The sequence below is a fragment of the Rhineura floridana genome, chromosome 3 (genome assembly GCF_030035675.1).
Source record: "Rhineura floridana isolate rRhiFlo1 chromosome 3, rRhiFlo1.hap2, whole genome shotgun sequence".
NCBI classification, from domain to species: domain Eukaryota; kingdom Metazoa; phylum Chordata; class Lepidosauria; order Squamata; family Rhineuridae; genus Rhineura; species Rhineura floridana.
In genome coordinates this window covers 197,123,928-197,327,750 of record NC_084482.1, presented here as the reverse complement: position 1 = coordinate 197,327,750, position 203,823 = coordinate 197,123,928, and the positions used below count along the sequence as shown (strand labels likewise).

The 203,823-nt window shown below is 43.5% G+C and overlaps 8 protein-coding genes across 17 annotated transcripts; 3 read left to right on the top strand and 5 right to left on the bottom strand.

Moving 5' to 3' along the window:
* Positions 1-2,160: 2,160 nt before the first annotated feature.
* On the bottom strand, positions 2,161-12,042 carry LOC133381005 (zinc finger protein 665-like). Of its 2 annotated transcripts, none has more exons than XM_061619337.1 (5): positions 11,961-12,042; positions 10,030-10,150; positions 9,347-9,457; positions 3,952-5,648; positions 2,161-3,318 (listed from the first exon to the last, which is right to left on the bottom strand). In XM_061619337.1, exons 1-4 carry the CDS (start codon positions 11,964-11,966, stop codon positions 4,000-4,002), a joined length of 1,887 nt encoding a protein of 628 aa, XP_061475321.1. In that variant the 5' UTR covers positions 11,967-12,042; the 3' UTR covers positions 2,161-3,318; positions 3,952-3,999. The 2 variants fall into 2 exon arrangements, with proteins under 2 accessions (XP_061475321.1, XP_061475322.1); XM_061619338.1 differs by having other exon boundaries at positions 3,952-5,645.
* A 1,446-nt stretch (positions 12,043-13,488) lies between these two features.
* LOC133381013 (zinc finger protein 239-like) lies at positions 13,489-24,067 on the bottom strand. Of its 2 annotated transcripts, none has more exons than XM_061619363.1 (4): positions 23,513-24,067; positions 21,492-21,618; positions 20,800-20,910; positions 13,489-15,816 (listed from the first exon to the last, which is right to left on the bottom strand). In XM_061619363.1, the coding sequence occupies exons 1-4, from the start codon at positions 23,543-23,545 to the stop codon at positions 14,924-14,926; spliced, it is 1,164 nt and encodes a 387-aa protein (XP_061475347.1). In that variant the 5' UTR covers positions 23,546-24,067; the 3' UTR covers positions 13,489-14,923. The 2 variants fall into 2 exon arrangements, with proteins under 2 accessions (XP_061475347.1, XP_061475348.1); XM_061619364.1 differs by having other exon boundaries at positions 13,489-15,813.
* Positions 24,068-29,446: 5,379 nt separating this feature from the next.
* Positions 29,447-40,152, top strand: LOC133381012 (zinc finger protein OZF-like). 2 transcript variants are annotated; one of them, XM_061619362.1, is made up of 4 exons: positions 29,447-29,574; positions 32,822-32,948; positions 33,536-33,646; positions 36,454-40,152. In XM_061619362.1, the coding sequence occupies exons 1-4, from the start codon at positions 29,569-29,571 to the stop codon at positions 37,494-37,496; spliced, it is 1,287 nt and encodes a 428-aa protein (XP_061475346.1). In that variant the 5' UTR covers positions 29,447-29,568; the 3' UTR covers positions 37,497-40,152. The 2 variants fall into 2 exon arrangements, with proteins under 2 accessions (XP_061475346.1, XP_061475345.1); XM_061619361.1 differs by having other exon boundaries at positions 36,451-40,152.
* A 9,648-nt stretch (positions 40,153-49,800) lies between these two features.
* LOC133381018 (galectin-1-like) lies at positions 49,801-199,563 on the top strand. 3 transcript variants are annotated; one of them, XM_061619381.1, is made up of 4 exons: positions 49,801-49,805; positions 195,636-195,715; positions 197,312-197,483; positions 199,370-199,563. In XM_061619381.1, the coding sequence occupies exons 2-4, from the start codon at positions 195,639-195,641 to the stop codon at positions 199,514-199,516; spliced, it is 396 nt and encodes a 131-aa protein (XP_061475365.1). In that variant the 5' UTR covers positions 49,801-49,805; positions 195,636-195,638; the 3' UTR covers positions 199,517-199,563. The 3 variants fall into 3 exon arrangements, with proteins under 3 accessions (XP_061475365.1, XP_061475364.1, XP_061475362.1); XM_061619380.1 differs by lacking the exon at positions 49,801-49,805 and adding an exon at positions 191,623-191,729; XM_061619378.1 differs by lacking the exon at positions 49,801-49,805 and adding an exon at positions 191,772-191,798.
* Positions 52,204-64,311, bottom strand: LOC133381007 (zinc finger protein OZF-like). 2 transcript variants are annotated; one of them, XM_061619344.1, is made up of 4 exons: positions 64,192-64,311; positions 60,957-61,083; positions 60,034-60,144; positions 52,204-57,234 (listed from the first exon to the last, which is right to left on the bottom strand). In XM_061619344.1, the coding sequence occupies exons 1-4, from the start codon at positions 64,195-64,197 to the stop codon at positions 55,859-55,861; spliced, it is 1,620 nt and encodes a 539-aa protein (XP_061475328.1). In that variant the 5' UTR covers positions 64,198-64,311; the 3' UTR covers positions 52,204-55,858. The 2 variants fall into 2 exon arrangements, with proteins under 2 accessions (XP_061475328.1, XP_061475329.1); XM_061619345.1 differs by having other exon boundaries at positions 52,204-57,231.
* Positions 67,939-106,927, bottom strand: LOC133378856 (zinc finger protein 27-like). Its single transcript, XM_061613469.1, has 11 exons — positions 106,692-106,927; positions 106,241-106,367; positions 104,893-104,991; positions 104,635-104,745; positions 95,041-97,281; positions 93,543-93,604; positions 81,836-81,913; positions 80,819-80,945; positions 73,114-73,224; positions 69,644-71,499; positions 67,939-68,715 (listed from the first exon to the last, which is right to left on the bottom strand). The coding sequence occupies exons 1-10, from the start codon at positions 106,710-106,712 to the stop codon at positions 69,683-69,685; spliced, it is 4,794 nt and encodes a 1,597-aa protein (XP_061469453.1). The 5' UTR covers positions 106,713-106,927; the 3' UTR covers positions 67,939-68,715; positions 69,644-69,682.
* Positions 120,788-132,786, top strand: LOC133381016 (E3 ubiquitin-protein ligase TRIM7-like). The gene is made up of 5 exons (XM_061619374.1): positions 120,788-121,047; positions 124,529-124,733; positions 129,642-129,731; positions 131,039-131,119; positions 132,070-132,786. Exons 2-5 carry the CDS (start codon positions 124,652-124,654, stop codon positions 132,591-132,593), a joined length of 777 nt encoding a protein of 258 aa, XP_061475358.1. The 5' UTR covers positions 120,788-121,047; positions 124,529-124,651; the 3' UTR covers positions 132,594-132,786.
* On the bottom strand, positions 144,712-168,815 carry LOC133381008 (zinc finger protein 420-like). Of its 4 annotated transcripts, none has more exons than XM_061619346.1 (10): positions 168,700-168,815; positions 166,686-166,759; positions 166,394-166,520; positions 164,235-164,348; positions 162,692-162,774; positions 161,172-161,298; positions 160,542-160,652; positions 158,556-158,816; positions 148,906-149,319; positions 144,712-146,422 (listed from the first exon to the last, which is right to left on the bottom strand). In XM_061619346.1, the coding sequence occupies exons 2-10, from the start codon at positions 166,707-166,709 to the stop codon at positions 146,076-146,078; spliced, it is 1,608 nt and encodes a 535-aa protein (XP_061475330.1). In that variant the 5' UTR covers positions 166,710-166,759; positions 168,700-168,815; the 3' UTR covers positions 144,712-146,075. The 4 variants fall into 4 exon arrangements, with proteins under 4 accessions (XP_061475330.1, XP_061475331.1, XP_061475332.1 ...); XM_061619347.1 differs by having other exon boundaries at positions 158,556-158,813; XM_061619348.1 differs by lacking the exon at positions 158,556-158,816.
* Positions 199,564-203,823: the final 4,260 nt, after the last annotated feature.

Here is a 203,823-nt window from a genome sequence, read left to right as displayed (position 1 = left end):
AAAAACATTTAAAAAACCAACTTTTAAAAAGGGTTAAAAACATTATTAAAAAACATATTAAACAATTCTGACACAGATGCAGACTGGGATAGGTCTCAACTTAAAAGGCTTGTTGAAAGAGGAAAGTCTTCAAAAGGCGCCGAAAAGATAGCAGAAATGGTGCCTGCCTAATATTCAAAGGGAGGGAATTCCACAGGGTAGGTGCTGCCACACTAAAGGTCCGTTTCCTATATTGTGCAGAACGAACCTCCTGATAAGATGGTATCTGCAGGAGGCCCTCACCAGCAGAGCACAGTGATCGACTGGGTATATAAGGGGTGAGTCTTTCAGGTATCCTGGTCCCGAGCTGTATAGGGCTTTGTACGTCAAAACTAGAAACTTGAACTTGGCCCAGTAGCAAATGGGCAGCCAGTGCTTCTTTCTGTCCTTTGTTGCCCCCCCCCCGCCATCACACTGCCGGAAGGTAAAGCTTGGAAACCCTGCTGACTTCCTTCTCTCTTTCCCTGCACTGCCCAAAGTCTTCCTTTTCCAAGTCTTCCCCCCTTCCCTCATTAAGTTCCCAACATGGAGGACTTAAACGAGGAGGGGAGGAAACTCGCAAAGGCTTTTCCAAGTTTCCCTCTCCCCCTTTGTTCCCAATGTCAGGAAGTTAATGAGGGGGAAGACTTGGAAAAGGCTTTAAGACAGCCCTTCCGTTTGAGAAACAGGAGAGCTGTCTTGAAGGCTTTGCAAAAGTGTATTTAAAGTAGCTTGTGTGCACAGGCTGCTTCAAAGGGCACTTTTGCGCAAGGCTTATTTCACATATATGCTGATGGGGTCTGAACTGGCCGCAACTTGACCAGGAACAAGACCTTGGGGTCGTAGCAGAGAGCTCAATGAAGATGTTGACCCAATGTGCAACACCTGTTGAACAGCTGTTATCAGTTGCTGGAAAAAGTCAGAGGGGAGAGTGCTGTTCTGTTCAGGTCCTGCTTGAAGGTTTCCCATAGGCATCTAGCTGGCCATCGAGATAACAGGATGCTGGACTAGGTGGGCCATTGGCCTGATCCAGCAGAGCTCTTCTTCTGTTACCAACTCCCATCTACCCCAGCCAGGATAGCCAGTGTGCAGGAGACCTTGTGATGGTAGTGGAGAGTTTGATGAATATGTTGATCTAGTGTGATGCAGCCGTGATAAAGATGATCGTTCTATGCTAGGGATCATTAGGAAAGGAACTGAAAATAAAACTGCCAATATCATAATGCTGTTATACAAATCTATGGTGTGGTCACATTTGGAACACTGTATATAGTTCTCGTTGCCTCACTTCAAAAAGGATATTGTAGAGTTGGAAAAGGTTCTGAAAAGGGTAGCCAAAATGATCAAAGGGATAGAGCAACTCCACTAAGAGGAAAAGGTACAACATTTGGGGCTTTTTAGTCTTCAGGAAAGGCGAGTAAGAGAAGACATGAAAGAGGAGTACAAAATGATGCAAGGCAAAGAGGAAAGTATTTGTCCCTCACAACACTAGAACTTGTAGACGTTCAATGTTGGAAGATTCAAGACAGGCAAAAGAAAGTACTTTCTCACACAGCAAACAGTTAAGCTATGCAATTTTCTCCCACAAGAGAGAGTGATGGCCACTAACTTGGATGGCTTTCAAAGAGGATTAGACAAATTCATGGAGGAAAAGGCTATCAATGGCTGCTGGCTATGATGGGCTATGTTCTACCTCCACTGTTGGAGGCAGCGTGCCTCTACAAATGAGTTTCTGGGTGTTGTGCTCAGGTCCTGCTTACTGGCTTCCCATGGGCAACTGGCTGACCACTGTGAAAAGAGGATGCTGGACTAGATGGGCATTTGGCCTAACTGAGCAGGCTCTTCTTATGTTAAGGCAGAACAGCCTGCTGAACTGTCCACCATCTTGCTCCTGGTATTCTAGTGAAGGTGGCCCCTCCCTCCCCCAACTGCCACCACAAGGCTACTTAAGAACCATCTTGTCCCAATAAAAGTTCCCCACCACCACCACCACCCATAGCTTGTCTTTGCTATTTTATTATATAGTTGTAATTGATGCTTACAGTTTTAATATTTTATGTAAACATCTTTGTGAGTCTCACTTGAAAAGCAGTATATAAATATAACAAACAATAACTTTTGAGCAGTGTGCAAACAGCATGGTTTGTTTCAAACTATGGTTTAATGTGACCTGCGAACCAGGCCACTGACAACATACATATTAAAATACAGCAGGATGCACCTTTGAAACCAACAAGCACAAAATTCTGAAACCTGCTTGAGGCATCCACCAGAGAAAGACAGACACAGTGCCAAAAGCCATTCTGAAGCAGGAATGGGGAACCAGTTGCACTCCAGATGTTGTTGGACTACAACTTCCATCAACCTTGACCATTGGCCACACTCCAAGCAGCTCTGCGACCTTCCTATAGGCATCTGGTTGGCCACTGTGAGAACAGGGTGTTGGACTAGATGGGCCATTGGTCTGAACCAGCAGGCTCTTCTTATGTTCTTAACATCTAGAGAGCCCCTATTTCCAAGCGCTACTCAAGAGGGCCCCTCAGTCCTTGTGAGAGGCTTTTGGAGAGTCCAGGGGGAAGGAGTCAGGAAAGCCCTTCTGCACAAGCAGAATCCTGTTTGGACTCTTCTGGATCCAGCCCACCTTCTGCCATGACTCAAGCATTCCTATGGCTTGCCTACTGTGGAATTTATTTTATCATCATTATCGTCAATCAATCAATCAATCAATCATTAGATTTTTATCCCGCCCTTCCTCCCAGAAGGAGCCCAAGGCAGCAAACAAGGTGCAAATCACTAAAAGTATCTTATAAACAAAGCATCCTAAAAGCATCTTTTAAAAAAACATTTAAAAGCATCTTAAAAAGCAATTCCAGCACAGATGCAGGCTGAGATAAGGGCTTTACTTAAAAGGCTTGTTGAAAGAGGAAGGTCTTCAGTAGGCACCGAAAAGACAACAGAGATGGTGCTTGTCTAATATTTAAGAGGAGGGAATTCCAAGGTGTTGGTGCAACAACACTAAAGGTCCACTTGGAGCAGTGCCCCCCTTCGGGACAACAGCTGATATCCAACTAACTCACACTCAGAGGTAGCCCACTGAAACTGATGGACATGGCTACCTTAAGTCCACTGGTTTCAATGGGTCTCCTCTAAGTATGACTTTAACTGAATGCATCTCAAAGCCTTTTCCTCACAAGGAGGAAATTCATATAGTTTCCGTTCCTGAGCCAGGCTTCTCCATGGAATTAAAAGGTTTGATTTTTCCATAGGCTTGGCAAGAGCACATGTCTGCTGGATAACATGCTGAAATAAAAAGAGAAAGAAAGAAAGAGAGATTAGTAATTAATGGAATATTCCCATTACACAGAATGAAGATCAGAATCAAGGACTTTAGTATCACCTTCCCTAACCTGGTCCACCCCCCCCCAGCTATTTTGGACTACAACTTCCATTAGCCTCAGCCAACAAGACCAACAGTCAGAGATGATGGGATATGGAGGGCACCAGGTTCCTTGCCCCTGATGTTAGGGCTATATTGGGATAGCTGAAACAATTGATAAAATTAAAATTCAAAAGAAGTTGCTGCAAATCTATTCACTTACTGCATTTGGAATAGCACAAACAGCCCCATTGCTCTAACGCTGCACCACACTCTCTCTCTCACAATGACTTGGAGTCAGACATTGGTCCATCAAGCTCAGTATTGTCTACCCTGACTGGAAGCAGCTCTCCAGGGTTTCAAATGGTGTCTCCCCCCCCCATCCCTACCAGGAGATGCTAGGGACTGAACCAGGGAGCTGCAGCATGCAACGCAGATCCTCTACCAGTGAACTTTGGCCTTTCCTGTCATCCATTTCAATTCTGACATAGAGTTTAGAATTCACCCATGAGTAAATACCTAATTTTCTGATTTTTTTTTAAAAAGCCATATCTCACCTGCACATTCTTTGATGTCAAGGCACGCTCCATTCTTTACTGTATTCTCTACTTGGAAGTGTCATAATAATTCTCATCCACATGGGCTCTCTCATGACAGATTAATGCTGATGTTGATGGGAAGCATTCACCGCACATCAAGCAAGTATAAGGTTTGTCTGCTGCACATGACTTCTGATGCCTCATAAGGTCTGAACTTTGAACAAAACATTTCCGACATTTCACGCATTTGTGGGTCCTCTCCCCTGGATGGACTCTCTGGTGTTTTGCCAAGGTTGAGGGATCAGCAAAACACTTCCCACACTCCAAGCACTTAAAGGGCTTCTCTCCTGTATGGACTCTCTGATGTCTCTCAAACTGTGATCTGGAACCAAAACCTTTCCCGCACTCCAAGCATTTATAGGTCAAAGGCTTATAGGTTCTCTCTCCTGTGTGAACTCGGCGGTGTTTAGCAAAGGTTGAGGAATCGCCAAAACGCTTCCCACACTTCAAGCATTTATAGGGTTTCTCGTTTGTGTGGATTCTCCTGTGTGTAGCAAATGTGGAGTTATGAGCAAAACATTTCCCACACTCCAAGCATTTGTAGGGTTTCTCTCCTGTATGGACTCTCTGGTGGGTAGCAAATGTGGAAGAATCAGCAAAACTTTTCTCACACTCCAAGCATTTAAAAGGTTTCTCTCTTGTGTGGGATCGCTGGTGCCTTGCAAAAATTGCTCTGCGAGCAAAACATTTCCCACACTCTGAGCATTTAAAGGGTTTTTCACCAGTGTGGACTCTCCGGTGCGTAGCAAGTGCCGAGGAATAAGCAAAACATTTCTCACATTCCAAACATTTAAAGGGTTTCTCTTTTGTGTGCACCCTCTGATGGTTCATGAGTTCTGATTTGCGAGCAAAAAGTTTCCCACAATTTAAGCATTTAAAGGGTTTTTCTCCAGTGTGGACTCGCCAGTGGTTCCCGAGTTGAGATCTCCAAGTAAAACATTTCCCACATTCCAAGCATTTATGAGGTTTCTCTCCTGGGTGGACTCTCCTGTGTGTCACAAATGCTGTGGAATAAGCAAAACATTTTCCACACTCCAAGCATTTATAAGGGTACTCTCTTGTGTGGACTTTCTGATGGGTGATGAGTACTGATTTATGAGAAAAGTGCTTCCCACATTCTAAGCATTTAAACGGTTTCTCTCCTGTGTGGATCCTCTGATGTTCTCCAACTTGTGATTTCCAAGCAAAACATTTCCCACACTCCAGGCATTTATAGGGTTTTTCTCCTGTGTGAACTCGCTGGTGGTCTATGAGTTTTGATTTCTGAACAAAACACCTCCCGCACTCGGCACACTTATATGGGTACTTTCCTGTGTGGAGCGTCTGGTGAATCAAGAAGTATGATTTGTGAGAAAATCGCTTCCCACACTCCAAGCAGCTATAGGGTTTTTCCCCTGTGTGGATTTTCTGATGGCTCGTGAGATTTGATTTGGTAGCACAGCACTTCCCGCACTCCAGGCATTTATAAGGTTTCTCTCCAGTGTGGACTCTCTCGTGGATTAGGAATTTCGATTTCTCAGTAAAACACTTCCCACATTCCAAACATTTCTGGGATTTCTTTCCTTTGTGGACTCCTTGATATTTGGCAAAGCCTGAATTCTGAGCAAGGTGTCCCCCCGACATGGCACATGGCTGCTTTTCCCTGCACTCACCTGCTGGGATAAAGGACAAACAGAAACATGACTTATTTGGGTGGATGGAAAGAAGGAAACCCGGGAAACAGGCTGAAGGAGGACCCTGACCCATTAAGGATGCTGCAATAAGGAAACATCAACTAAGGGAGTGGCATGTGAACATCTTCCTCTTTCTTCTTTCATCCTGTTATCCCCAAACACCATGCTCACATCCACACCATGCATATAAGGCACGTTTGAAGCATGTGGCTCCCCGCAAAGAATCCTGGGAACTGTAGTTTGTTAAGGGTACTGGAAACCACAGCTCAGTGACGTGTAAACTACAGTTCCCAGGATTCTTTTGGGGAAGCCACAGGTACAATGTACAATGCATACAATGTATGGTGTGGGTGTGATCTAACTCACTTCAAAATACTAAGAGAAAACATCTTAAGAGATAGATGCTGTGCAGTAACTGTATCATAAGGACCCACACCTGCCCTTAGCCTTACTTTCTAAGAGAGACAGCGCAGAAGGAAAAGAAAGGCAGAGGACAGGCAGAGAGTAAAGGTCCCAGGGACAGGAGTAGAGGCATGCTTCTACTAGGACAAGTGCAAGAAGGAGAGGGTTGGATGCAGTGGGCATGTGAAAAACAGGAGAACAAGAGAGATTGAGCAAGGTGTGAAACAGAAGGAACCAAAGACTTGGCCAACAGGAAAGGATTGGCCGGGCAAAGATCATGAGAAGGCAACTCCAAAGAAATTAGAGCTGACAGATAATGGCAGACACGCAAGGAGGTAGAGATTTCAAACAAGTAACTTTAGCCTGAGGGTCTGATAAGGGAGCAAAAGCCAAGAAATATAGCAGACCAAAGGAGAAGAAAGAAAACCCCAAAATGACAACAGAGGTGAAAGGGAGAAAGACTGGAAAGAGGCCGTTAAGCCAGGAACGGAGAAAAGAAGAGGAGTGTGGCTTTCTTTTGTTTTAAAAGAAATTGCAGTGGGACCCAGGAGCATGCAACCTTCCTTTTATTTATTCATTTATTTATTATTAGATTTATATCCCACCCTTCCTCTCAGTAGGAGCCCAGGATGGCAAACAAAAGCACTAAAAACACTCTAAAACATCATAAAAATAGACTTTAAAATATATTTAAACAAAACATGCTTAAAAATATATTAAAACAAAACATCTTTTTAAAAAAGCTTTAAAAACTTCTTTAAAAAAAAAGCTTTAAAAGTGTTAAAAAGCAATTCCAACACAGATGCAGACTGGAATAAGGTCCCTACTTAAAAGGCTTGTTGAAACAGAAAGGTCCACAGTAGGCGCCAAAAAGGGTATATAAGGGGAAAGACGGTCTTTCAGTTATCCTGGTCCCAAGCTGTATAGGGCTTTGTACACCAAAACCAGTACCTTGAACTTAGCCTGGTAGCTAATAGGTAGACAATGCAATTCTTTCAGCAGCGGGGTGACATGCTGACGATATCCTGCCCCAGTGAGCAGTCTCGTTACCACATTTTGCACCAGCTGTAGCTTCCAGACCAACCTCAAGGCCAGCCCCACATAGAGAGCATTACAGTAATCCAGCCTGGAGGTTACCAGTGCATGGACAACAGTGGACAGGCTATCCCAGTCCAGAAACAGCCGCAGCTGTCTTACCAACCGAAGCTGGTAAAAGGCACTCCTAGCCACTGAGGTCATCTGGGCCTCTAGCAACAAAGATGGATTCAGGAGCACCCTCAGACTACGGACCTGCTCTTTCAGAGGGAGTACGACCCCATCCAAAGCAGGCAACTGACCAATGATCTGAACTCGGGAGCTACCAACCCACAGTGCCTCTATCTTGCTAGGATTCAGAGTCAGTTTACTGCCCCTCATCCAGCCCACCACCAAATCCAGGCAGGGGTCCAGGGCTTGCACGGCCTCTCCTGATTCAGATGTTACACAGAAATAGAGCTAGGTATCATCAGCTTACTGCTGACACCTCACGCCAAATCTCCTGATGACTGCCCCCAAGGGCTTCATATAGATGTTAAACAGCATGGGGGACAAGATGGTACCCTGCAGCACCCCACAGCACAACTGCCAGGGGGCCGAAAGACAATCACTCAATACTATTATCTGAAAACGACCTTGGAGATAGGATCTGAACCACTCTAAAACAGTGCCTCTAATACCCATCTCACCAAGTTGGCCCAGAAGGATACCAGGGTCAATGGTATCAAAAGCCACCAAGAGATCAAGTAAGAATAACAGGGTCGCGCTCCCCCTGTCCTTCTCCTGATAAAGGTCATCCATCAGGGCAACCAAGGCCAATTCGGTCCCATAACCAGGCCTGAACTCAGACTGGAATGGGTCAAGATAAGCTGTTTCATCCAAGAGTACTTGCAACTGCTGCACCACAACCCTCTCAATCACGTTCTCTAAAAAGGGAGTATTTGCAACTGGGCGGTAGTTGTCACAAACAAATGGATCCAGGGTGGGCTTTTTCTGGAGAGATCAGATCTGTACCTGAATCAGGGCAGCTGGAACCACTCCTTCCTGCAACGACATGTTGACCACACTCTGGATCCACTCGGTCAAACCCCCTTGGCAAACTTTAATACGCCAAGGAGTGTAAGGGTCGAGAGGACACGATGCTGGCTGCATCATCGCAAGCATCTTGTCCATGTCATCAGGCCGCATCAAGTGAAACTGTTCCAAGAAGTTGTAGATGTTGCACTGGACACATAAGAACATAAGTAGAGCCTGCTGCATCAGGCCAGTGGCCCATCTAGTCCAGCATCCTGTTCTCACAGTGGCCAACCAGGTGCCTGGGGGAAGCCCACAAGCAGGACCCGAGTGCAAGAACACTCTCCCCTCCGGAGGCTTCCGGCAACTGGTTTTCAGAAGCATGCTGCCTCTGACTAGGGTGGCAGAGCACAGCCATCATGGCTAGTAGCCATTGATAGCCCTGTCCTCCATGAATTTGTCTAATCTTATTTTAAAGCCATCCAAGCTGGTGGCCATTACTGCATCTTGTGGGAGCAAATTCCATAGTTTAACTATGCGCTGAGTAAAGACACCTCACTGGAGACTGCAGTAGATATGGACGGGGCATCAAGATTGCTACGGAGGCAAGCAACTTTACCCTCAAAGTGCCTTGCAAACAATTCACAGTGGGCCTCTGAAGGGTCTAAAACTGCATTTCCACTTGTTGATGTCAACAGACCCCTGACAATACGGAAAAGCTCCACTGGACTTGAGGATGCGATGGTGGCAGAGAAGTGGGCCTTCTTCACCACCCTCATTGCCACACAGTAGACAATTACGTTTTACTCGTGCCTGATCAGCCTCACAGCAGGTCTTTCGCCACTTGCGCTCTAGCCGTCGTCCAGCCTGTTTCACTGCCCTTAGCTTACTGGTGTACCAAGGTGCAAACTGGGCTCCACAATGGGGCAACCATGTCAAGAGCCCAATGCGCCTCATTGTTCCAGAGCATGACAAGGGCTTCAACAGGATCACCTGGTCTATCTACTGGGAACTCCCCCAGGGCATTCAGGAATCCTGTGGATGTTTCAGACATGGGCTCCTACTAGGAGGAAGGGCGGATATATATCAGTCAATCAAATAAATGTATGTTCTACCTTTTGGCAGAAGAAAGTGACTGAAGGAGAAGAGATCTCAGCATTTTGAAAGGGGAAGGGTCCAAGAAAACACAAGAGTATTTTGGTCAGCTGCCTTTCCCTGACCCCTCTCACCTGAGTTGGTGCTGGAGTTCTCCTTTTCACCCAAACCCTGAAAATCTGGCACCCACGGCTCTTCCCCTCGTTCTAGCCGGGAGACGAGATCAGGCTTGGTAAATGGAAATCCTATCCAGGGAAGAAGAGAACAGCAAATATTAAGCTCATCCTATGGCATCTAAAACCTTCCAAAGAGGAATGAGACAACCACTGTCCACATCGTGATTTACTAAAAAAAACCCCTATGTTTAGGATAGCAAGGGTCCTAATTTGGCTCAGGAGGCCTTTTCCCCCAAACCATACCCACAATATGCAACATCAAGTGCAGAATAGGTACAGCCTTGGCTGCAAAGGAACAATTAGGAGCTTAAAGTGTGCTTTCAATGGCTTCTTGATTTTTTCTTACTCTTGGTGGTACAGGAATTTTGCACATGAATGGATGAATAAATGAATGGGGCAGATGCATGAATGATAGCACTGTAATGCCTAGATATTCCCTCAGCCTAGTCTGCCATAGATTATTATGAACAAGTAAGAATATCTGGCAACTCATTCTGTGTGTGTGTGTGTGTTTCTTATTGTGTGGAGAAAATGCCAAGTGGAGAAACCAAGACATTCATAAATACACATTGTTTCAAAAATGCAGAGATGGACAGGGAAACATCAAGACTTCCTACAGAATGATGCACCAGATTCCTTACCCAACGAGGCCATGTTCCTATAGTTCTCCAGCATGACATCCCTGTACAAGGCCCTTTGATCTGGATCCAGCAGAGTTCCCTGGCCCTCCGTGAAATACACGGCCACATCTTCAAAGGTCACCTACGAGGACAGAGACACCCCATCTCAGTCTCCAAACTCGAGAAACCCTTTCAGAAAGGCTCAGTCACATACATGGCACAGGAAGCAGCTGTCCCAGGAGGGCCTGGCCCCACTCAACTCAGACACACTTCATCTTTCCACATCCATGAGTGTGTTCCTCTCCAGGCCTTTGTCATGCAGGCAATTGTTTGTCAGCTGATTACTGAAAAGGCTGGTCAACAGAAAAAGGAGAGGATTTGAGAAAGAGTCCCCAGCTTCCATTGTCCTTGACCATCTGCCATGCTGGCTGGGGCTGATGGAAGTTGCAAACCAGTAACATCTAGAGGGCACCATGTTGGCTACCCCTGTGCTAGCAGAACCATCCACCAATCGGGCCATTCTGAGCTAGTGGAACACAGAGACAAAGAACGTGAGGAATGAACCAGGAATCTCCATTTCAGCCTTGGCCTCTCCCATGAACTCACTGCCTTAGGCAAGCTGCTCTTTCTCTCTCCCAGCCTCAGCTCACTACCTACAACACAGGGACAATAAGACAATCTCACAGGACAAAGATTACAGGGAGGAAAAATCATATAAACAGGCCATAAAAATACTAGATGTTGTTTTAAATATCTCTGTTGTGGAGATGGGGTTTTGCACCATATCATGGCAATATGTGTTTAAATGTAGTGACAAGGGACAGATGTCAGCTGCTGTGATGGAAAGGTTGATCTGCATGGTCTGCATTTTGCCGGGGCCAGAAGCAGCTCACCCAGGGGGAAAGAGCTGCAATGCTAACTTCCTGACAGATGCATTACTGCACTTACTAAGAGGGAGAAGCCAGGGCCGTGCAGGCGCACCAGCTCAAATGCTGGATTGGCTCCACCAGTGTGCCCGCACAGGCCCAACCGCTCCTCTTCCACCCCTCCCACTGAGTGTAGTTGGAAAGTTAGCACTGCAGCTTTGCCCACCAGGAGAGTTGCCTCTGGAAGGGACCTTGGAGACCATCTACTCCAATTCCATGATAAAGGCAGAACCTCCCATGCAAGATGCAACTAAATCATCCTTGACAGGTTTCATCTCTGCTTGAGTATCTCCAGTGAAGTACAGCCCCCTCCACCTCTAGTGGCAGGCTGTTCCACAGCCAAACTAGTCTGACTGTTTGGAAACGTTTCCTAAACTTTAGCCAAAAGCTCCTTTCCTACATCTCAGTTCTAGTCCTGTCCTCTAGAGAAGCAGACAAGAGGTCTGTCTGCTCTGTCTTCTTCATCATCATCATCAGCCTACATCATGGGTTTCTGCAGCACTTCAGTAGCACATGCCTTTGGATCGTCAGCTTTGAAGATACATTGGCTGGCCAAGGATGCAATATGTGCTTAGATTCTGAAATCTAATTTTTGAAACAGAAATCACCCACCTGGAACCACCACAACCCTGTGTCTTTTAAACAAATAAATGAATAATGCAGTGAGAATAGATCGATACAAGGCACCTTTAACGTCTGAGTTTAATTCCCTAAAAAAGCGAAGAAGGAGGCTCCTTTAGGAACTACAGAGGTCTGACATTCACCTCTTTTTCTTCCTCTCTACCTCCGCGCCATTTTAAGAGATCATATTTGCAGTTTTCTGTTCCTATCCTCTTTTTCCAATTGCATAAAGGGTCCCAAAGCCAATTCCAATCCCCCTCCGCATCTAGAAATAGACAAACTGCGGGGGACAAAAGGAAAGGGCGGAACCAGCCCCGTTTCTCCATGCTCTGGGCAACAGTAAAGAACAGATCGTTTTGAAAAGCTCCTCACGCACCCCTTCGGTGAGGCCCTTTCCTTCCTCACCTGCATTTAGCAATGGGGAATGAGGGGGTCCACAGACCCTTCCAAAGAGTTTCTTTCTCCGGCAACTCCGGAATAATCTCCCTCCGTTCTTTCCGGGGGGGGGGGTATGTTGCGCTCATGCGCCTCCCACACCCATTTTCCACCTCAGCCAATCACTCGGCTCCTTCGCATCCCTCTCAGCCAATGAAACGTCTTAATGGTCAAGACATGCAGAAAACCCAGGAGTTCGTCTTTTTTCTTCTCCCTACGGCAATATTTTCCCAGAGGAGTAAACAGTGAGACCCCTTCTCGACGGGGCCAGAGCGGTCCAACCTGCGACATTCTGTTGCCGGCCACGCTTGTATTGAAATGAGGCTTGCAGGTCCAAATGTAACGTGTATCGACCTACTTTAATATATTCCAACGGATGTTCAATGTGGGAAGTAGTTTTTTGTTTGGCTGTTTCGTGGGCTAGCTCTAAACTCGGTTGTGCAAATTTTGTTTTGAGCTGTTAAGCGCGGCGTGCTGTGCACCCTTTGAGGAGGCAGGGTGGAATGTCAATTTAATAAAAAAAATCTGTTACAAACGGTACATTTTCGTACAGCCTGCTTCAGAAGCCAGTCTAAGACAGGCTACTGCCTGTGTAATTTAGCAGAGGGAGGAATTTAGCTGTGTAATTTCAGAGGGAGCTTACACAGCTAGGATTTTAAAAAGGGCTTCTCAGCAGATAGCCTCAATAAGTTGGCCTCTTCCCCATCAAACAACAAAATGGCCTGTTGCAACATCCTGAACCACATGAATGTCAAATGGTGGGTGTTTATGTATTGTATTAATGTATTTTATCGCATTGTGTTTTAACTGTTTACATGTACGTCGCCTAGAGTGGCCATCGGCCAGATGGGCGACACATAAATTAAAATTTATTATTATTATTATATTATTATGTGTTGTTCTTGCCCACGAGTTTGTCAGCTGTGTTACCAACATCTCAGCCAAGCTGAAACTGTCTTTTCTTTTTGCCATATTGCCAAGTGGTGTAATGTGACCTGTTTAAGATTGTAATGTTATATTTATAGTACTGAAATGGTTTTTGTATCGCTGTGACATTTGTTGTTTCATTACGGCTGTTGTATTTTTTTATGAAATTGTTTTTGTAATTGTTGTTTGCTTTTGTTGTAAGCCACTTCGAGTACAGGTTTTTTTGTAAGCCGTTTTTTGTTCCTTTTTGGAAAAAAAGCAGCTAATAAATATTATTAATATTAATATTATTAATAAAGGTAGAGCAGGACAGAAACAATCTGCAACAACGTGTGTGTATGTGGTGGGCTGGAGGTTGCCTCCTTGCCATCTTATTCAGCATCTCTTATTCAGCAATGTACAGACTAATTCCATTAAAAACATAACCTGAATTACAGCACTGATTCCTTGTTATGATCATTTACACTAGACAGCACATCTTCATATCTGTCATGTATGTGCTTTATAACAGGTATTAATATAACAATACAACTTGATTTTAATATACCAGCATAAAACACATCAAAGAAAACAACAATTGTACATATGCATATATAACTGTATATATCATTTTAACAATCCATAAAAAAGGAAATAATCAGGTTTATATAATCTGACAAAAGGAATCAATATAGCTTAGCAGGATTATATCTTAAAAGTGCTGGCAATATAAAGGGGCAGATATTTGCTTGCATCTTAATTCTCCCATAAAAAGCAAAATTGGTCCACTTGGTCAGATTGTCTACCTTCCTCCACTCAAAAGAACCTAAGAAGAGCCCTGCTGCATTAGACCAATAGCCCGTCTAGTCCTCACAGTTCCCATGGGAAGCCCAACAGCAGGACCTGAGGGCAAGAGCACCCTCCCCTCCTGCAGCTGCCAGAAACTGGTTTTCAGAAGCATGCTGCATTTGATTAGTAGCCATTGATAGCCTTATCCTCCATGAATTTGTCTAATCTTTTAAAGCCATCCAAATTGGTGGCCATGACTGCCTCTTGTGGGAGCAAATCCCATTAACTATGTGCTGCATGAAGTACTTTCTTTTGTCTGTCCTGAATCTTTCAACATTCAGCTTCACTGAATGTCCACAAGTTCTGGTGTTATGAAAGAGGGAGAGAAAAAATTCTCTATCCGCTTTTTCCATGCCATGCATAATTTTATACACTTCTACCATGTTGCCTCCAACTTGCCTTTTCTCTAAACTAAAAAGCCCCAAATGCTGCAACCTGTCCTCACAGGGAAGTCGCTCCATGCCCCTGATCATTTTGATTGCCCTTTTCTCAATCTTCTCCAGCTCCACAGTGTTCTTTTTGAGGTGAGGTGCCCAGAACTGTATACAGGAGGAATTTACAAACATTCCTGTTTACCCAAGCACTCAATGCTAAAAGATACTGTTCCTGGCAACTTTGAAATTATTAGCTGTGGGAGTGTTTTTGTTTTAAAAGTTTTATTTATTGATTGATTTATTACATTTATATACCGCCTCATAGCCAAAGCTCTCTGGGCGGTTTACAGCAATTAAGATGTTTTACATTGTTTTTAGATGTTTTAAACATTCCTGCCTTAGGATAGCCTCTCGGGCATCTGAGGAGCCAATTTAACAGAAGTATTAAAAGACTGGAGAAAAGATATTTTTTCCTGTGGCATTGTAAAGCCCTTAATTTGTAGTTAGAGCACCAACCGCAACATCCCAAAGGTGTGGGAAGAAGGTATTTTACAGGCATGAAGACAGCATATAAATATTTTAAATTTAAAAAGTTACATATTAACTATAACATTCCTGAAGCCAGAGACAGACTGAGTGCACCATTCTTGTTTGTGGGCTCCTGCAATCCATCACCCACCCCTATTTTAGCTTAGTATCTGGGGCCTACAAATGAGTAAATATGTCTTCTGAGGGCTAATATTATACAGTTAAAAGACCTTGCACATGCACATTCTCAGATATCAAGAGTATGAGCTTCATTCTCTACTGCATAGGAAAAGTCTTGGAACATTCAGAAGGTTTCTTATCCACATGGGCTCTTTGGTGTCTGAGAAGGGCTGATTTCAAAGAAAAACATTTCCCACACTCTATGCATTTATTTGGTTTCTCTCCTGTGTGGACCCTCTGGTGGTGTATGAGATACCACTGTTGAGCAAAACATTTCCCACACACTAAGCATTGATATGGTTTCTCTCCTGTGTGGACTCTCTGGTGTATCATGAGATGTGCTTTCTGGGCAAAGCATTTCCCACACTCCAAGCATTGATACGGTTTCTCTCCTGTGTGGACTCTCTGGTGTTTCGCAAAGATGGAAGAGTAGGCAAAACACTTTCCACACTCGGAGCATTTATATGGTTTCTCTCCTGTGTGGACTCTCTGGTGTATTGTGAGATGTGATTTCTGGGCAAAACATTTCCCACACTCCAAGCATTTATATGGTTTCTCTCCTGTGTGGACTCTCTGGTGTTTCGCAAAGACAGAAGAGTAGGCAAAACGTTTTCCACACTCCAAGCATTTATACGGTTTCTCTCCTGTGTGGATTCTCTGGTGCATTATGAGATGCGATTTTCGAGCAAAGCATTTCCCACAGTCCAAGCATTTATATGGTTTCTCTCCTGTGTGGACTTCCTGATGAATTGTGAAATCTGATTTCTGAGCATAATGCTTCCCACATTCCAAGCATTTAAACGGTTTCTCTCCTGTGTGGACACTCTCGTATGTCATGAGCTTCGATTCCAAAGGAAAGCATATCCCAAAGCTTAAGCATGTATGGGATTTCTCTCCTGTGTGGAGTTGCTGATGCTTGGCACAACTTGATTTCTGAGTAGGATGTGTTGTCCACATAGTGTACAAGTCCTTTTTTCTACTCTCACCTGCTGGGATAAAGGGCACACAAAAAGTTATTTACTTCAGGGGATGGGAACAATAGAAACCTGGGAAGAAGACTGAAGGGGGAAACTGATCTATTAACACAAAATATGGCTTTTTCGCTGGCTGCTCCCAGATTGTGGAATTCCCTCCCCAGTGAAGTACGATTAGCTTCCTCACTTCTTTCCTTCCGTGCTAAGGTGAAGACGATCCTATTCAGATGGGCTTTTAATTGAATTGGTAATTAACTCTTACCTTGTATTTGATTTAATTCATTTTAACTATTTTAATTCTGTATATTTACTGTTTTAACTCTTCATGATTATTTTTGTAAGCCGCCCTGGGTTCTTTGGAAAAAGGGCGGGTATAAATATTTTAAATAAATAAATAAATAAATAATATTAAGACTGTGGCAATCTTGGAAGTTGTCCATCACATCTCTCTTTTAATCCCATTATCCCAAACCCTAATTCACCTCAAAGTAACTAATATTACATTCAAAGGACACAACCCAACCCTGACATTCTAAAAGAGACAATACAAAAAGGACACAAGGAAGGGAAAAGGAGGAAGAGGAGAGGCAGAGATGAAAAGGTCAGAGGAATGGGAGAAAAGGCAAGTTTTCACATTCAGGAAAGGAGATGTACAAAGGATGTGGGTGCCCATGAAAGAGAGAGACTGCTGGAGACCTGAAATAGAAGAACCAAAACATTAGCCAACAGAAAGGATTGGTGGGGGAAAGACTACGAGAGGGCAAACCCATGTATTAGATCCAACAGATAACACTGGGCCACCAAAAGGGTGAGATTTACAATGAGTACCTTAACATGAATATGACAAGAATATAAAAACCAACAAATGTAACGTAACAAAGGAGAAATGGGGCAAAAGAATATGTAGAAGTACACAAAGTCAGTAGGAGCTGGCAACGGAGGAGAGAAAAAAGAGCAGAGAAAGAAAACAAAGAATGTCCTTAGTCAACCCAGAAACAATAGAAGAGAGTAAACCAAGACTGCAGCTTTGTTTTCCTTTTTTTGCACTGCTTGCAACTTTTTGGCAGAGACTGGTAGAAGATCCAGGAGCACATATCCCTCCACTCATGTTTCAAACTTCCTACCTTCCAAAGAAACCTTTTGGAATTAACCTATTCAGATTGACTGATTACTGTGGTGCTGTTGTTTTGGGAGAGACTGCAGTGTCTTTGCAGAGAGTGAATCGGGATCCAGGATCCCATATTCCTTTACCCAGGGAACCCTTTTGGCACAGAGCTTTTCATGCAGGGGACCCACTCATGAAAGGTTGCACACCTGTACTCATAGCCATTTTAACAGATGTCCCCAAAAGAGCCCTTCCTCTCACCCCCTAGATCGGGCACAGAACTCTGGCTGGTTGGCAGGTTGGATGCTTCATTCCCTCATCCCATGCTGGCCAACTTTCACAGATGGGCAGCCTCTTCGAACAGTCAAAGTTCAAAGGTAGTTGCTGTTCAAAAGCTTACAACAAGCCCATCTGAAGTCTGTTTGCAGATGTAGCTTGGATTCCTTAGTGCAGGTGAGCCCCACTTATGAAAGACACACATTTGAAAAACGAGATCAGGAAGAGAGAGGAAAAGAATGTCACCAAACTCTGAGGGCATTTCCAGTCTTAGCAACATGATCACAGAAATGCCAGCCGCCGCCGCCACATGAATTCCTGCTGGTGACTCTTAAGTCAAAAAATACCTCCCAGGACCTTTGGGATAAAGAAGGAATGATTCCAGAGTGATTATTGGTTTTCCATTAACAAAGAAGGGGCAAATAGGTACGTCAGAAGCTGACTTATACCAAGTAAGATCATCCTGTCTGATATTGTCTACACTGACAGGTAGCATCTCTCCAGTGTTTTGGACATAAAGTCTCTCCCAGCCCTACCTGGAGATGCTGGGGATTGAACCCGGGGCTTTCTGCATGTAAATCAGATGCTTTCCCACAGAGCTATGGCCCTTCCCCACTAATGAATCCCCACCAGAGCAAGGAGAAAGCCCATGTACTTGAGGTGAGCCTACTTTTCTCTTGCTGGACATAAAAATCACCTTGAGCAAGTGTGTGATTCTTTGGCCACCATCAGACTGTCAGTATATTGCCAGGATTCAAAGATGCACCATAATTTTAGGTTTGCCACAATTATAGTGCTTTAACTGACTTTGTTGTCTTAGCATAATGAATCCACTTTTTTAAAACAAAATGACTTTTTGCAGTAAGGAAAGTGATCGGGCAATGCACTGAAAAGTACAGAATAATGAATGATTAACGGGAAGACCCATCAACACCTCACAATCAATCATGATGAATTGTCATATAACCTCTGTGCAAACAAATTGGAATGAATGCTCAATAAAGACCACACATAGTCTAACCTCCATGTAGGCTTTGGGCAAGCAAATCAGCATCAGGTTACAGGAGTCAGAAATTAATAAAACTCATTAAGAAGGATACATGGGTTTTGTTAGGTGCAAGGCCCTGGAGCCTGCTGAACTATAACTCCCACCCCACACACCCCTTGTTTTGCTGGTTATGCGTTCCTGAGGTACGGTGTGAAGGACAACAAGGTCATTTGGGAAGTAACAAAAATAACTAAGAGAAACTGAAATAATTGTTGTCTTCTTCCTTGGCAGACTTCCCTCACGTCTAGCAGAACGATCCCATTGTCCAAAGAAAGTAGCCTGACTTTCTCAGGGTCAGCAAGAAACATGCGCGCGCACACACACAATCATCTCATACCCAGACCCCTCCTTTGCAGGGGGGTGAGAGAGAAATAGTGTCTTTTAAAAAGAGGCTTGAGTTAAAAAAGGGCTGAGGGTGATCTGAGCTCCATCACATGTAACAACGCTCTCCACGCAGGAATGCAGGGAGAAGAACCAGGAAGGGATTTTGTGTCTCAGCACACGCCTCAAGACAAACAGAATCTTTCCTTTTTTGGGGGTCAGAGCTCTTCCACATCACTTCAGCTATATTCCACTGCCCACTCCTGGACCTAGGATAGGTAATCTCTCCTACCTGTCACTCCTAGTAATAGGGTCCTTTGATCTCTTTAGTTTAAAGTTACGAATGGGTTAAGATATTAATGATTAATGCTGCCACACACCCAAGTAATTCTGTAATGCTTTTCTACTCTTTCTCTCAATAAAAGAAAGCTTTGCTTTATTTGGGTTTGGACCTGCATTTCTTGGGTTATACACACACCACCTAGGCTCATTTCAGGGCAACGCGTTTGTTTTATCCCTAGCAAAAGATCCCCCTCCTTTCAAGGAGGTGTGTTTCATGGGACATGTGGGTGGCAGGTTCACACACTCATGTTCCCAAGGACACCTGTCGTAACAGTTTTCAGAGGCAAAAAGTATAAAATAGACCTAGACTGTGTGTGGACTACTTATATATAAAAAAGCAAGTTTTCAGTCTCCATTGATGCTAGAATAAAATGTTGTGTGTACACAGCCTAAGTAGTGGGCCAGACACACGCAGATACTGCAATGCACACTACATGACCTGCAGTGGAAATCTCATAATTTTGAGAAAGACGGTTACTGCAGGGCCACAATGTGATCTGTTGACAGGAGATGTGGATACTGGAATCAGAAATTGATAAAATTTATCAAGAAGGATATATGATTTGTTCCATCCCTGCGAGCAAACCATCCCGCATGGGCCACCCTGCAGGCGGCACTACCACTCTGGTAAATAAAAAGTGGAGCCCTGACGTAGAAGAGATTAAGCTGGAAGTGGCCCCTTTAGTTTTAATAACAAGGCTTTGCTCAGGATGCAGGTTCTCTCTAACTGTTGTAAATATGAATTTTCCTCTTGGAGGTGCAGGAACCTCCTCCAATGCACTTTGGTATGAATTGGAGGAAGCTCCTGATCAGCTGGAGGGCAGATTGGCATCTTTTGATATAATTTTAGTTGGAGATTTTAATGCTAGAATTGGGGGGGAGAGGGATAAAATGAAGCTGGCTATTGTGGCAGATGAATTGTTATCCTATTTTTCAAATATTCTTAAGAGAAAACCATACAAATGCAGCTGGCTTTCTGTTATTTAATTATAAATGAGTCCCATCCCAGAGACTGTCCAGGAAACTTTACTTGCCAAGCAGGGCTAGGGATGAGCCCAAGGACAAAAATCCATGTCAGGATAACAGATCATGGGACACAACTAAAGGCCATTCCATCCAGTTTCTATGTATTTAAGGACAAATCTGTATATATTACAAAATATATTATAAAATATAATCTGTATACAAAATCTGTATATTTTAAAAGGGGAAAGACAAGGGAACCCTTAATGAAGTCCATATGGCCCACTCTGGCTAGGGATGGGGCAGATATTCAGTTCAATTCACATTTAAAAGGTCTTTAAAATAGCTGTCCCCAGTTGAAATCTTCCTCTTATCCTCAAGTTAAACAAAGAAGAAACATCTGCCCAGATGCATTTCCCCAGAAACGTTGCAACTGAAGCAGAAAACAAACAAGCCTCCTGGTTCGTAGCTCGGACCCCACTGCCATCCTCCTTCTCCAGAAGGGGATTCATGTATGTCCACTAGATCACTCAGTTCACATAGGGCAACGGTCTGTTCTTAGTTTCCTTGGGAATCTTGGACTGGGAGGCAGGGCAGAAATGTTTGCATTAATAAATAACACTGATGCTCAAATTGTCAGGGTAATACCCACATATACTGAGCAGCTTCCTTAGAACACATCCCAGAATCCTTTGTAAGACGCCCAGGCTTCATGCCATACAGGCTGGGGTTTCTCACTAGAGGAGCTAAAAAGGGTTCCCTCAAAGGGCATACAGTTTGAAAACCATGGAACCTGGGAAGGTCCACCAGGGAATGGCTATGGAATCTAACAGCTGCAGGGCAGCTCTCCCTTCTGCCTCCAGAAGAAAATGACTGAAGGAGAAGAGATCTCACCATTTTGAAAGAGTGTCTTTGGTCAGCTGTCTTTCCCTGACCCCCTCACCTGAGTTGGTGCTGGAGTTCTCAGTTTCATTCAAACTCTGAAAATCTGGCACCCATGGCTCTTCCCCTTGTTCCAGCCGGCAGATTAGATCAGGCTTGATGAATGGAAATCCTATCCAGGGAAGAAGAAAACAGCAAACATCAAGCTCATCCTATGACACCTAAATCCTTCCAGATAGGGAACCATACAAACATTCACATCACGATTTACAAAAAAAACTGTATGTTTAGGACAGCAGTGGGGAATCTCCGTCCCACAGTCTTAATTAGGCCCGGCATTATGCTAATTTGGTCCGTAAAGCCATTCTCCCTAAAACCCACCCATGATATGTGACATCAGGCATAGGGCAAGTACACAGAGAAACAACTGGGAGCTTAAAGTGTGCTTCTGCTGCTTCCGTGTATTTGTTTCTTAATGTTGACTGTACAGAAATTTTCACGAATGAATGGGGCAGAGGCATGAATGACAACTCAGCAATCCCTAGGTCTTCCCTCAGCCTCGCCTACCATAGATGGTTGCAAACAGGTAAATATATCAGGCAAATCACCCTGATATTTTTTTGGGGGGGGGTATATTTAGAAAAGGCCAAGGGGAGAAATCAATAGATCATAAATATCTATCATTTAAAAAAATGCAGAGATGGACAGGGGAACATCAAGACTTCCTACAGAATGATGCACCAGATTCCTTACCCAAAGAGGCCACGTTCCCATAGTTCTCCAGCATGACATCCCTGTACAAGGCTCTTTGATCTGGATCCAACAGAGCCCCCTGGCCCTCGGTGAAATACACAGCCACATCTTCAAAGGTCACCAGCCCCTACAAGGACAGAGACACCCCATCTCAGTCTCCACAAGTAGAGAAGCCCTTTCAAAAAGAATAGGAATAGGAAGCAGTTGCCCCAAAAGGAACCTGACTCACTTAAGTCAGACACATCTCATCCTTCCACATCCATGAGTCTGTTTCTCTCCAGGCTCTTGTCATGTAAGCAACACTACTTCCTGGAAAGGATGGTCAACAGAAAAAGAAGAGGAGAAGAAGTTCCCAGCTCCCATCATCTTTGACCACTGGCTTGGGCTGATGGGAGCTGTAGTCCAACGACAGCTGGAGGGCACCATGTTGGCTACCCCTATGCTAGCATAACCCTCCCTCAATGGAGCAGTTCTGAGCTAGTGGAACACAGAGACAAAGAACTTGAGGAGTGAACTAGGAGGTCTCCTACTTCTCCTGTGAACTCGCCACCTTAGTCAAGCTGCTGTTTTTCGCTCATCCTCAGGTCCTGTAGGATGAAAATTATCGGGGGTGTGGTGGACAGCAAATGAACAGCTTTCAACATGCCATAAAATTACCAGATGTAATTTTAAGTATCTGCATTCTGGAAATGGGGTATTGCACCAGATCATGGCAGATGTGTGTGTTTAAATGTAGTGACAAAAGACAGATGTCAGCTGCTGTGATAGAAAGGTGGATTGGCATGGTCTGCATTTTGAAATGACCAGAAGCGGCTCACTTAGTGGGGTGGAGTAGCAATGCTAACTTACCGACAGCTGCATCGCTGTGCTTACTGGGAGGGAGAAGGCAGGGCTGGGTAGGCACACTGGGCAGAGTGCAGGATTGGCTCTGCCAGTGTGCCCAGACAGACCAAACCTCATCTCTCCTCCTCCCAGTAAGTGCAGAGATGCCACTGTTTGGAAGCTAGCACAGCAGAATCACTAAGTACAGAATCTCCAATGCCAGATGCAACTAAAGCATCCTTCATAGATCCCACCGCTGCTTGAACACTTCCAGTGAAGTACAGATCCCACCACCCCTATTCCACAGCCAAACAGCTCTGATTGTTTGGAAGCTTCTCCTAAAGTTTAGCCAAAAGCGGCTTTCCTGCAATATTATCTTTTTGTCCTAGTCTTGTCCTCTGAGCAACAGACAAGAAGTCTACTCTTGTCATTTCTTCTTCATCATCGTCATTTGCACGTTTGCAGCACTTCAGTACCACAAGGGTTTGGTTCATCAACTGAAGATACATCAAGCGGCCAAGGATGCAATAGGGCCATAGATCTGCCTCTTCTGTTCACACTGCACAATGAGGTGGTAGAATGGGCTGCAGCACTTGAATCTGCAAGTGGAGGGATACTACTACTTCACCTTAAAAACCTCTTCCTGCAAGTAGAAAACCACCAGAGCAGCCCATGGGGCATCTCATTTTGCAGCACAGTTAGACTGAAACCTTAGGTGGTGGAAACTGGTGACCTACAATGCCATTGTTTTTTAAAAAGCCCTGTTGCCAATGACCTAATAACTGCACAACCTGTTTGCAGTATAAATCCCCCACCCGGAACCACTCTAAGCCTGTTTTTTTTTTTTTAAGAAATAAATGAAGAGTGCAATGAGAATGGGTGTATACGAGGTACCTTTTACGTCTCATATTGTGAGACAACAGGTCAGGAACAACACAGACCTGGCATTTATCTCTCTTTTTCTTCCTCCTTTGCCTCCGCCATTTTAAGATGTAATCTTTGGCCTTTTCTGTTCCTTTCCCTCTCCTCCCAAATATATAAAGGGGCCAAAAGCCTCTTCCTATTCCCTTCTGCATCGAGAAATAAATAGTGGCGAAGAACCAGTCCCATTTCTCCATGCTCTGGGGAACAGTAAAGAATAGATCGTTTTGAAAAGTTCCTCACGCACCCCTTCCCTGTTAGGCCCTTTTCATCCTCACCTGCATTTGGCAACGGGGAATCGCGGGGGGCATTCAGAGACCCTTCCGAAGAGTTTCTTTCTCCAGCAACTCGGTAAGAATCCCCCTCTTCCCTTCTGTCGGGTTTTCTTCGCTGTGCTCACGCACCTCCCACAACCATTTTCCACCTCAGCCAATCACTCGGCTCCTTCGCATCCCTCAGCCAATAAAACGTCGGGATAGGCAAAACCCAGACAGGCAGGAAGTCTGGGTGTTTCTGGGAATTGTAGTCTTGCTTTTTCTCTTTACTACTGCAATATTTTCCCGGATGAGTAAGCAGTGAGAGCACTTCCCGGGGGGCCAGAGCAGTCCAAACTGCGATATTCTGTTGCCGGCCACGCTTATATTAGGACTTGTAGGTCCGAATGTAATATACCAACCCACCTCAATGCATTCCAATGTCTGTTCAATGTGGGCAGCAGGTTTTTGTTTGGCTGTTTTGTGGACTAGCTCCAAACCCCATTGTGCCAGTTTTGTTTTATGTTGTGAGCCGCAGCGCGCTGGACAACCTCCAGGGAGGAAGGGCAACATGTAAAGTTACCTAACAAACAAACCAAGGTTTTATTCACACGTTAATCTAGTGAATTCCTGGGACCAAGGGAAGGAAACAATGCATATCAATGGCCATCCCCTGCCCTTTGTTTTAGCCGGTATTCTGAGTTGCAAATATTTAGTATGCGTTTTTGTGCGTTCTGTAATAAATACTTCAGCCAGATCCATAGAAGGATTAAAGCAGTCTCTAGATTCTGTACATATAATGTAGTTAAGCTTTTTAAAATTAAAATTCTTAAAGGTACATTTTCTTACAGTCAGAAACCAATGCAAGACGGGCAATTGCTGGGTAATTTAGCACAACGCAGAGCAGCGTTCGTGACTGCACCACCTTATACAGCATCTTTTGCTGTAACAATAAGGGTGTGTGACTTATCAGTATACAAAAACATCCCTGTGAAGTGTGGAGTACAGATAAAATACTCATTCCAGCATTTGTGCTTGTTTCCCCCCCAAATAACTCTTAACAGGTGTCACCGATGTGGACTGCACAGATTTTATTGTCTCCGCCAGTGCCTCCTATCTGTGGTGCCCTTGAAACATTCCTTAAAAAATCCAGAATACAACACATACGGTTTGCTCTTCCTGTTCATTTCCTGTTTGCACTGGCTCAGCCTTTCTCTGTAAGTGTGTGAGCAACTGGTGTAGATGCCCTTCCACCCATTGATTAGGGGCAGGCATGGCTGCACATTTTGTGGCACTGACTTTTAGGTGTGGCAGCCCTTTTGCGTTCTGCCACCCCCATGAAAATCATTTTTGTGACTGGTGCCCATGGCACCTTCTCAAAATTTCATGTACCAAATGGCACAAAAAGTTGACAACCCCTGATCTACAGCAATCACTCAAGTTTGGGGAGGTATGAGAGCAAGGTCTCCACCCCCTTAATGTGAAGCACTCCGCCATTCCCTTGCTTAACTTACCTTGTTCTGCGGTTGCGCACGCAGTGGTGCCCTTCAGAAAGATGGCGGCTGAGGATTCCCTAAGGAGCTGAAGCCTCTGCTGCCATCTTGGTTCATGGCAGGGATGCGAGCACACAGCATGCATGCGTGCCATCAGCCAAGACATTAAAATGTGCAAATCTGAGTTCAGGTGTGTTGTGTTAAAGTGAATGCAACTAGAGCCACCTACAGGCCATCAACTGAAGTGCAACCAGAAAAAAACCTGGATTTAATCTACAGTGACATCTGTGAACCTTTACCTGTAATGACATCAGGAAGGAATGTTTATTTCCTTATTTTTATACACGATTTTTCAAGATATGTCTACATTTACCTCCTTAAAGAGAAAAATGAAGTGTTACAAAAGTTTAAAGACTATGTGGCCAGAATGAGCAATAAATTTGGGGAAAAGCCCAAGACTCTGCACACTGACAATGCAGGTGAATACACAGGAAAAGATATTGAATAATATCTAAAGGAACAAGGCATTAAACATGAAAAAACAATTTCGTTTACCCCAGAACAAGATCGAGTGTCAGAAAGAAAAAATTAACACTGTTAGAAATGGCAGGAAGTATGCTTCTCAATGCCGGATATTGGGGGGGAAGCAATTATGACAGCCACTTACATGCAAAACATGTTACCCACTAAAGGCAGAGAAGCAACACCATTTGAACGGTGGAATGGAAGCAAACCAGGAGGACTGGTGTGCAAGCTTCAGAAAAGCATTTATGGCCTAAAGCAAGCCACTAGGGCTTGGAATGACCAACTAAACCAACTACTAATTAAGGAGGGTTTCATGCAAGGAAAGGCTGACCCCTGCCTATACTTGAGGTTCAAGAATAATAGATGGACATTCATCCTGACCTATGTGGATGATTTGGTCTTATGTCACCAAGAGAAGGAAGACAGTGATGAAATTGTGAAAAATCTTAACAAGGAAATAGAAGTGAAAGAGCCGGGAGACATCTCTTACTAACTTGGAATCCAGCTGGAAAGGGGAGAAATAGAAGCTTTTTCATTAACCAGAAACAGAAGGTAATGGATCTGATAGAGCACCTTGGGCTGACAGAAGTCAATGTAGCAGAAACTCTAATGGAAGTGGGCTTCTTTAAAGACAATGAGACCAAGGAACCACTGCAAGACAACAGTCAGTACATGACAGCAACTGGAAAGCTCCCGTACATATCAACTGTAATAAGACTGGGCGTTGCAGCAGTGGTTGGTATACTACGCAGAAAAGTCAGTGCACCAACAAAGAAAGATTGGGCTGCAGTCAAGAGGATAGGAAGATATCCAAAGGGAACTGCAGATCTGAAATTGATGCTACCTGCAAACAGTAATTCCAGACTGGTGGGCTATATGGATGCAAACTGGGCTGGAGACAGAGAAGACTGGCAGTTGACTAGTGGGAATCTGTTCTATTATGGAGGAGGAGTCATAAGTTGGACTAGTAAGAAACAATCAGTTGTAGCCCTCTCCTCTATAGAAGCAGAATACATATCTGCAGAACAAGCATGTCAAGAAGCAACCTGGTTACACAGACTACTCTTAGACTTGGGAATCAATGAGCCAAAGGGCTCCACACAGGAGAGAAACCATATAAATTATTGGAGTGCGGGAAATGTTTTGCCCAGAAATCACATCTCCCAATACACCAGAGAGTCCAGGAGCCCAGAAAGCAAGAATGGTGCACTCAGTCTCTCTCTGGCTTCAGGAATGTTATAGTTAATATATAACTTCTTAAATTTAAAGTATTTATAGCCTGCCTTCATGCCTATAAAGTAGCTTCTTACACCTTTGGGATGTTTCTGTTGCTACTCTAAGTACAAATTAAGGGTTTCATAATGCCACAAGAGAAAATATCCTTTCTCCAGTCTTTTGATACTTCTGCTGCATTGACTCCTCAGATGCCCCTGAGATGCTGTCCTACTGCAATAATGTTTAAAACATCTAAAAATAATTTAAAACATCTTAAAAGTTGTAAAACAATTACATATTCCCACAGCTAATAATATGAAAGGTTGCCAGGTACAGCATCTTTTAGCCACTGAATGTCTGAGTCAACAGAAATGTTTGTAAATTCCTCCTGTGTACAGTTCTGGTCATCTCGCTTCAAGGACTTTGTTAAGCTGGAAAAAGTACAGAAAAGGGCAACCAAAATGATCAAAGGGATGGAACGACTCCTCTATGAGGATAGGTTGCAGCATTTGGAGGTTTTTAGTTTAGAGAAAAAGCGAGTCAGAGGCAACATGATAGAAGTGTATAAAATCATACATGGCATGGAAAAAGCAAATAGAGAAAAAAATTTCTCCTCTCATGACACTAGAACTTGTGGACATTCAACGAAGCCAAATGTTGGAAGATTCAGGAGAAGAGAAAGTACTACTTCACGCAGCGCATAGTTAAACCATGGAATTTGCTCCCACAAAAGGCAGTCATGGCCACCAACTTGGATGGCTTTAAAAGATCAGAAAATTCATGAAGAATAAGGTGATCAGTGGCTACTAACGATAATGGCTGTGCTCTGCCACCATAGTCAGATGCAGTATGTTTCTGAAAACCAATTGCTAGTAGCCGCAGGATCCTGCCACGGGCATCTGGTTGGCCACTTTGAGGACTAGATGAGCCACTAATGCAGCAGGGCTCTTCTTATGTTCTTATGAGTGGAGGAAGGTAGACAATCTGACCAAGTGGACCAATTTTGCTTTTTATGGGAGAATTAAAACGTGAGCAAATATCTGCCCCTTTATATTGCCAGCACTTTTAAGATATAATCCTGCTAAGATATATTGATTCCTTTTGTCAGATTATATAAACCTGATTCTCTTTCCATTTTAATGGATTTTTAAAATGATATATACAATTTTATATGCATACATATGTACAAGTTGTTTTCTTTGATGTGTTTTATGCTGGTATTATATTAAAATCAAGTTGTATTGTTATATATATAATCTTAATAGCTGTTATAAAGCACCTTTACATGACAGAGATATGAAGATGTCCTGTCTAGTGTAAACAGTCATAACAAGGAATCAGTGCTGTAATTCAGGTTATGTTTTGAATGGAATTAGTCTGTACATTGCTGAATAAGAGATGCTGAATAAGATGGCAAGGAGGCAACCTCCAGCCCACCACGCACACACGTTGTATATTGTTTCTGTCTTGCTCTACCTTGTGCTAAATTACCCAGCAGTAGCCTGTCTTGCATTGGCTTCTGAAGCAGGCTGTAAGAATATGTACCACTAAGAATTTTAATTTTGTAACAGATCTATTCTACATATAATCTAGAGGCCACTTTAATCCTTCAATGGATCTAGAAATACATACTAAATATTATAACTCAGAACACTGAGTAAAACAAAGGGCAGGCTATTGATATGCATTGTTTCCTTCTCTTGGCCACAGGACTGTATTGGATTAACATGTGGATTAAACCTTTGTTTATTAGATAAATTTACATCTTGCCCTTCCTCCTTGAAGGGTGCCCAGCACACCACAGTTAACAGCACAAAACAAAACTTGCACAATGGAGTTTAGAGCTGGTCCACAATGTATTTATTGTTATGGTCAATGACCAGCATAAAACAGAGACATAAATTATAAGAGATTATCCTAATATACAGAATAATAAAATACAATAAAATGGGGAAATGAAAATACAATATAAAATTGTTACAGCATGATATTATAAAATAAGATTAAGACATAAGATTATAAAGTTCCAAGATGGGGGAAAAAGGTTACAAGATGGCTAGGGTCATCCTGGCGAGTTTTATTCGGTGCTGCGCAAAATTTGGCAACACTAAAAGCGGGCTCCTACTGGGAGAAAGGACGGGATATAAATTAAATAAATAAATATTTTTTGGTCAGTAAGGAGTAAAGAAACATAGAATGCCTGATTATCCTGGGGATTTAAGTAGGAGAGGTTCAGTTCGAGTTCTACCTAAATTACGATACAATGAACAGTATAGAACATGGGTCACCGTTTCCACCTCTCAATAGTCACAAGGGCATTTTCGGTCATGGTAAGGGATTTTTCGGTATCTTCCCTTCATAACTGCTGAAGGGAGGACATTAAAACAGTCAAAAAACAGCAAGACGAAAAACTACGGCCCATATTGAACAGCCCTTGGAATGCACCGGGGTGGGTTGATACACATTACATGGGGACCTGCAAGCCTCGTTTTAATACAAGCGTGGCGGGCAACAGAATATCTCAGGTTGGAGTACTCTGTCTCCCGTCTGGAAGAGATCTCACTGTGCGCCCCTCCGGGAAATATTACAAACGGGTGGGGGGGGGAAAGACTACAATTCCCAGAAATAACTGAGATTTTTGCCTGCCTGGATCGTGAACATCCCGAAGTTTAATTGGCTGAGAGGGATGCGAAGGAGGCGAGTGATTGGTTGAGGTGGAAAATGGGTGTAGGAGGTGCATGAGCACAGCATTCCTCCTCCAGACAGAAAGGAGGGGGGAGATTCTTACCCAGTTGCCGGAGAAAGAAACTCTTCGGAAGGGTCTCTGAATCCCGCCCCCATCGCCAAATGCAGGTGAGGATGAAAAGGGCATAACAGGGAAAGGGTGCATGAGGAGCTTTTCAAAATGGTCTTTACTGTCCCTCAGAGCATGGAGAAATGGGGCTGGTTCCGCCCTTTCCTTGAATCCCCCACATTTTGTCTGTTTCTAGATGCGGAGGGGAATGTTGTTGTTACATGCCTTCAAGTCGATTGCGACTTATGGCGACCCTTTATGTATTTAGAAAAAAGAGGGATAGGAATAGAAAACCCCAAATATGATCTCTTAAAATGGCGCGGAGGTTGAGAAAGAAGATAATGAGATACATGTCAGTTCCTGAAGGGGCTTTCTTAGCTTTTTTGGAGAATAAAAGTCAGACATTAAAGTTGCCTTGTAGCGATCTATTCTCACTACACTATTCATTCATTTGTTTAAAAGACACAGAGTTATGGTTCCAGGTGGGAGATTTCTGTTGCAAACAGATTGTTCAGATGTCACAAATACATCGTTGGCAACAGGGCTTAAAAAAATCTTACTGGATTGTCTCTGGGAAGTGTAAATTTGGATTAAGTGGGAAAACTAGGCTGACATTTTAGTGCCAAGATTTGCATGTGCAAGGAGCATCTGGCCCACCATAGATATCTACCTGTAAGTACCTATAATACTCTGATTGTGCAGAATCTGGATGAAACCTCTTTTTAAGTGCTGATTCCACAAATCCACCCTTCTCTTAGCATAGCTCATGGCTCTGCCTACTTACTGCATCACTGTGACATTTAAAGACTAAGGTGTAATCCTAACATTTAGTCAACAAAGCACCATGTGTGGTATTCAATGCTACTCCTACTCAGATTAAACCCATTGAAGTTAATAGACATGGCTAAATTGGGCTTGTTAATTTAAATGGGTCTACTGTGAGTAGGACTTATTTGACTACAACCACATGTCTCTGATTCTCATTATAATTACGGTAGGCCATCAATTTCCACCACCTAAAGCTTCAGTGCAAATGTGCACCAAAATGAGATGCTTTTAGGCTGCTCTGCTGGCTTTCTACCTGCAGGGAGCAGCTTTTAACATGAAGTAGTAGTATTCCTTCACTTGCAGATTCAGGTGCTGTAGTCTATTCTGCCACCTCATTGTGGTACATGAAAAGACTATGCGGATCTAAACACAAATCTCATCCTTGGCCAATCAATCTATTTCTAAACTTGAAGATCCAAAGTCTTGTGGTACTGAAGTGCTGCAAAAACCCATGACAGAGGCTTATGATGATGAAGAAGAAAAGATAGACTTCTTGTCCATTGCTCCAGAGGGCAGGACTGGATCAAACAGTCAAAGCTGTTTGGCTGTCTTAAGAGGCTGCCCCTCTAAAGAGAGAGAGAGAGAGAAAGAGAAAGGGAGAGATTCGCTGGCGATAGTCAAGCAGAGGTGGGACCTGTCAAGAGATGCTGTTGTTGCATCTTGCCTTAGAGATTCTGCATGGAATTGGACTAAATGATCTTCAAAGTCCCTTCCAAAAGCCACTCTCCTGGATGAGTGGAGCTGCCAGGCTAGTTCCTGACAGCAGCATCTCTGTAGTTACTGGGAGGGAGAGAGGTGAGGTCAGACACTGGTGTTCCTCTCCTGGTAAATGCAGGGACCTAGTAGGGCAGCTCCACCCCATTGGGTGAGCCGTTGATGGTCCCTTTGATATGCAGACTATGCAGATTGACCTTTCCATCACAGCAGCTGACATCTGTCTCTTGTTTATTAAACACTGTGAGATTTAAATCAATCTTAACAAAAACAGAATGCTAAACATAATTTAATATAATTATTTTTGAAATTCAAAGAATTAAAATCCCATTTCTTCTACATTGGTATATTTTGGGAATAATGACTTTCCAAAACCAAATGGACCTCACAGGCATATTCCATTTTCAAAATTGTCAGCCCCCATTTAATAAAGAAATACAAAAGGTGTATCTTTATCAGTTACAAGGCCACTGAGGAGGACATCTGTCAAAATACTGGCCACATTTTGTATTTTATAATGTATGGGCATTGATTTAAATTTGCATGTAGAAGTTTATTGATGAATTCATACTGGTTTATAAAATCTTCCTTCCTGGACTGCCGTCAAGTCGATTCCGACTTATGGCAACCCTATGAATAGGGTTTTCATAGTAAGTGGTATTCAGAGGGGGTTTACCATTGCCTCCCTCTGAGGCTGAGAGGGAGTGACTGGCCCAAGGTCACCCAGTGAGCTTCATGGCTGTGTGGGGATTTGAACCCTGGTCTCCCAGGTCATAGTCCAATACCTTAACCACTACACCACAGTGGTATATTAAATAGGTATATTAAATTATGTTCTATATTTAAATCAGTGTATTAAATGTGTATCTTGTTTCTTTTTAGTATTATATTTATTAAACATACCAAAAAATGCAGACATAATATAATATAATATAAGACATAAGATAAGATAAGAACGCAGAAACATAATATAAGATCTAGTATTTTGATGGCATGTTGAAAGCTCTTCATATGCTGCCCCCCACCCTCCCCCCCTTTAATTTTTATCGTATGGGAGCTGAGGGTGAGAGAGAGACAGCAGCTTGACTAAAGCAGTGAGTTCATGGGAGAGGCAAGGTTTGAAGTGGGGACTTCCTTGTTAATTCCACAAATTCTTTGTCTCTGTTGCACTAGCTCAGAACAGTTCCATTAGTGAAGGGGTTATGCTAGCATGGGAATAGCCAACAAGGTGCCCTCTGGCTGTGGTTGGACTACAACTACCACCAACCCCAAACAGTATGGCCAATGATCAAGGATGATGGGAGCTGGGAACTTTTTCTCAAGTCCTCTCCTTTTCTGTTGACCAGCCTTTTCAGGAATTAGCTGAACAAAACTAGTCTGTATCATGGACTGGAGAGCAACAGACTCTTAGATTTCATTCATTCATTCATTCATTCATTCATTCATTCATTTTTTTATTTATATCCTGCCGTTCCTCCCAGTAGGAGACCAGGGCGGCACACAAAAGCACTAAAAACACTTTAAAACACCATAAAAACAGACTTTAAAATATATTAAAACAAAGCATCATTAAAAACTTTTTTAAAAATGTAGATGTGGAAAGATGAGGTGTGTCTAAGTTGAGTGGGGCCAGATTCCTCCTGAGGCAACTGCTTCCTGTTCTATGTATTTGACTGAGCCTTTTTGAAAGGGCTTCTGTACTTGCCTTTTTGAAAGGGCTTCTGTACTTCTGGAGACTGAAATGGTGTCTTTCTATCCTTGCAGGAGCCAGTGACCTTTGAAGATGTGGCCGTGTATTTCACGGAGGGCCAAGGGACCCTGCTGGATCCAGATCAAAGGGCCTTGTACAGAGATGTCATGCTGGAGAACTATAGGAACATGGCCTCGTTGGGTAAGGAATCTGGTGCATCATTCTGTAGGAAGTCTTGATGTTTCCCTGTCCATCTCTGCATTTTTGAAACAATGTGAATTTATAAATGTCTTGGTTTCTTCACTTGGCCTTTTATCCACCTAACAGAAAAACAAAAAATATCAGGGCAAGTTGCCTGATATACCTGTTTGCAACAGTCTGTGGCCGCCTAGGCTCAGGGATGACCTGGGCATTGCTGAGCCACTTTCATTCATGCATCTGCCCCATTGATTCATTCCTTTGCAAAAAGTTATGTACCACTACATTAACAAAAAAAATCCAAGGAACCGTCAGAAGCACGCCTTTAGCTTCCAGTTGTCCCTTTGCAGCCAAGATTGTCCCTGCATGGGTTTGGTTTGGGAAAATGGCGTCATAAGCCAAATTAGGACCCCTGCCAGACATAATCAGGCTCGGTTCTCCGCTGGTGTCCTAAACATGGGGGGGGATTGTAAGTCATGTTGTGGACAGTGATAGTGTATTCCCCTCTCTGGAGGTTTTTAGATGCCATGTGATGAGTTTGGGCATTTCTCTACATCTTGATTTTTGCTGTTCTCTTATTCCCTGGATAGGATTTCAGTTTTCGAAGCCTGATCTCATCTCCCAACTGGAACAAGGGGAAGAGCCGTGGGTGCCAGATTTTCAGGGTTTGGATGAAACTGATAACTCTAGCGCCAACTCAGGTAAGATATCAGGGAGAAGCAGCTGACCAAAGATGTTCTGGTGATTTCTTGGACCTCTGACCCCTCCCCTTTCAAAATGCTGAGACTTCTTCTCCATCAGACATTTTCTTGTAAAGGCAGAAGGGAGAGCTGCCCTAAGGCAGCTTCTGAGTATATACGTATTGGCCTAAAAAATGGACCTTCACTATTATTTATTAATGAAAACATTTCTGCCCTGCCTTCCAATCAAAGATTCCCAGGGAAACTAACTACAGATTGTGGCCCTATGTAAACTGAGTGATCTAGAGGACATACATGAATCCCCTTCTGGAGAGGAAGATTGGACATCGGGTCTGAGCTATGATCCAGGAGGCTTGTTTGCTCTCCACTTCAGTGGCTCAATGAAGATGTCGACCCAGTGTGCGGCAGCTGTGAAAAAGGCAAATTCCACACTAGGAATCATTAGGAAAGGTTTGGAACGCTGTCTGATTGCCTCACTTCAAAAAGGATATTGTAGAGTTGGAAAAGATTCAGAAAAGCGTGAAGAAAATGATTCAGGGGATGGAGCGACTCCCCTATGAGGAAAGGTTTCAGCATTTGTGGCTTTTTAGTTTAGAGAGAAGGCGAGTCAGAGGTGACATGACAGAAGTGTATAAAATTATGCATGGCATGGCGAAAGTGGATAGAGAAAAGTTTTTCTCCCTCTCGTAATAGTAGAACTCAACATCCAATGAAGCGGGATGTTGGAAGATTCAGGACAGACAAAAGAAAGTACTTTTTCACACAGCACATAGTGAAACTCTGGAATTCACTCACACAGGAGGCAGCAACAGCCACCAACTTGGATGAGTTTAAAAGGGGTTAGACGAGTTCACGGAGGATAAGGCTATCAGTGGCTATTAACCGTGATGGCTATGTTTTGCCTCCATGGTTGGAGGCAGTATGTTTCCGAATACCTGTTGCTGGAAACCACAGGAGGGGAGAGTGCTCTTGCGCTCAGGTCCTGCTTGTGGGCTTCTGTGGGCACCTGGTTGGCCACTGTGAGAACAGGGTGCTGGACTAGAGGGGCCACTGGCCTGATCCAGCAGGCTCTTTGTCGATACCAAAAGGTTTCCCTGGACGGTAGGACATTTGAAACATGGGTGGAAGGACATGTGCTCCTGGATCTCTGAAAAGAAGTTGCAATGAGTGCAAAAGAGAAAATCAAAGCACCATTGCAAAAAACTTGGTTTTCTCTCTCCTGTAATTTCTGGCTTGCCTAATTACATTCTTTCTGTTTCCTTTCTCTGTTCTACCTTCTGTCCTCCATTTCTTTCTCCTGCTGACTTTGCATATTTCTACATGTCCTTTGGCCTCCATTTCTCCTTTGTTATGCTGCATCTGTTGGTTTTTGTTGTCTTGTCTTATCCATGTTAATGTACTTTAAAGTCCATTAACATGGTTTCCCAGTCTGTTGGCGCAAATATCTCAAGATTTGCCCTCTCATAAGAACATAAGAAGAGCCTGCTGGATCAGGCCAGTGGCCCATCTAGTCCAGCATCCTGTTCTCACAGTGGCCAACCAGGTGCCTCAATGGGAAGCCCACAAGCAGGACCCGAGTGCAAGAACACTCTCCCCTCCTGAGGCTTCCGGCAACTGGTTTTCAGAAGCATGCTGCCTCTGACTAGGGTGGCAGAGCACAGCCATCACAGCTAGTAGCCTTTGATAGCCCTGTCCTCCATGAATTTGTCTAATCTTCTTTTAAAGCCATCCAAGCTGGTGGCCATTACTGCATCTTGTGGGAGCAAATTCCATAGTTTAACTATGCGCTGAGTAAAGAAGTACTTCCTTTTGTCTGTCCTGAATCTACCAACATTCAGCTTCTTTGAATGTCCACAAGTTCTTGTATTATGAGAGAGGGAGAAGAACTTTTCTCTATCCACTTTCTCAGTGCCATGCATAATTTTATACACTTCTATCATGTCTCCTCTGACCCGCCTTTTCTCTAAACTAAAGAGCCCCAAATGCTGCAACCTTTCCTCGTAAGGGAGTCGCTCCATCCCCTTGATCATTCTGGTTGCCCTCTTCTGAACCTTTTCCAACTATAATATCCTTTTTGAGATGAGGCGACCAGAACTGTACACAGTATTCCAAATGCGGCCGCACCATAGATTTATACAACGGCATTATGATATTGACTGTTTTATTTTCAATCCCTTTCCTAATGATCCCTAGCATGGAATTTGCCTTTTTCACAGCTGCCGCACACTGGGTCGACATTTTCATCGTGCTGTCCACTACAACCTCGAGGTCTCTCTCCTGGTCGGTCACCGCCAGTTCAGATATGTGAAATTCAGATTTTTTGCTCAAATATGCATAATTTTACACTTGTTTATATTGAATTGCATTTGCCATAGTCTTTCACCAGCCAATCCTTCCTGTTGGCTAATGTTTTGGTTAGTTTTCTTTCAGTCTCTCTCTTTCATGGGCACCCACATTCTCCCACATCGACACATTCCCCTTCTTGAATGTGAAAACCTGCCTTTCCCACCATTCCTCCTCCTCCTCCTTTTCCGTTCCTTGTATCCTTTCTGCATTGCCTCTTTTGGAAGGTGATCCTCATGGTTGGGTTGTGTCATTTGAATGATTAGTAACTCTGGCGTGAATTAGGGTTTGGGATAATGAGATTAAAAAAGAGAGAAGATGCTAACGGACAGCTTCTGTAGTTGATGTTTCAAGATTGCCAGTCTTAATAGCTCAATCTGCTCCCCCTTCAAACCTGTTTTCCAAGTTTTCGTCTTTCCCATCCTCTGAAGTAAATAATATTTGTTTGACCTTTATTCCAGCAGATGAGAGTTGGAAAAAGGACTCTTACATCACGTGGGTGACACATCTTACTCAGAAATCAAGTCATGCCAAATATCAGCAACTTCACACAGAAGGGAACCCCTATACATGCTTGCAATGTGGAAAATGTTTTCCTTCGAAATCTAAACTTGTGATGCACCAGCGTGTCCACCAACGGGAGAAACCCTTTAAATGCCTGGAATGTGGGAAGTGTTTTACTCAGAAATCAGATCTCATGATTCATCAGAGAGTCCACACAGGAGAAATACCATATGAATGCTTGCAATGTACGAAACGTTTTGCCCACAAGTCATATCTCATGACACACCTGAGAGTCCACACAGGAGAGAAACCATATAAATGCTCTGAGTGCGGGAAATGTTTTGCCCAGAAGTCAAATTTCATGAGACACCAGAGAGTGCATTCAGGAGAGAAACCGTATAAATGCGCCGAGTGTGGTAGATGTTTTCCTCAGAAATCAGTACTCATGAACCACCAGAGACTCCACACAGGAGAAAAACCATATCAATGCTTGGAGTGTGGGAAATATTTTGCATGGCAATCTTATATCACAGATCACCGAAGAGTCCATACAGGAGAGAAGCCATACAGATGCTTGGAGTGTGGGAAATGTTTTGCCTGGAAATCAGATCTCATCATACACCAGAGAATCCATACAGGAGAGAAACCGTATAAATGCTTGGAGTGTGGAAAATGTTTTGCTGACCATTCCGACTTTGCAAAACATCAGAGAACCCACACAGGAGAGAAACCATATAAATGCTTGGAGTGTGGGAAATGTTTTGCCTGGAAATCACGTCTCAAAATACACCAGAGAGTCCACACAGGCGAGAAACCATATAAATGTTTGGAGTGTGGGAAATGTTTTGCCAACCGTTCTGTCTTTGCGAAGCATCAAAGAGTCCACACAGGAGAAAAATCATATAAATGTTTAGAGTGCGGAAGATGTTTTGCTCAGCATTGGTATCTCATGGAGCACCAGAGGGTCCACACAGGAGATAAACCAAATAAATGCTTAGACTAGAGTGTAGGAAATGTTTTTCTTTTAAACCAGTCCTTCTCAGTCACCAGAGAGCCTATGTGGATAAGAAACCTTTTGAATGTTCCAAGACATTTCCGATACAGTAGAGAACTAAGCATGTACTCTTGATATCTGAGAATGTGCAGGTGAGCGGGTTTTTTAATTGTGTACTTTTCGCCGTCAGAAGACTTATTTACTCATTTGTGGGTCCCAGACACTAAGCTAAAATAGAGGTGGGTGATGGGAATGGATCAGTTGTCAGGACAGTGCTCTCCTTCTCTCTGACTTCAGGAATGTAATAGGATAATACATATCTTCTTTTCAAATTTAAAATACTGATATGCTGTCTTTCTGCCTATAAGATACCCTTGTCCCACAATGTGGGATGCTCCAGCTACTACATAAGGGCTTCACAATGCCATGAGCAGAAAATATCCTTTCTTCGGTCCTTTGATACTGCTGATGCTTTGGCTCCTCAGATGTTCCAGAGATGTTGTCCTACTGCAATATTGGGAACTTCTCACCCATGTTAGGATTGTGCTGTTTGAGAATGAGATTAATTTAAGAACATCATTTTCACTGTTTATATATTCTCTTTCAAAAACCATTGTGTTTTTTAAATTAAATTTATTTTCCGCCCTTCCTCGCAAATGAGCCCAGAGCAGCGAACACATCGGTGATAAAACAATACAGATGACATTGAAAATTCAGCATGAGCAAAATGAAGTAGTCAGAATTACCCAAGATACTGAGCAGTTAACCATTCATCATTGGTGAGATATCTTTTCAGGCTGGAATCCACCCATGAAAAATATACTGAACTTAGAACGGCATCCTGTGTTAACATTTCTTATCATTGTTGTAATACTACTGTTTAGTATGCGTTCCATATGCACGAGGTACCAAACTGTATTTGGATATCCAGATCCTAATCTGGCAGAATAATGCCAGATGCTTTAATCAAACATGAAGGAAGCAACTGGGTGTACCAAGGGGTAAAGTTGTATTGGCATCTCGTGGAAGATGGGTGTGTACATACAGGGAATTAGTTACTGGTACACCACATGCCTACGGATACTTTTGGAGTGAAGGTATGTAACAGGTTCATGCTTATTATTCTGTAAAATAGTATTTCTATTCTCTAAAATATTTGTATATGTGTGGAGATGGAACCACTGCCCCAAGCATGGGAATGTTGATCATTTGTCTCTTTCAAAGAGATAAGATGACCATAATCCCACAGTATCCACCCGGTACTTGCATCGGGGACGATAGTTGGTCCGTTATCTGTCTTGGCTACTTGCCACAAAGTAAGTGCTGTTTTGACCTCGTGAAAGTATAAACATTGTCACAAACAGTAATGTATAACCCAAATAGGAGTGATTAATTTCATTTGATGGTATATAATGCCCTGCAAAACCTTCCAGTGTGCAACTCTGCATAGACCACTGATCACAGTCTATGTATCCAAGCTACATGAGTCCATTCTGTGATGGGACAGCCCAGATAATGGCTTGAAATATGCATAAAAAGTGCTGAAATCATGTTCATCTGCTTATATTTACTTCTGTACCTTGCAATATGCTTAAGATTTGCTGAAATAGCTTATAAAGTCTGCTTCATGCATAATAGCCAAATAATATAAAAAGGAGTAGTTTAAAACTGCCCCCTTTTTCCTCTGTCTCCTGACTAAAGCTGTACTTTCCTATGAAAGCAGATGGAACAGACATAAAGATAATTAATCAGGGCAGACAACGAATGTCTGGTAAAATGTCAACATGAAGTAAGAGGAAGCTCCTTATATGGAGTGCTGCTTCTGGGAGGCAGCATAATTGATAAGGCCATGTGAACACGCCTTCCCTTTAATAAGAAAATGTATAAAAGGACAGGTTTATAGCACTTATTACCCCTCAGCTCTGCTGGAGGAGGGGTTGAAGAAAGCAGGAGAACCATCCATCTATTCCAGCATTTCCCAACTAGTGGGCCACCAGATGTTGTTGGACCACAATTCCTATCTTTCCTGACCATTGGCAATGCTGGCTGAGGCTGATGGGAGTTGTGGTCCAACAACCTGGTGGCCCACTAGTTGGGAAAGGCTGATCTATTCCATCCATGACTTCTGATGGATGATATATTATGATATGTATTTCCATCTACTTTGTAACTTTGGCTCTGTAACATGAGTCAATCCTTAATCTATTGTAACTTGTTTTACCTAAGATGTGACTTCAGAGTCTTCTGCTTTGGTGTTAAATGGATATCCAGCAACTTCTTTCATGCTGATATGTTTTTCTATTTTTCTGTTTCTGCAATGATGGCTATGGTCACCTAGAATGCATTCAGTTGTAGTGTGCAAGATATCAATAAATAGCATATATTATAAAGACTGTTCTGCTGTCTGAAGTCTGACTCCCAAGTAGAAAATTTCAGGTACCTCCCAAGACTCAAGAATTCTTGGGTGGAGTCTCCTCTATCTTCTGCCTGCACTAGACAACTGCTGTTGACAACCTGTGAGCTTAGGTGAACTAACATTCAACATACAAGGACTCCATGTAGACACAGAGGAAGGGAGAAAGCAAAAACACTCGACTGTGCATTCACTGGCACGGGGGCTGGCCTTGCCGATACCAATTTGCTGTTCTGAGGGTTCCCAGTTAACTTTTAGGGATATAAGATTTATAAGAATCTTTATGTTTTCTAGATGCTTGTCATAAGTAGCTAAATAAACCCTTTTCACTCCATTTGTGTGATCATTGTCTCTAAATCCACAAGGAACCACACTGTTTCAATACACACAGTAGCTCACTGGCAGCCAGCACAGTGCTTTGAGGACCGGTGACACATGGTCCCATCAGCTACCCCACTTACTGATGTAGCAGCTGCATTCTACAATAGCTATGCTAGCTGCAGCTTCCAGACCACCTTCAATGGCAGCCCCACATAGAGGACATTACAGTAGTCCAGACAGAAGCTCACTAGAGCATGGACAATGAGGCCACCCTATCCATGTCCAGGAATGGCTCTAGTTGGTGAACCAAGTCAAGCTGGTCTTTTGGTTGTCCTATCAGCCAGCTCTCAGATCTCCGGATGCTGCTCCTAAATGCCAGATCGGTACAAAATAAGATCTCCCTCATCCACGATTTAATTGTGGATGAGGGAGCTGATCTGACGTGTATTACTGAGACCTGGGTGGGTGAGCAGGGCGGAGTTAGTCTCTCCCAGCTGTGCCCACCGGGGTATTTGGTTCAGCATCAGGGTAGATCTGAGGGTCGGGGAGGGGTGTGTGTGGCTGTGGTCTATAGGAGTTCCATCTTGGATGTTCCATTTTGGATGAGTTTCAGTTGGTACAGCTTGAGGACGTTGACAAGGTGCTTGGACTGGTGCGTGCGACCACTTCTAGGTTGGATCCTTGCCCTTCTTGGCTAATAAAAGCTAGCAGGACTGCAACAGCCGGCTGGGCCAGGGCAGTGATTAACGCTTCTTTGCGGGAGGGAGTGGTCCCTGGCCTCTTGAAAGAGGCGACAGTAAGACAACTGAAGAAACTGTCCCTGGACCCAGAATTTTTTAACAACTATAGGCCAGTAGCTAATGTCCCATTCCTGGGCAAGGTCCTGGAACAAGTGGTTGCCAACCAGCTCCAGACACTCTTGGATGAAACTGATTATCTGGATCCATTTCAGTCAGGCTTTAGGCCCAGTTTTGGCACGGAGACAGCCTTGGTCGCCCTGTACAATGACCTTTGTCAGGAGACAGATGGGGAGTGTGACCCTGCTGATTCTCCTTGATCTCTCAGCGGCTTTTGATACCATCGACCATGGTATCCTTCTGGGACGACTCACTGATTTGGGAGTGGGCAGTACTGTGTGACAGTGGTTCTGCTCCTACTTGGCGGGCCGTCTCCAGAGGGTAGTGCTTGGGGAGCATTGCTCGGCACCCTGGGACCTCCAATATGGGGTTCCGCAGGGGTCAGTTCTGTCCCCTATGCTTTTTAATATCTACATGAAGCCACTGGGTGCGGTCATCAGGAGTTTTGGAGTGCGTTGCCATCAGTATGCTGATGACATGCAACTCTATTTCTCCTTTTCATATTTTTCAGGTGAGGCTGTCAACGTGCTGAATCGATGTCTGGCTGCGACAATGGACTGGATGAGCGCTAACAAACTGAGGCTTAATCCAGACAAGACTGAGATGCTGCTGGTGGGTGGTCCTTCTGACCAGATGGTGGATGTTCGACCTGTTCTGGATGGGGTTGCACTCCCCCTGAATGCTCAGATTCGTAGCTTGGGAGTTCTTTTAGATCCATCCCTGTCACTGGAGGCTCAGATAGCCTCAGTGGCACGGGGTGCTTTTTACCAACTTCGGCTGGTGGCCCAGCTACGTCCCTATCTGGACAGAGAGTACCTCGCTTCAGTAGTTCATGCGCTGGTAACCTCAAAATTAGATTACTGCAATGCGCTCTATGTGGGGCTGCCTTTGAAGACGGTTTGGAAACTGCAGCTTGTGCAGAATGCAGCGGCCAGATTGTTAACGGGGACCAGACGGTCTGACCATATAACACCAATTCTGGCCCGCTTGCATTGGCTGCCTATATGTTTCCGGGCCCGGTTCAAAGTGCTGGTTTTAACCTACAAAGCCTTACATGGCACAGGACCACAATACCTGTTGGAACGCCTCCCCCGATATGAAACTGCCCGTACACTACGCTCAACATCGAAGACCCTCCTCCGAGTGCCTACTCATAGGGAAGCTCAGAGGGCGGCAACACGAAAAAGGGCTTTTTCAGTGGTGGCCCCCGAATAATAATAATAATAATAATAAAATTTTATTTCTGAGTCACCTATCTGGCCGGGTTAGCGGCCACTCTAGGCGACGTACACAATAAGATAAAATACAACATATAAAATACACGTATAAACCAGGAACCTCAACTATAATTAAGCTAAAAACCACCCATAACTGTAGCAAGATAAGACTAGTCCACCCCAGGAAGCTTATATGCCCGCCTAAATAGCCAGGTTTTCAAGGCTCGGCAGAAACTTGGCAGGGAGGGGGCATGGCGGAGGTCATAGGGCAGGGAATTCCAGAGGGTGGGGGCTACAATCGAAAATGCCCTCTCTCTGGTCCGCACCAGCCTAGCTGTTCTTACTGGTGGGACTGAGAGAAGGTCTTGTGAGGCTGATCTCGTTAGGCGGCATATTTGGTGATGCTGGAGGCGCTCCTTCAGATAAACTGGGCCAAAACCGTATAGGGCTTTAAAGGTTAATACCAACACCTTGAATTGGGTCTGGTAAACAACTGGTAACCAGTGTAGATCTTCTAACACCGGAGTGATGTGATCACGGTGACGGCTGTTCTTAATTAAACGTGCCACCGCATTCTGTACCAGCTGTAATTTCCGGACCATTTTCAAGGGTAACCCAACGTAGAGCACATTGCAGTAGTCTAAGCGAGAGGAGACCAGGGCATGTACCACCCGTGGGAGCAGATGAACAGGAAGGTAGGGTCGCAGCCTCTGTATTAGATATAATTGATACCAAGCTGCCCAGCTCACTGCCAAAACCTGAGCCTCCATGGACAGCTGGAAGTCAAGGATGACCCCGAGGCTGCGGACCTGGTCCTTCAGGGCAATCTTACCCCATTAAACACCAGGTCTATATCTCCTAACCTTCTCTTATCTCCCACGAGCAGCACCTCGGTCTTGTCGGGGTTCAGTTTCAGCCTATTACCTCCCATCCATTCACTTATGGACTCCAGGCACTTGGAAATGGTATCCACAGCCAACTCTGGTGAGGACTTAAACGAGAGATAGAGCTGAGTGTCATCCGCATATTGGTGACACTGCAACCCAAATCTCCTGATGATGGCTCCCAGCGGCTTTACATAGATGTTAAATAGCATGGGAGAGAGGATAGAACCCTGTGGCACACCACAATTGAGAAGCCAAGGGTCTGAAATCTCATCTCAATGCTACCCGTTGATGCCTGTCTGAGAGATAGGAATGGAACCACCGTAAAACAGTGCCCCCTATTCCCATTCCCCCCAGGCGATCTAAAAGGATAAAGCCGCTGAGAGATCCAGGAGGACGAGGAAGGCATATTCTCCTCTATCCAACGCCCTCCTTAAATCATCCACCAGAGCGACCAAGGCTGTTTCAGTTCCATGTCCAGTCCTGAAGCCCGATTGGAATGGATCTAAGTAATCTGCTTAAGAACATAAGAACATAAGAAGAGCCTGCTGGATCAGGCCAGTGGCCCATCTAGTCCAGCATCCTGTTCTCACAGTGGCCAACCAGGTGCCTGGGGGAAGCCCGCAAGCAGGACCCGAGTGCAAGAACACTCTCGCCTCCTGAGGCTTCCAGCAACTGGTTTTCAGAAGCATGCTGCCTCTGACTAGGGTGGCAGAGCACAGCCATCACAGCTAGTAGCCATTGATAGCCCTGTCCTCCATGAAGTTGTCTAATCTTCTTTTAAAGCCATCCAAGCTGGTGGCCATTACTGCATCTTGTGGGAGCAAATTCCATAGTTTAACTATGCGCTGAGTAAAGAAGTACTTCCTTTTGTCTGTCCTGAATCTTCCAACATTCAGCTTCTTTGAATGTCCACGAGTTCTAGTATTATGAGAGAGGGAGAAGAACTTTTCTCTATCCACTTTCTCAATGCCATGCATAATTTTATACACTTCTATCATGTCTCCTCTGACCCGCCTTTCCTCTAAACTAAAAAGCCCCAAATGCTGCAACCTTTCCTCGTAAGGGAGTCGCTCCATCCCCTTGATCATTCTGGTTGCCCTCTTCTGAACCTTTTCCAACTCTATAATATCCTTTTTGAGATGAGGCGACCAGAACTGTACACAGTATTCCAAATGCGGCCGCACCATAGATTTATACAACGGCATTATGATATCGGCTGTTTTATTTTCAATACCTTTCCTAATTATCGCTAGCATGGAATTTGCCTTTTTCACAGCTGCCGCACACTGGGTCGACATTTTCATTGTGCTGTCCACTACAACCCCAAGGTCTCTCTCCTGGTCGGTCACCGCCAGTTCAGACCCCATGAGCGTATATGTGAAATTAAGATTTTTTGCTCCAATATGCATAATTTTACACTTGTTTATATTGAATTGCATTTGCCATTTTTCTGCCCATTCACTCAGTTTGGAGAGGTCTTTTTGGAGCTCTTCGCAATCCCTTTTTGTTTTAACAACCCTGAACAATTTAGTGTCATCAGCAAACTTGGCCACTTCACTGCTCACTCCTAATTCTAGGTCATTAATGAACAAGTTGAAAAGTACAGGTCCCAATACCGATCCTTGAGGGACTCCACTTTCTACAGCCCTCCATTGGGAGAACTGTCCGTTTATTCCTACTCTCTGCTTTCTGCTTCTTAACCAATTCCTTATCCACAGGAGGACCTCTCCTCTTATTCCATGACTGCTAAGCTTCCTCAGAAGCCTTTGGTGAGGTACCTTGTCAAACGCTTTTTGAAAGTCTAAGTACACTATGTCCACTGGATCACCTCTATCTATATGCTTATTGACACTCATCCAAGTGTGTCTGTAACTGTTTGGCCACCATTCGCTCAATCACCTTGCCCAAGAATGGTAAATTAGAGATCAGGCGAAAGTTATTCAACTCTTGGCGATCCAAGGAGGGCTTTTTCAGAATGGGCTTTATTACCGCCTTCTTGAGGGCTGATGGCATTACACCTTCTTCCAAGGAAGCATTCACTACTACCTTGATCCCTTCGCTCAGTCTCTCTTTGCAGCCCATAATGAGCCACATGGGGCAAGGATCAACCAGACAGATGGTCGGCCTCACAGTAGAGAGCACCTTGTCCACTTCCTCAGAGGGAAGAGGCTGAAACCTATCCCACCGGACCGGAATGCAACTGGCCAACTCTGGCCCACTTCCTGTATTCACGGCGCACGGAATCGTGCTCTTCAGGCTCTCAATTTTATCAGCAAAGTGTTTAGCAAATATGTCACAGGAGGCTTTAGAAAGTTCCATGGGTTCCTGCGCAGGTGGACCGACCAGGCTACGGACCACTTGGAACAACCTCCTGGGACAACACTCTGCGGACGCAATAGAGGCAGCAAAGAAATCTCTCTTTGTTGCCTTTGTCGCCACTTGGTAGGCAGCTATTGCTGCTCTAACCAGTGTCCGATCGTCTTCAGAGTGAGATTTCCGCCACCGGCGCTCTAGTCGTCTCACCTCCTGTCTCAGACCCCGCAACTGTGGTGTATACCAGGGTGCAGTCTGAGTTCTATTCAGGGGGAGAGGACATTTCGGAGCCACCCGGTCTATTGCCCCAGAGATCCCCCATTCCACTCCATCACCAGGGTTTCGACCGGGCGACCTTCAGACGGCTCCAGTTCTCCCAGCGCATTCAGGAATCCCTTAGGCTCCATCAGGCGCCTGGGGTGGACCATCCTAATAGGTCCCTGTCCCCTGCGGAGGGTGTGTGGCATTGAGAAGTCTACATTTACCAGATAGTGATCTGACCATGACACGGGGTTAGAAGAAACAGCCCCCATTTTCAGAGGACTTCCTCCCCCTCCCGAGACAAACACAAGGTCAAGAGCATGACCGGCTACATGGGTGGGCTCAGTATTACTAAGGTGCAGTTCCCAGGAAGTCATGGTTTCCATGAAATCCTGAGGCGCTCCTATGAGAGCTGACTCGGCGTGCAGGTTGAAATCCCCCAATACCAATAGGTTGGGGGAAAGGACCCGCATGCCCGAGACAATCTCGAGCACCTCAGTCAGGGAGTCTGCTGTGCAGCGGGGTGGGCGGTACACAAGCAGAATCCCTAAACTGCCCTTTGGGCCCAACCTCCAGTACATGCAATCAACAAACTTGGTCTCCTGGAGAGGGGGTCTGGCAAAAATCAAAGACTCCCGATAGATGACTGCCACTCCCCCTCCCCGCCTACCAACCCTCGGCTGCTGCACGTACTGGAAACCGACTGGACACATGGCCTCAAGCACAGGGGCTGAGGCCTCATCCAGCCAGGTTTCCGTAATGCACATCAGGTCTGCATTCTCATCCACGATCATGTCATGGATGAGTGATGTTTTCTGTACCACAGACCTGGCATTACACAACAGCAGTCGAAGGTTGGATGGAGTCATGCATCCCCCAGTTGTCTTCTGGCTATGAACAGGCCCGGAACAAGGGATGGATATTATGCATCTATCCCTTGTTCCCCTAAACTGGTGTGACCTGCCATCCGCACCTCTCCAGCATCTGCCGTCTAGCTTCTTAATATCATGGCTTCCCACCCGCCCCACCGTAACCCTCTCCGCTATACACATGTCCCCCTCTCTGCCTCACACAATTAAGCAGGTCCCCTCACCCCCAACAAGTCCGCGTAAAATTATTGTGGAACACCCTCCCAGAGGAGATATGCCTGGCGCCAACGTTACTGTCTTTTCGGCGCCAGGTTAAACCTTTCCTCTTCGCCCAGGCATTTTAATTATTTTAATCATGTTGCATTTATTGGAAGTGTTTTAATTCTTAATATTTTGTACTTTTAAATTGTGTTTTTATATTGTATATGCTTATGTATTTCTAATGTTGTTCTTGTTCTTGTGAACCGCCCAGAGAGCTTCGGCTATGGGGCGGTCTATAAGTTTAATGAAATAAATAAATAAAATCCACAAAAGTCACTTGTGACCGTAGTGACAAGTTGAAATCCATGAGTACAGCCCCTCCCAGAACAGGTTGATCACATCCAATTCCTGAACATGAGAACTGCCCACCCACAGCACCTCCATCTTATCAGGATTCAGCCTCAGTTTACTGGCCCTCATCCAGCCCATCATTGCTTCCAGACAGCTGTCTAATACCTTCACAGCCTCTTTTTTATTCAGATCAAATGGACATCTGGAGCTGTGTGTCATCAGCATACTTACCTGTAGGTATGCAAAGCAAGTTGGTTTTCTAGCCTGCCTTTATTGGTGTGCATTCAGGGGCTTGGATTTATGCTAATTAGAAGCCATTATATTTGAGGCTTGAACTAGAGCTCTTCATAAAAATGAATCCCTTAAGGATCAATGCTTCTTACAGCTCTCTGTTTATTGCTGGGCTGTGAAGTGCAGGCTCAGTTCACAGCATGAGAACAACAGGACAGGAAATGATAAACAGCACCTAGAAATGAGATCATGCTAAAGCTGTGGGAAAGCAGTGCATAAATAACTAGAGAGCATTTGCTTGATGTGACAGAGCCATATCTTGGCTGCTTAAAAGCACAAGACTAAGGATGACTGAGTAGGAAATCAGTCATCCTTTTACAATAAGGGGATTGATTCAAACATAGTAGAAGCAAACATCAGACTGTCCAGGAGGGCCCAGAGAGTACAGTCAACTTGACCCAGGAGACTGGCACCGCTTGGAATAGATGTCCTAATGGTGACTGTGATGTCCCTGTATTTTAATATCTGTAAATTTATTTATTTATTTTTATTTTATTTAATTTATATACCGCCCTAAGCCCGAAGGCTCTCTATGGTAAGTGCGGGTTTATTATGTGATATATGGTAAGTGACTGAGTGAGAGGGGGGAGTACATGGGCTGGAATGCTGGAGAATGCTGTATGATGATTGGCTGAGCGTTTGGCTGAAGGTATAAATGAGAGGATGACAGTTGGTTCAGGGTTTTGTTTTGTGGGGGAGTTGTTGGCGATTGGTTGTGGAGTGTGGATTGGAGTTGGTTGTGGGTTGGATTATATTTGGCTGGTATTTAGGCAGAATATATATGACTGGAAACATAAAGAGTGACACTATATGAAACCATACGTTTGTTGAACATTCCTAAAGTAATTTTGTTATTTCCTGGTGTTATCAAATAAATACTTTTATCAGTTTACCAAAAGCCTGATCCTTGGCTGGGGATACACAGACCAGAAGGGAGGGCAGGGTAATTACCAAGGCTGGAGGGAAACAGTATCAAATAAATGGTGACAGCGGTGAAGGGAGATATTGTAACATCGTCAAGTATCCAGAGCAACCCAGGATTGTATGCTTTATAGACTAAGATACAAGGGGGTTGTGGACAGCAAGGGCACCCAGACACAAAGTAACAAGCCATAGGGAGACTAAGACAAAGTCTCTAGCAGTATTGTTTACAGGGAGTGACTGGTGGTGCTGCCTAGCAGTGGGATCTTGTGAGATCTGTGCTAGGGTGAGCTAAAGAAAAATAAAAACTACGTTTCTTCCTGCTGGTAGCCACGGGTGGGAGTATCACAGGTGGTGCCAGGGGGAGGAACATTACAGTGACCAAAGGCTGTAAATACCTGCTGTTTCTTAACCCTGTCTTTCATAAATATTTGTTAGACCTGATGTCTTTAATTGCCTTGCCGGTATCAAATATGAATTCCCCCCAGGCGTAGCTAAACTGAAGTTACACTAGCTTTAGCTATCAACCTAGTGTGGGCAAATTTATTTGTTCATTCACAGTTGTAGGAAAGCAACTATTTATTTTATTTATTTAACAAAATTTGAATGTAAACACCTCTAAGAGGTTTACAAAATATTAAAATTATCCATAAAACTATTTAAAAAGTCATTAAAACCTATTTAAAGCAATTAAAACAATTGCTAAAAGATTAAAACAGATCAACATCTATTTATCTGGATAGGCTTGCCTAGACATTTTTGTTTTAAGCAGGTGCTGAAAGGAATACAGCGAAGGCACCTGCCTGATGTCAACAGGCAGGGCGTTCCAAAAAATAGGTACTGCTGCCATGCTAAAGGAAAATTGATGGACGGTGTCGTGCAGGGTTGATTTGATTTAAATCAAATTTATTTAAATCATGATGTAAATTGCTTGTTTGAAGGACTCAGTTTTAATGATTTAAATCACAGTTTAAATCACTAGTGAGAAAGATTCCATTTAATCATTTTTAGTAGAAGTACATTATTGTTGAATATATCCAATACATATTCAGAGATATAGGTTTGATAAGGAAGTAGGTACACAATCAAGTCACATCAAATTCTATTACAGTCAACAGACCATTGAATCGTCAGATAAAACCATTATTACAACCTTGTGAAATAATACTTTTAAAAAATCACAAAGGATCAAATAACACACCTTTGGTTTGTAGACTATCAAACAATCATTAATGGTCTAATGTGAATAGCCAAGTCCAAGAATTTGGCTACTTGCTCTGTATTTGACTTGTTAGTACCTTGAAGTGATATAATCATTCGCTAGAATGACAAGGGAAAGACTGAATAATAAGGTATATTAAGTCCTTCCTGGCTTCTTTATAGAAACTGCAATACAAAAGAACACGAATGGACTCAACCTCTGCATTGTTACAGGGGCAACATCTAGACTTCATGAGAGTTTTATTATATCTGTCATCGAGTAATTTAGAAGGGAAAACAATAAACCTTGCTAGGGAAAAAGCCTTCCTATATTCAATCTCACTTCTTCAAATTAATTTTTAAAGTTCCTAAATGTGTTGCTGGCGCCCCCTTTATCTGGAAGCAGGGTTGAATTCTTTGAAATGTTTGGCTTGTATCCATTCTTCTCATTTCTAGCTTCGCTATAGTTACGTGCTTACCTCTAATTCTTTGGTCTATAAAGTACTGTTGTGAGTTTGGGGGTTGGAATGAATGATCCCTGTGAGTCCCCTTCCAGCCTCTGATTTGGAATCCTGTGCCTTGGGGTGAGGGGCTGGCTCTGCTGGAGTTTCTTTTGTTAAGCTAATAGAGTGGCCAGGTTGTTAATGGGCCTTTTAGGTGCCCAGAAACTGCTGAATGGGCCAGGAAGATCCTTTTGTCATTTAAACTCTTCAGGAGAGCCTTCCCCTCCCCCCTGTGCCTAGGAGAGGTTTGTGCTTTGAGTGTGTGTAGAGTTGTGTCTAGAGAAAGGCTGGGAACTGGAGGCAGGCAGAGAGGTTATCTCTCTGCACAATGGCTTTAGAATGCCTCCTGTAACACTGATGGAAAAGCTGGATATTGGACAGCTGATGCCTTGAACCCCTCCATCCTAAGCTCAGGTTGGAATGTGTGTAAATCATATTTCATAAAGGCACCGCAGTCTCCGCTCACCTTCTTCCCAAAGGAAACCAAACCCTGGATGAGCGCAGGGACCCCTGGAATTTCACCGCTCGGAGATTGAGGAGGCACACAACAGTACTGACAGATGCCTATGAATCCACTGGAGGAAGGCTATGGAGTATAGTTACTACAGTAGGTCTTTCTCCTTCCTATTTGACATCTATGGATTTGGTGAGTGCTAAAATGATAGCCAAGCAGAGACTACTAGATATAGACCATCAAGAGCTCCGCGGAGCTGCATTCGACCCATGTTCCCCTCAGTCATTGGGTCTTTTCAGTCACCCTTGCAAAGATGGGAATTGTTTTCAGATTACCACTGAAGTGGTAATCCGGCTCTTAACATCTGTAGCCTCTTCTGCAGGTCTAGAGAGAATTTTTCTTCCTTTGGATTAATTCATTCTAAATTGAGAAATAAATTTGAACCTGAAAAAGCAGGAAAGCTTGTATTTATTTTCCAGACAATAAATAAGGAAGACAAAAGTGAAGATGACTGAATCACCCAATATTTTCAGTTTCTCACATTAACTTGGTTGAAATGACCTAAATTATATTTTTTAAAGAACTTTACATTTATCTAAAAACTGAAATAGTTAACCATTCAAAAATCCATGTGTATGTTTGGTTAATGTTGTTTGTTGAAGAAAAAAACTTCTGAAATGGCCTAAATTTTATTTTTTAAAGAACTTTACATTTATCTACAAACTGAAATAGTTAACCATTCAAACATCCATGTGCATGTTTGGTTAATGTTGTTGTTTGTTGAAGAAAAAAACTAACCAGGAGAATAAACAATCTTATTAGTACAATTTAAAAGCCGGTTTGGTGGTGGTCATTCTGGCACATCGTGACAAAAATATCACGATTAATTGAATGGTTGGAGCTGGTTCATCTCCTGAATCACTTCACAAGTCCATTCTGCTTGAGTACTAAAATGACCAAATTATCACCCCATTTTTTGATGAAAATTAATCTGAAAACAATTCAGAATAACTAAAAATGATGATTAAATGGAATCTTCCTCACTAGTGATTTGAACTGTGATTTAAATCATGAAAACTGAGTCCTTCAGAGGAGCGATTTAAATTATGATTTAAATAAATTTGATTTAAATCAAATCAACCCTGCACCACAACCTCCATCAATTCTCCTTTAGCATAGCAGTACCTATTCTTTGGAAGTTCATGCCTATTGACATCAGGTAGGTGCCTTTGCTGTATTCCTTTCAGTGCCTGTTTAAACTTTTTTTTTTTGTCTAGACAAGCCTATCCAGACAAATAGATGTTGATCTGCTTTGATCTTTCGGTAGCTGTCTTAATTGCTTTAAATATTTATTTATTTATTTGAGTTTATTTATACACCGCCTTTCCACAGTGAACTGTGCCCAAAGCAGCTTACAACAAACATTCAAAATATCAAAATACAAAACATTGAGGTAAAATAGGTTTTAATTACTTTTCAAAACGGTTTTATTGATAACTAACATTTTGTAAACCACTTACAGGCGTTTATATTCAAGCAATATACAAATTTTGTTAAATATATTATATAAATAAATAATTTCCTACAACTGTGAATGAACAAATAAATTTGCATACACTAGGTTGATAGCTAAAACTATGCCTGGGGCAGGATTCACATTTGATACTGGCAAAGCAATTAAAGACATCAGCTTGATCAGGTCTAACAAATATATATGAAAGACAGGGTTAAGAAACAGCAGGTATTTACAGCCCTTGGTCACCATTAGGACATCTATTCCAAGCAGTGCCAGTCTCCTGGGTCAAGTTGACTGTACTCTCTGGGCCCTCCTGAACAGTCTGATGTTTGCCTCTGCTGTTTGAATCAATCCCTTTATTGTAAAAGGATGACTGATCAGATCCATTTGATCTGAATAAAATAAAGAGGCTGTGAAGGTATTAGACAGCTGTCTGGAAGCAATGATGGGCTGGATGAGGGCCAGTAAACTGAGGCTGAATCCTGATAAGATGGAGGTGCCGTGGGTGGGCAGTTCCCATGTCTGGGAATTGGATATTAACAACCTGCTCTGGGAGGGGTTGTACTCATGGATTTCAACTTGTCACTAAGGTCACATGTGGCTTTTGTGGCTACCCCAGCTTAACTTGGTTCACCAGGTAGAGCCATTCCAGGACAGGGATAGGGTGGCCACATTGTCCATGCTCTAGTGATCTCCTGCCAGGACTTCTGTAATGTCCTCTATGTGGGGCTGCCCTTAAAGGTGGTCTGGAAGCTGCAGCTAGCATAGCTATTGTAGAATGCAGCTGCTACATCAGTAAGTGGGGCAGCTGATGGGACCATGTGTCACCGGTCCTGAAAGCACTGTGCTGGCTGCCAGTGAGCTATGTGTGTATTGACAAAGTGCAACGATTCTTTGTGGCTTTGAGACAATGATCACACAAATGAAATGAAAAGTTAAGGGTTTATTTAGCTACTTATGAAAACCATACAGAAAACATAAAGATTATTACTCTCACATCCCTGTAGCTAACTGGGAATCCTCAGAACAGTGAAAGGATCGCTGTAGCTTGAATACATAGCACTGTGATCGATGGTCTATGCTGGGTTCCACATCAGAGGGTTTTGCAGGGCATTATATAATCAAATGCAATTAATCACACCTATTTGGGTTATACATTAATGCTTGTGACAATGTTTATTCTTTCACAAGGCCAAAACAGCACTTACTTTGTGGCAAGTAGCCAAGACAGATAACGGACCAACCATCATGCCTGGTACAAGTACCAGGTGGATACTGTGGGATTATGGTAATCTCATAGCTTTGAAAGAGACAAATGATCAACATTCCCATGCTCTGAGCAGCAGTTCCATCTCCATACATAATATACCAATATTTTAGAGAATAGTAAGACTATTTTACAGAATAATAAGCATTAACCTGTTACATGCCTTCAGCCCAAAGGTATCCCTAGCATGTGATGTACCAATAACTAATCCCCTCTATGTATACACCCATATTCCATGAGATGCCAATACAACTCTACCCCTTGGTACACTTGCTTCCTTCATAACTGATTAAGGCATCTGGCATTATTCTGCCAGATTAAGGCCTGGATATTCTGATACAGTTTGGTACTTCGTGCATATAGAATGCATACTAATAACAGTAATATTATAACAATTATAAGAAATGTTAACACAGGATGCCATCCTATGTTCAGTATATTTTTCATGGATGGACTCCAGCCTGAAAAGATATCTCACCAATAATGAATGTTTAACGGCTCTGTATCTTGAATAATTCTGACTACTTCAATTTGCTCACACTGAATTTTCAATGCATTTGTATTGTTTTATCACTGATGTGTTTTCTGCCCTGGGCTCATATGGGAGGAAGGACAGAAAATTCATTCATTCATTCATTTATAGCCATTTTTACCTCACTCCAGCCAAAAAGGTTCCCAAAGTGGCTTACAAAATATTAATAAAAACAACAAACAAGACACTCCCTGCCCACAGGCTTACAATCTAAAGGTCACAATGATGGGGATTTTTTATATACAAACAATAAGCAAAATATGTTCTTTTATAAAGCTATAAAGGTTTATAATATTTTAATAGTTTAATAGCCAGCCAGAACCTTTTTCTTTTCAGAGATGTCTTCCCTGACTGAGCTGAGATGGTACAGCTTGAACTCTATAACACTGAACAGACACTGAACATTCCTGTAGTCTCCAAGACGTAGAAAGGATTGCATTAACTGAAATGCTTAGCTCATAGCCTAAAAGTACTGGTATGTGAAGTTCTGAACATTGCCAAATTGACTAGAACATAATGCAATGCCAATGCAATGTCTATGTAATGCCGATGTGTAACCTCCTGATTCGTTACTGCTAAAGTCTTTGTCCTGGAATGTATAAAAACCCAGGCAAGCAGTGCCATGTCGCAGCTCTCCACCAACATCATGGGAGACTGACCATGCACACATAACCAATAAAGGCCTAACTTTGCTGCAAGCCTGTGTCTTCAATTTCCTCAAGGACTCCCGGTCCAGCGAACCTCAAAATTCCCCTTCAACAACTGGGAAAGAGTCTACTCTAGCCTTTCCTGAAACTGGCACCCTCCCGATGTTTTGCTGGCTGGGGGCTGACGGGAGTTGTTGTCCAAAACATCTGGAGGGCACCAGGTTGGGGAAAGGCTGGTTTGCTCTGCCTGGTAGTAGCTCTCCAGGGCCTCAGGACAAGAAAGAAAGGCCTTTTCTATCACCTGTTACCCGATTCCTTTTGCCTGGAGATGCTACGGTTCCAACCTGGGGCCTTTTATATCCAGAGCAGGAGCTCCAACACAGCTATGGGGCACTCCCCATATATGACATGATTAAGTGCTGAGCTCCATCTTGACAAGCCAGACTGAAATGAGAGGGTGGACTTCCAAGCAGAGAGCAATGCAAAGGGCAGAATGTGCCTGGAAAAGCACCTCTGTGCAGCTAGGAGGGCCCAAAGTAACCCACACCCTACTAGGCTGAAAAGGGACTCTCTGCTCTCTGGGCTTCAGACAAGGTTCTGTCACTTGTTTTAGGCATTCTCCTTCGGTGAGCCCTACTGGATTTTATAGTGCTTTCTTCGAAGCATGTGCTGATCAATACATTAAATACATTAAAAGGGAGAGGGTGTTCTGGAATTTGGAAATTTAATAAGGATTTCTTTTAAAAAAACAGTAAGTTTTTGAAAGAGAATATTATATAAAAAGTGAAAATGTTCTTAAATTAATCCCATTTTCAAACAGCACTATCCTAACATGGGGGAGAAGTTCCCAATATTGCAATAAGACAACATCTCAGGGACATCTGAGGAGCCAACGCATCAGAAGTATCAAAGGACTGAAGAAAGGGTATTTTCCGCCCTTATGTAGTAGCTAGAGCATCCCACAGTGTGGGACAAGCATATTTTATAGGCAGAAAGACAGCATATCAGTATTTTAAATTTGGAAAGAAGATATGTATTATCCTATTACATTCCTGAAGTCAGAGAGAAGAGCACTGTCTTTGTTCCTGGTTTCCTGACAACTGATCCATTCCCATCACCCACCTCTATTTTAGCTTAGTATATGGGACCCACACGAGTTAATATGTCTTCTGATGGCCGTAAGTATACAATTAAAAAAACCGCTCACCTGCACATTCTCAGATATCAAGAGTACATGCATAGTTCTCTGCTGTACAGGAAATGTCTTGGAACATTCATAAGGTTTCTTATCCACATAGGCTCTCTGGTGACTGAGAAGGACTGATTTAAAAGAAAGACATTTCCTACACTCTAGTCTAAGCATTTATTTGGTTTTTCTCCTGTGTGGACCCTCTGGTGCTGCATGAGATACCACTGCCGAGCAAAACATTTTCCACATTCTATGCATTTATATGGTTTCTCGCCTGTGTGAACTCTCTGGTGTTTTGAGAAGTCAGAAGGGTCGGCAAAACATTTCCCACATTCCAAGCATTTATACGGTTTCTCGCCTGTGTGGACTCTCTGGTGTATCTTGAGACGTGATTTCCAGGCAAAACATTTCCTACACTCCAAGCATTTATATGGTTTCTCTCCTGTGTGGGTTCTCTGATGTTTTGCGAAGACGGAACGGTCAGCAAAACATTTCCCACACTCCATGCATTGATATGGTTTCTCCCCTGTATGGATTCTCTGGTGGTCCGTGAGATACCAATGCCGAGCAAAACATTCTCCACACTCCAAGCATTTATATGGTTTCTCTCCTGTGTGGACTCTCTGATGTTTCGCAAAGACGGAACGGTTGGCAAAACATTTCCCACACTCGGAGCATTTATACGGTTTCTCTCCCGTGTGGACTCTCTGGTGTATCATGAGATGTGATTTCCGGGCAAAACATTTGTCACACTCCAAGCATCTGTATGGCTTTTCTCCTGTATGGACTCTTTGGTGATCTGTGAGATAAGATTGCCATGCAAAACATTTCCCACACTCCAAGCATTGATATGGTTTCTCTCCTGTGTGGAGTCTCTGGTGGTTCATGAGTACTGATTTTCGAGCAAAACATTTCCCACACTCCAAGCATTTATATGGTTTCTCTCCTGTGTGGGTTCTCTGATGTTTTGCGAAGATGGAATGGTCGGCAAAACATTTACCACACTCCATGCATTTATACGGCTTCTCTCCTGTATGGACTCTCTGGTGTCTCATGAGATGTGATTTCTGGGCAAAACACTTTCCACACTCGGAGCATTTATATGGTTTCTCTCCTGTGTGGACTCTCTGATGTGTCATGAGATATGGCTTCTGGGCAAAACATTTCGCACATTGCAAGCACTGATACGGTTTCTCTCCTGTGTGGGTTCTCCGATGTTTTACCAAGTGTGATGGATGAGAAAAACATTCTCTACACTCCAAGCATTGGTATGATTTCTCTCCTGCATGGATTCTTTGATGAATCGTGAGATCTGATTTCTGAGTAAAACACTTTCTACATTCCAGGCATTTAAAGACCCCTGTGTGGTCACTCTGGTGCATCACAAGTTTTGATTTCAAAGGAAAACATTTTCCACATTGCAAGCATGTGTAGGGTTTCTCTCCTGTGTGAAGTCGCTTATACCTGGCATGACTTGATTTCTGAGTAAGATGTGTCACCCACGTGATGTAAGAGTCCTTTTTCCAACTCTCATCTGCTGGGATAAAGGTCAAACAAATATTATTTACTTCAGAGGATGGGAAAGACGAAAACTTGGAAAACAGGTTTGAAGGGGGAGCAGATTGAGCTATTAAGACTGGCAATCTTGAAACATCAACTACAGAAGCTGTCCGTTAGCATCTTCTCTCTTTTTTAATCTCATTATCCCAAACCCTAATTCACGCCAGAGTTACTAATCATTCAAATGACACAACCCAACCATGAGGATCACCTTCCAAAAGAGGCAATGCAGAAAGGATACAAGGAACGGAAAAGGAGGAGGAGGAGGAATGGTGGGAAAGGCAGGTTTTCACATTTAAGAAGGGGAATGTGTTGTGGGAGAATGTGGGTGCCCGTGAAAGAGAGAGACTGAAACAAAACTAACCAAAACATTAGCCAACAGGAAGGATTGGCTGGCGAAAGACTATGGCAAATGCAATTCAATATAAACAAGTGTAAAATTATGCATATTTGAGCAAAAAATCTGAATTTCACATATCTGAACTGGTGGTGACCGACCAGGAGAGAGACCTCGGGGTTGTAGTGGACAGCACGATGAAAACGTCGACCCAGTGTGCGGCAGCTGTGAAAAAGGCAAATTCCATGCTAGGGATCATTAGGAAAGGGATTGAAAGTAAAACAGCCGATATCGTAATGCCGTTGTATAAATCTATGGTGCGGCCGCATTTGGAATACTGTGCACCGTTCTGGTCGCCTCATCTCAAAAAGGATAGAGTTGGAAAAGGTTCAAAAGAGGGCAACCAGAATGATCAAGGGGATGGAGCGACTCCCTTACGAGGAAAGGTTGCAGCATTTGGGGCTTTTTAGTTTAGAGAAAAGGCGGGTCAGAGGAGACATGATAGAAGTGTATAAAATTATGCATGGCACTGAGAAAGTGGATAGAGAAAAGTTCTTCTCCCTCTCTCATAATACAAGAACTCGTGGACATTCAAAGAAGCTGAATGTTGGAAGATTCAGGACAGACAAAAGGAAGTACTTCTTTACTCAGCGCATAGTTAAACTATGGAATTTGCTCCCACAAGATGCAGTAATGGCCACCAGCTTGGATGGCTTTAAAAGAAGATTAGACAAATTCATGGAGGACAGGGCTATCAAAGGCTACTAGCCGTGATGGCTGTGCTCTGCCACCCTAGTCAGAGGCAGCATGCTTCTGAAAACCAGTTGCCGGAACCCTCAGGAGGGGAGAGTGTTCTTGCACTCGGGTCCTGCTTGTGGGCTTCCTATTGAGGCACCTGGTTGGCCACTGTGAGAACAGGATGCTGGACTAGATGGGCCACTGGCCTGATCCAGCAGGCTCTTCTTATGTTCTTATGAGAGGGCAAATCTTGAGATATTTGCGCCAACAGACTGGGAAACCAAAAGGGTTGGACTTTAAAGTACATTAACATGGATAAGACAAGACAACAAAAACCAACAGATGCAGCATAACAAAGGAGAAATGGAGGCCAAAGGACATGTAGAAATATGCAAAGTCAGCAGGAGAAAGAAATGGAGGACAGAAGGTAGAACAGAGAAAGGAAACAGAAAGAATGTAATTAGGCAAGCCAGAAATTACAGGAGAGAGAAAACCAAGTTTTTTGCAATGGTGCTTTGATTTTCTCTTTTGCACTGATTGCAACTTCTTTTCAGAGATCCAGGAGCTCATGTCCTTCCACCCATGTTTCAAATGTCCTACCGTCCAGGGAAACCTTTTGGTATCGACAAAGAGCCTGCTGGATCAGGCCAGTGGCCCCTCTAGTCCAGCACCCTGTTCTCACAGTGGCCAACCAGGTGCCCACAGAAGCCCACAAGCAGGACCTGAGCGCAAGAGCACTCTCCCCTCCTGTGGTTTCCAGCAACAGGTATTCGGAAACATACTGCCTCCAACCATGGAGGCAAAACATAGCCATCACGGTGAATAGCCACTGATAGCCTTATCCTCCGTGAACTCGTCTAACCCCTTTTAAACTCATCCAAGTTGGTGGCTGTTGCTGCCTCCTGTGTGAGTGAATTCCAGAGTTTCACTATGTGCTGTGTGAAAAAGTACTTTCTTTTGTCTGTCCTGAATCTTCCAACATCCCGCTTCATTGGATGTTGAGTTCTACTATTACGAGAGGGAGAAAAACTTTTCTCTATCCACTTTTGCCATGCCATGCATAATTTTATACACTTCTGTCATGTCACCTCTGACTCGCCTTCTCTCTAAACTAAAAAGCCACAGATGCTGAAACCTTTCCTCATAGGGGAGTCGCTCCATCCCCTGAATCATTTTCTTCACTCTTTTCTGAATCTTTTCCAACTCTACAATATCCTTTTTGAAGTGAGGCGATCGGACAGCGTTCCAAACCTTTCCTAATGATTCCTAGTGTGGAATTTGCCTTTTTCACAGCTGCCGCACACTGGGTCGACATCTTCATTGAGCCACTGAAGTGGAGAGCAAACAAGCCTCCTGGATCATAGCTCAGACCCGATGTCCAATCTTCCTCTCCAGAAGGGGATTCATGTATGTCCTCTAGATCACTCAGTTTACATAGGGCCACAATCTGTAGTTAGTTTCCCTGGGAATCTTTGATTGGAAGGCAGGGCAGAAATGTTTTCATTAATAAATAATAGTGAAGGTCCATTTTTTAGGCCAATATGTATATACTCAGAAGCTGCCTTAGGGCAGCTCTCTCTTCTGCCTTCAGAAGAGAGTGACTGATGGAGAAGAGATCTCAGCATTTTGAAAGGGGAAGGGCCAGAGGTCCAAGAAATCACCAGAGCGTCTTTGGTCAGCTGCCTCTCCCTGATATCTTACCTGAGTTCGCGCTGGAGTTCTCAGTTTCATCCAAACCTTGAAAATCCGGCTCCCACGGCTCTTCCCCTCGTTCCAGCCGGGAGATGAGATCAGGCTTGGCAAACGGAAATCCTATCCAGGGAAGAAGTGAATAACGAACATCAAGGAGATGTGGAGAAATGCCCAAACTCATCACATGGCATCTAAAAACCTCCAGAGAGGGAACTACACTTTCATTGTCCACATAATGACTTACAACAACCCCCCATGTTAGTTAGTTTGATGGATTGATTGCATTTATATACTGCCTCATAGCCGAAGCTCTCTCAGCAGTTTACAACAATTAAAAACATTAAAAACAAGTATACAAATTTAAACCATACCAAATTAAAACCCATAAAAACCGATAGGCAAATTAAAACACATGCTATTCAAATACTGTTTAAAAATGCTGTTAAAAATGCCTGGTAGAAGAGGAAAGTCTGAATGTTTGGAACACCAGTGGGGAACTGGGCCTAATTATGTCTGACAGGGCTCCTAATTTGGCCTACGAGGCCATTTTCCCAAACCAAACCCATGCAGGGACAATCTGGGCTGTAAAGAAACAACTGGGAGCTGAAGGTGTGCTTTTGACAGATTCTTGTATTTTTTTGTTAATATTGGTGGTACAGAACTTTTTGCAAAGGAATGAATGAATGGGGCAGATGCATGAATGAATGATGGCTCAACAATGCCTAGGTCTTCCCTCAGCCTAGTCTGCCACAGATTGTTGCAAACAGGTATATCAGGCAACTCGCCCTGTTATTTGTTATTTTTTTTATATAGGAGGAGAAAAGGCCAAGTGGAGAAGCCAAGACATGTATAAATTCACATTGTTTCAAAAATGCAGAGATGGACAAGGGAACATCAAGACTTCCTATAGAAAGATGCACCAGATTCCTTACCCAAAGAGGCCACGTTCCTGTAGTTCTCCAGCATGACATCTCTGTACAAGGCCTTTTGATCTGGATCCAGCAGGGTCCCTTGGCCCTCTGTGAAATACACGGCCACATCTTCAAAGGTCACTGGCTCCTGCAAGGACAGAAAGACCCCATCTCAGTCCCCACAACTCCAGAAACCCTTTCAAAATGCTCAGTCACATAGATAGAACTAGAAGCAGTTGCCTCAGGAGGAACCTGGCCCCACTCCACTCAGACGCACCTCATCTTTCCACATCAAGCTTAGCAGTCATGGAATAAGAGGAGAGGTCCTCTTGTGGATAAGGAATTGGTTAAGAAGCAGAAAGCAGAGAGTAGGAATAAACGGACAGTTCTCCCAATGGAGGGCTGTAGAAAGTGGAGTCCCTCAAGGATCGGTATTGGAACCTGTACTTTTCAACTTGTTCATTAATGACCTAGAATTAGGAGTGAGCAGTGAAGTGGCCAAGTTTGCTGACGACACTAAATTGTTCAGGGTTGTTAAAACAAAAAGGGATTGCGAAGAGCTCCAAAAAGACCTCTCCAAACTGAGTGAATGGGCGGAAAAATGGCAAATGCAATTCAATATAAACAAGTGTAAAATTATGCATATTGGAGCAAAAAATCTTAATTTCACATATACGCTCATGGGGTCTGAACTGGCGGTGACCGACCAGGAGAGAGACCTCGGGGTTGTGGTGGACAGTACGATGAAAATGTCGACCCAGTGTGCGGCAGCTGTGAAAAAGGCAAATTCCATGCTAGCGATAATTAGGAAAGGTATTGAAAATAAAACAGCCGATATCATAATGCCGTTGTATAAATCTATGGTGCGACCGCATTTGGAATACTGTGTACAGTTCTGGTCGCCTCATCTCAGAAAGTATATTATAGAGTTGGAAAAGGTTCAGAAGAGGGCAACCAGAATGATCAAGGGGATGGAGCGACTCCCTTACGAGGAAAGGTTGCAGCATTTGGGGCTTTTTAGTTTAGAGAAAAGGCGGGTCAGAGGAGACATGATAGAAGTGTATAAAATTATGCATGGCATTGAGAAAGTGGATAGAGAAAAGTTCTTCTCCCTCTCTCATAATACTAGAACTCGTGGACATTCAAAGAAGCTGAATGTTGGAAGATTCAGGACAGACAAAAGGAAGTACTTCTTTACTCAGCGCATAGTGAAACTATGGAATTTGCTCCCACAAGATGCAGTAATGGCCACCAGCTTGGATGGCTTTAAAAGAAGATTAGACAGCTTCATGGAGGACAGGGCTATCAATGGCTACTAGCCATGATGGCTGTGCTCTGCCACCCTAGTCAGAGGCAGCATGCTTCTGAAAACCAGTTGCCGGAAGCCTCAGGAGGGTAGAGTGTTCTTGCACTCGGGTCCTGCTTGCGGGCTTCCCCCAGGCACCTGGTTGGCCACTGTGAGAACAGGATGCTGGACTAGATGGGCCACTGGCCTGATCCAGCAGGCTCTTCTTATGTTCTTATCTACAAGCCTGTTCCTCTCCAGGCCATCATACAGGCTATTCTTTTTCAGCAAATTCCTAAAAAGGCTGGTCAACAGAAAAGGAGAGGACTTGGGGAAAAGTTCCCAGCTCCCATCATCCTTGATCATTGGCCATACTGTCTGGGGCTGATGGTAGTTGTAGTCCAACAACAGGTTTCATCCAGATTCTGCACAATCAGAGTACTATAGGTACTTCCAGGTAGATGTGTATGGTGGGACTGATGCTCCTTTCACATGCAAATTTTGGCACTAATATGCCACCATATAATTTCCCCACTTAATCCAGATTTAAAGCTTCAAAGCAGGGCCTAGATCTCAGCCCTCTTCTGGTGAGGATCTGTTCGTATGAGCAGCTATCTTGGCAGGAGGAATGGCGGTGGCTGCGGCCGCTGCTGCTGGGGTTGCATCTCCTCCTTGGTGGGATTATCTTTGGGTAAGGAAGCCACCACCTCTTCCTGCCCCATTTCATCTGCCGTTTTGTCCGCCATTTTGTCCGCCGCCTGCAGCCCGAAGTCTGTGAGGACTGGTGGGACTGGGAGTGCTGGAGGCGGCAGCAGCGTTGCTGGAGGGCTTTTGGAGAGAAACTTGGGCGGCAGCAGCAGGGAGCTGTGCTCAGACTGGAGGTGAAAGCAGCTGCACAAAGTGCGGAGCACAGTACTTGACTGGCTGCCGAAGCCCGCCGAGTGCCCAAAGTCGCCTTTCTGCCTCTTGGGAACTGCCGCCTCCGCTAACACCACCTCCTCTTCCTCGGTGGTACAGCCTACGCCCATGGTGCCGCGTTCCCCCGGCAACCCCGTGCCCTCCCCCAGCTGAAGCTTCTTCCTTGCTGGCTCCCATGATATGGCGCTGGTGGGCATTGGGACTCAAGCTGCGGGAGTTGGCACCACCGAAAATACCACGGAGCCACCACCGCCCTCAGTTGGAACAGGCTTCACGGAATTGTGACACTGAGATGCAAAATATTGCAGGAAAAAGGATGGATGTCTTTTAAGACAAGGTTTTCAATTCTGAGTTTCTTTCCTGGACATTTTTTTCTCTCTTAATAATGTTATTTGTTATTTAGTTTAATTTTTGTAAATTGTATCGCTTTCATTGATGTATTTTTATACTTGTGTTTATTTTTCTTTGTAAGCCGCCTTGAGGGCCTTTGGCCGAAAGGCAGGGTATAAATAAATGTATAATATAATAATAATAATTTAGACTTTCCAGGGGAAATCTAGTAATTTTTTTTAAAAAGCCCTGTTGCCAACGACCTATTTGTGACATCTGAACAACCTGTTTGAAACAGAAATCACCCACCTGGAACCACCACAACCCTGTGTCTTTTAAACAAATAAATGAATAATGCAGTGAGAATAGATCGATACAAGGCACCTTTAACGTCTGAGTTTAATTCCCTAAAAAAGCGAAGAAGGAGGCTCCTTTAGGAACTACAGAGGTCTGACATTCACCTCTTTTTCTTCCTCTCTACCTCCGCGCCATTTTAAGAGATCATATTTGCAGTTTTCTGTTCCTATCCTCTTTTTCCAATTGCATAAAGGGTCCCAAAGCCAATTCCAATCCCCCTCCGCATCTAGAAATAGACAAACTGCGGGGTACTCAAGGAAAGGGCGGAACCAGCCCCGTTTCTCCATGCTCTGGGCAACAGTAAAGAACAGATCGTTTTGAAAAGCTCCTCACGCACCCCTTCGGTGAGGCCCTTTCCTTCCTCACCTGCATTTGGCAATGGGGGATGGGGGGGTCCAGAGACCCTTCCAAATAATTTCTTTCTCCGGCAACTCCGGAATAATCTCCCTCCTCCGTTCTGTCCGGAGGGGGATGCTGTACTCATGCACCTCCCACACCCATTTTCCACCTCAGCCAATCACTCGGCTCCTTCGCATCCATCTCAGCCAATGAAACGTCGGGATATTCACGACCCAGGCAGGCAAAAAAGCTCAGTTATTGCTGGGAATTGTAGTCTTTTCCCCCACCCGATTGTAATACTGTATTTTCCCGGAGGGGTAGCATTAAGACCCCTTCCAGACAGGCACCAGAGCAAGGTGCAATATTATGTCCTCTGCCACGCTTGTATTAAAGCGAGGCTTAATGCATTCCAACTAGGGTTGCCAGGTTCATGGCCTCAGACTGATCCTGTATCTTTAGGAGAAGAGAAAGTCAGCCAAGTGCAGGTGTTCTTGCAACCCTGTAATGGGAAAAACCACAAGGCGGAATTTTCCCTTCCCCTGCACAACTTTTAATGATACAGAAGACCTCTTGGTTGCCAGGCCCAGCCTCCACGAGGTCTTCTGTATCTTTAAAAGTTGTGCAGGGGAAGGGAGAATTCCACCTTGTGGTTTTTCCCATTACAGGGTGGCAAGAACACCGGCACTTGGCTGACTTTCTCTTCTCCTAAAGATACAGGATCAGTCTCAGGGATTGAACCTGGCAACCCTAATTCCAACGGCTGTTCAATATGGACTGCAGCATTTTGTTTTGCTGTTTTGTGGACAAGCTCCAAACCCCACTGTGCAAGTTTTCTTTTATGCTGTTAAGAGCGGCGTGTGGGCACCCTTCGAGGAGGAAGAGCGGGATGTAAATTTATAAGCCAACTATGATCTTCAAAGGGAAATCCAGTGCATTCTTATGGCCGTTGGAAAGATACAATGCATATCAATGGTGGTTCCCTGCCCTTTGTTCTAGCTGGTGTTTGAGTTAGAAATATTTAGAATGTGTTACTTGTGCGTGTTGTAATAAGTACTGCACTGAGATCCATTGTAGGATCAAAGGAGCTTTTATATAGAGAGTTGATCTTTTTTAAAAATTAAAACTCTTAACAGTACATTTTCTTAACAGCCCGCTTCAGAAGCCAATGCAAGAAAGTCTGCTGCTGGGTAAATTAGCACAACATAAAGCAGGACAGAAACAATTACAACATTGTGTGTGTGAGGCTGGAGGTTGCCACCTTATTCAGCATAACTTACCAGTATACCACATTTCAGTCCCCTTCTCCAATAAGATATAAAGGAAAACTCTGAAGAAGTGGTGCATGCATCTTTATAGATAAATGAATTTAACCCACATCATGTAGGTAAACCGCACCAATGGACAGGATTGATAGGCCTTATCATTAGATAAAATTAGGTGATTTCAAGTGGCAGATTATTATTATTTTATTATTTACAGTATTTATCGCCTGTTCTTCACTGAATAATTTCAAACCCACAGATGCATGGCTTTTTCCCCTAAGCCTCCCTAGCTGATTCCAACACGCCATGGAGGGCAGAGCCGGTCCTGGCCATCCTAAACTAGCTTGTTGCCTCAGAAGTAGTGACAGATGTTATCCCATCACAGGTGCTATTCAACAGCCAGCTCAGTCATGCCATTCTGTACATTTTGTCCCATTTTGTCCGTCACCTCAGGCAGCAAAACATCTTGGGCAGTGGAGTCTGGTCCATTAGGGCAAACGGGGTGCTGCTTCACCAACCTTAGCTTGCCTTCTTAACTACAACCAGTCTAGGGGGTGGCACTGCCTGTCAGCATCCTCCTCCTTATTGCTCTTGTACAACTTAGCAGTGAGGATGAAGGGGGACAACAGTAGAATTAGTTGACTCTGCCTCTCATTGGCTCTGGCTCCAGCTACTGTTGGGCTCACTGCCTTCCGCCCCACCAGTCCCAATAGACACCAGCTATCACTGGTTTTGGGCTGGAGCTCTTCAAGGTCGTCATCAAACGACAGGGCATTGTTGATCCATAAAACAGTACATTTGTTACCGTATAGGGGACACACTGTATGCTGGGGTGAGGAATCTTTTCTCTGCCAAGGATGGTATTCCCTCAGGGGTAATCTGTCAGGGCACATGCCGTCTGTGGGTGGGGCCAAAGCCAGTGTTGAGGAAGAGCCTGAGCCCAAGGTGGGAAGTGCAAGCGCCAAAAGCAGACAGGGAACCCACTTTCCCCTCCATTTCTACTATAGCCTTTTCTCTTACTCTCCCTTTGCCACCCCTTCCTTCTGCCTCTGCATTTACCACCCTTCTTTTCCTCATTTTCCCATTGCTTGCCAGGCTTCCCTTCCTTGCTATATACATATTGTAATATCAGGTCTGGCACTTATGTAGCCAAAATGGTACTATCCACACACAATTTATTTTATTTCATTCTTTTTTCTTAAAGTTGTCATTTTTTCTTTACCTGAAGATCCCAGGGCTGAAAATACATAGACTGATATCACACTCAACTATCTAAGGCTAAAACTGAAAAGAAAGGGAGGGATCAACCTACTTGAAGTACAAAAAATCTTTAGCAGGTTTTAGAGGCAGCAGAAACCCTAGATAGCCCAGTGAGCACCCTCAGCAGCCACAGGACATTGAGTGTCTGTTGTTGGGTGGAGGGGATGTGGAGGAATGGAATGGAGTGTACTGGGAAAAGGTACGGCTGGCTGGTTGGAGCCCTAAGTAGAAGCACTCTACCCTGCAATGTTTTGTTGCAGATCCCACTTGTACTGAAGGGAATATGCTTTTTATTTGAAATCCTGCAGGTCAGAATGCAGGACCTTACCTCACCCCAATGCATTCCAATTACAGTTCCTATGGACAGTAGTTTGATCTTTGGCTATTTGTAGACTTCTAAAAAGTCACTGTGCATGTTACTAGTCACCATGGATTTAATGCACTCCAAAGGGAAATCCAGTGTATTCTTATGGCTGTTGGAATGAACAAATGCATTTCAATCGTCATTCCCTGCCATTTGTTTTAGCAGATGTTCTCAGTTACAAATATTTAGTATGTATTTATTATGCATTCTGTAAGACATATTACAACCAGATTCATTGGAGGATTAAAGCAATCTTTAGAGTCTAAATACTCTTACAGTGTCTTTTTCCTAACAGCCTACTTCAGAAACCAAGATAGGCTATTGCTGGGTCAATTAACGCAATTAATACAACAGAAGAGAAACAATTTCCAGCAATGTGTGCATGAGTGAGCACTGGGTTGGAAGTTGCTACCATCAGCAACATCTCTTGCTTTGACAATAGGGGTGTGTAATTTACAAGTATACAAAAGCATCCCTGTTATCTATGAAGTGCTGATTACAGATATATTTTCACTGTAGCATTTGTGCTTGCTTTTAAGAAATGTGTAATACACTATGGGTTGCTAAAGAAGCACAGGGATAGGGAAGTATGGCCCTCCAGATGGTTTGGACTCCCCCATCAGGGCCAGCCAGTGCTGCCAGTGGTCAGAGATGATGGGAGTTGTAGCCGAGCAACGTCTGGAATGCCATAACTTCCCAATTCCAGATCTAACATATGAATTAGAGGTCAATGGATGGTGCATTGCTAATTTATAAGCTCCCACCCTCTGCAGGTATTTCCAAGAGCTTGCACATGGATGTATACCTCCATAAATGAATGTATATGAAAGAATAACTGGTGGCATCTATAACATCACTATGGACATATGTCCACCCAAACTTTATTTTTAATAAATATTTATAAAAACAACAACACTTTTTTCAAAATAAAATAAACCATCAAACAAAAATTAAGTAAAAATACTTCCTCAGGCCAGGGAAGAATTATGTTACCATTTCTTATTTAGACAAGAGCTAACAGTTGATGGGTTTTTAAAAAATTAGAAGCTGTTAAAAGGTGTTTAAAGTTTTGAAAAGGATTTTATTGTATTTACACTTAAAAGAAAGTGTCCAACTTCTCCTTCCTGTTGTGACTGCCCACCTCATCACAGTCCAATTCCAACCTAGCCAACCTTCTATCTCACCACTGTGAATACATAAACAACATTACATAGACCAGATTGACTGCCAAATTTACAGAAGAAATAGAGTCAGCATGGCCAATGGTCAGGGATGATGGGAGTTGTCCAATATGTGAAGGGCCAGAGGTTCCCCATCCCTGGTCTGTTTGGCCACTGTGAGAACAGGATGTTGGACTAGATGGGCCACTGGCCTGATCCAGCAAGCTCTTATTGTGTCCTTATGTCTACAACCTAGTCAAGTATACACCGTTGATAGTTTGTATATATACATACATGCATCTTGCCAAGGTTTCTGCCATATTCATAAGACTGTTCTTTTGCAGAAATTCTTTCATTATCAACAACAGTTCCTGCTGGGCCAAAGCCTTTTCCCTCCAATGTAAGTCACTCTGACACTATTCTTTCCTAAGTGGCATCTCTATTGTCTCATACAGCTCAGTTCTTCCATAGGCTGGGCAGGAATTCATGTCTCTTGGATAAGATGCTGGGATATAAAAAGAGAAAGGGAATCTGTGATTAAAAGCTGATCTTCACATGACAGAATGAGGATTGGAATCCTAGATCATGCTACTTCGGACTAAAGGAAGCGGGAGAGTCAGTTAGTACTATTTCCCCATATAAAAAATCTCTCTTCATAAAGTAACCTAGCCTATTAGTTTAATTTAAAACTAAGATTGAAGACTAAGTTAAAGCAAATCACATTAATTTCATAATTAGACAATATTTTATAGAAAAGTGGGATATAAATCTTGATGATACATAGTAATTTTGCAGATATTATATCAGCAGTGGGGAACTTCTGGCTCGTGGGCCTAATTAGGCCTGCCCAGCCTCCATCTTTGGCCCACGAGGCTGTCTTGGCCAAGTCATGCCCATCTGCCCTACACTTCATGCCACACATGCAGTGGGACCAAAAAGGAGGTTGCAGGCCCTGTTTATCAGCTAATTGGCAGCACTTACAAAGCTGTGTGCATGGCACCATGTGTACATTATTAGAGAAATTTGGATGTCCAATGATCAATGACCATTGTGAGATATCCAGGCTCAAACTAAGTTTATATTTGTCCCATGTCCTCAAGGATTGCTGTGGAACAAGAGTTTGGTGAATTGAAATGCCTCTTGCCCTATAAGGGCATTAGAGAGAAGAGGCCAGTGGGATAGCAACATATCGTTACTCCAAATCATATAACATCCTATTTTTGTCTGGAAACGGCCATAAATGTATCCAAACAAGTCTAGTGGCTTCATAATATAGCCCTAAATTTAGGACAGGAAGACCCCCCCTTTGCCTTGGGCATTGCATTGCACTGAAATCTATTCTGGGACATTTATTGTCCAAGATAAATTTGATGGCCAAAAATTTTCTGATGGCGAAAATTAGATATTTTTGAGATAAAAACATTATTTCTCACCTGCAAATGCTCAGATGTGAAGAGTACAAGCTTCATTCCCTACTGCACAGGAAAAAGTTTAGAATATTCAAGAGGTTTCTCATCCATGTGGGCTGTCTGATGTCTAAGAAGGGCTGATTTCAAAGAAAAACATTTCCGACACTGTAAGCATTTATATGGTTTCTTCCCTGTATGGACTCTCTGGTGATTTATGAGATACGACTTTCGAGCAAAACATTTCCCACACTGCAAACATTTATATGGTTTTTCTCCTGTATGGACTCTCTGGTGTCTTCCAAAGGCTGAGTAATCAGCAAAACATTTCTCACACTCCAAGCATTTAAAGGGTTTTTCTCCTGTGTGGACTCTTTGGTGCGTTATGTGTTGTGATTTGTAAGCAAAACACTTCCCACACTCCAAACATTTATAGGGTTTCTCTCCTGTGTGGGCTCTTTGGTGCTTCACGAGACTGGATTTCACAGTAAAACACTTCCCACACTCCAAGCATTTATATGGTTTCTTTCCTGTATGGACTCTCACATGTATCATAAGATTTGATTTATGAGCAAAACACTTCCCACACTCCATGCATTTATAGGGTTTTTCTCCTGTGTGGACTCTTTGATGTTCCACAAGACTGGATTTCAGAGAAAAACACTTCCCACACTCCAAGCATTTAAAGGGTTTCTCTCCTGTGTGAACTCTTTTGTGGATCATGAGATGTGATTTCTGAGCAAAACACTTCCCACACTCCAAACATTTATGCGGTTTATCTCCCACATGGACTCTCTCATGGTTAACGAGATGTGACTTCCAAGCAAAACATTTCCCACACTCCAAGCATTTGTATAGTTTTTCTCCTCTGTGGGCTCTTTCATGATTAATAAGATGTGATTTCTGAGCAAAACAGTTCCCGCACTCCACACACTTATATGGTTTCTCAACTGTGTGGCCTCTCTGGTGGAGCATGAGATTTGATTTCCAAGCAAAACACTTCCCACATTGCATGCATTTATATGTTTTCTCACCGGTGTGGACTCTTTGGTGCCCTGTAAATGCTGAAGAATCAGCAAAACATTTCCCACACTCCAGGCATTTAAAAGGTTTCTCTCCAGTGTGGACTCTCTGGTGGATCATGAGATGTGATTTCTGAGCAAAACATTTGCCACAGTCCAAGCATTTAAAGGGTTTCTCTCCTGTGTGGACTCTATGGTGCATTATGAGGTATGATTTCTGAGCAAAACATTTGCCACACTTCAAGCATTTATATGGTTTCTCTCCTGTGTGGATCCGCTGGTGGTTCATGAGTTTGGATTTCTGTGCAAAACATTTGCCACACTCCAAGCATTTAAAGGGTTTCTCTCCTGTGTGGACTCTCTGGTGGAGAATGAGGTCTGATTTCTGAGCAAAACATTTGCCACACTCCAAGCATTTATGGGATTTCTCTCCTGGGCAAACTCTTTTGTGTGTCATAAGATGTGATTTCTGAGTAAGATATTTCCCACACTCCAAGCACTTACATGGTTTCTCTCCTGTGTGGATTCTCTGATGCCTCATTAACTTTGATTTTTCAGCAAAGCATATCCCACACTCCATACATTTATAAGGTTTCTCTCCTGTGTGGACTCTCTGGTGGACCACAAGTGGCCATTTCCAAGCAAAACATTTCCCGCACTCCAAGCATTTGAATGGTTTCACTCCTGTGTGGACTCTCTGGTGCTTCATGAGCTTTGATTTCTGAGCAAAGCATTTCCCACAGTCCAAGCATTTATATGATTTTTCTCTTGCATCTATTTGCTGATGTTTGGCAAGGTTTGATTTCTGAGTAAACTGTAATCCCCACATGGAGTATGAATGTTCTTTCCTGCACTGACCTGCTGGGATAAAGGGCAAATAGAAAAAAATATTTATTTTGGAAGATAGTATAGAAACCTTTTAAGCAGGTTGAAGGAAGAAACTGAGCCATTAATATGGTGGTAATATTGAAATATCCACTCAAGAAGCAGCCGTCAACATCTAGCTCTGTCTTCTCCTTTGATTCCATTATACCAAATACTAACTCATCTCAAAATATTAATATAAAGCAGCTTAAGGATTAGGTGCTATGCAATAATTACATTAGGGAGGCCGTCACAGTGACTTCAGACTAAAAAAGGCAACACAATGCAAAAAAGACATGAAAGGAGAAGGAAAAGGAAAGAGGCAGAGATTTAAAGGTCAACGGAGTGTGAGGTTTATACATTTTCCAATCCTATTTGAACAAGTGCAAGAAGGGAGAGGTGTGAAGGTCAGTAGGCAGTGGGAGCCCAAGAAACAGGGAGGCAAGAGAGACAATGCAGGGCATGAAGAAAAAGCTTTAGCCAACAGGACAGGACTGGCAGGGCAAAGACGACCAGACGACAAGTCCAGATAAATTAGACCTGACAGGTAATGGTGGGCCCTCAGGAGGGACAGATTTTAAAATGAGTAACTGTAACTGGTTATAATAAGGTAATGAAAGTCATTGAATGTAGTGTAAGAAGAGAACAATGTGGGCAAGTGAACACACAGAAATACCCAAAGACGACAGGAGCTAGGATGGAGGAGAGAAGGTAAAGCTGAGGAAAAAAACAGAAAGAAGAGAATAACAGAAGTCAAGCGTGGAACAGAGAAGACAATGAAGCAGGATTTCTGCAGTGTTTATATTCCCCACAGACAGGGATGGGATCTAACAGGCCAGTATCGATTCAGGTTTGTTCTTTGTCTGCCAGCTGCTGCTTTTACCGATCTGTTTTCTTCCCCTCGCAAAAAATATTGATATTAATATCGATATTTTAAAGGAAATATCAATAGTTTGAAAGGAAATATTGATAAAATTATAGTTCTTAACATCAACATATTAGAGGCGGATTGAAAAAAAATAAATCTGTTTTTTAAAATAGTAACGGAAAATTACTACATAAAAATCCGACCTGCAACTATAGTGAATAAGCAAATTAGTGGAAAATTCAGTACCAAATCCAAAGTAGTACTAACAGCAGCATCTTTGCAGATACTGGAGCCAAATCCAGAGGTCAGTACCAGCTCAGGTTTCAAATTTTCTACCTTCTGAGGAACCCTTTTGGCATTGACTTGTTCACACATGGCTTAACAGTTTAATTCAGCCACTTTGGCGAAAGGTTACACAACTTTACCAATGGCTATTTAATAGGTGTCCCCAACTGAAAACTCTCTCTTATCCCCACACTGAACAAAAGGGAAACACATCTTCCTTGATGTGCCTTCCTCAGCAGTTAATGCGAACTGGTTTCCCTCAAAGGACTGAAAACATTTGAAAGTAACTGAACATGGGAAGCCCCATGTGGGAATAACCCCCATGGAGCAACTCTTCTTCCTGCCTCCTTAAGAAAGTGACTGAAGCAGAAGAAGAGTCCCCAACATTTTAAAAGGGTAATTATCAGAATTCCAGAAATCAGTAGGCTTTGGTCAGCTGGTTTATCCTGACTCTTCACCTGAGTCAGCGCTGGAAATCTCAGTTTTGTCCAAGTCCTGAGAATCCGTTACCCATGGCTCTTCCCGTTTTTCCAGCCGGCAGATGAGATCAGGTTTGGCTAATGCAGAACCTTCCAAGGAAAGAAGGGAAAAGAGAATGTCAAAGGATGTGATCAGACTCACAAACTCATCCTATGGCCTCACAAAAAAACCCCAGAAAGCAAGCCACAAAAGTACCTTTCACAACCCTCATCAAATACATAGTTTGGGAGGACACTCATGAAATCCAGCCTGGACATACCCGCTTGGTACTCCTAAAGAGGATCAAGCTAATTATGTTTAATTATTTCCTACAGGGAAATGGTTTCCTCAGTCCCACTTTTTAGAAATACAAGTTTAGATATTTGTCCTTTGTTAATTTTTATATTCCGAGGTGCATGGAACTCCCTGCCACTATAATTCAAGAGTTCCTCAGTGTGACCCTTTTCCGCTGCTACCCATTCTCTTATTTATTTATTAATTATTTTATTATTATTTATTTATTAGATTTATATCCCACCCTTCCTCCCAGTAGGAGCCCAGGGCCGCAATGCTTCAAAAACCTACTGGTAGCGAGGTATGATTAGCTTAGGCATGAGACTGATATTGACCATGGAGACAGGATGAACTACAGTAGGGCCCCACTCATACGGCGGCTTATGTTTCAGACTTCCACCTAAAAGCAAAATTCGCCAAAAAGCGGAACGCCGTCAATAAAATGGTGCTCAACGCCCGAAAAATGCCGTAAAAGCGGAACAAGCACCCTATGAATGGGGCCTTACTCTAATTGAAAGCCGCCGTATTAGCAGAACACTGAAAAGCAGAACGCTGAAAAGTGGGGCCCTACTGTATTCATTAAGATTATTAATGGGATATTTTGTACACAAGGGTTTACTATATGTTAATACTGGCAGGCTGCTGTACTTTATAAAGGGCGTCTCACATTTTCTTAGCTGTCTTCTTGTTTCTTTTTCTTTTTGTAAAGATCTTTATTGGTTTTCAAAATAAAGTAATGTTTATTTCAGAGACAATCAGCAGACATTACAGATCATATTGATATATCTCTTTCACTGACTGAGTATTCAATATATATGAGAGAAAATATAAACAACATCTCTCACCCTCACCTACCCTTCCTCTATTCCCAGAAGTGGTAAAACTTAGAAATTGTATTATTAGTATCATTCATAGCTGCTGAGACCCGTAATACATAAGAATTGTTTGGGTTAACTGTGAAGAAGCTTAACATATATATAATGTTACTTGTTCCAAATACTAGCATAATGGGGTGGTGAGTTTTGATTGTTCTCTTTCCTGTAAACATAGGCTATAAATGGGAATCATACTAAAGCAAATTTGTCTGTTTAAGGGCACCACATGCTGCTCTTAGTTTGTATATCAATTTCTCCATAAAACCAATGTACCAAACCTTATAATACCAATATTGTATTGTAGCGTCATGCAAATCCTTCCAATGTCTTGCTATGGTAAGGCATGCTGCCATAAGCAAGTGCCCCATTAGTGGCTTGACCTTGCTATCCAAATTTGTGTTGGCTAGAAAATTCAAACGTGCTGCCTGTGGTGTCTTGTCCATGGGCCCAGACACGATCAATTGGATCTCGTCAACCACTGAATTCCAAAATGTTTGGACCCACGGACATGACCATCACATGTGGTGATACATCCCAAGATCTGCACATCCTCTCCAGCAGCGTCCCGACAAGTCCGGATTTATCCATGAGAGCCTCACTGGAGTAACGTACTACCTGTGAGCCAATTTCAACATTGACTCATGAAGGTGAATAGAGGCAGAACTAATTAGTGTCCATTGCCAGAATGCCGGCTACTCACTGCCGTCAATGGTGGTATTCCAGTCCCCTTCTGGGGACCTCTGGCTTTTTAAGGCCTTTTTAAAGCCTTCTGGCTCTTTAAGGCCAGAAAGGTCTGAACTTTCCAATGTTAATAACATCAAATACAATTGGAAGATCATGCCTCTTCCTCTATCCCTGTCTTCTCATTTCTAATGTGGAGCAGCTGATCGTTTTGCACCGATAATGCAATCATGGCCCTTGTTTTTCTATTTTTCTTGTTCCAGTCCTGGGGGTTATCTGTTGGGCGCTCTGATTTCAAGACCTCCCACAGATCCTCTTTCACTAGCACCATTTCCATTTTTAAACTACATTGGGGTCCTACAAGTGTTTCTTGACAGTTTCTAAGGACTCAAGGGACACTGTGACTGATACCAGCCTCTGTGGCTTTTACCCCCTGCCAAACTCCTTACACCTCCACCTCAGCCAAATTAGCTCATAGCCCAGTCCAACTACTGGGTACACTCTGCCTTTAACCTCAAAGCTCCTCCAGCTGTACTTCTGGCTGCTTGGTAGTTTAGCTGATTTTAAAAACCCACCTGTATAACCTTCTTTTAGGAAGATATTTACACAGGACAGCCTCTTAGCCTAACACAGCCACCGACTCCCTTTCTCTGATTTTCACTAGCACAGTACAGTTATAACACTGGGGAAGAATAGCTTAATATTCAGGCCTCAGCTATGCACTTTCCCCTTAGCTCAGTGGTTCCCAACCTTTATGAGCACGGGACCCCCTTTATAAGCTGAATTTTTTTTGTGACCCCCTCCCCCCAGGGTGGCAGGTTGGCTGCCAGGAAGGAAGGGGGAAGGCAGACTTTCTTTGCAGGCTTGCTTCTTTTTTCCTTCACAAAAAGCCCTCTCCTTTTATTCTAAGTAAGGGAGCTGTCAGTAGTGGCAGTGCAAGGAGACGGGAATCAGTGATAGTAATTCCTTCTTCTTCCTGGTAGCTCCACTCTCAGTCTCCTTTGGCATCTGTCATGTATTTTATAGGCAGATGCCTGCCCTTAGTGCGCCTGAAAGATGCTCTGGCACTTCAGCAAAAGGCCTCCCCTCTCGTTTGGAGCAAGGGGGAGGTGTCATCTGCAGCACCAGTGGAAAGCAGACAGTGTAGAGGGAGTGAAGACTTTTTTAAAAAATTAATAAATAATTCATTTCTTTACTGTTCACGGCCCCCTCTGGATTACTTTGCGGCCCCTCTGGGGGTCCCGGCCCCCAGGTTGGAAACCACTGCCGTAGCTTTTTCTGTTCTGCCTCACACCTCCCTCATCAACTAACTTTTAGCTTCAACTGCCAATTATTTCCCAACTGACCGTCATTTTTCCAAACTGACAGTTAGCTGCCCATTTTTCACTGACTAGAACCTTCACCCAATCACAGTCTGTTGTTTCCCAGACCAATAAAAATTTATTGACCTGATCCAGGCCCTGTCTGTAAATATTAAAAGTGATAATCTCTCTATTGCGTGCCTTTTAGAACTTGTCACAAAACAGCTACTGCCAAACAGGCCTGCAACATAGTAACAGCACAAGGCCTCAAACTTTGACAGTTACACTTGGATATCATAAGAGGTTGCAGAAATCTTTTACAAAGCAGAAAATATATACAGACATATATACAGCATTTGTTCACATCTCCCACCACTCCCTTACAAACAAGCAGAGCACAGTTTTCCTTTTCAGGATACTGTGTGCTGTGTTCCAATAATTGCAAGGTGGGAACGCTCTTTCCTAGACAATGATTTGCTGTTACATTTGTTTACTGGGCAACCAGAATGATCAAGGGGATGGAGCGACTCCCTTACGAGGAAAGGTTGCAGCATTTGGGGCTTTTTAGTTTAGAGAAAAGGCGGGTCAGAGGAGACATGATAGAAGTGCATAAAATTATGCATGGCATTGAGAAAGTGGATAGAGAAAAGTTCTTCTCCCTCTCTCATAATACTAGAACTCGTGGACATTCAAAGAAGCTGAATGTTGGAAGATTCAGGACAGACAAAAGGAAGTACTTCTTTACTCAGCGCATAGTGAAACTATGGAATTTGCTCCCACAAGACGCAGTAATGGCCACCAGCTTGGATGGCTTTAAAAGAAGATTAGACAAATTCATGGAGGACAGGGCTATCAATGGCTACTAGCCATGATGGCTGTGCTCTGCCACCCTAGTCAGAGGCAGCACGCTTCTGAAAACCAGTTGCCGGAAGCCTCAGGAGGGGAGAGTGTTCTTGCACTCAGGTCCTGCTTGCGGGCTTCCCCCAGGCACCTGGTTGGCCACTGTGAGAACAGGATGCTGGACTAGATGGGCCACTGGCCTGATCCAGCAGGCTCTTCTTATGTTCTTACTTGCTATGTGGCCCACCTTAACACTGAATTCCTGCAGAATGCATGCTTATGTCTGCAGTTTTGTATTGGTATTACTGATGATCTGTAATCCATTTCAATGTATAGTGATCAGGAAGCGTTGTGAATCCCTGATTTCATATGTGTGTTTTTAGGTCATTGTGTCACTTCCAGGTTGTTTTGGGTTACCAGAGATGAGATGCAGACAAGAGATTTGCTTACAAAGAGTTAAAATTTATTGAGTAACTTACACCAAGTAGCCCAATAAAAGTGGAACAGCCACACAGCCCTGCAGAAGCTAGTGTCAGACTGAACACCCCATTGGGGCACACGCAACACTTTTATAGGTTTGAAGCTAACACGTGGTATTTGGCATGATTACATACAATATTGGCATGATTACATACAGAAGTGATATTTTTCATACATCGAACATTACAGCATAACACTGATCTTCAAAAGCCAATTAATTGCTAGAAAACTATATGGAAACCCTGACATTTCTTTGGCAAGCTATATGTCGACTATCTTCACTCCCATTTCTGCTAACGAGCAGGTGCTATACTATTTTGCTATTTGACCGTCCTTTGACTTATCCATCTAGCTGTCCTAACACGCAACTGCTCATTAGCTGTCCCTTGACCCTAGGCTTGAGCCAACTATGAAACACCTTGCTAATAACATATTCTTGAATCTATGCCTAATTGGGCTCCTTTGATGCCTCTCTAACAAGGTGCATTCCCAGCCTTATACTGGGCAGGTCATCATGCCCTTGACTATCTTAGGCCTTCAGGTGCTTATGAAATGCAGGGCCCTGAAAGGGGAATACAAGCCTCCAGGCTCACTAACATTCTAAATCTATGCTTAACATAAGGCTATAATATCTTACTAGGCCTCTACTTGCTTGCTGGAAATATCAGACTGATACAGGGTATACAGTCATCTAAGGCAGGAGTTGGGAATCTTTTTGGCTCCATGGGCCAGATACTTATTAGGATTGGCCTTATGGGCCAAATCAGACAAATGGGTGAGGCTGCTCACCTGTCAAAATCTCTTGTGCTTCCAATACATCTTGAAATTAGGGACTTAAAAGGGGAGAGATTTGCAAAAGCCTTTTCCAAGTCTCCCTGCACTTCCCTTTTAAGTCTGCACAATCAGTGACTTAAAGGAGGGGGGAAACTTGCAAAAGCCTCTTCCATTTCCCCCATCCCACTTTAAATCCCCGATCTCAGAGAATTAAAAGGGAAGCATGGGGAGACTCAGAAAAGGCTCTAAGGCAGCCCCTGCACTCCTATTTAAAGCAGCAGGAGTGCAGGAGCTGTCTTAAGCCTTTGCAAAAGCCTCTTTGAAGTAGCTTGCATGTGAGAGCTGCTTCAAATGGCGTTTGTGTACAGGGATTTAATCCCTGCTCAGCTGATTAGCGGTAATTATATCCTGCTGCCTTGGCTGTGTGAACTTGTTACTTGCTGGGAACGGGACTGCTCAGGTAACGCAAGGTTAAACCCTGTCCTCCTGCCCATCAGCAGATGTCACTAATGATGTCAACTAATGGGCGGGGGGGGTGGTTTGGAGAAAATGGACTAATTTCTAATTGGACCCTCTGGGGGGACATGATTGGCCTGAAGGGCAGAAGTTCCCCCTCCCCCAATCTAAGTCATTACCATTGCTCCTAATTTATAAAAATTATTTAACAAGGCTTCTGCTATTACCAAGTGTTTTGTGTCCACCAATGCAACTTCAGAATAAATGAGTGGATACTCTACAAATGACAGTATAAACCATTTCCCCCTTTCTGCTCAGGTTATGGAATACACAACTCAACATCCAAAAGAATTTTGTTCTAAAAAGGGTAAAGGATTGAAGATATATACCATAGTATAGGCCTTTGTTTCCTTATTAGATAACATCATTTGATGTCACTTGGTCTCATCACTAATCAAGAGTACATCAAGAGCTTCACACTCTATTCCCTTTCTCTCCTTCACTTATACAATAAACTACATTTCCTATGTCAAGGTGAGGTTTCATTACCTTTAAATGTACCACACTTGGCTTACTGGATGACTTTCCAGACTTTACCAATTAAGTACACTCTTAAAATTTTTGTGGTATACCACCAGGACCTTCAGAATCTGGAACACCATTCCCTTCTAATTGCATGAAATCTGTTTCCTTTGGAAGATGTGACACTTCTGTGTGAGATTTTGGATTTGACCATCAGAAATCCATTATTGAAAAATAAAATCTTCAACATTTTGCAACCCAGGACCCTGTTTACATAGAAAGTGTTCTCTGGAGCCAGAATTTGGAGTTTCTGAATTTCCAGGAGCCTCTAACGAGAAAATCAAACTCTTTCTCCCAGATCTACATCAACCTCCCATTACATGTGCACCATCTACACTTTCTCATTCAAATGTTAGCATGACTTGTTTCTCCACAATTAAAGCAGTGCTTGGGTTGCATACCTGACAATTTGTAGCTTGGCTACATATGTTTACATCAGGTGCAGGGAACCTTTGTCCCTCCAGATGTTGCTGAACTACAACTCTGCAATTTTGCAGCCCAGGTTCCTCCTGGAAGGAAGGGTGGGATATAAATTTAATAAATAATAACTCCCATCAGTTCCAGAAAGCATGGCCAATGGCCAGGAATGATGGGAGTTGTTCAGCAACACCTGGAGGAATAAAGGTTCTCCACACCTGGTTTACATTAATACTGATGTCAGAATCCATGATATCCCTTCCTAGAATCATTGGGACTAACTGATCCTCTTTTATGGCAACCTGAGTAGACAAAGGAGGGGGGGGAAGGGTTGCCATGCACCTTGTAGGCCCTTTCATTGGTCCTGTAGGAGGAGGAAGAGCAGGGATGTGAAACTGTTGCCAGCACTGGATTAGTGAACAAACATCTTTGGGTCAGGAGGAGGAGGAGGGAAGGATGCAAAACAAGAAATAATACTAGACTTGAGAGACCCTGGATGAAGTCCCTAAACAGCCCAAAACCTCACTCTGCCTCATGCCTGCTTTGTTCATATATACAGTAAGAGGTGGAAGGATTTTACTTCACTGGTAAAAAGAGCTTGCAGGAAAGGGACACTGAATCTTTTTTGCCCTTCGTGTCTTAACCCTCCCGCTTAGGCCAATGGCCCAGAAATGGAGAAAAGTACCTGGACCAATCAGCTCCAGAGATGTAAAGAGCATGTGGAGGGAAGAGTCTCTCTCTTGCTCCCCTTTTACTGTTACTCTGTACATCTTCTCACTGTACATGAATGGGCCAGATGCATGAACAATAGCTCTGTAATGTCTAAGTCTTCCTTCAGAATAACGTGACATTCATTGTTGTGAGAAGGTATCATACAATGTGAGAAAAAAATGACTGACAAACTCAAGACATTAATAAATACACAAGGTCATTGATTTGCCTAGTGATGGCTGGGAGAACATTAAGGTATCCAGCTCATATAGAATGAGGAACTAATTCCTTACCCAGCGAGGCCACGTTCCCATAGTTCTCCATCATGACATCCCTGTACAAGGCCCTTTGATCTGGATCCAGAAGTGCCCCCTGGCCCTCAGTAAAATATACAGCTACATCTTCAAAGGTCACCGAACTCTGGAAGTACAGAAAGACCCCATCTGAGTCGCCACAGTTCTAGAATCCCTTGCTCCATGGGACAGAAAGTAGCCACCCCAGAGAGAATCTTACTCAGCTCAGTTTAAACACACCTCATCAACCCACATCTACCAATGTATTCTTCTCCAGGCTTGTGGCATGCAGATTAATTTTTTTCTGGCAGAACCCCAAGCACTAAACAGCAGATTGCATGATAAAAATGGCTTCTGGAACGTACCACTTTGGACTGCTGGTGGGAGATTAGAATGCTCCTCCATACAAGATAACAAAATCCTCCCTGCACATAGAAATCTAGCATAGTTGGCACAACTGTTCTAGTCTAGCCTCCTGTGATATGCGCATTTAGTATGTACAGAGAATTTTCTTCAATCGGGAGGGTATTCAAAGTGTGACTGTCCCAGTGCAGGATCAGTTTGGCCATGTGGCCTGTTTCCTGCCTAGACTCCTTTGGATGCCCCACTCCAGCAAGGAGGATCCACACACAGACGCAGGATTTGTATCAGTGTGCCATCCCCAAGGAGATGGCATCCTGTGGGTGGGAAATGGACATTCCCGTGCATCTTGCAAGGTGAATGAGATCTGTGACTCTCCATCCGTTGTCCTGGGGAATCTAGTCTGTGGATCTAGCAGGACCATTCCTCTGCAGTGTCTTTCTGCCACAAGTTCTGGTGAATGTGATTAGTTTAGAGGGCCTCAAAAGAGGTTGAGACAATTCATAGCAACAAGTCTAACAACAACTGTTGCCTAGGATAGCTCTATGTATCCCATAGCCCTCGATGCTGGGGGCCAAGAGCAAGGGAGGGGTCTTGCATTCATACCTCACTCCATCTCCCCACCTCCCACCATCTGATTCTGGAGGGATCTCCTACCCGGCTTGTTTCTTCTGCAACTTGTTGCCTTGTCCTGGATTGAGGAAGCAATCTTGGTTGAAATGCAGGTATCATTCTTCACTCTATAAAGTCAAGGAGGGCAAAGCAAAGGGGGGGCATTTCAACACAGCATTAAGAACATAAGAAGAGCCTGCTGGATCAGGCCAGTGGCCCATCTAGTCCAGCATCCTGTTCTCACAGTGGCCAACCAGGTGCCTCAATGGGAAGCCCACAAGCAGGACCCGAGTGCAAGAACACTCTCCCCTCCTGAGGCTTCCAGCAACTGGTTTTCAGAAGCATGCTGCCTCTGACTAGGGTGGCAGAGCACAGCCATCATGGCTAGTAGCCATTGATAGCCCTGTCCTCCATGAAGCTGTCTAATCTTCTTTTAAAGCCATCCAAGCTGGTGGCCATTACTGCATCTTGTGGGAGCAAATTCCATAGTTTAACTATGCGCTGAGTAAAGATGTACTTCCTTTTGTCTGTCCTGAATCTTCCAACATTCAGCTTCTTTGAATGTCCACGAGTTCTAGTATTATGAGAGAGGGAGAAGAACTTTTCTCTATCCACTTTCTCAATGCCATGCATAATTTTATACACTTCTATCATGTCTCCACTGACCCGCCTTTTCTCTAAACTAAAAAGCCCCAAATGCTGCAACCTTTCCTCGTAAGGGAGTCGCTCCATCCCCTTGATCATTCTGGTTGCCCTCTTCTGAACCTTTTCCAACTCTATAATATCCTTTTTGAGATGAGGCGACCAGAACTGTACACAGTATTCCAAATGCGGCCGCACCATAGATTTATACAATGGCATTATGATATCGGCTGTTTTATTTTCAATACCTTTCCTAATTATCGCTAGCATGGAATTTGCCTTTTTCACAGCTGCCGCACACTGGGTCGACATTTTCATTGTGCTGTCCACTACAACCCCGAGGTCTCTCTCCTGGTCGGTCACCGCCAGTTCAGACCCCATGAGCGTATATGTGAAATTTAGATTTTTTGCTCCAATATGCATAATTTTACACTTGTTTATATTGAATTGCATTTGCCATTTTTCCGCCCATTCATTCAGTTTGGAGAGGTCTTTTTGGAGCTCTTCGCAATCCCTTTTTGTTTTAACAACCCTGAACAATTTAGTGTCGTCAGCAAACTTGGCCACTTCACTGCTCACTCCTAATTCTAGGTCATTAATGAACAAGTTGAAAAGTACAGGTCCCAATACCGATCCTTGAGGGACTCCACTTTCTACAGCCCTCCATTGGGAGAACTGTCCGTTTATTCCTACTCTCTGCTTTCTGCTTCTTAACCAATTCCTTATCCACAAGAGGACCTCTCCTCTTATTCCATGACTGCTAAGCTTCCTCAGAAGCCTTTGGTGAGGTACCTTGTCAAACGTTTTTTGAAAGTCTAAGTACACTATGTCCACTGGATCACCTCTATCTATATGCTTGTTGACACTCTCAAAGAGTTCTAATAGGTTACTGAGACAGGACTTTCTCTTGTAGAAGCCATGCTGGCTCTGCTTCAGCAAGGCTTGTTCTTCTATGTACTTAGTTAATCTAGCTTTAATAATACTTTCTACCAGTTTTCCAGGGACAGAAGTTAAGCTAACTGGCCTGTAATTTCCAGGATCCCCTGTGGATCCCTTTTTGAATATTGGCGTTACATTTGCCACTTTCCAGTCCTCAGGCATGGAGGAGGACCCAAGGGACAAGTTACATATTTTAGTTAGCAGATCAGCAATTTCACATTTGAGTTCTTTGAGAACTCTCGGGTGGATGCCATCCGGGCCCGGTGATTTGTCAGTTTTTATATTGTCCATTCCATCTCAAAAACAGACAAGCTGTTTTGTTATCTTCCTCAGCCCATTGTGAGAAGAAAGGCAGATTCTCCACGGCTTCAGCACCAGGAATCTGCCTTATGCTAAGTTGCACCTCTGGCCCCTCCAGGGCAAAGCTGTTCAGTCAAACTGGCAATGGCTCTCCAAGGTCTCAGGAGTGTATGGGAGTGTTCCCCAGCCCTACTGCTGGAGCTCTTTCCAACTGGAAATTACACCTGGGACCTTCTGTCTGCGAACCTGTGCTCTACCCTTGAGCTCCCCAGTGAAACAGGTAGACTGACTGAGAGAGGCCTTATCTCAGTGGCCAAGCATATGTGTCACGTAAGGAGGATGACCAGATCTATGTCTTACATCCCAAACGAAAAATGATGTTACACTTTACAGTTTTAAAGTAACTTTAAACGTAATTTGCTGCCCAAATGACTCCTCTTCCTCCAGGGGGAGAATTTCACTCCTGAACAGCAACTTTGCTATTCTGCAAGATACACAGAAGCAAAAGAAACTGCATTAGTCCACCAAAACTAAACTGACAACCCTCAGCCAGGCAAAACTGTGATTAGGATGAGCCAAAATGTCATAAAAACAGTGAGCAAGCTTTCAACTTCTCAGTAACTCTTCTAGAACCCTTTTTGATGGCTTCATTCCCTCCAACTACTGGTAACACTAGTAATTTTGAGCTCAAATGGAATCTCTCTCTTTTTTACAAATCTAGTACAGCACCTAAAATTAACCTCCATCTTTGTTCATATAAAGCCTAGCTTCTTTTGACCAGCTTATTGCATGCTTCACTTAAGGATGGAGCCAGATCAGAGTATCGGCTGAATTAATTGCTACTCGATTTTTGAGAATATAAGATCAGTCTGTAACTTCCTCCTTAGGCTGAAACAATAACTGTACGTTTATCCCAGCAGTCCTTTCCCTGGTACAACCTGAAAGCTGTATATCTCAAGCCCGTCATCCCCTCCTACATAATCTTTTAGACTAAAAAGAAATCCTGCAGGCGCCATTTTCCCTCCCCCCTCCCCGCTACTCCCCGCTTTGTTTAACAGCCTGAAGAAGAGTTCTTGAGAACTCGGAAGCTTGCTCATTATTCTGCGATATTTTGCATCAAGGTATTGCCTGACGGTGGATTTTGGATTTTTTTCTGATGAACCAACAACAAGGCTTCTCCTGCCTTAAAAAATGTTCATACAGGCTGATGAAAAGTAAATGCTCATAGCGGTCTGCAGGAAAGAGGAATCAAACCTGGAAGGATGCCTCGTCCGCGCTCGCACACGTCTAAATATATACCCAACCTGAGATAAAATAAAATCATGAAGGGGGGGTAAATAATAAATAATGAGAAATAAACGTAGTTTTTAAAAATCCTACTCACCCACAGCAGAGACCGCCCAGCTCCAACCTAGAGGAAACTAAACCCTGTCAGAGGCAGTCTTGCGTGTTCCCCTCTGGCAGATCTGGGAGGAGAAAGCGAGAGAGTCCCGCCCCTGGTAGAGCGAGGAGGGATCGGGATCGGCGGCTGAGACTGTCCGTCTTTCCACCCGGAACTGCTTGAGATGCTGGATGGATCAAGGAATCGCAACTTCTGCAAACTTCAGCGCCTGATCGCCGAGGGAGACCGGAGCAGCAGGAGCCCAGTCTATCATTATTACAACAAAATCATTTACATCCCACTTTTACTCCAAGGAGGCCTACATGGTTCTCCTCCCTCTCCATTTGATTCTCAAAACAATCCTGTGAGGTAGACTAGGCTGAGAGGCAGTGAGTAGCCCAAGTCACTCAGCAAGCTTCATGGCTGAGTGGGGATTTGAATCCTGGTATCCCACGTCCTAGTCCGCCACTCTAACCACTACACCACCACTGGCTCTCTACACATATTTTTCTCTACACACCTATCCACCCACCCACGATTAGCAGCACTGATGATGCTATATTAATATTTATTTTAATTTTATTATTACTATATATCTCCTCTTTCCTCCAAGGAACTCTAGGTGGACTACATATTTCTCCCCATTTTATCCTCACAACAGCCCTTGGAGGTAGGTTAGGCTGAGAGAGTGACTGGTCAGCTTTAGCTTTATTACTGTTTGGGAAATTGAACCTGGGTCTCCCATGTCCAACAGTGTGGTATTAACCTCTATACCACATTGGTTTTCTCTAAATATAAATGTATACATAAAATATGTATGTAGGTTCAATTTAGCTATTACTGGTAAGAGATTTTGAAACATCTGTCCTGTGTAAAATGGTTTCCTCATCATACCTATGTAGTCTAACAGCGACCTCAGTTCTTCAAACACCCTTCCCCATTTATTTATATACCACCTTTCCTCCAAAGAGCTGGAAGGTGTATGCATGGGGTTCTCCCCACCCTATCTGATATGCACAAAAACCCTGTGAGGTAGGTCAGGCTGATAAGAGTTTGGCTGGTCCAAAGTCACTCAGTGAAACATCTCATAGCTCAGCAGGGGGAAATAAATCTTGGTCTCCCCCATCTTAGTCTGACAGACTGTAACCACTACACTACACTGGCCAAAATGGCACGATCCACGAACGAGGAAGCATCAGGTTGGCTCAGCTGAACCTTGAAGTCTGCAGAAGTACAGAAAGTCTTCAGAAGGTATGGAGGATGAAAAGGACAGCTCTCCTCCCCACCACCAACAAACAGCCCAATAAGGACTGAACGTGTTCAGTGTTGACTTGTCTGTTGCAGGGAGGAGGGCACAGAGGGCATCCACCTTCCAGTGGGGCTTTTGAAGGATAGAAAACGAAGAAAAAGCCTGGTGGGCTTCCACCATCCAGCTCCCAGAAGTGACTCCTCCCTCCCTCGCCCACAGGGGCTTCTAACGAGCCATTTTGCCTTGAGGGGGAGGGGAAGAGCCTTCATCCAGCTCCCAGAGGTTACCCCTCTGTCCTCCTCCACCACAGCGGCTTCTGAAGGACCACCTTGCCCTGAAATGAATAAATAATAGAATGGAGCACCCTCGAAAATGGCATGGCTGGCTAGTTGCCACCTTTAATAACCGCTGTCATGTGGTGTAGTGGTTAAAGTGTTGGACTACGACCTGGGAGACCAGGGTTCGAATCCCCACATAGCCATGAAGCTCACTGGGTGAGCTTGGGCCAATCAGTGCCTCTCAGTCTCAGGCAGTGGTAAACCCACTCTGAATACCGCTTACTATGAAAACCCTATTCATAGGGTCGCCCAGAAGTCAGAATTGACTTGACGGTAGTCCATTTCATATTTCATACCGCAATATTTCGTTGCAGGTCTCACTTGTTCCATCTGTTTCTGATGTTAAGAGTGAGAACCCCATAATCTGTAGCCAAAATGGCACCACTTTTGTACAATGAGGAGGTATCACAAAAGTACAAAAAAACAAATTTAAAAACCCCGATGTGAATTGAGCCTGTTCAGAGGCTATAGAATGCTGCCTGCTTGGCGGGGGGGGGGGATGACAAAAAACTGGGTGGTGATGGAATGGAGCATCTTGCAATGCAGCAAGGCTGGCTAGCTGGATGACACCCTGAATATGAGCTCTCCACGCTGTAGCATTTTGTTGCAGGTTGCACTTTTTTAAAGCCACATTCAGTGCAATCATATATATGTTTACTCAGAGGCATTCTAAATCAGTTGCTGAGGACAGAGAGATCACACAAGTCACCATTCGCTGCTGTTGTCATCCAGCAATGAAATTTGCAGGGAAACTTTCTGGATGTATGGACCCCAAACACGGACTTGTTTACCTAAATAATGGATACTTTGCAAATATGGGCCATTAACTGAATCCCTGACCTTCCCCCCTTCCCATGCTTCCATCCCCACCCCATGTATACAATTATTGCCGTATTTTATTATGTGTCATTGTTAGTATTGTATTTTTTCTGTATAAAAGCATTAAATATTAAAAATCTAATAAAATAACTACATCTTTTAAAAAAAGGTATTAAGGTAGCTATCAAGAGCCAGTGTGGTGTATTGGTTAAGGTGTTGGACTATGACCTGGGAGACCAGGGCTCAAATCCTCACATAGCCATGAAGCTCACTGGGTGACCTTGGGCCAGTCACTGCCTCTCAGCCTCATGAAAACCCTTTTCATAAGGTCGCCATAAGTCGGAATTGACTTGAAGGCGGTACATTTACATTACATTTTTTAAGGCAGCTATCAACCAACTTGAATAAGTACAAAAGGTCTTTAGGGGATTTTAGAAAGAAGGACCCCAAACGGACCAATCAATTTGCTCAGTGGCTACAGAAGACTGGATATTTCTTGTTGAGAGAGGGGAATATTGAAACAAAAGGTGGTAGGAGGAATGGAATGGGGTATCCTGGAAAAGGGCACAGCTGGCTGCCATCTTGAAAAGAAGCACTCCACACTGTAACATTTTGTTTCAGGTCCCATTTGTACTAAAAGGAATATGCTTTTTATTCTGCAGGTCAGAATGCAGGATCCCACCCCACCCTAATGCACTTCAGTGGCCATTCCTTGCCATTTGCTGAACTTCAGGCGCATAACTAAGACTTGCTTGTTCCAGTAGGCATTTTAAGGTATGTTTGGTTTTAATGTTTGGTTTTATGATAATTTTTATGGTTTTATTGCTTCATTTTCTTTCTTTTTTTTGCTTATGTGTACACTGCTTGGGCCCCCTCTAGGATACACACGTAGTGAGGGGATTTGAATGTGTCAAAGAAGCTGAGAGTAATGCTGACAGGAGTCTAGACCAAGAGGCTAGACTCCTAGCAGGGGCACCCAAGGCGGAATGGTCAAAGCTGAGACACCAAACTCTGAATACTTCTTACAATGAAAACTCTATGAACAGAGTATCCAAAATGCAAGACGAGATAGTGCTAGATTATGAGACCCCCAGGTCAGAAGGCACTCACTGAGCTACTGGGGAAGAACAAAGGACAAGTATGAGTAGCACTGTGACTCATGATGCAGATGGGCCAAAGGCAAAAGGAAGCCCAGAGGCTGATGTGCACAGATGTGAAAGGAGAGTCTGGAGTTGTACGACATATAAAATAGGAACATGGAATGTGAGAAGCATGAACCAGGGAAAGAAAGAAATCGCCAAGCAAGAAATAGAATGCATCATTATAGTACTTGGCGTGAGTGAATTAAAATGGATGGGAATGGGACATCTTCAATCAGGCAACTACAAAATATTTTATGCAGGAAATGAGAAATTAGGAAGAAACAGGGTTGCTTTGATAGTGAGAAGTGATGTAGCAAAAGCAATTAGGAGCTATAATGCAAGGTCTGAGTGAGTGATATCAATGAGATTAAACAGGAAACCTATTAACATAGCCATCATCCAAGTCTACGCTCCAGCGGCAAACACAGAAAAGGAATTGGACAGGTTTTACACAGACGTACAAGAAGAAATTGATCACACACCAAAACAAGATGTTCTGATAATCATGGGGGACTGGAATGCAAAAGTAGGGAATAGAGAAGAACTATAAATTCTGGGGAAATGGGGCTTAGGAGATAGAAATGAAGCAGGATAAAGGCTTATTGAATTCTGTGAAGCTAATAATTTGTTTCTTGCAAACACATTTTTTGAGCAACCAAAAAGACTCTACACGTGGACATCACCAAATTGATTACATCAGTACAGATCATGAACTGGTCATATCGAAAATCAGAGTAAAGCTAAAGAAGAACAACAAAGCAATCATCATGCCAAAATACAATTTAAATGACATCCCAGAAGAATATAAAGATCAAATAAGGAACAGATTTGAGGCTGTAAACTTAGTTGACAGAGAACCAGAAGAACTATGGAGTGAAGTCAGAGACATTATCAGGGTAGAATGCAAAAAGACAATACCTCTCATTAAAAAGAGAGAAAGACCTCAATGGATGACTGAAGAAACTCTTAAAATGGTTAAAGAAAGAAGGAAAGCAAAAGCAAAAGAAGACAGAAACACGATCAGAATCCTAAATGCAATAATACAGTGACTATTACGTAGGGACAAAAATAAATATTACAATAGTTATTGTATAGAAATAGAAGAGGACAACAAAAAAGGTAGGACAAGAGCCCTATTCCAAAAGATTAGAAAAATTAAAGGGAAATTTAAACCGAGAGTAGGGATGTTGAATAATCAACAGGGGAACACACTGACTGACCAAGATGAAATAAAAGGAAGATGGAAATAATATACTGAGGAACTCTATAAAAAAGATGCAAGGATGACAAATTCATTCATGGAGGAACTGTATGATTAAGAACCAGAAATTTTAGAATGTGAGGTGAAAGCTGCTCTTAAAATACTTGGAAGAAACAAATCACCAGGAACAGATGGCATACCAATAGAGTTGCTACAAGTTACTGAATCTGTCCAAATTTTGACAAAAATGTGTCAACAAATATGGAAAACTAAGCAATAGTCCACAGACTGGAAGTGTTCAATATATATCCCAATTCCAAAGAAAGGGGATCCCAGGGAATGCAGTAATTATTGAACTATTGCCTTAATATCCCATGCATGTAAAGTAATGGTCAAGATTCTACAACAAAGACTCTTACCATATGTGGAGCGAAAAGTGTCAGATGTCCAAGCTGGATTTAGAAAGGGAATGGTCACCAGAGATCATATTTTATTTATTTATTTAATATATTTGTATGTCGCTTTTGATCAGCAGGTGACCTCAAAGTGGCTTCCATTTTGCAAACATACGGTGGATAATGGAACAGACCAAGGAATTTCAGAAGGATATCACCCTGTGCTTTAGAGATTACAGCAAAGCCTTTGCTTGTGTAGATCATGAAAAACTATGGAATGCTTTAAAAGAAATGGGGGTGCCACAGCATCTGATTGTCTTGATGCACAACCTATACTCTGGACAAGAGGCTACTGTAAAGACAGGATATGGAGAAACCGATTGGTTCCCAACTGGAATGGTGTGAGACAGGGGTGTATTTTATCACCCTATTTGTTTAATCTATATGCAGAACATATCATACGGAAATTGCGATTGGACCAAGATGAAGGAGGTGAGAAAATTGGAGGGAGAAATATCAATAATTTAAGATATGCAGACAATACCATACTACTAGCAGAAACCAGGAATGATTTGAAAGAAATGCTGTTGAAAGTTAAAGAGGAAAGCACAAAAGCAGGACTACAGCTGAACATCAAGAAGACTAAAGTAATAGCAACAGAAGATTTATGTAACTTTAAAGTTAACAGTGAGGGCTTCTCGATTATCAATACCTCGGCACAGTCATTAACCAAAATGGAGACAATAGTCAAGAAATCAGAAGAAGGCTAGGACTGGGAAGGGCAGCTATGAGAGAACCAGAAAAGGTCCTCAAATGCAAAGATGTATCACTGAACACTAAAGTCAGGATCATTCAGACCATGCTATTCCCGATCTCTATCTATGGATATGTCAGGCTGGACAGTGAAAAAAGCAGATAAGAGAAAAATCAACTCCTTTGGAATATGGTGTTGGAGGAGATCTTTGTGCATACCATGGACCGTGAAAAAGACAAATAATTGGGTGTTAGAACAAATTAAACCAGAACTATCACTAGAAGCTAAAATGATGAAACTGAGGTTATCATACTTTGGACACATCATAAGACAGGATTCACTAGAAAAGACAATAATACTGGGGCAAACAGAAGGGAGTAGAAAAAGAGGAAAGCCAAACAAGAGATGGATTGATTCCATAAAGGGAGCCACAGACCTGAACTTACAAGATCTGAACAGGGTGGTTTATAACAGATGATGTTGGAGGTCGCTGATTCATAGGGTCGCCGTAAGTCGTAATCATCTTGAAGGCACATAACAACAACAAACACTGCTTAGGAATGTGAATAATTAAGTAATATAGAAACGTCTTAAATAGATATTGTTTTAGTAGGTATTGTGAATTGTAAATATTTAGCATATATCTATCATACATTCTGTAATAACTACTACAGCCAGATCCATTGTAGGGTTAGATGAAGATTTAAAACTGTCTCTAGATTATATATGTATGTTGTAGTTAATCTTTTTAAAAATTAAAACTGTTAATAGATTTTCTTATAAAAAGCCTGCTTCAGAAACCAGTGCAACGTAGGCTATTGCTGGGTAAGCTGGTCCCAGAGGGACAATCTGCAGCAATGTATGTGTAACTGTTGAGGTGGGACTTGTCACTTTGAGCAGTCACAATACAGGTGTATAATTTACAAGTATACAAAAGGATCCCTGTTAGCCTGTAATCTGTGAAGTGTCGAGTACAGATTATATTCATTATAGCACTTGTGCTTGCTTTTAGTTAATGGTTTCTAAAGCATGTCTCCCCCCCCCCCCAATGTTGCTATAGGATCCATCAGCCTCAGCCACCACAGCCAATGGTCACGGATGATGAGCTGTATTTCAGCAGCACCTGGAAGGCCATCATTTCCCGATTCCAAATTTACACCAAATTGTAAGACATAAATTAAGTTATGGAACTCACTCCCAGAGGAGGCAGTGATGGCCACCAACTTGGAAGGCTTTAAAAGAGGATTAGACAAAATTCAGGGAGCATAAGGGTATCCAAGGCTATGAGCCATGATGGCTATGCTGTGTCTCCATAGACAGAGGCAGTATGCTTCCAAATACCAGTTGTTGGAAACCTCAGGATGGGGAGTGCTCTTGTGCTCAGGTCCTACTTGTGGGTTTCCCACAGGCATCTGGTTGGCCACAGTGAGAATAGGATGCTGGACTAGTTGGGCCATTGGCCTGATCCAGCAGGCTCTTCCTATGTGCTTATAGGGTAATGGATGGGGCACTGCTAATTTATAAGCTCCTACCCACTGCGGTGAGTGTATTGTCTTCATTGAGTAATGGATATATATGAAAGTAGAACTGAAGGCATCTATGACAGCTAGGGTTGCCAGGTTCAGGGCCTGATCCTGATTCTGTATCTTTGGGAGAAGAGAAAGTCAGCCAGGTGCAGGTGTTCTTGCAATACTGTAATGGGAAAAACCACAAGGTGGAATTCTCCCTTCCCCCTGCACAACTTTTAAAGATACAGAAGACCTCTTGGAGGCTGGGCCTGGCAACCAGGAGGTCTTCTGTATCTTTCAAAGTTGTGGAGGGGGAAGGGAGAATTCCACCTTGTGGTTTTTCCCATTACAGTGTTGCAAGAACACCGATACTTGGCTGACTTTCTCTTCTCCTAAAGATACAGGATCAGTCTCAGGCCCTGAACCTGGCAACCCTAATGACAGCACTATGATATTCTGCCCGCCCAAATTGTATCTTTCTTTTTCATCAACTGGATTTTTTTTAAAATAAACATTTTTCATAATCTCAAAAGCACACAACATAATTAAAATACTTCCTCAGGCCATGAAGGAGTTATGTTACTGTTTCATATTTAGAAAAGAATTGACATATGCATGTGTAGTTTGTTAAATGGTAAAACAGACGTCTTTAAGATGCTTTTAAATTTTTGAAAATGATTTTATTGTTTAAAGTTTTGAAAATGATTTTATTGTTTAGCCAATTTCAAAGAGATCTTCTACTCTGAGTAGGACTGACATGAATTTATATGCTGCTATTTTGTTTAAAAAACATCAGAACAGTTTACAATGAATAAAAACGGTAAAAACCATTAAAATACAATTAAAAAAAAGGTCAACCACTGGAAAAAGACATCTTCTTAACAGCCTACATAAGTCTCACTGGCTTCATATATACAGATATGCCCAATGATTTTTCTTCATGTACTTGCTGCCATGTCTCATTCATAAGGCTTCTTTTGCAGAAAGCCTTTCAGTATCCACATGGGTCCCTGCTGAGGCAAAGCCTTCTCCTCAGATGTAACTCATTCATAGAATATTCTTTCCCCAGCGGCTTTTCTATTGCCTCATGCGGCAGCTCAGTTCTCTCAAAGGCTGGGCCGGCGTACATCTCTCTTGGATAAGATGCTGGCATAAAAAAAGAGAAAGAGAATTTGTGATTTAAAGTTAAGACAGAATGAGAATATCGAATCCTAGACTGTACTTATTCAGACCCAAGATCGGCTGCAGTGTCAGAAATATCTGAATGCTTCCCCATGTAAACGAAGTAGTAGTAGTAAGCTAGTTACTCAGTAATTAGTTCTTCCTGTAGCAAACCAGGTCAATTTTAAAGTAAGGCCACAAGATAATTAAGGCAAATTTCCTTTATTTAATAATCAGTCCATATTTTACAGAAAAGTGGGATATAAATCTAGATAATAAATAATAATGATTTTTCAGACATCATATTGATGGAATGCTGAGCCTTAGCTATACAGGTACTCCTGTTGCGGTATGAGAACGCCATAGGAGTAGCAGCAGCAGCAGCAGCAGCCGCCTTGAGAGATGGGTACTTCCACTGGAGCATCATGAAGACTTTAGTAGAACATAGAGCAGCAGCAGAAACATCTAAGTTGTAGGATGGGGTTATTTTACAGCAGAAAAGCAGCATATCAAATTTTTAAGTTTGAAAAGAAGATATATATTAAATAGATCTTAGGATTGTTGTTGATCACAAGCTGAATATGAGTCAACAGTGCGCTGTGGCTGCAAAAAAGGCAATTTTTTTTTAGGTTCCATTAGTTTCCAAATCGCATGAAGTATTAGTTCCTCTCTATTCAGCACTGGTTAGGCCTCATCCTGAGCACTGCATTCAGTTCTGGACAGCACACTTTAAGAAGGATGCAGACAAACTGGAATAGGTTCAGAGGAGGGCAACGAGGATGATCATGGGACAGGAAACAAAGCCCTATGAGGAGAGACTGGAAGAACTGGGCATGTTTAGCCTGGAGAAGAGAAGACTGAGGGGAGATATGATAGCACTGTTTTAAGTGCTTGAAAGGTTGTCACACAGAGGAGGGCCAGAATCTCCTCTCGATCGTCCTTGAGTTCAGGACATGGAATAATGGGCTCAACTTACAGGAAGTCAGATTTTGGCTCCATATCAGGAAAAACTTCCTAATTGTTAGAACACTAGGAGAATGCAACCAGTTCCTAGGGAGGTGGTGGGCTCTTCAACACTGGAGGCTTTCAAGAGGCAGCTGGACAGCTACCTGTCAGGTATGTTTTAAGTTGGATTCCTGCATTGACCAAGGGGTTGGACTCGATGGCCTTTTAGGCTCCTTCCCACTCTACTATTCTATGATCTATGAGAGCATTACTGAAATTAGAGAGAATGAGAGCATCCCCCTTCTAGATCCCACCTCCATCTTTCTATGCAACTACAACTGATCCAGTCTTACCTCTACAGTAGCTTCAGAGCTAGGACTCAGCAATGAATAACTATTTTTTTCTGATGACAAATGTTATACAGTATTGAGATTAAAAAGTCATCTCACCTGCAGATTTTCAGATGTGAAGAGTACATGCTTCATTCTCTACTATAGGAAAAGGCATGGAATATTCATGAGGCTTCTTATGTATGTGGATTGTCTGGTGTCTGTAAAGAACTGATTTCAAAGGAAAACATTTCTCACACTCCAAGCATTTGTACATTTTCTCTCCTGTGTGGATTTTCTGGTGGGTCGTGAGGTATGATTTCCTAGCAAAACATTTTCCACACTCCAAACATTTATATGGTTTCTCTCCTGTGTGAATTCTCTGGTGGTTAACAAGTTTTGATCTCTGCGCAAAACATTTCCCACACTCCAAGCATTTAAAGGGTTTCTCTCCTGTGTGGACTCTCTGGTGGATCACAAGGTATGTTTTCTGAGCAAAACATTTTCCACATTCCAAGCATTTATATGGTTTCTCTCCTGTGTGGACTCTCTGGTGTATCATGAGATATGATTTCTGAGCAAAACATTTGCCACAGTCCAAGCATTTATATGGTTTCTCCCCTGTGTGGAGTCTCTGGTGCATCGTGAGATCTGATTTCTGAGCAAAACATTTGCCACACTCCAAGCATTTAAATGGTTTCTCTCCTGTGTGGACTATTTGGTGGTTCATGAGTTTGGATTTCTGCACAAAACATTTGGCACACTCCAAGCATTTATATGGTTTCTCTCCTGTGTGGACCCTCTGGTGCATCATGAGGTTTGATTTCTGAGCAAAACATTTTCCACACGCCAAGCATATATAGGATTTCTGTCCTGGGCAAACATGTGTCTCGAAGTGTGATTTCTGACCAAAACATTTCCCACATTCCAAGCATTTAAAGAGTGTCCCTTGTGTGTGGACTCTCTGATGCATCAAGAGATGAGATTTCTGAGCAAAACATTTTCCACACTCAATGCATGTAAAGGGTTTCTCTCCTGTGTGGATTCTTTGGTGGACCATAAGATGTGATTTCCGAGCAAAACATTTTCTACACTGCAAACACTTATAAGGTTTCTCTCCTGTGTGAACTCTCTGGTGGTTCATGAGTTTTGATTTCTGTGCAAAACATCTGCCACACTCGTGACATTTAAAGGGTTTCTCTCCTGTGTGAATTCTTTGGTGTATGATGAGATCTGATTTCTGAGTAAAACATTTCCCACATGCCAAGCATTCATACGGTTTCTCTCCTGTGTGGACCCTCTGGTGGTTCATGAGTTTTGATTTCTGAGCAAAACATTTCCCACATGCCAAGCATTCATATGGTTTCTCTCCTGTGTGGACTCTCTGGTGGTTCATGAGTACTGATTTTTGAGCGAAACGTTTCCCACATGCCAAGCATTCATACAATTTCTCTCCTGTGTGGACTCTCTGGTGGTTCATGAGTTTTGATATCTGAGCAAAACATTTCCCACACACCAAGCATTCATAGAGTTTCTCTCCTGTGTGAACTATCTGGTGGCTTACAAAAGCTGAGTAATGAGCAAAATGTTTCCCACACTCCAAGCATTCGTAGAGTTTCTCTCCTGTGTGGACTGTCTGGTGGTTCATGAGTTTTGATTTCTGAGCAAAACATTTCCCACATGCCATGCATTTATATGGTTTCTCTCCTGTGTGAACTCTCTGGTGGCTTACAAAGGTTGAATAATGAGCAAAATGTTTCCCACACTCCAAGCATTTATATGGTTTTTCTATTGTGTGGACTCTCTGGTGTCTTCCAATGGTGGCATAATCAGCAAAACATTTCCCACACTCCAAGCATTTAAAGGGTTTCTCTCCTGTATGGACTCTCTGATGTCTTGCAAAGACTGAGGAACCAGTAAAACATTTTCCACACTCCAAGCATTTAAAGGGTTTCTGTCCTGTGTGGACTCTCTCATGGTTCACAAGTATTGATTTCCAAGCAAAACATTTCCCACACTCCAAGCATTCATAGGGTTTTTCTGCTGTGTGGACTCTCTGGTGTGTCACAAGGTGCCATTTGTAAGCAAAACATTTTCCACACTCCATGCATTTATATGGTTTCTCTCCAGTGTGGACTCTCTGGTGTGTCACAAGATGTGACTGCTGAGTACAACATTTCCCACACTCCAGACATTTAAACGGTTTTTCTCCTGTGTGGACTCTCTGGTGTATCATGAGATGTGATTTCCGAGCAAAACATTTCCTACATTGCAAGCATATATAGGGTTTCTCTCCTGGGTGGAGTTGTTGATGTTCACGAAGGTTGGATTTCTGAGTAAGATGTGTCCCCCACATGGTGTCCAATTCCTTTTGCTTACACTCACCTGCTGGGAGAGAGGGCAGACAAAAAAGATTTAATTCAGAGCTTTGGAAATTTAGAAATCTGAGGAAACAGGTTGACGGGGGATACTGAGCTATTAAGACTATGGCAACCTTGAAACATCCCCTACAGAAGCAGTTCATCCACATCTCCTCTCTCCTTTTATCCCATTATTCCAAGCACTAAGTCATATCAAAGTAAGTAATATAAAACAGTTTAAGAGTTTGGTGTTGTACAATAATGACATAAAAAGGACACAGCCCAAATCCAAGTCTCACATTCTGAAATATGCAATGCAGAAAGGACATAAGGAAGGGAAAATGATGAGAGGTAGAGGTTAAAAACCCCTCTAGGACACACACCATAACGTAGTGAGGGGGTTTAAGAGTATTGAAAGTATCTGAGAGCAATGCCGTCAGGAGTCTAGACCAAGAGGCTAGACTCCTAGCAGGGGCACCCAAGGTGGAATGGTCAAAGCTGAGACACCAGACTAAGATGCATCCAAACTCAGAGGAAGGCAATGGTAAACCACCTCTGAATACCTCTTACCACAAAAACCCTATGAACAGAGTATCCAAAATGCAACATGAGATGGTGCTGGAAGATGAGACCCCCAGGTCAGAAGGCACTCACCGAGCTACTGGGGAAGAACAAAGGACAAGTACGAGTAGCGCTCTGACTAATGATGCAGCTGGGTCAAAGCCGAAAGGAAGCCCAGAGGCTGATGCGCACAGATGCGAAAGGAGATTCCGGAGTTGTACAATGCACACAATAGGAACATGGAATGTAAGAAGCACGAACCAAGGGAAGTTAGAAATTGTCAAGTAAGAAATGAACGTATCAACATTACAATACTTGGCGTGAGTGAATTAAAATGGACTGGAATGAGACATTTTCAATCAGGCAACGACAAAATATTTTATGCAGGAAATGAGAAATTAAGAAGAAACGGGGTTGCTTTAACAGTGAAAAGTGATGTAGCAAAAACAATTAGGAGCTATAATGTAAGGTCTGAGTGAGTGATATTGTGACGCCCTTCCCTGGCTCTGTCAGGTTCCTACCTGCTCGTGGCTACTGCCTTTCACTAGGCACCACCAGGGACTCCACCAGTCCGGACTGTCCTTTTTTATGGTTTCTCTCTCCGCTCTAGCACAGATCTCAATAGATCCCCCTGCTAGGCAGCACCGCCAGTCACGTTCTACAACCAATGTTCCCAGAGACCTTGCCTGAGTCTCTCTATCCAGTTACATTCGTGACTGCGTGCCTATGCTGTTCCCAACCCCCTTGTATCAATGCAGATAACTCATAACTCGGGGTTGCTTTGGATACTTATAATGTTATCTTCTCCTCTTCACCGCTGCCACCATTTGTTACTGTTTCCCTTCAGCCTTGGTTATTACCTTACCCTCCCTTCTGGTCTGTGAAACCCCAGCCAAGGATCAGGCCTTCGGTAAACCAAAATAGTATTTATTAAATAACATTAATAACAAGATAACTTTGATAATGATCTACAAGCTTATGGTTTCATCTATTACTGTGATATTTGACTTATTACTAATCCGAACTCCACCTCCCTCTTTCTCCACACTCTCCTGACATACACCAACTCACACCCACCTCCAAGCTCCACCAAAACAACCCACTAACGTCCACCCAGATTCAACTGTCATCCTTCCATTTACACTCTCAGCCATCCAAACACTCAGCCAATCATCCAGCATTCTACTGCTCATTTACTCCCCCCTCCTCTTTCATTCCACTTACCATGTATCTTCTATACAAACAGCACTTACCATATTTACATTAATACAGGAACATCACAGATATCAATGAGATTAAACAGGAAACCTATCAACATAACCATTATCCAAGTCTATGCTCCAGCGGCAAACACAGAAGAGGAATTGGACAGGTTTTACACAGACGTACAAGAAGAAATTGATCACACACCAAAACAAGATGTTCTGATAATCATAGGGGACTGGAATGCAAAGTAGGGAACAGAGAAGAACTAGGAATTGTGGGGAAATGAGGCTTAGGAGACAGAAATGAAGCAGGAGAAAGACTTATCAAATTCTGTGAAGCCAATAATTTGTTTCTCGCAAACACAATTTTTTGAGCAGCCGAAAAGATGACTGTACACGTGGACATCACCAAATGGACAATATAGGAGTCAGATTGATTATATAATTGGAAGCAGAAGATGGAGAAGTTCCATACTTTCTGCGAAAAGAAGACCAGGAGCAGACTGCGGATCATGAACTGGTAATACTGAAAATCAGAGTAAACCTAAGAAGATCAACCAAGTTATCATAATGCCAAAATACAATTTAGATAACATCCCAGAAGAATATAAAGATCAAATAAAGAACAGATTTGAGGCTTTAAACTTAATTGAAAGAGAACCAGAAGAACTATGGACTGAAGTCAGGGACATTATCAGGGAAGAATGCAAAAAGACAATACCTCTAGTTAAACAGCGAGAAAGACCTGAATGCATGACTGAAGAAACTCTTAAAATGGTTAAAGGGAGAAGGAAAGCAAAAGCAAAAGGAGATAGAAACACGATTAGAATCCTAAATGCAACAATACAGCAACTAGTACGTAGGGACAAACAGAACTATTACAATGATTATTGTATAGAAATAGAAGAGGACAACAAAAAGGATAGAACAAGAGCTCTATTCCAGAAGATTAGAGAAATTAAAGGGAAATTTAAACCCCGAGTAGGGCTGTTGAATAATCAACAGGGAAACACACTGACTGACCGAGATGAAATAAAAGGAAGATGGAAGCAATACAATGAAGAACTCTATAAAAGAGACTGAAGGATGGCAGATTCATTCACGGAGCAACCGTTATGAGGAACAACCAGAAATTTTAGAATGTGAGGTGAAAGCTGCTTTCAAGAAACAAATCACCAGGAACAGATGGCATACCAATATAGACATCCCAATTCCAAAGAAAAGGGATCCCAGGGAATGCAGTAATTATCGAACGATTGCCTTAATATCCCATGCAAGTAATGCTCCAGATTCTACAACAAAGGCTCTTACCATATATGGAGGGAGAAATGCCAGACGTCCAAGCTGGATTTAGAAAGGGAAAAGGCACCAGAGATCATATCGCAAACATACGTTGGATAATGGAATGGACCAAGGAATTTCAGAAGAAAATCACCCTGTGCTTTATAGATTACAGCGAAGCCTTTGCTGGTGTAGATCATGAAAAACTATGGAATGCTTTAAAAGAAATGAGGGTGCCACAGCATCTTTGTCCTGATGCGCAGCCTATACTCTGGACAAGAGGCTACTGTAAGGACAGAATATGGAGAAACCGATTGGTTCCCAATCAGAAAGGGTGTGAGACAGGGGTGTATTTTATCACCCTACTTGTTTAATCTATACGCAGAACATATCATTCAGAAAGTGGGATTGGACCAAGATGAAGGAGGTGAGAAAACTGGAGGGAGAAATATCAATAATTTAAGATATGCAGACAATACCATACTACTAGCAGAAACCAGGAATGATTTGAAACGAATGCTGATAAAAGTTAAAGAAAGCACAAAAGCAGGACTACAGCTGAACGTCAAGAAGACTAAAGTAATGACAACAGAAGAGTTATGTAACTTTAAAGTTGACAATGAGGACATTGAGGTTGTCAAGGATTATCAATACTTTGGCACAGATTAACAAAAAGGGAGACAATAGTCAAGAAAGTAGGAGAAGGCTAGGACTGGGAATGGCAGCTATGAGAGAACTAGAAAAGGTCCTCAAATGTAAAGATATATCACTGAACACTAAAGTCAGGATCATTTAGACCGTGGCATTCCCAGTCTTTATGGATGGATGTGAAAGTTGGGACAGTAAAAAAAGCAGATAAAAATCAACTCCTTTGATATGTGGTGTTGGAAGAGAGCTTTGTGCATACCATGGACTGCGAAAAAGACAAATAATTGGGTGTTAGAACAAATTACAGAACTATCATTAGAAGCTAAAAAGATGAAACTGAGGTTCTCATACTTTGGACACATAATGAGAAGACATGATTCACTAGAATAGACAATAATGCTGGGGAAAATAGAAGAGAGTAGAAAAAGAGGAAGGCCAAACAAGAGATGGATTGATTCCATAAAGGAAGCCACACACCTGAACTTACAAGATCTGAACAGGGTGGTTCACGACTGATACTGTTGGAGGTCGCTGAGTCATAGGGTCGCCATAAGTCGTAATCGACTTGAAGGCATATAACAACAACAAGAGGTTAAAAGGCCAGAGAAAGTGGAGAAGAGGTACGATTTCACATTCCAGAAGGGAGATTTGTGGATCCTAGAAGGCAGAGGGTGCCATGAAAATGCACTGGAGAGGGACTGACCAAGGCCTGAAATGTAAGTATCCCACACATGAGACAACAGGAAAAGATTGGGTAGGGAAAGGTCACGAGAGGGCAAATCCAGAGAAATGAGAGCTGGCAGACAATACTGGGCCACCAAGCAGGCGAGATTTTAAAACGAGTTATCACAAGGAAACAAAAACGAACGAATGTAGCATAACAACGTAGACATGTGGACAAAACAAGACTCAAATATGCTCAAAACCAACAAGAGCTAGGAATGGAGATGAAGTAAAACCGAGAAGGAAAGCAGAAAACGTCTCTGTAGAGATTGATCCAGGAGCCTCTATTCCTCTGTCCATATGTCAGGAGTGGCAGGTGCAACGTCCTGTCTGACATCCTGCACCTCTTGTGGCCGGCCAGATGATGAGTTGAGCTGACCGGAAGGGACTGGGCAGGGCAGCAGCATGGAGGAAGCAGAGGTATGTGCTCTATCAAAGTGCTGGCTGGCTGTGCATCTGTTGCAGGTCCCAAGGAGTAAAAAGACAAGGAGGGCAAGACAGAGGAGGTTAAACAGAGCAGCTCTGGACGTAGGAGACAGAGGGGTAAGGGATAAGGAGAAAGAAGCAGAGCAGAATGACAGGGCAGAATCAGAGAATACACAGAGAAGAGCTAGCAAATCTTACCACAGAGGGAAGGGAGACAGATTATTGGAAGGGGCAAGCCATCCCAGTGGCAAGTGAAGAAAGGAGGGATAAAAGTAGAAGGCCAGCGAGAGTCCTTATACTGCAGGACTTCAGAAATTACCAGGAAGGGTGAACCTATATAATAAACAATTTGCAGACCAGATCTGGTGATGACAAGAGCCCCAGGTGGTCTCTGATAGGAAGAAACACCCTGGGGTTTTGAAGATCCTTAGGACCTGCAAGAGAGAGGGTGAGAATTCTCCTGTTGACCTTCCAGGGATTCCTTTTGGTATTGACCTATCCACACTGTCTTGTTGCTAGGTTTCCTTGGCAGAGCTTGCAGTGTGTATGCAGAGACTGAAGCAGGATCCATGGGTGAAGGTCCCCCTCTTTATGGTTTGGTTCACCGGCTGTGTCAAAAGCTGCACAGCTATATCTATTGTTATTTTAACCGAACTCCCCAAGTGGGCTTGCTATTCAAAGGGTGACACTGAGCCCACTGGACGTCCATTTAAAGGGATAATTTCCATTCAAACGACACCTGCAAACTGGCGGAAAAATGGCAAATGCAATTCAATATAAACAAGTGTAAAATTATGCATATTGGAGCAAAAAATCTGAATTTCACATATACGCTCATGGGGTCTGAACTGGCGGTGACCTTGGGTTGTAGTGGACAGCACGATGAAACAGTGTGCTGAAGCTGTGAAAAAGGCAAATTCCATGCTAGGGATCATTAGGAAAGGGATTGAAAATAAAACAGCCGACATCATAATGCCGTTGTATAAATCTATGGTGCAGCCACATTTGGAATACTGTGTACAGTTCTGGTCGCCTCATCTCAAAAAGGATATTATAGAGTCGGAAAAGGTTCAGAAGAGGGCAACCAGAATGATCAAGGGGATGGAGTGACTCCCCTACGAGGAAAGGTTGCAGCATTTGGGGCTTTTTAGTTTAGAGAAAAGGCGGGTCAGAGGAGACATGATAGAAGTGTATAAAATTATGCATGGCATTGAGAAAGTGGATAGAGAAAAGTTTTTCTCCCTCTCTCATAATACTAGAACTCGTGGATATTCAAAGAAGCTGAATGTTGGAAGATTCAGGACAGACAAAAGGAAGTACTTCTTTACTCAGCGCATAGTTAAACTATGGAATTTGCTCCCACAAGATGCAGTAATGGCCACCAGCTTGGATGGCTTTAAAAGAAGATTAGACAACTTCATGGAGGACAGGGCTATCAATGGCTACTAGTTGCCAGTTGCCGGAAGCCTCAGGAGGGGAGAGTGTCCTTGCACTCGGGTCCTGCTTGTGGGCTTCCCCCAGGCACCTGGTTGGCCACTGTGAGAACAGGATGCTGGACTAGATGGGCCACTGGCCTGATCCAGCAGGCTGTTCTTATGTTCTTATGACAAAGGAGGGCTCACCAACAGCACCCTTCAGCCGATTTGCACTGACAGCAAGCCCCCTCGGCTGCACTAGGGAGTTCTGAAAGGGGAAGTCCTAAGTGTAGGCAAGCCCTGCTTGCAGAAGAAGAATCAGGAACTGCCTTTAAGCTCCTGGTTGTTCCTTGATGCCATGTCCTTACCTGTCCCATATCTAACATCACATATCAGGAGTCAGGCAGGTGAGTAAGATATGGGGGAAATGGCCACAGAACTCGAACTGGAACTCATGCCAGGCCTAGTTAGGTCATGGATTGCAGGTTCCCCACCCTTGTCCAAGGTGCACCTTCTGAAGTACACCACAACTGATTAGAAAAGCAAACCGACAAACCGCCTACCTCGCAGCTGGGCCCCCACTTCCGATCTTTCTCTGCAATGTGCAGCAGCAAGCAGCGACTGGATGCCACTGAGGCCACTCAGTTTATGTGGGACAATGAAGTTTGTACATGGCTTCCTTGGAAATCTTTGACTGAGAGCCGGGAAATAATAGTGAAACTCAACAGGCTAGGCCAGCACTCTGCATAAACTGGGAAGCTGCTTTATAACATGACCCGGAATCTTTTTTCAAAGTGCTTGTGTTTTGTGACATAAAAGCAGGGGGTTCTCAGCAGAGGAGTCAGTGAAGGGTTCTTTTAAAGGCAGAAAGTCTGAAGATCGCTAAACCTGGGAAAGCCCACGTGGGAATGGTTATGAAATATAATATCCATGGGGCAACCATTCCTCCTGCCTTCTGAAGGTTTCGTTCACTCTCAAAGGGCAGGAAATGTTTGAGAAGCACAACCTGGCAATCGTTAGTTGCAAGGCTTCTCTGGCAGAAAGCACATGAAGTGGAAATCTCAACATTTTAATCCTAGTTCCAAGAAAACTTTGGTCAGCTGCCTCCCCCTGACCCCTCACCTGAGTCAGCGCTGGAGTCCTCCGTTTCATCCAAGCCCTGAGAAGCTGCCACCCATGGCTCTTCCCCTTGCTCCAACTGGGAGATGAGATCAGGCTTAGCCGCTAGAAATCCTTCCCAGGAACGAAGAGAACATTGAATATCATGGGATGCAGTCAAACCCCCAAACTCTTCCCATGACCCCATAAAAGAAACTCCAACGAGCAAGACCCAAAAATACCTTTCACAAGCAATAAAACATTGTTATATAAAAAAAGTACCTTTCACAACAGAGTTTGCCATCAGTTTAGGGACAAATTCCTGTAATCCAATTTGGACACATCGCTTTGGTCCCCTGAGGAGGGTGAAAGGAGGGTGTCCTTCCAAAGATAAATGAAGCGTAAATATATTTAATTCGTTTCTTGCATTTTGACGTGTAGGAAATCTTTTCTAGAAGCACACTGGAAAAATATGACTCATGGAGGGGTATTTAATGACGCTCCACTCAAGAGGTGGAGTAAATCAGCTAACGTCTACAATATTAATTCCAGAGCTGAGTGGGCAGAGGAGGACAGGAAGGGGTTGCCCAGAAACTTGTAGGCCCTTTCATCAGCCCTGTAGGAGGTGGAAGGAGGAATCTGGAACAGGAAACAATGCTAAAGTTTGGAGATACCATGCTGATATCCTTGAAGGCCTCAAAACCTCTCTGGGCCATTCTTGGACTAATCACAAACAATTAAGGCCACACTAGATGTGATGGAGAAATATTTCTGTTTACATGTCTGCCCCGTTCACAAATACATCAAGAGGAGAGAGGGTTTCACTTTAACAGAAAAAGGAGCCTGTGGGAGACGGGCACTGAATCTTTTCTGCCCCTCATGCCTTATGCCAGCCCCCTTAAGCCAGTGCTCCAAAAAAGGGAGAAAAGTACCTAGAACAATCAGTGCATCAGTACAAGGTATATGGGTGGTGGTGGTGGTGGAAGGATTCTGCCTTCTGTACTCTGTTTACTGTTACTCCACATCACTCCCCATTTATATGTGAATTGGCCAGATGAATGAATGAAGACTCTGTAATATTTAGGTCTTCCCTCAGCCTACTCTGGCATACAATGGTGTGAGAAGGTAAGTACATCATGCAACTCAGTCTGATCTGTTGGGTTAGACCAGTGGTTCTCAAAACCTTTTTGGTTCGCAGCGCACTGTAAAACATATAAAAATTTTCTGGTGCACTTTGTGTACAAAATTAAAAATATATTAATATATTTTAAACTATGAATAAAAATAACTAAACAAATGGGTTTCATCTCATTTAAAAAAAATACTTTCATAATATTTGCGGCACACCTAGTCACCTCTTGTGGCGCACCAGTGTGCTGCCACGCACCATTTGAGAATCACTGGGTTAGACACAGAAAAGAAATGACTGAAGGAATCAGGGCATTAATCTTGTAAATACATAAAAGGCACAATCGTAACCATGTCAACCCAGAAATTCCTCCTGAATTCATTTGGACTTACTCCCAGGTACAAGGGGTTAGGATTGTAACCAAAGTCATTATTTGTCCAACGATGGATAGGACAACTTCAAGACTTCCAGCTCTTATGAAACAGAAACCAAATTTCTTACCCAATGAGGCCAAGTTTTCATAATTCTCCATCATGACATCTCTGTACAAGGCCCTTTGATCTGGATCCAGGAGAGCCCCCTGGCCCTCCGTGAAATACACAACAACATCCTCAAAGGTCACCGGCCCCTGTAAGGACAGATACATCCATTCTCAATCTGCACCCTATGTGGAAGCTGGTGGCCCCAATGTCAGTGGGGCAGTGAATCCCCTCCAGGTTTTCGCCTGAACTTTCAAGGAGCTGTCCAAGGTGCTTTCCCCTTGGACAGCTCCTTGAAAGTTCAGACTAAAACCTGGAGGGGATTCACTGCCCCACTGACATTGGGGCCACCAGCCTCCACTTAAATATCTCCAGTGACAATATTTCCTTCCACAGTCAAGCAGTGGTTACCCCCAGGAAGCTTCCCCTAATGCTTGGCCAAAATATGATGCTCTACTAGTTTTGTCTCTTACCCCTGGAGCAACAGAGACCATGATTTTTCCATCTTATCCATCATAACACTTGGTCATGGGGGGGGCTCTTCAGTGCTGCAAGATTTTGGGTCTGCGATTGTTACAATTCATCGACTGGGCAAGGATGAGATTTGTGCTTAGGTCTCCTTCTTCATCCACAACACAATGAGGTGGCAGAATGAGCTTCAGCACTTCAGTCTACAAATGGGGGATACCACTTATGAACGCTCCCCCCTGTTAAATGCGGTTCCCTGCAAACAGAAAGCCAGCACGGCAGGAAAAGCGCTGGATGAGAACCAGTTCTCTTTTTCTCCAAATTCACCACATAACACATAAGACGTAATATTTGATGTTCTTCTTGCTTGTGTACTTTTCCTCTCTCTCCACCTCTCACCACATACACCAGGGGATACCAAACGCAGCCAGAGTCTAGACGTATGTAAAAAAGTGGGGAGCAAGCTGAAGACAAAGGGAAAAGCCGCCCCAATTTTCCAAGTTCTGGGTAACATAAAAAAACCCTCACCCACCTTTTCTTAGTTTTGCGCTTCCCACCCTTACCTGCATTTATGAATGACGGGATCCAGAGGCTCCTCTCGCCTAACCCACGACCAACCCCCTCGCTTCTGCTTTGCGGATTCTCCGCTTCTGAATCCTTTCCCCGCCCCATTTTCCAGCTCAGCCAATTGCTCAACTCCTCAGCACCCAGTCGTTTTCCTCTTGGCCAATGAAATGTCGGGATCTTCAAGACTCAGACAGGCAGAAAGACCAGGCTGGAGGCCTGATCTCTTCCTCTCCCCCCCCTTTTTCGGTGCAGAGTCGGCCTCTTATGTTTCTACCGTCGGTCCCTGTTTTCATCAGAGACTTGGTTAATTATTTGAACTCCACTTTTCTGTCCCCGACGCAAAAAACGGCTGGTAGGATTAGAGACGAGACAAACTAACAAAAGAATCGTTTAAGGCAACAGCTGATGAAAAACAAATGGATAATAGGGGCAGTAGGAGGCATCCCAATTTTCTAGCACAATGGCGCCAACCGCTCGCAACGTATTTAATGTCATTTTTTAAAGGATATTTGTAATCTGTCTTTCTCCCGAAGGTTCCAGGACAGAAAATACACAAACGTTAAAAGCAGAAGTTAGGAGGTGAAAGGAGGCATCAGCCGACCTGCAGGAGTACAAAAAACTTAGCGGGTTTTTTTAGGAGGGAAGATCCGAACAGTCCTATAAGCACGCGCAGTGTTTACAGAACACTGTCTGTTGTTGGTAAGGGGGAGGGATGGAGGAGCGGAGGTCCTGCAAAAGGGCACAGCTGGCTAGCTGGCACCCTGAACCAAAACAGCCAAATGAGCATGGCCACAGGACACTTAAGATTTGTCTGTGGGATGGAAAACCAGAAAGTGGGAGGAAGAGGAATGAATGTATCCCGGTGGAGGGTCTGGTTGGAACAGCCAAGTGAAGCATTTTCAGTGGCTACAGCACACTGAATGTCTGTTGTTGGGTGTGGGGATGAATGAAAGGAGAGTGGGAGGAGGAATGGCATGGAGTATCATGGAAAAGGGTGTGCTGACTGGCATCCTGAACAGGAGCCCTCCACACTGCAACGTTTTGTTGGCAGTTCCACTTGTACTGAAAGGAACATGTTTTTTATTCAGGACTCTGCAAGTCAGAATGCAGGATCCCACCACACCCAGTGCATTCCAATGGGTAATTCATATGGACAGCAGCATTTGTTGTTGTTATGTGCCTTCAAGTTGACCCTATGAATCAGTGACCTCCAATAGCATCTGCCGTGAACCACCCTGTTCAGATCTTGTAAGTTCAGGTCTGTGGCTTCCTTTATGGAATCAATCCATCTCTTGTTTGGCCTTCCTCTTTTTCTACTCCCTTCTGTTTTTCCCAGCATTATTGTATTTTCTAATGAATCAGGTCTTCTCATTATGTGTCCAAAGTATGATAATATCAGTTTCATAATTTTAGCTTCTAGTGATAGTTCTAGTTTAATATGTTCTAACACCCAATTATTTGTCTTTTTTGCAGTCCATGGTATGCACAAAGATCTTCTCCAACACCATATTTCAAATGAGTTGATTCTTCTCTTACCTGTTTTTTTCGCTGTCCAACTTTCACATCCATACATAAAGATCAGGAATACCATGGTCTGAATGATCCTGACTTTAGTGTTCAACGATACACCTTTGCATTTGAGGACCTTTTCTAGTTCTCTTACAGCTGCCCTCCCCAAAAGCAGCCTGATGAATTGAATTGAAACTTTATTTTTACCCCGCCCTTTTTCCAAACAGGAACTCAGGGCGGCTTACAAATAGAACTACATAGAAAAACATACAATTAAAATACAATTAAACTATGCACAACCTTAAAACCGTGAAAGGCACTTAAAAATCTAAAAACAATTTAAAATAATACAAATTGGGGTGAGTTAGATTTTATCATTATTGCTTTTAGATTTAAATGTTATTGTATTGGTGTGTCATTTTGTGTTATTTTGTTCATTTTGTACGTCGCCCAGAGTGGCTGGATGGCCAGCCAGATGGGCGACTAAGAAATCCAATAAATTAAATTAAATTCATTATGAGGAGACAAAAAGAGAAAGAGATGAAGCAAAAATAAAAGTCACTCCAAAGGATTTTGCTGTGTATGAGCCTGGTCAAGATCCACAAATTTACCTCACAACATTTGAAAAGGCAGCTCAGATGTGAGGGCTACCTGAAGATAAATACATGCAGTATTTATCAAATTTAATTAAAGGGGAATTGGCTGAGGTGTATCAGTATTTCCCCTCAGACAGGCCAGTGACATACGCTGAATTCAAAGAAGCAGTGTTTAAAAGATTTAGACTGGGGCCTGATTATTTTAGAAAACTGTTCAGAAACTGCCAGATACAGACAGGGAGGTATTTCATGGAGCTGGGGGCAAAACTGATGGACATATTTGGAAAATGGGTGACAAGTGCTAAAGCTCAGTCTGTGGAAGAGGTGAAGAACCTCATGATATTAGATCAGTTGTACCATCAATTGCCACCTGAAATTAGGTTGCTGGTGAAAGATCGTTCCCCTAAATCTGTGCAGGAAGCAGCAGAGCTGACAGATCATTTTACCTCAAACCAAACTGGTTGGATGGGAAAACCACAAAGAGATTTTAAACCAAGACCAAATAACAATGGCAGAAAAGATGTGGCACCACAGAGAGAAAACCCTCCAATAAAATCAGAAAGGCACAGGACACCTCAGTTTGGGTCTGTGTTTCCTAAAATGGAGGAGAAACTCTGCTACAAATGTGGTATGGCAGGCCATCTCCGTTTTCAATGTGAGAATATAAACCCCATCATTAATCCTGCTCAAGGAAGAACAGTGAAAAGTGAACTGAGAGAGGGAGAAACAAAGAAAATACAATTCTGTCAAATAAGCTGGTCAAATGTTCAAGATTTTGACTCAAGCTTGAGAAAAGAAGTGTGTGTGCAAGGGGCAAAATATTGGGCTTTGCTAGACACTGGTGCTGCTCAGACCTTACTGAGGCCAGATTTGATAAGATCTGAAGAAATTTTACCTCAAGAAAAGTTGGTAATCCAAGGTGTGAGAGGTGAACCAGAAAGCATTCCCATGACCCTAATAAAACTGAAATGGAGAGGAAAAGAGGAGACTTATAAAGTGGGTATCATTGCCCAGCAACAAGAACCTGTAATTTTGGGCAGAGAAGTTATGGGGGCACAAGGAAAAATTTATGTGGTGACCAGACAACAACTTGGCAAAGCAGCAGGAGCCATCTTATCTGACGCTGAACAAAACAGGGTGGAACCTGTAATCGAGCCTGAGGTCACCATAGCAACCCCTAGTGTGCCTGGAGTGAATGAAACTGTTACGAATGTTTTCTACTGCAGAATCACAACAGTTCAGGGATGAGCTGGAAAATGATAGCAGTTTGAAAATAATAAAGGAAAAATCCTTCCACAAAGAATCCCCTTTACAGAAACTCTGAGGGATCAAACTGTGTGGGCAGTGGCGTCACTAGGGTTGGTGTCACCCGGTGCGGTAACTCATGGTGTCACCCCCATGGACCTCCTCCTGTACCAGACCATACAGAATCCTTAGTAATGTTTTTTGTACTGTTACTTGTAAATTGTAATTCCCGTATATCACTGGAAGAGTTCCATATACATCCCAATTCCAAAGAAAGGGGATCCCAGGGAATGCAGTAATTATTGAACTATTGCCTTCATATCCCATGCAAGTAAAGTAATGCTCAATATTCTACAACAAAAGCTCTCACCATATATGGGGTAAGAAATGCCAGACGTTCAAGCTGGATTTAGAAAAGGAAGATGTACCAAAGATCATATTGCAAACATATGTTGGATAATGGAACGGACCAAGGAATTTCAGAAGGAAATCACCCTGTTCTTTATAAATTACAGCAAAGCCTTTGATTGTGTAGATCATGAAAAACTATGGAATAGAAATGGGGGTGCCACAGTATCTGATTGTCAAGATGTGCAAGCTATACTCTGCACAAGAAGCTACTGTAAGGACAGAATATGGAGAAACTGATTGGTTCCCCATTGGAAAGGGTGTGAGACAAGGGTGTATTTTATCACCCTACTTGTTTATATGTAGAACATATCATACGGAAAGCGGGATTGGACCAAGATGAAGGAGGTGAGAAAATTGGAGGGAGAAATATTAATAATTTTAGATATGCAGACAATACCATACTATTAGCAGAAACCAGTAATGATTTGAAACGAATACTGATGAAAGTTAAAGAGGAAAGTACAAAAGCAGGACTACAGCTGAAAGTCAAGAAGACTAAAGTAATAACAGAAGATTTCTGTAACTTTAAAGTTGACAACAAGGACATTGAACTTGTCAAGGATTATCAATACCTTGGCACAGTCAAGACATCAGAAGAAGGCTAGGACTGGGAATGGCAGCTATGAAAGAACTAGAAAAGGTCCTCAAATGCAAAGATGTATCACTGAACACTAAAGTCAGGATCATTCAAACCATGGCATTCCCAATCTCTACGTATGGATGTGAAAGTTGGACAGTGAAAAAAGCAGATAAAAGAAAAATCCACTCATTTGAAATGTGTTGGAGGAGAGCTTTGCACATACTATGGACTGCAAAAAAGACAAATAATTGGGTGTTAGAACAAATTAAACCAGAACTGTCATTAGAAGCTAAAACAATGAAACTAAGGTTATCATACTTTGGACACATAATGAGAAGACATGATTCACTAGAAAAAGACAATAATGCTGGGGAAAACAGAAGGGGGTAGAAAAAGAGGAAGGCCAAACAAAAGATGGATTGGTTCCATAAAGGAAGCCACAGACCTGAACTTACAAGATCTGAACAGGGTGGTTCATGACAGATGCTACTGGAGGTCACTGATTCATAGGGTCGCCATAAGTTGCAATCAACTTGAAGGCACATAACAACAACAAAACCACTCTACATTCAGGGAACACCCAAGTGAAATAATACAGCTCATAAAACACTATTAAAATATAAAAACCAGCAAGTCTTAAGGACTACTAGGGGGAAAATAGACTAATTTGGAAAAGCATGGGAGAAAAGCGTTCAAAAAAGTAAAAAATGTTGACAGCATTGGGGCCTGCTTCACTTCTAAGGGAACAGAATTCCAGAGAATTGGTGCCACAGCACTAGAAGCATGTGCTCGAGTCAACTTAAATACAGGTCCTTCCCAGTCAGATACTTAGAAGGCAAATATGTTTCTAAGTTCATTGTCAATGAAAACAATATTCCAATGATTAGTAGTTCCAGTTAAAGCAACAGAACTAATTAAAAAGCCAAGCACAGGATATGCATTTTAATTCTTTGCACACACTTTTTGTTGCAATGCATAGAATAGTATCGCTTATATATTGAAAGCTTCTCCAAGTAATATTTACCAACAATACTAGGTTGTACAATACCACACAGAGGCTGCCTCTGTTACCAAATGCCAATGACTCACTCAGCTAAGCTGACTCACTTGACATAATTACTTCCATCTTTTAAACCTTCAGCACTTAAAAGTGGTCTGCCTAATCCATTGTGTTATGCTGTTAGTAAAAGAACACCACATTTTTAAAGTGGATGAAAAGCAAGAAATTCTAAAAGCATAACACTTGTAAATAGGAACTATGAAAACATTAATGTATAAAAGCAACAGTAACTGAATACAGTGCAATCCTATACCTGCACGCTCAGAAGTGTCCTATTAAGTTCAATGCGGCTTGCATGCGGATGTAGAGTTGCAGTCTCAGGCAACAAAGTAAAACACAGGTTTAAATAACATCCCCCGAGGATGGAAGCATTTTCCCAAATAGTCAAGGGGCTGTTTAGAAAAGACGGGAGGACAACCACCCGAAGTTGAGCAGAACACACTTTTTTCCTTGCATTGCAATACAGTCCTGCGCTGAGCTCAGTGGAGCTATTTCTGAGTAAACATGCATAGCATCGGTCTGCTTGATACAATGCTATACGCACACTCGAGGAAGAAACTCTGAGTAAACATGCACAGGGGGTGGCAGTGCACGCCTGCAATCCTGTGCAAGATAGCAAGTGTGCACTGCCATCCCCTGCGCTTGTTTCCTCGGAGTCTCTTCCTCAGGTGTGCATATAAGTCCCATTAAACTATGAGGCTCCCTGGCAGGCAGAAGTTCTCCAGCTGCATGGCTCAGGTTGCAGGCAGGCCTCATCCATGTGGCTCTCCGGCAAGCCTGCCAGAAGGACTGCAGCAACTGGAGGAGGAGCAGGAGCCGTCTCCCCAGTCTGCACCCCACCGGCAAGGGTGGCAAGAAACTTTTATCTCGCTCGCTGTTTCCCTCTCTCTGCTTCTGCAAATCCCTCTCCGGCCTTACACATGGCGAGAAGGTGGCGGCTGCCCCAGCCACCCAGTGGCGCGCAAGACAGTTTCCCCTGGTGTGGTGGTGGTGCAGCAGCCTCTAGCCTAGCCTGCCTGGTAACAGGCTGCAATGCCACCTCTGCACACTGGAGATTCTGTAAGTGTCCAATTATTTCCTCAAGACAAGACATGTCATTGGACCACATATGAGGTGTCTTTAAGTCCTTGAGGACTCATTAGGTGAATGAACTTACCTTCCGTCGATATGAGCGTCTATTAACTTCAACAATATAAGTGCAGGGATTTATTTGCCCCATGCATGTTCCTTTTGTCCAATGACATGTCTTGTCTTGAGGAAATAATTGGACACTTACAGAATCTCCAGTGTGCAGAGGTGGTAGCTCTTTTGAATCCCTGTCATAATAGCTGTTAGTTTTATTGTGTTTGTGTTGCAGCTGATCTTTGACTTTCATTGCAATTTTCGGTTACAATCATGCAAAAGCTGTAGGTAGAAAGGATTGTGTGCGTCTGAACATAAGTATTTGCACTGGGCTGCTATTCATGCCAGCAGTCAGAGTATTTATCCACTCCAGGATAGCTTGCCATATGTTTTCTTTATTTCTTGCTGTTTTCTTTAATAAAGTTTTTGCAATTTTGATGGTTGATTCAGCTTTGCCATTAGACTGATTGTTGTAGGGAGATAACATTATGTGGTGAAATTCCCAGTCTTTTGAAAATGTGGCAAATTCTTTGGAAGTGAACTGTGGTCCACCATCTGAAACCACACAGTCAGATATCCCAAGTCTGCTGAAGTGGTTCATGATTCTTTCTATTACGGTTGCTGATGTTGTATCTGGCAGCTTATCCATTTCCCAGAAGTCTGAATAGTAGTCTACTAGAATGAAATAACTGCTGCTGTTTTCTGTGAAAAGGTCCATCCCTACCTTACTCCATGGTCTGTTAGGAATGCTGCGTATCACCAATGGTTGTTTTTGTTGACTGGCTTGGAACTCAGCACACACATCACAGTTGCATACAAGGTCTCTGATGTCATTAGTAAGTTTGGTCAGTATACCACATCCCTAGCTTTCCGCAAACATCCTTCTATTCCAGATGTATTCCGATGTATTCTTGATAATATGTCTTTTCTCATGGCCTTTGGAATGAGTATTTGGTGTCCTTTGAATATGATGCCATCTTGGACACTTAATTCATCACGATAGTTCCAGTATTCCTGAATAGACACTGGAGCTTTGTCCTGGGTGGCTGGCCGACCTGCTAAGACAACAGAGAGCAATACTTGTAGTTCTTTTTCCTGTAAAGTATGTTCCTGGACTCTTTGAAGTCCTTGATGTGAGATAGGCATATAAGCAGCTTGATTAATGCTTTCTAGTTGCTTTTGTCTGGCTTGCACTTCAAGAAAATTGAGTATCTCATAGTCTTGCTTATCAGTGTGCCTGTCATGTGGCAAGGGTGCTCTGGATAGGAGATCCACTATGAACATCTCAGCTCCTTTTTTATAATGTACCTTCAAGGGATAGCATTGTAGCCTAAGAAGCATGCGTTGGAGGCATTTTGGAGCTGATAGTAATGACTTCTTAAAAATAACTTCCAGATGCTTATGATCGTTGTCAACCTTGATGCATTTCTGACCTTGTATATATTGGTCAAATTTTTCACAAGCAAATACTGTTGCTAAGCATTCTTTTTCAATTTGGGCATAATGCCGTTCAGTCTGTGATAAAGACCTTGATGCAAAAATCTCCACAGCCATACACCAAAATGTCATCTGCAACTACACTGATTCCTTTGAGATCCACCAGTGCACCTTGTTGGTGGTGCTGATACTCTTCTGCTGCTGGTTTTATTCCAAAAGGCATTCTCAGCCACTTATAACTTCCTTCTGGGGTCCAAAATGTAGTAAGGTGGCTGCTTTCTTCATCTAATAAGATTTGCCAATAATACCCATCTTTTACATCTAAAACAGAGAATATTTTTGCCTTGGCAAGGTCTGATAAGGTTTCTTCCATGGTGGGCATCTAGTAGTGAGCTCGTAATCATGCCATGTTTAAATTACTTGGATCTATACAGATGCAAAGTTTACTAGGTTTCTCTATGCCCACCATGCTGCTTGTCCACTTGGTAGGTTCTGTCAATTTGGCAATTATTCCATCTTTTTCCATTTGTCTTATTGCCGTTATTATTTTGTCTTTTAATGTGACAGGGACTCTACGTGGCATATGATGCACTGGCTGCACAGTGTCATCCACTTTGAAAGGTAAGGTGCCTGGAAGACAGCCAAGTCCCTCAAAGACATCATGGTAATTTTTTAGAATATGTGCCTTTGCTATGCCACTTTGTACTTGTCCCCTAGCCAAGGTACTGTTGGCTTCAAGTCTGAGTGTATGGATGTCTTGTGTAGTATTTAATGTTACCAGTTTCATACTTTCACTCGTGCCTGCTGATGTTGTTATGTGCCTTCAAGTCGGTTACGACTTATGGCAACCCTATGAATCAGTGACCTCCAAGAGCATCTGTCATGAACCACCCAGTTCAGATCTTGTACATTCAGGTCTGTGGCTTCCTTTATGGAATCAACCCATCTCTTGTTTGGCCTTCCTCTTTTTCTACTCCCTTCTGTTTTCCCCAGCATTATTGTCTTTTCTAGTGAATCATGTCTTCTCATGATGTGTCCAAAGTATGATAACCTCAGTTTAATCATTTTAGCTTCTAGTGACAGTTCTGGTTTAATTTGTTCTAACACCCAATTATTTGTCTTTTTCACAGTCCATGGTATCCGCAAAGCTCTCCTCTAGCACCACATTTCAAATGAGTTGATTTTTCTCTTATCCACCTTTTTCACTGTCCAACTTTCACACCCATACATAGAGATCGGGAATACCATGGTCTGAATGATCCTAACGTTGGTATTCAGTGATACATCTTGGCATTTGAGGACCTTTTCTAGTTCTCTCACAGCTGCCCTCCCCAGTCCTAGCCTTCTTCTGATTTCTTGACTATTGTCTCCATTTTGGTTAATGGCTGTGCTGAGGTATTTATCTATCATATAGTCTCATATTAGCCTTGCTTGGTGATGGCTTTGCCTCTCCATCTTGCATCATATTGAGACAATCTCTGTAACTCATTACATTTACAGATGTACCACTGTCTCTTTACAACGCTGTTGGTTCCTAGTTCCCAGTTCCTTATTCGCTTGAAAGTTCAAAATACTAAAAAAGAAGAAAAGTTGACACATCTGATTGACATTCAGTGTCTTGGTTTAGCCAGGACTGCAAAGTTTCTGTGCAAGGTGCTAATACAAGTTTGACAAACCATTTTTTTGTCTTAGTATACACTGTTTTGATGTCATGCATATAGAAAATAGCACTGTCTGAATTACTGTATAGATCATCATTGCCTATCTGTTTCACATGCTGTGCAGATTTTTTCTGTTTAGATTGTTTGCAAAGTCTTGCATAATGATATCTTTTACCACAGCTTCTGCAAATAGTTCCAAATGCTGGACATTTGCCAGGATCATGAATTTTGCCACAGTATCCACAACTCTCACTTTGAAATCTTCTGGGCTCAGCACTATTTTTGCATGATGGCATATGCATGTTAGAATGTTTATTTTTGCTGATATAATGCATGCTATCATCTTCTGAAGGGTGCATTTCTTGCATTTGCACAAGGGTTCGTTCACTAGCCTTGCATGTGTCCATGGCTTCCTGCAGAGTCAAGGCAGACTTTCGGAGCATTCTCATCTGTGCTTCCTTGTCCTTAATGCCTATAACCAATCTGTCTCTAGTCAGTTCTTCTTTTAAAGTGCTATATGCACATGAATCTGCCTTTTTGCATAATTTAGCAACACCCTGATCTGTAGTTTCATCAGGTTCTTGTGCACATTTGTTAAAGAGGTAGCGTTCATATATAACATTTCTAGTAGGTTCAAAATGCCTTTGAAGGGCTTCTAGCAATTTGGAGGGATCTTGTCTGTCTGCTGCTGTAATATCAAGGTGCTGCTGCAGCAAATGACATTTCCCCCCATCACTGAGAGCAGTGTTGCAACCCTAATCTTTTTATCTTTGCCATCCAGTCCTGTTGCTATTTCATAATTCTCCCACTGCACTTTGATAAACATCCAGTTATAAAAAACATCACCTGCCATGTCCATGGGCCCTGGAATGGAAATCATGCTGGCTGCCATTGCCAAAGTATCTTCTCCTGCCACCAGTGTGCTTGTTGCCTTTGTAAGCAGTGGTGCTTGAGCCCTCCTTTTCTTCAGGAAAGTAGATTCACTTCTGAAACCATGTTTTAATAGTGCTTTCTTTGCTCAGAGAAGACAGGAACCTCCTTGCTAAGCTTTATTGAGAGAATGAATACAAGATCTATAGTGCTTGCTCAGGCTCCTCCCATTTGACATTTATACTAGACTTCAGCTTCAAGATCTCTATGGTAATCTCCTTGCAGTTCCCTCTGCTAGACGGAACTGCTACCTATTATAAACAGAGCTTGGAAGATTACTTTTTTAAAGTAATAAATTACAGTTACAATTACATGGCCCCAAAAGTAGTAATTACTGTTACAATTACAATTGCTCTGAAAGTAACTGATTACTTTACTTTTTCTCAAAAGTAATCATTGCAATTACATTTCAGTTACTTTAAAAAAAATCCCTACAAGGTGCTGGCCTGGCTGCTGCACATCTAAGTAGCCTAAAACAACATTAAAAATAAACACACACATACAGAGGTAGTAGAATAATTCTTTTTATCCATAAGATAGCAATGGTGGTCTCTCCACTGGTAAGGGAGGTGGGGAAGGAGGCAGAGGTCACAGCTCTTTGCACATCAAACCAAATTTCAAACATTTGTATTCTGCTATGCAGGGTAAAAAAATCCCTCTGAAGGTGGCTGACATCAAAAGCAAAACAATACTACAACATTAATTACATATCATAGAATATTAAGTTGGAAATGGCCTTTAAGATCATCAAGTCCAACCCCACTGAGCAGGGGGTTGGACTTTTTGGCCTTATGGGTCACTTCCAATGCTACTATTCTATGATTCCCTGATTCTGTTTAGACACATATTCACTAATAGGCAAAAACTTGAGATTTAAGAATGTACTTATAGCCAACAGCGATTTCTATCAAACTTTAAAAAGCAGGGAAATTGGGCAGCTATAGTGAATGCACCAGGGCAGCAGGAGACCTGACTTCCTCTCTGAGATATTGCACTGCCCTACAAATCTGTAAAAATACAAACACAATTTGGGTTGGTCTTTCACAGTGCAATCCACTTCCTGTGTAGCTTGGAAGAATTTGGTAACATGTACCTCTGAGCATATGGTGATCATTTGCATGCTTATTGAATTAATTGGGATTTACTCCTGTGCAATCATGCTTGGGATAGGACTGACCTGAGGGGGAAGGGGAGAGGAGAGGGGAGGGGAGGGAAGTGGGGGAGGGGAGGGGAGGAAAGAGGGGACAGGATTGGAAGGAGAGGGGGGAGGGACAGGAGAGAGGGGATAGGAGGGAGGAGGAGGGTAGGGTAGGTTTGATCATTTGCATGCTTATTGATTTCAATGGGATTTACTCCTGTGCAATCATTCATAGGATAGGTGAAACGGACCAAGGGGGAAGGGGGAGGGGAGGGTAGAGGTAGGGAGGGGAGTGAGGAGTTTGGATGAGTGGGCACTTGGCAGAGGGAAAGCCCTTTTGCTTTCCAAATGAAAAACATTTGACAGTATTATTATTTGGGGTTTCCCCCCCACTTTTTTATTCTACAGCAGACACATGTAGTCTCCAACCCAAAGTTAAACCAAAGCTGTCCCTGGCCACATCCACACCAGACATTTATTCCACTTTAAACAGTCTTGACTTTCAACATATAATCCTGGAAAGTGTAGTTTGTGAAGGGTGCTGAGAGTTGTTAGGAGACACCAGAGCTCTGTCAGGGGAATAGGAGTCTCTTAACAACTCTCAGCACCCTTCACAAACTATGCTTGCTAAGATTCCCTTCCCAGGGAAGCCGTGACTGTTTAAAGTAGAAGAAATATCTGCTGTGGGAGTGGTCCTCTGACTAGTCTGATTATCTGATTAGTTTGATCATCCCAGTCTGCTTCTGTGTTGGAATTGCTTTTTAATATGTTTTAAACTTTTTTTAAAAAAAATGTTTTTTAATCTTTTTTTTAAGATGTCTTCAAAGCTTTTTAAAAAATGTTTTTAAAGTTGTTTTGTTTTAATGTATATTAAGGTCCATTTTTGCGATGTTTTGAAGTGTTTTTAGAGCTTTTGTTTGCTGCCCTGGGCTCCTGCTGGGAGCAAGGGCGGGATAAATAAAATAATAAATAAATAAATAAATCACAGCCATTTAATTACTGGATTCCTTCAGTAACATGGTGCCTCACAGGGGTTATGCAATCTGTCATTTATCATTCACTTGTTACAAAGAACACATCTGCCGGTATAAGTACATTCTTAAATCACAAGTTTTTGCCTATTAGTGAATATGCGTCTAAACAGAATCACGGAATCATAGAATAGTAGCATTGGAAGGGACCCATAAGGCCATAGAGTCAGGGATCTGACTCCATATGAGGCAGCTTCCTATGTTCTTATAATGTGGGCCAGCGTCATGGCAAGTTTCCTTTCCCCTTTTTGCCTGCAGTACTGGGATAGGTCTCAACCTCACTGTGTTTTTCAAACCAGAAAAACATTGCAGATCTGTGTTTCTGGCTTGGAAAGTGCCAGAAAAAACTTTATTTTTTGGGGGTAGGGGGTGGGATATAAGAAACAAAGGTTTGTGAAAACTGAACTAAAAAAAGCAAGCACTGAAAGAATGGTATTATCTCAACGATTAGAAGAAGCAGGAAGTGACAGATTGTTAGAATGTTACTGTTGCTGCATGTGTTTTCTACTATACATACTAACAACTAATTCAAATTTGTTCTGTCCATTCTTTTTGTCTGCCATCTCTGCCACCATTTTCAGAACATAAAAAGTCATGTTACAAAGAAACTCAAAAGGATTCCAGCTGCAATTCCTGGCCTCTGAGATATTATATACCTGCACATTCGGGATGCACAATTACAAATGACTGGGAGCTCTTGCACAGCAAACCCACTTCCCCAAAAGATCAGACTTTTTGTGATAAGGAAAGCGACAGGAAAATGCACTGCAAAGTGCTTGCTTTGACACAACATCATCTAACATCTCTGCAAACAAACCAGAATGAATTATCAATAAAGAGGTCGCCTGGAAGCGCTCACCATTCACTGATTCGGGGTGGGACCATAGCTCAGCAGAGCACATGCTTTGGATCCAGAAGATCCCAGACTCAATTCCTGAAAACTCCAGTTAAAAGAATTTGGTAGGAGAGCAACGGGGAGATTTCCTCCCAAACCCGAGGAGCCACTGCCAACAAGAACAGACATTACCGAAGCCAGATGGACCAACAGTCTTGACCAGTGTCCTGTCTCCAAAGGTATATTCCCACCTCCTATTTTACTTTGGAGGAGGATTTGTAATGCATTTCTCATGTCTTCATCAGTGACTTTGGGGAAGGGCAGTACAGCTCAGTGGTAGAACTTCTGCCTTGAGTACAGAAGGTCCCAGGTTCAATCCCTGGCATCTCCAAGTAGGCCTGGGAGAGACCCATGCCTGAAACACTAGAGATCCACTGCCTGTCTGTGGAAAATCCTGGCCTGAGATGGACCAGGGATCTGACTCCATATGAGGCAGCTTCCTATGTTCTTATAATGTGGACCAGATGGTCAACTCCTTTGTCAGAACACCAGCAGAAAATTTAAATAATTACCTTCTGGCTTTGGGGGCATAGGCATGACTAGATCTTTCCCTCCTCATCACACCCCAGTTCTGAGAATCTATGCCTGCAATGACTCTGATGCAGCCCTTTCCATTCTCCTTGCTCTGGAGAGAGGGACAATCCAAATTGAAATCCTGACATCACTGCGTATGCTGTTGGGACAGGAAAGGCAAAACATTCAAGGAGGGAAATACATGACCTCAAAACCAAGGGCAGGGAACGTTTTGGTCCTCCAGATTTTGCGTGATTATTATTTATTTATTTACTCATTCACTTTCTTTAAAAGATGTCCTGCCTTTCTTTCACCGTGGAACCCAAGGCTGCTTACATGCGATTCCCATGTAGGTTTCTCATCCAGGCATTGACCAGATCCAGACCTGCATAACTTCACCAAGGTGGTGGCCTCATGTGCCTTCAGACCATACCCTGAGACTACAACTCCCATCACTCCTGACCCTGATGGCTGGAGCTGATGGGAATTGGTAACAATAAGAGCTGTTCAGACGTGGAATAGGCTGCCTTGGGAGGCTGTGGGCTCTCCTTCTCTGGAGGTATTTATACAGAGGCTGGATGGCCAGCTGTCACATCTGCTCTAGTTTTGTATTGCATTTGAATTGGAAACTCAAGATAAAAGAATGATGCGCAGAGCAATCTAATACATGTAAATCCCATTGTGTTCAATAAGGGTCCATCCCTAGTAAATGTAATTAGAATCCTATACCCCACTTACTTAGGAGTAAGTCCCATTGAATTCAAATGGGACTTGCTTCCAATTACACAACTATAGGGTTGTACTGGCATGCAGTTAAGCTTAAACATTTCCGGACCCTGTCCTAGACTGAAGAAACGGTTATGGAAAGAGTAATGAATGCCATAGGGCTTACTTCCAAGAAAATATGGATAACATCATGAAGAAACAGTGTGGTGTAGCAGTTAGAGTGCTGGGACCCTACTCCCAAAAAAGTAAGGGGTCTAAGACCCTCTGAGACACCAGACGACTATACCCCTGGGTAAAAGGGACAGTGGCTTAGAGGATACAACATAGCAGAGGTTCAGACCAGACTAATTCCACCCCATCCCAGTCAGCTGGCACCTCTCAAAACTGGCAGTAACCATAGGCTCCTTTATATACCTACCAACTAAGATTTCACTCCAACTGACGAAGTGGGCCGGAGTCCATGAAAGTGTATGCTGTATTAAAGTTTTTTAAACGCCACAAAACTCTTGATTGTTTTCACTTCCATAAGGCATTTTCAAAACAGTGATTTGTAAATGGGGACATATAGAACTATTTCATTACCAAAAAAAGAAAAAAGAAAGCCAGGAAGAGTTTCTCTCTGGCACTGAAAGCTTTGGGTTTGGTTTCTTTCTGTTAGCAGGCATATATTTATTTATTTATTTGAATGTTTGTAAACCGCCAGCTCATTAAAAATATTGTCGTGGTGTACAATAAACTCATCATAGCATCATAAAATTCTAAAATCACAAAATGCAGAACAAATAACCAATCCCGAATCAAGTGAATTCTCTAAAAATGCTAGGCGTACGAGAAACATTTTCAGAGGGTGATGAAATATCAGGATCGTAGATGGTTTCAATAGGAACGGTGTTCCAAAGTACTGACACCGTTATGCTAAAAGCCTTGGTTCACATAGAAACTAAATGAGTAACAGATAACTGTGGGACCGTCTCAGGAGGCCTCTCCAGATGATCACAGTGATCTGGCTGGCGTATAAGGGACAAGGCAAACCTTCAGGAAACTTGGTCCCAGGCTCTTTATACATGAACAGTAACATCTTGAATTTAGGTTGGCAATAGGAACACAGGAAGCTGCCTTATACTGAGTCAGATCATTGGTCTATCTAGCTCTTTATTGTCTGCACCAACCGGCAATGGCTGTCTTGGGTTCCAGGCAGCAGTCTGTTCAAGCCGGACTTGGAGAAGCTGGGAATTGAACTTGGGACCTTCTGTATGCAAGCAGATGCACTACCACTGAGCTACAGCCCTGCCTCCTTACTTGTATACTAGTAATATACTAGTAGCCAATGCACAGTTTTCAGCACCAGTGTGATATGCTGATAGGGAGCTGTTCTGGCCAAAACCTGGCCTGTAACATTGTGCACTAACTACAGCTTCCGAATCAACCTCAAGGGTAGACCCTTGAGGAGCACATTATAATAGTCTAATCTAGAAATTACTAATGCCTGTACCACTGTGGCCAGGCGATCGCTGTCCAGGAATGGCCACAGCTGGTATACCAGCCAAAGCTGGGAACAAGCACTTCTAGTCATGGGCCACATCCACACCATACATTTAAAGCATTTATACCACGAAGGGACATAACAACAACAGTAATGGCTTCCCCCAAAGAATCCTGGGAACTGTTGTTTGTTAAGGATGCTGGGAACTGTAGCCCTGTGAGGGGTAAACTATAGCTCCCATTATCCTCGAAAGACCTTATCCAAGTCTGCATCTGTGATGGAATTGATTTTTAAGATGTTTTTAAAGTGTTTTTAAAAAGGTGTTTTGTTTTAATATGTTTTGAAGGATGTTTAGTTGTAATATATTTTAAAGTCTATTTTTATGATGTTTTAGAGTGTTTTTAGTGCTTTTGTTTGCCGCCCTGGGCTCCTACTAGGAGGAAGGGCAGGATATAAATCTAATAAATAATTAAATAAAATAATAAATAACAAACGACAGTTCCCAGGATTCTTTGGGGGAAGCCATGTGCTTTAATCAGTGTATGGTGTGGAGGTGACCTCAGTCACTGGGGACAACTAGCTGTGCCTCCAGTGACAGTGGTGGCTCTAAGAGTATTCCCAAGCTACAAACGTGCTTCCTAAGGGAGGGTGCAACCCTGTCAAGTATAGGCAAACTGCCAGTTTCCCAAACTTGGAAACCTCAGCGCTCTCCCACAGGGTTTCCATCTTACCAGGATTCAGCTTCAGTTTATGACATAACTACTGTAGTATACAGATCTTGTGTAAGCGAGGCAGTCACAAACCTCAGAGAGATTGCCAAAGATGTTTGATGGGTTTGGCTTCAGATGACATCAAAAGCAACTGAGGAAGGCTCATTTGCAGCAGACTGGGACTTGTTCTTGCTTGCATAATAGTTACATAATGTTTTGTGGCTTCAGTTGTCTTAGAAACATTGAAGTTCCCTTTCCAAAGACAAAAAGTCAAGCTTTCAGGGATCATCTCACGCACAGCACCAGCATCTCCCAGGGTTAAGGTAACTCTGAAGAGAGAGATCTTAGAAAATGGAGGATGAAGAGGGATACATGAGAATACAAGCAGGATCGAGAGAGACCTACACACAACCTGCTCCCCCAAAGGCACAAGGTATGGACTTAAACTGGGTCACTGTAGCCTTTAGCTGGCTAGCAAGTAATGCAAATGGAGTAAGTCCAGTACAGGATGTTTAATTTCTTGCCAAAGTTGCTGTTATTAGGAGAGAGTATGTGTGGTGTAGTGGTCAGGGTGTTGGACTAAGACTTGGGAGGGATATAGAATTATAGAATAGTGGAGTTGCCAGGCCCAACCTCCAAGAGGTCTTCTGTATCTTTAAAAGTTGTGCAGGGGGAAGGGAGAATTCCACCTTGTGGTTTTTCCCATTACAGGGTTACAAGAACACCTGCTCTTGGCTGACCTTCTCTTCTCCTAAAGATACAGGATCAGTCTCAGGGATTGAACCTGGTAATCCTAGGAGGGACCCAAAACACAGTATGGCTGGCTTACTACATATTGAAGTAAATGAAGGAATACATATTACCATCTAAAGAAGGGGGGCCTAAAACCATTAAGTCTGAACTCAGAGTCTAAAATTACTTAGCTCCACCACTGAATCTACTTCAAAAGGTGGCTGTGAGGCTACAAGCTATGTATGCTGCCCTGAGCACTTCGAAGGAATGGCAGGATAAAAATTGTTTCCTTTTTTCAAAAGAAGTGGTGAGATTATAAACCAGCAGTGATTAGGAAAGAGGCATGGTCATGCTGATCACACTTCCTGCTTTCCCCATCCAGTGAGGAAATGCACCCAATTACACAAGAACGGAAAACTATTTTGACAGTCTGTCATGCCCAACATTAGTCACATTCATTCATGGTATTGATTGCTCATAAGAAGAGCCCTGCTGGATCAGGCCAAAGGCCTGTGTAGCCCAGCATCTTGCACTAGCCAACCAGATACCTATGGGAAGCTTGCAAGCTGGACCTGAGTGCAACAGCCACTCGCCCTACTTGCAAATTCCTAACAACTTGAAATTCTCAGAGGTCTACTGCCTCTGACAGTGGAGTTAGAACATAGCCATCATGGCTAGTAAGCACTGATAGCTTTATCTTCCATGAATCTGGCCCTTCTTTTGATGATAATGAATGATAATAGGATTATAATGATTTCAGAGTGTGCCAGTCTTCTTCACCCTGGTGCCCTCCAGACTACAAGTCCTATGATCCCTGCCCACGGGCCATGCTGGCTGGGGCTGATGGGAGTTGGAGTTCAAAATATTTGGGGGACACCAGGTGGAGGAAGGCTAATTCAAGCTTCTTAGCAAATGCTTTACACGGTTATAAAGACAAACGAATGGACAATAGGATAATTGACTCTAGCCTAATTTGAAATTAAGCAATCCCACTTTAACTTTAAATGGCACCCATGACCTCGTGCAAGATGTATGTGTTGGGGAACCACTTGGGAGCAGTGACCATAGTGCTATTAAATTAAACAAACATGTAAGTGGCCAACTGGCAAGAAAATCCGACACAGTCACATTTGACTTCCAAAGAGGAAGCTTCCCCAAATGAGGGGATTGGTAAAAAGAAAGTTGAAAGGCAAAGTCCAGGGGGTCAAATCACCCCAAAATGCTTGGGAGTTGTTTAAAGACACAATATTAGAAGCTCAGCTGTAGTGTATACTACAGACCAGGAAAGGTACCACCAAGGCCAAGAGGATGTTGGTGTGGTTAATGAGCAGAGTCAAAGAAGCTATAAGAGGCAAGCAGACTTCCTTCAAAAATGGATGTCTTGTCCAAATGAGTAGAATAAAAAGGAACACAAATTCTGGCAAAAGAAATGCAAGAAGACAATAAGGGATGCTTACAAAATAAATTTGAGGAGCACATTGCTAAAAACATAAAAACCAACAAGAAAAAAATCTTTAAATACCTTCAAGGCAGGAGACCATCTAGGGAGGCGATTGGACCGTTGGATGAGAATGAGTCAAAGGTGTGCTAAAGCAGGATAAGAAGATTGCAGAGAAGCTAAATGAATTATTTGCATCTGTCTTCACAGTGGAGGATATAGGACAGATCCCTGTGCCTGGACTAACTTTTACAGGAAAGGAGTCTGAGGAACTGAGGCAAATAGCAGTGACAAGAGATGAAGTTCTAGACTTAATAGACAAAATAAAACTGACAAATCACCAGGTCTGGATGGCATCCACCCAAGAATTCTCAAAAGAACTCAGATGTGAGATAGCTGGTCTTCTAACAAAAATATGTAACTTGTCCTTCAGATCCACCTCCGTACCCAAGGACTGGAAAGTGGCCAATATAATGCTAATCTTTAAAAGGGATCCAGGGGGGGATCCTGGAAATTATAGGCCGGTTAGCTTAATGTCTGTCCAGAGAAAACTGCTAGAAAGTATTGTTAACGATAAAAGCACCAAGCATATAGAAGAGCAAGCCTTGCAAAGCAGAACCTGCATGGCTTCTACAAGGGTAAATCCTTTTTCACCAACTTATTAGAGTTCTTTGAGAGTGTCAACAAGAATATAGATAGAGGTTGACATAGTGTACTTGGACTTTCAAAAAGCTTTTTACAAGACACCTCCCCAAAGATTCCTGAGTAAGCTTAGTAGTCATGGAATAAGAGAAGTCCTCTTGTGGATCAGGAACTAGCTAGGAGACAGAAAGCAGAAAACAGGAATAAATGGACAGTTCTCCCAATGGAGGGATATAGAAAATGGAGTTCCCCAAGGATCGGTACTGGGATCTGTGCTTTTTAACTTGTTCATAAATTATCTAGAGTTAGGGGTGAGAAGTGAGATGGCCAAGCTTGTTGAAGATACTAAATTGTTCAGGGTTGCGGTAAAATGGCAAATGAAATTCAATGTAAACAAGTGTAATTAAATTCAGTGTAAACAAGTGCAACATATTGGAGCAAAACTTCTTAATTTCACTTATATGCTCATGAGGTCTGAGCTGGCAGTGACTGACCAGGAACAAGACCTTGAGGTCATAGTGGATAGCTTGATAAGGATGTCAATTCAGCACGAGGCAGCTGTGAAAAAGGCAAATTCCATTCTAAGGATCATTTGGAAAGGTCCTGAAAATAAAACTGCTGACATCAAAATGCCGTTGTATAAAGTTATGATGCAGCCGCATATGGAATACTGTGTACAGTTCTGGTCGCCTCACCTCAAAAAATATATTGTAGAATTAGAAAAGGTTTAGAAAAGGGCAACCAAAATGATCAGGGGGTTGGAGTGACTGCCCTATGAGGAAAGGCTGCAAAATTTGGGGCTTTTTAATTTACAAAAAGATGAGTAAGAGATGACATGCTAGAAGTGCATAAAATTATGCATGGCACGGAGAAAGATAGTTTTTTTTCCTCTCTCATAACACTAGAACTCATGGACATCCAGTGAAGCTGAATGTTGGGAGATTCAGGACAGACAAAAGAAAGCACTTCACACTGGGCATAGTTGAACTATGGAATTAGCTCCTACAAGAGGTAATGATGGATTTAAAAGAGGATTAGACAGATTCATGGAGGAAAAGGCTATCAGTGGCTACTAACCATGATGGCTCTGCTCTGCCTCCATGAGGCAGCATGCCTCCAAATACCAGTTGCTAGAAACCAGAGGAGGGGGTAGTGCTCTTTGCACCCAGGTGCACACTTGCTGGTTTCCCATGGGCGGCTGATTGGCCACTGTGAAGAAGGGTGATGGACTAGATGGGGCCACTGGCCTGATCCAGCAGGCTCTTCTTACTTTCTTATTTTCCCCACCCAGAATCTTGAGCCCTGTGCATTTCACATACAATTTGTCTGCAGAAGCTTCTCACAGCAGGAAAAGACATGTTATTATCCTCTGCTGATTACCGAAAATCCAGGGGTAGGAAACCTCAGGCCCAGGGGCTGAATGTGGCCCTCCAGGCCTCTCTAGCTGGCCCTCAAAACTCTAGCCAAGCCATACTTCCTCCCCAGGCCACAGCCATCATGTCCCTGGTATGCCAAAGACATACATCCCCTGACTTGCCAACAAAAAAGGGTGGCTCTTCTATGATAAAACTTGCCATAGTCATTATGAGACATAAAAGTATTACCTCAATAAATGATCTTCACTTGTGTTTGCAGTTTCATTCCTAAGTACATCTGAGGGCCTTTTGCACCCTCTCAAATGGTGTCCCGAAAAGTCCCTTTTCCAGAAAATCGAGTGCAAAGATCTTGTAGCATAGCAGTCGGACACATGAGCTCGAAGTCTCTGGTTCAAATCTCAGTTTCAGCTCTGAAATCGTTGAAGAACAGAAGAAGAGCCTGCTGAATCAGGCCAATGGCCCTTCTAGGACAGCATCCTGTTCTCACAGTGGATAACCATTTGCCTGTGGGAAGCCCACAAGCAGGACCTGAGTGCAAGAGCACTCTGCCCTCCTACAGTTGCCAGCAATTAGTATTCGGAAGCATGCTGCCTCTGCCTATGGAGGCAGAGCACACAGCCTTCATGCCTAGTTGCCATTGATAGCTTTATCCATCACTGCCTCCTGTGGGAGCAAATTCCATAGTTTAACTATGCGCTGTATGAAGAAGGACTTTCTTTTGCTTGACCAGACAATGCCATGCCTGGTGTCAAGGAGGCAAAACAATCCTATATATTAATACTGAATTCATTCTTCTGGGGGGGGGGATCCTTGTGTAACAAAAATGGCATCATTCATGCATAAGACGCAGGTATCAGCAAGTTTGCAAAGTAGAAGAAATCTTTTCTTTGGGGGGAGGAATCCCTAATGGGCGGAAACCCAAAAACAAGCCAATGAAGATGAGCATGCTCCCTCAGTGGGCACAGAATGCTGATGGACTTTTGGATGGAGGAGTGATGGTGGAATGAAATAGTCTGAAAGAGGGCATGACTGGCTGGAACCCTGTGTGGAAACGCTCCATGCTGCAACATTTTGTTGCAGGTCCCACTTCTACTTTTCATCCATTCAAAATTGCTATTGTTGCACCTTCCTGATGAAACTTAAAACTCCACAGAATCTTCTTCAAAATGCTGGAAAATCACGCTGGGGGGCTTACTGGCAGGAAGCATCGCTCTGAACGTGGGCCTAACCGCTTTTCTGCTAGGTAGGTTTCTGCTGTTTTTTTAAATATATTGTGGCGGTTTTGCCTGGCTGAAATATGTCCTTGAAGTCAGATGATACTGCTTGCTTGTCTGGATGAAGGAGAGAGAGGGGGGTGTTGAGTAAGTGCCGATTGTGCAAAAGTAAAATTTACATTGATTGCTCTGCCTACTTTTGCCTCTGGCCCTGCCCACTACTGGCATGTGGCCCCCAGAAGGTAGCCCCCAAAGTCATGCAACCGTCAGGCTGAAAAAAGTCCCTTTCCCTGTCATATGTCTTAAGTGGGACCCTGACACCTCAAAATACAGCTGGCAAAGCTTTTCCCTTCGCAGCGCTAGTTGTCAAAAAACAGATATCATTTTAAGAGACGGATGCAAAATGTAAGTGACCAAATCTACAGGAAAACCATTATGTCACTCTTAAGAATTTTTGAAAGCAGCCTGTTCTCTTGCCCATAGCCTAACAGGTTAATTCTTGATTTAGTATCTGGTATTTCCAGATATTTTATTTATTGTTGACTTTATTGTTTTTGTGTTAATACATCACTGTGAGTACTTCTAATGGAACAGTGATGAATTTTGAAGGAATGAGGGTGCTGCACTAACCTCAGGCATAAGGCAGGTGTGGCATTCTGCACTAGGGGATGTCCACGCCAAGAAAGTGCTTTACCTGTTGATTTTCATCCTGTCATGGAAAAGTTATAACATTACAGCAAAATGGTGGCATGAAAAGCTGTCAAACTGAAAACGGGAGATCACATCCCATCTGCCTCTTTTAACCGAGGATCTTGCCACAGCATTTTGTGTCTCCTCTGTTGCCTTTGCCCATTCTCCGCTCCTGCCTGGTGAAGGAGGCATGAATCTCATTTGGCTACAGCAGAGGGGAGAGGGTGAACTGAAGCTGTGGCAACTAACCCTTCACCACTGTGGGGCAGACAGTTGTGATCTCCAGGTTGCAACCCAGTGACCTTAACCCTATGTAACCCCTACCCCCATCTATCCACCAGATGTTTTTGGAGTCCAACTGCAATCAGTCCCAGCCATAGGTCAGAGAAAGAACTGCTGCTTTGCATGCAGAATGTTCCAGGTTCAGTCCCCCATATCTCCAGGTAGAATGTCCCCTGCCTGAAACCCTGGGGAGCTTCTACCAATCGGTATAGAGCACAGACAATACTGCGATAGATGGGCCAATGGCCTGACTTGGTATAAGACAGTTTCCTGTGTGCCTGACAGTCAGGGCTGATGGGAACCCAAGGACATCTGGAAGGCCAGAGGTTCATCATCCCTGCCTTAACCTGAGCTGTTTTGAAAGTTTTCCAGAGACGTGTGCAAGATGGTTCCTCCCCATTGCCTTTGGCCAATTCATGCGACTGGGTCCCAGGAAGTTCAACAGGTAATTTAAACTCTTTCTTTTAGTTGGCTTCTTGAATAATCCTCCACCACAGCAGCTTCCGCTGTTCAATCTAATTAACCCAGACTACAAAGCAGAGTAGAGGCATGGTGCGTTGCGCAAAGGGGATTACAGAGCAAATAATTCTGTACGACTTATTTGCCTGCGCAATGCAAGTGAGCAAAGTTGCTCACCCCAGATTCAGAATCACTGTCCTGTTACTGCCAGGCCTGAATGCCAGACCTTTTACAGAAGGCTTAAATGTGGCCCTTCATGCTTCTCTGTCTGGCCCTCAGGACTCTCCCCAGGCCACACCCCTCTCTGTTCCTGATTGGTGCATCCCCTCCATTGTTTTTGCCTTGCTGGAATGGGTCCTTGAACTGCAGTAATGCCTCTTTGCTTGCTTGGAGGGAGAATGGAGAGAGGTTTGTGCAGAAACCTCTTGTGCGCGGCTGGAATGTCGTCTTCTGTAGTCACATCCATCAGAAGATTCATCACATGGGAATGTGACCCCAGGGCTGAAAACTGTTCCTCACCCCTGCAGGATGTAAAGCTTCTCCTTTCACTATTACATCAGTGTGGTGTAGTGGGTAGAGTGTTGGACTAGGTCCTGGGAGACCAGGGTTTGAAACCCCACACAGCCATGAAGCTCGCTGGGCGACCTCGGGCCAGTCACTGCCTCTTGGCTAACCTAACTCACAGGGTTGTTGTGGAGACTAAATGAAGAGGGGGAGAACCATGTATGCCACCTTGAGCTCCTTGGAGAAAAGGTGGGATATAAATGTTGTTGTTGTTATTATTAATAATAATAATAATTTGTGATGGGGCAAGCTACAACAGGAAAAAAAATCTTCCTCATATACCAACCCAAGATGGAGATGTTTTGTCAAATTCTGGAAGTAGGGCTGGAATCTACCATCATATGCTCTGATATTTTTCTTTTTTTCTTGCAGCCAGTGTGACTCTGGATCCAAAGACTGCTCATCGGCGGCTTGTCCTGTCCAGAGATCGGAAAAGCGTGAGCTGGGGACAGGAGGAGCAGAACATTCCAAACAACACCGAGAGATTTGATAAGCGGGTTTGGGTGCTGGGCCAGGACGGATTCACCACCGGGAAACACTGCTGGGAAGTTGAAGTGAAGGGCAAGGGGGAATGGGCTGTGGGGGTTGCCAAGGAGTCTGTGAAGAGAAAAGGGTTACCGGACTTTAGCACCACCGAAGGCATCTGGGGGATAGGAGAATATTGGGGGGCTGGAAACTACCTGGCTTTCACCTCCCCACAACACACACGGCTTCAACTTGACAAAAGGCCACAGAGGATCCGCGTGTTTCTGGACTACATCGCACAGCAGGTGGATTTTTTCAACCCTGAAACCAAGGTTTCACTCTACACTTTCAATTCAGCTGCTTTTTCTGGGGAAAGGGTCTACCCTTGGTTCCGTGTGTGGAACGGGACTGAACTTGTACTACATCCCTGAGACGCTGGAATCAGCACAAAAGTAATCTCTCTCTAGAGCATTCTAGACTCTATGACCCTGGAGGACTTACCTGATGTTTCTCCTTATCACCTTTAAATGTTTTTTGATGGTTTTAAATTGTTTTTTAGATGGCCTTTAATTGTTTTTGATGGTTTTAATTGTTTTTAATAAATAGGTTTTGTTTTATTTTAAATTCTATTGTTTTAACATGTTCATGTTTGCCACCCTGGGCTCCTTGGATACACATTTAAAAAATAATAATCTCCTCCAAAATAGAGGCCTGGACTGGAGGTTCCAATATAGTTAACTCTCTATCATGACAAGCAAGCTCTCTCTCTCTCTCTTTTTAACAAAACCAGAGAAGCAAACAGGCGCTTTGTGTAACTTGGGTCATGCGAACTTCCCTCCTATATTTTGGGAAATGAGACACATTTTAATTATTTAGGGGAGCAAAAAGTATAGACATTCCTCATTCAGGAAACATGTCTCTTTAGTACCTTTGAAGGTTCACCTCTTTGGTTGGGCTGCTTCTGAATATCAGTTGCTGGGAATCTCAGGGTGGGAGAGCGGCTGGTTCTGTTTGCGGGCTTCCCAGAGGCATCTGGTTGACCACTGTGAGAACAGGATGCTGGACTAGGTGGGCCACTGGCCTGATCCAGCAGGGCTCTTCTTAAGGTGGGAGGGGTGTGCAAGAAGCAGACACAGTGGGCCTGACTGAGAGGACCTAGGAGCCACATCTGGCCAGCAGTTTCCTACCTTTGATGTAAAGATCCTCATGAACCACTGGTCTGATCTTGCAGGGCACTTCTCATGTCCTTCATTGGAAATGGACACTGCCCTTCCCCCCCTCCCCACTGTTACCTTTCGGGTCTCCGCTTTTTGAAGTTTCCTAGCTGCTCCCCTTGATGAGAGACTGAAATCGTGCAGCCTGCAAGCATTCATACAGTGGTTTGATTGGGGCTGCCTTTGAACAGGATGATGTGGGACAGCCAGGGAACGCTGCTTTTCCTTTGGGCTGCTTGCTCGAGTGAAAGAACTGCCGGCACCATGCCATTTGATTTTATTTCCAGAAACATCAGATAGCTTCATATCATTTGTGAAACACACGAAACATTGCTTGCAAGGTAAGGAAGAAGGGAATGCACAGGCCTTGGACTCATTTTACTGCCCTTTCTGATCTTCTCCTTCTTATCTGAGTCACTAACTAGCTTCAAAAGGGAGAAATCTCGAGAGGAAGAAAGGCCACTGCTACAACTCTGACAACTTAACACACAGCATGCTAAGTTCTACAGAACACCGAAATGACAACACATCAGAGGTGGCTCATCTGTGGCTTTGTAGAGGTTATTGGACGCCAACTCCCATTTGACCCAACCACCAAGGCCAATGGCCAGGAAAGATGGGACCCGTAGTCCAACAATAGCAGAGGGCCCACATGTTAGCCATGGTTGTTCTACATTAGGCAGACAAGAACAGGTAGAGTGTGTGTGGGGTGGTGGTGGAGGAGAGGGCCAGGCCATGATAGCAAAAAGGTAATAGCTCTAGGTGGGAAAACAACAAACAAAAAAGACTTGCCTGGAAGTCGCAGCCCCTTGCTTAGATTAAAAGCAGCCAAAAGCTTAAACATCCCTGCCCCTCGCTCAGGAAGGAAGCCTGCCTTCCTGCCTTCAAAGGAAGGAAGCCTGAGAATCCTAAAGAGTTAAGCCCCAGCTGACAGTTGAGCCATCAGCCTCAAGTAACACATCACTGGCTGGCAGCAGTAGCTGGGAGGAACCAGCCACACATATAAAGTCAGAGCACCCTAGCAAGGGAGCCTGCTCCACGAGCTAGAGGGAGCCCCAGCTGACAAAGCATCAAGGCGAGTTAAGCATTAGAGCGAAAAGAGGGTAAGTAGCTCCCATTTATTCCATTATTTAATTGAAGTAAAACAGCTCAGAGCAATAAGTAATAAGGGCAGCCCAAGGTCACCCTGAGCTAGGAGCCAAATCCTGAAAGAACCTATATTTTAGGAGACAGATCCTAGGAGAAGGAAGCCTATAGAAAGCTAGTTGTCAACACCACCCTAGCAGGAAAGCGTCAGGGGACACTGTAAACAAGGCTAAATTCCAGTTGGAGAGAAGGGGAAAAAGGAAACTCCACCGATACATACAGGGAGAGTCAGCTCAGTCCTTGCTAAAAAGGGCAGCTTTAGCGTCAAGGCCCCAACTGACAAAGCGTCAAGGCAAGTTAAGCAGCAGAGTGAGTTCGGCAGCAGGGCGAGGAGGCCAGGGCCCCCCACTCTGCCTGTCTGTTCCCTAACCTCAACTAAACCGCAGTCTCCAACCCATTGACATAATAAACCTTAAACAAAATTATGCAGGTAAGAAGCCAGCAGGTGTGTGGGGGCTTTCCAGTGTTTTGCACCGCCTGCAGCATGTACGACTATCTGCCTGTTGGACAGAAGTCGTGGGTGTGCTCTCGGTGCAATAAGCTCCTGGCTCTCTGGGAACGACTTCATTTTCTTGAGACCAAGGTAGTGGACCTGGAAAAGCGGAGAGAGGCAGAGAGATGTGTGGAGGAGGCCTTCAGGGACGTTATAGCTGTGTCCCACTCCAACGATGATAGCTCTCCTGCTATCATGGAGAACGATGGTCTCGGGGAAGGAGAGCATCCAGCTGAGGAAGAGGGAAACGATCCCTTAGAAGGGACCCATTCCTTAGGGGATGAGCAGCTATCCTCTCGTGCCGAGGATATATCTCCAGGGGGTGGAGGGATCCTTGTAGTGGGTGATTCGATCATTAGGAACATAGACAGTGGGGTGTGTGATGGGTGTGTAGACCGCAAGGTGTTTTGCCTCCTGGTGTGAAGGTTGTGGATATCGCCCGTCGTTTAGATAGTTTGGTAGACAGTGCTGGGGAGGAGTCAGTGGTCGTGGTGCACATTGGCACCAACGACATGGGGAAATGCAGCCGTGAGATCCTGGAAGCAAAATTTAGGTTGCTAGGTAGGATGCTGAAAGCCAGGACCTCCAAGATGGCTTTCTCTGAAATGCTACCGGTTCCACGTGCAGGACCAGCCAGACAGGCCCAGCTTTGCAGTCTCAATGCGTGGATGAGACGATGGTGTCGGGTGGAAGGGTTTGGATTTGTTAGGCACTGGGGAACAGTTTGGGACAAGCCGGGCCTGTACAAAAGGAACGGGCTCCACTTGAACCAGAATGGAACCAGACTGCTGGCACTTAAAATTAAAAAGGTAGCACAGCAGCTTTTAAACTGACTGAGGGGGGAAACCCGACAGGAGCTGAGGAAGGTCCGGTTCGGAATAAACCTCCCCCCGGGATAAAAACCAAAGAAATGATGAAATTTTAAAAGGGGTAGGCCTAGAAGTAGGCATTGCGAGAGCAGGGGCACAGGATATAAATTCAGAAGAGCAAAATTACCACAGGCCAAACCACAAGTGCCAAAGACACTTGAAGAGAGACACTGCTTACAAGTGCCTGTACGCTAATGCTAGGAGCCTCCGAACCAAGATGGGAGAACTGGAGTGCTTGGTCTTAGAGGAGAGCATTGATATAGTGAGCATAACGGAGACCTGGTGGAATGGAGAAAACCAGTGGGATACAGTTATCCCTGGATATAAACTATATCGGAAGGACAGGGAAGGACATATTGGTGGCGGAGTTGCTCTATACGTGAAAGAAGGCATTGCAACCAGCAAGCTCGAAACCTCAAAAGAGGCAGACTCCTCCACAGAATCGTTGTGGGTGGTGATACCGTGCCCCAGGAGGGACTTAATACTGGGAACGATCTATCATCCGCCTGATCAAAATGCTCAGGGAGACCTTGAGATGAGATATGAAATTGAGGAAGCATCCAAACTAGGAAATGTGGTAGTAATGGGTGACTTCAACTACCCGGACATAGACTGGCCGCATATGTGTTCCAGTCATGACAAAGAAGCAAAGTTTCTAGATATTCTAAATGACTATTCCCTAGACCAGTTGGTCATGGAACCAACCACAGGGACGGCAACCCTGGACTTAATCCTCAGTGGGGACCGGGACCTGGTGCAAGATGTAAGTGTTGTTGAACCGATTGGGAGCAGTGATCACACTGCTATTAAATTAAACATACATGTAAATGGCCAATTGCCAAGAAAATCCAGCACGGTCACATTTGACTTCAAAAGAGGAAACTTCACAAAAATGAGGGGATTGGTAAAAAGAAAGCTGAAAAACAAAGTCCAGAGGGTCACATCACTCGAAAATGCTTCGAAGTTGTTTAAAAACACTATATTAGAAGCTCAACTGGAGTGCATACCGCAGATCAGAAAAGGTACCGCCAGGGCCAAGAAGATGCCAGCATGGTTAACGAGCAAAGTCAAGGAAGCTCTTAGAGGCAAAAAGTCTTCCTTCAAAAAATGGAAGTCTTGTCCGAATGAAGAAAATAAAAAGGAACACAAACTCTGGCAAAAGAAATGCAAGAAGACGATAAGAGATGCTAAAAAAGAATTTGAGGAGCACATTGCTAAGAACATAAAACCCAACAACAAAAAATTCTATAAATACATTCAAAGCAGGAGACCATCTAGGGAGGCGATTGGACCCTTGGATGATAAGGGAGTCAAAGGTGTACTAAAGAACAATAAGGAGATTGCAGAGAAGCTAAATGAATTCTTTGCATCTGCCTTCACAGTGGAAGATATAGGGCAGATCCCTGAACCTGAAGGGATTCCGAGGAACTGAGACAAATAGTGGTAACGAGAGAGGAAGTTCTAGGCTTAATGGACAATATAAAAACTGACAAATCACCGAGCCCGGATGGCATCCACCCGAGAGTTCTCAAAGAACTCAAATGTGAAATTGCTGATCTACTAACTAAAAGATGTAACTTGTCCCTCGGGTCCTCCTCCATGCCTGAGGACTGGAAAGTGGCAAATGTAACGCCAATCTTCAAAAAGGGATCCAGAGGGAATCCCGGAAATTACAGGCCAGTTAGCTTAACTTCTGTCCCTGGAAAACTGGTAGAAAGTATTATTAAAGCTAGATTAACTAAGCACATAGAAGAACAAGCCTTGCTGAAGCAGAGCCAGCATGGCTTCTGCAAGGGAAAGTCCTGTCTCAGTAACCTATTAGAATTCTTTGAGAGTGTCAACAAGCATATAGATAGAGGTGATCCAGTGGACATAGTGTACTTAGACTTTCAAAAAGCGTTTGACAAGGTACCTCACCAAAGGCTTCTGAGGAAGCTTAGCAGTCATGGAATAAGAGGAGAGGTCCTCTTGTGGATAAGGAATTGGTTGAGAAGCAGAAAGCAGAGAGTAGGAATAAACGGACAGTTCTCCCAATGGAGGGCTGTAGAAAGTGGAGTCCCTCAAGGATCGGTATTGGGACCTGTACTTTTCAACTTGTTCATTAATGACCTAGAATTAGGAGTGATCACAGAGAGTTCATGTGAAACACTGTGAGCAACCCTTAAGAACATAAGAAGAGCCTGCTGGATCAGGCCAGTGGCCCATCTAGTCCAGCATCCTGTTCTCACAGTGGCCAACCAGGTGCCTGAGGGAAGCCCGCAAGCAGGACCCGAGTGCAAGAACACTCTCCCCTCCTGAGGCTTCCGGCAACTGGTTTTCAGAAGCATGCTGCCTCTGACTAGGGTGGCAGAGCACAGCCATCATGGCTAGTAGCCATTGATAGCCCTGTCCTCCATGAATTTGTCTAATCTTCTTTTAAAGCCATCCAAGCTGGTGGCCATTACTGCGTCTTGTGGGAGCAAATTCCATAGTTTAACTATGCGCTGAGTAAAGAAGTACTTCCTTTTGTCTGTCCTGAATCTTCCAACATTCAGCTTCTTTGAATGTCCACGAGTTCTAGTATTATGAGAGAGGGAGAAGAACTTTTCTCTATCCACTTTCTCAATGCCATGCATAATTTTATACACTTCTATCATGTCTCCTCTGACCCGCCTTTTCTCTAAACTAAAAAGCCCCAAATGCTGCAACCTTTCCTCGTAAGGGAGTCGCTCCATCCCCTTGATCATTCTGGTTGCCCTCTTCTGAACCTTTTCCAACTCTATAATATCCTTTTTGAGATGAGGCAACCAGAACTGTACACAGTATTCCAAATGTGGCTGCACCATAGATTTATACAACGGCATTATGATGTCGGCTGTTTTATTTTCAATCCCTTTCCTAATGATCCCTAGCATGGAATTTGCCTTTTTCACAGCTTCAGCACACTGTTTCATCGTGCTGTCCACTACAACCCAAGGTCACCGCCAGTTCAGACCCCATGAGCGTATATGTGAAATTCAGATTTTTTACTCCAATATGCATAATTTTACACTTGTTTATATTGAATTGCATTTGCCATTTTTCCGCCCATTCACTCAGTTTGGAGAGGTCTTTTTGGAGCTCTTCGCAATCCCTTTTTGTTTTAACAACCCTGAACAATTTAGTGTCGTCAGCAAACTTGGCCACTTCACTGCTCACTCCTGATTCTAGGTCATTAATGAACAAGTTGAAAAGTACAGGTCCCAATACCGATCCTTGAGGGACTCCACTTTCTACAGCCCTCCATTGGGAGAACTGTCCGTTTATTCCTACTCTCTGCTTTCTGCTTCTCAACCAATTCCTTATCCACAAGAGGACCTCTCCTCTTATTCCATGACTGCTAAGCTTCCTCAGAAGCCTTTGGTGAGGTACCTTGTCAAACGCTTTTTGAAAGTCTACTATGTCCACTGGATCACCTCTATCTATATGCTTGTTGACACTCTCAAAGAATTCTAATAGGTTACTGAGACAGGACTTTCCCTTGCAGAAGCCATGCTGGCTCTGCTTCAGCAAGGCTTGTTCTTCTATGTACTTAGTTAATCTAGCTTTAATAATACTTTCTACCAGTTTTCCAGGGACAGAAGTTAAGCTAACTGGCCTGTAATTTCCGGGATCCCCTCTGGATCCCTTTTTGAAGATTGGCGTTACATTTGCCACTTTCCAGTCCTCAGGCACGGAGGAGGACCCGAGGGACAAGTTACATATTTTCGTTAGCAGATCAGCAATTTCACATTTGAGTTCTTTGAGAACTCTCGGTGGATGACATCCGGGCCCGGTGATTTGTCAGTTTTTATATTGTCCATTAAGCTTAGAACTTCCTCTCTCGTTACCACTATTTGTCTCAGTTCCTCAGAATCCCTTCCTGCAAATGTTAGTTCAGGTTCAGGGATCTGCCCTATATCTTCCACTGTGAAGACAGATGCAAAGAATTCATTTAGCTTCTCTGCAATCTCCTTATCGTTCTTTAGTACACCTTTGACTCCCTTATCATCCAAGGGTCCAATCGTCTCCCTAGATGGTCTCCTGCTTTGAATGTATTTATAGAATTTTTTGTTGTTGGTTTTTATGTTCTTAGCAATGTGCTCCTCAAATTCTTTTTTAGCATCCCTTATTGTCTTCTTGCATTTCTTTTGCCAGAGTTTGTGTTCTTTTTTATTTTCTTCATTCGGACAAGACTTCCATTTTTTGAAGGAAGACTTTTTGCCCCTAAGAGCTTCCTTGACTTTGCTCGTTAACCATGCTGGCATCTTCTTGGCCTTGGCAGTACATTTTCTGATCTGCGGAATGCACTCCAGTTGAGCTTCTAATATAGTGTTTTTAAACAACTTCGAAGCATTTTCGAGTGATGTGACCCTCTGGACTTTGTTTTTCAGCTTTCTTTTTACCAATCCCCTCATTTTTGTGAAGTTTCCTCTTTTGAAGTCAAATGTGACCGTGTTGGATTTTCTTGGCAATTGGCCAGTTACATGCATGTTTAATTTAATAGCACTGTGGTCACTGCTCCCAACCGGTTCAACAACACTTACATCTCGCACCAGGTCCCGGTCCCCACTGAGGATTAAGTCCAGGGTTGCCGTCCCTCTGGTCGGTTCCATGACCAACTGGTCTAGGGAATAGTCATTTAGAATATCTAGAAACTTTGCTTCTTTGTCATGACTGGAACACATATGCAGCCAGTCTATGTCCGGGTAGTTGAAGTCACCCATTACTACCACATGTCCTAGTTTGGATGCTTCCTCAATTTCATATCTCATCTCTTTTTTTTTTTTACAATAATTTTTATTCAGATTTTCATAAAACATACAAAACAAAACCATAAAACATTCAAAGACAAAAAACAAAATCAAAAATAGTTAGACAAAAAAAAATAAAAAGTAAAATATTGACTTCCCATTTGTCACAGATCAAATCAGTTATAGGTCTACAATGTATAACAATCCTGTCTCTTAAATCATATTATAAAATCACTTTCCTCCAGTAGTTATCTTACTTAATCATCAAATCTCATAAACATTACTTTATTCTTTCCACAAAAAGTCAAAGAGAGGTTTCAATTCTTTAAGAAATATATCTATCAATTTTTCTCCAGAAAAGCATGTCGATTAATCCATCTCATTAATAATTATAATAATCTTATTGTCATAACCATAGTCAAAATAAACATTTCGATTAATCCATCTCATCAGAATCTGTTAGGTTCAATAATTTCAATAGCCATTATTCTATTATCCCTATTAGTTCCATCTTCCATCTTCCATCTTCAATAGTCTTGTTAAGTCCAGTAATTTCAGTGTCCAATCTTCCATTATCAGTATTCCGTAATAATCTTGCTGTCATAACCATAGAAATATTAACTTCCCATTTGTCACAGATCAAATCAGTTATAGGTCTACAATGTATAACAATCCTGTCTCTTAAATCATATTATAAAATCACTTTCCTCCAGTAGTTATCTTACTTAATCATCAAATCTCATAAACATTACTTTATTCTTTCCACAAAAAGTCAAAGAGAGGTTTCAATTCTTTAAGAAATATATCTATCAATTTTTCTCCAGATAAGCATGTCGATTAATCCATCTCATTAATAATTATAATAATCTTATTGTCATAACCATAGTCAAAATAAACATTTCGATTAATCCATCTCATCAGAGTCTATTAGGTTCAATAATTTCAATAGCCATTATTCTATTATCCCTATTAGTTCCATCTTCCATCTTCCATCTTCAATAGTCTTGTTAACTCCAGTAATTTCAGTGTCCAATCTTCCATTATCAGTATTCCGTAATAATCTTGCTGTCATAACCATAGTCATATAGTAAGAGTCTAATGGGAATTTCCTCTATCCCAAATATTTTCTTGCCATCCATTCTGAATAGGTTGCTGGAATACTGCAGTAAAAACATATCTCTGTTCTTTTTTACAAAATGTACTGGCTCATCTCTTGAAAGTTTTTCCCTTGTCACATGGCTGCAGTTAATTCCATAGGTCTTCTCCATATTAGGCTCCATCACATCATTCCAGTCCAGAAGATTATCCATGCCATTGACAACCTTATCTCCAATATCTTCATTAATTTCTTCAGAGATAACATTGAATTCCAAACAGTAGATTTTATTTCTAAAATCCATAAATTCCAAATCTTTTTCCTGTTCCACGTTTGTTCCAGGCTCCAGGGTCTCCTCTCTCACAGGGACCCCTATTTCTTTAAACTCCTGGATCATTTTGCACAATTCAATTTTCAGCTCCTTACAACCCTGTCGCAGGGTTCGTTTCGTTATCTCAATCTCATCCATTATTTTCTGAAACCTAGTTACTTCCAGATTCTCAGCCACTTTCTTGATTGCCATTTTAAAAGAAAAATATAAGAGAACCACTTCTTATTTCAGCAACAATTGGGTTAATACTCCAAACTTGATGACATCACAGTATAAACAGAACAGCCAGCCTTATCTCACTATGCTTAGGAAAACAAAATGTAGTTCCCAGGATCGAAACAATTAATGGCGTCGTCAGGAAACAGATTCGTCAAAATAAAATAAACCAAAAAGAGAGTAATCTCAGACAATATAATATTCTTCAGAATAGAAATCAGGAATAGAAATCTCTCTTCTGTGTATATCTTTAGAATGCAAATCCAGGACAGCTTTTTGCAACAAAAACAGAGATAAGCTGTTAATTAGTGCATAGCAGAGAAGAGTTATAGCTCACCGAAAAGATGTCCAAAGCCGATCCATCTGGCAAATCTCCTTTTACTGCAACAGTTTAAGTCAAGTAAAAAAATATAGAAAGAAGGGTGCTTGCCTGTTAGTCCGTTCTCTCTCTAAAGAAAAGATGAACGTGTCGCTTTATCAGATAGAGCTTGTTGAAAATCCGTCCTTCCTTGTTGGCTGGACCTCGTCTCATAAATCAATGAAATCTAGTCCTCCCAACAAAAATAGGCTTTGAGGTTAATCTCTTCGTTTCTCCCTGCCCGGGAGAAGTTTCATCAGTCAAAAAAAAAATGTTTTGACTGATTTATATCTGAATAAGCTTCTTTTGCGGCGGGAGCCCGTCCCAAAAGCAGGCACAGGCTAAGTCACCCTTCCCGGAAGTCAATTTCATATCTCATCTCAAGGTCTCCCTGAGCATTTTGATCAGGGGGACGATAGATCGTTCCCAGTATTAAGTCCCTCCTGGGGCATGGTATCACCACCCACAATGATTCTGTGGAGGAGTCTGCCTCTTTTGGGGTTTCGAGCTTGCTGGATTCAATGCCTTCTTTCACATATAGAGTGACTCCGCCACCAATACGTCCTTCCCTGTCCTTCCGATATAGTTTATATCCAGGGATAACCGTATCCCACTGGTTTTCTCCATTCCACCAGGTCTCCGTTATGCTCACTATATCAATGCTCTCCTCTAAGACCAAGCACTCCAGTTCTCCCATCTTGGTTCGCAGGCTCCTAGCATTAGCGTACAGGCACTTGTAAGCAGTGTCTCTCTTCAAGTGTCTTTGGCACTTGTGGTTTGGCCTGTGGTAATTTTGCTCTTCTGAATTTATATCCTGTGCCCCTGCTCTCACAATGCCTACTTCTAGGCCTACCCCTTTTAAAATTTCATCATTTCTTTGGTTTTTATCCCAGGGGGGAGGTTTATTCCGAACCGGACGTTTCTCAGCTCCTGTCGGGTTTTCCCCCTCAGTCAGTTTAAAAGCTGCTCTGACACCTTTTTAATTTTAAGTGCCAGCAGTCTGGTTCCATTCTGGTTCAAGTGGAGCCCATCCCTTTTGTACAGGCCTGGCTTGTCCCAAAATGTTCCCCAGTGCCTAACAAATCCAAACCCTTCCACCCGACACCATCGTCTCATCCACGCATTGAGACTGCAAAGCTGGGCCTGTCTGGCTGGTCCTGCGCGTTGTACCGGTAGCATTTCAGAGAAAGCCACCTTGGAGGTCCTGGCTTTCAGCATCCTACCTAGCAACCTAAATTTTGCTTCCAGGACCTCACGGCTGCATTTCCCCATGTCGTTGGTGCCAACGTGCACCACGACCACTGACTCCTTCCCAGCACTGTCTACCAAACTATCTAAACGACGGGCGATATCCGCAACCTTCGCACCAGTCAGGCAAAACACCTTGCGGTCTACACACCCATCACACACCCCACTGTCTATGTTCCTAATGATCGAATCACCCACTACAAGGATCCCTCCACCCCCTGGAGATATATCCTCGGCACGAGAGGATAGCTGCTCATCCCCCAAGGAATGAGTCCCTTCTAAGGGATCGTTTCCCTCTTCCTCAACTGGATGCTCTCCTTCCCCGAGACCATCGTTCTCCATGATAGCAGGAGAGCTATCATCGTTGGAGTGGGACACAGCTATAACGTCCCTGAAGGCCTCCTCCACATACCTCTCTGCCTCTCTCCGCTTTTCCAGGTCCGCCACCTTGGCCTCAAGGAAATGAAGTCGTTCCCGGAGACCCAGGAGCTCATTGCACCGAGAGCACACCCACGACTTCTGTCCAACAGGCAGATAGTCGTACATGCTGCAGGCGGTGCAAAACACTGGAAAGCCCCCACACCCCTGCTGGCTTCTTACCTGCATAGTTTTGTTTAAGGTTTATTACGTCAATGGGTTGGAGACTGCGGTTTAGTTGAGGTCAGGGAACAGACGGGCAGAGTGGGGGGCCCTGGCCTCCTCGCCCTGCTGCCGAACTCGCCCTGCTGCCGAACTCGCCCTGCTGCCGAACTCGCCCTGCTGCCGAACTCGCCCTGCTGCCGAACTCGCCCTGCTGCCGAACTCGCCCTGCTGCGGAACTCGCCCTGCTGCCGAACTCGCCCTGCTGCCGAACTCGCCCTGCTGCCGAACTCGCCCTGCTGCCGAACTCGCCCTGCTGCCGAACTCGCCCTGCTGCCGAACTCGCCTTGGCGTTTCGTCAGCTGGGGCTCCCTCTAGCTCGTGGAGCAGGCTCCTTCGCTAGGGTGCTCTGACTTTATATGTGTGGCTGGTTCCTCCCAGCTACTGCTGCCAGCCAATGATGTGTTACTTGAGGCTGATGGCTATCAGCTGGGGCTTAACTCTTTAGTATTCACTCAGGCTTCCTTCCTTTGAAGGCAGGAAGGCGGCTTCCTTCCTGAGCGAGGGGCGGGGCTGTTTAAGCTTTTGGCTGCTTTTAATCTAAGCAAGTGGCTGCGCCTTCCAGGCAAGTCTTTTTTGTTTGTTGTTTTCCCACCTAGAACAGCCTGACCTTTCTTTAACCTAGGGAAACAGAGCTTGTGGTTGTGTTTCAGGAAGGCTGAAGCTGCCCTTTTTAGCAAGGACTGAGCTGATTCTCTCCCTGTATGTATCGGTGGAGTTTCCTTTTCCCCCTTCTCTCCGACTGGAATTTAGCCTTGTTTACAGTGTCCCCTGAAGCTTTCCTGCTAGGGTGGTGTTGAAAACTAGCTTTCTATACGCTTCCTTCTCCTAGGATCTGTCTCCTAAGATATAGGTTCTTTCAGGATTTGGCTCCTAGCTCAGGGTGACCTTGGGCTGCCCTTATTACTTATTGCTCTGAGCTGTTTTACTTCAATTAAATAATGGAATAAATGGGAGCTACTTACCCTCTTTTCGCTCTGCTGCTTAACTCGCCTTGACGCTTCGTCAGCTGGGGCCTTGACGCTTCGTCAGCTGGGGCTCCCTCTAGCTCCCTCTAGCTTCTCAGTCTGGCCCTTCAGACTTTCCCCAGGGTCCACCCCTCTCTTCGCCCTCCTCAAACGCTTGTGTCTGGTTGGAACACAGCCTTGAACTGTAATAATGCTTCTTGCTTACTTGGATGGGGAGGTGTGGAGAAGATATTTGTGCAGAAATCTCTGACTTCTGCGTGGCTAAAATATACCCTGCCGTAGAAAAGTTGCCCATGAAGGAATGTGCCCCTCAGCCTGAAAAAGGTTCATGACCCTTGATCTAAATCAGGCACAGGGAACCTGTGGCTCTCCAAATGTTGATGGACTACAGCCCCCATCAGCCCCAGCCGGCCTGGTCAATGGTCAGGGATAGTGTGAGTGGGAGTCCAACAGCATCTGGAAGGCCACGGGTCTCCCAACGCCACTCAAAGTAATTATTCAGCTAAAAAGTAAAAAAAAAGTCTGTCCTTTTCTACGACACAGCTTCTGACCAAAAGGTAGCACTGCTCTATGGCCATCTTGTCTTATCCAACATGGATTCTTCGATGTCGATCAAGGTTTCCTTTGAGGTTGAACTGTCTCCCACACTCAGGGCAAGAATAGGGTTTCTCCCCAGTGTGAATCCTGTGATGTTGATACAGGACTGTTTTGGTGCTAAACTTCTTCCCACACTCGAAGCATTTGTGGGGCTTCTCTCCCCGGTGGCTGTTTTGATGAGTTCCAAGGTCCCACTTGTTTTTGAACTTTTTCCCACAGTCATAGCACTCAAAGGGCCTCTCTGCTGTGTGGCTTTTCTGGTGGCTCCGCATGTTGGATTTCTTGTTAAAAGTCTTCCCGCATTCTGGGCATGAGAACTTTTCTCTCATGTCATCTGTTGGAACAAAGCGCAGAATATATATGCATGAGTTTATTTCTCTCTCTCTAGATATATGTGTGCGCGTCACACGCTCATGCATACTGTGAAAATTGATTTCTGATTTTGATTTATACATTCAGAGTGCCTCTATCCTATATTCAATAATCTGAGTGCTGTGTTTCATTATATTAAATGTATCAGTTGGTTGCAGTGTTTTGTATAAAGATGAACCAAACTTCTCAGCATAAAAGAGGAAATAGGCCTTTGGATACTGTTTTGTCTCTCTGCAAAGAAAAGTGGTTTGTGGTTGGTGTGCTTCCTGAAAGTCAGTGTCAGGACAACATTGTATTAAAAGAGGAACTAGAACACAAGAATGTTTTGCTGAGAAGTTTCATATAATCTTGGTTTGGTTTTGAAGCTTTTCAGAATTGATGTACTCATCTCTTCTTTGTACCTTGTGGAAATTGCACCATAAGGGACTGGAATTCATCCAGTCCTTCCTCTTTTATGTTGGCACATGGACAACTGAGATCTGCATGTGCCCAGAGACCATCCCTAAGGGAGGGTACCAGGGTATGGATTGGCATTGAGGGGTCACAAGGTGCAATGTATGTGTGACGTATGTATTATTATAAAAAGCTGTGCATAAAATGTGATTCTTTAGAGTTAGTTCTATGGAACTTCTCTCCCAATGCATTGGTCTTTGCTATCTCACTCCCCCCCCCCAATAAACTCTGTCCTTTGGAGCACAATAAAGCGACTGGAAAGTTTTTCCTTCCATAATATACACTTACATTAATGAAGAATTTAATATAGGCGGTTCCTCCCCAATGCTTGCAGGTGGCTCATGAGGATCTGTCCATCGAAGGTAGGAAACTGTGCCTCCTAAGACCTCTCAATCAGGCCCACTGGGTCTGCTTCTTTCCACACCCCTCCCACCCTAAAAGAGCCCTGCTGGATCAAGTCCATCTAGTCCAGCATCCTGTTCTCATAGTGGCCAACCAGGTGCCTCAATGGGAAGCCCACACATTGGGCCTGTGTGTAAGGAGCACTCTCCCCTTCAGCGGTTTCTAGCAACTGGTATACTTCTTTGCTTGCTGTAATTAGACTTGTTAAAAGGTTCTATTGGCCCCAACGTAATACCCAATATTTGCCTATATCATTTCAGTTTAGTTTCTCTCATTCTTGGTCACCCTCAGCCTCCTCCTGACAATTCCTCCTCAACCCTGCATTTTTCATGAAGTGACATATACCCCTCCCCAGTTTTTCTACCCTGTTATAGGCCTGTAATCAAGCCTAAGGAGGCATATCTAGGGGTGGGGGGATCACATATTGTGTTCGCTCATGCCTCCCTTCGCTTCCCTCGTGTATTGAATTTTTGACTGGAAGCTCCTTGGGGTAGGGACCTGTCCTTTTGCATTCTGTACAAGCACACTAACAGCACCATCAAACAAAATGTTTGCAAAATTCCAACTTTTCCAGGCGTTGGATTTTGAACCAAGCAGCCCCAAAGGCATGCACGGGAAGGGGGGAGAGGCAAGGGGGGCACTTGCCCCCCCAACCCCGATAAATCCTGGGCTCCTGGGAGAAAGGGCAGGATATAAATTTAATAAATAATAAAAAATAAACCATAATCCCCAGATTCCCTGCTTTTATTTTAAAAAATGAGTAAGTTGCAGCATTTGTAGAACTAGCAATACGAGACAAAATGTATAGAGAGTAGTCTATATTTGTGAGAAACTAGCCTGGTTCCCCCCTTTCAGCTGGTTTATCTGGTGTGTTTATTTATTTATTTATTTATTATTTAATTTGTATCCCGCCCTTCCTCCCAGCAGGAGCCAAGGGCGGCAAACAAAGCGCTAAAAACACTTTAAAACATCATAAAAACAGATCTTAAAATACATTGAAACAAAACAGCGTTAAAAACATTTTTTTTAAAAAAACAACTTTAAAAAAGGGTTAAAAACATTATTAAAAAACATATTAAGCAATTCTAACACAGACGCAGACTGGAATAGGTCTCAACCTAAAAGGCTTGTTGAAAGAGGAAAGTCTTCAAAAGGCGCCGAAAAGATAGCAGAGATGGCACCTGTCTAGTATTTAAGGGGAGGGAATTCCACAGGGTAGGTGCTGCCACACTAAAGGTCCGTTTCCTATATTGTGCAGAACAGACCTCCTGATAAGATGGTATCTGCAGGAGGCCGTCACCTGCAGAGCGCAGTGATCGACTGGGTATATAAGAGGTAAGACAGTCTTTCAGGTATCCTGGTCCCGAGCTGTATAGGGCTTTGTACGCCAAAACTAGAACCTTGAACTTGGCCCAGTAGCAAATGGGCAGTAGGTTTACTTTGCCAGCCATCCACCCCAATTCTTGTGGACGCCTGTGCAGTGGCCTAACCATTAATCGGTGACCTAGTACTGCCAAATGAATCGTCTGCTTTCTTCAAAGTACTTCTTGCCACCCTCAAAACGGCACCCTCAGTTGCATCATTGCTTACCTGGGTGCTGATTCCGATGCCTGACCATCTTTCCCCTCTCGCAAAATGCGTTGCCACACACGGGGCACTCGTACGGCTTCTCGCCCGCGTGTTTCAGGAAACGCCCCTTCCTGCTGAATTGCTTCCCGCAGTCAAGACACTGGAAGGGCTTGGCTTCTTTGTGGAGGATCTGGTGTCTCGCAAGGTTCGACTTGATGTTAAAGCGCTTCCCGCACTCCAGGCAGGAGTATGGCCTATCCTGCTTGTGGGTCCTCTTGTGCCTCACCAGGCTCCCGTTGTCGTAAAAGCTTTTCCCACAGTCGTGGCACTCAAAGGGCTTTTCTCCCGCGTGGACTCTCTGGTGTCTCTCAAGCCCTCCTTTGCTGAGAAAGCTCATCTCACACTCCAGGCACACATATCGTTTCCTCATGTCACCTGTTAAGAAACCAAACAGGAAAGAGTTACCCTCCGTAAATTTACATCCTGTCTTTCCTGCAAGAAGCTCAAGGAAAAACTTCCTAACTGTTGGAGTGGTACAACAACAGTACCCATTACCTAGAGAGGTGGTAGGCTCTTTGACACTGGAGGCATTTAGGAGGCAGCTGGACAGCCACCTGTCAGGTATGCTTTAAGTTGGATTCCTGCATCGAGCAGGGGGTTGGACTCAGTGGCCTTATAGGCCCCTTCCAGCTCTACGATTCTGAGTCTATTGCGATCTCTATGTATGGATGTGATAATTGGACAGCGAAAAAAGGGGATAAGAGAAAAATCAACTCATTTGAAATGTGGTGCTGGAGGAGAACTTTGCGGATATCATGGACTGCAAAAAAGACAGGGTGCTAGAACAAATTAAACTAGAACTATCACTAGAAGCTAAAACGATGAAACTGAGGTTATTATACTTTGGACACAAAGTTTCGCTAGAAAAAACAATAATGCTGGGGAAAACAGAAGGGAGTAGAAAAAGAGGAAGACCAAACAAGAGATGGATTGATTCCATAAAGGAAGCCACAGACCTGAACTTACAAGATCTGAATAGGGTGGTTCACGACAGATGCTATTGAAGGTCGCTGATTCATAGGGTCTCCATAAGTTGTAGTCGACTTGAAGGCGTTTAACAACAACAAACATGGCATACATAGTTCGGCCTCTCCCCATTTTATTCTTACAACAATTTTGTAAGGTAGGTTAGGCTGAGAGACAGTGGCTGGCCCACCGTCACCCAGCTTCACAGCTGAGTGAGGATTTGAACCCTGGTTTCCGATGTCCCAGCCTGACACTCTAACCACTACACCACTTTGGCAAAGTAGGAAAACAAAGCAAAGCAACACTAAGGTACATAAGAATTACTCAGAAACACATTAGTTGAGTCCCAGCTATCAGGCACTAAGGGGCAACTCCCCTAGGAAGAAAGGTTACAATATATGGGACTTTTTTAGTTTAGAGAAAAGGTGATTAAGAGGTGACACGACAGAAGCGCATAAAATTATGCATGGTGTGGAGAAAGTGGATCGGGAGGTTTTGCTTCCTCTCTCATAATATTAGAACTTGGGGCCATCCAATGAAGCTGCATGTTGGAAGATTCAGGACAGACGAAAGAAAGGACTTCTTCATACAGCATGTAGTTAAACTATGGAATTTTCTCCCACATGAGGCAGGGATGGCCACCAACTTGGATGGCTTTAAAAGAAGATGAGGTGAATTCATGGAGGGTAAGGCTATCGATGGCTCCTAGCCATGATGGCTCTGCTCTCCCTCCACTGTCGGAGACAGCGTGCTTCTGAACACCAGTTGCTGGGAATCACAAGTGGGAAGAGTGGCTTTGGCACTCAGGTCCTGCTTGCGGGCTTTCCACAGGCATAGGGATGCTGGCCTAGATGGGCCACTGGCCTGATCCAGCAGGGCTCTATGTTCTTATGATGAGACAGCAGGCAGTGCCATCATCTGCTACCTGGTCTTTTTAACTGGATATTAAATCTGGTGCTACCTGTACACAAAGCATCCCCCTTGGCTATAGCCCCTCCCAATGTCTCCAAGGTACAGATCTCTCTTCACCCTCTAGCCTATCAAGCAGGGCTTCCCCGGGATTGATTTCCTAACTTTATTGGGGAGGCAATTCCTGAGCTTTGGAGTCATAACTGTAAAGATTCTGTTTCCAGCCATCACTGTCCTAAGAAGAGAGTAACACAAAAAGTGTATCAATTTAACTGTCATGGCTTCCCCCGGCTCTCCGACACTGGAGGCATTCAAGAGGCAGCTGGACAACCATCTGTCGGGAGTGCTTTGATTTGGATTCCTGCATTGAGCAGGGGGTTGGACTTGATGGCCTTATAGACCCCTTCCAACTCTACTATTCTGTGATTCTATGATGGCCCAGAGAATTCTCTTGTTGAAACGACCAACTTCCTCACAGAACTGCTGTTCCCAGGATTCCATGGGAAGAAGGAATGTCTACTGAACCACTTTAAGTCTATTGTATAAATCCGGGGTGGTGAACCAGGTGTTGCTAGGCTAGAACTCTTGTAGTCCCTGACCATTATGGGCCATGCTGACTGCGGCTGATGAGAGATGGGAGTCCAACATCATCTAGAGGGCCAGTGGTATAAATGTTCATAGAAAGCAGATTCAAACATTCAGAAACAGCATGTGGTGCATTGCTACCAAGACTGGACCATTCAGAATGCAGGTAAGAGATTGCACCCTAACCCTAAACCTGGTAAATGGAAAGCTGGTTCCCAAAAGCTACAAGGCCGAGTATAATGATTTCCATACAGGATTGTATTGTGTGTGTGCATGCGTGTATGTGCACATGCGTACATACACACACACACACGTAAAGCTGCCTATTCAGCAAGGATATTACACCGCACCTAAAGGACTGCTGGTTTCTGCATGAAATCTGCCTGTCCACAGAGATCAGTCTCAGAAGTCCTATGCTTGACTCCTCCCCCCCGCCCCCAATCTGAACCAAGGCAGATGGGGACCAGAGATAGAACGTTGTCTTTTGTTTTGTTTTTTTAATTAATTTTTATTCAAAGTTTCAAAAAACAAAACAAAACAAAAAATAAAAAATATTGACTTCCGATTTGTCGCAGATCAGCTATAAGCATATAGTATATAACAAACCTGTCCCTTAATATATTACAAAATCACTTTCCTCCAGTAGTTATCTTAATTAATCATCAAATCTCCTTAACATCATATCATTTTATTCTATCCGCAAAAAGTCAAAGAGAGGTTCTGCTCCTTGAGAAATATATCATTTTTTTTCCAAATATACATGTCAATTGATCCATCCCTACTAAGTCAGCTAAGTCCAGTAATTTTAATATCAATATATATATAGGGTGTGGACATTCATTAATATAGAAAAAAGAGAGGGGATGTCCCCAGAATGTCAAGGAGGGAAGTTCCAAACTGTATAGATGTATTTCTTTATTTTCTTTAAAAGAGAAAAAATTCTTCTTAAAATACCCAATGTGTTTCAGCCTTAGAACTAGGCTTTCATCAGGGGATTTATGTTGTTGAAATGCTTTATTCAATAGAGTACTTCTTCTCACTTTCACTATGGATGGCTTCAATGACTTATTATAATTGGAGCGTTTGGATGTCACTATTCATAGAGTCGCCATATGTCGTAATCGACTTGAAGGCACAGAACAACAACAACAAAGTGGCTTCATCTGCCAGTGCTGTCAACCTGCCCTTGCCTCTACTTGAGGGAGTGACTTTTCTTGCTCTCTGCTGAGCCTCCTGACCAGATTCAGGGTAGAGACTACCCATGCAGTTGTGCTGACTACCTCTGTTTTCTGATGCTGATTAGCACACAACGCTAATCAACCTCCACCCTTTTTTTCTGTGAAATCAGCTTCACACAGAAATCATAACTGGTTGGTAGATCAATTTGTTGCCTCTCCATGACATGTCCAATGAAAACACTTTGCTGTAAGTTGGGCCCAGACGATGATTGGCTCAGTGCTTTACTGTGGGCAGTCCTAAAAGGTCTGAGATCAACAACAGGGAAAGGAGATGTCCAGCCATGGCCAAAGGCATGTTAAACTCGTTTTAAACCAAAGCCAGAATAATCGGTCTGGCTGTTTTGAAGCAGCTGATGTGTCCGCAGCCATATGATAAGAACATAAGAAGACCCTGCTGGATCAGGCCAGTGGCCCATCTAGTCCAGCATCCTGTTCTCACAGTGGCCAACCAGGTGCCTGGGGGAAGCCCGCAAGCAGGACCCAAGTGCAAGAACACTCTCCCCTCCTGAGGCTTCCGGCAACTGGTTTTCAGAAGCATGCTGCCTCTGACTAGGGTGGCAGAGCACAGCCATCATGGCTAGTAGCCATTGATAGCCCTGTCCTCCATGAATTTGTCTAATCTTCTTTTAAAGCCATCCAAGCTGGTGGCCATTACTGCATCTTGTGGGAGCAAATTCCATAGTTTAACTATGCTTTGAGTAAAGAAGTACCTCCTTTTGTCTGTCCTGAATCTTCCAACATTCAGCTTCTTTGAATGTCCACGAGTTCTAGTATTAGGAGAGAGAGAAGAACTTTTCTCTATCCACTTTCTCAATGCCATGCATAATTTTATACACTTCTATCATGTCTCCTCTGACCCGCCTTTTCTCTAAACTAAAAAGCCCCAAATGCTGCAACCTTTCCTCGTAAGGGAGTCGCTCCATCCCCTTGATCATTCTGGTTGCCCTCTTCTGAACCTTTTCCAACTCTATAATATCCTTTTTGAGATGAGGTGACCAGAACTGTACACAGTATTCCAAATGCGGTCGCACCATAGATTTATACAATGGCATTATGATATCGGCTGTTTTATTTTCAATACCTTTCCTAATTATCGCTAGCATGGAATTTGCCTTTTTCACAGCTGCCGCACACTGGGTCGATTTTTTGCTCCAATATGCATAATTTTACACTTGTTTATATTGAATTGCATTTGCCATTTTTCCTCCCATTCACTCAGTTTGGAGAGGTCTTTTTGGAGCTCTTCGCAATCCCTTTTTGTTTTAACAACCCTGAACAATTTAGTGTCGTCAGCAAACTTGGCCACTTCACTGCTCACTCCTAATTCTAGGTCATTAATGAACAAGTTGAAAAGTACAGGTCCCAATACCGATCCTTGAGGGACTCCACTTTCTACAGCCCTCCATTGGGAGAACTGTCCGTTTATTCCTACTCTCTGCTTTCTGCTTCTTAACCAATTCCTTATCCACAAGAGGACCTCTCCTGTTATTCCATGACTGCTAAGCTTCCTCAGAAGCCTTTGGTGAGGTACCTTGTCAAACGCTTTTTGAAAGTCTAAGTGCACTATGTCCACTGGATCACCTCTATCTATATGCTTGTTGACACTCTCAAAGAATTCTAATAGGTTACTGAGACAGGACTTTACCTTGCAGAAGCCATGCTGGCTCTGCTTCAGCAAGGCTTGTTCTTCTATGTGCTTAGTTAATCTAGCTTTAATAATACTTTCTACCAGTTTTCCAGGGACAGAAGTTAAGCTAACTGGTCTGTAATTTCCGGGATCCCCTCTGGATCCCTTTTTGAAGATTGGCGTTACATTTGCCACTTTCCAGTCCTCAGGCACAGAGGAGGACCCAAGGGACAAGTTACATATTTTCGTTAGCAGATCAGCAATTTCACCTTTGAGTTCTTTGAGAACTCTCGAGTGGATGCCATCCGGGCCCGGTGATCTGTCAGTTTTTATATTGTCCATTAAGCCTAGAACTTCCTCTCTCGTTACCACTATTTGTCTCAGTTCCTCAGAATCCCTTCCTGCAAATGTTAGTTCAGGTTCAGGGATCTGCCCTATATCTTCCACTGTGAAGACAGATGCAAAGAATTCATTTAGCTTCTCTGCAATCTCCTTATCGTTCTTTAGTACACCTTTGACTCCCTTATCATCCAAGGGTCCAATTGTCTCCCTAGATGGTCTCCTGCTTTGAATGTATTTATAGAATTTTTTGTTGTTGGGTTTTATGTTCTTAGCAATGTGCTCCTCAAATTCTTTTTTAGCATCCCTTATTGTCTTCTTGCATTTCTTTTGCCAGAGTTTGTGTTCTTTTTTATTTTCTTCATTCGGACAAGACTTCCATTTTTTGAAGGAAGACTTTTTGCCTCTAAGAGCTTCCTTGACTTTGCTCGTTAACCATGCTGGCATCTTCTTGGCCCTGGCGGTACCTTTTCTGATCTGCGGAATGCACTCCAGTTGAGCTTCTAATATAGTGTTTTTAAACAACTTCCAAGCATTTTCCAGTGATGTGACCCTCTGGACTTTGTTTTTCAGCTTTCTTTTTACCAATCCCCTCATTTTTGTGAAGTTTCCTCTTTTGAAGTCAAATGTGACCGTGTTGGATTTTCTTGGCAATTGGCCAGTTACATGCATGTTTAATTTAATAGCACTGTGGTCACTGCTCCCAATCGGTTCAACAACACTTACATCTTGCACCAAGTCCCGGTCCCCACTGAGGATTAAGTCCAGGGTTGCCATCCCTCTGGTCAGTTCCATGACCAACTGGTCTAGGGAATAGTCATTTAGAATATCTAGAAACTTTGCTTCTTTGTCATGACTGGAACACATATGCAGCCAGTCTATGTCCGGGTAGTTGAAGTCACCCATTACTACCACATTTCCTAGTTTGGATGCTTCCTCAATTTCATATCTCATCCCCAGGTCTCCCTGAGCATTTTGATCAGGGGGATGATAGATCGTTCTCAGTATTAAGTCCCTCCTGGGGCATGGTATCACCACCCACAACGATTCTGTGGAGGAGTCTGCCACTTTTGGGGTTTCGAGCTTGCTGGATTCAATGCCTTCTTTCACGTATAGAGCGACTCCGCCACCAATACGTCCTTCCCTGTCCTTCCGATATAGTTTATATCCAGGGATAACCGTATCCCACAAGTTTTCTCCATTCCACCAGGTCTCCGTTATGCTCACTATATCAATGCTCTCCTCTAAGACCAAGCACTCCAGTTCTCCCATCTTGGTTCGCAGGCTCCTAGCATTAGCGTACAGGCACTTGTAAGCAGTGTCTCTCTTCAAGTGTCTTTGGCACTTGTGGTTTGGCCTGTGGTAATTTTGCTCTTCTGAATTTATATCCTGTGCCCCTGCTCTCGCAATGCCTACTTCTAGGCCTACCCCTTTTAAAATTTCATCATTTCTTTGGTTTTTATCCCGGGGGGAGGTTTATTCCGAACCGGACCTTTCTCAGCTCCTGTCGGGTTTCCCCCCTCAGTCAGTATAAAAGCTGCTCTGCCACCTTTTTAATTTTAAGTGCCAGCAGTCTGGTTCCATTCTGGTTCAAGTGGAGCCCGTCCCTTTTGTACAGGCCCGGCTTGTCCCAAAATGTTCCCCAGTGCCTAACAAATCCAAACCCTTCCACCCAACACCATCGTCTCATCCACGCATTGAGACTGCGAAGCTGGGCCTGTCTGGCTGGTCCTGCACGTGGAACCGGTAGCATTTCAGAGAAAGCCACCTTGGAGGTCCTGGCTTTCAGCATCCTACCTAGCAACCTAAATTTTGCTTCCAGGACCTCACGGCTGCATTTCCCCATGTCGTTGGTGCCAACGTGCACCACGACCACTGACTCCTCCCCAGCACTGTCTACCAAACTATCTAAACGACGGGCGATATCCACAACCTTCGCACCAGGCAGGCAAAACACCTTGCGGTCTACACGCCCATCAGACACCCCACTGTCTATGTTCCTAATGATCGAATCACCCACTACAAGGATCCCTCCACCCCCTGGAGATATATCCTCGGCATGGGAGGATAGCTGCTCATCCCCCAAGGAATGGATCCCTTCTAAGGGATCGTTTCCCTCTTCCTCAGCTGGATGCTCTCCTTCCCCGAGACCATCGTTCTCCATGATAGCAGGAGAGTTATCATCGTTGGAGTGGGACACAGCTATAACGTCCCTGAAGGCCTCCTCCACACACCTCTCTGCCTCTCTCCGCTTTTCCAGGTCCGCCACCTTGGCCTCAAGGAAATGAAGTCGTTCCCGGAGAGCCAGGAGCTCATTGCACCGAGAGCACACCCACGACTTCTGTCCAACAGGCAGATAGTCGTACATGCTGCAGGCGGTGCAAAACACTGGAAAGCTCCCACACCCCTGCTGGCTTCTTACCTGCATAGTTTTGTTTAAGGTTTATTACGTCAATGGGTTGGAGACTGTGGTTTACTTGAGGTCAGGGAACAGACGGGCAGAGTAGGGGGCCCTGGCCTCCTCGCCCTGCTGCCGAACTCGCTTTGCTGCTTAACTCGCCTTGACGCTTCGTCAGCTGGGGCTCCCTCTAGCTCGTGGAGCAGGCTCCCTCGCTAGGGTGCTCTGACTTTATATGTGTGGCTGGTTCCTCCCAGCTACTGCTGCCAGCCAATGATGTGTTACTTGAGGCCACAATTAGCCACAATTCCCAAGCAAAGAATAATTTGCTTCTTTTTCCAGCAATAAGGGAGTTAATATTCCAAACCTGTTGACATCATCATCTTAGACAGCACAAACTGCCTTATCTCTTATGTGTCCCAGAATGCAAAACAAATTTAGTTCACAGCATCAAAATAATTAGTGGCATATGGAACAAGCTGATTCGTCACAAAAAAAGTAGACCGGAAAATATAGTCCCAGACATATAATTCTCAAATATTCATATAAATCAAATTTTCCTCTTCAGATTAGATGCCCCTCATCCGTTTGTATCTTTATAATGCTCAATTCCAGGTCAGCTTTTTGCTATAAACCCAAGCTTTTTACATTTTCTTTCCTCCTCCTTAATTCCTTGTATAAAAGAGAGAAATGTAACTCACCCAGGTATCTTGATTGCTGATTCTTAAACAAATCTCTTTTGCTGTAGTAATTTAAGCCAAATGGTAAGATTAGACAGAAGAAAGCTCGCCCATTGTAGATCGTTTAAAAGAAAAAGTCTCGCTTTTTTTCAGCCCAGCTTGCTGGAAGTCCTAACTCCGTCCTCGGCTGCTAGGTATGCCTTCTTTTCCCAGGGAATTCCTGATCAATTCCAGCTACCGACAGCCCAACGAAGTTTGTGTGGATAATCTCTTCGGTTCACCCGTGCCTGGGAGAACATTTATACCAGTCAAAGTTCCCTTTTGACTGATTTTAAACTGAAAAAATCTTCCTCTGAGACAGAGCTCATCTCAGAGGCAGCCACAGGCGGAGCAATCCTTCCGGGAAGTCAGAACGTTGTCTTTTGTGACATCCCACTTGTGGAACTCCCATCCTTGGGGAAGGGGCCAGTGGTAGAGCATCTGCTTTGCATGCAGAAGGTCCCAGATTTAATCCCTTGTATCTCTGGGTAGGAGTGGGAGAGAACCCTGTCTGAAACCCTGGAGAGCTGCTGCCTGTCAGTGTAGACAATACTGACCAGTGGTCTGATTCAGTATAAAGACGGCTTCATATGTCTCAGAGAAGTCCAGGAACAAAACCTTTTATTCATTTGCCCTGGCCTTTTAGTTTAGTTTTTGCTTTGACGATAAATTGCAGCAGGAGATAAAATCTGTTTGCTTGCACCATTTGTACTGTGCTTTTGTTGTTTTTGCTGCTGCTTTTAAATGTTTTATCTGGGAGGGATGGCAGCAGAGCAAGCACATAAATAAATAAATAACATTCCAGAGCGCAGTTACAACAATTGCCTCACCTAGATGGGTTTTCCGATGCTGAATAAGAGCATCTCTTTCTGTGAATCTTTTGCCACATTCCTGGCACTCATGGGGCTTTTTGCCAGTGTGGATTCTCCGATGTTTAACGAGGCCTCCTTTGTCACGAAACCCCTTCCCACACTCGAGGCATTTATAAGGTCTCTCCCCTGTGTGGGATCTTTGGTGTCTCACAAGGCTTGCTATTACAGTAAAACTGTTCCCACAATCTGGGCAGATGTGTCTTTTTTTCTTTTCACCTGCTGGGACGGAGAGAGGAGAGTGCAAACAAAGGGATAAGCAGAGTCATTTTATGAGCTGAGAACATGAAGGAATGTTAACACAAAAAGTGGGAAATAAAGCACGTGGCAGAGTCCTCTCCCAGAACTGCACAATACAGGTGGGGAGATGGGACACTTAAAGATTCTCTCCCCCCCCAACCCCCCCCCCCACAGCCTTCCTGTCTGCGGAAATCCAGCATTTGAAGGAGACGGGATCTGGCTTAGCCTACTCTCTTTGAAGTGCAGAGAAATGTTTATGTGAGGGAGTATTTAAAAGCGCAATGATCAGGAGGGTTCACACTTCCTTTTTACATTAAAGAACCATTTCTTTGCACATTCGTGTGTGTGTGTTATTGTCGATTATGACTTATGGTGACCTTATGTATCAGCAATCTCCAACAATGTTTGTTATAAACCACCCTGTTCAGATCTTGTAAGTTCACATCTGTGGCTTCACACCTTCACACCCTAGTCATGTATCTACATTAAAGTGACATTTTAAACTGGTCATTTTTCCAGCAATTACGTAAATTGCTTGGTTGTTTAGTTGGGAGTTGTCCCCGACTTAATGCCGGATTTTCTGTTTTGCCACTCTTTTCCACAGTGTATTCTTCAATATATACTGACACTTTTGAATGCGATTCTTTAACGTGTGATGCTTTTTTAAAACAAAAGAAAAGCTAACTTTTTATTACTATCAATTACACCAAAGGGACTGACGCCAAGGCACATTCTGGACAAGGAGATGGTGCAGATGCCTTGGAAAATGCTGGCATGTGTCTATTTGAAGAACTGCCATTCTTAAAGAGTGGGTATATATGCATGTGACATACGTTTGAATACTAGCTAAGACACTGGGAGACATGCCTGACTCAATGCTTACTACTGCATATTAAACTCTTGTGAAAATTGTTATTGAACACAGCAAAATTAATAAATTTCTTGGTATAGCACAGGCTGCTTTTGCGCAACGATGCACCATACTTATAGTACTTTTAGAGTGGATTTTTATCTCTTTCCAGATACCGCTATAAACCCAAAAGCTGCTTTGACCCCCGGTCCAGATCAGAACAAGGAAACTTAAGGGAGAACAATCTCCCTAAATAATTAAAGAATTATTCTTTTTAAAAAATAATGCGAAAGAAGAATCCAAACCAGCTAGAGAGAATGCCAGGCAGGAGACGGAGTTTCTATCGCTGACAAACAGGGACAGATTTATCTTGCAAAACACGTTGAGACATTCAAGCAAGATGCAGCAGACAGGAATGAAAGGAAAAGGGGGGGGAAATCTGCATGTTAGCTCAAATGACAGCTAGTGTTTGAACAGTTCTGGAGGGGCAAAAACTCCTTTAAAAAGTGTGTGTGCACAGGTCCAAGGAAAAGAAAACACACTCTTCCTATCCCCAGTAAGGAAAATGGGAGCAAAGGTAATGGAGGGTGCAGAAGTAGTAACTGAGGGGAGAGGACTATGCACAACAATGCGTAGTCAACTACCACCCACTGGCATGGAGGGAAAACATCGATATAAATATCAGAGGCAGGCAACTTAAAAGTGCTCGTATGTAGACAAACGCACACAAATCTGTAAAGAGAAAAATTGGATCTGAATGACCCACAGCCACACCAACACCCCAATATGCACAGATACAGAGAACTTCACATTCCATGTTTGCGCTATTGTGAGATTCTTTGCGCAATCTCTCCCACCTACGCTGGAGTCTAAGGTTGTCTTTGCATCCCTGCCTTGTGACTCTGGCACGCAAGGTTCTTCCCCTTCTTCCAAGCTGAAGATCAGGAAGGGTTTGAGAACAGGACATCCTGTTTGAGGAGAAAAGGCACAGAGGATCAAGGAGGAATTTGGCAATCATTTCTCGTTCCCAAACTGGGCTACACGCCTACACCTATGAGGGTCCAGCCCAGCCTGAAAGCATGGGGTGAGGAACAGTAAGTGTATAAACCTATACTTTTGGTATAAACAAGTTGTGGCAAAACTGAAAACATTTTCATTTTGTCAGGCTTTTACATGTATAATTTCTGCAACTGTTTTTCTACTGATTTTGTTTTTCTTTTTTGCTGCTTTTAGACTGTATCGCTTTAAATTTGTTTTGTCTTGGACTGACTTTGCTTGTTGCATTCCCCCCCACACTGTGTTTTAATTTTCTCTCTGATGTTAAGCCACTCTAGCTGCTCAATGGGTATAGGGGTGGGGATATAAATATTAATTTTTTAATGACATTATTATGATAGTCGTGTGATTCAAATGGGGAGGGAATCTGGCTATTCCAAGGTTTCTCCATATCAAGAACTCCTCCACAAATGGCAGGGAATGGTACTTACCCAGTGAGGCCACATTTTCATAATTCTCCAGCATGATATCCCTGTACAAGGCTCTTTGAGCTGGATCCAGCAAATCCCACTCCCACTCCGAAAAATACACAGCCACATCCTCAAATGTCACCGGTCTCTGCAACAACGATTAACAACAAAAGCTCTTCACTTTCCTAGAAACCATCCCAAATAGCTTTTAGCCAAGCCACATATGAGAGTGGCAGATCTAGGATCACATTCACACCATATATTTATTCCACTATTATTCCACTTTAAACAGCCATAGCTTTCCCCAAAGAATCCTGGGAAATATAGTTTGTAAAGGGTGCTGAGAGTTGTTAGGAGACCTCTATTCCTCTCACAGAGCTACAATTCCTAGAATTCCCTGGGAAGAGGGATTAACTGTTAAACCACTCTGGAAATTGTAGCTCTATGAGAGGAACAGGGGTTTCCTAACAACTCTTGGCACCAAACAACAAACTTGTTTCCAGGATTCTCTGGGGGAAGCCATGACTGTTTAAAGTGGAATAAATGAACGGTGTGAATGTTTTCACCTAGGTTTTAAAACGGGATTTTAAAATGGCCTAGGTTTTAAAATGGAATTTTGTATACTAATAGTGAACTAATTTTCTGAGTGCCAGTCCTTGCATAGCAAAAATTACAGCATCCAAGCCCAAGACGGGGATATCAGCAGGCTTTGGTGGAAGCCCAAGATTTTCAGAAGTACATTTTTTAAAAAGGGGGAAAAAACCCGAAGGAGGGGAAAAGCTCCAAAACAGCCCAATGATGACAGCACTTGGTCAATGGCCATAGAATGCTAACTGACTGACTGGTGGGGAGAGGAAGTGGAATGGAGTAGCTTTGCAAAGTGCATGGCTGGCTGACATCCTGACTGATTTTTGGGATGAGGAGGAAAATGGGGGAGGGATGGAATGGAGTAGCCTTATAAAGGGCATGACTGGCTGGCATCCTGAACAGGGATACTCAACACCGCAAGATGCTGTTACAGGACTCACTTCTCATATCTAAAAACAGAGGGCTGTATGGGATGGGGGTTCAGCTGGACCTTCTCCCATTTTCTGCTCAGATTTGTATCCCCACACTTCCCTAAAGCTCAGTGGCAGAGCATCAGCTTTGCGTGCAGAAGGTCCCAGGTCCAATTCCCAGCATCTCCAGGTAGAGACTGCCTGTCTCTGAAACCCTGGAGCGCTTCTGCCACTCAGCACAGAGTAGCCTGTAGACAATAGCGAGTTGGACGGACCAACAGTCTGACTTGGTACAGGCCAGCTTATGTGCCTCCCCTCTCCCCCACACTCAGTCACTCAGGGTAACATGCATGGGACTCTCTGACATTATCCTCACAGGGGCCCTATCAGGTAGGCACACCTATGAGACAACAACCGGCCCAGTCCTGAAGAGAGACCTGAATGCTGGTCTCCTTGGCCCAGTCGGGTATTCTATCTACTACACAACACTGGCTCTTTTAACAATCCATTTCTGCCAATGGCTGCACGATCGTTGTTTCTTACCTGCCTGAGCTCTGTCCCCGCTGTGTCCCTTCCGCCAAGAGGAGTGGGCATCCCAGGACAAGGCCAGGATGCAGCTCTTCCACCTGCAGGTATAAAAAAGAACACTCCCATTTCTGCCATCTTAAAGGTGGTGGTTTGTAACAAATTCAAAAGTGCAGGGTCCCTTCATGATTGTCACACCTGACCCCCTCACCACCACGACCCCTTCATAGCCACATCCCCTTTCCACTTTCCCATGTCTCGCTTGCTCTCAACATTGAGTCCACACTCAATTACAACAGACGCTCCTAGGAGTGAATCAGCATGAAAGGGAAGGCTGTATGTTAGCTACTGAGATGAGTCTTCTCAATGGCTGACTTACCTCCTTTCATGCAAGGACAAAGACTCTTCTCAGTGACTTACATGCACCCCTTTCATGATGATTGGCTGGGACGCTGCTCCCAAACAAGTAAGGGGACTATAGCCCACCCCCCCGCAACCCTGGACAACTGCACCCCTGCTCCCAATGCCAGCACTGCTGACACTTATCTGGGTAGTTCAAGAGTGGTGCAGGGCAGCAAAGTCAGGGTTGCACAGGTGCTCCAATGGAACCAATCAGGTGCTCCTGCTGGTGCACTCACCAAGCCCCAACCCCACTGCCGCCTCCCGTGTCCCTGCACTGCCCAGGTAAGTGGCAGCAACACTAGCATTGGGAGGGAAGTTCTGTGGCACCGCCATGCTACGTGGGACACTCCTGACTGGATGGGATTGTCCATCCTGAACAGCACTGCGGCGAGGGGGGAAACCAGCAAAACCAGCGGTTAGAGTGCTGGACTAGGACTCAACCACAAAGCTCACTGACTCTCAGCCTAGCCCACCTCACAGGGTTGTTATGAAGATAAAGGGGGGGGAAGAAGAGAGCCATGTACAGAGGCTGCGTAGACGCCATACACTTAAAGCACATTCCCCTTGCCCCCCCCCCAGCAAAGAATCCTGAGAAATGGAGCTTACTAAGGATGCTGGTAACTGGAGCTTTGTGAGGGATAAATTATTGTTCCCAGGATTCTTTGCAGGGGTAGGAATGTGCTTTATGGAATTTACGCAGCCATAGCCTTGACTTCCTTGGAGAAAAGGCTGGCAATGTAAATACAATGCAGTTCAATAAATGAATGAAGCTCTTAGCAATGCCATTTGGAAGAAGCATGGTTAGAAATTGTTCTTCCCTCCCCTTATTTACCCACTACACTTGCCACAGATCAGACAATGCAAACTAGACCGAAATGTGCCGGAGACAGGCACGCTGGCCAAAAGGTGCTTACAAAGCAAGTACTCAATATGCCCCCAAACAAATGAGTCCAACAAGCAAGATACTCGTTCCCCTAAGCCAAAGAAGAAACCACACGACTTCTAGAACATCAGCACAGCCTCGACTTACTAATCTCTGGTGCACCAAGGTGAATTTAAAAAGGCATGACTAGAAAGAAGGAAAAGGACTTGCCCCATCCCTGCATGGTGGGCCTCCCCAACACCTTCTTTGTAAGCTTTTTTTTTTCTTATTTCGCACCTGCTCCAGAGTCCACAGTCTTGCCTCCATCCAACTTGCAGGGAACCGGAATCCACGGCTCTTCCTCTCGTTCCAGCCGGGAGATCAGATCAGGCTTGAGAACTGGAGATCCCACTTGGGGAGGCCAGGAATATTGTTATTGTTGCTGTTGTTATTATATATTAATTATATTTGGCTTGATGGCAAAACAGGTTTCTAAGCAGTTTACAAAGTATAAAAAACCAAACATTAAAATACAAATACCCGTAACTAAAACACAGAACAAAACAATCCAATTAAAGCAATACAACAATTAAAACAGGAGACTCAGGTCGCACGATCAGTGGAATGGCTTGAGATCAAGGGAGTAGCTCAGCAAAAATCTGGTTGGGTCCAGCACCATACCAGAAGAACAAGACAAAGTGGGTACTATGTTCTCAAGGACCTGACCCGAACCCTAAGGGTACACATGGTGGGTGGGCAGCAAACAGTGATTCGGTGACAACAGGAACAGCTGCTGGGGTGATATTGTCTGGCAAATGAGTGATGGCTACACAGCAATGTTGCCTTTCTGGAAAAATCTGAATCAAATAATTTTTCTGTATAATTGCACAGGGTAATTCCTTGGCACTGGAAATGTTTCCGTTTGCATCAGAAAATGTCCCGATGCCCTACAGGGAGACCTAATTTAGCATTTTTATTTTATTTGTATTTAGTAAACAAAGAAAAAAACTCTGAAAATCCCAACCTTGCCTAATATTGTATTTTACAATTGGCATCCATCCATTGTTACTAATAAACTTAAGAAAGTGTGTGTGTTTTCTTCAGAAAAATAAAAGTACTGAAACATTCTCTTCCCCACATCACTGTGACTGCGGGCTCCTCAAGAAAACCACAGTGGCTGCTGGCCGTTTTGGTCATGCCTCTGGATTTATCTATTTCAAATATTTCTTAATTGCCCTTCACCAAAAGATTCCAAAGCGGTGTACAAAAAATTTGAATAAAATTAATTCACACTACATATATATATTCAATTTTTTTAAAAAGCAAATGTCACAAAACATAACATGATAAATATTCCAGAAGCTAAAAACCAAATAAAATAAAATTTCAAAAATCATGTACAATCTAAAATGCTGGGCCAAGAGGAACATCTTTATCTGGTGCAAAAAAGCTTGTAATGTTGGCTCCAGGCGTGCTCACTTAGGGAGGGCATTTGAAAGTTGGGGCACCATCAGTCACTGGGAAACACAAGCAGGAGGAAACCAACATGTTCATGTCCTGCTTGCGGGAGCTTCTCTGGGGCACCTCGTTAGCTGCTGTGGCTAAATAGGTCTTTGGTCTGATCCAGCAAAGCTCTTCCTATGTTTTTTATATCTGGCAAATTCCTGTAACAGATTTTCCAGAATAGCCTGTGTGACAGAGCACATACAGTAATACCTCAGTTAAGGAATCCTCCAGGAACCAACTTCCTTTTCAGGAAGGCTTTTTTAAATGTGAAACTGACTAGCTTTGCATTGCTATGGATAAACTTTCAAGCCTGCGCCTTTAAGTTAAGGTGAAACTGACCAACCTGTGTCTGCTTTGGTATCAATAAACTTTCAATCCTGTGCCTTTGCTTTGCTAGGGTGAAACTCAGAAGCCTGTGTGTTTGCTTTGCATTAAAAAGATCTCTTGCTTTCTCCCAGGGCTGGGGAGGGAAGGAACCAATACGATTCAGAGGAGGGAAAGGAATACAATTCAGGGACGGGGAGGCACCCTTTAAAGTCACTGTTGAAGCTGCCCCCACCATCTATGAGCGAGTGTAGGAACCTATCTCTGTTATTTCCATGTTTTTCCTACCTCTGGTACCAAAGTTTCTGTTAATGAAGTAATGTCCAGGAACGCATCTACTTTGTTAACTCAGGCATTACTGTACTTCGCATGCTGAAGGTCCTATGTTCAGTCCTCGGCATCTCCAGTTAAATGGCTAAGTAGCAGGTGATGTGTAAGACATCTGCTTGGGTCTCCATCAGTCAGAACAGACAATGCTAGGCTAGGTAGACCATTTGTCCGACTTGGTAGAAGGCAGTTTCCCATGACAGAGAGAGGTGCTCGCAGTATCAAAGCATTTGGGTAAGATGGACGAGGCAACTTCAGAGCGGGTCTGCCCCAACCAAATGACAATGAAAAGCACTTACTCAGAAAAGCCACATTGCTGTAATTCTCCTCCATGACATCACTATACAAAGATTTTTGATGAGGATCCAGAAGAGCCCACTGCCTTTTGGTGAAATAAACAGCAACATCTTCAAAATCCACAGTCATCTGAAAGGAAAAAAACAAGAACAAGGAAATACAAAAACAGGCAAGCTGACTTAATTGATGTAAAGGAAAAGGTTGCTTTCTGCACGATAAACGCTCCTCTGGACAACCGGCTGAACATGACACAGAAAGTCCATACCCGCTGTTCTCCTTAATCTTCCCATGTACCTGAGCTAATTGTGCTGCAGCCATCTCTCTTCCTTCAGGAGGAAAGGATGATCGAGGCTCAAATGTGCCACAACCTGTGGGGACAAAGTCAAAAGAGGATGGCATCAGAAAAAGAATCACGTCTCCAGATGTGATCCCTTGAAAGGGTTTTGCAATCCTATGATACACAGGAGGGGAAATCCCACTGTGTTCAATGGAGCTTATTCCTGTGTTAGGCGTGCGTAGGACTGCAGCCTTAAAAGGATTTTGGCCATAAAATAATTGGGGAGGGGGAGGAAATAACATTTCAAAAGCAAAATATTTCCTCCTTTTTTATGGGTTGCTGGGAAAAGCAAACACAAACCATTCCTTATCACATTTGGGAACAGATGAAGCTGTCTTATACCAAGAAAGACTATTGATCTGCCTAGCTCAGTACTGTTGACAGTGACTGGCAGCATCTAGTCTAGGATTTCAGAAAGTCTCTCTCAGTCTTACCTGCAGAGATGCCAGGGGTTGTACCTGGGACCTTCTGCATGCAAAGCAGGTGCTCTGCCACTGAGCTGCAGCCCATCCTTAACCAATATCAGTCGAACACCAACATTTTTTAAAAAACATACTTTTCATTACATTTTAAACAAGTCTTATAGCAGTCTTGCTACTATCACATTTGTAGCCAAAATGCTCATCATGTTAAGTTGGAAATATGCCCAAACCCTGTGAACAGGGTCTGACAAAACAGTAGAGGCACTGGTGATAAAAAGAAAAGAATCATGGCAGATAAAAGGAAAAATTAATCCCAGCTACATTAATGTATTAGGGCTGAGCCATAACAGTTATGTAGCCAAATCTGGATTACTGAGAAATGAGAGGTTATCAACCTGCTCAGAGGGACTGCAACATTTGGAAAAGTAGGAAACAACTGGGGGGGGGAGAGGCTAAGAGAGCAAAATCAATAACCCCCAAAACAGCCCAATGAGGACTGAACATGGTCAGTGACCGGAATGTTGGGTGTTGGTGGGAGGAGTCTGGCAAGAGGAGTGGATGGGAAAGGGAATGGAGTATCCTGCAAAAGTGACATGACTGCACAGAACACTGAACAGGCACGCTCCATGCTATAATATCCCTCTTATGTTCAAAAAGGATATTGTAGAGCTGGAAAAGATTAAAGACACGACAACCAAAATGACCAAGAGTGGAGTAATGTCCCTAGGAGATACCTTTAGGGCTGTGTAAATTAGAAAAATGATAAGTAAGGGGTGGGGACATGATAAAGGTGTGTACAATTATGTGTGGTGTGGAGAAAGTGGACAGGAGGACATAGAACCATAGAACAGTAGAGTTGGAAGGGGCCTATAAGGCCATCGAGTCCAACCCCCTGCTCAATGCAGGAATCCCACTTAAAGCATTCCCGACAGGTGGCTGTCCAGCTACCTCTTGAATGCTCCAGTGTTGGAGAGCCCACTACCTCTCTAGGTAATTGGCTCCATTGTAATTGATTCTCTTTCTCTCATAATCTTAGAACATGGGACCATCCAGTGAAGCTGAATGTTGGGAGATTCAGGGCAAACAAAAGAAACTAGTTCTTCAGGCAGCACATGTGGAATTCGCTCTAAGATGTAGCAATGGCCACCAACTGGGATGGCTTTAAAAGAGGACTGGAGAAAGGCTACTTCACTCGCTGCTAGCTACGCTGGCTACGTTCTCCCTCAATTCGCCTCTGAACACCCGTAACTGGGAATGTCAAGTGGGGACAGTGCTTTTGCACTCAGGTCCTGTTTTCAGGCTTTTCATAAACATCTGGCTGGCCATTGTGAGAACAAGATGCTGAACGAGATGAGCCTTTGGCCTGATCCGGCAGGGCGCTTCTTACGTTCTTGACCTTAGCCCTAACAATGCCTTACATCCCGTGCCCCATAAATTAAAGGAAACTGGGCGCGGAATCTGAATTTTCCCATTCATGTCGTCCTCCCTTTCGCCCAGAATTACATCTCTTCTTTCACCCACAAGCTTTTTAGACAAAAAATTAACTCACCAGATTTCTCCCACAAACGCCATTAAGAAACAAAACAAAACGTCGTCCACCGCCTGGGAAATTCAAACAATTATTTCCCACGGTGGGCGGAGCAAAAGTGATTTCCGCAGTCGCTCCTCCAGTCCCCCCCCCCAACACCACTCAAGCCTATCTAGGAAAGGACTCGCTTGGCTTTTAACCCTTAGAACGCATCGATTGGAACCCGGCGTTTAGGTTGCATTTTGCAACACTTCTTTTTTTAACTGCTGTTTTGCAGGCTAGTTTGATCTTCTACACTATTTATTTCACGCATTTCAAGCCTTCCCTTACAGTCGCTTACACTGGTGGCAAATAATCAATGTTATCAATAACAAGACGTTAAAATGTACGATTCAATTTACGGATTAAATAAACCCAATACAATAGAATTCAGTAATCACCAACAAAAAGACCAACAGCAGCATATACAATGAAAACTTTAATTAACATAATTTATTATTTGAACGTAACGTGTGAACAATCCTTCTTTAAGCATAGCAAATACCCTTTGAGCTAGCCATCTTTAACGCCACTCTTCCCTCCCTCCGCGCATATGTCTGCTACCTTAAAATGTATCCATGCTATGAAAGAACTAGAAAAAGTCCTTAAATGCAAAGATGTATCACTGAACACCAAAGTCAGGATCATTCAGAACATTGTATTCCCGATTTCTATGTATGAATGCGAAAGCCGGACAGTGAAAAAAGCAGATAAGAGAAAACTCAACTCGTTTGAAATGTGGTGTTAGAGGAGACCTTTGCGCATACCATGGACTGCGAAAAAGACCAATAATTGGGTGTTAGAACAAATTAAACCAGAACTGTCAGTAGAAGCTAAAATGATGAAACTGAAGTTATCACACTTTGGAACAAAATTAAGGTACAGACATAAAATGCATTATTATAAAATAATATCAAAATTTTAATTTATTTATTTTATTTTATTACATTTTTAGACCGCCCTATAGCAATAAGCTCCCAGGGCGGTGCACAGCATAATAAAACAGGTTAAAATACAAAAACACAATAAAACATAATTAAAATTTTTCAATTTTAAATTCAAATTTTAAAATTTTTAAAATGCCTGGGCGAAGAGATAGGTCTTTACCTGGCGCCGAAAAGATAGCAAAGAAGGTGCCAGGCGTATCTCATCAGGGAGGGCGTTCCATAGTTCGGGGGCCACCACTGAGAAGGCCCTAGCTCTAGTTATCGTTCTCCGTGCCTCCCTATGCGTTGGGACACAGAGAAGGGCCTTCGACGTCGAGCGCAGCGACCGGGTAGGTACATAGCGGGAGAGGCGTTCCGCCAGGTATTGCGGTCCGATGCCGTTAAGGGCTTTATAGGTAAGAACCAACAGTTTGAATCTGGCCGGGAAACATATTGGTAGTCAGTGCAGCTGGGCCAGGACAGGTGTTATATGATCAAATTTTTTTGTCCCAGTAAGAACTCTGGCCGCAGCATTCTGCACCAGCTGAAGTTTCCGAACCGTCTTCAGAGGTAACCCTACGTAGAGTGCATTACAGTAGTCCAATCTAGAGGTTACCAGAGCATGGATAACTGTGGCAAGGTTCTCCCTATCCAGATAGGGTCGTAGTTGGGCTACCAGCCGAAGCTGGTAGAACGCATTCCGTGCCACCGAGGCTACTTGAGCCTCCAGTGACAGGAGCGGATCTAATAAGACCCCCAAACTACGGACCTGCTCCTTTAGGGGGAGTGTAACCCCATCTAGGGCAGGTCGGGCATCAACCATCTGGGCAGAGAGCCCTCCCACCAACAGCATCTCAGTCTTGTCAGGATTGAGTCTCAGTTTATTAGCTCTCATCCAGTCCATTATCGCGGCCAGGCAGTGGTTTAGTACATTAACAGCCTCACCTGAAGAAGATGAAAAGGAGAAGTAGAGCTGCGTATCATCAGCATATTGCTGGAAACGCACTCCAAATCTCCTAATGACCTCACCCAGCGGCTTCATATAGATATTAAAGAGCATGGGGGACAGAACTGAACCCTGTGGGACCCCATATTGGAGTATCCAGGGACTCAAGTAATGCTCCCCAAGCACCAGCTTCTGGAGACGATTCTTGAGGTAGGAGCACAGCCACCGCCAAGCAGTGCCTCCAACTCCTAAGTCCGCAAGACGTCCCAGAAGGATACCATGGTCGATGGTATCAAAAGCCGCTGAGAGATCAAGGAGAACCAACAGAGTTACACTCCCTCTGTCTTTCTCCCGACAGAGGTCATCATACAGGGCGACCAAGGCTGTTTCTGTACCAAACCCCGGCCGAAAGCCCGATTGACATGGATCCAGATAATCAGTTTCATCCAAGAGAGCCTGGAGCTGGTGAGCGACCACACGCTCTAAAACCTTGCCCAGGAACGGAACATTTGCTACCGGTCTATAGTTGTCAAGATTTTCAGGGTCCAAGGAGGTTTTCTTTAGGAGCGGTCTCACCACTGCCTGTTTCAGGCAGGGTGGTACCACTCCCTCTCGTAAAGAGGCATTGATCACCTCCTTGGCCCATCCGGCTGTTCCGTTCCTGCTAGCTTTTATTAGCCATGAGGGGCAAGGATCCAGAGCAGAAGTGGTCGCCCGCACCTGTCCAAGCACCTTGTCCACGTCCTCGAGCTGAACCAACTGAAATTCATCCAATAAAACAGGACAGGACTGTGCTCCGGACACCTCATTAGGCTCAACTGCTACAATATTGGAGTCAAGGTCCCGGCGGATGTTTGCGATCTTATCTTGGAAGTGTCTCGCAAACTCATTACAGCGGGCTATTGATGGTATTATTGCGTTCTGAGGACCAGAGTGTAAAAGTCCCCGAACAACCTTATAAAGTTCCGCTGGGCGGTTAGAAGATGACTGAATGGAGGCAGCAAAGTACTGCTTCTTCGCTGCCCTCACCGCCTTCACATAGAGCTTGGTAGAGATCTTCACAAGTGCAAGACCACAGCCGTCGGGAGTTCGTCTCCATTTGCACTCAAGCCGTCTCCTTTCTTGCTTCATCACTCTTAGCTCCGGGGTAAACCACGGAGCCAATTGAGCTCTGCAGAGGAGAGGGCGCACCGGGGCGATCGTGTCAACTGCCCGGGTCATTTCCGTATTCCACAGATTGACCAGGGTTTCAACAGGAGCGTCAGTTTTATCAGCCGGAAAACTCCCCAGAGCCTTCTGAAAACCTTCAGGATTCATTAGTCTCCGGGGGCGGACCATCTTAATAGGTCCTCCACCCTTGCAGAGGGGAGAAAACATTGTGAGCCTACACCTCAATAGGCGATGATCTGTCCATGACAGAGGAATAGATGTAAAATCCCTCACTCCCAGATCACCATCCCCTGCTCCAGTAGCAAAAATTAAGTCTAGAGTGTGCCCCGAAATATGCGTAGGGCCAGTAACAAATTGAGACAGCCCCATGGCTGTCATGGAGGCCATGAAGTCCTGAGCCGCCCCAGACAAAGCGGTCTCGGCATGAATGTTGAGATCCCCCAATACCATAAATTTGGAGGATCGCAACACCAAACCCGAGACCACCTCCGTCAGCTCAGTTAGGGAGGCTGTTGGGCAGCAGGGTGGACGGTACACCAACAGTATTCCCAGTCTGTCTCGCTGGCCCAACGTAATATGGAGACACTCCAGACCATTAGCTACCTGGATAGGGTGCCTAATGAGAGGGATTATATTATATATAATATATATAAACCAATATAAAATCCTTATAAATGTTCTCATGTACAGTAGTATTAAAAAGATGGCCAAAGAATACAGTATGTAAACAGATCAGTGCCCAAACACAATAAAATACAAAATATATAATATAATCAAGGCAATATCAGTGTGGAAATCAAGGGCAACTTGTAAACAGTGGCCAATGTACATAAATCAGTGCCCATATAATGCATAATGTATACCATAGCCAGACCATCTTTTTGACCATCTTTTTAATACTATATGGGAACACTTATAAGGATTTTATATTCATTGTTTATATATATTAATTTTTTGATATTATTTTATAATAATCCATTTTGTGTCTGTACCTTAATTTTGTTTTGGAGCACTGTTTTTGCGTTAAGGTAGATTTTAACTTCACAGTTCTTATCATACTTTGGACACATCATGAGAAGACCTGATTCACTAGAAAAGACAATAATGCTGGGAAAAACAGAAGGGAGTAGAAAAAGAGGAAGGCCAAACAAGAGATGGATTGATTCCATAAAGGAACCACAGAACTGAACTTACAAGATCTGAACAGGGTGGTTTGTAACAGATGCTCTTGGAGGTCACTGATTCATAGGGTCTTCATAAGTCGTAATCTACTTGAAGGCACATAACAACAACTGAATGATGTGTAGAAAAACTTCCCAAAGGAAGGATGAAGGATCTGTGATGGGGAAAGCATAATTGAACCTGGAGACCACAACTCCCGGAATCCCTCCTGCGTGTGCAAGGAAAGGCAACAATTACAACAGTAGGGTCGGAGACCTTGGGGCTGCCCAAATCCGATTATCAACATGTCTGACTGGCTGAGAGGGCAGGCAAGGGGTACATGATTGGCTGCTAAGAGGTTGGCCTTTGGGCAGCATGTATACAGGGTCGGTGGAGTGGCTACATGGATCGGTGTAGGGAAAGGGCACATGAATCCCGGAGCTTGTTTGGAGGCAGGCGTTGGGGATCGGGGTGATTAGCCTCAGATTTGCATATTTTACTATCGAGGGAAAGGTTATTCGAAAATTTGATCAAAGACAGATCTAATAGCAGCCTGTAACCTTGGCAGCTTTCTCCGATTATCAGATGTTTGGGGACAAATAGGACATCGCTTCACGCCCTCTGCTGCTTGTCGGACTGTCCGCTATTGGAAGCAGAATGCTTAAGTGGGCCCAGGGGGTGTGCTTTGTTTTCCCCCTTTGTCTTTTAGGAAGAGGGGAGAGAAGGGGGCGGGAGAAGAAATAGGGTGGAGACAGAAATATATATGCCCCAGTTCGCATTGAAACAGCTCCAGTGGCGCTCCTAAGTTTCCAAGCTCAATTCAGAACGCTGAATTTAACCTTTTAAAGCAGGGGTAGGGAATTTTTGGCCCATCTGGTGTTGCTGGATTACAACTCCCATCAGCCCCAGCAAGTACGGCTAATAGTCAGGGATGATGGGAGTTGTAGTTGTTAATTATCATTATTTTAATTTATTACCTACCCTTCACCCTGAAGTCCCAGGACAGGTTACAACAGTTTAAAATACATAATTAAAAACAGCTAAAACGATTTAATATCATAACATTACAAAAATAGAGTAGCTCCTATTTTTCATCAACATCTGGAGGGCCAAAGTTCCCCACCCTTGTTTTAAAGTTTCATACTAGTCTTCCTCAACCTAATGCCCTTCAGGTATTTTGGATTACAACTCCCATGAAGCTCAATATAACTCAAAACAACTCAAGAATTATGGAAGTTGTAGTCCACCGCCAGCTAACCCACAGATTTCCCATCCCCATTTTATATGAAAGTAACTTTTGCTATTTCAGCTTGTTCTGTTAGTTTCATAGAATCTTAAGAATCATATAGCTGGAATGAGCCTAAACGTCATCTAGTCCAATCCCCTCCCCAATGCAGGAAATCCATTGCTTCAGCATCCCTGATAGGTGGCCATCCAGCCTTTGCTTACAAACCTCCAGTGACGGAAAGTTCCCCACTTTCTGAGGCAGCCTGTTCCACTGTCAAACAATTCAAACCTTCAGAACTTTCTCCCTAATGCTTAGTTGACATCCTTCTTCTTGTACTTTGCACCCATTGGTTTAGATTCTACTTTCTGGAGCAACAGCAAATAAATCAATCAGTGGATCTACTCATGAGTAGGACTAATGTTAGCGATCACCCAATGCTTGTATGCTTTATTATTGCTTTCTTAGCTGTCCTTGTGTTGTTTCTTTATGCTGAAGGATATAAATTTTGTGTAAATAAATAAAATTAGTAGCACTTTGAAGTGCCTCTTTTCCTCATTATTACCTTTCAGGATAAATTTGCAACCATTCCTGTTTACGCAGACATTTGGTAGCTGAAAGATACTGTTCCTGGCAACTATGAAATTATTAGCTGTGAGTGCATGTGATGGTTTCTAATTTGTTTTTAATTGTATTTTTTATCACTTTTGTGTTTGCTGCCTCAGGCTCCTTTGAGAGGAAAGGAGGGAAATAAATAATTACATAAATAAATATAAAAAGTGCTTTTGGAATGGAAACCCTGGACTGGATGTGGGCAATTCCACTGCCAACTAAAACCAAAGTTTTCTCCCTTTTTTTCTGCTTTTCTTTTCCACACAGAACTCTGTATGATGTCAATTTTTCAGTTTGGCCACCCTCTTTCTAGGGGAAGGGACTGCAGCAGAGTCAGCCCAGGTAAGAGGAACATTGTCCCTGTTGTCTGCTGATGCTCGCAGATACAGGGACTGCCAATCTGATCTACAGACGTGAAGATGTAGAAAGGAATAAAGTGAAGGCACCTGCCTGATGTCCAATAGGCAGGGAGTTCCAAAGAGTAGGTGCTGCCACACTAAAAGAATGATGTTTTACAAGTGCAGAACAAGTATTATGTGGTCTGCAAACTGGAGGGCTTGAGTGGGTACATATGGGGTAAGGTGGTCTGGCAAGTAAGTTAGTCCCAAGCTGTTAAGTGCTTTATATACTAGTAGTAACTTGGTCTGGTAACAAATTGGCAACCAGTGCAGATCTCTGAGCAGAAGTGTTATATGTTGATATGATCTCACCCCGGCAGCAATCTGGCTGCAGCATTCTACCCTAACTGCAGTTTCCAGGGATGGGGAGCTTGTAACCCTCCTGATGCTGCTTGATTCCCAGCTCCCTTCAGCATGGCCAAAGGTCAGGAATTGAAAGGAGTTGGAAGTCCAGCAACATCTGGAGGGCCACAGGCTCCCCATGCCTGGTTTAGACAACAGGTCACGTGTAGGCAACCTATGAGCCACATGTGGCTCTCACAGATCTTCCATTTGGCCTACCGCAGGTGACCAAGTCACCCCTCTGCCACCAAACTTACCTCCCTGCCTTCCAGCTGCCAAACTTACCTGGGGTGGGAGGTTGCTGCCTGGTAAATGTCTTCAGGATTGACATTTTAGAGAGCTAACTGGGTACCAGCAATGATTGAATAAAGGCTCCCTGACCTTGCAGAGGCCAGTGACCTTTGACTATGTAGCTGTGTACTTCACAGAGGCCCAGGGGACTCTGCTGGACCCAGACAAAAGGGCCTTGCACTGGGTACACGGCATTAAAACAGCCTGTAAACTTTCAGAACGATAGGTGCAAGGAGTTAGGGAGTTAAGAGTGACAGTTTGAGACTTTTTGGTTTTCTGCTCAACTGGCATCAGCCATAAACTGCTTCATCCTTGATAGAGTCGGTCAAGGTGGGGAACTGGCACTAGCTAGGTGGCTGGGGTCTCTTTTCAACTAGTTTTTACTCAGAGTAAATCTATTGAAATTAATGGCCATGACTAACTTAGGTCCATTCATTTCAAAGGGTCTCATCTGAGTAAAAGTTAGTCAAATACAACCATGGCTCCTTATCTCCCCCCACTCCAGTGAGGTCATTTTGATGGAGAAGCAGGACTTCCCATCTGTGAATTACCTGACATCACGACTCCAGGTGACCTGGTATTGCCTGCATGGTTTGGAATCAAAATGTGTGAGCAAAGTGCCAGATGATCAGTTGATTGGCAGGATTTGTAAAGTGCTGTGGATGGGACTTTGCAGGTGCTTCAGCTGATCTATGGTGCCTGCAAACCTGCTTTTGGTGTCTTTACCTGCTCCATAACTGTCATTTATTTATTTAAAATATTTCTATCCCACCCTTCTACCCTACAACAGGGCACTCAGGGCCCTATTGTCATGCTATATATGTGTGTGTGTGTGTATATATATATATATATATATATATATATATATATATATATATATATATATATATGGTAATGTATCAGAGGCGGGGAACCTTTGGTCCTCCAGATGTTGCTGAAGTACAACTCCCATCAGCCCAAGCAAGCATGGCCAATGACCAGGAATGAAGGGAGTTGTAATTCAGCAACCTCTGGAGGGCTGAAGGTTTACCACACCTGTTCCAACACTTCCACCTGTTCATCCTTCAGCAGCTGGTTCTCACCCACAAGACAATCAAGATTAGCGATGGTATCCTGGTGAAGGGGAAAGTGACCTCAAATGCCAAGAGGTTTGCACTTGCTGACAAAGCAGTGGGTTACCTGGTGGTGGTGTGTGTGGTATGGGTGGGAAAGGCAGATTAGAAATAGGGAGATAGTGATAGACCTTGTTGGGCTCTTCTGGCTTCTTCTACTTCCTATCCAATGGGAGCTTCAAATCGAGTACTTACTTTGTCTATCTGGGCCAGGATAGCCAATATTTTATCCTTCATTTCAACCCTCGCTTTCAGAAGAGTGGTGCTGCTAGCACCATTGTATGTAACTCCAAGACAAGTGGAGTGTGGGGTGAGGAGCTGCGAGAGTCTCTGTTCCCTTTCCATTTGGGACAGGAAGCCCAGGTAAATAAAGGGAAGGGCTGTAGCTTAGGGGTAGAGCATTTGCCTTGCATCCCGAAGGCCCAGGTTCAATCTCTGGCTCCAGATAGGACCAGGAATATCCCTCACCTGAAACCCTGGAGAGCTGCTGCCAATCAGTATAGACAGCATTGAGCTAGATGGACCAATGGTCTGACTTGGTTTAAGGCTGCTTCCTATATACCAAAAAGGCAAGTTTGGTGCTGCTCACAGAGCTTCAGTTCTTGGAGTGGTTTAAGAGTCAGTTCCTCTATCCAGGGAACTGTGGGGGTTGTAGCTCTGTGAGGGGATTAGGGTAGTCTCCTCTTGGCACCCTTAACAAAATACAGTTCCCAGGATTATTTGGGGGAAGCCAGGACTATTGAAAGTGGTATCATAGTGCTTTCAGTATACGGTACCAGTTCAGGTATATCTGAGGTGATGGAAATGTTGAATCACCTCTGTCAAGAACGCCTGGTTTGTAAGATTGTCAGCTAAAATGGTTCTGTGGCAAGGAATTTTGGGAGGAACATCTTGTTGACCCATTAGGCCTTACTGCTACTGATTGTTTTTCATCAAGTCTGAAAGTTTCAAGAACTCTGGGGAAGAAGGAGTGTTATCAGCTGTAAAGTCTGTGCTGGCCTGGGAACGGACAGCCAAGGCCAAACATGTTGTTATGGTAACCAGGGAGATATCAGCTGGGAAAAGTTCCAACAGTGTTCTGTTACTGTTCTCTCTGAGTTTTGCTTTTGAAGCGAGCAGTTCTACCTAGTGGGGGGGGGAATGAATCTACTTGTATGCTGCAAGCCTTAATGTCTTAGTAAAGGACTCTTAAGATGATCTATTGCCTCTGTGAAGTTTCTTGACCAACTTACTCTAAATTGCAACAGCGCTGTTCATGCAACACCGCACACACCAACAGGGTTATGGGCCCAGATCCAGCGCACGTTGCACAGGAGTAAGTGGCTGGACTGAACGGCAGTCGGAGTTCCAGAGGGCAGCTTGATTGATTGTGCCAGACAGAGGTGAGCGAAACATGGCTGTAAACATATCTGGTGGAGGCTTGCCAATGGAGACACTTACGGAAAAGAATTACGCCAGCTGGAAGCTGAGAATGCGTGCTTTCCTAATAAAAGAGGATTTATTTGATGTCATTGAAGCAACCCCCCCAGCGGCACCAACAGCGGCCTGGACGCGTAGAGATACGAAGGCGCAGGCGTTTATTACTTTGGCTCTATCCGACTCTCAACTACTGCACGTGAGAGATGAACCCTCAGCTAAACGGACGTGGGACGTGTTGCAGGCTCTTCATGTGCAACAGACCGCGGGATCTAAATTGTGTTTGGCAAGGGAGCTGTACCAGATGTGCTTCATCGGAGAAAGCGACATGTCTGAGCATCTTATGGAATTCAGGCGCCTATTTGCTGAGTTAGCAGACCGAGGCATGGAACACAGTATCCTTCAGAAAACGTATATGATCCTGGCTTCACTTGATGAAAGTTGGAATAATTTCGTGATGGCTATGGAAGCGATGCCAGATGGTGGTCTGAATGTTGGATTTATTGAGGAAAAGCTGACCCAAGAGTGGCAGCAGAGACAAGAGGTGAAAAGTACAGAGCCGAAGGAGGCAGTCAGAAGCAAGCAGGATAGCAAGCAGGAGCAGCAACGGCTGAAAACTTGTTATTTCTGCGGAGCACGTGGGCACCTTCAAAGAGACTGTGCAGTTAAGCAGAGAAGAAACAGAGATGAAAGCTGGAAGCAGGGAAGTGTGAACTTTGTCAGCACAGAAAAGCCTCGAATTGTTGAGACTGATTGGGTTTGTGACAGTGGTGCGTCCCATACCCTCGTTAAGGACAGTAGTTTATTTCACACGGCAAGAGAGGTGCAGGACTCTGTGTTTTTAGCGGATGGATCGCGGAAAAATGTGGAGGCGCGAGGAACGGTGAGATTGGATAAGATTGGCATAATTTCTGATGTATTGTATGTCCCTGAATTGCATAATAATATTCTGTCAGTCCGAAAATTGACCAGTTGTGGGTTTCAAGTGGAGTTTGACAAAGACAAATGTTTTGTGAAAAGAGGGGATGAAGTGTGCATGCATGGGAGCCTGAAAGATTCTCAGTTCGTAATAAAGAGCAATCAGGCAGAGTGTGCTGTGTTAAATGCTGAAGCACAGACACATCAAGGCTGTGTGCATGATTGGCACAGAAGGCTGGGGCATGCAAATTATGACACGATTAAGAAAACCCCTATGCATAGTGAAAACCTGAAGTTGAAAGATTGTGGGCAGTTAATGGATTGTGATGCCTGTCATGAAGCAAAAATGACCATTGCACCAATAAACCGGGAGGTGGTAAGCTCGACAACCGCTCCCTATCAATTAGTACATGTTGATTTATCAGGGCCAATAAACAGTTCACGAGGAGGTGCAAGGTATTTTATGGTGCTGGTCGATGATTTTTCAAGGTTTTGTCATGTTTATTTGCTGAAGCATAAAGATGAGGCTGAGCAAAAGCTGCGTCTGTTCATAAAAAGGGTTGAAACGCAGCATGGCACCACTGTGAAAGCGATACACTCAGACCAGGGAGGGGAATTCACAAGCAAAGCATTGGGTGATTTCCTCGAGAGTAAAGGTATAAACCAGAATTTCACAGCTCCATTTTCTCCGTTCAGTAACGGGACCGCGGAGAGAAAAAAGAGGGTGCTTCAGGAAGCAATGAGAGCCATGTTAATGGATTCTTGTTTAGGAAGCTCTTTCTGGCGAGAGGCAATTTTGTATGCGAATTACATTCACAACAGGGTGTTACACAGTGCACTTGGAATGTCTCCCTATGAGAAACTCACAGGCAAGAAGCCTAGAGTGCAACACACACATTGAGAGATTTGGAGCATGTTGCTGGGTTCACATTACACAAAGTTAAAAAAAGATGTGGCAAACTTGCACCCAGAGCACAGGAAGGGTTTGTGCTGGGATTTCAGAATGCATATTACAGAGTGTGGATTCCAAAAACACAGCAAGTAGTTCTGAGCAGAAGCATTAAAGTCTCAGAAAAGCCTTGGGATCAAAAGCAAACAGTTATTCTTCATGGGTCAGATGACACAACACCTACACAAGGGGTGAAAGGGCCAACTCCTACACAAGGGGTGAAAGTGGAAGGCACACAGATTCCACTGAAAGATGCATTAAATGAACTGATTTGGGGCAAACGCAAAACTAAGAAATGTAAGGCTGATGATCTAATGTATTCTGAGCAAGCAGTGCCAGGAACAAGCTCAGGTGGGGGTGCAGTGGAAGCAGAAGATCCAGTTCCCTTGAGGTGCTCTGAGAGAGCTAACATTGGGAAACCGCCTGAGAGATTTACAGTGGGGGTTGTCTGCAGCCCGGGAATGCACAAAGAGGTGGAGATGGATGCAGAAACGTTATACCTGACTTGTGTACAACCAAAGTTTGATGAATAAAGTTTGAGATTATTGAACTGTAAATTGGAAATGTAATCAATGATGCAATGTACTGAAATGTATTGCTAGATGCATATGTATACCTTTGTATTGTAGAAATGTATTACTGTAATGTGATTGTTGTAATGGATTTGCAGACATGATGAAAAAGGGGGAATTGTTGACCCATTAGGCCTTACTGCTACTGATTGTTTTTCATCAAGTCTGAAAGTTTCAAGAACTCTGGGGAAGAAGGAGTGTTATCAGCTGTAAAGTCTGTGCTGGCCTGGGAACGGGACAGCCAAGGCCAGACATGTTGTCATGGTAACCAGGGAGATATCAGCTGGGAAAAGTTCCAACAGTGTTCTGTTACTGTTCTCTCTGAGTTTTGCTTTTGAAGCGAGCAGTTCTACCTAGAGGGGGGGGGATGAATCTACTTGTATGCTGCAAGCCTTAATGTCTTAGTAAAGGACTCTTAAGATGATCTATTGCCTCTGTGAAGTTTCTTGACCAACTTACTCTAAATTGCAACAGCGCTGTTCATGCAACACCGCACACACCAACACATCTTGCCTGAATTAGGGCCTCTGGGAGGCCTTGAGACTGTCAGTTCTCACAGCTGAACTCAGTTAATTAAGCAGTAAGCAAGAACACCTGCTTATCAGTCTGAGACTGGTACCTCAAGGCCACAGGCCTGGGATGGTTGGAGAAGCACATGATCATTAGGCTCGAAAGAGACTGCTGGGACCATCAAGGGGCAAGCATTTCCACCTGCCTTGCCCCACCCCTCTGCCTGGGCCTTATCAGGAAGAGCTGCAGACTGAGATGTGCTGCTGCAGGGATGGGACTGTGCTGGGACCATCAGGGGGCAAGCATTTCTATCTGTCTTGCCCCACCCCTCTGCGTGGGCCTTATCAGGAAGAGCTGCAGACTGAGATGTGCTGCTGCAGGGATGGGACTGTGCTGGGACCATCAAGGGGCAAGCATTTCTATCTGTCTTGCCCCACCCCTCTGCGTGGGCCTTATCAGGAAGAGCTGCAGACTGAGATGTGCTGCTGCAGGGATGGGACTGTGCTGGGACCATCAAGGGGTATGCTTTTCCACCTGCTTTGCCCCCCACCCCTGCTCTTAGTGACATTTTTCTGGGGACTGCCCTTTACCAGGAAGATTAATGCTTTTGGTTTGCTGCTCCTGTTTTTTTTAGAGATGTTAGGACTTTGTTAGTTTGATTTTTTTTTTGTAAATTATATTGTTTTTATTTGCATTTTGTATTTGTATTTTTATTTGTGTGTAAGCCGCCTTGGGGGCCTATTTGGCTGAAAGGCGGCCTAGAAATAAAACGTAACATAGCATAACATAACATCAGAAAGTCCCCTGGCTGGCTAATTAATTCCTGGCTGTTGCTAGGCTTTTCCCCATAAAAATAGAACTGTGATTCTGGGTCTTCATTCCCCAATGTTCTTGAGTGCTACCTGATGTTGGGGTTCCATCTTCTATCTAGGCTATACATTTCTGAGGAGATGTGGAACCATGAAGTTACTCTGCTGGTTTACCTATATTGTGTGAGTATAGATTAGGCTAGACAGCTTTATTTTTTACCTGTGATGTGAACTCATTGCCAAAAGTATTTTACCTAACCCTTGGGGTGTTTGGTTTTAAAAATTATTTTGCTGCTCTATTTTTGCACTTACATTTTATTTCAATAAAGCTACCTCTTATTTACTAGTGTGTGTTTATTTCAAGGGGAAATTGGCTCTGAATCCAGCACCTTGACCAATTAGCCACAGACTAAGGTATAGTTGGGTATTTTGCCGTAAGGTTCCAGGACAAGGAATGCATCTTTGGCTCTTGTCTTTTGGAATCCTTGGCAGGTCTATTTCTGGCACTTTGGGTTTCCCCTTGGCCCAGAGTGGGTGACCAGGTTTAAGGGGTGGTAGCAGTCTATCTACCTTTCAGGGTTGGTGTTGGTTTAACTCAGCCCTGGTAAGGGAGGCATGGGTTGTACCTGGCCAGGATCAACTGCCCTGGGCTTTGGCAGTTGACCCGAAACTGCAATAGGCTAACTCCTTAATCTCTCTGGTTTAGATCTCCATCTTCTTTGATGCCAAGGAAGTGACTGTGATGCTTCCACAAGACCAGGTGATGAACCGGCTAGGTTTGGATTCAGCCCAATACTTTGCAGTGGCTGCAGACTTCAAGATCCAATCCATCAAGTTTCTGAACTCTTCATGGCTCTGCACTAGTTGGGAAGAAGAATATGCAAATGAAGCAAGTCAAAGTTAGAGTGTGTTGTGTGTCCCGGCTCCTGGAGCGTCTACTGTTAGCATGCGAAATAAGGAACTGATCTTATGGATTACTTTACCAATTAGTGAACCAACAGGTTAACACCTCCAGACTGTCAATATTTGGGAGGAGGGACTCAGTTACATGCCAGAACCTTTGGTTTGCAGAATTCAAGTGGATTAAAGGCCTCTGTTTCCATAGTGCAACAAATCCACTTTTTAAAAACAAAACAAACCAGACTTTTTGCAGTTAGGAAAGTGACAGGGAAATGTATTGAGCAGTGTGGGATGAGCAGTGTGGGATGAGCAGATAACTCAATGGGAAAATGTGTAAACACCCTGAAAGCAAATCGGGATGAATGCTCATTGTCAAATAATTGCCCTGTAAACAAAGCATAATAAATGCTTAGTAAAGACCTGATTTAACCTAATCTCCATGCAAGCAAATCAGGATAAATGCTCAATAAATAGTCATCTGCCGGGGGGGTGGGGGGGTTAGTATCCTCTGCCTTTTAGACCACATCACCATACATTTAAAACACTATGATACCACTTTCAACAGTGATGGCTTCCTTCACAGAATCCTAGGAACTGCAGTTTGCCTAAGGGTGCTGAGAGTTGTTAGTAGACCTAGACCCTCTATTCTCCTCACAGAGCTACAATTCCCTGAATGGTTTAACAGTAATTTCTTCTTCCCAAGTCACTCTTAAAATTGTAGCTCTGTGAGAGAAATATAAAGTCTCCTAACAACTCTCAGCACCCTCAACAAGCTACAGTTCCCAGGATTCTCTGGAGGAAGCCATGATTGTTTAAAGTGGTATCATGTTGCTTTAAATGTATGGTGCAGATGCGTTTCTAGTGTGTACATGCTCAAGCACTTTGAAGAGATATAGCCATATTAGGCTATAGCATCTAGTACCACCATAGACAAACAGATGCATTATGGCATATTATGTTTTGTGCACCAGAATCAGTACTTAACAGTAATCCCAAATTAGTAAGAAGAGATATTTTTTTTTAACTGTGGGACCTATACAAATTATATTTGCATATTAGATGGGCAGGATGTACAAATCTGACATTGTAAATTGTTATGATTATTAAACACAATAGAATAACAAGTGTATAAAATACAGCTAAAATCAGCAAGTACAGAATAATATACAGTAGGGTCCCGCTCATACGGTGGGTTCCATTTTGGACCCCCGCCGTAAAGCAGAAATCGCCGTAAAGCGAAACTCATTGATGATAATAGGATGCATCGCACAAAAATGATGTCAAAATGGCACGCGACGGAAAAAACCGCCGTAAAAACGGAACAAGCGCCTTAATGCGGGGACTTTCCCTAATTGAAAGCCGCCGCATTAGCGAATCGCTCTAAAGCGAAGCGCCATAAAGCGGGGCCGTACTGTACAAGCCAGCACCGCAGGGGGAGGGGAAAGGACTATAAGGAATAACTGGAGGGAGTCTTCACCTTGTGTCACAAAAGGACCAAGTAAGCCTCCCTCGGGCAAACAATATGAAATTGGATCACCACCACTGAAAAGGCCCCTGCTGTATCTCTGATAGCTGTGGAACCTTGAATAGGGCCTCTGATTTCAAAGGTACAAGCGGACAAATGTGAAGACACTCAGTTCCCCTGCTCCCAAAGCTTTAACAGTCAAGATAAGTTCATTGAATTGGGCTTAGAAATAGATGGGTAGCCAAAGCACTTGATAAACCCCTTGACACTCATGATGGCAACCCAATGGTCAGCAGCAGAGGTGAGTCAAAGAGGCTGGTCAGGGTGGCCCTGCTGGAGAAAGAGAGACACTGAACCAGCTGGAGGATAAAGGTGTGGTGGAGGGCACATTTAGAGGGGGGTTCAAGCAGGAAGAGAGCAAGGACAGAAGGAGTCGCAGAAAAAGAAAAGATTAACGAGCAATAATTTTGAACTGGGCCCGGAAACAAACTGGCAACCAATGCAGCTGTTTTAAAACGGGTTATATGAGTTCTAAAGGGAACCAGTCTGTGTCTGTGTTAGAATTGCTTTTAACATGTTTCCTTTAATAATATGTTTTTAAGTCTTTTTTAAAAAGATGTTTTTAAAGCTTTTTTAAAAAATGTTTTAAATGTTGTCTTGTTTTAATGTATTTTAAGGTCTTTTTATGATGTTTCAGATTGTTTTTAGTGTTTCTGTTTGCCGTCCTGGGCTCCTGCTGGGAAGAAGGGCGGGATATAAAATAAATAAAATAAATAAACCCCAGACATTAATCTGGCTGCTGCATTTTGGACCAATTGAAGTTTCTGGGTTGTCTTCAAGGGCAGCCCCACATAGAGTGCATTGCAATAATCCAGTCTGGAAGTTACCAGAGCATGGAGCGCTGTGGCCAAGTCGTCTCTGTCTAAAATGTTGGAAGTGGGGCAAGAGCAACTCCTGTTTGGGTTCTTTTGTGTGTATTCCAGAAGGAAGATAGAGTTAGGGTCCTCCAGCTGTCTAGGCTTGCCTACCTTTACCTGTGCTGTTCTCTACCTAACTTCCTTCTGTTGTAAACTGATATGCTCAAGGAAGCTGACCTGCCCCTCCTTCCTTTGTTGTCTTCTTTGACAGTCCAAGGAGAGAGGAGACATCTTTGTCTTTGTTCTCTCTCCTGAGCCATGAGGGCAAAAAGTCTGGGTATTGCGCCTCCAGCTTAGTTAGTTAGTTAGGTATGCCTTTCCTATCTACTATGTATTTCTGTACATAGAAAAGTAGCTTTTCTTTTTTTTACTAAGCGTTAAGTCTCAGTGATCTAAAATAAATGCAGGGTAAAAGCCTGCTACTTAGGTAAACAGACACACTGGCATACACGCAGCTCAGAGGCTGAGTATCTCTGGCGTATTTCCATAACAAAGGGTTATGTGTGCCAGTAAGCTAAATTGAATTGTGAGTTATGCCTGAAAGCTAAAAAGGCTAAGTACTGTGTGTGATTTACAAAGAGATCAAAAAGGAGACTTTAGGTTACAGAAAGAAGAGCAGAACAAAAGATAGGAAACCATGGCTGAAGAATCAACACTTAAGACAAGCATCCCAAGGCTGGCAAAGGACAATTACGTGATTTGGAGTCTCCTAATAATGGTGCTTTCGGAAGGGGAGAATCTGCATGGAGTCCTGACTGATCCTGAACCCTCAGCAGCAGATGGAGCAGCCACTGCCTCCTGGAAGCATAAGCATGCCAAAGTGAAGTCTCTTCTTATTTCTGCTTCATCAGATGAGGCACTAAATGTTTGCATGGGCTGTCAGAATGTGAAGGAAATATGGAAAAAACTTGAAAATGTGTATCGGATAAAATCTAAAATTCGTGATGTTTCTCTATAAGTTGCTGTACATGCTGAAACAATCTGACAGAGAAGATCTCAATCTACATTTGGAGAGATTTACAAGTCTGCTCTGAGAATTAGAAAGATGTGGAAGATCATTGGATGAAGATTTACAAAAGGTCATACTCCTGGCCTCCCTAAGTCAACGTCTTATAACAGCCTGCATATTAGAACAGACAGATCAGAACTTGGATCAGATTATGTCATATCTGAAAGATCAGGACTATAAAGAGAGACAGGAAGAAGCTCTGCTTGAAAAAGCAAATTTTACAACCAACGGCAGGATAGAGAAATGAGTCATGCCCCAAAGCCACACAGCAGGGTACAGATAAAAAACTGAAGAATTGCTTCAAATGCAAATTTTCTAATCACCTTCAAAGGGATTGTCCTAGAAGGGAGACAGGATAAAGAGTTAATTTTAAACAGAAGCAAGCTGAAAGAAAATCAAATAGCCAAACCTAAAGTGAAGCATTCCAGTTACTATGTATTTGATGGAAAGAATGGTGATTATAAAACCAGATTTTTAATCTACACTGGTTGTACTGCTCATTTAATAAATAATAAAAATTTGTTTTAGAACTTTAGCCCCCATACACAGAATGTAATTACAGCATCAGGAGACGTTTTCTGTTCTTAAGGAATAGGCACAGTGGAGCTGCTTTGCAAAATGCCAGAGGGCGTTAGAGAGCTTAAACTGAAAACTTGCCTATTTGTTCCAGCATTTAAAGATAATTTAAAAAGTGCCACCAAAATAATGCAGCTTGGAGGTGAACTGTGTTTATATGACAAAATTTTGAATATTTCAATATTTCAATATTTGAATATTTGAATTTGAATATTTTGAAACTATGAATGCAAATACAGCCAAAGAAACCTGTGGTTCTGGATGTTTACATGTGTGGCATCAAAGAATGGGACATGCCAGATTAGCCAGAATCAATACTCTAGAGAAGGATAATTTGTCTACAGGAATTAAAATTGGACAATGTAAATCTATAGAAAAATGTGAATGTTGTATAAAGACAAAAAGTGTGAAACCAAAATTTCCTAAGAAAAGTTAAAGGAAAACTATAAAACCTCTAGAATTAATTCACACAGACCTTTGTGGACCCATGAGAACACCATCACAGGGTGGAAATTTATACATGCTGACTTTCATAGATGATTACCAAGATATACTACAATGTACCTACTGAGAGAGAAAAATCAAGTACTTCAAAAATGTGATTCCATAAAGGAAGCCATGGACCTGAACTTACAAGATCTGAACAGGGTGGTTTATAATAGATTCTATTGGAAGTGACTGATTCATCAGGTCATCATAAATCGTAGTCAATCCGAAGGCATATAACAACAAATGTGTTTTTATGCACACTTTACCCTTTGTTGTTATGTGCCTTCAAGTCAACTATGACTTATGGTGACCCTATGAATCAGCGACCTCCAATATCATCTGTCGTGAACCACCCTGTTCAGATCTTGTAAGTTCAGGTCTGTGGCTTCCTTTATGGAACCAATCCATCTCTTGTTTGGTCTTCCTCTTTTTCTACTCCCTTCTGTTTTCCCCAGCATTATTCTTTTTTTTAGCAAATCATGTCTTCTCATTATGTGTCCAAAGTATGATAACCTCAGTTTCATAATTTTAGCTTTACCCAAATGTATTTTTTTTATACATTACTTGGCTGGAAAACTGCATTGCAAAATTTGGAGAACTGCAAATTTCAAAGGATTGCTGTGTTTCAGTACGAAACCTGCATTAGGTTGATCCATCTTTAAATGCAAACTGAACAGAATTTCTCCTCCATCATCAGTGGTAGAGCAGAAGGTCCCAGGTTCAATCCCTGGTATTTCCAGTTGGGGCTGAGAATGTCCCCTGCCTGAAATCCTGGAGTGCTGCTGTCAGCCAGTGTAGACTAGAAGTTCCCAAGCTGTGGTCTGTGGACCACCAGTGTTCCGCAAATTTCATTCAAGTAGGCCGTGGCATGTCTACATAAAATATTCATGTTAATTTTTAATTGTATTTTAGTTGCTCCTTTTATTTCTTATATTGTATTTTATTTATTCTGATTTTATTTTTGAAAGCCACCCTGAGTGTCCTATTAAAGGGTAGAAAGGCGGGATAGAAATATTTTAAATAAATAAATTTATTGCATTTATGGTATCACAATTTGATTTCTATGGAATGCAAATTGTAATACAACGGAATAACATTTAAGAAATAAAAGAAGCAATGAAAACACTATTAAAAATCATACAGCAACTAGCATAGTACATTGCAATTGCTACAACGGACAGAAAAATCATCAAGTGATCCACCGAGACTCTCAGCAATTTCCAAGTGGTCCGTGGGAAAAAGTCTGGAAACCACTGGTGTAGACAATACTGAGCTCAATGGGCTAGCAGTCTGACTCAGTATAAGCAGGGGTGTAGTGGTCCAGAGTCTCAGGGGGTCTGACCCTTTACGTTTTTTGGGAGCAAGGTCCCTATGTCTCCAGGGTCCTATGAGCCAATCAGCATAAAGGGGAGTGTGTTGGCCACTGAGAAGACTCATCTAACATGCTTACTTGTCCTTTTCTGCTGATTGGAGCCAGTCGGAGTGAAAGTAGGTGAGTCGGCCACTGAGAAGACTCTTTTCAGTAGCTAACACACTCTAACACACTTCCCTTTCATTCCAACTAGCTCCCATGGACATCTGTTGTTGTGGAAGAAGTTGCAGATGGGAAGAACTGAAGAGTGCAGAGATGACAACAGAGAGCATGGCTGTGAGGGGATGTGGTATGACTATCATGAAGGGGCCTTGCACTTCTGAATTTGTCACTGCACTACTGAGTACAAGACAGTCTCCCATGTTTCCTCAGTAGGAAACCATTGTCTCTTCTTTTTCAGCTGACATGCAGATACCACAGTGTATCTGGAGGAAAGGAAACAACAGAGAGATTAAATGTGTTGCACACATCAAGCTGTGTATGGTGCTATGTCACGTCATGCTATAATTTCAGTCACTTCACTTCATTATGGCTTCTGCTTTGTCCCTCTTGGGACCCTGTTAAGAACTTTTGTACACGTAAAGTTATGGACTTCACAGAGTGAAGTGATGACAAGCGCCAATTGTTATAATTATAGCGGTTAAGATTATCCACAGAGAATGGATGGAGGTGTTTTGGAAAGCAACAAGAAAAACAGCTGCCCACAGTGTCTGTCAAATGCAAATAAAAGCTCTGGGAGCACAGAGGGCCCGATTTAAGCATGAATTTCTTCATTTAAAAAAGTCTTATTATAATTAGCTCAGACACAGTTGGGAGTAATTCAATTTTAACTACTTCCAGCTGTGCCTGTGCTAATTATCCACAGGAGTCATCCACAGGTTTTGACAGTATGAATTCACTGAAGATGCTTCTACACAAGAGACTTCTAATAATTATTTTTAAATGGGCTGTATGGTAATCTGATTAATGCTTGTTTAACTATCATGGCTTTCCCCCAAAGAATTATAGGACTGTGGGTTAATGATGGTGTTGTGAGAGTCCCTGTAACAAAGAGACCATTTTAATTTTATTATTAATAAAACAGAATACAAAGGTCACTTCTCATGATACACACACACAAAGAAAAGAATCTCCAAGAAAATGAGACTTTGGGGCACATTATACAAATACAGTAATTGTGCCCATATTTCTGTCAACAACTTTTAGATCAATCACATTTTTACCTTCCAGGTGTAACAGAAAGCAAGGAGAGCCTGCTTCTGTCCTTTGCACAACTGCCTTGTAAGGCAGGCCAGTTACACCCCAAACTATCTGGCACTGGCTGCCACCATCCTCCCCTTTTCATATCCACAGCTTCCCAATGGGAGGCAATTCTGTGACTCTCAGGTAAACACTTAAACCAGGACCCCCAGATAGCATCCAGTTTACTTGACCCTCTCGGGGGCAAAAGAACCTTACTTGTCTTCTCAAGGTCCCACTCAGTTTACATGAGGCACAGAGCTGCACCCAGCTCTCTGTCTTTCCCAGAGATCAGAGCAGCCTGCTTTTCTCTGCCACCCCCAGATCTATACCTCTGTAGCATAAACTAAATGGTTTAAGCTCATCTGGGGTTTACACTAACCCTATGAGGCTGGCAACTGTGCACTCAGATAGACGCAACTGCCCAATCATAGAACATTTAGTAGGAATGAGGAAGGCAAGGGAAAAAACAACGGGACAAAACAGAACATTTAAAATAAAAGGAGCTCTTTAACTCAAGTCTGCCTTATCCTGAATTAATTAGTTACAACCAGGCTTCTGGTCTTCTCACAAGTAACACAACCAGTTGCCAGTTCTCTGATCGCCAATGGACAAAGGACCATTTTTAAGGGCTTCTACTGCATATTCTTTGATTGGTGGCTGTCACCTGAGAGCCAATGATTCCCATCTCACATTGCTCAGGTAGGCCTTTCACACCTTTTGAGAGTTGGCATCAGCAGGATTTCTTGATGTTGCTGCCAGACAGGGCCTATCCTGTGCTTGCGTATTTGGGGAACTTGGAGAGAAGGCCATGTGTGGCTGACTCAGGCGAAATGGAGGGCAGTAGGATAACAGCATACAGAACGAAGAGAAAAGCACACAGTGACATATATTTGTTGCGAAGACCATATGTGCAGAGGAATTGATGGTGGGGGATATTGTATAACAGAGCTATTTGTAAATGTGATAAAGTTATGCCAAATGGCATAAAGAGAATCTGGTTTGCCTATGCCAACCATGAGATCATTACCCCCAGTTCCCCACCTTCCTATACATGTCAACTCAGAAGCAAGCTCCACCCAACAGTTCATTAGGATTTAGCCCAGGTAATTGCACTGTTAACAATAAATTAAGATTTTATGTCTCAGAACCTGAAAGACAAAGCACCAAACCAAAAACTTTTATATTCACTCACTCATCCATTTATTGAAAATTCTAATCTAAAATATTAGGACAGGAGGGACAGAGGGCAGTCCCCCTGAATGGGATGCCTGAGTAGACATATCTGGGATTGCAATGTGAATCACTGACAGGCTCAACAAGAATGTGGATCATGATGCCCTTTTCCTTTCTGATTGCCTGGGAATAGGGCACACAAATACATTCTTCCATATTCCTGATGCTAGGCCTAGACGAGAAATGGGTTCTTCCCACTGACTGAGATGTGCAACCAGCTTCAAAAGTTCAGCTGGACAGAGTGACACAAGTGAGGTCACATCACATTTTGGAAGATGAATGGTGAGACTCCCTTCTACTCTGATTGCTTGGTCTTTACAGGCTCGTGTCTGATTGGCAGGAAGGAGGCAGAACCTTCTTCTGGCCAATATTTAGAGCTCAAGCAAAGCAAGGAAGAGTTACTGCTTTGTATTTGACTGCAGCTGAGTCATTCAGCCTTCACAATGGACTCAGTAAGTTATAGTGTAAGGGGTGAATGTTTAAATGTGTGGCTTATTTTTCTTAGCATCATGGTAGATTGGGTGAGTTATTAAGTATTTTAACTTACCATTTTATCCTAGCTGTGTCTGTTTGGAAGTAAGCCTGATAGAATTCAGTTGGACTTATTCCCAGAAAAATGGGCTTAAGGTTGCAGTCTTAAGTAGTAAGGAAGTTAAGAATCCTGTGCCAATAATACTTAATGATCTGGGGGGGTTTCAGTGTGGCAGGGAAATTTAAGGTTTTTTTGAGGCTCAATGTAGCATTCTGTATTTTAGGATTATTGAATGTTGCTCTAGTAAAATGTAAAACAATCCCTCCTCCAGAAAAAAACCACTAGTGGATAAACTCTAAGAAAGGTCTAACTGCAATTCTCTAGGAACCCTCTAGGAACTAAATCCTGTTGAATTCAATGGGGCTTACTCCCAGGTATGCAGGGTTAGGATTGCAGCCTGCCCTCTTGTGTTGTACTACTTAAGGTAGGGATCTCTAAACCCTTGATAGCTGCAGTCATCTCTTATGACTGGAAGCTAGAAGCACATGCTACACTTTATTCTCAAAATCCTACACGGACTCTACAACTGGGCAGGGTGAGGTGTTGTGAAAAAGTAGCAAATTATTAGTATCTAACATATTGTATCTCTCCCTGCTAGATAAGAGAGAGGCTCTTGTAGACTTTTAGGTACCATGGTCCTTGAGGGCGGGAGGTGTTCTGTTTGCTCTGGGCGGCAAAAATATCTCTGGCTGGCTCTGTCCAAAAGCTTTCCTCTGGGAGTAAAAAAAATCTACCTGTGTTTTACCTGCATTAATGCATGAGTAGATGATCTAAGACAGGCCTCCTGATCAGAGGCGACCAAGGCTGTGGCAGCAGCTCATGTAATGGGCTGCCTTGTCTGAGGGTACCTACTTCAGGTGGCTCCTAGGAGACTTCAACATAGCCATTGGGTAGTATATAGACTTTTGTTAGTAAGCAAACTTAATTCTTGTGGCATACGTTATTCTCGCATTCCATTAGAAACAGCTATCAATTCAGTGGTGCTCCCAGGTTTAAAAAGGTGTTTAAATTCAGGACTGAATGTCCTTATTCCTCTCCCCTTCAGAGGGCAATGCCTACTACCTAAACTCACTCCAAAAGGTGAGAGGTAAGCCCACTCTGCTATGTTTGGGGTCTTCCAACTCATTCTATGGAGTGGGGCCTGGGACCTGATGGTGCCACTGAGTTTTTTAGTGGTTGTTAAGGTTCTCTGTAAGCTATGATGATACTACAGCTTGTAGGGAGTGAGTAGGAAGCGAAGAATTGCTGCCACATTCACACCAGACATTTATTCCACTTTAAACAGGGCTTCCTAAAAGACCCCTGGAAAATGTAGTTTGTGAAGGGTGTTATGTTAGGTGACTCCTGTCCTTCTCACACAGCAATAATTCTGAGTGATTTGACATTCATCCGTCTTCCTAGGGAACTCTGGCAGCCTTCACAAAGTACAGTTCCTAGGATTTTGGGGGGGAAACCATTACTGTCTGAAGTGGAATAAATGTCTGGTGTGAATGTGGCCTAGGAAGCAAACAATTGTCTGACTTGGCCTTGAGGAGTGCCTGGGCTTTATGAGCAACACTGAAATGCAAGCTGTAACTCCAGTTCCAAAGAGCACAATGATAACGGGCATTCCTGAAAGAGATTCCTTAGATTTTCTTTTTCAAAAAGAGACCTCCTGTTAGCTTGAGTTGGAGAAATTCAAACAAAGTCTTGCTCTTCGCATATTCATTAACTACATGGAGATAATGTAGCTGACTTCTTGTGAAACAGATTCCAAATAGGAGTTGGAATCCTCTCGTAAGATAAGGTTTTTTCCTCTGTATACCATTTATGGTTTTGTCCTCTGCACTCACATCAGAATTTTAGCATGGAGTAGTGAACTCTATCTGTGACCCTCTTGTCTGATATGAACTATATCAGTTGCCAACATGGTGCCCTCCTGATGTTGCTGGACTCAACTCCCATCATCTCTGACCATTGATCATGCTGGCTAGGGCTGATGGGATTTGGAGTCCAACAACAGCTATAGGGCCACAGGCTAGGTACCCCTAAAATGCTTCTTCAAATTGGATTCATCGAATTGCTGGGCAAAAGGCAAGACTTTTCATTTGTTGTATTAGGCTCCTGTCCTGCATATGGGAGCATTCAAATGGAAACCAGAAATAACAGCTGTGTGACTTCTTGTCTATGGTCACATCCATGCCATATATTTAAAACACTCTTATACTTGGCTTCCCCCAAAGAATCCTGGGAACTGTAATTAGTTAAGGTTCTCCTAACACCTCTCGGCACCCTCTGCAAAGTAAAGTTCTCAGAATTCTTGGGGAGAATCCATGACCGTTAAAGCGATATAATAGTGCTTTAAATGTATGGTGTGGATATGATTTAGTTCTGTGGTTAGACCTCTTCCTTTTCCCCTCCTTACTTGAAGAACTACAACTCCCAGGTTCCCAAGAAGACGAGATGTCTAAGCTAGGGGGTCACCATCGCTAGCCTTTTTGGGCCAGTGGACACATTTTGAATTTTGAAAGAGTGCGTGTCATAAAATGGCTGCTGTGAGATTGTGGCATAACTCAAAGTGGTTGCCCCATCTCAAAGACCAGAAAGAGAAAGGACCACCAAGTGGTGTGTGCATGCGCTCCATAAATGGCAATAAAGGCATCTACATCAGCCACTGCTGTGCTCATTCCCAGAGATAAGCTCTTTGGACCTCTCCTTTGGTCAGAATGGATGGGAGTGTGGGTATCGAATCCTGGCACCCATTGAAATGCAGACATGTTTAGGGCAGTGTTCAGTGTAGGAAAAGCCAAGTCAGAGCAAGTGGCCTCTCATGCATTGTGTATTTTGAGGGGATATTTAGAGATGTTTCGCAGGCGTCATAGGAGCTACTGGTGCACATTGATGCCCCTAGGTGCTGAGTTGGCAAACCCAGGACTAAGCTATAAACCAATGCACCTAAAACCTTGATCCAGGTTTAGCTAGTAGGGACAAATAACAAAAGAAGCACTTCTTCACTCAGCACTAGGGATGGAAGGAGGTGTCAACTTTTGTTCTGTTTCTTATTTTTCCAATCTTAAATCCAGATCTCCAGGTTTCTACAACAATTTTTTAAAAAAATCCGTGTGAAAATTTGTCAGCATTTTAGTGAGAATTTCTCCTAACACATTTTTGTAAGTAGTTTTGACTAATGTACACATTTTTGTGAACAATTTCTCCTAATATATTGCATTTCTGTATGTTTTCACAAATATATTCATTTTTATGCATCGTTTCCCCTAATACATGCATGTTTGTAAACATTGCTTGGTTGGAGAATTGCATCACAAAATCTATATAAGTTTGAATTTCAATGGATGGCTGTGTTTCAGTTCTTGTATTGTTTTGAAAAATGTGAATTTGAGAAATTCTACTTAAATGTGATTATATTTCTCCCCCTCCCGACACAGCACATAGTTAAATTATGGAATTTGCTTTCATGAGAACAAGTAGTGATGGCCATCAATATAGGTGACTTTAAAAGCAGATTGGACTAATTCATAGAAGACTTTTGTTCAGATCCAGCAGGGCTTTTTTAACAACTTACAACTCTTTTATCCCTTCATCCTGGTGGTTCCATGACTTTAAAAAGCGTTTGGGGGGGGTTACTGGAGGCAGCTGGGCCGTCTCCAAGGTGTGAGCGGCACTTAGTTTCTGTAGTACCTCCTTTTCTACAGGCCAATTCTGCCATGCGCAGGGAATTCCTTCCAAAAGAAGGTGTAGTTGAAAGTGTTCCCCTTTCCAGCTAGGAATGATAGCTGAGATGAAATTGATGCGCATTCTAATGCTGCTGTTTTTGTCTTTCCTGCAGCAAATGGTTTTTTCCCACTTGTCAATCAAGGCTGGCGAATGCATCAAACTGAAGGGGAAAGTGGCACCTGAGGCGAAGAGGTTTGTGTTGTTGAGGGTGAGCTGGGCTGGACAAAGCTGAAAATCTGCATGCCTCCTTCAGAGTTTGAGCCCAAATGAGGGGGCAGTTAACACTAGAATCTGTGTGAGGAACCTTTGGACTGCCAGATGTTGCTGAACTACAACTCCCATCAGCCCCAGCAAGCATGGCCCATGGCCAGGGAAGGTGGAACTTGTAGTTCAACAGCATCTGGAGGGCCAGAGGTTCCCCATATCTGCCCTAGAAACTTGCATTTTGGTTCTGGCTCAGGTAGGAATCTGAAGGCTTCTGGTAAAATCATAACAATGTTTTCTGCACAATAGTGAAAGAGGATGTGGCCAATTCTCCTTGGAGTTAACTTGGCTCCTGCTCTGGTGCTCAACAGTGAAAAGTGTGTTCATTAGCAGATGGTGGTGCTTTGCTCCAACAAGTAAAGCTTTTGACAAAAAAAAGCCACATTTTTTGCCACTTCAGTTAGTAGAAATGAAGAAAAACAATTACAAGCCATGAGGTACCCAGGGATCCATAATTCTATTAAATGGTGTAAAGGATGTACTGTTCCTGGATATTGAAATGCTAGTATATTTTATTAACGGCAGCATGTTTAGACACTGTTCATAGATGGAAAAAGAATAATCTGCCTTGTACAGACTAATGGTGCATTATAACTTGGAATAGGGCTTATATACCTGGACTCAAAAATACAAAGTGAGATACTCTCGCATTTATATATTACTGGAATGATTAAAGGTACAGTACAACCATATTTTTAATTAGGAGTAATCTGACCAGCCCCTGTTGTGCTGAACTCTACTTAAAGATGCTTAACCTAGCATCCAATAATTCTTCTGAGTTATTGGCAGGGTGGTTACACACCTTCCCCTTAATCATTCACCCCACACTTTTTAGCCTTTCTCCATCACTTTCCATATTGCAAAAAGTCTTGTTTTTTCAAAACTGGAATTGTTGCACTTTAAGCTACTTGAATTGCTCAAACCTACATTTTCGGTATGGGATCCCTTTTGCAAAATACTGATGGTCGGAGGTGACCTGTATCTGTATGCTTATTTTGTATCACTTTGAATATATTCTATATATTAGATTGTGAATGAAATAAACATCAAACTAACAGTATGGTAACCACAAACAACAATCTGTTAATGGACTTGAGAGATGCAGATGAATACCTTCAGCAATAGGGCTTTGGGGGAAAAAATAGGGGAGGGGGAAATCTTCAGATCAAGCTCTTTTTTTTTCTGAAGGCACAAAGCAGACTGGGTTATTGCCAATTGGCAACACTATCCCTCTATTCTCCTTCTATCCGCCCCCAGTATCCAAGAGAACTGTATTCTGTATTGGTGCCCTTTCCTTGCTGGGGTGGAGAGTGCTGATCATGGAGAAGAGCCTAGAAGTAGGCCTAGTACAGTCCTGTATGTGTTGTTGCTTGTGGTTGGTGGACCATAAAAGACTGACAGTACTGGTTGCAAATGGGATTGAACTATAATGATGGAACCGGTCAGCCCTTGACCGCCCCCACCAGCTCATGTTAAGCTGGAGCCCCACATGTGCATGCTTAATATGTCCTTCTCTGTTGTTAGCTTTGCCTTCAACCTGGGCCATGACGGTTCAGACCTGATCCTTCACTTCAACCCTCGCTTCGAGAGCCATGGAGATGTCAGGACCATCGTGTGTAACTCAAAGGCCGGTGGAGCGTGGGGCATGGAGCTGCGGGAGGCGGTGTTCCCCTTCCAGCAGGGAGAAGAGACCAAGGTGAGCCGGGAAAGTTTTGGCGATAACCTGAAGGAGTCGGAGGCAGGGATCATCCTGGGATTTTGGATGTTCTTGGGCACTGGAACATGGGTAGCTGTCTTATAAGATAAGTTGGATTGTTGATCCATCTAGCTGTGTTGCTCACACTGACTGGCAGTGGCTCTCCAGGCTTACCATGTTCTACCTAGAGATGCCGGGGATTGAACCTGGGACCTTCTGCATGCAAAGCGTGTGTTCTTCCAGCTGAGGCATAAGTATCCTTCGTGAGGCCTCTATCAACTGGAAGGGGTAAATGAAATATTATCATTCTCTTGTGCTGTTTCTGATTTGTGTGTGTGTGTACTCTGAAGTGAGAGTGATGCTGTTAATGCTTTGGCTTGGTCTGCTCTGGCTTAAAAAATGTTTGGGCTTAAAAAATACAACCCCGACCCCTGCTTCAAGCATTTGGTGATCATCTTAAATAAATACACTCTGTCTCGCAAAACAAAGGAGTTTGGGTCTTTTGCCACAGATGCCTAGTGCATAGTAGACCTTCTTAATGGTTTTAATCTAAGCCATATATCTGCAGCAATATTTGAATTAAAAGGGCATAAGACGGGATCAGCCCTGGGTCAAATCTGAGTGCCAGAGGCTTGTAATACGGACTACAGCACCACTGTTGGTTGCAGAAATGCCACATATATGCACTTAGCTGCAATACCCTTTGGCTGTTTTCTCTAAAGCAGCCTTTCCCAACCTAGTGCCCTCCAGGTGTTTTTGGACTACAACACAATTTGCATCAATTGCAGCCAGCACAGCTGTGCTAATTGGAGCTGATGGGAGTTGTAGTCCAAAAATTATCTGGATTGCCCTGTGCTGGCTGGAGCTGACGGGAATCGTAGTCCAAAAAATCTTCTCCCTGCCTGCAGTATGACCAATATTGTTGGTAGGGTGGGGAAAATATTACCTAGATGTCTGTCCTTAAAGCTTTACAGCTGCTGCTTTTTATGAATCTGCTGAAGTGCATAAGGAGAGACTTCTGGCTGGTCCTTTGCTTTTCACATATGAGGAGAGGAGATTAAAGGAGCCCTTTGCCTGGTTCCTGGCTTACCTGGAAGCAGGGTAATATTGATGACCCTTCAGCCCTTTTGTTCAGTACAAATAGGATCCCCCTGTTGTTAAAATTGTTGTTCTTAGGGGCATGAAACCACTATAGCTATCATGGCTTCCACCTAGGGATGGATGAATTGGTCAATTTTGATTTCTCTCATTTTTCTGGTCTTAAGTTCAGATCTTCATATTTTTGCAGCAGTTTCATCTTTTTTTAAAAAAATTATCAAAATCTTGTCAGTATGTTTGTGTGTTTCTCCTAATACATGCAATTTTTGCAAACAAGTCCCGCTAATATAATGCATTTTGTATGGTATTTTTACAAATCAAGCATTTTCATATATTTTCACGTGATATATGCAGTTTTTTTAGTTTTTGCTGGAGAACTGTGAATTTTGAAGGATAGCAGCTGTGTTTGGGTTCAAAAAGGGTGAACTGGGTAGTTTCTCATTCAAATGTAAAAAAAAAAATTGAACATCTCCACCATCCCTACTTCTACCACAGAATCCTGAGGGTTGTGGTTTCAGGTTGAGCTTCTCCCGTGGAATCCTAGTTTGTACATAGGGAATGACTTAGACTAGGCAAGTAGTTTAGCACAGCTAACCAATTAATTGCCTTAAACGTGAGTGCTCACTGCTCAGGAGGTATAACTGCAAGTGATTTGAAGCATTAAGAGATGATAGCCATTCCCTCCCTCCCTAAATGCCATCCTGTTTGGGGTGTAGCTCTTGGAAGCATCTGATCCCCTCTTTCCAGGAAACATTAATGAGGTTAACTCCTTGACCTCTTCTTGCCAGATATGTGTGTCCTTTGATGGCGAGGAAGTGACAGTAAAGATCAATGGAGACCAGGAGATCAAGTTCCCCAATCGGCTAGGGCTGGATTCTGCAGAATACTTCTCAGTGGAAGGAGACATCGCAATCAAATCTGTCAAGTTTCATTGAAGTCCAGTCATGCCCTTCAACTGCAAATAAACAAATGTGTTACTTGACCTTGTCTGTCTTGCCAGTCCCCTGGGGGATTCCTATTGACATACAAATACCGTCTTGGATCAGTTAACCTGGAATTCAAGTTAGGAACATAGGAAGCTGCCTTATATTGAGTCACACCATTGGTCCATCTAGCTCAGTATTGTCCACGCTAACTGGTAGTGTCTCTCCTTGGTTTCAGAGTCTTTTCTAGCCCTACCTGGAGATGCTGAGGCCTTCTGCATGCAAAGTAGCTGCTCTTACCACTGAACTATGGCCTTTTTCTGAATTAGGAATAAGCATTCTCCTGCCTGACAAATTTAGTAAAGGTGTAAAAGCATATACTAGTAAATGTACACATACACGCACAATCTCGTTAGCTTCCAGGCAAATCCCATTGAACTTATATTCCATTGAACTTACTCATTTAAAGCATTTTTTTACCCTGCACTTCGCAGAAGGGCTTACAGGTCAATAAAGACAAGATAGTCCCTGCTTCTCAGGTTTAGAATGTCAAAAGAAACAAGATAAAAGGAAAATAGACTGGGAGGGAGGAGGAGGAAGCAAGCAAACTCTAGTAACAGTTCTTGGTTGCAAGTTCTGTTAGTGGCCAGCTGGGACAGAAGCAGTTCAAGGAGAGGAAGAGCCAAAAGTTGGGACTCTCTGCGGTGCTGATAGGGGGCCCTGCATATCTCCCCTTCTCTCCTCCCCTCCTTCCCCTGCTGTAGCCTGATGGAATGGCTGCTGCTAGGTAATCCTGTTGGGTGACTTAATCAAATAAGCATTTAATAGGTTGTATAGAAATGCAGTCAGTCTGCCAATGAAATTGTGAAGCGGATGTATTGAACTCTGACAAAGGATGGATTTGAACTACTTAGTGAATGGAATAGGGTTCTGTGGTGCTTTAGTGGAAGCCAGTGTAATAAAATAGGTCCAGTACTTGACTTGGGAGGGGGAGGAAATGGAGTTCAAATCCCTTCTTGAGTGTGACACTCGCCTGGTACCGTAGCGCCGACTGCTCTATTGGCCCAATTTGCCATCTAGTGATTTGTTTCTATATGCACACCATATGTTTAAAGCATGTTCCCCTCCCCCTCCAAAGTTCTAGGAACTATAGTTTACCCTCAGAGCTACAATTCCCACTACAGTTCCCATGATTCTTTGAGGGAGGGGAATGTGCTTTAAATGTATGGTGTCTAAGCAGCCAGCTCAAAATAAGGGGTGCTGGGGCTTTAAGAGCATCTCCCAGAACCATTCTAGTCCTGTTGTTACCATGAGAACTTCTCCATTGCCCTTCCCCCAAAAACCTACACTAAACAGTTTCCTTTTCATTTCTCTCTCAAAAAAATCTACCAGCAAGCTACTCCTATGAAATGTGTTGGGCAGTCTGTACCAGTCTTTCTGAGGTCCTGCCTCTCGCATATGCAACCTCACACAACATTTTGTCAATGGCTGTGCCTCTGTCAGCCGACAGTGAATTATCAAATTTCACAGTACTGTGCCTGTGAACCCAAAAAAGGTTGGTGGCCTCTGCTCTAAAGCTTTCTTTGCATAACCTTTTACTGAACATATGTCAGATTCCAGCATCAACACAAATCCTTACTGAATGAAATGAAGAGTGAGTGTTGAATTAGCAACCAGTAAGTTCATTGCCGTCTAGAATTAGCTAGCTAAGTGAAACAGCACAGTTGTGAGGAGCCTTTAGTCCTCCAGATGATGCTGAATTATAACTCCCATCAGCCCCAACAAGAACGGGCAAGGGCAGTGGGAATTGTAGTTCAGCAATATCTGGAGGGCCAGAGGTTCCCCACACTTGTGCTACAGACTGGCAGTGGTTTAGGATTTTAGAGGAGACAATAGTCAAGAAATTGGAAGGCTAGGACTGGGGAGAACAGCTATGAGAGAACTAGAAAAGGCCCTCAAAGGCAAAAATGTATCACTGAACACTCAGGATCGTTCAGACCATGGTATTTCCGATCTCTGTGTATGGATGTGAAAGTTGGACAGTGAAAAAAGCAGATAAAAGTCAACTCCTTTGAAATGTGGTGTTGGAGGAGAGCTTTGCGCATATAATGGACTGCGAAAAAGACAAATAATTGGGTGTTAGAACAAATTAAACCAGAAGTACCATTAGGAGCTAAAATGATGAAGCTGAGGTTATCACACTTTGGGCACATAATGAGAAGACATGATTCACTAGAAAAGACAATAATGCTGGGGAAAATAGAAGGGAGTAGAAAAAGAGGAAGACCAAAGAAGAGACGGATTGATTCCATAAAGGAAGCCACAGACCTGAGCTTACAAGATCTGAACAGGGTGGTTCAAGACAGATGCTCTTGGAGGTCGCCGATTCATAGGGTTGCCATAAGTCGAAATTGACTTGAAGGCACATAACAAGAGACAAACCTGTGAAGGATTGGTCTCAAAGGTTATTAGTTAGATCAGTGGTTCTCAAACTTTTTTGGTTCGCGGCGCACTGTAAAACATATAAAAATTTTCTGGCACACTTTGTGTACAAAATTAAAAATATATTAATATATTTTAAACTATGAATAAAAATAACTTAAACTATAGAAAACTATCACCCTACACAAATGGGTTTCTTCTCATTTTTAAAATATACTTTCATAATATTTGAGGCGCACCTAGCCACCTCTTAGGGCGCATCAGTGTGCCTGGGCGCAGCGTTTGACAATCACTGAGTTAGTTAAAATCAAACAACTAGATCAGGGCTGGGGAGCCCCCTAACCTGCAGGCCAGATGTGGCTTGTAGGGCCTCTACATATGCCCTGGCAATTAGGCTTAAAAAGCAGACACTGGTTGACCCCAGTCCAGCTTTTTTTAAACCTAATTGCCTTCACCTCCATGGTGATCAGCTCTCTCTCCCTAGCCCCCTGCTGTTAGATTTGAAAAACCTTTTTTCAAGCCATCCCTGAGGAAAAAGTGAGGGTGGAGTGTCCCATCCACTTCTTATATTGATCCTCCCCCCACTGTTGGCATGTGGTCCCTAAAGGTTATCCACAAGCAAATGTGACCCTTGGGTTGGAAAAACGTTCCTATTCTCTGGTCAAGGTGCAGTTATATACAGTTTCTTAACAGTGTGGGTGGGTGTGTCTGTGTCCTAATCCCTCCATTCAAAGGGCAGCCGTTCATACCTGGTAGAGGTTATCACAAAAGTAGGATGCAAGTTGATTTGAGCATCTGCTTTGCATGCAGAAGGTCCCAGGTATCTCCAGGCAGGGCCGGTAGAGAACCTTACCTGAACCCCTGGAGAGCTGCTGACTTCACTCCATAGTTCTTCTGGTTCTCTATCAACTAAGTTTAAAGCCTCAAAGCTATTCCTTATTTGACCTTTATATTCTGGGATGTTAAATTGTATTTTGGCATTATGATTGCTTTGTTCTTCTTTAGCTTTACTCTGATTTTCGATACGACCAGTTCATGATCTGTACCGCAGTCTGCTCCTGGTCTTGTTTTCACAGAAAGTATAGAACTTCTCCATGTTCTGCTACCAAGTATATAATCAATTTGATTCCTATATTGACCATTTGGTGATGTCCACATGTACAGTCATCTTTTCGGTTGCTCAAAAAAAGTGTTCACAAGAAACAAATTATTGGCTTCAGAGAATTCAGTAAGTCTTTCTCCTGCTTCATTTCTGTCTCCTAAGCCCCATTTTCCCACAATTCCTAGTTCTTCTCTGTTCCCTACTTTTGCATTCCAGTCATTACAAAACCTTTGGATTATTTGCTGAGACAATGAAATTTGATCTATATTTATTGTTTATGTGCAAGTGTAGTTTGGATTAATGTAGTAGCGAATGCATTCTAGAATAAAAAAAGTTCAACTATTTTTTTAAAGCGCCACCTTTGAAGAATGTTCGGAAACTTCCTCTGGTCTACAGAGCTACAGACTATTAACCAATGGCCAAGGATGGGAGTTTCAATTCAGTAACCCTGAGCAAAAATCACCCATGGGAATTAGGAAATTTGTACCCTCATGGTATTCTAAGATCCTTCGACTTCCTTATCACAGTTGGATTCCACATGTGCCATGCTGGGCCACTCTACTCGCCCCCTCCCTCGTTCAGTGAAGAGAGGGGTGAGGTAAGGGTTAACAGCTCACATACTGACTTAATTCCTATGGGTGAACCAGAAAATAATAGGCATCCCGTCCCCATAATCTCCTCTTCCTCCGTTGGAACAAGGACCTTACTGTGACAGCACAATCCGATGCAAGAGGTTCACTTCGAAGTAAATCCCCCACTCATGTATCCTATGGGC

Excerpts from the sequence above, each read along its gene's own strand:
- LOC133381005 (XM_061619337.1), bottom strand. Across the intron at positions 9,458-10,029 it reads TAGGAACATGGCCTCGTTGG|GATTTCCATTTACCAAGCCT; the intron begins GTAAGGAATCTG and ends TTCCCTGGATAG. Across the intron at positions 5,649-9,346 it reads GAACTCCAGCACCAACTCAG|CAGGTGAGTGCAGGGAAAAG; the intron begins GTGAGAGGGGTC and ends CCTTTATCCCAG.
- LOC133381013 (XM_061619363.1), bottom strand. The coding sequence starts at position 23,545 with ATGCCCCCCGCGATTCCCCGTTGCCAAATGCAG. Across the intron at positions 21,619-23,512 it reads TTCCCCGTTGCCAAATGCAG|GGGCTGGTGACCTTTGAAGA; the intron begins GTGAGGATGAAA and ends CTGTCCTTGTAG. Across the intron at positions 15,817-20,799 it reads GAACTCCAGCACCAACTCAG|CAGGTGAGAGTAGAAAAAAG; the intron begins GTGAGGGGGTCA and ends CCTTTATCCCAG.
- LOC133381012 (XM_061619361.1), top strand. Across the intron at positions 32,949-33,535 it reads TAGGAACATGGCCTCGTTGG|GATTTCAGTTTTCGAAGCCT; the intron begins GTAAGGAATCTG and ends TTCCCTGGATAG. Across the intron at positions 33,647-36,450 it reads TAACTCTAGCGCCAACTCAG|CAGATGAGAGTTGGAAAAAG; the intron begins GTAAGATATCAG and ends CCTTTATTCCAG.
- LOC133381007 (XM_061619344.1), bottom strand. Across the intron at positions 60,145-60,956 it reads CAGGAACGTGGCCTCTTTGG|GATTTCCGTTTGCCAAGCCT; the intron begins GTAAGGAATCTG and ends TTCCCTGGATAG. Across the intron at positions 57,235-60,033 it reads GAACTCCAGCGCGAACTCAG|CAGATGAGAGTTGGAAAAAG; the intron begins GTAAGATATCAG and ends CCTTTATCCCAG.
- LOC133378856 (XM_061613469.1), bottom strand. The coding sequence starts at position 106,712 with ATGGTCTCTGTTGCTCCAGGG. Across the intron at positions 97,282-104,634 it reads GGACTCCAGCGCTGACTCAG|CAGGTGAGTGTAAGCAAAAG; the intron begins GTGAGGGGTCAG and ends CCTCTCTCCCAG. Across the intron at positions 71,500-73,113 it reads GATTTCCAGCGCTGACTCAG|CAGGTCAGTGCAGGAAAGAA; the intron begins GTGAAGAGTCAG and ends CCTTTATCCCAG.
- LOC133381016 (XM_061619374.1), top strand. The coding sequence starts at position 124,652 with ATGGAGGATGAAGAGGGATACATGAGAATACAAGCAGGATCGAGAGAG. Across the intron at positions 129,732-131,038 it reads CCTAACCGCTTTTCTGCTAG|TTTTCCAGAGACGTGTGCAA; the intron begins GTAGGTTTCTGC and ends CTGTTTTGAAAG. Across the intron at positions 131,120-132,069 it reads GGTCCCAGGAAGTTCAACAG|CCAGTGTGACTCTGGATCCA; the intron begins GTAATTTAAACT and ends TTTTTCTTGCAG.
- LOC133381008 (XM_061619346.1), bottom strand. The coding sequence starts at position 166,709 with ATGGCTGCAGCACAATTAGCTCAG. Across the intron at positions 166,521-166,685 it reads CTGCAGCACAATTAGCTCAG|ATGACTGTGGATTTTGAAGA; the intron begins GTACATGGGAAG and ends TTTTCCTTTCAG. Across the intron at positions 160,653-161,171 it reads TGAAAATGTGGCCTCACTGG|GATGTCCTGTTCTCAAACCC; the intron begins GTAAGTACCATT and ends CTCCTCAAACAG.
- LOC133381018 (XM_061619378.1), top strand. Across the intron at positions 195,716-197,311 it reads GTGGCACCTGAGGCGAAGAG|CTTTGCCTTCAACCTGGGCC; the intron begins GTTTGTGTTGTT and ends CTCTGTTGTTAG. Across the intron at positions 197,484-199,369 it reads AGCAGGGAGAAGAGACCAAG|ATATGTGTGTCCTTTGATGG; the intron begins GTGAGCCGGGAA and ends TCTTCTTGCCAG.